Source organism: Clarias gariepinus, chromosome 24 (genome assembly GCF_024256425.1).
Source record: "Clarias gariepinus isolate MV-2021 ecotype Netherlands chromosome 24, CGAR_prim_01v2, whole genome shotgun sequence".
In the NCBI taxonomy this organism is placed as follows: domain Eukaryota; kingdom Metazoa; phylum Chordata; class Actinopteri; order Siluriformes; family Clariidae; genus Clarias; species Clarias gariepinus.
Genome location: NC_071123.1, coordinates 3,107,806 through 3,326,598, shown reverse-complemented (window position 1 = coordinate 3,326,598; position 218,793 = coordinate 3,107,806). Strand labels below are relative to the sequence as shown.

General features: G+C 39.3%; 1 protein-coding gene across 5 annotated transcripts; it reads left to right on the top strand.

Annotated features, from left to right (window-relative positions):
• Window positions 1-21,509: 21,509 nt before the first annotated feature.
• Window positions 21,510-180,389, top strand: rgs3a (regulator of G protein signaling 3a). 5 transcript variants are annotated; one of them, XM_053485628.1, is made up of 17 exons: window positions 21,510-21,551; window positions 36,882-36,949; window positions 53,564-53,645; window positions 53,826-53,931; window positions 57,674-58,049; window positions 59,840-59,879; window positions 60,857-61,101; window positions 62,485-62,568; window positions 68,340-68,451; window positions 74,609-74,652; window positions 95,915-96,046; window positions 136,692-137,483; window positions 165,186-165,256; window positions 176,124-176,225; window positions 177,105-177,166; window positions 177,991-178,157; window positions 178,558-180,389. In XM_053485628.1, the coding sequence occupies exons 2-17, from the start codon at window positions 36,935-36,937 to the stop codon at window positions 178,756-178,758; spliced, it is 2,631 nt and encodes an 876-aa protein (XP_053341603.1). In that variant the 5' UTR covers window positions 21,510-21,551; window positions 36,882-36,934; the 3' UTR covers window positions 178,759-180,389. The 5 variants fall into 5 exon arrangements, with proteins under 5 accessions (XP_053341603.1, XP_053341601.1, XP_053341604.1 ...); XM_053485626.1 differs by lacking the exon at window positions 21,510-21,551 and having other exon boundaries at window positions 36,804-36,949; XM_053485629.1 differs by lacking the exons at window positions 21,510-21,551; window positions 36,882-36,949; window positions 53,564-53,645; ... (2 more) ...; window positions 59,840-59,879; window positions 60,857-61,101 and adding an exon at window positions 62,206-62,395.
• The last annotated feature ends 38,404 nt before the right edge of the window (window positions 180,390-218,793 follow it).

Below are 218,793 nucleotides of genomic sequence, written 5' to 3'. Positions count from 1 at the left end.
CATCATCATCACCACCATCACGATCATCACCACCAACCACCACCACCACCACCACCACCACCATCATCACCATCATCATCACAATCATCCTTTCCACCATCATCATCATCACCACCATCACCATCATCACCACCATTCATCATCATCATCATTATCATCATCATCACCACCACCATCATCATCACCACCACCATCACCATCACCATCACCATCATCATTATCATCATCATCACAATCATCATTACCACCATCATCATCATTACCACCATCACCATCATCACCACGACCACCACCATCATCACCACCATTCATCATCATTATCATCATCATTATCATTATCACAATCATCATCACCACCATCTTCATCATCAGCACCATCACCATCATCATCACCACCACAAGCATCATCACCATCATCATTATCATCATCATCATCACAATCATTATTACCACCATCATCACCACCATCACCATCATCACCACCATTCATCATCATCATCATCATCATCATCATCATCATCATCATCACCACCACCACCACCAACTTCACCATCATTATCATCATCATCATCACCACCATCATCATCACCATCACCACCACCAGCATCATCATCATAACTATCATTATCATCATCATCATCATCATAATCACCATTATAATCACCACCACCACCACCACCAACATCATCATCATAACCACCACCAACATCATCATCATCCTCCTCCTCAGTCATCAACACCCTGTCATTACAATCCCAAAACCTAATTTCACCTTATGAACACAATAAGAGAATACAAGTGATGTAAAAGGAAGTAAAATCCCTAACTGAATGTTTGAACTGAGCCATGCATCTGAATGTGTGTATGACCTGTTTGATACACACAGATCCATCTGAACCACAGGAGGCTTGTGTGTGTGTGTGTTTGTGTGTGTTTGGTTGTGTTCTGGGTGAGTGGGTGTGGGGTTCTTTCTATTTTTTGCTGTTCTATAAAAACTTATCTATACTTAATTGATTTTCTTGATATTTGCACACCGTGACTGTAAAAATAAAAATAAAAATAAATTAGCAAAAAAGAAAAGAAAAACTACAAAAAAATTAAGCAATAATTAAATATTAATTGAAATAAAACATCAATAATTGAAACAATAAAAAAAGAAGAAGTGTTACTCAATAAGAAAAAGTAAAAAATTATAAGAAATAATAAAAAAAAACAAAAAAAGAAAATGCAGAAAGAATGCACAAATCAGAATAGGCAAAAAAAAAATTCAGCAAATAACTGACTAAAACAGATAATAAAAAACTAGAAGAAATAAAAGAATTGTTATCTCTGACCAAGTAATCTGAACAGTTGAGAGAGATTCCATGAGTGCTGATATAGAGTATAACAGCACTGGGATGTTTAACTGTCCCACTCTCGGCTCACCCATGCAGTTCAAAAACGTCTTTCACCCTTTGACATTTTCAGTCCACTCCGACTGGCCCACTCCAGCCAGCGAGACCTACAACGGTTCCTGGGTTTTCTCAATTTCTATCATCGCTTCATCCAGGGCAACAGCTCCAATCCCCCTGACCTCACTGACCTTCCCTAAGACCCGGTTCTGCTGGAACAAGGAGGCGGATAAAGCTTTTGCTGATCTTAAGAAAAGGTTTATCTCGGCCCCTATCCTCACTATCCCCATCTCATCTTGCCAGTTTGTGGTGGAGGTCGATGCCTCCAATCCCGGCGTTGGATGCATCCTTTCCCAAAGATCCACCCAGGATAACAAATTGCACCCTAGTCAGTTCTACTCCTGTTGCCTATCCCCAGCTGAAAGAACCATGATGTAGGTGACCGAGAACTTTTGGCCATCAAGTTAGCTCTGGGGAGTGGAGGCATTGGCTGGAGGGGACTAGCTCCCGTTTCTAGTATGGACCAACCACTGAAATCTTGAGTACCTGCGCACCGCCAAGAGACTCACTGCACGGCAAGCTCGATAATTATTGTTCCTTTCACGATTCAACTTCGTTCTGTCCTATCAGCCAGGCTCAAAAAATACCAAGCCAGATGCCCTCTCACACCAGTTCTTCTCCTCCCAGGACCCCACACCATGCGACACGATCCTTCCATCTCATTGTCTTATCACAGCCATAGAGCTAGACATAAAGACCAAGGTTCAGCAGGCTCTGAGCCTCCGCAAAGGAACAACTAATCTTCCATACATTTCAACTTCACAGACGTCGTTTCAGATTGGGGTCCACAGTTCACATTCTGCAAGCTTATCTGAGCCACTCCCAGCCTATCTTTAGGCTTCCATCCCCAGTCCAATGGACAAGCAGAGCGAATGAATCAAGCATTGGAGGTTTCTCTTTGGTGCATGACCACTCAGACTCTACCACATGGAGCAAGTTCTTTCCATGGATCGAATACGCCCAAAACTCCCTACCTTCTGCTTCCATGGGACTGTCCCAGTTTCAGTTTTGCCCAGACTACCAGCCTCCACTCTTCCCAGCCCATGAGTTAGAAGTGGACGTTTCTTTAGCCCAACACTTTGTCTGTCGCTGCAAACACACATGGCTACGGGTAAGGCGGACTCTGTTACGATCTGCCACCCCATACAAGAAACGGCCACCGCACCAAGGCCCCCAGGTACCACGTAGGGGACAGAGTCATGCTCGCCACCAGGGACATAACCTCTAAAGACACTGTCACGCAAGCTCTCTACTTGTTTCTTCACCATAACTAAGATAGCCAATCCATGCGCTGTCCAACTCCCCTCTTCCATGCAACACATTTACCCCATCTCTAATTCCTCTAACTGACCCTACGCTCGCGCTCTCTCGACTACGACTCAGATCCCCACAGATCTCGCAGCTCCGATCTCGCACCCACGCTTTCACGACACGGTTCTGCCTGAGTGCTCCTCACCTGGTTGGCAGTCGAAAGACTTCATGTCCTGCATCTGCACCTGCACCTGGATCCATCTCCTGGCCAGGAGCCACACCCCTCTGACAAACTGTACGCATCACTCTGCTTCATAGGTGCATAAATCAGGGGCGTTGTGCAAATTTAACTCGAGTGTGTGTGTGTGTGTGCTGCTGCAGATTTTTCGGCAGATTAGATGGCTGTAGAAAATGTTAAACTTGATTCACTAATACAATTTTGAAGCCATGGATTCTTTTTCTGTGTTTATATCCTCATTAGAAGTCTAAATGGTGCACATAGACATGTCTCTCTCTCTCTCTTTCCCTCCCACTACCTCCCTCCCTCTATCTCTCTCTTTATCTGTCTTTATCTTTATGTCTCTCTTTCTTCTCCTCCTTCTATCTGTCTCTTTTCTCTGCATCTTTATTTCTTTCTCTCTCTCTCTCTCTCTCTCTCTCTCTCTCTCTCTGTCGTTATCTCTCTCTCCCTCTCTCACTCAGGTTGCGAGGTGCAGGTTCAGGTTTCTGCTCTCTCTTGTAATGAGTGTGTATCACACTGTTATGGACGTTACTACTGTACACAAAGTGTCCTTTGCCAATCGATCACATTCTCCCGAATCCTCTTTTTATCTCCAAACCTACGGTGAGTTTCACCTTTTAAAATTTTTTTTATTTATTCACGACTCTTTCATCTTCTTTTTTCTCCTTCTGTTTTAAACTTGAGTTTTGAAAAACCCGATGTTTAATTGTTTAGCTTTTGAATCCTATTTGTTTAAGAAATTCATGAAATTATGATGGATCCGATTAAATAATTATTTTAGGAATACATTTAAAATTAACCATGAGAACCTTTTTGCTTTAAATTATCACTTTGATCAGACTGTAGGATTCCTGCCTTCTAGTATAGGTCATGTGACTTATTTTTCTAATTTATATATTTCTAATACAATTAATGTATATACCTTTTGTCTTTTTTTCAGTTTAATGTTTTCATAATTTTTTACTTTTGTTTTAAATTTTTATGTCAAATCTATTGACACCATTAAAAAGTATTAAGAGCACATAGTTATTTAAATTTTTCACTCAAAGGAACTGCCTAAAAACATAGTCCTTTAATAAAAAAAATAAAAATAAATATATATATATATATATATATATATATATATATATATATATATATATATATATATATATATAAAATGTTTCTCTGTCTATCAATACATTTCAGTAACAATTTCTAAATGTTCTAAAGCACTTCTATACACATTATACCACAATAGCAATAATACACTTTGTTTATATATATATAAAAACAGTATTTCTATATATACAACCTGTAATGTATTTCCATAAATAATAATCCCAATGTTGATAATGTCTATAAATGCATTATGGCAGGTTATAAATGTAGTGAATGTAGAATGTAGAGGTTATTATACATAAGACTTAATTTTGTTTAATTTTTATTTAATCCTTAACATGCTTATGAATAAAAGCTCTTTTTACCCTCTAGAAATTTTTTCAACCCCTTCGCTCATCCGCATTATAAAGCTTGCTTGTACAGTGATGCTATGCTAACAGCACAGGTGGCTAAGCGCAGGTGCTCACCTTGCACTTATTTTGGGAGGTAATTAGCAGCGCGTCTCTTTAGAGGCATTTAATCATTCATGCTGCTGTCACTGAGCCTCAAAGGCTAAAGTCATCAATAATGAAGGGTTGAGCTTCAGCGGATTAGTACAGAAGAACACCGGGACATGAAGAGGGCTTCATGAGTCACTGATTCACTTTGGCATTATTCTGTTTTTCATTTGACTCAGCATCTCTGGCTGTACATTAACACTGAGCTAATCCTGCTTTATCACTGTAAAATCATTTACTGGAAGTAGACGTGAATTAAAACCCTATTAAAACGGTTTCCTTGGCTGTTAGCCTAACGTCCGAGAACCAATCCTAGAGAAATCATTACTTTTGGCTAGCTTTGTATTTTGGAGTTCATTTTATCCCTAAAGGATTCCTGAGATCAGTCCTATGGAGCATATCGTTATACAATGGCTTTCCCATGGTTTTGCTGGGAATTATCCGAATTCCCAGCATGCACTTCAGCACAGTCTATTTAATCTTGGTCACATGTCGGTTGTAAATCTATTGTTGTTTTTTCCCACTTGATTTTTTTTCACATGTCTTTGTGGTTTGTTCCTTATACCTATTATCAAACTGTAGCTTTAGCATTAGCATTAGCCTAGCGTTAGGGTTAGGGTTAACCTGTTTAAATATGTCCTCTAATTCAAAGTGTATAAAGCCAATTAAACAACTAAAACAAATTACATGCTCTTAATTAAACTTATTTTTTAGTTCCAGTAATATATAATAGTGTGTTGCATCAAAAGAAAAAAAGGCCATGCCCACAAGCACCTCATTGTCTTTCACAGCTATAGAGATCAGACAGAATGTTGCACAGGTTCAACGTTTATTTTGCAAACATTGCCATGAACTGGGGAAGAGCAGGCACTTTAGCTTTATGGAAAATGCATTTAGGCCATTAAACTCCGTCCATCGCTGACCGAGCACGATCGCACTGCCCATTAATCGTCCGCCCTGGGTTTATCTTTGATCCGGATGGATTTCGGGATTTTCAGGATTTTCTGGATGTTCCATTAACGGGAACCTCCCGACACACTGCCTGTGTTCACCGCCTCCCGTGACGGACGTGTCAGATTTGTCTGCTAAATAACACCCAACAAGTTTGTGTCTAACTGGAGACTGGAAGGAAGCGTGGGCTGGATAATGAGAGAAAAGAGAAAGAAAGGAGGCGGAATAAGGAAGGCAAAAGGTACACAGGTTTGGCTGCTGGCTCGCTGTAATGAAGGGGGATGGAAGGGAAAGCAGAGCAGCGAGGGAGGGATAATGAAAGGAAAGAATGACGGCTGCGTGAAGGTTTCTCGTGGAGGCTGCAGAACTAATTTGGGGATAACAAGCAAGTTGCTGAGGCAGTCTCCGGATCTCGTTGACAGCATGCCCCGGGGGCTGCTGGGTAATCGGAACATTTTGTTAAAAGTGGCATGCTGTCGTGTCCGAGTCATGTCCGGTCCTGATGACCACACGGTTATCGTATTAGTATTTTTAAAACCCATATTAAAGTGCAGTTTTGTTTTATGGTTTAGTCGAAAATTTTTGTCCTTGTTTTTCTCACCAGGTGCTGTTTTCACGATCACAACAAAACAGGTGTGGGACTTTTAAAGACCATTAGCTAAATTACTATTATCATTATGCTAAACTGGTATTTTCCTGCTCAAACATTCCTGTCTTATGTTTCATGGAACATTATATAAAACAGTAAAGCAGAATAGAAGATGCCACCACCCCCATGCTTCACAATAGTTTTTTTAAATTTGTTTTTTCTACTAACATATCGGCAGAAATTTTAAGTTTTTTTTTTTTTTGGGGCATTCATCAAAACACAGCTTTAAATAAATAAAAAAATATAAGTAAGGTAAGGAAAAGTTTTTTCCTGGGCAGCACAGTAGCGTAGTGGTTTGCACTGTGGCCTCTCACCTCAAGGGTTGAGGGTTTAATTCCTGTCTTCGGTCTGTGTGCATGGTGTTTGCATGTTCTCCCCGTGCTTGGTGGGTTTCCTCTGGGTACTCCAGTTTCCTCCTACAGTACGTAAGTCATACAGATTAGGTTAAAAGTCAAAGATTAGGTTAATTGACATTTCAAAATTGTGTGCCCTCCAATGGATTGGTGCACTGCCCATGGTGTACCCCACCTCATGACCTGAGTCCCATGGGATAGGCTTCAGGCCCCCAAGATCGGCATCCAACCACCTAGGAACCTCTGTAGTCCAAGTATGGACCATGTGGAAAATGATGACCACCGTTCTATTTATTTCTATTTTTTACAACTGTGGTAGGACACATTCACACAATCATTCACACACTACAAGGCAATTTGGGAACGCCAAGTAGCCTAATCTGTATGTCTTTGGACTGTGAGAGGAAATGAGAGTACCTGGAAAATAAAAACAACCAAGCATGGGGAGAACATGCAAATCGGACCCTCGACCCTGGAGGTGCAGGGCGACAGTGCTAACCACTAAGCCACCGTCATTATAGAGAGACAGGTTTTCAAAACAGTTTACACACTTTATAGGCATTTTAAATGTTTTTTATTTCAACACATGAAGCATGAGCATGAATTATTTTTTAATTGCTTTAGAGAAAAGTTCTTTAATTGCTTCATACAATTAAAGGTCTTATTTTAACTTGCTTGTTTAATTGCCAATTCTTAATTGTTCATTTGATTGCTAATTCTGTTAGGTACAGTATATTAACAGTCAATAACAGTGATTAAACTGTGATTGCTAAATACTTTTTAGAGCCTGGGAATAATTCCCCCCCCCGTAAATCTACGAGACAAAAAAACAACTAATTAAAACAACTCATTATTTACCAAGTCCATAAAGACACAGATGGAATAATAATAAAAAAAAAAAACACACTTAAAAACAGAAACCGGTGTCAATTCCTGACTCTTTAATCCTCTGACGCTGTAGACTCGTGCTCTTGTCCTTTAATTCGTGTCCAGTGATCGCTCAGTGTCTGGTGTGAAGAGCCACCAAACATGGACCTGAATCTCTTTACCTTCCATGAAAGAATCAATGCCACGATCCTCACTGGCACAGACAACCAGGCAGACATGTGGATCTTCGTGTGTGTGTGTGTGTGTGTGTGTGTGTGTGTGTGTGTGTGTGTGTGTGCGAGTGCGCTCCAGATTTCCCTCGGACCTCCTGCTAATTCAAACAAAGTGCAATTAAAGCACACAGCGAGCACGGAAGAGATCCAAACCCAACCTCAGGGTGCCAGCTCTCCCCCATCCCTCTACCTCAGCCATGTTTTCCCCCTAATTTCATCATCTGCTACTTAATTCCCACCCACAATCCTGCTCTCCTCTATCACATGACGGCAGCTGACACCTGAAGGCTAACACTAAGGCCAACCTGTCTAGCTTTGTGAACTGCGGCACATGTAGGTCAGTGTAACGCTTTCAGAAGAAAAGCGCTCTCTGCCCACTTCCATGACACTGAGACGTCCATGACACTGAGACGTCGCCTCCCAAACCCTCGTCTGGATTCAAACAGACCGAACGCTTTCCTTGTTGCATCTCTCGGGTGCTCTCATCCGCCATGATTGAACGTTGACCTGAAAACAAACAAACAACAACAAAAAAGGCCTGCAGGGAGCGCTTTATTTATTTACAAGGTTATTTAACTACATATTTTAACCTGTGTTTTAATTCTTCTCTCTTTAACTTTAACTGCATTTTTAAATGGTTACTTTTATGATACGCAAATTGATCAGAAGATTCTTCCTGCAATATTAATACAAAGACCAGGCTGTTTCACTCTCTACCATAAAGATTAATTCTTTTTTTTTTTTAACTGAAAGGCCAAATTATTAGGTTAATTGCATAATTATCCAGGTTTAGTGTGTTATTGTCACCAGTGGTCACCACTGGCCTCTCATGGTCCTTAGTTAGACTTCAGAGATTCCTTAATGGATGGATGGAATGTGTTATTATCCAGGTTTAGTGATCAATTATCCAGGTTTAGTGCTTTATTATTCATGTTTACTTATAGCTCTTAATTATCCAAGTTTAGTGCTGAATTGTCCAGGTTTATTGTTTCTTTATCCAGATTTTGTGCATAATTATCCAGTTTTAGTGCTTAATTATTCAGATTAGTCGTTTACTATCCAGGTTTAGTGCTTCATTATCCAGGTTTACAGCATAAAGATTAAGTTTAGTGCTTAGTTATACAAGTCCATTAAATAATTATCTAGGTCTATTGGTTCATTATGCAGGTCTAGTGGTTCATTATCCAGATTTCTTGCATAATTATCCAGGTTTGGTGCTTAATTATTCAGATTAGGGGTTTATTATCCAGATTTAGTGATTTATTGTCCATTATTGGTTACTCACATACTCATCACCTTTATCCCATCCTAGGAGGCTTCTGGTACGAAGTTGGGAACACCCCGGACAGGGTTCCAATCCATCATAGAGTACACACGCTCATTTACACACTTTGCAAACGCCTAATAGCCTCATCTGCATGTCTTTGGATTGTGAAGGGAACACATTAAACACGGAGGGAACATGCAAAGTCCATGTACACAGACCCGAGGCGGGAATTGAACCCTGACTCTGGAGGTGCAAGGCGACAGTGCTAACCACCAAGAGACCATGTCTGTCCAGGTCTAGTGCTTTATTAGGCATGTTTACTGTGTTAGGGGATTATCCTTGTTTAGGGGATAACTATCAAGGGTGGTTCTTAATCATCTAGGTTCAGTGAATAACCCTGGAGACTAAACAGGGTCAGGGGTAGCTCTGTGGTTTAAGCATTGGGCTTTGGTTTGGAAGGTCCAAAACCCATGACCACGAAGTTACCACTGTTGGGCCCTTGAGCAAGGCCCTTAACCTTCAACTGCTCAGATGAATGATGGGGTAGTTTGCTCTGGATAAGGGCATCTGCCTAAATGTTGAGAATGATTAGGTTTATAGTGGTTCATTGTCAAGGTTTAGTGTATGATTAACTGGGTTTACTGCTTAATTATCCATGTTTATTGTTTTCTTTATCCAGACTTCATTCATAATTATCCAGGTTTAGTGCATAATTATACAAGCTCAGTGTAGACATTCTAGAAAACAAATAAGATCTTATCTTGTGCTATTGTAGGAAAATATCAGCGATAGGATGGTGTGATGAAGCAGAGTTATTGTCACCACACTGAAGTTTAAACTATCTGTTAATAGTCACTTGGAACGTTTCAGAGAGAAGTCAGTTCCTGTCGTCACTTATGTTTGATGTAAACAGTCATTCTTTAGCGACCACATCAGTGTGGGCAGTACGGTGGCGTAGTGTTTAGCACTGTTGCCTCCAGTGTTGAAGGGTTGAATCTACAATCAGAAGACCTACAGCATAGGCCGATTGGTGTTTCCACATTGCTATGATTATGTGTATATGTGTGTGTGTGTGTGTGTGTGTGTGTGCGTGCTTGTGTCTCATCCGGTGTGTACCCTGCCTTTTGCCCTGAGCTACCTGGGATACGGTCCATCCTACCATGACCCTACCTTTTTTTAAATTAAGATTAGCGGTATAGATAATGGATGCATTAATATAAACCTTGTGACATTTTGTTGCTCTGACTTGGCAGTGGATTTATGTGTCAGGTTATAAAGTACCTAAAGGATCATTAGAAATAATTTAATATAATGTCTCTCTTGTATTGGCCCTGTGGCTTTATGTACAGATGTAGACTTAAAAAAAAAAAAAATATATATATATATATTCCTGTGTTGATGCTTCAGGCCGGGTCTAAAATAAGATACAGGGGAAGAGAGAGAGAGAGAGAGAGAGAGAAAGAGAGAGGGGCAGGACAAAGAAAACAGAAAAGAAGACAGCGAAAGATGATTAGTGAGACATGCAGACACACTGAGTGTGGGTTTAAACAGTGAGACCGTCTCGGCTGTGCGACAGCTTCATCTCACATCCTTTGTCTCTTCAGCCTTCTTAATTTTCCCTGCTAGCACGGAGGCACAGAGCGACACTCTATGCAATATTCAGGCAGGAGTTATATAAGCACGTCCTGATTTTACCGAGTGACAGGCATCCCTGAGCCGACAAGTTAACTTTGTTTGGCTAGAACTCCATCGCATTACCCCTTATGTTCCTTTCCTTTAGTTTTTTTTAAGGATGGAGGGATTGGCGGCGTTAGCAACATAGCATTAGTGCTCTTATTCACTCTTTGTGATCAGCCCAACTGAATGTTAATGCTACTATTGCAGCAGTTACTACAGCTTCAGATGTCATGCAGCGATCTGGGTTTGCTAGCATGCTACTGTATATAGTTACACGTTACAGGTGGATAAAGAGGAAAAACTGCCTTTCCTTCAGAACAGTTATTTGAGCAGATTATATATTTATATAGATTTAGATTAGTAAAAGTTTCTAATGTTTGCTAGAAATTAGGTTGACAATTTGTTAAAAATTTATCCTTTATGCATACTGTACAAATTTGTTTTCTTGTTTTGTTTAATTTGTACACGAGATGTTTACATATTTTGGTTCATTCATGCAAACAAAATGCAATTTGGTTTGCTTGCACATTAAACTAAAAATAACAAGATGCGACCATTCTGTCACCATCTACAGCACTGTCTCAGATTTCTCTCATTTTATCTGCACAGGGCAGCTCCGATTAGCAATCGCTTATAGAGATGGCGTCCTCATCGTCGACAGTGAGTATGTAAACACAGTTTAAACTCCGAGTTTAAAAGGCTTTCAATATTTTCTATATGGATTTGTTCTATACAATAACATATGATCTAGAAGTTGAGTCACATCAACTGGACCAGTGGATACGTTTCATTACACATCCAAGTAGCTTCTTCAGTCTAGTGCACAGTAAGTTGGAAAGTTATTGGTATTTAAGTCCTCCAAGGTCAACGGATTCTCCTTTATTTGAAAAGGCTTGTAAATTGAGAGTGGGGGGAGGGGGGTATAAAAGGAAGACAATAGGACGATGCTAGGAAGACAGTAGAGAGAGAGTAAGGGGAGTCCTTAAGTGTGCGTTTCTTGGTGGACGTGTAAAGAGGTCTTGATCTTCCTTGAGATGAATGAAAGGGTAGCATTAAAAAATAGGAGACAGGTTGTGTCGAAGACCTCCACCTCCATTGAGAGAAGGATCTTCCACCTGCACATAGATGGCTTTTTGATCTTCCTATACCTGAAAGGTATTTGAAAGGACTTTTCAGGTGTAGGAAGATCCTTTGACCTTGGAGGACTTAAATATGAGAAAATTTCTAACATACCTTAGACTAAAGAAGCTACTTGGATGAGTAGTAAAAGTCCAGTTGACATGACTCGACTTCCAGATAACCCCACCTGGATGACTGAGAACCTTCACAGATGGTAATGTACAGTATGATGTATACGGTAGCATTAGAGTCAGTATTCAGCATAAGACAATATTGCATTTATTATTATTATTATCAACAATAATTGGTGCAAAATTATATACTGTAGAGAAAGATGGGAAAAAAAATTATAAATGCTTGCAGTATTTCATTTTCATGTTTTATTAAAAACCTGCTTGATGATGATCTAAGCTTAAATGTGAATAATGCTTTAATGGCTTCGATACCTTTTCCTTACTGATGTGACCTGCAGAAAGTAAAAGACAGGAGAGAGACGTATTGCGTTTATTAACAGCAATCTAAGCCTCATTGTCCTGCTTCATAACAGAGGTCAAGCAAGACTGCAATCAAAACTAGACAAACGTGTGAGGGTTCGATTCACATTACAGAGCGTCGCATTAATGATAAGGCACGCACAAGATCACTGACATCGGACCAACAATTAACCTACTGCCTTATCTAAAAATAACTTTAAATGATACGTGAGAATGTATTAGGCAGAAATCAACAATAAAGTGATTCACATTTCCTGATGTTGAAATGCGAACCAATCCTATAGCATGAAGGCGGGACTTAAACTATGTATCTTTGGTACCTCCTTTATGCTGTAGGATTGGTTCGCATTTCAACATCAGGGAAGATCTAACCAATCATAGATCAATGAACCAATTATAATACAGAAGGAAGGATTTGTCATGTTCTCACCGTTATGGTCGTGTGTATGTCTGGATCAAGCCAGGAGAAACATTATCATGATCTTTAATGGAGATTGATGGAGAGCTGGCACGTCCGAAAAGGGCTTAACTACACAATGTCATGGTAAGCAGTAATGAAGGCAAATCGGAGATCAGGCGAGGACAATCAGGAGACATACCAATCACAGAAAGTGGGCGGAGACAAGACCTAAATTGTAGCAAAGACACATGATGTGACCTGAAAGAAAAAAAGAAGTATCACGGATTCTGTATTTGCATTGCGGTTTCTATGGCGACAAGCTCTTTCCGTTTGTGTTATGGTTCTGTCTTCAACCCTCATCTCGTCATCTCATCACTGTTTGACCTCCTTGCGTGCTCCTGTTTCATATTTGTCTTTAATTAATTTGTCCATTAATACGTTCCAGAGTGATTACAGTGCTCAAGTTAATCAGGTCAAATCGTTTGTTTTCACTTCTTACTTTTATGTACTTTCTGATTTTGTTCTCTGTAAGTATGTTTCAGTTCCCAATTACACTATCTGGTCAAAAGTATTTGCCCAATGACATTGCATACAAATGCATATGCTACATATACAATATGGAGTTGGTTCTCCTTTTGCAGCTGTAACAGGTTCCACTCTTCTTGGAAGGCTCTCCACAAGATTTTGGAGTGTTTCTGTGGTTGGAATTCAGGCCCATTCATTCTGTAGAGTGTTTATGTTGGACAAAGAGAAGGCCTGCCTCGCAATCTCCGTTCCAGTTTCTTCCCAAAGGTGCTTGATGGAGGTTTGATGTCAGGGCTCTGTGTTAGGGCCAGTCAAGTTCTTCCACAACAAACTCATCAAACCATGTCTTTATAGTCCTTGCTTTGTGCACTGGGGCGGAGTCATGTTGGAATAGACAAGGGTCTTTAACTGTTGCCAAAAAGGTAATTTAAAAAAGCATAACATTGTCCCAGATGTCTTGGCACGCTGAAGCATTACGATTGCTCTTCACTGGGGATAAGAGGCCTGATTGATTGAAACGCCTCAATTCAATAATGAACAGGTTTGGACATTATTGTCCGTATAGTGTATGTCGTGTCCTATGATAAGTCTGTCGTGTTACAGCATGAACGCAGAGCTGCAAATGTAGAACTAGAGTGGAACTCTGAACTCATCATCTCGATTTATGCCTAAAGGAAACAAACTTCCCCACACTTCTTGAGCTTGATTACAATTGGAGTAAAAACTTTAAGCCAAGTTCATCAATATTTATTAAGAAATATGAAAAAGTGTAAATATTTAAAGTGCACTCACTCACTGAGAAAGTTTAAATGGCACAAATGCAGAACCTTCTTTATATACATTTTTTTTTTTTTTTGTAACAAGATCCAACCCAAATCTACATCTCAGGACTGTTCTGTAGCGGATCTTACATAACATTCCCGTCATAGTTCTAGCTTTATATTTTGTTGCTACTGTTTTGACACTTGCAGTTATTGAGGCTACGGCTCTTGTGGGAAATGATCAGGGAAAGTGCAACTGCTGCGTCAAGGTAAGAAACACTGTAGAAATTTCCCAAAACTTTCGTCTGGTGCTCCACAAGTGCTCAGGAATGTGCATGATACCCCTTATACAGTATGAATCGTCTCTTTCTCTCTCTCAGGTGGGACTGGCACCGAATAGCGATGCTGGAACACGTAAGGAGACCAAGACGGTCCCCGATTGCGGGAGTCCGCTTTATCAGGAGACGTTTTTCTTGTGAGACAAAAAAAAAAAAAATTGTATAAATCAGGATTTTTTATCCATGAAAAAAAAAATCTGTCGCATAAATATCAAAGTAAAATTATTTTTTCTGTTTGCAGTGTTGTTACTGATGAGGAGAAGAAGAAGAAGAGGCTTTTATTCACTGTGTGGAATTGTGATGGAGCGAGCAGGTATTCAAGTTAAATTTAAATTCTAATTTTATTTGTTGTGTACTCAGCCATACACAGTATGATATGCAGTGAAATTCTTGTACGACCACGTGTGATTAAAAAAGTCTGATTTCTTTGAGATGAAATAAATTGTGCTAGAGAGTACAATTAAATAAAAAAAAAAAGAATTTGCCAATAAAAGTAATATAAATATTTCTATAAATTCTTTTGGTGTCAGCGACTGATACTGATACTTCTACTAGTTTTCTGATAAAAGTAATCCTAAAATAAATGTAAAAAATAAAAGCACATTTTACAGTATTTACAAAAGTTACCAAAATAAAGTAAAATTATCAAATAAAAAAATATGTGTGTCAATTATGCAGGATTTACAGACTATAATTAAAGAATTATAATGAACTCTCATAGTGTCCTCATGTTAAGGCTTGATCGCAATTTTATTATCTTGTTTTTTGGATTAAACATTAATCATGACTAATACATGCAGCATGATGGCGTAGCGGTTAGCACTGTGGCTTTGCACCTCCAGAGTCAAGGGTTTGATTCCCGCCTGTGCGTCCCCGCGTTTGATGGGTTTCTTCCGTGGACTTCAGCTTTCTCCCAAAGTACAGACATATGCACAGCCGGCGAACTGCCGTTCCTGCGACCCTGTACAGACAGTGTTGTTAGTCTTTCCGCTGCTCCTATCCAGGGGTCGCCACACAACAGATCTGCACAACAGCTTGGCGCAGGTTTAATGCCCTTCCTGATGCAACCCTTCAATTTTACCTGGACTTGGGACAGTAGCTGTGGTTTGGGCGTTGGGTTAGGGATTGAACCCAATACAAATATTAAATGTTTTTTTTTTTAAATGCTTATTTTGCAATATTTTAATTACAGCACATTGATTTTATTTTAAAACCTCTAAATCCTTGATTAATTTATTTTCTCCAAAATGTTAAACTCATATCTCATTAATATTCATCAGGCTGTTAAAAACAACTTAAAATGTTCTTTTTTTTTTTTTACTTTTTATGTTTGATCTAATTTTAACTTCTCTTTGATATAACCATAAACCACTAGGCTGCAAGATAATTACAGGAAAATGTATTTATGTAAAAATACTAATATATCAAATGCTACATTATAGTACAATAAAAACAGTCTTGGCTTTTATTCGAAAATATTTGGTGCATTAGAGAGCATCTCATTAGAGCTGGCCCCTGTCCTGCCTTGTAGCCATTTTTCATGGTTCGTGAACGATTTTTTCTTCTTGGAGGAGGAATAATTACTGTGACCAGCAGATTCCTTTAACTTCCAGTGTTCATTTACATGTGTGGGACTGCGGTTCACAAACCCTCGGCCTTCAGAGCTGCTCTGACACGCATAAAACCTTATATAATGCCTTTGAAGTCACCACGCACAGCCGGCTTCGCTACATTTTAACGGGCTATAACTTTTTTTTTTTTTTTTTTTTAAAGGAGAAGTGCATAGTGGTTTTGTTGGTTTTATACTTTGCTAATATTCAGTATAGCCTTTATTTCACTGTGAGCACAGCTGGAAACACTTAATGTGTTAATCTCACTTATTACATTTATTATTATTATTATTTTTTTTTTACAAATGCCAAAGGATGAGATTACATAATATAAAAACTAATATTCAGTTTTAAATACAAGCTGAGATTTGGTGCCCTGTGGGTCCGTCCAAGAAATACAAAATATTTAGATCAAATATCACTCCCAGTTGGTGCCTTCTTTTCGAAACCTTTAATCCTTTTAATGTAGGATTAGATCTAATCCAGGAAACCCATTATGGGGCTGAATGTTGACAAAAAAAAAAAAAAAAGTTAAGCAGTTATGTAACTTTGCCCCATTAAAAGGAAATGGGTTTGCATTACATTACTTGGGGTTCAAGAGGTTTAACCATAAAGAGGCCCAAGTTCCACTGATGAGTCAGAGGTTTTATAATGTATTTAAGTACGAAGTGTATAAAGATCATTTTCTTAATGGTGGTTGGAGGAATATTATTATTTAATTATTAATCTTATTAAAAGAGAAATGTACTGTGTGCAGTCTTAGAGAGATAGAGGGAAACAAAACAAGATTTACATCCCAGTTAAAAGGGCTGATTGTTTTTCTTTTTTTATTTTTTTATTGACTGAAGCATCATCTGCAAAGTTAACTCTTAAATCCAAAGATCGGTGCCAGACATGAACAATTGGTCAAAGACCAAAGGTCAAAAACTAATCTAGTCCTGCTGGTGTGTGTGTGTGTGTGTGTGTGTGTTTTAACAGGGGATGACATCAGACGACATTTAAACATAAAAAAATGGCTATTGGAATATGATAACGATGTCTCAAAAATGTAGAACTCACAAAATGCTCATATTATTATTCTTTTATGATCATAGAAACAGCTGGAAACAACCATAAAAACCACATATATATAATGCATATAATTGTTGTATACAGGTTGGGTGAAAATTATCTAGGCAATATTTAATGGCTATAGAACTTGTAGTATCACTGGAGCGCCGGTGGTTAGACCAGCATTTTCCAGGACGTTGGCTGGGAAATTTTGTATTGCGAAACGCATTTTCCAATAGGAAATAATGTTAGTGCAGATAATCCCTTCCAGCGACCCCAAAACATTAACGATTAAACCACACTTAACCTTAATTTATGATTGCAAAATAAAAAATGCATGAAATGCAAAAAAACAAATATGTAAACTCTCATTGCTTGGCTCTCCACTGATGCAAAGAGGCTTTGAACGTCTCCCGGACGTACGTGCGAACTTCGAACGTGCCAGTGTTCTTTTCAGCTTAGTTTGTTCGCTCATATGCTGATGTAAATTTTTTGCAAAATCCTTTAGACTTATTCGTTAAAATTAGATGAAGAGCATATTTTTCTCCATCCTTCCTTTTAACTGTTCAGTTAAAAAATTTTTTGTTATTTATTATTAATACACACTGATATGAACTATTTATGAGGCTTAGTGGTTGTAAAGATCTAATTTCTTTGGTTCTGTGTTTTCCAGGAAGCTGGTCGGGTGCATGAGTTTTGGAGTGTGTTCGCTGATCAGATTGGAGGAGGTATGTTTACTTTAATTAGTTTTATGTGGACATGGGGTGCACTTACTTTTGTGAGCGCATGTCAACTGAATTTACAATATTCGAGAGGTTTTGTTTTTACTGTGAGAACACATCTGGCAGGTTCAGGTACAGGTACAGGTTCAGGTACTTCAAGTTTTTTACAGTTTATAAGCTCCGGATATTAATAATGATTCTGGTACTTGATCTGTGATTCCTTTCTGATTTAATTATGATAAAATACACCATAAATATACCATGATATACTGTAGCATAATAAAAGACAATAAGATAGATTGGAAACTAATATAGTATCATATGAAAAGTAAAATAATATAAAAAATTAAATAAAATATAGTAGAATTCAATAGATGGAAATATAATAGAGTGCATATAAATATAAAAGAACAGATGAGAGGAAATTAAAATACAATACAATAGAATACAACACATTTGTGTATAGGAAACCAAGCCATAAATGGGAAAATAATAAAATCCATTGGAAGAGAAGAAAGTAGAAGATAACTGTATAGAATAGTATAGAAAAATGCAACAGAATGTAAAAAAAAAAAATCAACATTTACAGTAGGAATATAATAGACTGGAATAGTCTAAAAAGCAACAGAATTAAATTGAATAAGATATATGGGATTATAATTAAGCAATATCACACTCAAGGCTGTGCCGTTGTTCTGAATATCAGCACGGCTGTGATGCGGTCATAAACACGAAGGCTCAGCCCAAGTACTGAAGATTTCACGGCACAGCCTCAAGTGTAACATTGCTTTAATCTAACAGTTTATTATCAACAGAATATGATTTGCTTTTTAATCTTCTTTTTTTTTGCTCTGCCAACACATATCCTTCCACAACTGGCAGAATTAACTTACTGCATTTAGTATAATTAACAAGGTAAAAGAAATTTGAAATTCTTACCAGTACTATGTAGCCAAAAGGTGAGGAGAATAAACCATGGAGTTGGTTTACAGTCCTGAAAATCTAATAAGTTTTTCCTTATTTTTCCATGTGTTCCACTTCAGAATATCAAACGTTTGACTCCTGGGGCTAAATCCCAAATAGCATAAAACGGAAAGCTAGTGTACTATGTACTGTAGAGTGTAGAATACCTTGTTCCACACACCAGGTAGTGGCCTAGATCTGGGGTTCGAGAGGGATTTGGGATTCAGCCTTGTGTTAGAAGCTAGTTAGCTTTGAAGCTCATGTTAGCCACGAACAGACCAAAATAGATGGTTCAGAGGCGATCTGGAACGACTAAGGAGACATCAATCAGACAGAAAGTGCTCTGTAAATGGATTGGAATGTGGGTTTTGGCAGGCGGCTTCTCTCTCCCCAGTACTGCACACCTTCAGTTAGCGTAATCAACAACTGTAGAACACCTGTGATGTGGAGTGATACATATACATATAGTTAAACTTGTGGAATGCTTCTCGTCTAGTATATTAGAATATAATAGAACATGGGTTAATACACCAGAATGGAATAGAATCAGAGAGATTAGAATCATGAACTGAATAGCATACAGTGTGTTAACAGATTACAGTTTAGTAGGTCACTTCCCCCTCCTTCACGAGTGTTTAATTCTCCCTGCAGCAGTCCAACGTTAGCGTTAGCCCCGTTAACGTCTCGCCCTGGCGGCCATGTTGTCAAGCCCTCCCCGTGTCACGCTCATGTCTCTGAGCGAGGATTAGCTGCCCCGATGTTAGCGCAGTACTGATTATTTTGCCTGCCATCTGGCTGAATGAATATTTGATTGCCTTCATTTGCTAATGAGCAGCTTAGGATCGGTATCACAGGAAGTCGCCCTCTCTGCATCCTGTCCTCCGCTCTATCCCCCACCTCTCACTTTTATCTCTCCAACTTCCTCCGTCATCCCGCAATCAGTCAGGTTCTCATCTGCTCCCGAATCTCCCTCAGTCTGTCGTCTCCCACGTCTGGGTTTACTCCGACTCAAGTCGAATCGATTCTGATTCTGATTCGGATTTAACTCAGTTTGACAAAAAACAAAACAAAAAAAAAGGCAAGGTCGGTTTCTGAATATATTTTCAACCCATACGCATGAACTTTCACACACTTGCTTTACACCACTCCAGGGTTTTGGGCATCTTAGACTTTTGTAGTGTCACTTCATCTCATCACAGCAGCACAACATTCAAGGTTTAAAGGCACAGTCTTAGGGTAGACCTTAAAAGGTAGAGTCAAATATTATAACTTATTTTATAAAAATTTTATACGATATAAACTAATATACAGAATATATTTTGTTTGGGAAATTTTTCATGTAGAAATATTAGACCTTACATGTTTTTTTTTTTTTTAAATAATGAGAAAATATCACATTTAATTCCTGTCTTCCTTTATCTCTGTTTTTTTATGCGAAAAAATCTGCACACGGTGAGTTTTTTCTTGGCTGTGTTGAGATAAAAAAGTGAGTTTAAGTGCTTTTAGAGCTGATTATCATACTGGTCGGGGTGATCACGTCTATTCGCCAATGAGAATGTACAGCTTCGACTGAGACTGCAACTCAGAGACAGATGAGAATCGGGTGAGAGTGAGAGAGAAGGAGAAGAAAGTCTTCTTAGCAAAATCATCAAGACGGTGCGCTACCTAGAGTTAGCGTTACATCACTTTATATCTTAGCCCTAATAATTCTGTTAAGAGATGCTCTTCATCATTCACTTCTTTCCTTTTTTAATTTGTTTTGCCACATGCTCGTGACAACCTGTTTTTTATTCAAACACTAATAATTTCCAATTTCCAAAATGTGTTTCAAATTCTGTGACATTTATTTTGTCGTGTTGCCTATTTTGCAAAGATCATCCCTTGTGTACGCAGTTATAATTTGTGCTATATAATTTGGCATATCGCCCCCTTGTGGATTAGTTGTTTAAGACTCAAAATGCGTGTAAGGTACGGTATGTCCGTAAAAGATTCACGTCAACTTAAGGTCAACTCTTATGTGCATTGCTTGCGTAGAGAACATAAATCTTTTTTTTCCCCCATTTAATCCATGCTGCCCTCTTGCGGCAAGGGTTATAATAACAATCTACATTTGCTAAAAATCAATTACAGTTATTTACAGGAGTAAAATTTATTATTGTTAATAGAAAAAAATAAAATAAAATAATTGACCTTGTATAGTGGTTAATTAGTTGAATTTAGTTCATTTTTAGTAGACACAGATTTCCATTTTAATCATGACCACTAGGGGGAGCCTGGATTTATATGTAGCTAAAATGTAGCTACTGTAAATATTTTATTATCTGGTTAATTCGTCATCATACTGCATAATGTTATATTGTTCTTAATCACACGGCATCAACTCAGACTTATTAAATATAAATTTCACATAATTATATTTAATGTAAATAATTATATGCATGCAAAACTTTGCCTTAGGCTCTTCTGGTTGTCTCTTTATCTGTCTTGTCTCGTCAGGTCTCTGGCTGGTACTACTTACTCGGGAAAGACCTTGGGCGGACCAAACACCTGCGTGTGGATCCTCAGGGGTGCACACACAACTCTGGTGTGTGTCGGTCTGTGTGTGTGTGTGTGTGTGTGTGTGTGTGTGTGTGTGTAAATGAATGTTTGGGTCTGTGCTTTAGTTTAGCTGAAGGGGACAGAGGCGAGACATGCAGGACAATCTGGGCGAAGTGAGGGATTGAAAGGAGTGCTACAGATTGAGAGATATAAAAAGGGAGGGAGATAGAGTGAGCGAGGCAAAAAAGCAGAGAGAGAGAGAGAGAGAGAGAGGGCTGGACCTACCACACACACACACACACACACACACATATCACAATCTGGCATACACTCTCTTCGAACAGCTTCTCCCTGGTTTGAAGGTATAGGAGATATTTTTGCTGTCTGAAAGTGGATTTTTAAACACACACACACTTAAACACGTGGTGTGGGATCATCTGAGGGTGCTGAGTGAGTGTGTGTGAGAACCGTCAGAGAGACAGCCAGAGCTCAGGTGAGTGATTTTTTTTCTGTTTATCACTTCCAAGGATTTTGAACGTGCGTCTGTTCACGCTTTCTCGTCTCTCCCTCTCTCTCTCTCTCTCTCCCTCTCTCTCTCTCCGTCTTCCTCTCACTGTTTATCCGAGCCACATCTTAACCACAACATGAATCTGTTTGAGCCCATGTATAAATAGAGTCTAGCTGAAATCCAGAAGAATCTGTGTTTAATGTAAGGAGTAAAACACTCGTCGTGTGATGTGAGTTTGAGTCTCAGCACACCGACGCTGATTCATTTCCCAGAACGTCGCACCCCGAAGTGTTTTATTCCTCTTCCACGACAGCATTTCTCCCATGATTCCACTGTTATATGATGTCATAGTTTTTTAAAAACCTTTTACACCAGACCAGTGAGCTCCTCTGATGGTTTTACTGTACTGTACTGCATGTTCCAGCAGGTCTGAGCGCTCCTCATCCCCTTGGCAGCCACGCGTGTGTTGAAACACATGTCATGTTTGTAATGTTTATGACTTAAGTTATTGTCACTGTACTTCATATAAGATAAAAGAAATAAGAAAGATCAAAAAAATAATTTTTACAGTTTAACTTCAGATTCAAAGTGACAGAAAGATCAATTAAGAACGATGTAACAGTAATGCTAATAATATTAACGTCAATAATAATAATAATAATAATAATAATAATAGTAATAATAATAATAGTAATAATAATAATAGTAATAATGTGATTGCAAACAATAAAAATAGTCTTTTTCATCTCTTTTCTGATGTATCTCTCAGTTCCTGCTCTCCTTCTCTGATTCTCTCCTGTCTGTCTGTCTGTCTCTCTCTGTCTCTTTTCTTCTGCACCTTTTCTCTTTCTCTGATGCCCCTTGTCTGTCTGTCCATCTGTCTGTCTGTTATATTCTCTTTTTCTCTAACGCAGTCTTTCTGTCATCTTACTTTCTCTGCCTGATTATATTTGTCTATCTGCCTTTCTCATCTATCTATCTATCTATCTATCTATCTATCTATCTATCTATCTATCTATCTATCTATCTATCTATTTGTTCAATTTCTTTGGTTCTCTCTGTCTGTCTCTCTCTCTCTCTCTCTCTCTCTCTCGCTCTCTTCTCTATATAAATCTTCATACTGTCTTTCTCTGATTCTCTCTCTTTTCTTTCTCTCACTGTCTGTTTCTTGTTCCCTCTCTCTCTTTCTGATTCTCTCCTTCACTCCCTCTTTCTGTCTCTCTGCCTGCCTGTCTATCTTTTTATCTCCATTTACCTCTAGAAGAATCAGTAAGACAATTCACTGTCTCTGGTTCTTTCCTTCTGTGTGTCTCTCTCTGTCTGTTTCTTTTTTTGCACCCTCCTTTCTGTCTTCTTGTTCTCTCTTTCTCTCTTTAGTTTTCTCCTTCTGTTAGTCAGTCAGAGTCCCATCTATCTATCTATCTATCTATCTATCTATCTATCTATCTATCTATCTATCTATCTGCTTTTCTTCTCTCTCTCCCTATCTGTTTCCATTCTGTGCACTCCTTCTCTTACTCTCTTCTTGCCCTCTCTCTGGTTCTCTCCTTCCATCTGTCTGTTTGTCTGTCTCTCTCTCTCTCTATCTCTTAGTCTTCCAGCACAAACTAGGCCATGGCATGGCTTTTTTTTTATGTATGTTTATTGTGTGTATCTGTGTGTGTCTGTGACTGTGCCGTCTGTGACACAGCATCGCACCGAGTCTTTACTCACTGACCGATAGACGTCAATAAACCAGAGACTTCATTATTACTTAATGAATTACTTTTATAATAATTTTCGAACATAAATAAAAATAAATCTTGTAAACGCCACACGCCGACTGCATTGGCAGCAGGAACAGGTTCTCAGCGCCGAATCTGATGTATGTTTAATGTTTAAAATGATGGTCCGGAGTTCAGCAGGACGACAAAGAGAGTCAGGAATTAGCAGAAGAACTCTGAAAGATCAGGGGCAGAGCGACAGACAGAGGAAAACTTTACATCTTCAGCACACACGGTGTCTTCGAGCTGATTCATTTTCTTAATTGATTAACTCCTTGTGCTCCTTGTGTTTTTCATGGTTTTGCCATTTTCGGCCAATAGGGGGCGTATGCAAAAGTCCCGAGAGAGACAACGAGTAGATGTATTCTATTTGTATTTATTTTGATTTGTCATTTGTTGTAGTAGCTTAAATGGATAATCATGCTAGCGCGCGACAACGACTTGTCACCTTGTACCATATTTTTTGTGGGCGTGGCCTATCCAGCATTTTTGTAGCTTAGATAAAAAGTGGTACTAGGTTTATATACGTAGCTTCTAAATCTTACTGGTTAACCAGAATGTATAATAATCCCCAAATCAGTGTTACAGTTGTTTGCTCTTACTTTGGTTCAGATTAGATTAGCAAATAAAGCCTAGCTAACTATAGCTACTTCCCTCTCACCAGAGACACCGGTGATTTCTGCTGCTTCCTCTCAAACTTTCATTTTATCTCCTTATATCACTTTTTATGGAGGTTGTAACATTTATGATGGTTAAACCCCCTGGGTTTCTAACAGTTAGTGAACAAGGAACTAAATTAACGCGGATCAGACATAAGCATGAGCAATTGTTCTAGCTGATCATTTGGATTTGTATCAGACCCATGACATCATCAAACAAATGATAAAATCGAGACTTTCTTCCTGTCTGTATTTGTTTTGCAAACTTATTTATTGCAAAATCTTATTGAGACATGATTAAGACCTGCTCCTCTTTTGTGTTCAGGGTTTGAGTTGATGAATCTTTTAGACCTGAATAAGACTCGCTTGTTTAGTGAGTCAGGGATTCTGAGATTCAATTCTCTCTTGTTCAGTGAGTCAGGGTTTATGTTGGTGAATCTTTAAGACCTAAATGAGATTCCCAGGTTTTGGGACAGAGAAACTTTTAAACCGGATAGAGAGTCTCCTCTCTTTTGGTTGGTGAGTCACTATTTGAGTCAGTGAATCTTTTGCGCCTGACGGAGATTCACTTCTGTCTTGTTTCGTGAATAAGTGTTTGACTCAGTGAATGTTTGGAACCTGAATAAGATTTGCTTTTTTTCTTGATCGCTGAGTTAGAGTTTGAGATGAATCATTTCGATCTGAGGGACACTTGCGTCCCTATTTTTCACAAAGTCAGGATTTGCATCAGTAAATATTTTTGGGAGATACATTGCTCGAAATTTTTAAAGAGTCAGAGTGAATTGTTAGTTAGATGTTGTTTCAGAGGAGGAGATTTCCAGATAAAGATAAATCTGATGACTGAATTGGTTGAATCCATCCATCCATCCATCTAGGAACCTCTAGCTAGGGATCATGGAGGACAATGTTGACCATTGTATTTTTTTTTTACTCCAGATGGAATAGATGGAAGGAGAACCTTCCAACTCCATGCACACAGACCCGATGCAGGAATCAAACCCAGGTCCACTAAGCCACTGTGCCGCCCAAGGGGTTAAATATGGCATTTAAAACACTATGTGTTAAAAGTACATTACTGTACATTACAGTACACTTTGGTGGAAAATGTACTCTCCTTATTGAGACTGCATGTCCTATTATTTTGGAGCTTTAGTGTTATAGTCATGGAGAAATTATGTGTTTATTATTGATAATTGTGCTGGTTATGCGACGGCGGTGTTTAAATTAAATCACTGCAGCGAAATGCTGATCCCTTACGTGTGCCAACGTAACCTACTTGTGATTTTGGTCAGTGTGTTACGGGCCACTGGATAATCCGTCTGACACGGCACACATAGTCATGCTCTGCAATCCTGTGTGTGTGTGTGTGTGTGAGAGAGAGAGAGAGAAAAAGAGAGAGAGGGGAAAGCTACTGTGCATTCAGCTATTCATTGTCAGAAAATCCTTTTAAAAGAGAGTGAGATTCCTTCCTCTGACGTCTAATAATTTATTGATTGAGTCTTTTAGTCATGAAAGTTAATCTTTTGAACACAAAAATGATTTGCTTCACTCTTGTTCAGTGAATTTGCATTTGTACCAGTATCAATCTCTTTTGAAATCAAATCAGATTTGTTCGTTTCTTGTTCAGTGAGACAGCGTTTGAATCAGTGAATCCTTAGGACACTCTTGTTAAGTGAGACAATATTTGAGTCAGTGAATCTTTAGGGCACTCTTGTTCTGTGAGACAATGTTTGAGTCAGTGAATCCTTAGGACACTCTTGTTCAGTGAGACAATGTTTGAGTCAGTGAATCTTAGGACACTCTTAGTCAGTGAGACAAGGTTTGAGTCAGCGAATCTTTAGGACACTCTTGTTGAGTGAGACAATGTTTGAGTCAGTGAATCTTTAGGCCACTCTTGTTTAGTGAGACAATGTTTGAGTCAGTGAATCCTTAGGACACTCTTGTTTAGTGAGACAATGTTTGAGTCAGGGAATCTTTTGCAAACTCTTGTTCAGTAAGACCACGTTTGAGTCAGTGAATCTTTTGGAAACTCTTGTTCAGTGAGACAGAGTTTGAGTCAGTGAATCTTTAGGACACTCTTGTTGAGTGAGACAATGTTTGAGTCAGTGAATCTTTAGAACACTCTTGTTCAGTGAGACAATGTTTGAGTCAGTGAATCCTTAGGACACTCTTGTTGAGTGAGACAATGTTTGAGTCAGTGAATCTTTAGGACACTCTTGTTAAGTGAGACAATGTTTGAGTCAGTGAATCCTTAGGACACTCTTGTTAAGTGAGACAATGTTTGAGTCAGTGAATCCTTAGGACACTCTTGTTAAGTGAGACAATGTTTGAGTCAGTAAATCCTTAGGACACTCTTGTTAAGTGAGACAATGTTTGAGTCAGTGAATCTTTAGGACACTCTTGTTGAGTGAGACAATGTTTGAGTCAGTGAATCTTTAGGACACTCTTGTTCAGTGAGACAATGTTTGAGTCAGTGAATCCTTAGGACACTCTTGTTCAGTGAGACAATGTTTGAGTCAGTGAATCTTTAGGACACTCTTGTTGAGTGAGACAATGTTTGAGTCAGTGAATCTTTAGGACACTCTTGTTCAGTGAGACAATGTTTGAGTCAGTGAATCCTTAGGACACTCTTGTTCAGTGAGACAATGTTTGAGTCAGTGAATCCTTAGGACACTCTTAGTCAGTGAGACAAGGTTTGAGTCAGCGAATCTTTAGGACACTCTTGTTGAGTGAGACAATGTTTGAGTCAGTGAATCTTTAGGACACTCTTGTTTAGTGAGACAATGTTTGAGTCAGTGAATCCTTAGGACACTCTTGTTTAGTGAGACAATGTTTGAGTCAGGGAATCTTTTGCAAACTCTTGTTCAGTAAGACAACGTTTGAGTCAGTGAATCTTTTGGAAACTCTTGTTCAGTGAGACAGAGTTTGAGTCAGTGAATCTTTAGGACACTCTTGTTGAGTGAGACAATGTTTGAGTCAGTGAATCTTTAGGACACTCTTGTTGAGTGAGACAATGTTTGAGTCAGTGAATCTTTAGGACACTCTTGTTGAGTGAGACAATGTTTGAGTCAGTGAATCTTTAGGACACTCTTGTTCAGTGAGACAATGTTTGAGTCAGTGAATCCTTAGGACACTCTTGTTGAGTGAGACAATGTTTGAGTCAGTGAATCCTTAGGACACTCTTGTTAAGTGAGACAATGTTTGAGTCAGTAAATCCTTAGGAAACTCTTGTTAAGTGAGACAATGTTTGAGTCAGTGAATCTTTAGGACACTCTTAGTCAGTGAGACAAGGTTTGAGTCAGCGAATCTTTTGGAAACTCTTGTTCAGTGAGACAATGTTTGAGTCAGCGAATCTTTTGGAAACTCTTGTTCAGTAAGACAACGTTTGAGTCAGTGAATCTTTAGGACACTCTTGTTCAGTGAGACACAGTTTGTGTCAGTGAATCTTTAGGACACTCTTGTTCAGTGAGACAATGTTTGAGTCAGTGAATCTTTAGGACACTCTTGTTCAGTGAGACAATGTTTGAGTCAGTGAATCTTTAGGACACTCTTGTTGAGTGAGACAATGTTTGAGTCAGTGAATCTTTAGGACACTCTTGTTGAGTGAGACAATGTTTGAGTCAGTGAATCTTTAGGACACTCTTGTTCAGTGAGACAATGTTTGAGTCAGTGAATCTTTTGCAGTGAATCCTTAGGACACTCTTGTTGAGTGAGACAATGTTTGAGTCAGTGAATCTTTAGGACACTCTTGTTAAGTGAGACAATGTTTGAGTCAGTGAATCCTTAGGACACTCTTGTTAAGTGAGACAATGTTTGAGTCAGTGAATCCTTAGGACACTCTTGTTAAGTGAGACAATGTTTGAGTCAGTAAATCCTTAGGACACTCTTGTTAAGTGAGACAATGTTTGAGTCAGTGAATCTTTAGGACACTCTTGTTGAGTGAGACAATGTTTGAGTCAGTGAATCTTTAGGACACTCTTGTTCAGTGAGACAATGTTTGAGTCAGTGAATCCTTAGGACACTCTTGTTCAGTGAGACAATGTTTGAGTCAGTGAATCTTTAGGACACTCTTGTTGAGTGAGACAATGTTTGAGTCAGTGAATCTTTAGGACACTCTTGTTCAGTGAGACAATGTTTGAGTCAGTGAATCCTTAGGACACTCTTGTTCAGTGAGACAATGTTTGAGTCAGTGAATCCTTAGGACACTCTTAGTCAGTGAGACAAGGTTTGAGTCAGCGAATCTTTAGGACACTCTTGTTGAGTGAGACAATGTTTGAGTCAGTGAATCTTTAGGACACTCTTGTTTAGTGAGACAATGTTTGAGTCAGTGAATCCTTAGGACACTCTTGTTTAGTGAGACAATGTTTGAGTCAGGGAATCTTTTGCAAACTCTTGTTCAGTAAGACAACGTTTGAGTCAGTGAATCTTTTGGAAACTCTTGTTCAGTGAGACAGAGTTTGAGTCAGTGAATCTTTAGGACACTCTTGTTGAGTGAGACAATGTTTGAGTCAGTGAATCTTTAGGACACTCTTGTTGAGTGAGACAATGTTTGAGTCAGTGAATCTTTAGGACACTCTTGTTGAGTGAGACAATGTTTGAGTCAGTGAATCTTTAGGACACTCTTGTTCAGTGAGACAATGTTTGAGTCAGTGAATCCTTAGGACACTCTTGTTGAGTGAGACAATGTTTGAGTCAGTGAATCCTTAGGACACTCTTGTTAAGTGAGACAATGTTTGAGTCAGTAAATCCTTAGGAAACTCTTGTTAAGTGAGACAATGTTTGAGTCAGTGAATCTTTAGGACACTCTTAGTCAGTGAGACAAGGTTTGAGTCAGCGAATCTTTTGGAAACTCTTGTTCAGTGAGACAATGTTTGAGTCAGCGAATCTTTTGGAAACTCTTGTTCAGTAAGACAACGTTTGAGTCAGTGAATCTTTAGGACACTCTTGTTCAGTGAGACACAGTTTGTGTCAGTGAATCTTTAGGACACTCTTGTTCAGTGAGACAATGTTTGAGTCAGTGAATCTTTAGGACACTCTTGTTCAGTGAGACAATGTTTGAGTCAGTGAATCTTTAGGACACTCTTGTTGAGTGAGACAATGTTTGAGTCAGTGAATCTTTAGGACACTCTTGTTGAGTGAGACAATGTTTGAGTCAGTGAATCTTTAGGACACTCTTGTTCAGTGAGACAATGTTTGAGTCAGTGAATCTTTTGCAGTGAATCCTTAGGACACTCTTGTTGAGTGAGAAAATGTTTGAGTCAGTGAATCTTTAGGACACTCTTGTTCAGTGAGACAATGTTTGAGTCAGTGAATCCTTAGGACACTCTTGTTGAGTGAGACAATGTTTGAGTCAGTGAATCTTTAGGACACTCTTGTTCAGTGAGACAATGTTTGAGTCAGTGAACCCTTAGGACACTCTTATTCAGTGAGACAGAGTTTGAGTCAGTGAATCTTTAGGACACTCTTGTTCAGTGAGACAAGGTTTGAGTCAGTGAATCCTTAGGACACTCTTGTTGAGTGAGAAAATGTTTGAGTCAGTGAATCTTTAGGACACTCTTGTTCAGTGAGACAATGTTTGAGTCAGTGAATCCTTAGGACACTCTTGTTAAGTGAGACAATGTTTGAGTCAGTGAATCCTTAGGACACTCTTGTTCAGTGAGACAATATTTGAGTCAGTGAATCTTTAGGGCACTCTTGTTCTGTGAGACAATGTTTGAGTCAGTGAATCCTTAGGACACTCTTGTTTAGTGAGACAGAGTTTGAGTCAGTGAATCCTTAGGACACTCTTAGTCAGTGAGACAAGGTTTGAGTCAGCGAATCTTTAGGACACTCTTGTTGAGTGAGACAATGTTTGAGTCAGTGAATCTTTAGGACACTCTTGTTTAGTGAGACAATGTTTGAGTCAGTGAATCCTCAGGACACTCTTGTTTAGTGAGACAATGTTTGAGTCAGGGAATCTTTTGCAAACTCTTGTTCAGTAAGACAACGTTTGAGTCAGTGAATCTTTTGGAAACTCTTGTTCAGTGAGACAGAGTTTGAGTCAGTGAATCTTTAGGACACTCTTGTTGAGTGAGACAATGTTTGAGTCAGTGAATCTTTAGGACACTCTTGTTCAGTGAGACAATGTTTGAGTCAGTGAATCCTTAGGACACTCTTGTTGAGTGAGACAATGTTTGAGTCAGTGAATCTTTAGGACACTCTTGTTCAGTGAGACAATGTTTGAGTCAGTGAATCCTTAGGACACTCTTGTTAAGTGAGACAATGTTTGAGTCAGTGAATCCTTAGGACACTCTTGTTAAGTGAGACAATGTTTGAGTCAGTAAATCCTTAGGGCACTCTTGTTAAGTGAGACAAGGTTTGAGTCAGTGAATCTTTAGGACACTCTTAGTCAGTGAGACAAGGTTTGAGTCAGCGAATCTTTTGGAAATTCTTGTTCAGTAAGACAATGTTTGAGTCAGCGAATCTTTTGGAAACTCTTGTTCAGTAAGACAACGTTTGAGTCAGTGAATCTTTTGGAAACTCTTTTTCAGTGAGACAGAGTTTGAGTCAGTGAATCTTTAGGACACTCTTGTTGAGTGAGACAATGTTTGAGTCAGTGAATCTTTAGGACACTCTTGTTCAGTGAGACAATGTTTGAGTCAGTGAATCCTTAGGACACTCTTGTTGAGTGAGACAATGTTTGAGTCAGTGAATCTTTAGGACACTCTTGTTCAGTGAGACAATGTTTGAGTCAGTGAATCCTTAGGACACTCTTGTTGAGTGAGACAATGTTTGAGTCAGTGAATCTTTAGGACACTCTTGTTCAGTGAGACAATGTTTGAGTCAGTGAACCCTTAGGACACTCTTGTTCAGTGAGACAGAGTTTGAGTCAGTGAATCTTTAGGACACTCTTGTTCAGTGAGACAATGTTTGAGTCAGTGAATCCTTAGGACACTCTTGTTGAGTGAGAAAATGTTTGAGTCAGTGAATCTTTAGGACACTCTTGTTCAGTGAGACAATGTTTGAGTCAGTGAATCCTTAGGACACTCTTGTTAAGTGAGACAATGTTTGAGTCAGTGAATCCTTAGGAAACTCTTGTTAAGTGAGACAATGTTTGAGTCAGTAAATCCTTAGGACACTCTTGTTAAGTGAGACAATGTTTGAGTCAGTGAATCTTTAGGACACTCTTAGTCAGTGAGACAAGCTTTAAGTCAGCGAATCTTTTGGAAACTCTTGTTTAGTAAGACAATGTTTGAGTCAGTGATTCCTTAGGACACTCTTGTTAAGTGAGACAAGGTTTGAGTCAGCGAATCTTTTGGAAACTCTTGTTCAGTAAGACAACGTTTGAGTCAGTGAATCACATCAGTAAATAAGAGTCAGTAAACTTTAGGATGTGAATGTGATTCCCTTATCTGTTAATCTTATTCATTATGCATTGAGGAATAACATTACAGTACCCTTGTTCAGTAAGTCAGTGTTTGAGTCAGTAAATCTCATTTAGGTCCAAAGATTTAACTGACTTCAACACTGACTTAGTAAACATGATTCACTTGTTTCAAGTTTAATGAGTCAGGGTTTGAGTCAGTTAATCTTTTAGATGTGAATAATAGTTGCTTAATCCATTCACTGAATCACAAGACTCTTTATTGATTCAGTATTTGAGTCAGAGAATTTTATTCAGGTTCAGAAGATTAGAGTTTAGTGTTTGAGTCAGTTAATCTCTTGAACCTAAATGAGATTCGCTGATTCAAATACTTAGTAAACAAGTGTCGGTAAATCGTGTTAGAGTCATCAAATCTCATTTAGGTTCAAATGATTCACTGACTCTAACACTGACTTACTGATGAACAAGAGTCAGTGAATCTTTTGAAAGTGAATGTGATTTACTTCTCCCATGCTCACTAAATCACATTATATTTGTTGATTCAGTGTTTGAGTCAGTGAATTGCATTTAGATTCAAAAGATTAGCTGACTCTAACACTGATTTAGTGAAACAGAGTCAGTGAATCTTTTGCATGTGAATGTGAATTACTTCTTTCTCGTTCAGCGAATCACATTCACATCCAAAAGATTCACTGACTCAAACACTGACTCAAACAACTTGAAACAAGTGAATCGCGTTCACTAGGTCAGTGTTTGAGTCAGTGCTTCTCTTCTGTTCGAAGAATCAGTGTATGAGTAAGTGAATCTTTTAAACCTGAGTGATGTTTGCTTCTCTCTTGTTCAGTGAGTCGATATTTGCATCAGTGCCTTTAAGTCTTAAGTCTCTATAGAAACCAGTGCATCCTTTCATTCATGCTCATTCGGTTGAGTCAGCGAGTTGGATGATTCTTAATGTGAATAGTTTGCTTCGAGAATTTTAGGAAAATTTTAACGTGATGGGTTTAAAAAACTCCTTCTTCGTAGTGGAACCATATAACATTTTTTAACATTTACACGGATCACTGTTCACATTCGAAACTAAACAAAGCACATGCACAATTTCAAACGCACACACACACACACACACACACACTCTGGGGTTGTGTGTAAATGTAATGCAGCTTTACTTTCCCCGGAGCAAGCATTTTCAGTAATTCGTCTGTTTGCATAATTTGCGGGTGCATACTGTAGCGCTGTGTGTTTAAGAGGCTGCTTAGCATACTTCCTCCTTCCCAAAGAGAAAGAAAGAGAGAGAGAGAGAGAGAGAGAGAGATAAGTGCGCCCTCATATTCTGCTGAAGATTTAATCACATCTTCATACACAGATGGATCAATCTTAATGTGCGTAGTGTCTATTATGTAGTGCGTCTCTCTTCCTCTCTTTGTCTTTTCTGCTTATATGTGTGTGGCGTCTATGTGTGTGTGTGTGTGTGTGTCAGTGTAATCTATTTAACCTTGAGTGAGATGCTTTCATATACTGACTCGGGTGTTGTTCAATTATGTGTGTCGATTGTGCGTGAAAATGTCAAGTAGTGGCTCATGTCAGGTTCAGGGAACTTCAATGTTGCGTATTATAAATTCTGAAGTGGCTCAGTGAGTCAGGCCCAAACACTCCCAGCATGCACCAGTGCAGTAGTGAGTAGTGGTGTAATGGGTGGTTGTGGCGTACAGGGGGTGGGGGTTGTCTGGAACGCAGACATGCTCTATAGTTCTTGTGTGTGTGTGTGTGTGTGTGTGTGTGCGCTGGTGGATGTTTAGTACTATCATACTTTTTATCCTGTTTGGTCTGCCAGAATCTTTTTTTTTCTTTTCTTCTTCTTCCCCACATCTGGATGTTGAAAAACGTAATTTTGTTCACCTGGGTGCACTAAATAAACACAATTCTTCTGTTCTGGTCTTAAAATAAACCCTATTTTCATCTTATTAGTCGCAGTCTGACGGCTCAAAGCGGTAAATTATCTTAGCGTGTTTCTTATTTCTTCGCACAAGGGAAAGTTTTCCCCCTGCGTCCTAATCACATTTAACTCACACTTGCAGGGTAATAGTCAGAAAAGTTCGGCAGATTTTCAACGTGTCATTTGGCGTAAAATGTGTTTTGAACGCAGCAACAAGGCTGATGAGTGCGTGTGTCTGTGTGTGTGTGAGAGTGTGTGTAAGAGTGGCATATGCACTGCTTGTATTACAATGATGTGTTGAAAATGTGTGTTGGAGTCACTTCAAGTTTTTTTTCTTCTTCTCACTTTTCACACTCAGCGATTTTCTTTCTTTCTTTTTTTTGTTTTGCACAGAGCCGTGATCACGGGTTTCAGTCAGACTGCACAAACGTAAAGCACGACTCTGAGTGTGTTCCATATCAATAACTTTTTAATCCTGGTTTTATATTATTCTCTTTCAATTCTCCATAAACTCATGAAAGTGTGTGCGCCCTGCTAAAATCCATTTTAGACCATTTTTTAATATTTTACAGGCTTTCTAAGTGAAGATCTACTTTTATATTTCTTAAAATGACCATTAAAATGATTAAAGCAGCATACGTAAGAGTACAAAGTCCAGTGTGATAATATATCATTGATTTATAATAGTATTAATACCACGATTTAAAAAAACATCTAATTCCTCCTTCATTTTTAATGATTATTTTTTTAATGTTCCCATTAAACAGATGTCATATTGAAGAACAATGATGTAAATAAATTTTTATATCATTATCATTTTTTACCAGTAATGTTTTACTCTTATAACTGTGTTCTGCTAGTCCTGGTTTGACACGAACGCTGCTCATATAAACAAAAAGAAAAATTAAATTCTTAATTGAACAAACAGATTTCAAACAAACATTTACTTTCGGTAATTAGTAATTTACTTATTTAGTGTCTACATTTTGACTAATTCATCTGATTATTACTATTTATTACTAACAAGAAATATTGAAATAGTTTTTTAAAATATTTTTTATTTTTATGTTTTATCCCACACACTCACACACGCACACACACACACACACACACAAAAAATATTTAAAACCTCATCATCCTCATCAGTGTTTACACACATGAAGAGGCTGATTAAAAAAAAAACAAGAAGAACAATGAATTGTATAAAACACAATCAAGCAAAAGAAAAAAGAATGAAAAACCTAATTACATATGGAAATTACACGTGTAAAAAAAAAAAGAAGAAAAATCAGAGGCTGTAAAACTCAGATGTGTAAATTAGACAGTGGATGAATAATTCACACTTTCAAATGATTTTTTTTTTTTTTTTTTTTACACATTTCCCGCATGATTTTATGGTTTATCAGGTTGTTTATTTCTAATTACATTCTATAAATTAGAATTAGAAAACTATACAATTTGTTTATTTCCCTAAGTTTAAAATATATGTATATTATTAATAGTTTTTTCATAAAATGATATAAAAGATGTATTTGTTTTATAAAATAAAATATTAATACTATAATACATTTATTTTCATGTGTATTTTTTTTTTTTTTAACTACGTGTTTGATTTCCATCCAGATTTGAACATACAGTACATTAGGAAGTGATTTGACTGTATTTACTTTCAAATTCAAATTTTATATGTCACATACACAATCATACACAGTACGAAATGTAGTGAAATGCTTATACGACCGCCAGTGACCTTAAAAGAGAATTAAAGCTTATAATAAGAAATAAATATAAATAAAAAAAATACGATAGAAAAAATTAAATTGAACTAGGATAAAAATAGAACTAAAAATAGAAATATGCTGTACATAAAAATAGAAATATACTGTACAAAAACATGCAAGAAATTGAGAAATTTTGATATTTTTGGAAGAAAGATGGTGTGCAAATATGCATAAAAAAAAAGTGTTTTTGTGCGAAGGTTATTAAAGTGTCTTTGTTTAATGGTCCAGAATGTAAACGTAAACATGTAGTGTAGATGTGAAGGTAGATGTGCGTGGATTTGTCCATAGTGTCCATGGATGTAAAAAGATTGATCGATTGATTGAGGTGTTAGTTCTGCATAGTGGTGTGGTTGAGAGACCTTATCGCCTGCGGGAAGAACTCTTATTCACATGTGACGAGTTATTACTCGCATGATCACGTGTGCAATAAAAACATGTGATTTAAAAATAAATATATATTTTTTAAAAGTTTGACAAAGTATGAAATGATTGTAGTGAAATGATTTCAGGAGTGAGGAGAAACAGAAATCTTTTTTTTTTTTCTGACCGCTTTCTGTCCTTCCTCCGAGGCTCTCCATCACGCTTTGTTTGTTTTGCTGTGAAAGGCAGGACAACAGAGTGACGGTGTGAAGTGAGTGGAAGTGACCGCTGAGAGTGATTGTGTCCACTCCTCCTGCTCTCACAAGCGCTTTATGGCCGGTTCGCATGCGCTCGATGGACGTGCTCCAACTTTCCTCAACTTCGCTCGTCCTTTCCTCCTTCTCTCTCTCTCTCTCTGGGTCGTTTCTAAGGGGTGTTCCCTGGCAGGAGTTAACATGGCTTGTAATGCACTGTTGCCAGTCGCTCTGTGTCTAAATCGCTGTGATTTATGCCTGCCTTTACAATGGCGGCCACACAGGTCACCTCCTGAGGCTGCGGGGAGTCCCCCCTTTATGTTCCCTCTACTTTTTGATTAAAGTGGAATCTTTACGTTCCCACAGGTTGTCCCAGCCACACCGTCAACGTCGTGTTCGACTCCCAAGCGAGGACCTTATTACGCCAGATTTCCAAACTGGACCGACGTCCATCTTTCACATATGATGCATGAATCCTAAAGAAACCAGAAATCGCTTTAACCAGGATCGCATAAAGTTCGAGGTGCGAAAAAAAAAAAAAATCATAAAAAAAATCCAACAGTACATGTCATGTCTTTGTGCTTCAGGATGGCACGAGTGACAAGGTAAAAAAAAAGAGAGCAAGGAGAGAGGGAGAGAGTGCTGCGAGAGATAGCGAGAGACGGAAAGTGTTTATGAGAGAGAGATAATGAGTGTGAGAGCTAGTGAGCGAGTGTGTGAGTGAGTGAGAGAGAGAGAGAGAGAGAGAGAGAGAGAGAGGTAGGGAGTGTGAGGGAGTCTCGCTGCATTGTGTCCCAGGCTGAATGCGGCCCTTTATGAAGAACGCTTAAAAGGACATTGTGGCCGGGCCGAGCCGCTGTCTCCACAGCAACAGCTCAGGAGCGCGCAAAACTCGGAGATAATGGACTGAGAGGGAGCGCGAGAGAGAGAGAGAGAGAGAGAGAGAAAAGAGGAGTGGAGTTCCTTCTCTCTGCGCCGCTTCCCGCACGGAATTCCCTCTGTTTCTGCTCAGACAAGGACTGAAGGAAAGAGAGAGAGAGAGCTAGAGAGATAGTAGTGGACAAACTTGTGTGTTTTCTACTTTGTGTGTGTCTGTGTGGAAGGAGAAGGAGAACAAGAAGAAGAAGAGGAAAGCACAGATGCAGAGATGTTCTCCAAGGGTACAGTCTCAGCCCGTGACTCTTTTGTCTTTATCCCCTCAGAGGCTGCTCAAGCGAACCATGCTGCTGCTCTCGACTCCACCAGCTCTGAGATAATGCAATGCCTTACGGTAAGTGGACAGTTTTACAGTTTTTTTTTTTTGCACAAAGAAAAAAAAAACAAAGCAAGAAATTGACTTTCCTTTGTGTTTGTATTTGCGTGATGATGTGGCCTCAGTTTCACCCTGTCCACCTCTCAAACGTGCATGCTTCAGATCTTACACCTGATCCTCTGGTACATGATATAAAGAGTGCAGTAACAGATCTTCAATCCTGGTTTTAGGTGCAACTGCTAATTTCCCCAGAGCAGATTTTATTCTCACACTTCAGGTGTGAACCTGCAAAAAAAAAAAGAAGCGCCCCTGCACACCTCGGGTGACGGGAGAGCGGCGTGTTAATGTACTGTATCACGTCACAATGAGACAATACAATACCTAGAATAAGGGCTCGGCTGGAGCGGTGCTGACGTGTGGGAAAACGAGCGGAACCATGAACTTGGGTTGGGTCCGTCACACTTTGATCTGTCGATTCTGGGTTCGAATAGGGGCGGGGCTTATCCTCACAGGTTTGCTTTCACATAGGAAAATGTGTTCTGAAACCGTTACAGCAGGTGTGTGTGTGTATGTGCAAAATGATCAGTTTCATCTTTTTTTGAAAAACAGCACATTTTATATGCACAGCTTTTTTTTCTTCTTCTTTTTTTTTTTACAGTGTTCTCGAAACAGGAAGTAATGCGACAAGTTAAACCATTTACATCACTCTACAGAATTCTCACCATAAAACGTGATAGACTTCCTTTGCTTTTGTTTCCAGTCCAGTATTAGCTTCCATCTTAACAAAGATGCGATTATACCCTTCTTGGTCGAACCTGAATGCAAAACTGCGAGGGGCGTTCAAGTCAAACCGGGACTTAAAAAAAAAGCGTTTGACATGTACTGTACAGAAGACTTTAAGCACTTTACAGTGATGAGACTCTTAAAAAAATAACGGTGTCAAGTTTTAAAGAAGGCCGTACACTTGTGATTGACGCTCCCGGCCGAGGTGACTCGGAGCCCACGAACGTTTCCATGAACGTTTCTAAAACTGATGAGTAACTTGTGCCACCTTGCAGAAGAAAGACATTTCCACATGTTTGGGTCATTAAGGGAGTTCCTGGGAGGCCAGCGTTTCAGACGTGAAGCAGGCAGTCCGATCATGGCCTGCCCTGATGGGATAAGTGCTTCAGTGTAGCAGGGGATTACATAGAGAAATAAAGGGAGTTTCTTTACTCTCAGAACTGTGATCTGTTATTCTGCGCAATTGAAAATCCCGGCTTGACTTGAACATTACTTGAATTAGCACTTACCGCTGTGCTTGATCACCTGCGTCTACTTCCTATTGCAAGGAAAGTAATCGGAAAATTTCTGATCTTACTATTGATGTCATCATTCCCTAGCAAAAAGTACCATAATACATAATAATGCATCATATTTAAAGAGCATTTGCCTAAATTTTGACTAGTTTTTGCATTATGCCAACGTAATTATCATTAATCGTGTTACTAAATTGTATTTTAAACCAATATAATCGCACCATAACATTGCGATAATGCGTGATACAATAATAATAATAATAGTAAGTATATACTGTACACATTGTCCAACCTTTGATCTCTGACACTTTCAGAAGATTTCATCCCATGAGCTGTTTCTTCTTTTTTTGACCCTGATAAAACAAACATTGCTGGTTAAAAGTGAGGCTTTGACTCGCTCCCTCTCACTTCAGGCCTTTCCCAGGATTACAGCTGATTTCATTTAGCAATTAACGAACTCCAATTTGTGTATGAATGGCCTTTTCACTTGGTCGCTCCAATGCCACAGCATGTGAACATGAACTTTTATAGAGTTCATTGCGAGGAGAGCGTGTGTGCGTGAGTGTGTGTATGTGAGTGTGTGGGTCAGAGAAGCTGAGTGAGCGAGAAACCCTCTGAAGCTTGCCTTGCTCGCGCTCTTCGTCCTTAAGTCTGCCTGCAGAGACTCGTTCAGGCTGATGAGGGGAAACTCGGAGCGTGAGTCAGGAGCCGAGGGTCTCCTTTGGCTCTCTTTCCTGCGTTCCACTTCACTTCCTACTTAACGCTCTTAACTCCACTCTGTGCTGGTGTGAGGGAGTGTGTCAGAGAAACCCCACTGGTTTTGTTTCCATTCAACTGTCACAGACTCAGTCAGTGTGCAACTTTCCAGGTGGGATCGACTCCACTAAAACTTTCTTTTAGCTGTAGTATGTGGTACAAAGATGCCTGCCGCACTTATCTGGGGTTGTCTGGAGCATCACTTCTGCATGTTCTTAGAAATGAATACTACATAATTTCATGATAGGAGATAAACGTCAGGAGTAACAATAATGAACAGGATTAGGAATGAGTATATTGGAGGGACAGTGCAGGTAGGGGACAAAGTTAGAGAGGCCAGATTAAGATGGTTTGTAGGGATGAGGGGTACATTGGGAGACGAATGTTAGAGATGGAGCTGCCAGACAGGAGGAGAAGAGGACGGCTTAGGAGGAGGTTTATGGATACGGTGAGGGAGGACATGCAGGAGGGAAGATGTGGTAGATGGAGTGCTGTGGCGACCCCTAAAGGGAGCAGCCGAATGACGAAGAAGAAGAAGAAGAAAAACATCAGGTGTATGGTACCAATTAACCGACTTAAACAATTAACATCAGATAGTTATTGAGTAGTAACATGGTTAGGGGTTTAAAACTGAAATGCCGCGACCTGGTTAGACTGGTTCCAGCTGGTCCGGTTGGTTCTAACCAGAATCTTTGATTATGACTGGTCATGCTGGTTCGATCTAGTCATGCTGGATCTGAGGAAGGCTGTTTATAGATGATCATGTTGGTTCTAGTAAGCGTTGTCGCCTTGCACCACCAGGGTCCGGGTTAGATTCCCACCTCAGGGTCTGTGTACATGGAGTGTGCCCTGTGTTTTTGTTGGGTTTTCTATAGGTACCCACAGTCCAAAGACATGCAGATTAAGCTAATTGGAGTTCCTAAACTAACTAAAGTGAGTGAATGTTGAGTTGAAGTCCTACCACATAAAAGGTCATAAAATTGGGAATACATAGAGTGGTCACCCCTGGGCTTGACAGTCCCTAAATAGACTGCAGAGGTTCCTAAATGGATGGATGGATGGATGGATGGATGGATGAATGTTGGTTCAGGTTGGTTCCAGGTGCTTTTCAGGTCTGTTCTATTTTTTCTAGATCAGCAAATACATTTGAATGGAAGGTCCAATCATGAAAGCAACAATCATGAAAACATTTTGCTTTAAAATTGTAATACATAAACATTGGGAAACATGATTGTACCATCTAACAGACGTTGTTTCAAAAATCTGAACCATGAAACTAGCTTTCTCTTGCAAAACTACGCATCAACTATAAACCAGGCCTTAGTGCAAACTATTAAGATTAAATGATACACAATGCACTTGTGCTTTTACAGTACATCATTTCTAGTCTTGAAATCAGATGTGTATGTTCAACAGTAATCATTCGTCACGTCCAACGAATGTTGGTAGAACCGGTATCAAAGCTGCAGCTGTTTTTTTCTTACGAGAAAAGATATTTAGAGTTTATTCATTTTAGAGAATGTGAAACTTGTACAAGGTTGCGGCAGAATCTTTTCAGATCTGGTTTACCAACTTAAGGCTTTTCAGACCTGGAATGTCCCTCAACCGAATTGAGCAGGGTTTCTTTTTTTATACACCATTGAGGTTTTCCTTCAGTAAGGGTAAGTAAAGCTTCTCATTAATCTCTCTGCTCTTGCCAAGCTACACTCAGGTTTGTTTAAATTCGCTGGGGCGTATCCTGAGTGGTATTGGCTACTGTGCAAGGTAGTTTTTACATTTAACATTACAACAATCTGACTTCCTGTTTATTAAAGTCTTGAGCCAGCCCTCATTTGCTCATCTCTCTCTCACACACTCACCTTCTATACCGCTTAATCCTGTATAAAGGGTCGCAGGGGGCCTGGAGTCTATCCCAGATGACTTAGGGCACGAAGAGGGGTACACGCTGGATGAGATGCCAATCCATTGCAGGGCGCACACACATATTCACACACTACCTTATCTGCATTACGTTTTACAAAGTTTTTATCTCATTATACATCTGAGTAGTTGAGGGTTAAGGGCCTCGCTCAAGGGCCCATCAGCAGCAACTTGGCGGTTGTCGGGTTTGAACCTGGGACCTTCTGAACCGTAGGGCAATGCCTTACCTAGGGGTGGGAGGAAGCCATAGTACCTGGAGGAAACCCACCAAGCATTGGGGAGAACATGCAAACTCCATGCACACAAAGGCGAGAATCGAACCCAGACCCTGGAGGTGCAAGTCAACAGTATGAACCACTAAGCCACGGTGCCGCCTCATTTTCTCATATTAAATATGTGGATTAAATAAATAATAGGATTGAATGTTTTAAAGTGGCTGAAGATTGAATAAAAAGTTGGTTGTTTATGTAACAACCTCAGCAGCCTCATTTTCCCTCTCGTCTATTCCGATCATTCAGCATTCAGCATCATCAGTACACTAATCACCGGATTGATCGTCTGTCATCATCTGCACCTGTTTCTCACTGGGTCATGCATTAAGTTAGATGTTTTAAGCTTGAATGATTATTAGATCACTGTGTGGCTTAACGGACAAAAAAAACATTCAGTTAACCTGCTCAGGTACAGGGACTGGAATGAAAATGAAAGACAAAAAGTTGCCACAAATCCGAGCCCAAAAGGTCCTTCAGAAAGCCTGGAGAAGTATTTCTCAAGTTTACATTAAAAATACAAGTAAGTCGGACTCTGGAAAAGAGCAAAATATGAAGAAATGAAGGGTGCTTAAGGCTTTTGCACAGTGCTGTACTTCAACATGAAATAAAAAGCTAAGAAGCCACTTCAAAAGACCTTTAAAGTTTCTTTTATAAATAGGCTTCACCTCCCATCTGAAAGCTTTATGAGCTCTAACTACAGTACATGGCATGGAGTGGCAGAGTCTCAGAGTCTTCAAAATTTAAATTAAGGATTAATACATAATAATAATAATAATGTAGTATTAATAGTATAATAATTCACTTGGTCATTGTTTTAACAAAAAAAAAAAAGTCACTTAACTTTGATTTGAATCCCTTAGTTCTTGTGACTGTCTGCAGATCTGTAGTTCTGTGCTCTGTTTTGGACTAAAGTTAAAGTGGTTGAAATATTTGAAGCACTCACGGTATAAAACCGTAGCAGTGTTTGTTATGACATTTCAATAGCGCAGGCCTCATGACAATGTTCATTTCAGTTTACACACTCGTCTAGATGTGGCAGGAGACTGCACATGGCTGTGAATTAGTCAGAGGTGACCATAGTAATCTGTAGCCAGGGCCAAAACACAACCAAACCTTGTAATGGAAATTGTTAGATGGGTACATCTTGATTAATTTTGAATCATCTTTTAACGAGCTGAATCTTCTCCTAACATAGAGTGAGATCTGCCTATTTATTTTTTAAAGCTATATATTTATATCAAAGTGATAGCATTTCAGAGATGTTAAAATCTGAAGTGCTAGTTTTCCCTTCATAACATGGATCTACAGTTACTGCTCAAATCTGAGAAAGGAAAGCCATCCTGACTAGCTAGAACAAGCTTGAGGTAAACAAAACCCAGATAAATCATTAAACCTGATGAGCTGAAGCCAGTCTGATCCATTTTGACTAACTAGAACTTGACTGTCTGGTTAGAACCATCATGATCAGCTAACATACTACTGTATAAACCTGATAAGATAGAACCATAATGACCAGCCTGACTGGTTAGAACCAGCATGACTGTTAACACAAACAGTCTGTTTAAGAGCCAGCATGACCATAAAGAACCACTCTAACCAGTTGGAATCAGCATGAGCCGCTAGAGCCAGTGCGACCACTTACAACCTGAATGACCAGATAGATTCAGCCTGCCTGAGAACCAACATAACCAGGTCTGACCAATTAAAACCACAATGACCAGCTATAATCCGCCTGACCAACTAGAACTGGAATGACCAGTTACAGTAGAACCATCCAGCAGGACCAGAACAGCCTTCTTCAGTAACAACTAGCCTGGATGTCACAATCTGAAAGGTAGGAGGGAGATCAAGACCAGAAGGTGGCGGTAATGCAACACTGTGAATGCCAACTAACTGTAAACTTCAAGAAGACAAGATGAGAAGACCAGCATGGCCAGATAGAACCAGGCTTACAGTACCACTTACGACCAGCATGACCGGTTGACCATTCAGAAACAGTCTGTCTGGTTGGAAATAGTATGATTAGATAAAAACAGTCTGGCCAGTTAGGATCAGCATGAAGCAGTAGAGCCAGTCCAACCAATCAGAACCAGCAATTAGAACTGTTAAAACTACAATAATGAGCTTTGATCAGCCTGACCAGCTAGAACCAGCATGACCATTTAGAACCAACCAGACTAGTCAGAACCAACATGTCTATATATAAACAGCCTTTTTCAGAACCAGCATGACCACATAGAACCAGTCTGATTAGTTAGTATCAGCCTGTTCGGCTAGAACTCGCATTATCATTCTGCCTGGTTGGAACCAACCTTTCTGGTTAGAACCAGCATGACAAGGTAAAACCAGTCGGACCAGTTACAATCAGCATGAGCCACTAGAGCCTGCATGACCAGATAGAACCAACCTGTCTGAGATCCAACATGACCCCATGGAACTGATCTGACAAGTTAAAACCACAAGGATGAGCTCTGATCAGCCTGACCAGCTAGGACCAACATGACCAGTTAGAACCAACCCAACTGGTTAGAACCAACATGACTAGTTATAAACAGAACCAGCATGAACAGATTGACCCAGAAACAGTCTTCCTCAGTCCCACCTACTGGAACCAGTTGGTTCTGGTTTGTTAAAACCAGTTTGACTAGCTAAGACCAGCTAGACCCAATCTGCCTTTTTAGAACCAGTCTCTAAGTATCCGAAAGCCCTTTAAAGCCATTAAACCTGACCAGCTGAAGTGGGAAACAAGCTAACTTGCTGTTTCGTAGCACAACGCATGCTAACACAATGCAACTTTAATAGTGCGCTGTTTCCTGAGTTGCTAAAGAGATGTCATATTTTAAATTACCATAAATAATTAAAATACAGCAACTCTGTGGTTAACATCCAGCTTAATTCTGGATTCATAACATATTCATGCCTGTTTTTTCCCCCCTATTTTAACGTCACTCTCTCTATAATGAGTCAGCCCGTAATGGTTCTCGGTGGCAGCTTGCATGGTTTAGTGAAGTGGAACTTGTCTCCGCTTTGATTTGCTCTTCTATTTAGGTCAGCTTTATAGACTCGCTCCTTTTCACAGGGTCTCCGCTTGACAAAAAAACAAGGGTCTGTGGATCACCCGACTAAAGAAAGGCGAGCTCAAGGCTGTGTCCGATCCCTCCTTCTGCCAGGCTTTTGAGAGCTTCGGGGCTCTTCTTTCATGCCGGGTCTCGTTAAAGGCCACCCTCCTCCCTCGTTTTTTTCTCGATTTCTATGAATAGACAATAAAAAAGGAGGAAAAGGAGCGCTTGAATAGGGTTCGGTGCCAGGCTGATGCCGCTCAATGGGTTTCTATGAGCAGGAAAAAAAAACATGATGCTGCCGGATGGTGATGGCGTAATGCTGTAAAGTTAACGTTTAAGAAAGAATACAGTCCAGGGTGTGCCGCTATAGGAAACGAATCAAGCGTGATGTTGTGATTTGTGTATACAGTATGTGAAATTTGAATTTATAGTCAGATTTAATGTTCCTGGTTCTGTTCTCATTTACGGCTAATCCGGTAACTGTGACTGAGAACGTAATGATGCCTGTATAAAAAAATAGTGACATTGTAGACTCATTCCCTAAATGTTACAAGAAAAATGTCCTTATAGAAATATTTTGTTTTGTTGAATAACCAAACTTTTTTAATTTGTTTATTATTATATATAAGTTTTTTGCTAACGAATATAAGTTAACCTTTGTGGGCGTAAGCAAAGCAGGCGTTCAAAAAAACTTAACATTATCAGCATAGTTTCTCAGAATACTTCCATATTTCACTCAGCTTTCTCAAATATTATTGCATGTTTCAGTAAATAAATAAAGAATTTTTACGGGAACATAAAAGCTTAAAGTATGCATAAGAAAGAAAAACACACTTGGTGCTTAAATATTGCATGCTCGCCAGATTTGTGAGAGTTTTTCATTGTCCAACGCGTGCCAAAAGCTTTGTAATTTGGACACTTAAAGTGTAAATGTCATGCCGCATGATAAAAACGACGTAACGGATTCAGTATGTTGTTGGTTCAGATACAGGAGTCGCACATTATCAGGTACTTAGCAGTCCGCTTGATCTTGTTGCTGAGTAAATAGTTTTAGGCCGGCATCCATAAATATTGCAAACGCTCCGAATATGCTTCTCTTGTGGAAACGCGCGGTTCTCGGTTTTCCCACGTCAATAACATCACAGCGTTTTGCTTGTTTTAAAAGTTACTCGCTCTGTGAGAGTCCCAAATTGGCTCCAGAGGGCTGATGGTTTCCAGGACACGCTCTGTGTTTGAAGTCGGCTTGCGAGACTCTTCCTTCGTGTGTCTGGATGTCAAACACAAGGCTGAATGAGAAGAGAGAAAGAATGTGTGTGTATCTGTGTGTGTGTGTGTTTGTGTGCATGCTTCTGAGCTTCTGTACATAGCAAGTATGAACAGAAAAAGAATTGAGGGACAGAAAGAAAGAACGAGAGAAATGTCAAAAATGTGGGACTGACTTCAAATTTCGAACCCCAGCACCACCAAGTTGCCACTGCTGGGCCCCTGAACAAGACCTTTACACCTCAACTGCTCAGATGTATAATGAGATATGGAGATCCGGATAAGGGCGTCTGTCAAATGCTTTAAATGTATTTTTGACAGTACTATGGTGCTTATTTGCTAAAGTAGTACACATAGCAGACTGTGGAACATGGGCCTACCAAGCCTAGGGGCTGTAGTCCAACTAGGGACCGTGAAGGCCAACCCTTTGTATTTACTCCCATTTTCACAACCACGGTAGGACCTCCAGTTAACATTCACTCACACTACGGGTAATTAAATTTTCCTAGTTATGCATGTCTTTGGACTTTGAGAGGAATTTATAAATATTATGGTTCGATTTCAGATTTTGTTGCAGTTCTAAACAATCTTATTGTAGCAAGCATTTTATTTTATTTCAACAACTTTGCTCCTACCACTAAATGCCTGGCAGTATGTGAATAATGTGGAGCGTGCAACCTATAGGATTAAAGCAGATCTGCAACATTGCAAATGATTACAGTACATATATAAATTAAAACATGATACTGTACATGGATTGCCACAAAATAAAATTGCTACATGTGACGGAATCATAACATTAATTAACATTAATTAAATACCATAGTGTATCTTGAAGATCGTGATATTACATACAATGATATGGTACTGCCTTGACTATACCACAGCACTAGGTTGTACTTACACATCTAATACGGTACAGTGTGTATGATTATATTATATTAGTATGAATATAATTTTGGAACTTTGGTAGACTCTGCGGCACCCAGCGTACAGTGGTACTGCATACAGTATACAGTACCATAGTGCAACCATGGTACCCAGTGAAGTGGCACAGTACCTACTGATAGTACCTAGTGATACTATGGTACAGTATGTGCTTTAGTTAACTATAGTCATCTATAGTACTATATGTACCATAGTAAAATCTCTTATTGGTATTGAGCGCATGGATCTGGAGATAAAACTGAAGGATCAGGGATTAAACCTAAAGCAAACCCCTTGGACACAATCATGGCTAAAAGTTTCTTATACAGTTCTCCCTTGGGATGTGATACGCTTGCAAATTATTCAATTGCATATTAATAATTCATGGGTATTTGGTCGGACATGAGTTATGAGGATGTAGTGCATATCAGTATTTAGACCTAAGCATGGTGGAATGGTGGCCAGGGTGGAGAGTTCGATTCCCACCTCGGGGTCTGTGTGCATGGAGTTTGCATGTTCTCCGGTTTCCTCCCACAGTCCAAAGACATGCAGATTAGTCTAATTAGTGTTCACAAAGTGCCTGTAGTGTGTGAGAGTGTGTGTGTGGCCTGTCATGGATTGCCATCCTGTCGTGCCTGATGCCTGAAGTCTCCTGAGATCCTGAATATATACAGTATAATGAATTAGTGAGTAAGAATTATGAGCATTTCAAAAGTTTTGAATTTGATTTTGTTCAACTTTAATGTCGATGTCCGCTCGAGTAAGGAGCAGGATTGAGTGGTAGTAGAGAATGAAATCCAGCGAAGCTGTCTTAAGAGTTTTAATCCTGTGAATAGAGGAGCTCGGGTTCACAACCCAACTCTGTATACAGTATGTGCAACTTTCCCAAAGTAAATATTAAAATAACTTAAAAAAAAATTTTATACAAAAGTTTGTCATTACTATGAAGCTTTTATTTCAGATCCTAAAAGCAACTTTTGAGAGAGTTATTAATATCCCTCTAAAAAACAAAACAAAACCAAACAATATTTGAGCTTTCCTATACTGCAAAAACATTAGTAGATAATAAAATCACCCAACGAGTGGACAGGAAGTCCAAGTCCTCGTTCGCTTGCCTAACGAGGGTAGGTGTGTTCTCTGGATAAGGCTTGAGGGCAGGTCGGAGGGGTGTGTGTGTGTGTGTGTGAGGTGCAGGGGCCACTTCCTGCTATTCTTTTCCCAAATTGGGCTCGCATGAACACTTTTGGCCAAGTGCAGATTAGCTGGAGCTGCTGCCGCAGGAGCTGCTGATCTGAACGCCTGTCTCGTCTCGTCCCCTCCCGAACGCTCATCAGGCACTGCAGAGGGCCGACACCGTGTGAGTGATGCTGCACACCATCCAGGGGCTGTGTAGGGTCTGCATCGACTGCGCGCTACCTCAGGTCAGTGTACAGAAAAGGGAGATGGGGAGAAACAGAGACGGACAAAGAGACTGACAGGGAGAGAGCAAAAAAACAAACAAACCAGACAGATAGTGAGACTAATGGAGAGTCATACAGACAGAAAGACAGGAATGCAGAGTTATATCAGAGACGGCTATTTAGATGGACAGACAGACAAGGATACACAGATAGATACAGTAGTTACGCAAAGTTTCCAGTGAAACAGGACATTCTGAATATAAAAGCTTTAGAGCTGGGAAAGAGAAACCCAAAAACCAGTAAGACCGACAAACAGACAGACAGACAGACGATCAGACAGGCAGACAGACAGACAAAATACAGTATGCATGAGATAAGACAGAGAGAAAGTGCGAAAGACAAACAGATCAGTCAGATGAAATGGACAGAAGGACAAACAAACAGACTTGGATTTAGATAAGAGACAGGGAGACAGAGACAGAGAAATTAACAAAATGACAAACATATTTAGATTAAGATATTGCCGATAGACAGATAAACAAGTAAAACAGACATACTTATTAGGATAAGAGACAGCAAGAGATAGAGAGAGAGAGAGACAGACAGACGACAAAGATAGATAGATTAATAGATAGATAGATAGATAGATAGATAGATAGATAGATTGATTTAGTGAGATTTATAATCAGATAAGGAGACAGCGAGTGTCTGAGAAATAATTTGTCACAGTTGATCAGTTGAGATGAAATATGCGAAGATCTAAGAGGCACAGAGTGTACAAGAGAAACAGACAGACAGACAGACAGACAGACAGATTCTGACTGAATACCCTGAAAATCAGTAACATTATCACGTTTGTTCTAATACGTCATAGTTTCTATAGTAACAGCTCATTCAAGGGGAAGCTTCAGATAAACAGATAAAAGGTTGCTTTCAAAGAAAGAAAATGTGTCATTTGTAATACTCGAGGGGCGTTTGTCCTGCACAATTAAAAGCCCCGGCTTGACTCAAATATTAGTTATGAGAGTAAACACTTCCTTCATTTCTCTCTATAATCTCCTGCTACACTAATGCACTTACCCCCGCGTTCCACTAGTGCTTGGACACCATCAAGGTAGAAAGTTGTCTCATGCCTGAAACACTGGCCTCCCAGGAACTCCTTTAATGAACCAAACGTGTGGAAATGGCTTGGAGCGTGGTCAGAACTGAACCTAAATGGGTTCCTGTAAAGTCTACACAACCGTAAGCGTTCTAGTTTTACACTAATAGGAGAAAAGATAGATAGATAGATAGATAGATAGATAGATAGATAGAGAAATAAGTGCAGGAATGTCGATTTATCACGGATATTACTTAAATGAGAACAGGAACTAACTTGTCTTATGGACTCTCCACAACTATACACCATTAATCATGTAACGTGACGTTCAATAATAAATAAAGCATCGTGATATGGCATATGACATCACACCAAGTTGGCGTTGATTCTTTTCGTATAACAACGTGTCTTCTTACATCTCATGCATCGTCTTCATGGTAGATTCCCGCGAATTAAAGAAATTGTCCATGAGTGTGTGCTGTGAGATGAACAGACCAAAAGATCAATAAAAAAAAGACAGATAGATAGAGAAAGCGAGAGGAAATGAAGGATGTGGAATTTTTTAAACCATGAATTATTTATGCAGAAACATGAGAAAGCAAGCGAACAGATTGACACACATGAACACACTCACACTTATCGATCGTACAACCACACCGAGTTAATGCACGATTTAACCCGTGCGCTATAACACACTCATGGACATGCTTTCACACACCGTGACACTCGCACCATGTGTGTGTGAGGAGTACTGTATGTTCACCATGACTCTCATCTCCACTGGCCTTAATCTGAGCATCAGGCATGAGTGAACCTGGCTCTGTGTGTGTGTGTGTGTGTGTGTGTGTTCACTCAGTGAAGCGAAAACTGTACTACGCTTGCCTCATCATTGAAAACACACTACTTTTTTATTTATTTATTTTTTCACTTACTCCGTGCTCTCATAACTCAGCACAACTGAACGCTCGATCCTGATTGGTCAGCAGGTTTGAACTCTGACGGCGGTACAAGTAAATCAATACATGCTTTTTATTTGAATCTTTATTATTTATATAGTAATAAAACAGGTATATGATGAAGATTTGCAACGGTCCTGAACGGTCTTGCCTCTCGGATGCTGCGGAACGTTATTATGCAACTATGAATAAAAAGTAAATGTCACTGTTCAATAAAGAACAACAAGATATCAGAGGAATACGTCTCAGAGTAAGAAAATAATCCACTTCCCCAGGTTGTGTGTGTATATTGGAGTGCGAGGTTTATGTCTGATCCATGTTCAGTTTCCTCCGTCTACTTCTCGCGCATCACTAGAGACCGTCTTTGTCTCCCTCTTTAATCCCTTCCTCCTCTTATTAATTCTTTCTCCGTTACTATTCCTCTGATGTCCTCCTGACATTTCTCTAACCTTTCTACGCCTGTCTCCAACTGTTCCTGCGTCTTTGTTTCGTCCTTTTCTTTCTTCCCGTCATCCGATCTGTCAGACTAATCTCGAACTGTAGCTTCGTCTTGAGAACAGCCACATGCACACACTCTCTAAACTGTGGACCCTCTAAACTGTCGCTCCAACACACTACTTCTCCGCACACGTGCCTGTCGTATGCACGATACTGTATATTGGTGTAATATCGTCAATAAAACATCGCTGTTATAGGAAAACAATCGAAAACACAGCGGTGTAATAAAGCTGAGTTACTGCTGACACCCGGAAGGTGATAATTTTCCGGAGAAACAGAAGATCCTGGAGTGTTTTCCTCTCCTTACAGAACATTTATACTATAAACTGAAATATTACCCCCTCCTGACCAATCAGGATCCAGACAATGACAAGCACTGTCATTATAAAATCAGTTAATATTACGCTTGCAGAGCACGCACACTTTGTTTTTATTCCTTACATAACAGCTCGCCTTTCTGCCGTGGTGTAGAACAATGTCCCAGCTCAGCAGATCAGCTGGAAATGATTCACTTGTATTGAGGCAGACTGTTAGTTTTGGCACTCATAATGACATTATTTGAATATATATATATATATATATATGTGTGTGTGTGTGTGTGTGTGAGAGTGTGCGCATTTCCTCATCAGATTTCCATGCAAATCTCTCGTCTTCCTGACTCTCTCTCTCTCTCTCTCTCTTACTGTGTACCATATTTTCTGGGTCAGATATTTCCCCGTCTCTATCCAGTAATGCACTAAATGGAAAAAGTAAAAAAAAAAAGAAGAAAGAAGTATTTTCATAGTTTGATATTACATATAAATATTGCAATATTTGTTAACGCACCAGCATGATGCAGTGTGATGACGCATCTACAAATAAATTTACGCATCGTATTACATGTGGAACTTTCTGCTCCTTCACTGGAGTTGTGTGAAGTTATCGATTTCTACTAGAGGTGTGAAATACACAACTGGTGATTCTAATCACCTCAACAGCAAGGGAAGGACGTACTCAAGTGTGTGTGTAGCTCAATTTTTAACCCCTAACCCACATACCCTAGTTCCTAACCTCTAGCTCTAACCCTTACCTCTAACTCCCAGCCTCTAATCCCTAACACTAATCCAAACCCTTAACCTCATCCCTCTAACCTCTAACCTCAACTACCTAATATAAACTTAGTTGCAAAACTCAAAAGAAATAGTTTGGACTTGTAATTGTAATCATCTAAACAGCGAGCCAAGGAAATCCACTTATGTTCGTGTGTAACTTGATTCTGAATGCAACAAACTTCCCAGAAGTAACCCTGACCCCTAACATCAATCCTCTAACCCCATCCCCTAATTCTACCCTTAACTCGTAACCTTAAGCCCCTTACCTTACACTTAACCCCTAACCTCAATCCTCTAACCGCATTCTAACCCCTAACCTCAAGCCCTTCATCCTACACTTAACCCCTAACCTTAATCCCCTAATGCTACCCTTAATCACTAACCTTAAGCCCCTCACCCTACACTTAACCCCATAACATAAATCCCCTAACCCCTGACCCTACCCCTAACCTCTATTCTCAAACACTTGCCCCTAGTGTATAATCCCTACCCCAACTCTTTACCCAAACCACCAACCTTTAAACCTCTAACCTGAGTTATCTAACCCTAACCCTAAACCCAAACTTAAATTCCCTGACTCTAACCTCTAACCCCTATCCCCTAACATCCATAACTTTAAACCCTTGACCTCAGTCATCTACAGTAACCCTGACCCCAGGGGGTAATATTTCAGTTTATAGTATAAATGTTCTGTAAGGAGAGGAAAACCTTCCAGGATGTGCTGTTTCTCCGGAAAATTATCATAAATCCCTATTTCTACCCTTAACCTCTAACCCTAATCTTGAACCCTAACTTTAATACCTAAATGGTAACTCTTTACCCTACCCCCTAACCCTGACTCTAACATTAACCACATTATTAACCCGAACCCCTAAACCCTAACCGTACGTCCATCGAATCTCCAACAACATAATGGCCTTACTGTATGTTATGAAATGTTTTATTGCAAAACTCAAAATTGTACAAGCAAACCACAAAAAAATCCAAAGTAAATCCTCACTTGATTTGTGTTTATTGTCTTTTGTTTGCTTTTGCATATAAGTTCCAAGCAATTTTCAAAATGTTACTCTTATCTCTAAGTACCATCACTTAAACACTGTTTAAAAAGTTTTTTTTGGGGGGGGGGGATGGGGGGTGTTGGGGTTGTTAACCCAAATACCCAAGAAACAGACAGGTCTTTAGTCATTGCTTAGAGATTCCCAGGGACTCTGTCGCTGTTCGGACATCTAGAGACAGATCTTTATTCCCCTACCCAGGAGTCCGGACAGAGAACAGTCTAGATGCGTGACCTCCTCGATCTCTGAGAGATGTTGGGAGCAGCCGAGCAGTTCTGGAGGAAGGGAAGGGAGGGGACGTGGTGCGGTGCGGTGCGGGGTGTGATTAGAGCTGAGAGGTCCCGTGTGTGGGTGCTGGGACGTTTTTAGCTTCGTAGGCTAAACATCAGTGGTGTGATTTGATGTGGGCAGCTGCGGGAGGCCAGTGCAGGGAGCGGAGAAGTGGGGTGGTGTGGGAGAACTTCCTAGCTGAAAGCAAGTCGTGAGACAGAGTGAGCAATGTGAGGGACCGTAGTATTAAGTGATACTGCAGATGATATTTCACATGCCAAAAAAAGGACTTTTTTAGGACACATATTAATTTCTTTTTTATAAATTACAGTTCTTTAATATTCTATAGTGTATAAGTACGAGACAAACAAATAAAGAATGAACGCAAGCCTCGACATTCTTTATATTACTTTTTCCCTGTCCCACTCCTTTCTTTTGTGTGTGTGTGTGTGTGTGTGTGTGTGTGTGTGTGGGAGGCATATGATTATGACTTATGCAACAGAAGCTTAAGCCTGCAGCTCAGTGTATTGTGTGTACATTGTGCATTGTGTTTGCAATATTTTTGCAATAGTTTTGGTGACTTAAGTGTGTGTGTGTGTTGTTTGAGGGCGTATGTGTGAGTCAATGTGTGTTTTACAGTTGATCCCACTGTTATTAGTTGGGTACTGAGGTGTCAAACCCTCAGATATCCAAGAGGTGGCAGTACTGCATATTAATAATGTGTGTGTATGTGTGTGTGTGTGTGTGTGTGTGTGTGTGGTCTAGGTGACCATCCTTCGAGGAAAGGACGGCTATGGGTTCACCATCTGCTCTGACTCACCCGTACGAGTCCAAGCTGTCGATCCAGGCAAGGACCTCGCTTCACACACACACACACACACACACACACACACACAGTTTAACTGACTCATGCTGCTCCGGAGTCTATATGTCTACAATGCATTGGTTTAAAGAAAATGTGTGGGTGCGTAGTGATAGATAGACCTCTAGAATTTGTAAATGTGTGTGTGTGTGTGTGTGTGTTCAGGTGGTCCTGCAGATCTGGCTGGCCTCAGACAGCTGGATACTGTGCTGCAGTTGAATGGTCAATCTGTGGAGCAGTGGAAGTGTGCAGATCTCGCCCATGCCATCAGGTACTACAGCTCACACCTTTCAAACGTGTATCTCGTTCGAACAGCAGATAATTCCACTCGGAAGATAACTCAAGTCTGAGTTCTGTCCAAAACACTGGCCTCCCAGGAACTCCTTTAATGATCCAAACATGTGGAAATTGCTCGGAGAGATGTCAGGACTGTACGGGGGCGCTGTGGCAATAAATCCCAGCCGGGTTCCTGTAATGTACAAGTGATGTTGGTGAATGACTGCGTGTACCTGTCCCACAGACATGGGGATCCGTCTCTTATTTCCACAAGTTCATGACAAGTTACGCCTTCATTCACCAGGAATTTCATCACAAGTCCCGGTTTGACCTGAACGCCCCTTTTTTAATAAAATAAGTTTTAGAAGGATTTACATTTTAAATAGATGCAGACGTGGTCTATGGATTTTTCTATGCATACCTAAAGGGCCCTTGGGTTAGGATATTGAACAAATTTGGTTAACGAGAGTCCTGGATTGACTTGAACATGCTTTGGAAAGTAGTCAAATTGACTTTACATTTACATTTAGGTATTTGGCAGATGCTCTTATCCGAAGCGACTTACAGAAGTGCTTTAAAGTTTCCATTATTGGATAGATCCTTATACTGGGTTACTGGGTTACTAACTAAATGCTATAATTTTTTTATGGTATTTAACCCAAACATCGAAGAGACTGATAAGTCTTTGGTGGCTGTTAAAAGTCCCTTTAAATTAGCTTTCATTTGTTGTGTGCTGCCTTTGTGGTGCTGTTTATACAGGAATTTGCAATTTGATGCTATGATAATCATATAATATGACTTCATTTTCTATCTCAAGACGTTAAAAATAGTTCGATTCCCGGGTGCTGCTGTAACCTCTCGCAGCCGGAGGTCTAGCTCTCTCAGAGGGGAGGGATGAGAGCTACTTAGTGCTCCCACATTAATCACAGCTCTACAGCCAATCAGTGGCGTCTGTGAGGTCATGCTAACGGAAGGAACGGATAGCGCTGTCCTCCGAGTGTGTTACTCCGCCTCCAACGGCGTGTGAGCAAGATCCGCTCGGCTGGCATCACATGGTTCGGAGGAAACATGTGACAGTCTTCAGGCCTCCCGACTGAGTGGTAGTAGTAACCTTAATGTGGAGCCCCCTAGTGACGGGAAAGAATTGGACACGACTAGATTAGGGGGAAAAATCTGGGAAAAAATTTATTCTTTACAGTTAACAGTCAAATTCAAACTTTAAAAGCAACGAGCAAGTCAGGGGCTGATAGCGACTAGCGTAGGAAATGAGCCAGCTGGTGGACAATAGCGAGTAGCTTAGAAACATGCTAGCTAGAAGATAATAGAGAGTAGTGCTTGAATCAAACTATCCAGCTGACAATAGAAAGTAGTGTTAGCAACATGCTAGCCAAAAAGCAATTACAGTTCATAACGTAGCATAAATAACGAGCTAGCCAGCTGAGAATAACGAGTAGCGTAGCCATTCTGTGGACATCTACAGTAGCAATTTGCACACTTTTTGTCTGAACCATGTCTGTATATTAACTTCCCTAAAGTCAGAGAAATTTTACCCAATTTGACCTTAACCCGTTTTAAAAGTGTATTAAAAAATTTAACCCGTTCTAAAAATTGTAAAATTAAAAGCTGCAACTTGTTCCCTTGTTCCTACCCTTTTTTTGAGTAAGTGTATTTTCAGTATAGAGTTCATTATACACTTGTATGCATGGATATTAATATTTACTCTTACTTTTTTTGATCGAGTTTGAACACAGCTTTTGAATAATTGTTCGAGTTTGTGTCAGTTATTTAATAAACTTTATGATGACAACCAGAAATGTGGAAAGACGGGGAAAGTGCCGTTGCAATATCAACACAAATGAAATATTTCCAGAACTTGTGTGTGTTTAATATCGAGCTCGCGCACCGCCGTCTATTTTGGTGTGCGATGAAGATTCATTAGTGCAGAACTAAAGCAGATTTCGAGCCACACAATGCTCTATAATTCAGTACACGGTTACAGCGGTGTAATATTACTGTGTGATTGAGTGGTTTATCTTCTTTATCCCTGCAGCACTGTCGACGTCAGTACGGACGGAAAAAATAAAGTTTTTACCTGTGCTTTATTCTGATTCTCAGACGAGATTATCCCAGCTGTCAATCATGCTTAAGGATCCAAAACGCAAATATACATACGGAGCAGGTTCACCAGTGGATTGGGGCAAGAGCCGTTTCGGATCATCGTCAAACTCTATGGGTCACTTCTTTTTGCTTGCTTGTTCTCCCTATGTTCTTTTTTAGGTTCTGAAACAGATAAAAGGAACCATGAGAAATGAAATTATAAGACGAAAATAAAAGAATAAATCACTTGGATGTGTGCTGTTATAGAGAAATAATCAACAATAGGGATGTGTGGTGCAGTTTGCTCTCATACACTTATTTTCCTTCAATTGAACAACACACATGGCGGTTTAGTGGTTAGCACTGTCGCCTTGATAACCACTATGGGGTCTGTGTGCACAAAGTTCCCCCCTCATTATTGGCCTCCAATGATCACTATTGGCCTCCACAGTCTTTAGTTGGACTACAAAAGGGCTGACAACACTGATCACTAACTATACAGCAGTATAGTTGTTGATAGGATCATGTGCACCCAAGGTTCACCCATGCCCTGCAAAATAATCGAAAGGCACCAGAACACCCAATGCACCAGAGCCCAAGCCGCTCTGGGCCCACCAGGCAAAGAGCTCAAGCCCACCAATACTCCCCAGCATGCAATCTGGTTGAGCACCCAGTGATGAACAAATCTGATCCATGAAGCTGGCAACATCCTGGTGACAGACACCAGAGAGGCCAGAGCCACAAGTAGGGGGCACGAAGGGGAGCCCAAAACCTAGGTGGTTTTAATGTTAATGGATTTTATGTTATGGCTCACAGCTAGTTATTATCATTCTTTAACTGCAAAACTGCAAAGACTCCACAAAACTTACCTTTTTCTATTACAAAATGACTGATACTGGAGACTCCTTTCACTTATTCACCATGTGGACAATTATATGTGTTGTAACTCCACAACTAAAATAAAATGAACATGGGAGGCTGGTTATCTGATCCACCACCAGAACAAGAAATAATAAAAATACAGCAGAATATACAGACCTTACTTAAAAAATCATCCATTTATTCAACAATTATTCGTGTACAGCAATAAAGAAATGTATAAACCTGGTCTTCAAACTGCAAAATTTATATGAACGCACAGGGAACAAAAAACAAACAATCCAGTAAATAAATCGAACTAAACAAAAAATCCTTTCCACAAGGGTCAGCACACCGTGTACGAATGCACCGCGATCATCGACATAAACTTTAATAAAGGGCTATAAAACTTTTGTGGCACAAACAGCAGCTGTCGACGGTAGTCATTTCTGCAAACATTTAAATTCCCACGTTAGCGCATGGGTGCCACCAACAAACAGGATTCTAGCTCAGCACGTTGAAACTGATGATTCTTCTCATACTGTACAAGCTGAACAGATAAAGACCTTCACTAATCCTGGCTCTGAAATCGAAACTATAAATTAGAGGCTTGTGCACAGCATCTAATTATCTATTACTGGAAGTGCAGCAGCCATTTACTGATCTCAGATACTGATGTCACAAACAGTTGGCACACACTTGCATCTTATGACTAATCAGAGCGGAGACTCCGCTCACAGTGCCGTGGTATAATAGCGTTTACTACCTTTATCTCTGTGCAGAAGCAGCACTCGTGAAATCAAGGTGGTGGTGTGGCGCTCCGGACCCTCCGTGAAATCCAGCAACGAGGGTCTGATCCATCATTCGTACAAGACCCCCAGCTATGAGTCTCCCGTCTCTCCTCCCAGACCGAAGCGTACGGAGAAAACGCCACCTGTGCCCCCTCTGCCCGCGCACCTCCGTCACAGGATACTACTCAACGACTCGGAGGGGGCGAGGGGTGGAGGTGTTGGGAGCACCGGGGTGCCATGGGGTGACAGGAGAGAGGAGGGCAAAGCAAGCAGCAGGACACACACTCAGACTCTCAGAGGGACACGAGTCAAAGCGTCTAACGGGGACAATTACATCATCCTCTCACCTGTTAACCCAGGAGGCCAGGTACTGTACAACAGGTTGTCTATAGTATAGCTTTTCTGGTTTTTAGTGGTTATGATTGTGTATTACTGGCCAGAAGGTTATGAGTACAGATCCCAAATCCTACAACCGAATTCTTAACACTAATACACCTCAGAGAATGATCAGCAGTGTAACAAAAGCATTAATGCAGTATAATAACAGGGGGAAAAATCTTCTATGCAATAAGCTTATTTATTAAATTTATTTTGCTCAGTTAGTGTAATAGCTATAATTAATCATTGAATGGAAAGTCGACTTGTAGTGCCACTGTGTTTGTGTTGTTAGGTGTGTGTGTGTGATTGGGTTTAAGGAGGTGATCAGTGAGGTCAGGAGGGCATAAAATGCCAAACAATTGACGCACAAGCCTTGAAATGTTGACCTCCATACAATCCGATTTAACAAGAACACGCGCCTGCTAACAGGAGACGCACGCGGCCAGGTTTATAGCCTTTGTTTCCTTCCCATGGCGCCCTGAGGGACCCATAACGTTCAGGTTTGTTGAGAGACAGCTTACACAGAGTCAGAATCTGGTTATACCGTGAGATGATCTTGTTGTGTGTCTCAGGAGGTTTGAACCTGGAATCAGGAGATGGTAAAACGAAATAAAACCAATCCTACGGTCATACGTTCTATTTCATTTCATTGGCATTAGTAATGGCAGTGCGGTGATCTTTGGATTGTTCAATTTGTTATGACATTACTGTAAAAGCATCAAAGGATTTGAGAGCAGAAATTTCTGTTAATTACAGACGAGCACAAATAAGGACATTGTTGGTTCAGGGGTAGGTTTTTTGTCTGCCAAGTGGAAAACCCGGGTTCAATTTCCACCCAATTCCCAACCCCAGTCACTGGATGCAGTGCCAGTCCCAAGCCCAGATAAAATGAAAGGGTTGCGCCAGGAAGGGTATCCGGCGTGCAAAAACCTATGCTAAGTTCGGATGGTCTGCTGTGGCGGACGGCAACCAGCAGACGAGCACAAACACTGAAATTTCCCAAATTTATTTGCACAATATGCACTTACATTGTACTTACAAAGAGCTAGCTAAGCATTATTGATTCCAGATGACAGAACAGATCATTTGTTCTATTGTTAGAAGAAATCTGATAGTGTTCTCATGGCATCAAACAATACTGCCTATGAATCACAAGCTACAGGAATGTGCTGTTGTACTGGGAAAATTGAACAATAAAAACCCACCACAATCGGAATCCATTTTGTTTTGGGAAGCCACAAGAGAGTCGAAAAAGATTTCCACCGCAATAAAGAAAAAAACAGAAATCTGCTCGCTTAAGGGATTATGGGTTTGATTGGTTTTCCAAACTTTTGACCCCAAATTCATTTTTGAACGAAAGATGGAAACAACGTCATTCACATCACACATTGACATTAAGAGACAGTGAGGTTGAAGGAGAAAATCACCTTCATGCCTAACAATGGTGTCATTCAAAGAGGCCATTAAAGTGACTCATGATTGAGTCATGGAGTTGAAGTCTGGCGTGATCCAAGTCCCGAATGTGTCAAATCATATGTGCTTGTGTGCTAACCTGAAGCCAGCGGAGAGCTAATATGCAGGGACGCAATGGGGACGGCGCCGAAGTTACAGTTCGTATGCAATTATTGTATGGATATGTGATCTGAAAGAAATCTAGGACATCACATATGCTCCTGCTGTTCACTTTACCAAGCCTTATCAAGAGCTGTTACAATCATTGATCAATTTCTTTAAAAGTATTGAATCATGTCTGACGTCACTGATCTGATCTCTCTCAAGATCCTGACACAAGTATATGGAGACAATCCTAGTTCTTTGGGTAAGTATTATTATTATTATTATTATTGTATATACAGTATGCATATAATTTTTAAACTGCCATATCAAGTATTATTGATGGCCAACAGAGTGCAAAAACATGAAATTGTCAATTTCGTAAAAAATCTGATTACTGATTCTTCAAAAGAATTGTTATATTGCTTTTTTGTGGTTGCTATAAAATCACTGTAAAGTTTTCGGATATTCCGTCAACTTTCCCACTCCTCTATCTCTCACATATCTTTTTGTTCTATGTCAAATAGACAGTACATATAAAACACCTCACTCGCTGCGCTTCCACATTCCTTATATGGTAACACTTCCTATAGCCTGCTGAAATCCTTTCGCCTAATAGGAACGCGCTAATGTGCTTTCGTTTCCGACTGTCTCCGAGTCTCCATATGACTAATTCTCTTTGTTCTATCTGGAACATGCTAATCACCTTGGTACGTTGGTAACAGATGCACAAGGCATGTGGCTGAAAAATTGTAAATACTCTGTCAATCCTGTGAATAAATTAGACAGAACTTCAGACATATTATGCGCATAAAGCAATAATTCTATGTTGTTGGGAAATCCTGGTGTCACGATGAGTCTAAGCGTTCCTTCTTTTTTACTACGTCACAGAATCCTCATTTAAATATTCCAAAAATAGGATTTCTAAAAAAGATTTTTTTTTAACCACCTTGCACTGGCGGACATGATTCTTAAATAAACCTCATATCAGAATGGAGCTTATTGAACCAGGAATCTGCAAATATGCTCATCTTAAATCATTCAAAATGTGACTTTCTACCTGTTGTGATAAGAGCGGGTCACATATACGGTATATAATCTGCCATTTCCCAATACAATATACATGAAAAATGCATTGTGAATGAATTAAAAGATACAATTGCCATATTAGTTCCATATATTGTCATTAGAATAGCTATAGCCATGACCAGTACACTGATGTTCCTCAATGTGCCACTTCAGCTGGATGGATGTACTCACCCCCAGGAAATGCCAGCACGCCCCAGCCCCATGCCGCGCCCAGCCTGGGAAGCAGAACCAGCTTCCTGCGCCGTTCAGGCAACAAATCCAAATCAAGTGCCACGAGCTACCAGCCCAGCTCCAACTTCGCCAACTACCAGAACTGCACCATTGTCAGATCTCACGCCAACTACGGGGCCTACGTCAAGGTGGCACCCAAAGTTCTCATATTCCCCATCTTCGTGCAGGTACTTCACTTGCTGTTGGGTTTAATCTGTAATTAATAGTGTATCGAGTAATTAATGCATGTAAAAGTAAAGTGAAGTTTGTTATTTCTCATAACCGTAGTGAGTCCGGAGCTTAAGTGGATCATTATGCATGCTGTTACACAATGAAATGACAATTAAAGGTTGTATTAAAATGAATTATGTATTTCATTTTTTAACACACTATATTATTTTTATGCCAGTGCGTTAATCAGCCGCGGTCAGTTTCCCTCTGTCCCAGGATGCAGTGTTAAAGTGCATATCAATAATCTTTAAAAAAAATCAATTACAAGGCAAGATTTTTATCTTTTAGCGCCGCATCTTATACAGTAACACATTTTCAGCTGTGGTTAATTCTCTACAACACTGATTCTTAAATGTTAACATTTTATGAAACGCTGGCCTCCCAGGAACTCCTTTAATATGGAAATGGCTTAGAGCGAGGTCAGGACTGTACAGGGGATGTGGCAGTAACTCCCAGCGACAAGTTATTTGTGGATTTTCAGCGATCAGGGGTTCCACTTGCTGAAAGTTCACAGGAACAAACCCAAGTCTCAGTTTGAATTGTACATTTAAATAAGTAAATATGTAAATTTAAAGTGGTCTATCGATTTTCTTGTTTACTTCTAAAAGGGTCTCTGGGTTAAAGTATTAAACATATTTTAATTGGACGCTTAATGACTTTCTGATTGATCCCAGCCTGTGGTTTACTCTCAGAAATGTAAATCTCATTTTCATTTAATTATTAGCAAATTAGCCAGAGATTAGCACAATCCAATTCCCTTTAACACAATTAACCCCAAAACTCTTTTCGAAACTTTAACTCAACTCTTACTTTTAAGTCGTTAACTCATTCCTCAGCACTGGTCAGCGTTTTTTTTTAGCAGTGAGCGGGCGATTTCCTGTGCGCGCGCAAGACCAAACCGCAAGAGTGTGGGGTCTTTAGAAACGTCCCTCCAGCTAGCTTCCTGTGCACACCGCTAGCTCTAGAGTGCATTAGAAGACTTCCAGAAGGAGGATGTGGTGTACACTTTTACAAAAAAAAAAAAAAAAAACACTTTTACATCATCACACTCTTTCAGCGTGTTCACATCTTTAGGTACTTCGAGCCTAGCGTGGTAAGAGCTGCTTTTCCAGACCGCTCGTCCCACCAGCGCACGTTGTTCTGTGGGGGTTGCATGAACGCTCGCTGAAGTACACTAGAGCAGATTTGCAGTTCGGTTCAATCCCACATACAGCGCAGCTTCTCCTGGTTTTTAGTATGGAACTAGTGTGTGTGAGTGCCATTGCAGCATTGCAGCATTTCTTTCATTTGTATCTTGCATCCTAGATCATTGTTTAGCGATGTTTTCTTTGTCTCTGTAGCCACTTGACCTGTGCAGCCCGACCAGAATGCTCTTGATCACCGAGACGATGATCCTGCATGAGAGTAAACACCTCTCCATCAAGGTAGGACATAACAAGGAGCACGTGTGTGTGCGTGAGAGAAAGAGAGCGAGAGAGAGAGAGAATGTGTGTGGCGTATTTAAAAAGTGGTGTCAAAGAGCAAATTTCATCAGCTGTGAAGGGGGAACCTGCCAGGATGTTTTTATTCCGCCTCATGATACGAGGAGGCGAGCCGAGAGGGAGCGTGTGGAGGATGATGCGTACTGCTGCACTACCCCAGAGAAATCTAAAAAGTTCTATCCTTCCATCCTTCGTTCATAATTTAATTATTTAAAACAATTAAAAGTTGCAATACATTAAATAGTTATGTTACCTTGCTGTAACCTCCTAGCAGAGGCAAGCGCTTCCTATGAAATAAACACAGCATGGCACATGATTCTTGCTAATCCATAATCAGAAATTTATTCAAAAGTATAAACTGGGGCAAATGATCAAATTGAAAACAACAATAATTAACCCTTCTTAATGCATCAGAAATGATGTTGTTCCATGCAGAGATGATTTCCTCCCTTAGTGCAGTGATTGTTCTTTAGACGAGCCCAAAGAAAAAAGATAGTGAGTAAGGTTATGTCTGATTCTTTTTAGTCTTCTATTTGTAGCGTTAAGACCTGAAATAAAAATATGTAATTTCATATAAAGAAGGATTTCTACTATAGGGATGAAGACGTACTCGTTCTGTGGATGTCCTTGGTAGAAATCATATTGCACAATGTGTGTCCATTAGAAAACCCCTGCCGAGTAAAAGGTGTGTGGATCAGATAGTCTGATGTGGTGACTTGTTAGTCGGACCCAACAACATTGTAGTGGTTACACTCCTTTTCCACTCTCTTGAGTTTACTGGCTTCAATTCTACCTTCAGAAGTATGGTGGCTTAGTGATTTGCCCTGCCACCTCCCACCTCCAGGGATGGTAGTTTGAATCTCATTTCTGTTTCCAGATTTGCATGTTCTCTCCGTGCTTGTGTAAATCCTCCAAAGTCCAAGGTACTTGATTGATTGACATTCCCAAATTCCATAGTGTACCCTGTCTTGTGGTCTACCTCTGCTGCGACTCTACACTAGATAAGCGGTGTAGACCATTGATAGGTGGTTGGATGGATAATTCTGACTTAGTTTTAAACTAAGATCAGCCTGGACCTGATGTTTTCTGTCAGTTCAAACTTAGGGTAAGGGCCTGCCCATGTGCCTTTGGGCACATTGGGGTGATGAAAACACCCCAATGTGCCCGGAGAGGTATCCACTGTTTCAGTGGCAGTTTCTTACAGGGTCAATCATATTTGAGGAGTTGAGGGCGAAGGAGCTTTGCTCCAGGGTACAAATATAGCAGTGTCGGGACTCAAACTGGGGACCTTCTAATCAGTAGCCCAGCACCGCTACCATGAAGCTACCCCTGCCCCCATGGTCCCAATAAGTAGGCAGAATCCTATCCTTTTGCATACATTTCAGTATTTCTTTAAATAAAACTGGCCTAAGGCTAATCCATGGAGCTTTTCTTCAATTACATATTCACCTAACATCAACAACAAACAAGATAAAATCTACAAATACATAATTTTTTATAGCAGTCGTTGTCGCTAAACCCTCCCAAAAAAGATACCGTTCTGGAATTTAATAATCAGAAATTCCCCAAAGTCTACTATATATCTTATTGTATCTCTGAGCAGCACAGATTTCACTCACTTCCTGCCCCGCATTGTCTCCTCTGGTTCCCGGGTCTCATGTTAACAGTAACCAGGAAATGGCAAAACAGCGGGGCAGATACCTTAATGTCATCTAACTGATAGCAGGAAAAGAAAATGAGGTGAAGGTCGCATCCTGCTCGGTGTGGTCACTAAGACATAGCAAGATATGATTCATGCTAATATTAGTGACTCAGCACTTTTCTTACTAACATTAATCGGAAGTGACATCTGAGTAAGCGTTATCTCGACCTCGCTTCTCTTCTCCCGTTCAGCTCTGCCGTTCCGCAGCCGTTCTGTTTACTCTCTGTATTTTTTGCTTTGTTTGTTTTTATTAATGAGAGTTTTGTCCTCAGCGATGCTAAGTCATTGCTATAACTTGGAAAGCTACGCCGCGTGTTCGGGTCACAGTGCTGAGGGGGGTGGGGGAGGGGAAGGTCATCTAGTTAGCTACCTATCGTCGGGAAACATTTTTTTTTTTGCTTTAAGCCAGCAATATATAATATCGCCTTACAAATTACTTTTACCCCCTTTAAATGGTTGCTCTTTTCTTCCGAGTGTGACGTTTTTACCGCACAGTCGTAGCTTCAGGTGCAGTTTAGAATTCCTCTCAACCTCGGGACTAATGCTTTGGTCATTTTGTTGATCTTTATTTTAAAAAGAACAGTGATTTTAAAATTATAATAAATAAATTAATTAAAAAAAATCACAAATCGTGTCCAAAAACAAAAATAAAACAAAGGATAGAAAAATCATAAAAAACTTTGTATCATAATACACTGTCATTCCAAAACCTATAATATAATATAATATAATATAATATAATATAATATAATATAATATAATATAATATAATATAATAAAAAAATATAATGTATATCATATTTTTGACGTGATACTGTTTAATTTGCATTAGTATATTTTTAGTGTTTAAGGCTAAACAATCATTTGCTTCAAATAAAATAGTTTTTTAATAAAAAAACAAAATGTAAATAATTTTATTAAATAAAAAGGATCTAGATCACTTGTCTTGTGATTTAAATGAATAGAATTTTTGATAATGTGTTTACACAAAGTTCTGCGATTAACATGCTGTACAAAAGTAATATCATTTTCAAAAATTTTTAATTAATTACTGTATAAGACACATTTGATTCACTTATTTAAAAATATTTAGATTTAATTGTTGAATGTTTTATTGATAGAATGGTATGAATGCTATGACTTGAGATGGGAATTTTTAAATAGTTCCCCCCCAACAATTTCCTTATTAATACATTTAACAGTGTTAATTAAAATATTAAAATAAACAAATCTAGAAAATCTAAGCTAAGTATATATTACTATATTACTACTGAAATGACTGATGAAATATGAAAAAAAAAAAATTGCATTAATGTGCCAGCCTTTTATCGGATTTCAATCATGTCAATCAGTTCACATTATAAAGTTAAGCCACGCCCACACACACACACAGGCCTATGAGATGTTCCTCAAGTGGTTCTGCATGTTTTATATTTATTTAATATACATTTATATCTCTTTATTTGTTTTCCAACATCGCTTCATTTTGGTATTCAAACTAATTTTTTCAGCTCAAAGTCTAATAAAGAATAATAATGTTATGAACTAATAAATAAATAAATGAATTTATTTATTTTAAAAAAGTGCATTAAGGTAACACCAGCAGAAGTGTTTAAGGTTTAGCTGAAATTAAGTTGGAATTTCCCTTTTTATATCACTAAGCCTCCGAGCATCACTTCTGTCCACTTTTGCACACACACACACACACAAACACGCAAACACATATACACTAAGACACCCCTGCCTTTTTTTTTCTCTTGCACACACAAACCACAACAACTTGTCTCAGCTTTAAAACCACAACACAGCAAGAACGCAACATGCAAAGAAAGCTGTGCATGTCGTTACAGTTTATAAGCTATCGGGCCAAAGCATGCTAATTACAGCGATGACGTACTGGAAGACCGAAATATTTAATTTTGTGAAAAATTCCGTACTTCTCGAGCCGTTTAATAACCGAGCCGGTTATTATTTTTACAGTAAGTAAAAAGCGCCCACCTCTGCTTTGTGCAGTGCAAAGGTGGGCTGTTTAGTGTGATACATTATGTGTGTGTGGGTGAGTTTGTGTGTGTACACATTTGACTATTGCTTTGACACAGGATGTGAAACTGCTAACGTGTACGCCTAACTTCACAGGGAGTGTGATGTGTGTCTAAGTGGGGGGTACAAAATGTAAAAAGACATAATAAAACTTTTGTAATTGTGAACAATTAATGTAAATCCATCCTCATGACCCTGATTAGCATAACGTTCTTGCTACTGAATGAATGAAACCTTAATTAGACACTTCCTGAAAACATCTAATCTCTAGGATCCTCAATGCGAAACATTTCAATCGCATGCATTTTTATTACTTTTTTATGTTTGTCTTCATCTTTGATAATAATCTAAAAGAAAATCGTGAATAAGAAAAAAAATGTCTTTTTAAAATTTCATTCAAAAGGATGGAGATTTTAACAAGATAAGGAAGTGTGTGCGGTAAATCTATTGAAAAATGGCTGCAGTAGACAAATCCAACACCATCCAACCTCCAAACCCGGAAGAGACGCACATGGATGTGGAAAAAAACATGAAGATCATGAAGCAGTAAAACAGCAACTGAACCTGCATATAAAATATAAAAATATTATATAAACATGAGAAGTGCTGAGCATTCCTTCTTGTTCGACCAACACATAAATCCTTCACTACTTTTTACTTTTTAAAATTATTTTCATAAAGGGTTCCAATAATTACTGAACTCACTATCAAAGCTTGGCCTTGAGCACACACTTCACCCATCTCCAAAACCACACTGGCACACAATCAGGAAGGTTAACGAGGCCTTCTTTTCCGGCATCGTCCTCCAAAAAAGAGTCTGAAAGGAGCGTCAGGCCGGAGCGGCGTCAGGCCGAAGCGGCGTCGTGCCAGCGCTCCCGCACTCAGAACATTCCTGCAGGATTCTGCTCGGAGTTCCTTTCCACCGAGTTCTTTCCATCAGCGCGGCTCGTTTCGTCCGGTTCATCTTCATGTCACTGCTGTTGGGTTTGACAGTTTGAGCATCGTTAATGTTAAATATTCTTTTGGTTAATTGTGAAAATAAACAAGGTCTACTAATGAGCAGGAGAGAGATGATAATCTTAGGAGAGATAAAGCGCAGGATTTTACGGTGTGGTCGATGCATGATTCAATATCCTGGAGCCTGGAATAAACGATGTGTGACATGTACACGATCAATCAATTTAATTTAATTTAATTTAATTCACCTAATAAATTGTAAATACATTTTAATTCCCTAAGCTGTCAGTTCAGATACTGAAAACTTTCTCTCCCTTTCTCTTTTTATTTGCCTTTGCATCTTGGTTTCTGTCTCACTGACTGTGTGCCTGTATTTGTCTGTTTCTTTCTGTCTCTATTTTTGTCTCTATCACTCTGTGTCTCTGTTTTTGTCTGTCCCTCTTTCTGTATTCTTTGTCTGTCTGTCTGTCTGTCTCTGTTTCTCTGTCTGCCCTTCTGTTAATCTTTCTTTATGCCTGTCTCTCTTCTTTTTCTCTGTCTGTGTCTCTCTGCTTTTTCTGTCTGTCTGTCTCTCTTTCTGTTTTCCGTGTCTGTCTCTCTGTCTCTATTTTTGTGTTTGCCTGTCTGTGTATCTGTCTCTCTTTCTTTTTCTGTCTCTGTCTCTCTGTCTGCCTGTCTGTGAATCTTTCTTTGTGCTTTTGTCTCTCTTCTCTCTCTATCTGTGTCTCTCTGTTTCTTTTTTGTCTGGCTGTCTTTCTGTCTCTGTTTCTCCATCTGCCTGTCTGTGAATCTTTCCTTCTGCTCGTGTCTCTCTTCTCTCTTTCTCTCTTTCTCTCTCTCTCTCTTTCTGTCTTTCTGTCTGTCTCTCTTTCTGTTTTCTTTATGTCTGTCTCTGTTTCTCTGTATGTGAATCTCTCTCTTTTTTCTGTCTGTTGATGTGTCTTTCTCTCTCTCCGTCCCCATCATTCTAATCACTCTCTCTCTTTCTTTCCATGTATTTCTCTCTCCCTCTCAGGTGACGATATTCATCTACACAGATCTGATGTTAGTGACGAGAGAGGATGAGCCGGGTCGCTGTAACGTTCTGCAGAATCCCCTGTTCCTAAAAGAGCTCCGGCTAAAGGAAGGTTAGTGTCTCCTCTCTCTTTCTCTCTCTCCCTCTCTCTCTCTCTCTCTCTTTTACAGCTTCTAGGTTACCACAGAACACATTCATGTAACAAACTACCAACCGATACTGAACCCAAAACCTGAGTGCATGGTCATCATGGGGAAGTGTTTGGTCACTGTGACGATGTAAATGGTGAATGTGTGACATTTAAGATCTAAAGTATAAAGTGATGGAACAGAAAGTTGTCGTGAGGGCGCTCAGAGCTCAGACTTTGAGCCGGCACATGCAGAGGCGGCTTTCAGACCGCGACTGAGTTAAGTACATAAATAACTCGGTGCATGGCTTTCTCACAATCGCCGAATGTTAAACATCGATAGATTGAGCGCAGCGCGGAGGACATTAAGGTCAGGGGCAGTGGCGGGTCTGGAGAATTTAAAGAACTGCAGACGTTAATCAATGTTGCTGAACGACATGGCTGAGTGCTGTCAGTGTGTGTTTTTATTAAATGTCCACAATCCATACACACACACACACACACACACACACACACACACACACACTAGCCAGACATAAATACAGCAATCAACAGGGCAATGAGAGAGTTTTAACAGATAGACACACAGCCAGACACACACCAAGAGAGACAGACTGACATACAGACACACAGCTAGCCAGACAGACAGACACTCAAACAAACACATGGACAGACACACAGCCAGACACACACTGACATACACACATAGCCAGACAGACACACAGCCAGCCAACCAGTCAGACAAACACCCAAACAGACACATGGACAGACAGACAGACGCACAGACAAATAGACAAATAGACACATGGACAGACATATAGATAGACACATAGCCAGCAACCAGACACACGTATAGACAGACAGGCAGACAGACAGACAGACACACAGCCAACCAGCCAGCAAGACATATACACAGATAGACAGACACAAGGACACACCGCCAGCCAGCCAGACAGACACAGGCATACATACACACAGACAGACACAGAGACAGACAGACACACAGATAGGCGGGAGACAGACAAACAGAAGGAAGACACAGAGTCACAGACAGACAGACACACACAGACTCAGACAGACAGACATGTACAGACTGACAGACAGGCAGACCAATAGACAGACACAGACAGATGGATAGACAGACAGATAGACAGAAATATACATTCTCCAAGTTCCAGTGTTCCGCCACACATGTTAAACAAACATCAGGAAAGAGGCCGTGATTGTTTGAAAGTCGTGGGAAAGTCACGAGACGCCGCGCGCATGTGACACAAACAGCAGACACCGAGACAACATCATCACACTCTTATCTCTACAGATAACTGCAGGGTCAGACTTTCCACAGGGGGATTTCTGCAGCTCAGTGTTACTGACAATACACACACACACACACACACCAACCCCCCTCATCGGCCCACACACACACACACACACACATACTACTACTACTAACATGAGCCCAGTGCCAGCTCTAATTCATATCACAGGTTTATGTTATATAATGTTGTTCCCACGTGATTCACACCGAGGAACAGAACTTTAAATAAGTGCGTACAAGATACAGAGCCGACCTTTAACCTTATTATGACTTAAAGGTCAAACACCGGACGTGGTGTCGATCTAAAATAACTGCTCATCTGGTTAAAGGTGCAGTCGGCGGTTGTTAGCTCAAGCTAGCCGTACACACACTCGCAGGTTTATATTAATACGCTTGTTCGTTTCTATAGTAACAACTTACACATCGTATGACTTTATTGTTAATATGATTAAAAGGTTAAAGTTAAAAATAATCTGATTATCTTTAATGTAATCAGTGATATGATTATAATTTCAAGTTGAAGTCCATGTACATGTCTGTCTGTCTCTCTGTACAGCGGAAAATTCACTTATACCACTTTAGCGCTGTTATTTCAGCCGAAGTGAAATATAAACTAATCCCAGTAATAGTATTCACTTTATCTTTTCTAATTAATATCTATTGGTGTTTACATTGAGACAGTAGCGCATTAGTAGATTATTTTAAAGCAGATTATTAAATCCGACACATAACTGTTCATAACATCACTTTTATTCTACATTTTGATTTCACTTACAGTGCAGGTTTAACCTAATATATCATAAGTACTGCAAAAGTTTAGTTAAAGTTAAATTCTATTAAATTGCGTTCAGCGGTCGACTTAAGCAGTAATGCTTGCTGTCAAATCATTGCATATAAATATGTTTATTTTAGGATTCCTGCAAGCACTCAGCAGTCTAACCAAAGTTAGCACACGTCTGTTTTCTGTTTTGTTTCAGACAGTTTTCAGTTTTTCAGACTCATTTTTATTTATGGTGCAGAATTTAATTTCATTCTATTATGGTTAGGTTTAGGGTTAGGTTTAGGGTTAACCCTACTCACAATATTTAGGGACAGACATACAGACAGACATACAGACAAACAGACAGACGGTCAGAGAGACAGACATACAGACAGATATACTTACTGTACAGACATACTGTACATAAATACAGACAGACAGAAATTTTTCTGAGACCGGTTTCTGGGAAAGAAGCGTAAAGATATTGAAAGCCCGAGTTCTGACCAAATTACAGACAAAACAAATTTTTTATTTTATAATATATATATATATATATATATATATATATATATATGCGTGTGTGACCTAGTTTTCATTAAGTGTAATTTGGATGATAATATTTTGTCCTACTTTTACATTTCCTTATTCACATATTTTTTTTTTAATACCAACCTTGTAATAAATCACAAATGTCTTTACTGATAATAAAAAAATATATTTAGGGAAAAAGTGGAAAAATCAGTGCATTTTATTAAAAGATGAATTTTTCCCATCAGAATGTTCTTTCAGAATACAAGAGCGACCTCTGCTGATCAAATTAAGGAATTACTGAACATATGGCACCAAACACGTGGTTAGTTGCTAAAGTGTCTGAAACCAAACAGAAAACAGACGTGTGCTAATTTTGGTTAGACTGCTGAGTACTTGCAGGAATCCTAAAATAAACATGTTTATATGTAATGAAATTAATTTTTAATTAGTCAGCAGTAATGGAGTCGTTTGTACTTCCAAGGGTCCAGGGGTGGGATTCATCTACTGAGGCCCCGCTGTGTAACTTACAGGACCTAAAGGATCTTCTGCCAATGTCTTAATGCCAGATACGACACACACACACACACACACACACACACACACACACCTTCACATGTCCAGTGCAGTCCGGGCAACAATACTGAATAAATACAGGTGGCTTTAATGCTGTGTACAGTAAATACAGTGCTTAGTGATGCTGGTTCTCACAAATGTACTCTAAAGGACGCAGAATACCCATCATGCACTGTGCTGTTGGTATGGAGTCATGCACGAGTTACACATTTAGCATTACGCCTGGTCACATGACACATGTCTACCCAATCAGAGGAAAGCAACTAGTGACACAGCGGACAAGATCAGAATAGTGATTTAAGCCGCGTTCCATTCCGAAGTCTACTTCATCAAGTGCTCCCTACTCCGTGTACAGGGAACGTCGGTGAAGGGAACTTCCCTCGACAAAATTCCACCATTCGGAAAACCCTTACAGATTACTATCCTACTATCCTTACTAAGGATTTCTTGATTAAATTAAAATGTAAATTACTGTGTCCTGTTAATATGATGTTGACATCAATAATAATAATAATAATAATAATAAATATAGGCTATAACTTCTTTTTTAAGCTCCATTTTTTTTCATACTTCGGTTAGACCCAATGACTAATTGGAAAGTTTTCATTCCCTTTTTTGCCGAAGTGATGATCCGTTGTTCACTTGTTCCCTACACCGTTCGGTCCCTGCTGTTTGGAATCACACTTTACATTGCTGTTAAGTGTGATTCCTGTGAAGTACACTTCAAAGGGTACTTCAGGTCAATCGGAACACACCTATAGACACCAAACCAGTGAGTGAGGTGGGTGTGGCTTTAAGCCTTTAAAGTGATTATGGGTGTGTCACACTTCTTGTGGCCTTCGCTGACTTTATCATTATTATGTATTGTATTTCAATTGTATTCATTTATTTATCTATAGCTCTTATTCTGTATACAAGGGGCCTGGAGCCTATCCTAGGAGACGTTGGGCTTCAGATGCTTCCTTCGATAAGGCATCTGGCTCTGGCTGTGATTATAAAGCTTAACGTGAAGTCTGGGTTGAGATGATGCTAAAGCAGAAGGTCGTATCAGTCTGGCCAGACGTTATGTGGAGCTCGTCATTACACTAGGAATGTCTGCCGAATGACAGCACTGTGACGCTCTGACACATTTTCTGTGGTTATTTGGATATATACAGAATGTTTATGAGGATTATAAGGCTGGGTTGCAACAAGGACAAAACATGTCCAGATGTAAAGCGCACCTTTAATCCAGGAACATACCCGTTCTTCATTTGTTTATTGAACTGTGCTGTTTTTTAATCAATTCTACACCGAGCTTATGAAGCTCCGTAAAGTCATTACAATTTGTACGCGAGTGAGACTTAATAACAGAGCGCAGAGATTCGTGGTGATTAGAGCTCAGCACGTGCTGTTCATCCATAAATGAAATAACCTTCAGTCTGTCCTCTACTCTGTCCCATTTTCTCTTCTTCTCTCCCTGCCTTTAACCATACACAAACACACACACACACACACACACACACACACACACACACACACACACACACACTTTCCCTCTGTTACATGTTCACACACTCACATCCGCACACAAGACATTAAAGGGGTTTGATCCAAGCATGCATCTTGAGAGAGAGCTGACCTGTGCTAGGGGTTTGGAAAATGCACCATTGTAAGAGTGTGTGTGTGTGTGTGTGTGCGTGCGTGTGTGTGTGTGTGTGTGGGTTCAGGAGATGGTGACAGGTTGACAGCATGCACTGCAGCTGGGGGAGAGCCTGCAGGTGGCCCTCTGACAGCACGCTGTACATGTGTCTCCTCTTATCAGGCTAGAGCCATCTCTCTCTCTCTCTCTCTCTCTCTCTCTCACACACACACACACACACACTCACACACACCCCCAATAGTGCAGGACTTCAGGTGGATTAATGAAGATAAATGGTTCGATGAGAAAAATCCTCCCCAGTGATGAGTTTACACAGTCACCACACGCTATCTATCTATCTATCTATCTATCTATCTATCTATCTATCTATCTGTCTGTCTGTCTGTCTGTCTGTCTGTCTGTCTGTCTGTCTGTCTGTCTGTCTGTCTGTGCCTGTATTGTGTGTCTTCATCTGCCGTCTATCTGTCTGCCGTTTCTCTACGCGTCTGTTTATCTCGCTAAGTGTCTGTTCGCATTACTGTATGTGTGTCTCTCTTCTGTCTGTCTTCTTTCCCTCTGCTTCCTGTCCGTCTCCGCCTGTCCGTCTGTCATCTGTCTAATAAGGAATCACTGGTATAATTCATGCTGGTTACTTTAGCAAGATAAATTCTCTGTCTGCCTGTCTGTCTGCATGATTTGTATCATTTACAAGATCATTTCCCCTGTGCTGTCAATCAAAATCCGTGTCTAACCCTTACCATTCTACTGTCCTTCCATCCGTCCGTCTCACTCAGGCCTTTCATTCTGGACTCATTTAGATCAGTGTTTACTACGGGACTTTATTCCAGGAGTTTATCGACACCGTGTGAGTGTGTGAGCCTGATCGATGGTCGGACACTCTGCAGTATTCTCACACTCCTCCATCGCTCGTAACTCTGACGACGCGCCTTTAAACTCTTTTCCCTCTTTGGAAAGATTGGATGCTGATAAGCGATGTCTGGGCTGGTCCGAGAGGCAACGCGAGCAGTCACCAATCAGAGCCGTCTGTCTGCCAGTGAGTGACAGAGTGAGCCTGCGAGAGGGCGGGAAGACAGCGTGATGGACAGCTGGGAACAACAAATAGGAAATCAATGTAATCAATCAGAAATGAGACTAAAGCTTGGGCAGTAGCAGGGATTTATATCATACACCAACACAAACTCTCTCTCACTCTCTATGTGTGTGTGTGTGTGTGTGTGTGTGTGTGATTGTTTACTTGTGGAATTCACTGGTGATATACATTTAATCAGTGTTCTTGAGTTTCCTGCATCGCTGACATCATGTTTCTGTTTGTGTACAGATCACAGTGATGAGCTTCGCTTCTACCTCATCCACATGACTGAGGTGAGTCACCTGCCGGTTATCCTCTCACTGTCTGTCTGTCTGTCTGTCTGTCTGCTTAATTATCTGTTGGTCTATGCTTAATTAAAATACCTGTTTATATGTGTATCTTATACGCATCCATCTCACTACCTGTCTAATAGGTCGTTTCTCCACCCAGCCAACTAGGCAACTGTTAAGTATTGTCATTGTCCCAAAGCAGCTTTACACAAACAAAAGAATGATTTAAGTTTATATGGAATGTGAATGTCTATGAATCAAAATGGTCAGTTTGTCCCTGATGAACAAGCCGAGGGTGACAGTGGCAAGGAAAAACTCCCTGAGATGGTAATAGGAAGAAACCTTTAGAGGAACCAGACTCAACAGGGAACCCATCATCATCTGGGTGAAACAGAAAGCAGGAAATGATCTGCATTCATACAGTGTGTAGGGTGGCAGGCAGTTCAGTTATAACAGTTGATGTTAATTGATGTTAATATGGAGTCCAGTTAGTTATTGATAACTCAGGTAGACTTGTAGGAAGTTCCAGTCCTCAGAGAAAAAGCTGCCAACACCAGTCGAGGCCAGAACCATTTTCTAGGTAGAGAGAACCATCACCAGACACGGGACGCATCCCAGAGAGACACACGGGGCATCCATGTGACGAGATCTTCAGCCAGAAGAGGGGCACCAGGATGGGTCAGACAGGTCCGGAGGGCAGAGGGAGTCTGGATCACTGGCAGCTCAGGAACGACATGTGTAGCTCGACAGAGAGAGGGAAGGAGAGAAAGGATGCATGCATGCATCCATCCATCCATCCATCCATCTTTATATTTATTTAAAAATGTAATCCTTTATCCAACTATTAATTCCTGAAACTTTCCATCCCTCTGTCCATTTTGTTATCTGTGTACCCAACTGAGTAACCATCCATCCATTCATCCATCCAAAAACTCACCATTTATCCATCCATTCATCCATCCAAAAGTTTCCCATCCATCCATCCATCCATCCATCCAAAAATTCACCATCCATCCATCCATCCATCCATTTAAACATTCACCGTCCATCCATCCATCCATCCATCCATCCATCCATCCATCCATCCATCCATCCACCCAAAACATTACCTATCATCCATCTATCCATCCTTTCATCCATCCATCCATCCATCCATCAATCTAAATGTTCACCATCCATCCATCATCCATCCATCCACCCAAAACATTACCTATCATCCATCTATCCATCCATCCATCATCCATCCATCCACCCAAAACATTACCTATCATCCATCCATCCATCCATCCATCCATCCATCCATCCATCCATCAATCTAACCATCCATCCATCCATCTATCCATCCATCCATCCATCCATTTGTGTCTATCCAACTATTCATTCCTCTATTTAGCTTTCTAACCAGCTGTTCATAAATACATCCATCCATCTGTATGTTTATTTAATCATTCATTAATTTATCCAACAATTCATTCCACTGTCTAGTGTCCTATCTAGTCTTCAATCCATCCATCCTTCTTTTTATCTGCTTATCTACCTGTTCATCGACACATTTTTATGAAGAGTTTTTGTGTTCTATTTATTTGCGGCTGTGTGTTTAGAGAACAGATTCAGGTTGCGTTAGATTACAACACCCCCCCCCCCACCCCCACCTGTAAAACTAAGGTACATGTCATGGCTGATTTATTACCTCAGCGATAAGTGGAACTTTTTCTGACATCATTCTCTGTAGCAATCACAGAAGCTCCACCAGTTTCTAGACTTCTCTCGCCTCCTCTACCTCTCTTCTAATTCTCCTAATCCTCTCTACTCAAGTCTGTTTTCCTTTCCTCCCTGAGCGATTACCGTCGACGTCACTGTCCTCTTTCTTCCCTCACCCCCTTCTGAAAACAGCATTGTATCACCTAATTAAATCTCGATGAATTTTTTAACAACTTCTTGCCTATTTTAAACACAGCAGACGGGGCCGACTGAAGCTTTCAACACATGGCCCATGGCTGTAGATAGTGTAAAAAAAAAAAAGGACCCAAAATATGCAGTCTGTCCAATTAGTTTCCTAAAACAGAGCGTTTTTCCAGACGCGAGGTTGCGACCGTGTGGTGTGTGATGTCTGAGATGTCCGGGTGTAGTGTCTCCGGCTGTGAGCGTGTAGCTGTCGCTTATGACAGGAAGTGACTCTGCGGGAGACGTGACGATGACGGGATCCGTTTCACCCGTCGACCTGCCACTGCTTCTTCCTCATAATGAGCAGCTTTATTTATTTCCCTTTATGCAGAGGAGGACATGTGTCAGTGCAGCATGGAGACATCTTCCTACGTACGGCTCGTGTCCGACGGTTTAAAGCTCTTGTGCGCAGTCAGGTAGTTCTAAAAATAAAATCACCCAAATACACTAATTCTTTAACCATGTTAAAGCTGAGAAAGACGCTTGTAACATGGATTTTCCAGGACACGAGTGTGTATAAGCGTTAATCCAGGAATCAAAGCTGGAGAGATTGGTCAAATCCCAAGGCTAAGGGTGTGAGGGGTAGAAACTGGCCAGACGGTGATGACAGGATGAGTAACATTCTATATTCTATCCTCTGTACCCCTTATCCTGTTCAGGGGGACGCGAGGCCTGGAGCCTATTCCAAGGGCACTAGGCGTGGTACACCCTGGACTGGGTGCTAATCCAACGCAGGGCATACACACACTATTTTGGACTGTTGGGGGAAACCGGTGTTCCCGATAGAAATCCACCAAGCACCCAGAGAACATGCAAACTCGACACACAGACCCAAGGCAGGAATCGAACCCGCATTGCTAACCACTATGGCACCGTGTCACCTTCCATTCCATTTCATCAAGGGGGTGGTTGATAGGACAAGTGTATTTCAGCACACAAAGATAATGTTGCAATACACTTGTGGTGTGAATGCAGCCATAGACGGATGTGAGGTTGTTAACGTTTCGCACATATGGGGAAACGTTCGCGGTCGAATATTGATATAACAGTAATTTAGAGCATTATTACCTCCTGTAGGAAAAGAAACAGAACTCTGGTTGTAACATTTATTTGAAATAGCAATGGTTAAATTGTCTTCTTGTTCTCGTTCTCTCTTTTCCTCTTTCCCTCTCTCGCTCTGTAAATACTTGTTTATTGATTCCTCTGGATAAAGTGCACCTCCGTCAATAATTTGTGATCGATGCCAGCACAGGCTATGATGGTAGAGCAGAATTAGCCTTGTAAGGGGCCGGTTTAAATGTGACATATCTTTAGGTGGACGGAGAAACTTGTCACGTATTGTTGATCACCGAGCCTGCACCGTTTCCCTGTCCTTCCCCAGGGCGATAAATATGCAGCGCATACTTAATGGCTCATAATAGCCGTGTAGAGAGAACATCTAAATTCAGCTTTCAGGGGAGAAAAAAAGGATAAAATGAAAGAAAAAGTTTAGTTTGAGACATACTTTTTTTAAAATCAGACACAAAGAAGCAGCACAGAGAGGAAAGAAAAAGAAAAACTCAAAAATGAAAGCGAACGTAATTGTATCATTATTTGTCATTACATGGAAATCGACTTTCAGATTTTATTTATTTATTTATTTATTTATTTTTTAGGTAATTATCTTTGGATGTAATAATCCGGCTCTGTCTTTTATGTGTTTGGTGCTATATCGGTTTGTAGGGGGCGTTCAAGTCAAACCGGGACTTGTGATGAAATTTCTGGTGAAATGAAGGCGTCTTTATATTTACAGAAGACTTTAAGCATAGTACGGTGATGATGATATAACACAAGGCGAATTAAAACATTTGATTAGTGCAAACCTTTAACAGAAGCATTCACTGTACGTGCACATCCGTTTGTGTGAACTGTACACAGCACTTGCACGGTACAGAATCTCGACTGGGAGTTATTGCCACATTCGCCCGTACAGTCCTGACCTCGCTCCAAGCCATTTCCACATGTTTAGGCCATTAAAGGAGTTCCTGGGAGGCCGGTGTTTCAGATGTGAAGCAGACAGTCTGATCACGGCTCTGGTGTACTGTGAAAACTTTCTACCTTGACGGTATCCAAGCACTAGTGAAACACTGGGATAAGTGTGTTGGTGTAGCAGGGGATTGAATAGAGAAATCAAAAAGTTTTTACCTGATTACCGTTTTGTGTTTTTCTGCATAAACAATAGTCCTGCTTTGACTTGAATGTCCCTCGTATGTGTATAAATATATATTGAAATGTTATTCGACTGGTGAAAACATGTCCAAGGATCGGTGAGTGATTCGAGTGCGCTGGTGCAGCGGACTGGCAGAGTGGCGGAGTGTTGTAATGCAATCCCGGGTCCTAATTCGATTCCGCTTTCCTTCCTTGTCTCCAAGCCATGGCGTAATAGTACCCAGAGACCGTCTCTGAGAGAGAACAAAAAAGAAACAACTGAAGGAGATAGAACAGCGCGTTAATAGCAAAACAATCTTGTTAGAAGAATAGATCTGGCATGTTTTGTTCACCTTCTTCATGTCACCCATGCACAAAGTTCAGGTCAATTCTCCTGCCAATGAAAGGCGTAATTGCATTGGTGCGTCCCCCTTAAGGTTTTTTTTTTTACCGGATTCAAAGGTGAAATTGTGTGGAGTAGATGAGAAAATGGTATCCGGAAACATCAACGAGGAGAAATGGCTTATTTTGGATATTCTTCTTCATAGATGACGTTTGTTGTAAAAAAGGATAAGAGCTGCCATACAGTACAGAGGTATTGATTTTTAGATACACGCAATAAAGTCTGATGTATTAGGGATGAATTATCAATCAAACTGTTTACATACTGTATGAACGTATTCGCAAACCTTTCACAAGAGCATTTATGCAAAAAACAAAACAAAAAAAAAAACTTTGCACCTTACCTTTGCTCAAGAGCTTTTACATTTAGAAACTGACATAGAACAAGACTCGACTGGTGAGTTGGCACAGTGGCGTAGTGGTTAGCACTGTGGCCTCGCACCTTCAGGGTTATGGGTTCGATTCCCCCATCAGGTCTGTGTGTGAGGAGTTGGCACGTTCTCTACATGCTTGGTGGGTTCCCTCCCGGTGGCTTGGCACTTCCAGGGTGCACTCTGCCTCATGCCAAAAGTCTGCTGGGATAGGCTCCAGGCCTTCTGTACAGGAAGGACCCAAAGGATGTCTGGGATTTACAGTATGGTGGAAGTTAGAATAATATACAAATATATTTCCAAAAGCATTTTCTTTTGGGGATTTAATTGGGTCAGCACTGATTTTCCTGTTCCGTTTGCTACCATTTTGAAACATTTATAACGTTATTTCCGTAAGTGAGCTTTACAAAAGTTGGGAAAGTCGATTTCTGTGCATGCCCCATTTTAAGGGCGCTAAACTGGAAAGTCATCCATTGCTGAAAGAAGATTTAGCACGTCCCATTTGAGCTAATTGGAAAGCATCTCTTGAAAGGTGCTAAGCAATTTAAGTTTGATTGCAAGGTATCTATCAATGTATGCAACATCCAGTTGCTAAATCTAACATTTTCAAACAGGTTAGTAGAGCACAGTCTGCCACGGTCACAGCCTTTATGCTAAAACTAAAGCCTGTCTATGATAAAGAGGTAGTTTTTAAGTCTTTGCTAAAACTTAATGTAAGTTTATATCAAGACATTACAAAAGGTCTGGGTCTAGTCCTGGAATTTGACCCTGATTCCTTAAATTATACTCACATTCTGGGTGACAAACTTCATAGTTGGCATGAACGTCCATAACAACCAAGACCTATTGTAATGTTCTTATACACACACACACACACCACAATTTAGATATACTGTAAGACAGACTTGAAAGTATCCAAACTATCCCTTTAATGTCTTGGATATTGTTCAGTTCCTGTACACATTACACAACAATAAATGTGAGTATAAATGGTATACAATACTTTTTAAAATAAATAACAAAACTTTAAACAAACCCGATTTGCATATTCTAAAACCATATCCACACAATTTTTCCTTTAAAAACAATGAGTTATCCCATTACACCTGTAAGTCACTGTAGCATATACTGTAGTATTGTTCTACCTGGCCATGTGGTCTTTTTTCATCTTTTGTGTTTGTTGTTCAGTCTGGAAGAAGGAGATAAGACCCGGGAGTCTCCTGTGTTAGGAGGAATGACGGGTTGTGTTGTGCGTTACAGCAGCTTTTCGAAGGTGTTCGTCGTCATCTAGACAGTAAATCTGAGCCTGGGAGTTTTCACCCCGGCCCTGCGATTGCAAAAGTGTAAAAGTGCTCCCGTCTGCACTTTGTTGTAGAACTCGCCGTCCTTTTAGAAAGCAAAGACTTTGCTTTACGCCACTATTTTTACAAATACAAAATCGCCAATGATACAGTACCTAATATCAGTTTTATCAGAAGCTTATTTTTGTAGCTGGAGTTATTTTGCTTTATCCTTTCCCAGTTCGTTTGTGTCCTCCTGTTCCGAGCCACAAGCACCGCCGATCCCACCAGCATCCTAGCAAATGGTCAGGCTATTTTAGCACAAACCCACCAAGGAGCCTGGCTAACCCAGATTCAAACAAGATAAGATGTGAAAGAGGGAGAGGATAAGGAGAGGGAGAGAGAGAGAGAGATAGAGAGAGAACAACGGAAACGTTAGGGACGAGCCTGAATCATAGCTCTTCGCGTCCGTTATTCCGTGTGGAAGGCAGTTATGGGGAATTTGTCAGACAGAGCTGTGAGCAAGAAGAGGTTTCTCAGATCAGGAGACTCTCTGAATAAGCATCTGCTCTCGGATTACGCTGACGTGAGTCCCTTTAGTGCTTTCACAGAATCCAGAGAGAGTGTGTATGTGTGTGAGAGAGAGAGCGAGAGCGAGAGCGAGAGTTTCGCAGAGCGTGAAGTGTGAAATGTTGGATTATGTGCAGATGATATCTGTGTGTTTATGCAGCAATACCATTATAAACTAGTCCATCATCACCATTATCATCATCATCATTCCCATCATCATCATCATCATCACCATCACCTTCTTCTTCTGTTCTTTTTCGTTTCCCCCTTTTCCACCAACAATTGCTCATTTCTTGTTTTTTAAACTTTATCATAAATCATCATCATATTTTTGTTCTTTCCCACTCCTTTTCTACCACCACCACCATTATGATTATCATCTTCCGTCTGTTCTACTTCCTAATTTTTTTTCTCCAGCACCATCACAATTACAACCTTTTTTTTGTCATATTACTGTACTCCCTCAACATCACCACCACACTCTCCTCCTCCTCCTCCTCCTCCTCCTCATCATCATCATCCTTACCTTTTTGCCCTTTTTTCCATCACCACCATCACCATCACTTTTATTATCATCATAATCATCATCCAGTTCTACTTCTTCATCTTCTCCTCTATCACTACCACCACCACTAATGATCATAAATCATCTTCCTGTTCAACCTTTTCATATTTTCTGCTCCACTCTACCTTTTTTTGGTATATTACTTCTTCTTCACCACCACCACCACCACCACCACCATCATCATCATCATTATCTAGTTCCACTTCTTCATCTTCCCCACCTCCACCAGTGATCATAATCATAATCATTTTCCTGTTTTATTTTTTTATCCTTTTCTCCACCACCACCACTATCGCCACCACCACCACCACCACCACCACCACCTTCTTTTCCTTGTTAATTAATTCTTCTCCAATATTATCATCAGTATCTCTTTGTTCTTCTTCTTTTCCACCATTGCTACCACCACCAGTCGTTACTACTTTTATAATTATTCTCCAGAATCTGTATCATCATAATCATCTTCTTGTTTTTTCTTTTCCTCCACCATAACCACTACCACCATGAATATCAGCATCTTCTCCATCTTTAACACCACCCCTACCACGGCCTACCTAATCATCACACCTTCACCCTGGTTCTAATTTCTTTGTTTTAACCATATCTCCACCACTACCTTCTATTTCCTGTCCTCTTCTTCCTTCACCATCAACACTATTACTGTCATTGTGTTAATCACATTTATAATTATCCTCAATCTTCCTCCTCCTTCTCATCATCATCATCATCATCATCATCATCATCATCACCATCTTATGGTTTTATGTCTACACCACTACCACCAGCATCATAACATAATTATCAATGAACAATTTTTCAATTATCCTCCATCATCTGTATAATCCTCATAACCATGATCATCATCTTCTTCTTCTTTTTCCACCACCATCATCATTGTCGTCATCATTGTCATCAGCACTTATCTGTATCATCTTTATCATCCTCTTGTGCTTCTTCTTCCCAGCCATTACCACACCATCATTATTATCAGCTTCTCCTTCTTTATCACCTGATGAATTATCACCAACAAGAATTTTTTACTTTTCTCATTTTTCTTCTTTTTCTTCTTCCTCCTCTTCTTTTTTTCTTCTTCTCCTCCTTTTCCTCCACCCCTCTTTACCCACCAGGATCATTATATTCTTTATATGCTCTTTATATTTAGCTTCTCCAATATCACAACCCCATCGCTGGCATCACCATAATTAATCTTTTTCTCTTGAACATTTTCAGAAATGTTCATTATTACAACCTCCATCCTTCTTTTCATCTCCCTCTTCATCATCATCATCATCATTATCTTTTTTAATTATCTTCTCCAACACTAACAAAACATTCACCATTTTTGTAATCATCATAATCCCTACCACTACTGCCATTTCCATCATCATCATCATACTCCCTAGAACCGCCTTCATCCTAATTGCCATCATCATCATCATCATCATCATCATTCCTGTCATAATAATCATTATAATAATTATCATTATTATCTTTATCTCTCATTATAATCAGCATCAGCATGATCATCATTATAAACATCATGTTTCACTGTTACCTGTAATTGTGACTGACATGGAAGCCATGACATTCCTTTCCTCTTCCCAGTGGCATGATCCATAACAGATCACCCTGGGTCTAGACAGAGACAGATGGGATGAAACGTCATTATTAAATTCTCTCACAGTGAAATTGCTGTGTTTCTCCCTGCCATCCTGTGAAACACTTCACACTTGTAGCATAAAACAGTCTGCTTCCTCCTTCCACTGGTGCCATGAAGGAGCCATAACACATAACAATAAGATACAAAAGCACTCGCTGAGATTCATAACACAGATACGAAAAATAACACTCGAACCATTGGGGCTTAGGCGATAACAGGATTTCACAGAAGGTAAACTCTATGGAGCGCTTTCATTTTCAGCTGAATGAAAAGCTGGAAAAGGACGCTGCAGCGGAAACGCGTGCTGACGACTCGATGTTAGATGAGATGCAGAATTTCAGAGCACTTCACGTAGGAGGTGATAATGGAAGTGATCCCTCCTGGCACCGCCGCTAATAGGAGTATTGTAGTCTGTTGATTCAAGGTGACAGTCTGGTAATTTGGAAATGATATGGCACTAAATAGAGTGGTTGTACGAAAATTGACATAGAGAAACACTGTTTGCGAGTTTCTGAAAGCTTTCAGGTTACTGCTGTTGCCTGTAGCGACCATGAGCAGTAATGGCTAGTGGTGATATTACTGTAGATATGAGGTTAAAATCTTACAACCATCAATAGCTTGATGTGGAAAGTATTGGAGTTGAGCATTACAATACAGTATGTTATGGCTTGTAATTGCTTGGTAGACTTGATCAGATGCACCAAGTATACTTTCTTTTAAGCTTGATTTTTTTCTTCTTAATATTTCTATATACATTAATAGAGCAGTCATGTATACCTGGGATCATACAATAAGTGCAAAAAGTGCAAATGTTCTGTGATCTAGATCAGCCATACCACCACATAACATTAACATTGGATATCAATTATATTCCAGTAAACTGGTGACAGGGTCATAGAAACCCAAGCCTCACCCATGACAATGGAAACCAAAGGCCAGCCATCAAGTCCGATCCCACAGAAAAAAAAAAAACTATGTAGCACAACTTGCCCAAAAAAGTCTATGCTGGCCACAATAGAAAGGCACCAGAATGCCCAGTGCGCCACAGCCTTCTGCGCACAGCGCCCAGCCCAAGGCCACCAACCTGTCCTTCAAACTCCACAGATCCCAATCTGATTGAGTACCCACTGGATGCATTGCTTAAACAAATCTGATCCATGAATGCCCTGTGTAACAATTCACAGCACGCAAAGGATCTGCTGCCAACATCCTGGTGCCAGACACCACAGAACATCCCCAGAGGCCCAGTGGAGTCATGCCCCGAGTGGCTAGAGCTTCCCTATTTAGCAGAAGGGCACACCTACACAACACTGGGCATAATGTTTTGTATTGTAATGTTAAGGCTGATCTGTGTGTAACAAAAACAGAAGGTACTGAACATGACTGTTCTGAGATCTCAGACTAATCATCAGACATCTACTCTACAGCCACACGTACATCCTCTTGACTCATAAGTGATGAGTGCGTCCTAATATACTGCCTCTTAAGCCTCCAGAAGCCATCAAGGCATTCCTACTTGTTCTAAGAGAAATGGATCCGACAGGGCATGTTTCAGCAAAACACATGCCCCAAAGACAAGACCTCTTAATCTTCTCTGATGAGAAAAAGGCGGCAGTGGATTATTCATTTGGCCTGGTCTTGGTGAAAGCATGTAAATCATGGTATTAGAACTGTAAACCCAATGATTATATCACACTGAGAGAGATTATCGGATTGACAGCACCATTTTATCATGGGGATAATCTTGTCTGGTTTGAACTATCCATCACCTCTCTGCAGTTATAAGGTAGCGCTGGTCTTTGTTTTTAAGACCTGTAGACTTATCCCATTGGCTGGGCAAAGGAAAATGAGATATTGTGTTCCTCGTGGTTGCATGGCACACTATCTTGCACTGTAAGTGCTTTAAATGCCTCTATTGCAACAGATCCCTAGTTTAATGTCTGAGATAATGCTTTATAAATGGATACAAATTCCTTTGCGAATATAGCAGCATTTATTTTTCTCCCTCTGGAGTTGTGTAAGATCCTCACTTCACTTTGAGTTATCTGTAATGCATTTAGGTCACAACAGTGTCACATGAACTTTGGTATTTAGAATGGTCTCTGCTTGTGAATCAGCCAAGAGGCATGTCTGCACTTCTCTGCTTGGCCAGGCACTATTCTTTGGATCAGGCATCAATCCCTGGCAGTATTAGTCCAGCCCTTCTATTACATAATTTAGCCCTCAACCAGTGTCACATAGTCTGGCATGTTGATTTATGTGGCTCAGTCCACCCAGAAGTGTTTGCACAATTGGGCCCAGGTCTCCGATTGAGCAACCCAAACCGAAACTGACTTGCTGTGCTATTTTGAAGATCACACGCTTGAGCGGCCTTGTTTCTAAATGAGTGGCTACCTTAGAGACCAGAAGCTTGAGAATTTATTTCGAAAATTAAGAGCCACAAGAGACTGAGGTCAGCTATTTCCATTTTTAATGAACTTGAGATTTGGCATTCGCTTCTACAAATCCCTGATGAACAGTGCACCGGGACTGTGCTCACACAGAATATTGACCTTGTACAAGAGATACATGGCCATTAATTGCACCATGTGCAATGACACTATGATACCCAGAGCATAGTGATAGCAAAAGTGCATTCCATCCTTGCTTTAGTTTTTCTCTGAGAGTAGCAAGTAGAAATGTACATTAGTCAGGTCTAGTACATCCAAACTCAATCGGCTTTTGATAGCAGAGCATGGGAAACTGCTCATTCTTGCAACTTTTCACCTATGATCTTTGGCTTTATCCCGCGTCTAGGGTGAGTTCGTACCGAGCTCATATGTGGTTTATGAAAGAACAACATGTTCTGTACATTATGAAAGGTCACCATATGCACCTAAACCTTAGTCTGGTAGCCAAAAACAGTAGCAACCATGACTTGAAGAGGCTTTTGATTAAGACCCTAGGTAGGTTAAGAACAATTTTTAACCCTTGAAAATCTGTTATTTAAAAACGCTTCCAATTTTAACCAAGCCAAAAATAACGGAATCTTGAAGATATGTTGGAAAATTATGTATGTACGTATGTATAATTTTCCAACATATCTTTAAGATCTCATTATTCTGGGCTTGGTTTTCCTGGCTGTGTGCTTTGGGTCATTGTCATGTTGGAGACCCAGCCATGACCCATCTTTAATGCTGTGACTGAGGGAAGGAGGTTTTTGCCCAATATGTCACAATAAATGGCCCCGTTCATCCTCTCCTTAATACAGTAGAGTCGTCCTGTCTCCTGTGCAGGAAAACACCCCCAGAGCATGATGCTTCCAGCCCCATGCTTCACTGTAGGTATGGTATTATTGGGATGATACTCATCATTCTTCTTCCTCCAAAAACGGCGAGTTAAGACCTAAAAGTTCTACTTTGGTCTCATCTGACCACAGGACTTTCTCCCATGATTCTTCTGGAAATTCAGATGGCCCCTGGCAAACTTTAGACGGGCCTGGACATGGGCTGACTTAAGCAGGGGAACTTTCCGTGCAATGCAAGATTTTAAACCATGACGTCTTAGTGTATTACTGATAGTTGCCTTGGAAACGATAGTCCCAGCTCTTTTCACGGCATTGACCAGCTCCTCCCGTGTAGTTCTGGGCTGATTCTTCACCATTCTTAGCGTCATTGAAACCCCATGTATCTATATAGACTTTGGCTGATTGTGGGGTCACAGGTGTCTTTATGACAGCTAACGAGCTCAAACAGGTGCTACTAATTAAGAATCATGAGCAGAGTGTAGCTGGATTATTTAAAAGCAAAATAACGGGTCTTTGAGGGTCAGAAATCTGGCTGATAAGCAAGTGATCAAATACTTATTTGACACAGTAATTCACAAATAAATTGTTAAAAAATCATACAATGTTATTTCCGGATTTTCTTTTTAGATTCTGTCGCTCACAGTGGAAATGCACCTATGCTGAAAATTGTAGACCCTCCATGATTTCTAAGTAAAAGAATTTGCAAAATCACAGGGTGATCAAATACTTATTGACCTCACTGTATGTAAATAAAGTCTTAACCTGTATATAACCTTAATAATTAAGAATTTCTAAAGTTTCTTTTTTTTTTTTGAGTTTCCTTGGTTCCTTGATTACCAGCTTTTCAGAAGAAAGGAGACCTAAAACTTTCTTGAAAGAACCCTTGCCGTTACGACCTTAGGCAGGTTGAGGCAAGATGAGTTGGTTCAAAAGTAAGAAGCAATGAAGCGAGGGTTCTACTGTATGCATTGATTTTCTCACAAATCTCTTTCTCATAAACCGTCTATACCATATAAACTGGCTATAAATCTTCCACACTTAAAAGTAAAAAAGCCGTTTTCACACTCCTGAGGCAGTGATGGAGAAGGAATTTTTCTGTTTCTCGAGGTGTTTGCGACTCTATTCTTGCATCGTTTTGCGCACAGGAAGTGATGTCAGTATGTGGGACATCTCCGACTATGTTTGTCTCCGGTTTATACCCAGTATAAATAAATAAACACACTTCCTCCTCTCTGTCTGCACAGAAACACTCACCATCTACTGGTGGTGAGAGGCGGAGGCAGGACTTTATGTCAGCCAAAAAGTCTGCCAGACTCGATAAGTCATCCATTTGCAAGAATAAGGAGGTGTTTCTAAGAAAGGACGTGTAAACACAATGGGAAACCCTTCACAGAAAAGGCCAGTTTTTAGAGTTTCTGATATTAATCCAGTACAGTATTTTGGAAGACTTTTTACTTTTTGCGATTGAAGAGATACAGGCATACTGTATTTCAGTGAGGTATTTGAGGTCATTTAATCCACACCTTTTGACCAATCAGAATCAAGAACTATAACAAATTATAGCTTGCTTTTGTTGTTGGTCACAGATCCGAACATCCGGTGATCAGAGGTGTAAGGTACATTTTCATTTACTGCGCTTAAGTACAGTTTTCACATGACGAAACTTTATGCTTCACTACATTTCTCCATGGCATCACAGTTGTGTGTAGTACTTGAAGCGGTAATATACTGCTGACAATTTAATGTAATTGCATGATTTGCCTTCCCTCTGTGAAACGCTCAGTCATGTAGCAGGTGTTTGAAATCAGAAGTAGAGGTGATACCTTTGGTACTTTTTCTCAGTTAGGAATTTTAAATGGGGGACTTTTACTTAAATAATATTTTACCTGGGGTATCTCCACTTTTACTCATGTACAGGATTTGTGTACTATGCTTTGGTGCTTCTTGTAAATGGACAGACAGTGAGCGTAAGGTGCGTGCAGGGATTCGAGAGAGTTCATTACAGTGAACTAAGTGTGGTGTTATAGGTGTGCTCCTACATGTTGTAGGGTATCTTGTGGGTTAAGTCAAAGACGTTTGGGTCTGCAAAGTAGTTTTATCTTAATCAATTTTCATACTTTTTTCATACATAATTGTTGACGCCATTATTCATGTCATCCATTAATAATCATCTGGTCATAACCATGAGAAAGTAAACTGAATGCATGTGTCTATTAAAACAGTTAAAGACATATTTTGTAAGTGTTTGTATGCAAGACATCTGTAATGGTTTTGACATGTTTGCTATGTACTGTAGCATGCTGCACTTCTGTGGGAAGATCTTTTTTTCCCCTGTAAGATAGTTTTTTTGCAGAAGTCTGACTGTTTCTAGATGTGGCTTTTGGGAGTTGGCTGTCCCGCTGCAGCTGTATTTTATTCTGTGGGTGTTTAAGGGTCATTTTTAGTTATGTGAATGAGGCTGGACTACAAAATCCAAACAGATCTAACAGCTAACCGAGAATTCCATTTTACAGTGTTTTTTTAATACATGTTTTCAAAATGAGTCAAAAGGGTTAAAAAGCACAAATACCTTAATATTTTTGCTAAATTGTTTGTGTTATGCCAGTGTGACATGTGTGATTTTTTGCAAAACGCTATAAATCCACCTCCTACAATTTTGTCACAATGGATAAATCCCCCTGAAGGAGTGTTTGTGGTTATTTATGTACAGTACGCAATTCAGTATCGCTAATATGTTGGCACATACTTTTGTATTGCATTAAAAGCAACGGTTTTAACAAAACCTTAAATTATATATTAGAAAAACCTCACAAAAATAGTACAGTATGCACTGTATAAAACAGCTTCCTACACACAGTGTGTGTCTTTCATGTCTTTTGCACACAAATCGATCATGCATGTTTTACGTTTTTGTAACATTATTTCTATGCACTATATACTGTAGTATCCCACATTGGCTGATTAAATATATAACATGGTGTTTAAACAACACCCAAATTCCATAATGTCCTATTTCACAGTAGGTATTGCGGACGTTAAGCGACTCATACAGTATCCATCATCATTACTGCAGGAGTGTAAAGATTTTTCTTGGTTTCAACATTCTCCAAAAACCTTTTGAACACATTTAAACCACTCTCAGCAGACTCTGTGTTGCACGGGAAGTATGTTTGCTTCACTGATCACATGACAGAAAGAAGCCGATGCGATTGGATCATGCTCAAAACAAAACTAAAGATTTAAAGCTTCTAAGACAAATGTTTTCTTATAGACAGTCTTCTGCGTTAGAGAAAAATAGTATGCGAAAAAAAGTAAAAGGTCCAAGGGAAAACAAATAAAAAAGGAAATAAAAAAGAGATGCCAGGTGAGGGACTGTACTGTATATAGCTGCTATCATGTGAGATATGACAGTAACTTATGTATTTCATTGATGTTTCACAACATTAGCCATAACATAACCATAAAAATGGCATGTCGTTATTTTCTAGATAGGAAAAGAAAATTCAATGATTGGAAAATTGAAAGAGACTGGAAGGAAATATTATTGTTTTCTTTATCAATGTTGCCTTAGAAACAAACTTGCAAATGCAGAAAATGCATAAAGGATAAAAGTTCCACTCTCTGAGACACACACACACACACACGGTTTACTGTTCCGACTCCAGAAACAGATTTCAGACTCCCATATTAAGTTAAAATGACGAATCGGCTGGAACGACCGATATTGATTTCGGGTCCTGCCGCTAAGACAACTGCATTTCATCATCCGTCTAGAGATACTCGTCTAATAAACGACCTCGGTCCCTTACTTGTTTGGCGTTTTCGCTCTGTTCCTTGATAACTCTTGGCGTTTTGTCGTCAGTAGCTAGACAGCACAAATAACTCATGGCGTAGACGGTGCTCAGGACGTCGGAAATCATGATGAGATAAAAAAAAAAAGATTGATTGTGGATTGATTTGTTTTCAGCGAACCGGAGTTAGGGCTTCATTACACGGTGTAATAGTCTGGTCTCATGGCGCCCTTGTGTTTTTATGGGCAGATAATTAGTTTTGATTTTATTTTAGCATTTGATGGCATGGTTGCATCACTTTACGAGATCAAAGAGAGCTATCTATAGTAATAGATATTTAATGTGTTATTCAGTTTCCCAGCTGGTGCGTGACACTTAGCAGCGTAGCACCGATCTTAATGGTTCCCTGCGCCTTACAGTAGCGTGCGTTATTCTGGTCATGCTAGCTACTCATGCACTTCTGCCTGTCTACAATTTTTTCCCCCCCAGCGGGATTACCAGCTATTTTAAATTACTTTTTTTCGCTTAGTCACAATATTGATTGTTTTGCAGCTCCTTGTGAGCATTCCCGTTTCATATATAATCAATGTAGACCGCAGTGCTTTGTTCTTAATAGTGTTCTTGTTGATTTCACCTTCGAGCCCTTTTGCCTTCAAGTGCGCTCTGTAAAGCCTTGCAATTACAGAACGCCTGCAGAAGGGGAATGATTATGCCACGAGAGGCGCCTGTAAACATTTTCGGTGTTGGTTTAGCTTTTAATCACATTCTTTTAATCACACACACACTTTTAATCGCTTTTTAATTATCATTACGTTTAAATTACTTGTAATTTTTGTCATTTTTTTCCCCTAAACTTTTTGGCCTTCTTTCTAACTAGCTTATACAGTTGTTCAATATGACCTCAGTCGATTATACTCGACTATAATAAAATTTATTTTGCATTAAAGAATTAAAAAAATTCTAAGTGAAACCACATCTTTCTAAGGGCCGTTGCTTCCATGGTATCATTTAAGGTCGGAGTGAGAGATTCATGGCCGAAGCAACGATACTAAGAACTAGGCTAGCTGACTAATATACACATAAAAAAAATTACGTCCTCTGTCATTTGTCAGGAGCCATTTTTATTGTTATGTTTTCGTTAAACCATGGACATTCTCTCTGCTTCATCGCACAAAGCCGATCTGTTATTCCTTTAGTTGCACGAGATGTCTTATGTTTTAGGCTTTAGCTTTGATTCCTTGTGACCTTGGCACGCAGTATTTTACTAAGTCCAGCTGTGGCTATAACTGGACTTTATTGTCACATTGCACGGTCACCCTCTAATTCTTAAGTCATGTGTGGAGCATTCTTGTTGTCCAAGGGCCACTCTCAGAGGATAAGAAAAACAGCCTCGATGTATAAATACACTGAGCCGTTGGCGTAACATTGCTTGCTCCTCGGATAGAAACAGGAAAGTGGCTCTGAAATGAAATGTTTGGAGTTTGAAAGCTTGAAATGTTCCATGTATACACATGTAGCTAAGAGGCCTTTTTTCAGAAAGGTTCAAGGCTGTTTTTCAGAGTTTGTGTAATAGATTTTAAATGTTGTACATTAAAACAGGTCAGTTTTAATTTGATAGATATTTGAACATTATACTGTATATTGTACATATGTCAAAATAATTTTAAATAGGAATGACCTCATCTGAGCTCAGAATGTAAACAGAAATGGGAAAATCAGGTGCTGGAAGCTTAGAAGAAGCATGTCCTAGGGGTCCAGCACTGCTACATCACAGCTCTAGCTTCTGGACTCTGATCAAGCTTGAGGTATTCTCGGTCAAGGTTCTGTATGTTCTTGCTGTGTCTGGGCTTTCTCCTTATTTTCCATTTCCGTCCAATGGTGAAGATGAACGACTGATGATATTTTACTACTAACCTATGTTCTATGGGCCCCTGAAAAATGGAAGCATGCGCTGTTCATGCCAGGAGTGGAGAGATTTGCTCCCGGTGGACGATGGTTAAGGATGAAAAGACAGCATGACTTAAATAAACAGATTAGATTCCCATTAGGTTCCCTGTTGAAATATGGGAAAACCTCGAGAGGATGGCTTGTGGAAATGAGGTTCCTCCACTGTTCCTGGCTTTATTTTTCTGTGACAGGGTAATGTGCCAGGGTTAAATGTATCAGCCATTACATTTTTAACATTAATATTAAAACCATCTAAGGTCCTCTGGTGCCACTGGGGCAGGCCTGGCCCCTCAGGGCATGGCTCCACAGTGTCTAGGGCCTGGATGTTAGCAGCAGATCCTTTGGGTGCTGTGAGTTTTGGAGTGCAAAATCAGTGGATTTGACTTGTTTGTCCGCTGCAGTCCAAGTGTGCTCAATCGGATTGAGATGTGGGAAGGCCAGGTCTTTGCCCGCTTGGCCCTGTACGTGGTCGGCTATGGTGCAGTAGGTGTTTTGGTGCCTTTGACTATTTTTCAGTGATTTGTGTTGCATGGGCTTTTCTGTGGGATCAGACTGGACTCCCCAAAGGCATCAGTGCCCATGATCCTGTCACCGGTTTACTGGTGGTCATACTGTAAGTAGTCATAATGTTGATGATATAATAATAGCAGATCATTGTAGATGCTGCTTCTCTGCATCAAGAGGAGTTGGTTGGTTCAAGCACCTGAGCAGGAGAACCCCAAGTTGCTAGAGCTTAATTGGTGATATCCATGAATTAAGACTCCTGGTTCCACCCAGGATCCAATGGAGAGATTATATCTCACAGTCAGCTTTGAATCTGCTGGGAATCCCCAGGAGGAACAGAAATCCCTGATTGGGGATGGAGTAGCCAGGACTGCAGTTTTCATCATCTTGCCATCATGACCCCCAGCAAGGATCATATTTCAGGTTAATATTATAGACTAAGTAGTTTTCGCTAGGGTTGGCATGTTAAATGATGCATTTGTATATAATACAGTAAAGTTCTACTGTATCTTCTGTAAATTTTAAATCATGAATTAATTACATTAATAACGATTATGCTTTGGTTAGAGAAAATTCTACAAAACAAACTATATGAGATGATCGTTAATAATATAAGGTAATGTTTCATAGACCTAAAGTAATTCCTGCTGAATAAACTCTCCAGTGTTTCTGTATATGTCGATTAATCTGCATTCATTTCTTAGTTTCATTTTGGCAAAATCAATTCAGTCAATGCAATCTGTCTTATCATTGGCTACTGGCTAAATAATAATAATAACAATAGAAATAAAAACAAACTCAGCAAATAATTTCCTTCCAAGAAATTCGTTAGCGCTATCGATTTGTGAAATCTCATCACCTTGTTGGATTTCGCATGTTATGCAGTTAACCAAGCGTGAAAAACTGGCAGTGCAAGGTCAGCATTGATCAATACAGGATCAAATTCTATTGAGTCAGTTAATGGATTTAAATCGCATGATTATGTAGCTGAGTATCATGTGACCTCCAGAGTGCTTTTTTTAAATTTACAAAATAACCAATCTTTTAAGTCAACCACATTGTCTCCAGAGTTGCCATTGCTGCTGCTGAGGATCGCCCGCCGTCCCATGCCACCAAACAGTGATTGTCCTCTTTGGCCTTCAACGTGGACTTGCTGCCAGAGAACCAGTGATCGCTGCCTCCACTTCATGCCCACACTACGTCTCTACAGAGTGTCAGAGTCAAACTCTTAGATTACCGGACCGAATCATCGACGTTTCCGTTCCTTTACGTACCAATTTGTATTTCACCGCGGCTCTTCCTCAGCGCTGCATCGCTACACCGTGGCTAATGAGGTCAGAGCGCGTCTGAGATACGGCCAGCCGCGATTTTAAAACCGTAGTGATTCAGAGTGAAAATAATTAAAGTGAGAACTGGGCATATTTTCATTTCTCTCTCTCTCTCTCTCTCTCTCTCTCTCTTATCCTCAATGTCATTTACTTTTTTTCATCTCTTTTTTTCCTTTTTTTTCAGCCTGCTATAATAAACGATGTTAGATTTGTATTGTCACGTCTTGGGTGATAATAATGTAATAAAAGAAAAAGGAAATTGGATGTCTTTTTTCCTCCCTGGCTCATCTTTCATTTCTCTCTCTCCTTCATTTTCCAATTCTCTTTAACTTTTCTTCATTCTCACATTCTCACACGCTCATGCTTGGTGTCTCCCTTCATTCCACTCTTTCTGATTTCTTTTTCCTTGATTCCATCATTCCCTCTCTCCCTCCACTCCTCCTCTCCATGATGATCCCCTCTCTTTGTTTACTCACAATTTTTCCCTCTGACCCCTTCATCACACACCCTTATATCTCTTTTTCTCTCTTCATTCATCCTCTCATCTGTCTCTCTTCTTATCCTTTCACTTTTCCATCACTTTCTTCACTCTTACTCTCTCTGCATCTGTCTTATTTACCCCTCATCCTTCCATCCTCTATGCGTCTCTTTTCCTTCTCGTTCTCTATCCATCACTTTCACTTGATACCGTCTCCCTTTCATTTCTTTCTCTCCTCACCTCTTTCATCATTCTCTCTGAATTCTCTCTCTCTTTATGTTTCCACTGTTATTCTCTTACATCTCTCTCTCTCTCTCTCTCTCTCGCTCACCCATGACCTTCAAATGTTTCACCCCTAAATTTCTACCTCTACCTCTCCTCCTCTATCCTTATCTTTTACTTGTGACTTTTATCTCCATATCATTCTCCCTCTTTTCTTATTCACTTCTACCTTTATTTCCCTTTTCTTTCTTTTTCCTTCTATTTTCCCCATCTATGTACTTTTTCTCTTTTCACTTCTTTCGCTCTTGCATTCCAATTTTTCCTCTTTTTCTTCTTTCTCTTTTTCATTCTCTTGTTCCTTCCTTTCATTACATCTGTTTTTCTCACATTCATTGATTTCTCTACCTCGCCATGTTTTCTTGTGACCTTCTGCCTCTCTGTTTTCTTTTAATCTCCATCACCCTCTTTCTGAATTAATCTTTTTTTACCCATGACCTCAATTTCTCTCTCTCTCTCTCTCTCTCTCTCTCTCTCTCTCTCTCTCTCTCTCTCTCTTTCTGTCTCTCCCAAATCCCCTCTAACTCTCATCTCTTATGACTCTCTGTCTTTATCTATTCGTACATCTCTCTTTTTCTCTCTCTCTCTCCTCTTTCCTTCTCTATCTCTCTCTCTTCCACATGTGCTCGGCTTTAATCTCTCTCTCTCTTTCTCTCTCTCTCTCTCTCTGCAGAAGTGTGACTGTCTCCTGAGTTTGGAGGCGTACTCCTTGGAGCAGAAGATGCGAGTGTGTCAGTGTCTGAGCGATAACATTGAAACGCAGCTTCAGCTGGAGTGCAGAGAGACGTTCAGCCCCGCCGATCAGGTACACGCTGCGTCACAAACTGCGTCACACACACACACACACACACTGTCACGCCCATCACTCGCTGTGACACACACACTCCATCACATTCTGCCTCGACACACATTCCATCACACACACCCCATCACATACTCCATCACACACACACACACTTTTTCACACACACTTTTCCATACACTCCGTCATACACACACTCCGTCATACACACACTCCGTCATACACACACTCTGTCACTACACACTTGTCCACACGCACTTTGCCTCACACTCCCTCACACAGCACTTCTACGCAAACCCTACGTCATACACCCAGTGTCACACACACTGTCTCGCACACTCTATCTCATACGTCATTACACACTCTTTTACACACTCCATCATAGAATCCCTCACACACACACACACACACACACACACACACACACACACACACACACACACTCCACCACACACCTTGTCTCACACACTCCATCACATACTTCATCACACACTTTATCATACACTATCTCATACACACACTCCATCACACACACACTCTATCACACACTCCATCACATATACACACACACACACACACACACACACACACACACACTCTATCACACACTCCATCACATATACACACACACACACACACACACACACACTCCATCACATGCTGTCAAGACATTCTTATATCCCATCTCTCTCTCTCTCTCTCTCTCTCTCACACACACACACACACACACACACACACACACACACACACACACACACACAGATCATTATACTCTGGGATAAGAAATACAATAATATATTTAAATTTTATTAATATATAAATATAGTTGTTAATTTTAATAAAAGGTTATTTTATATATTGTATGATACTAATCTAATATTAGAGCTGAATCCTTAAACACGTTTATAATAAAATTTGTTTAAAAATGGTAAAAACATAAAATTATATATTTTTACAGTTGCATAAATGACATGCAACAAGCTAAAAAATTTTTTTTAAAAATGCATATAAAAAATATATATATTTTGGGTATATTTTTAAAACTCTCTTTCCCTCTTTGTGGTATTAAAGGCAAAAGAAGGGAAAACAAACAAACAAACAAACCAACAAACAAACGAAACGCTTACGTATAAGAGCGTCAGTGAAAACTCCAGTGCACGCTGTGTATAAAGCCGTTTCTCATCAGCATGCCGAAAGCTTTCACTCTTCCACACCTGCTCCTAATTATTCCTCACATCCTGCTTTTGGCATGAAAGAGGGATGCGCTGAGCCGTCTGTTTTATCTGAGCTTAAATCGGGAAGCGATTGTTCCTGTTTTTTCTCTCTCTCCTCCTTTCTTCCTGTTTTCGGTTTGTTTGCTTTTTTGTTTGCTGAGTTTCGAGTAGTTCATGTGTGTGTGTGTGTGTGTGTGTATGGTTTTCATTATTATGTTTATTCACATGGCCAGACTGGAAATGATGATAAATTTGCCCCCAGCTAAGCCTTATGGCTCTGGTACACATTATGAGAAAAGGAAGTTTGCTGATTGGTCGTAATGTGTGCCAAGGGTAGAACCATGGAAGACATTCATTAATTTATTTTATTTTTTTATTTTTTTTTTGTTATTTTTTACATTTTCATATTTAAATCAGAAGTGTGTATGGTCTATGCCCATTTTTTGTGTGTGAACTCTGCTGCTATATCCTGGTAACCCCGGTATTTGACCAGCTATACCTCTGACTTTGGGTTAACGGGTCGACGCCCCTATCTTGGCCATCTTTAGCGAGTCAGAATGGGGACCTGGTTATATAAGATAAGGTGATACCTAAGGAACCCACTGAAGCGTACATTAACCACCGGCTCCTTTAATTACATTTTTGTTTGTCGTTTTATTTCGATGCCCAAACACCAAAGTGAGCTCTAATGCGTTCCCTCTGTGGACATTTCAGGAATAGAAAGCCATCCCCATGCCTGGTTACGGTACTGAGAAAAAGTCTCGAGTCCCCTTCACCTCTTCTCACTAAATTTAATTACATTAAAAGTCAAAAGTTGTGACACGTCGCGTTGTTCCTCCTTCACTCCGTCCATCAGGGAAAAGTGAAATCTATAATCGGCTAATCAGATAATAATAATCATCCGCATCATGTTCTGGCATTTCTGCTGTATAATAACACAAACTCCATCCGAACAAAACCGTTCCCGTCTCATGTAGTGTGTGTGTGTGTGTGTGTGTGTGTGTGTGTGTGTGTGTAGACAAGGAGTGTGAGCTGTACTGTACTGATTTAAAGACATTTATTAATTTGTCCGTGCCCTTCAGCTAATGGACCACTGATTATTCCCAGTGAAGTGTGTGTGTGTGTGTGTGTGTGTGTGTGTGTGTGTGTGTGTGTGTGTGTGTGTGTGTTGAATTGAATGAATAGCGCATCATCACTGGTTCCTACTGGGTTCTCCCACTCTCTCTCTCTCTGTCTCACACACACACACACACACACACACACAAACACACACACACACACACACACACACACACACACACACACACACACACACACAGACAGACAGACACACACACACATCGATTTGTCCTGACCTTTTTATTTTGTTTGGTATGTGTAACACAGCACTACTTTCTTTCTTTCTTTCTTTCTTTCTTTCTTTCTTTCTTTTGTTTTTGCATTTTTTCTTTTTTCTTTATTACATTTTCTTCTTTTCCCAATGTTTATAAAGTTTTCTTACTTCCTCTTCTTGCTCTATCTTTCCTAATACCTATCTAATTTTCTTTCTCTCTGTATATCTTTTTCAAGTTTTTTCTTTCTTTTTTCTTTCTTTCTTTTTTCTTTTTCTTACTTTCTTTCTTTCTATTTACAAATTGTATTTTTTCCTCATGTTTATAGTTTTCTTTCTTTCTTTTTTCTTTCTTTCTTCTTTCTGTCTTTCCTACTTTTTTCTTTTTTTCTTCCTTTTTTCAAATTTTCTTTTTTCCTCATGTTTATAAGGTTTTCTTTCTTTTCTTCTTTTTTAAAAGTTTCTTTTTTTCTCATGTTTATAGTTTTCATTCTTTCTTTACTTCTTTCTTTCTTTCTTTCTTTCTTTCTTTCTTTTTTAAAATATATTTTTTCCTCATGTTTATAAAGTTTTCTTTCTTTCTTTTACTGCTGAATTATTTCTATAATAATATTGTTATTCTGAATAAACCAACCATCAGACAGAACGTGACATTATAGAGAATCGCTCAGGACTGGGGTGTTACACGCAGCGTGATGCTGGTTGTATTCGTTCCTGTACAGTGCAGTGGACTACAGTCTCATGTTTGGTTAGATTATAGCAACCATATGTTAATGTTTGTTGTATCCTGTGTGTGTGTAGGTGTGTGTGTGTGTGTGTGTGTGTGTGTGTGTGTCGTATAACCTCTCTCACTCGTATAACCTGGTGTTTATTAGTGTGTGCATCATGCATGTGCGGGTTCCTGATGATTTAAGCGCTCTGATTCCGCTCATGGGCTCGTCTCGAGTCCCGTGGTGTGACCGGGGGGGTTGGGGGGGGGCGAGGTCGTTGTTTCCCTCACGTCTTCTGTGGTTCCTCAGTGGGAGAGAAGCAGTGTGTCCTCAAGTCACTAATCACCTGACTCATCACCCCGACTCCAACCCTCCCCTCCTCTCCCGAGACCCTGACTCTCTCTCTCTCTCTCTCTCTCTCTCTCTCTCTCTCTCTCTCTTTCTCTCTCTGTGTGTGAGATGATTGGGTTCCCCTGTTTGTACAGACGCAGAATATTAAAGCACACCAGACTCCATTGGTGACTAATGCGAGTATGACGTCAGAGTGACTCAGAGGATCGCTGCAGAATCTCTAATCTTCATCAACTCATAAAACGATCTAATTTATGATTATGGAGTGTTTTCACATAATCCACAGATTCCCCATCAAGTGTCCAGCTGACTCAAATCACAGCACTGTTGAGTTCTCTATTCTGATTTGTTCACTATAACAAGTCATTTTTACAGTACTGTAACAGCTTACACTTAGCCTTAGAAGGTAGATGGAACGATACAGTATGTGGAAGTTCATTCTCTTAAGGTTTGTGGAAGGAGTCTCCAGTGTCAGTGCTCATTTACAGCCAGAGCTGAAGCTTTTAATCCTTATGTTTTAAACATTAGTTATTTATTTATATATTTTTGTGGTATAAGAGGAATAAAGCACTCGCTGTACGGGTAGGAAATAATCCACTCTGGGACGGCAACAGTATCTCTGCGTGATCTTTGATGATTTTCTTGTTTTATCACAACTCCCAGTGCTTTATTCTCTATTCAAGTTAAAGACACAGTTCTTTTTTAGAACAAGGTTAGTAAATATTAGGAATTTATTTATTTACATTTACATAAAAACAAACTAAATTAGTTAATAAACATGAAGCGAAGCGGAAATTATATGAACATTTTGTGAATTTATTAATTGAATCGTCTTTTACACTTTTTAACAGTAACCTAATATTGTCTAGAGCACTGATATAAAAAGGAAAAAAATATTAAACTAGAGTCACCAGCATTAATTCAATTTAAATCAATTTTATTTGTATAGTGCTTTTTACAATTGTCATTGTCGCAAAGCTTTACACAATCAAAAGAATTATTTAAGTTTGTATGAAATGTGAATGTGTATGAATCAAAATGGTCAGATTGTCTCTGATAAACAAGCTGATGGCAACCGTGTCAAGGAAAAACTCCCTGAGAAGGCAATAGGAAGAAACTTTGAGAGGAACCAGACTCAACAGGGAACCCATCCTCATCTGGGTGATAACAGGTAACAGGGACTGATCTGCAGTCATACTGTATTTCAGGAGTGTTAAGGCTTGTGATTAATTTAAGATCCTTAGCAAAAATTAATTTTAATTCCTCAAACTTTCTTAAAAGGAACCAATTATATGAGATTTACATTTTAGTCTGTTTAATGAGGAAAAAACAAATCCCTGTTTTTGTTTATTTTAGTGCAATTTGGCTAAATTAACCAATTAGATTTCCCCCCATAGTGACATCATATAAGAAGATGGGGCAGTGGTCCCCGTGACCCGACTTTGGATAAGCGGTGAAGATGGATGGCTGGATGGGCGGGCAGTGGTCACTCAAACTGTTAAGGCTATAGGTTACTGTTCGGAACGTCGGGGGTTCAAGCCCCAGCATCGCCAGGCTTCCACTGTTGAGTTTAAGACTTTTAACCCTATCATCTCCAGGGAGTGCTATACATGCGACAAATAATCAAATATTAGGATAACCTTGCACTGGCTGGTTGCTCAGCTCTGCTGTGGTTTGGAGGGGTGTGGCTCAGAAGTAGTTTATTTACATAAACACTGAAACAGCATATTCAGAAGAGAAGTGAAGAGATAATATGAGTTTGAGGTCACTGAATTATCTGAGGGGTATTTTAGCTGGAGCATTAATACATTAACAATAGAGCATTATGGGAGATCTGTCAACAGTCAGACCTGTGTTAACTTGTTCAAGAAAGAGTAAAATATGGGACCTTTAATGTGACCCTGGTTCCCATATTTGGTCGGACAGATTCCAGAACCAGAATTCGTAGGTGGACAAATACTGACAGTTTTGAGAACAGTTCGAGATCTAAGGACAATTTTTCTTAGAAATGCTTTTGTTACCACATTACAGAATTTGTCCAATCAGATGCGTCCTGGCTCATATGAAGTTCTAACCATAACAATGCTCAGAGCGAAACTCCTTTTATCGCTTTATATAATCCCCAGCTACACTAATGCACTTATCCCAGTGTATCATAGTGCTTGGACACCATCAAGGTAGCAAGTTTTCTAAGTTCTCCAGATCCATGATCGGACTGCCTGCTTCAACTTTGAGACGCTGGCGTCCCAGGAACTCCTTAAATGTTTGCCCAAACATTTGGAAATGTCTTGGAGCGAGGTCAGGACTGTACGGGGGATGAGGCAATAACTCCCAGCCGAGTTCCTGTAACGTGCGAGTGGTTTTGGTGAATGATTGCGTGTTCAGTTCCCACAGACAGATGTGTCTCTTCTGCAAGTTATTGATAAGTTAAGTCAGTTTTTAAGGACTGGCGTTTCAATCGCTGAAGCTTCACAGGAATAACTGGCACTGGACTTCGAGACACCTTGGCCGGAAAATGTTCACACTATTCGCATTTTTTACTGCGGCTAAGAGTCTCATCAATGTGCTTGAAGTCTCCTGTAGATGTCAATCACTTTTATGCCCTCATTCACCAGAAATGTCTTTAAAAATCCCATCCCTGGTATTCTACCAAAGATAGCCTGTTTTCTCCTTCATATTTGCTCAGTAACTAAACACTTCACCCCCCCATGCTTGTTTTTTGTTTTCGGTTGCTCCTCCATGTGATTGCTCTGAAGATAAAGATTCTCTGACGTCACTTGTGCTTGTGCTTGTCCTACTTTATTTTTTTCCTGCCACTATATTAACAAGTTGTATCATTACCATGTCAAGTATCTTTATTGCAGTTTCCATTTGAAATATCACCCGTGAGCGAGCGGAGCTGAACAGTGTGTACATCTGGCTGAAGTCATCAAGACCAAATGGGCGAGTTAGAAAGGTTACACAATTCCACCTGGACTGAGAGTTGATCCTGACGCTGCAAGAAAGTGACACCCTGATGTCCTTCTCCCGTATTTACTACACACTCGAGTCTAATAACTCTTCAGGAAGGGACTCCTGAGCTTGACAGGATCTCATATAGTGGCCTTGAATATGAAACAGAGAGCACCAAATCAGTGCCGAGTCAAATCCCTGCCTGGCTTTAAACCGGGGTGGTCTTTTGATAAGAGCTGAACTTTATGTTTTATTGCGAGTAATGACTGTCGACTGAAAAAGCCACATGACTCACATGACTCTGCAGCTCTTTCCCAGTAAGGCAAGCAGATAAATATAAACAGGGGTTGAGGCAGAATGAGGACCGGAGGAGAGACAAATGATTCTTGATATTTTTATTACACTTGGTTGCATTTCCACACCGTCTCCGGTATAGTCGGCAGATCCTATCCTGTCCCGCGGAAGCGCAAATTTTTTTTCCTCTACTCGGTGCGGAGAGACGGGCCGAGACCAAACCCCAGACTCATTTACCTGTCCTGAGCTATAAAAAGAAACAGGACTTGACGAAGTCAGAATACAGTTTTGATTTTGAGACGCTGGATGTAAAAGCGTGACAAGAGTCTAAGGTAATATATATATATTGGCTTTATATACAGTTTGTGCTTGGTTTTATATGAATTGATTGAGCTTTATTTGCTAATAGGTGATAATAATAAATGTGTAGTAAATGTGTACTCAATAGAGATATAATATCATGATGATCAGCTGACACCCATATTCATTACATAATGTTTATTACTTCAAAAAAACGTTTTAATACTTAAAACCTGCACAATAAAATAAAAAAACAGCAAACACGAGTACAAAATACGTAGCTAAAACAAAACTGCATTGTTAGTTGATTTATTTGTTGATAAACTTTAATTAACATATAATGCATATGAAGATATTTACAGTGCTGTGAAAAATAGTCTCGACCCACCCCTCAATTTTTTATAGTGTATGTTGCTGGAAATGAGATGATGGTAGATACAATTATTTATTTCCGAATGTGCAAACACGCACTACCTGGCCATACTCTAAAAATGAATTGAGTGTCTTGAAGCTTTAAAGTGGTGTCCAGTTCATGTGTTAAAATGATTCCTCATGCTCCCAGAACCACCGTTTCACAATCTGAGTCCTGGAAGGAAAACTCCATAGCTGTGATAATCTGGTCGCCACATAACGTTGGGTCTGGATCTGAGCATCTGAAGCAACCCCAGATCATAGCACTGCCTCCAGAGGTTCGTACAGTGGACACTCCTGGATGCATCGCTTTATGTGCTTCCCTTCTGCTGACCCTGACACACCCATCACTCTGGAATAGGCTCAATCATGACTGATTAGACCACATGTCTTTTTTCCCTTCCTTCCCATTGATGTACAGTATCTAACAAAGAGAGTTTGTATTGTATAATTCTAAAGTCAGTATTTGGCATGACCACGATTCTTCAGTACAGCCTGAACTCTCTTTCTTGTAAGTTCTTTAAGTAGTTTTCAGGACTAGTTCTCCGTGCTTTATGAAGGACACTACAAAGCTCTTCTTTAGACGTTGACTGTCAAGATGATCCCACTGTTTCAATTATGTTTTAGATCCAGGTTTTGTGGAGGCCAGTCCATGACTGATATCATTCTGTAAGAAAGCTGAAAAACGAATCTGTTCCCAGTTAGACATCTTTCCAGCTGGTATTGCATGGAGGATCAGAATCTGACGGCACTTTTCCTTGTTCATCAATTTTGATGAGATCAATTTCGATTGGCACGCAACCCCAAACCATCACAGAGCCTCCACCATGTTTTATAGATGACCTCCTCCCTACATATTGATGACGATTTGAGCTAAAAATTCCAAAATTAGATTAATCACTCCATAAATCCTGTTGCTAATGATTTTCTGTCTAGATGTTTTTGCAATTTGCAAATCCTATTTCTTAAAGCTGTGACTTTGACATACTGTTCATCAGCTGCAGATAGTTTCCTAGACCTTCAACTTCTTCTTTTGTTCTTCATTTGTCCAATTTCCTGGATACACTGTACACCGTCCACCGCCAGGCTGCGTAACAACTTCAGCAGCGACCTCCTTTCCCCTTTTGTCTGTTAAGTTAGATGGTTTTCTTGATGATTGAATGATTTATAGGTCACTGTGTGGCTTAAGAGACAACAACATTCCTCTGAAAGTGCTCAGGTACAGGGACCGGTCTGTACTATACGGGAAAATACGTACTTCAGGAAGCCTGGAGAACTATTCACAAGAAATCCAGCACCCCCCATGGGCAACGGTAAAGTGTTGGGATCGCAAGTTTGAATCCAGGGATCGCAAGTTTGAATCCCAGGTGATGCTGTCACAAGAGAGAGCTGATTGACCAAGCTCTCTCAGTGGGGAGGGATGAGAGGCACTTAGCACATCGATCATGGCTTTACAACCAACCACAGCTGTCCGTGAGCTCACACAAGCGGAAGGAAGGATAAGCGTTGTCCTCCGAGTGTGTCCCGACACAGTTCAAAAAGATGCGTTCAAAAAGTGCTCAGAGGAAGCACATGATAGTCTTCACCCTTCCTGATAAAAAAAAGTCTCCTTCAAAAAATTAAGTATTCTTTTTGGAAGCCAAATATAAAGAAATGAGGAGGGTCCAGACTTTTTCACAGTGCACATAAAGAAGTTTAACTTAATTAGGTTTAGGAGTCTAAAGAAGAGGACGGACATTAGCATCTGAACTCCTTTTATTTTGTGAAGCTGCTTAGAGACAATGACTATAGTTACAGTAAAAGCGCTATACACTATAAATTGGGCAGTGTTGGCTCAGTCGGTTAATGCTGTGGGTTACTGGGTTACTGATCGGAAGGCCGGGGGTTCGAGCCCCAGCATCGCCAAGTTGCCACTGTTGAGCTCTTGAGCGAGGCCCTTAACCCTATCTGCTCCAGGGGCGCTGCAAGCTGGCCGACCCTGCACTCTGACCCCAGTTTCCTAATTGGGATATGCGAAAAATAAGCAATTTCCCTCTGGGATGAATAAAGGTCTAAAAAAAAAAAAAAAAAAAATGTAATTAAAAGAGACTTTCTGACCAATCAGATTGAGGAGTTCTTGAGAAACATCCTGCATACTCTAGTGGATTCTCACGGTAGAATACTTGACGTGAGTATATATTTCCCTTAAGTTAAAAATACACCTCTGACCTGTTTGCTTCTTTTTATACTTTGGGAAGTGCCTGAGGTCTGGATCAGTCATTATTCACCCCCATTAACACCACACCAAGCCAGAAACACACACACACACACACACACACACACACACACACACACACACACACACACACACACACACACAGGCATGCAAACACGGCCTTCTGGATGGTATTGAGTCGAGTTGGCAGAGCGAGCAGAAAGCCTGCACAAAGCTCTCATTCACCGACCGCTCGCACCGTCTCGACACGACTACGCGAGAAAACCTGCGAACTTTAATATAAAGCTCACCGGTTATTTCGTACTCGAACGCATCATGCGCACGAGAAAGAGTCTTGCGTGCTGAGTAAATTCGACAAAACATCCCGTGTGTTTCGAGTACACTGTGTCGTTTATTCGTTGCATTCAAAGCCATCGTTCTCTACGTTCCAGCGTTTTATTTATAAATGTTTCTCTCTAAACATCCAGGGGTCAGTGCCTGAGTGTCGGCCTCACACGGGCTAGAAATAGTCACTAAGTGCCTGCTGCTGTGAGTGACACCTGAGTGGTGACTTGATGTGTGTGTGTGTGTGTGTGTGTGTGTGATGGGCGGGGTGATAAATATTCTATAAAGTTTATTAATAAGAAGCCAGCACACAGTGTGTGTGTGTGTGTGTGTGTGTGCGTGTGTGAGTGTGTGTTAGGTCAGGATGTGGCCAACGGTGTTTTTTTTTTTTATCAAATAAAAAAACAGAGCCTGAGTTACTGTGGTGTGGTGTGAAAGAAATAAAACACAAAATATGCAGTTGTAGGAAACTAATCAGCTTCTTGGTGAAAACTGTAAATGTGTTCCTGACCAGAGTTTATGCACTTGACTTTTAAATAAATAAATAAATAAATAAATAAATGCCAGAGCAGAAAAAGGCTAAAAATTGTAATAATAATAATAATAATAATAATATATATAACATTACAGCAAACAGAAAACATTTACAGAGTGCACAGAAAATGAGAAATATATTTAAAAAATTATTTTGTCCCTTTTTTTCATGTGACACAAAATATCATCATACAGTTCTAATGTAATCCAACTTTACTGACGAAATAAAAAAAAAGAATTCTGCACTTAAAAAAGAAAAATTCAGTTTTTTAAAACAGATGTAGCGTGTATGTCGACGTGTTCATTAAAAAAATGTTGATCCAAATTTTTTAAATTAAATATGAACTTAAAGATATTAAAGATCTTCATTGCATAGAAATATGTGTTTCAAGTGTGTTTCATGTGTTTCACTTTGTTTAATTTTTCTGCTTCTTTTAACTTTACCATGAAAAAATTATAATTACAAATAAAAATATTTAATAAATAAATTCATGACAGGGTGGAAAAAGGCTTGAACTTGTAGTTTTATAATATTAAAGCAAAGAGAAAACATTCACAGAGTGCAGTTAATTATTATTATTATAATTATTAATTAATAATATAATATAATTATTAATTATTATTGTTATTATTTTTATTATTATATAGTGTTGTTATAATATAGTATTATTTTTTTTCCTTACACTATTTACTGTAAGCAAACATTATCATTGATGTAAATATGTAAAACATATTATAATAATTTTTTTTTTAAATCTAGCTCTACTAACAAACAAACAAATAAATAAATAAATAGGTAACTAACTAACTAATTAAAAAGCTGCACTGAAAAAAGGGAAAAACGAATACAAATCTGCTACAGTAACTTGTAAATCGACACATTGTAATTTTTTTCCTTTATTTTCCGGTATAATTATGTGCATTATTTGCAGTTGGTGATTTTATATAAGGAAAATGTTTTTAACCCGGTTTCTCTTCTGAAATCAGCATATAAGCACCGATCATATCACAGTGTGACGATCCTGAAGCTCGTGGACCGAAAAGTCTCGTAAAGGGTACAACGTGATACTAGAAGTGGGCGGAGCGTCGTAAAAAGCTTATTGGGGTTAAAAAGTCGGTTTCAGTTTGGAAACAAGAATCAGAACCAGAGTCAGGGATTTATTTTTTAGTGATTGTTTATGTGTAAATGTGTTCTGTTGCTGTTTTGTCTGCGATTCGTTACATGCAGCTTTCAGATCCGTCTGAGGTGTGTATTGACGCGACGCTGTCGATCTCTGATGCGTCCTGGATCAGAGATCGATCGTCTGTCCGGGCTTTAAACGCCAGCGCAGTCACTCTGATGGAGCGTGAACTTGTTTAATCTCAGAAAAGGAAAACGTTCAGTTCAGTCAATAGCGCTGACTTTTTCATATGATGATGTGTTATAAATGTGGCTTATTAATGTGTCAAAGCAACACACACACACACACACACACACAGGCAAAAATCTGGGATCAGACTTTCATCATCATCATCATCATCATCTTCTTTTTCTCTTCGTCTTCTTTTTTTGTCATCTTCACCATCATCATCTTCTTCATCTTTTTTATCATCATCTTATATTTTATTTTTGTCTTATTTTTCATCTTTTTGTTCTTTATCTTCGTTCTTATCATCATCATCATCATGATCATCTTCGTCTTCATTTTCCTTTTTTATGACCTTATCATCATCTTCATTTCCTCTTTTTTTATTCCCTCTTTTTCTTTGCTCTTCTGTCATCATCCTCTTCTTCATCATCTGTTTTTCCACTTCTTGTTCTTCCTCCTCATCATATCTTTCAACCTTACGCAGCCTGATTCTGTTTAAACACAGTTCTATATAAAACAACCTCCCTCCCTTCCGCCTGTCCCTTCTGTCCCTCCTGTCCCTCCGTCCATCCGTGCCTTGTCATTTCCACATTCTACACATGTCCCAGCACTCAGCGGCTGCAGCAGGTCATGAATTATAAAAGGACAGAGCTGTGTTATTCAGCATTACCCCTTCACTCCACAGCTGCCCTGAGTTTGTACTTCACACAGGAAAAGCTTCGAGATTTAGTCTAATTTACAAATCCCCATCAACCACAGCACTCGGGCACTTATTCCTCCAGCAGCTGATGGACTCGGTCCAGATGTCTCTTAACTTAACAAAACCTGCATTATTCCTGCGGTTCTGCCGTGTGCTTGGATTTACATACAGTACGGTACAAGACAGTAAAAGTATGAACCCTAGCCCCGCCCACTTTCATAGAAAGCGTGCCAGACTGACGACAGACGACCAAGATTCATTAAGATTATTATTAATTTAAAACTGCATAAACGGTTTCTGACATGCCTTGGGCGGATGACATTCTCACCGATTCTGAATCTCGACCTCGTGGGGCTGAAAAGTGCACAAAAGTTACCAGACGTGGGCGGAGCTTGTGTGGCTGAGACTGTAACCTTTATGCTTTTGCGTATGAATCGATTCAGTTGTTATTGAAGAATAACAATTAATTTGCATGATACAGACGTCTAGGTGGCTACTTTAGCATTAGCATTGTGGGTTAGCGACAAGCTAATAATGTACAGTAACTCGCTGACGTGGCGTACTACTACAAATAACAGTTGTACAGAATGACCTTGAGACTGTGTTATGGTTTGTGACCCAAATTTACAACACGTACAGCCATTACAGAATTGTTTGTGTGCTTGTACACGTGTGTGTGTTCGTGTGTCATGAGCCCATTTTTCATTGTGGGGCTTTGATTTCACGGCTGCTATAAATAGCAGACAGAGGAGCGGGACGCCGGTCTCCTGAGAGAGAGAGAGAGAGAGAGAGAGAGAGACAGAGAACAGCATGGGTACTGCAGTCTCACTCTCTCTCTCGCTCTGTCTTTCTCTCTGTCTATCCCTTTCTCTGCCCCTCCCTCTATCCTGTCCTCCACCCCTCTCTATCCCTCCAATGGCTCAGCAGCCGCGAGCGTGTACACGCTCGGCTGTAATTACTGTAGAGGGAAGACGAGCGAGCAAGAGAACGGGAGCATGAATGAACAGGGAAACTAAGAGGGAGAGAGAGAGAGAGAGAGGGAGGGAGGGAGAGAGAGAGACAGTACTGTAGTACTAAAGTGTGTAAGGTAGAGAGACAGACAGACAGAGAGACAGTGAGAAGAGAAAAGAAGAAAGGGCATCTATTGACTCTAAGTGGACTTGTACCTAAACTGACACACACACACACACACACACACACACTGGGGCTGCGACTTCCACTCGCTACTTTGCAGACGCACGGCCGGCTCACAGATGCCTGTTTCTAAGGTACACCTGCTTTGTGTGTGTGTGTGTGTGTGTGTGTGTGCTGGAATGCCTAAGTAATCATTGTTATGTCTGTTAAAATAAACAATGATGTTGACCAAAAGACAGAACACTGTGGTCAAAAAAAAAAGAAGAAATTACAGAATTTGTAAATTTTTATTTAAAAATATTGTATAAAGTAAAACTGTAGTGTGTGTGTGTGTGTGTGTGTGTGTGTGTGTGTGTGTCTGTGTGTGTGTGTGTGTGTGGACTTCCAGGGATTTAGAGCGTTTGCGCTCAGCTGTGCTGTGTTTACTCGGCTCATCAGCTCCTGTTATACGGTTTTACACAAGTGTGGAATTGTGTGTGTGTGTGTGTGTGTGTGAGAGAGAGACACCTAGAGATAGAGTTTGTGTGTCCTTCAGGTCTTTCTGCTTTATGAATGACTCCTGCTGAGTAGATGGGTTTTTGAGATAAGACAATGTGTTAAATATTTCCTATAAAACGTGTATCACGTTATAAAACAGTCATAACACTTTATAATGCCTGACGATCCACGCTTATAAGTAGTTATAGCTATAAAACAGAAAGATATGACATCATGCATACCGTATAACAGGGTATTATATCATAATAAATGAAATGCTTTGATGTAGTAGCAGTTTTGTAGGTTATAGTGCATTATAGCATAAATATTAATGAAGTGTTAAAAAAAAAAAAAAACTATTCTAGATATAATCCAGCATTATTCATGTATGAGGTTGGCATTTTGAAACATCTATTACATGTTCTGGAGAGGAAGCTATAATGCCTTATGTAGTTGACGTAACATTATAAAGTTATAAACGCATGCTTTATGAAGTGTTATGCATATTAATAAAACTACTTACAAGCATTTACGCTACACTAGTCATTATAAAGTATTATGTGGCATGATTTAATGTACAGGCTCTGGTTGACCTTTGTCCAATGTTCAAACCTTTATGGACATTATATGGAATTGTGTATGCTATGTGACGTGATATAATGTACCGGCTTTGGTTGGTCTCTGTAAAAGTAGTCGAATGAACACTTTATAATGCATTATATAACATGACATCATGCTTATTGTTATACATGTGTTTAAACATCAGATCAATAATATAGCTGATAAATATGTTGTAAGGTGTATATACATGTGTATATATATATATATATATATATATATATATATATATATATATATATATATATATATATATGCCATGTGACTGACCAAATCTAAAGACTTTCCTGACCTCTGTGAAAAAGTCCTATGAACCCTTTAAAATGCACCATGATATTATAATGTTAAATATATTCATGCTTTATACAGTGTTATGCATGTTAATAAATCTACAAGCAAAAAGACAGCTATTAGACATTAATACACATTATAAAGTATTATGTACTCTGCATGATACACTATACATGATATGATGTACAGGCTTTGGTTTACCTTTGTGAAATAGTCCTACGAACACATTATAATGCAATATATAATATAACATATAAACAATATATGCTTTATACATGTAATAAACATGCAAACATTAAGACATCTATTAGAGACTAATAGACATTATAAAGCATTATGCATGCTATATGACATACGGTAAATAGCGAACAAGCTAAGTATGAAGAATAAATCTGTAGCTAACAAACAGTAAGCTAATAGCAGTAGAGTTATAGATAAAAGCAAAACGCTACAAAAAAGTTACATTATAGCTAACAGTAAAGAGCTAATAGCTAACAGTAACCCTGTAGGTAACAGTAAGAAGCTAATAGCTAACAGTAAACCTATAATAAGGTTTCTTAAGCAGTAAGAAGCTTTGTACAAAGAATAAATCTGTAGCTAATAAACAGTAAGATAATAGCGGTAGAGTTGTAGATACAGTATGAGCAAAAATACTGATAACTTGAAAATACAGTAAACATGTAATTAGGTAACAGTAAGGAGTCAAAAGCTACTATTTTAGGTAGCAGTTGGAAAAAAAAATTGTTGTAGCGAGGGGCAAAAGGCTAGTAGCTAACATTTACATTGTAGGTAACTATAAGTTTAACCTGTAAAAAAGGAAAATAAACAATAAACCTGTTGTTAACAGTAGGAAGCTAATAAAGAACAGCAAACCTGTAATTAGAAAACAGTAAGAAGCTAAAAACGAGTAATAAACCTAACAGCTAACAGTAAACCTGTAATAAGGTACCAGTAAGAATCTAAGCATAAAGAATAAACATTTTGCTAACAGTAAAAAGCTAATAGTGGTAGCGTTGTAGCTAAGAGCAAAAAGCTAGGAGCTAACAGTTACATTGTAGCTAACAGTAAAAACCTAATAGCTTACAGTAAAGCTTTAGGTAACAAAAAGCTAATAGCTAACTGGAAACCTCTGGCTACCAGTCAGAAGCTGAACGCTAACAGTAAAGCAGTTGGTACAAAACTAATAACAGTAGAGTATTAAATATAGTAACTAACAACAAAAAGCTAGTAGCAGTAGCAGTAGTAGTAGTAAAGTTGTGGCTAAGAGTTAAGAAGGTAATAGCTAACAGTAAAGCTGTTGCTAACAGTAGGATGCTGAAAGCTAACGGTAAAACTTTAGCTAGCAATAGGAAACTAATAACAGTAAAGTTGTCACTTAACAAACAGCAAATCGCTAACTGTGAAACTGTCGCTAGCAGGAAAGAAGCTAATGAATTTTCTTTCCATAGTGCATTACACTAATGACGTTAGCATGAGCGATCCAGGACAAGTATGCTAATAAATGAAAGCTAATCAAAAGATGAACTACTGCGCTAACATCTCCACCTAGCCGAGAGACTCTCGGGAGCTGGGATGATCACCATGACCTTCCTGAGGTGCTCGGAGGAGATCCTGTGAGGATCTGGTGATTATCTCCAGCGGAGAGGAGGAGAGGTCAAGCTCCCGAGCTCCGCGTCACTGGAGACCTCATTGTGTTCCTCTCTGGTTCCCCGTGGACTCGTTAAAAAATCCCGGCCCATTCATTAACACCATGGAGACGGGGAGATAGAGAATACGGATGTGTGTGTGTGTGTGTGTGTGTGTGTGTGTGTGAGTCAGTAATGGTGTAAACAAAGCAGAGAGGCTTCAGTGTGTTTGTGTAACTCTTTTGGACGTGTGTATATATTCGCTGTATTCGAGAACACACTCAGGACAGTGCTACAAGGCTGTGCCCGCTGTGTGTGTGTGTGTGTGTGTGTAAGGGAAATGAGGTTTGATGGATGCTAATGGTTGTGAACCCTCTGGGACAGGGCAGCCAATCAGAGGGCCACAATGTTTTGCTTGTGGCTTCCATGGGAGTCCGTAGGCTAATGGAGAGTGTGTGCGGATACACACACACGCACACACACACACACACACATACACATTTACTCCCTTGCTAAATGCCTTCCGGATGCACACTAAACCACTTGGTGTTGTGTTTGTGTGAAATGGGAGGGACAATCCCAGCAACTCCCTAAGAGTCTCTCTCTCTCTCTCTCTCTCTTATTCTTTCCTCCCTGTTTCTCTCTCTAAATATCTCTCGCCCATCTCTCTCTCTCTCTCTCTCTCTCTCTCTCTCTCTCCTCTCTCTTTCTGCTCTGTCCCAAAGCAATGTCTCTTGTACATCTCTCCATTATCTCTCTCTCTTTCTTTCTTTCTTTCTTTCTTTCTTCCTTTCTTTCTTTCTTTCTTTCTTCCTTTCTTTCTTTCTTTCTTATGTTCACCCTCTCTCTTTGCTCTGTCCCAAAGTCTCTCGTCCATCTCTTGTGAATTCTCTTTCACGCTCTTTCTCTCTGTGCTCTGTCAAAATGTCTCTCACCCATCTCTCTTACGTTATCTCTCTCTCCCTCTCTCTGCTCTGTCCCAGTGTCTCTCGTCTGTCTCTCATCTCCCTCTCTCTCTCTCCCTCTCTCTGCTCTGTCCCAGTGTCTCTTGTCTGTCTCTCATCTCCCTCTCTTTCTCTCCCTCTCTCTGCTCTGTCCCAGTGTCTCACATTTGTCTCTTGTCTGTCTCTCGTGGATTATTGTTTTTTTCTCTCTCTTTGCTGTCACAGTGTCCCTCGCTCATCTCTCTTTTGTTATCTTTCTCTTTCTCTTTCTTTGCTCTGTCCCAGTGTCTCATGTTTGTCTCTTATCCATCTTCTCTCTCTCTCTGCTTTTTCTTTTTCCTAATGTCTCCCACCCATCTCTCTCACATTATCTATTGCTCTCTCTCTCTCTCTCTCTCTCTCTCACTCACGCACACAGACACACACACACACACACACACACACACACACACACACAATGCTGCTCATGTGATTCGGACAGCCCTGGTGGAGAGAGCAGTTTCAGCCCCACTGCAGTGATGGAAGGCCGAGTAAACACACTCTGAGCTCCGGATTCCCCTTTGCAGGTGGAAACTTCGCTCCTCTTCTTCTTCTCCTTCTTCTTGTTCCTCTTCTTGTGTGATTGCGGTGAGTCGACTCGCTGTAGAGAGATCCTGCCTGGAGAGTTGGGTGTGTAGGGTATATAAGACTGAGAAGCTATAAAGTAACACATTTGGATGGGAGGGTGGCAGCACTGTGCGTGCGTGCGTGTGTGTGTGTGTGTGTGTGTGTGTGGTTTCTGTTTGTATGCGCTTTTGTATTTTGCACTAGAGACAGATTTGAAAAAGAGATGAACAGACAGGAGAGAGGGAAAAAAAAATCTTTCGTCACGGCAAAAGCCGAAACTTTAATCATGTTCAAAAGTGCATTTCAGTAGATTAAAGGTAGGAGTGTGTTATCTTTAAGTAAGTGTGTGTGTGTCTGTGTGTCGGTGTGTGTGTGTTGCACTGCAGTGAGGAACAGGACAGATAGTAGATATTGTCTCCGGTAGTGAAGTCACATGGGCAGGGTTTTGTAAATTGATAAGGCATTATAAATGTTGTAATTAACAATTTTTAAAAAGCAATGACGTCTATAAAGAACTATATATACTGCATTATAATAGTATTATATTAAGCCGTGATTATATAGATTGTATCTGTAGGCTCACATTTGTTCATCATTTCTTTCATTTAATATCGTACAGTGTCTGTACTTCAATATTTATATGTTAATGCACATAATTAACATAGAACTTTAAATGCATTTATTTTTCTTATTATTAATAAATTAATCTTGGCAGTAGGAAACCAAATTTGACCCTAATGGCCTCCCATAATTGCAGCGCCGTTACCCAGCTGTGTTTGATAAAGGCACGTTTAAATATTCAAACATTCAACGTAAATATACCTTAATCAAGGTGTTCAAAAGTTTAGTATGTGGTATCGTACTTATGGTTTTAGGACTCTTTTTATCTTATTTCATGATCATTTTTCCCTCTTATTTATTACTTTTTTCCTTTTTACTGGATAACAACAGTGAGCAACTATAACCAAGAATAGGCAACTTCCCTCTGGGATTAATAAAGTTCTTTAAATCTTAAAATGAAACATCACCAGGTTTCATTATGAAAAGCTTTTACTAGATGGAACTCGGATGAAACCGAAGTTGTGTGCACAAACTACGTACCTTCAAGAGGAACTGTTTGTACAAGAATACATTAAATGTAAGCTGTGGGAGCGCTGGCTCGGGCGGGTAATCCTCTACGCTGTTGATTTTCGAATCTGAAGATCCGGGTATTACCATGGTTAATTTACCTTTTGTAAAATGTTTGAAAACGTTTGAGATATTATAAATCAGTTTTCTCTAACCATGTATATACTTTACCTAGAGGTAGCATGGCCGAGCGGTCTAAGGCGCTGGGTTTAGGCTCCAGTCTCTCTAGAGACGTGGGTTCGAATCCCACCGCGAGTGGTGGCTCAGTGGATTAAGGCTGTGGGTTACTGATCGGAAGGTCGGGGGTTCGAGCCCCAGCATCACCAAGTTGCCACTGTTGAGCCCTTGAGCAAGGCCCTTCACCGTACCTGCTCCAGGGGCGCTGTAAGCTGGCTGACCCTGCGCTCTGACCCCAGTTTCCTAATTGGGATATGCGAAGAAGACATTTCACTGTGCTGTAAAAGTACATGTGACAAATAATTGAATATTCTTCTTTATGCGCCAAAATGTACAGTTCTGAAACTCGTGCATATGCATTTGTTGACGGGTCATACCTCCAGCCCTACGTGTTCCCAGTATTTTAGTTGGAAATGGGAAGCGTTCGTGAACGTGGCCGGAGTTTAAACACATTTCTTCCCGCACCTGTCCCGTTCCCCCGATCTTACACTTACTTGTGAAGCCTACTTGTGGGGAGTGTGTTCCACCGTGAAGATCCGCCAAGAACTGTTCCTGCATCACTCGAGTAAATCGTTTCCTTTTGCAGGAGTCTACTGTGAATCTGTTCCTGGAATCCGGGTCGAGAATCTGCGCGGACGATACACACTCTTCAAACGCTTACGTTACATATACTCTAATAGACACTTCAGGACCGAGGTGTCATGTTTGGACGAGGAGCTCAATCAGGTCATGAGCTGGAGACAGAGAGAGGATGACGTCACTGTCCTGTTAGTCCCAGAGCCGGGTGTTTTATCACCGGTCCGAGCAGTTCTGATCGTTTAGATGTCCCTTAATGAGGTCGATGTGTCCTTGACCTTAAGCGTTTGATGAATAGTTTCTGACTCAAGACGTCCACCTGTTACTTCTGACCTGATGGAGAAAGCCAACCGCCCGGAGCTGTGTGTCCAAACGTCGCAGAAGCGAACAAACACACAAACTAACAACCTAATGAACTAATTAAAAGAAATAGAACAACAGGTTGAGTTTCTTAAGTGATATCAGTGAATATTGTTATGAGGGGTGTTCAAGTCAAAGTGGGACTTTTGATTAATAAGTAAAAACTGTCTTTTAAAGTACATCTTTATATAATCCCCTATTAGAGTTATAAATAAAGTCACTTGAAATTATAGACTCGTCACGCGACATGCAGATCCGATCTGACCAAAAAGATTTATAAATAAAAAATGTGTGTCATACTTGTAATGTGAACATACAGTAGCCCAAGTTAGGGAGAATACAGAACATCCTCTGTATTAAAACTCCTGGCATTACCATATCGACTGGTTGATCGACTATGACACACAAGCCTGATGGTGCTTTCAGAAAGGAGAACTTTCATAAGCTCGGTATTGTTTATTTTCTCCAAAAGCAGGCTGCGTAAATTCGTGCACTGATTTGAGACATATTTCTGCAAATGGACCCGTAATAGAGGAACGAGCGGATCCGTGGGAGTAATTCTGCGTGCAGAGGGGTTCATTAGGAAGGATTCTTGCAGTTTAAGCACTGAAGTCGTGTGGATTTTAAATTTACAGGAAAAAATATATATATTTGTGGATGCATAAAAAGCGGGAAAGTTCTCTAAGATCATTTGAACACATTTAAAAGTTTATAGTTACGTTGTGAAACGTCCTTTTTATGTCCTGAACAAACATATAAACCCAAAAAAATTATTTAAGCAAAAAAAAAAAAAAAAAAACGACTGTAGGATCAGTTTATTAAATAATTCATGAAAGCGTTCTTTAAGGCTTTAACCATTAAATCATTCTATCAATCTTTTATGTACCAATATGTCGTTACCATAGAAACCATAACGAATAACCATAACGAGCTCGTTAACAAAATGTGCACTGTCATCTTACCAGATGTTATTTACTTACTTACTAAATCAGAGACTCGTTTTTTTCAAACCGTTGCATCAATCCTATTCACTGCAGAAAGTTGATGAAGTCATTAATACACATTTATAATCATCGCTTTATAGTAAATACACCCCTGACAACATCGTTAACAGGAATCAGTCATGACTTAATCGCCACGTCGTCATCTCCTTTGAGAGAATTATCTGCTTTGAGAAATTCATGAGCCTTATTTTAAAAACTGCTGTGAATTGTGTGAAGTGCTTCACCCCAAAAGTATTAACCCCCCCTCAAATTTGTCTGCATTCCCACCTGGAAATAAGTTCCGCACAGGATACGCTTTAATTTTTTAAAGTAACCAGAAATATTCTATACGGTTTACAAAATTCTCAAGCCGAAATTAATAAAGATAAAGATGCATAAGTATTCTCTCTCCTTTCTCCCACTGCTTTGTAATCTCCTATAAAAGCCCTGACTTTAATCCAGTTGAGAATCTGTGATTTGAAAATTGTTTTTCAGCAGATGGTGTACTGAACATACAGAACTTGAATGATTTTCCCAGGAGAAATGGGCAAAAATATCAGCATCCAGATGTGTAAAGCTGATGGGAATGAAGCATCTAATACATCATAGCAGCTGGAATTGCAAGCAATAGAGGTTCTACCAAGTGGACACAACTCACAACGATAATAAAAACGTGCATACTAAAAAAATACTTGCATACTAAAAAACGTGATTAAAACGATTATACAGTAAATATAAGAATCATTTGAGTTTTAGACAAAGTGTTACTGATTTATTAGGACCTCAGAGACTAACGATGATGTACTGATAATGATAAGTTATACATAATTCTTCACATTTATCGAGACAATGGCTATTGTTAAAGGTACCGTATAAATATAATTAAACTGAATTCAATAGAAATATTATGGATCTTTAAATCATACTGTAGATATGGTTGACCTCAGGGTCAAATAGAAGTTTGATGGCGTCATCAATATTTATGTAGAGAAAAGTTATATGTATTTAAATTTGATTGATGATTAGTTTTGAGTTAAGTTAGTTAATCCTTTAGGGACCTCCTGGAGCAGACACTAAAGGGGCAACAGTGGCAAGTTAGTGGACCTGGGGCTTAAACCGCTGACCTTCTGATCTGTAACCCAAAGCCTGAACCGTCTGTTATCATAGTGGTATCAAGTGTTCAAGATTTGTTTAACAGCATCCACACAGGTGGGAAAAATTCAGGATAGAAAATAAGGACTAAAAAAAAGAAAAGATTAGATTTGTTTTTGCTCAGACGTAAAAGACAACTTTAAACATCGCAGATTTAAGTAATTCCCACCTGGGATTAATAAATTATTATAAATTAATATAAAAAATTTACAAAGACTACTACTAGGTAATATAAATATCAAAATTGAGCAACTTATAGGTCTAATAATATTAAAAAGGTTTAACAGTATGGCTTCCTTATTATTTGAAATAGCAATTTATTCATCGCATGATGTAATTTATCTTCAGATTGGTTACAGTCGTGTGTGTGAGCACTGTGGCTTCACACATCCAGGGTTGGGGGTTCCCGCCTCGGGGGCTGTGTGTGTGTGCAGTTTGCATGTTCTCCCCAAGCTTGGTGGGTCTAAAGGTCCAAAGACATGCAGATCAGTACCATATTGTGGTACGTCAGCAGATTACCAGTTTCCAACACTATAATCATATTTTTGGATATAAAACAATCAAACCATTTGAAAAGACATGCAAATGAAGTAAAATATGAAAATAAATAGACATTAAACCTCACTTAACCTTAATTTATGACTCCTCTTGGCATCAGCTGCTTTAAAAACCAAACTGAAAGTGGATCCATATGAGTGTGTGAATGCGTCCAGATTGTACCCCGTCTTGTTCCCCAAATCTCGGCCTCTTGTGACCCTGTATACAGTATAAAAGGTCCACTGTAAAACAATCCTTAAGCCGTTTATCCAAAATACACCTTTGAACCTATTGAGATATTGAGACGTATATCTGCTCCTTCTGCTCTGTAAAGCTTCATAACGGCTCTAATCTGAGCTGCTGGTTGTTAATTGGTGATTTCTGAGGCTGGTGACTCTAAATGAACGTCTCCTTTGCAGCAGAACTCAGTTTTGGTCTTGCTTTCCTGGGAAGGTCTTCATTAGAGACCATGAGAGACATGAGGTTTCATTGTGGAGCTTGATGGGTTTTGCAAACGCACTCGACACAATACTGTTCTTGCAGTGTTCCATAAAGCCTGACCTCTTAAAATAACAACAGACTGTTATTGTTGTTGTTACAGTACATAATTACATTATTCCATATGCATTATTCCATATATCATTTACAAATTGCATTCCATATGCAATTTGCAAATGATCCAGAACTTTTGAGCCATAGTGTAGATATACAAAAAAGTTTTGTACAGTAGTCGTACAAAACTGTGCTTAATTAAGCACATTAAATGACGCTTAATTAGTTAAAAGTCACTTAGAAGTCATGACTGTTTCTTATGGCTGATGTGACACCTGAGTTTTTCTCAAAGCTTTTAACACCAATAGGTGCCAGGTGTTGTGTATTAATTTCTCAGCAGTCATGCATATCTCAAATATGGCCCTCCGTTTCAGTCGAATGGTAAAGATTGCAAATATGTGGATTTCACTTCTGGGTCAACAAATCGTTGGAATAGTAATGCATCCGTACAGATGTGTACCCTGAACACGTTCTCTCTCTCTCTCTCTCTCTCTCTCTCTCTCTTTCTCTATGTGTGTGTCCCTTCTCTGCCCTTGTGTATTATCCTGGCCGGTCTGATAATGCACCTAACCTGGGACTTTTAATGCTTCTCCACACTATGCTAAAGATCAGTTCCTGCTCCTGCTCTCTCTCTCTCTCTCTCTCTCTCTCTCTCTCGCTTTCACACACTAACACTCTACATTGTATAGCCTTTCCAATACACCCTTATCTCAGCCAGCTGAGCAGGATCGAATTAAGTCAAAATTTTCATCGATTCCAGCGCTTCAATATCAACCAACATCGATTTTCTTTCTCAGGACGGACATGCAGCAGGAAATGAGCTTTTCAAAGATGCATACTCCTTAGAATCTCCTGTGATTTCGAATCCCGCTTTCTCCTGGTGCTCTCTTGTTGTTCTGCGTGATAAATGATTGTTGTATCACGGCTGTCTCACCGCACTAATACCAATAAATCTATAAAGGATTCAGCTTGATGGATAAACATCAGCTGATTTTATTGTGTTTAAACACAAAGCTGCAGCTTGGCTAATTTACTCTTCTGTACATGTCAATGTGCAAGGAATAGCAGAAAAAATAACTGCTGAACAAAAGTCCATTCTAAAGGGACCGACACGAGATGCTGGAATGACTTAATTAAAGCTTAAAAGATTATAAACCAAAATGCATCAGGATTACCTTGGGGGTTAATTATAATTACTATTAGCATTATTATCATTTTGAGCTTAATTGCGTTCCAGTTACTTAAGTCGTGGGAGACTCACTGAGGACAGTCTATGACCTTCACTGCTTTGGGGAAAAATGCAAGAAATAAAATTGTTGCAAAGCAACGATGAGCGGGCCCAAGCACCTGCGTCATCGCCACCCAGCGCACCAGAAAGTCAGTGGACACAGTGTGTATATGCATTTAAAGGGGAAATACCAATACCATTGTGACATAATTTTGGAATGGGGGGATTTAATTAAGACCTTCCAAAAGTGGGGTTAAGGCGTTGGCCTACGGTTCAGAAGATCCCAGGTTAGAATCCCACAACCACCAAGTTGTCCCTGTTGGGCCCTCAACCCTTAACTGCTCAGATGTATAAAAAGATAAAAATTATGAGAGCTGCTCTGGATAAGGATGTTTGCCAATTGCTTAAATGTAAATGATGTCACTCAGAAAGTTATTAGCCACTTTTCGCCAAAAGTTTAAGGCATCGTCATAGCTGAGCCATTGGAGATATCAAAAGTTCCTTCGCAATTTTGCATCCTCAATGTCTTGAGATTATAATTGCTCAGTTTTTTTGGTGATCATATAAATCCTTAAGGAGAAGTATATCAAATTCCATTGGGTGCGTTTTGCAAATGACCCAAAATAACTGTTGAGTATAGCCCATGAAACGCACAATAAAAATGGTTCAGCTCAATGAGATCTGAATGCGTATCGGATTATGCATTTATACCCGCAAGTGTCGTAATGGCAGCAGATTTCAACCTGTGATCTGATTTTCATGACTTTTGTGCACATATCAGACCTCCAAAAAGCCTCCATCTGTCAAGCACTTTCCAGAAGACAACACAACCAATTTTGTTACATCATCTTAAACAGCACTTTGTTTCCCTAGTAATTGCTTCTAAGTTGTTCAAATGACGTTTAGAGAAGACTTAGACTCTTAGCTGCAGTAAAACATTTGAACTGTGCAACCATTTTAAAGAAGGCCGTACGTCAGTCAACAACGATCCTGGCCGAGGTGTCTCCCAGTTGGACCCATAAACCTTCAGCGAGTGAAATGCCTAATCCTTAAATATCAACATTAACTTGTCGCAAACTTGTGAAAGAGACAAATCTGTCTGTACACACAATCTTATACCAACACCACTTGCACCTTACAACAACTGCGTTAGTGCGTTAGTGTAGCAGGTGATCATTTAGAGAAACAAAGGAAGTTCTGTTATTCTGTACAATCAGAAGTCCTGGTTTAACTTGAACACCCTTCGTAATTATGGTCTCGGCCTTGTTGAATAAACATTTGATGAAATCAGTCTGATGAGCTGGCGATGTTCAGTAAGTTTCCTGTGATGTCTCTGCATTCCATTTCTTTCTGAACCACTTTAGTATATTTGCTATTTTTATCTGATCCAGAGGCCCTTTAGTGGAGCAATATATCACCAAAAAGGTATCAACATTATGATGGTGTCTGGTCCATGTCTGATTAGGAGCTGAATGTGTGATATAATGTGTCATAATCATAAGCTAGGAATTTTCCAATTGTAAAACGGTTAGTGAACTTTTGCTTTTTGTACGGTTTGATAGCATTAGATGTTTCTTTGAGAAGCAGGAAAGAAGTTCTACCACTTTAACAATGAGATAACTCAGAAAAGCCGCTTTACCTTCCCTCGTCGTTCCACTGTGGTAAGCACCAAGACCCAAATGCTGATTTAAGAAGTGCTTCCATTTTCGGCTTGATTTCTGAAACTCAAATTCTGCCTGAGTTATTCCATGAAAATATGAGCTTCAGACTCATTAGTGTGTGATGTGTCTGGAAACGGTTGGAAGATTGGGTGAAGATCTGGCTGGTGATCTGATTTCTTTTTTTTTTATATTCGAGACGAATAAGAGGACAAATTAGAATGAAACAGTAAGATGAGGCTTCCGATTCGATCAGAGAGACGGGTTTCCATGATGAGTCTGGTTCCTCTCAAGGCCACTGTCACCTCTGGGTCATTCATTAGGGATCTGGAGCTACATCTGGATTTGTGTAAAGCTCATTTAGGCCACAATAATTAAGCTTTCTGTAAATTTTTGTGTGAATGTTTTTGTTTAAAACAAAAACACAAACACTTTCTTATACAGTCTGAATATTTTTTTGAGCAATTCTACATATAAAATGAAATTTGGACAAACCAAATACCTCTTTAGAGTAGAACATTTACAACGCTTAAAGCTTCTCTGCATGCTTTTTAAAAGCTTCTTTGTAGACCCCTGGAATACCAGAAAGTCTTTCAAGTAGAACTTTAGAACCCTAAATGATCAAATACAATATTCTTTTGAAGTTTTTGATTGTTGTTTGAACCTGTCAGGTGTTTAAAATGTAGTTAATAGGATAATTGGATTATAATAGGTTATTCGATAATAGTTTCCCCGAAAAAAAAATTGTTGTAGGGATTTAAAAAGATCAGAGGAGCAACCAAGCAAAACTAAAAAAAAGCAACAAAATTTTGGTTTGAAAGATTTTTTTTTTGTACTCACATGCGTATGGTGATAAAAGGCAATCAGTGATAGACTGCAAAGTGATTTTGTAGTAACTCATTAACAATTATATGACTTGAAGCTGATTAGGTTCACATGATTTTGCGAATTATGCTAATTAATTATCACTCCAAATACACCGAAAGCGCACATAGTTTTTTTCTGAGTGGCAGGATGAGTCTGGGATGATTGACAGTCGCATAGGAGTTTTGAACTCTCTAATATTAAATGCAGCCCTGGAAACCCCGCATTTTTTCCCCAATTGTATATTAGTTATCTCTAAACTCATCTTTATTTTCCTGTTTGAAAGATGGAATTTTTTTAGGTTTATTAATAAAATAAAGAAATAATGCTCATCCTACTGGGTAAATTCACGACCTCTAGGGGCATGGTGTACTACTAATCTAAATCCAAACTCTACGTAGGATGCTCAGTGTCATAATTGACAACGATCTTGATTATAAAAATCTAGCTGTCTGATTTTACAATTTCCCTTTGACCCTCCCGCATTCTTTTGAACTACCTTCTATTCCAATCTCTTTTCTTTTCTTACCACTACCTCCATTCTTCTGGTATCTTATCCTATCTAGAGCACCATTTCTTTACAGCAGGACCAAGCATGACCTTTTAGCTATTTCACAGAAAGCATTTTGTTCTCTTGTCTGCTCCTCTTACATTTTTGATGTGAACATGCATTTTTCCACCGCAGGAAGTCTCTGAAATCTTTTCTGATTAAAAAAATGGAAAGCATTTGTTGGAAAAGTTTACATAGCATCTTTATGTCTTCAGACAGAGAAAGAAGCAGAAGATTCATTGAACTTGGGAAAATTTATCTTCTCTATCATAATATCAACCAATCAAGTAGAATTTTTTTGGACTTAAGAACCTTTGATTATCCTTTTGAGTGGATTCTCAAAGCTCTATTACATAACCGCCAACTGATTGGACGAGATGCGTTTCATGAGTGCACACAACAGCACATGATCTATGCAGTGAAGTATAACAGTCATTTATTACACTAACCGTCGGTCACCAGCATAGGTGATAGTAGGTCTGTACGGTCTGCAGTACTGGAAAATTTCTAACACGAGGCTGAATCCCAAATCCCTCTGTAACCCCTGATCATTTGGACTACTTAATGTGCGGAACATTTCATTATTTGGGATTCCACCCTGGATCCCAGAAGTTAGTAGTGTATATTCTAAAGTAGAATATGTGAAAATTGTTAAGTTGTAAAATAAGTTTCTCAGGACTGTCCACCACCTCTATGGTTCACTCACCATTTGGTTACATGAATAAGAATTTAAAACTACTTTTAGCCTTATTAATTACACTAACCGTCAGTCGCCAGCTCTGCGGTTAGTTACAGTAGTTACACCAATCGCAGATATGTGTTGGTGGAGCAAAGTAACTGGTTAAATAAAGAAACAAATCATAATCTGTTTATAATAATGGTGTTTAATGAACTATATAATTATATTACTATATAAACATTTATATTATAAATATTATATTATTATATAATTATATTAGTATTACAGTAGAACCTCGGATTGCAAGTAATGCGGTTTGTGAGTGTTTTGCAAGAAAGCAAAGATTTTCAATTTTCACTTGGAAAACGAACAAGTCTTGGTTTACGAGTACCGAGTATCAGCTATCACGCATGCGCTTGTTGTTTTGATGTATTTGATGTTTGATGAGCGTCAAGGGATTAGAGGGATTTCTTTAGGGATTTCTTGTTTATTTTTCCGATAAAACAGTGTTTGCGTTGTGTGCGCGCGTGTGTTTAAAAAAGAGTGGAGGAAGGGTAACTGTATAAGACGAGAAAGGGGTGGAGGGGGAGCGGTTCCTTACTTTAGATTCACACACACACACACACAAACACACACATACACAGCGCCTGTGCGCACGAACGGAAACGCTTATCTGTTTGGATTTATTTTTACTTTTTTTTAAAGGTAAAGTGCAGATTAATTTGTTTTATTTTTACTTTATATTTTGTGTTAATTATGTTTATGTATTTATTTTTTTGGGGCTGTGGAACGAATAATTTGAGTTTCCATTATTTCTTATGAATGATTCGATTTGGTTTACAAGTGTTTTAAAATAGGAGCCTGAATGAATTATGCTCGTAATCCAAGGCATCACCCTCAAGGTTGGGCTGCATTCTGTTTCATTGAATGGCCTATAGCCTGGTTCCCACTGCTGCATCACAACTGTGCTGATATTTAATTAATTAGTTAGTTAATTAATATAGCTCTCTTTCTAAGAGTATGTGTACTATTAAGTGATCAGAAAAGGGATTTATCAGTTTAGAAGGTCTAAAAAATTCCTAATTATCCAAGGAACTCTGAGGAACCATTAAAGGGCCAAGAAGAACAGTTTATGTACTGTTTAAGCTTTTCACATGTTCTATGTAGGTATCAAGATTATTACATTATTTTGTTGTCCCGTTTTGGTTGTGCCCTTAAAGTTAGGATGCTCGATCATCCAGTTAATTCTCAAAACACTATTAAAGAACTTCTTTATAAGGAGTGTTTATAGAGAGGAATATTGATCAGGACAGGTTTTCAATAGTTCAGGAGAAAAGATCCATAAAGTAGTCAATAGAATCCCCAATGGAGAAACAAGACGATCTAATAAGACTTGTGCTAAAATCTAAACATCTGACAGGTCTAAAATATTAAGAGGAAAATAACGAACAATGCTGGAGATTTTATTGCAAAATGTCAAACATTAGATATGGTATGAAAGGAATAAAACACACATCTGGATGTGCTGATGTAGAAAAAAAAAGATTGACTATTTTCCTACTACAGCATGACTCTCTCTCAGATCTCACATGTTCATCCTGAAAGGATATACGTTCTTAACACTCCCTTTTATTTAGATTTACAGTCCTGCGTCCTGTAAATAATATACTGCACATTGTTTCAGCAGCACTGTCATATCCAAGAGCATATACTGTATGTGTGTGTGTGTGAATAAAAGTCATCTTAACGCTATGCCATAACAATTATCACTCACAAACGATCGTGGCTTCCGGACAGTCTTCGAGCTTTCGTCTGCGCGTCTCATGCGTCTCTCCGTATCGACGGGTTTAGCGTGCCGGTCGATAGCACTGCTCTCATCTCGTTATGCGTTTGCTGTCTCGTGAATAAAACCGATAGCAAGCGACATCGTAGGGAGGCTTTGCACTCTTTTGGCGTGAAGTTTTGTAGTAGATGAAGGATAAAAAGAAAAGCCTTCTGGGTTTATGGCGGCGCAACAAGGTTACGTTCGATCACCGGCTCAACTGATGTATCAATTACAGCGTTCGGACCGCCGGTTAGGTAATGCATCTGTTTGTTGTTGTGCATTTGCTGGGGGAACATTTATAGTAGTTAATTGAGGTAATTGAAGGATTCGGGCTGTATTTGCTTTTTTCAGCGTGGCAGCGTTAAAGCGGTACACGCAGGGTTAATAGCGTCACATGTTTTTTTATTTACCAAATTTTGGCGAGAAGGTGAAGTGTTATAGGAAAGAAATTCCTTACATAAAAATTTAATTTAAACATCTCATTTGACATATCGATCTGTTTCTGTCTATTTTCACATTACCCACAATGCCATGCTTGAAGTGGTACAGTAGGCTTTAGCCTTCTTAAGCTTGCACTTTCATGCTAACAGCTTAGACGAGTCTCTCTCTTTTTTTAGAGCATTGCATGGCATTCTGGGATTTTTGTTTCCACAATTGCATCAACAAGATTTTTTTGTGTTTGAATTTTCTCTAATTAATTCCATTATAATTGAGTTAAATTAAATTAACTTCAAAATAATTAATTAATTCAATAAAATTAATTAATTAAATTCAGGATGATGTTTTATTTCTGTAACATTGCCAGATGTTTGTGTAAGGCCGTGCCCCGCGATCCTTCCCTTATCTCTATCTCAGTAACTAGATAACTGCTAGCACATCATCAGTTTATCCCTCATTCATCTCACTCTCTGTATCTCCATCGCTCAGTTTCAGGAAATGTGGTTCCTCTTTCTCGTTCCCGTTAACACAGTACGCTCAGTTCGTCAGCTCCATAAAAGCGCTATTTGTTTTGAAGGGCATTTAGCGAAGCGAGCCATAAACCTGCCGGATAAAGTCGTCTCTTGACAAACGCGTTTACACACGAGGACGCTGGAAAATTGCAGCTGTCAGAGCGCCACTGTAATTCTTTCTTTCTACTTGGAAGTGTTTTTTTTTTTTTTTTACTTTTATTTAAGTGAAAATTATTTACTTCTGGTATTTCAGAAGTTTTAAGTCGAGACCTTGTTAAATGTGCTCCATTATACAACGAGAGACGCCCAAGGCCTTGTAAAGACTCATCTGAGAGTCATCCTCAAATGATTCCTCATCCTGATGTTCTTTTGCGGTTTATTATAGGAGCAAAAGAACCCAGATGCCCCTAAAGATCCTGCTCCAGGAAATGGAGATGCGATCATGTGATTTGTGACTTTTTAATCATCCCTCACTGCAAAGGCGCACATTATCTTCAGAAATAGATTCACATGATACCGTATCTCTACAAGATTCTTTTTGTTTGTTTGTTTTCACATGATTCTTTCCATATTTTTTTACAGGATTTGTTTTTGAATATTTGTAAGATGTTTTATATATAATTAATTAATTGTAAATAAAACATATTAGAATAATAAATATAAATAATGCATTATTTACATAAAATATTAAATATATTTTATGCATTATTAAGTAATTTTAATTACGCTTTATTAGGATATTATATGTAAACAATTAATTATGTATTTAAAATATTACATTATAGATTTTTTATAATAATATAATACATGCATAATGTATCATTTATATCGAATTTTAAATATTTATTTTATATATATATTAATAATTTATAAAATTTTTCTACATAATTAATTTATTATAAATACATTTGATATATTATATGATCCATTTTTTGGTATATAAAATAAAAAAAATTTATATATATATATATATATATATATATATATATATATATATAAAATTTAAATATATAATTTTTATATATATAAAATTATGAATTAATTATATATATATATATATATATATATATATATATATATATATATTTTGAATAATATTATGTAAATGGTATTTATAATATCAAATATTAACTTTTATTTTTATTACTAATTGATTATACATATGATTGATTATATTATTATACCTAAATAATTTATTATTTGTATAAAATATAAAATTATGGTATACATAGGTAATTTATAAACTTTATATTTAGCTTTACATTTTATTTACATATTACGTTATCTGATTTACAATTTATTTACGTTTCTTTATGTCACACTTTAAATTTATTATTGTTCATAAATATATTTTTGGATGATACTATTTCACAAGTAGGGTGTGTGGGGAGATTAATCATCTTTACAGCATGTACGCTTCTCTGGTTGAAACATATATTTTAAAAATGTATTTACATAATTTTTTTCTTAACTTAAAATCGTGCACATGCACGTGAACTTTCAAATCTTTCAAATCAACAAATAGTAAAAAATAAATAAAAAAAATTTAATTTAATAAAACAACAACAATAATAAAAATAATAGAATCTCAAACTGCTGTTTAATCAGATTTCTTCTTCACTCATTATAGAAACTAGAAAGGAATTTTGATGAGTTCTTGTATCCCATTTACTATTTAAAGACTCGGCACTGTTCCAGAACAAATTAATGAAGTGCAGGGGACAGAGCCTGAAGGCGTCCCCGCTCGTCAGGACCGGGAAGACGTTCTGAAGAGCAGATGGTTTTCAGCGAGACGTTTCAGAAACAGAAGCCAGGAACGGAAATGGCTAATGGGCGGTTCGGTCCGTCTGCCCTCGTCTCGCCTCGTCTCGCCTCGCCTCGCCTCGTCTTTTTCAAACGTGAATCCTGCCAAGTGCTTTGCAATCCAATTGCTTCACATCCAGCCTTAATGGACACTGATTAGCTTTTAGTTGTGTGACATCATAAATTCACCATGTATGTTGTGATGTTAAAATCAATAGCAATTCATCTTCTCTCATAACGTTGCGTCATCCGAGCTCAGAATGTCCGCGCAGTCGATACTGATTCGATAACAAATTCAAAACCTAAAGTCGGTGTAAAGACGCTACATCAGATGCTGTTTATCCGCTCAGCTAGTAATGTCATAGGAATCGATTTTGACTGAACCGTTCGTGAACCTTGGACAGAATAGGAAATAAACTGTAAATCAATGTTATGAAGGGTACACCCATGGGAAGAGGTGCCAATCCGTTGCAGGTCACACACACACACACACACACACACACACTATGGGCAATTTTGGAAACTCTAATTAGCGTGCCTTTGGGAGGAAACTGGAGTACCTGCAGGACAGCCACCAAAGACGAAGAGAAAGTGCAAACTCCACACACACACACACACTGACCCGAGACGAACCTTTGACCCTGGTGGTGCGAGGCCACGGTGCCAACCACTACGCCACCCTCCCACCAAGTGCACGCCAATAGACACTAAACCTTTCCTTGTCTATCCATCTGTCTCTCTCTCAGTCATGTGATTTTCTATATCACTGCCGAGTTTCACTTGTTTGTCAGGTAATAAATAAATAAATAAATGCAGAAGCTTTTGCTCCGAAGTGAATTTATTCTGGGAGAGATTTCCCGAAACAGCTCGTCTCCCCGCTGAGCTACAGCAGCCGAGCAAACAGAGGGGAATCGGCCTGCGGGAAAGAAAAAGAAAAAAAAAACATCTAAAAGTGACTACAGCACGGCATTTAGACAAGAGCTTTCCGCCCTGCCGATGCCTATATAATTGTTTGGAGACTACAAGGTGTCCCAGAAGTCTCCATTCGCAGGGGAAATTAACACTTTCTTGCAGTCTCCAAAAATGTTTTATACTCCATTTATGTCTTTTTTTTTTTAGGTCCGTGGGTTTAAACCTACTTGAACGGTATATGTAGGAACATGGGATGGAGGAGATTGTATTTGCGGTGATTTAAGACTGCAGTTCATCTTTCAGTCGCACTGTCGAAGGCTGGTTACATCATAGTGGCGTCGCGACGTCTCCTTTAACTGCGGTCGCATTATTTCTGACAGCGAAGAGATCCTTCGTGGCCGAACCTATCCTAAGAGTCTTTCCGAATTGTGGAAAGATGGCGATGAGAAAAGATGTTGGCAGACACAGGTCCTTAAAAATGTAAAAAAAATGTAAATAAAAACAGGGATTTTTGTTGCAGAATTAGTGTTACACGGCGTTACCCAACTGCAGATCGCATACGATCTCTGCTACAACCTTTTCTTTACTAAGATTATTGTGATTTTGAAGATAATTTATTCTTCATATTGCACTGATGTGGCGGTAAGGGTGGAAGGCTCCGCCTTTGTGGCCTTCTTTAGCTCCGCCTTTGTGGCTTTCTTTAGCTCCGCCTTTGTGGCTTTCTTTAGCTCCGCCTTTGTGGCCTTCTCTGACCGCATACAACACGAAGGCTGAGCTAAAATAAGACGGTCTGGTCTGCGGGGATCTCAATTCAATTCAATTTTCAATTCAATTTTATTTGTATAGCGCTTTTAGCAATTTTCATTGCCGCAAAGCAGCTTTACATAGTCAAAAGAATTATTTAGGTTTGTATGAAATGTGAATTTGTATGAATCAAAATGGTCAGTTTGTCCCTGGTGAGCAAGCCGAGGGCGACAGTGGCAAGGAAAAACTCCCTGAGATGGTAAGAGGAAGAAACCTTGAGAGGAACCAGACTCAACAGGGAACCCATCCTCATTTGGGTGAAACAAAAGCAGTAAATGATCTGCATTTATACAGTGTGTAGGGTGGGAGGCAGTTCAGCTATAATAGCTGATGTTAATTGATGTTAATATGGAGTCCAGGTAGTTATTGAAGACCCAGGTAGACTTGTAAGAAGTTCCAGTCATGAACTATCGAACTGTCAAGTCCCCAGAGAAACAGTTGCCAACACCAGTCAAGGCCAGAACCATTTTCTAGGTAGAGAGAATCATTCCCAGACACCAGACGCATCCCAGAGAGACACACGGGGCATCCATGTGACGAGATCTTCAGCCAGAAGCGGGGCACCAGGATGGGTCAGACAGGTCCGGAGGGCAGAGGGAGTCTGGATCACTGGCAGCTCAGGAACGACATGTGTAGCTCGACAGAGAGAGAGAGAAAGAGTGAAAGGGGGGGACAGGAGGAGAGAGGAAAAAGAAAGAGGGGGGGAAAGAGAAGAAGAGGAGAGATGGCAGTTAGGTATGGTGAGTGAGGAAGACAGCATCCAAACATACCAGTTTACCATAATACTCTACGTCCATGAGTCCCCCAGATCTGCTCCTTTACCTATGGCAAATCTATTTATAAAAATGCTCGGCTAAATAAATAGGTTTTTAGCCTGGACTTAAACACTGAGACTGTGTCTGAGTCCCGAACACTATTTGGAAGACTATTCCATAACTTTGGGGCTTTGTAAGAAAAAGCTCTGCCCCCAGCTGTATTTTTCATAATACGCGGTACTGACAAGCAGCCTGCATCCTTTGATCGAAGTAGGCGTGGCGGATCGTAAGACACTAGCAGTTCGCTCAGGTACTGCGGCGCGAGACCATTTAATGCTTTATATGTCAAGAGTAGTATTTTAAAATCAATGCGAAATTTCACAGGGAGCCAATGGAGTGAAGATAAGATAGGGGTGATGTGCTCATATCTTCTGGTTCTGGTGAGGACTCTCGCTGCTGCATTTTGGACTAGCTGAAGCTTATTTATGCATCTAGCTGAACAACCAGACAGTAAGGCATTACAATAGTCCAACCTAGAGGTGATAAAAGCATGAACTAGTTTTTCTGCGTCGTTTAGCGACAATAAATTTCTTATTCTGGCAATATTTCTGAGGTGAAAGAATGCTATCCTGGTAATATTATCTACATGTGCTTCAAATGAAAGGCTGGAATCAATAATCACACCAAGGTCTTTCACTGTTGCATTTGATGGAACAGAAAGGCCATCTAAAGTTACGGTATGATCTAAAATTTTACTCCTAGCTGTATGCGGTCCTATGACTAGAACTTCTGTCTTATCCGGATTTAGCAGAAGGAAGTTAGTTAGCATCCAATTTCTTATGTCCTGCACACATTGCTCAATTTTAGTAAGCTGTTTTTTCTCATCAGGTTTTGCTGAGACATATAACTGTGTATCATCAGCATAACAATGAAAACTAATACCATGCTTACGGATTATGTTGCCCAGAGGAAGCATGTAAAGGGAAAAAAGCAGTGGACCTAAAACTGAACCCTGCGGAACGCCAAACTCCACTAGAGAACATGCAGAATAATCACCATTTAAGTCTACATACTGATAACGATGGGTCAGATAGGATCTGAGCCAGGAGAGGGCTGTACCCTTAATTCCCACTACATTTTCTAATCTGTGAAGAAGAATAGCGTGATCAACAGTGTCAAAAGCTGCACTGAGGTCAAGTAATACAAGCATAGTTACACAACCCTGATCAGAGGCCAATAGAATGTCATTTACTACTTTAACGAGCGCCGTCTCTGTACTGTGATGAGGCCTAAATCCTGACTGATACAGTTCATGTATGCCATTCCTATGTATATATGAGCATAGCTGCTCCGCTACTATCTTTTCCAGGATCTTAGAGATAAAGGGGAGGTTTGATATTGGTCTGTAACTGGACAGCTGACAGGGGTCGAGGTCAGGTTTCTTAATTATTGGTTTGATAACTGCTAATTTAAAAGATTTTGGAACATATCCAATGCTGAGTGAAGAATTAATTATTCTCAACAGGGGTTCTATTATTGCTGGTACTATCTGTTTAAGAAAATGTGTCGGTACAGGATCTAATATACAGGTTGATGAATTTGAAGAAGAGATGAGTGAAATTAGTTCATTCTCTTCAAGGGGAGTAAAGTATTCTAGGTTCTGGTCTGACATGGCTAGATTAACATCTGCATCAATTACATTGTTCGGTTTCAAAACCTCAATTTTATGCCTAATATTTACAATTTTATTATTAAAAAAGTTCATGAAGTCCTCACTATTGCATGATGTTGTTGTGGAGATTTCTGCAGTGGTCTTATTTCTGGTTAATTTGGCTACAGCATTAAATAAGAATCTAGGATTATTTTTATTTTCTTCTATAAGAGTGGAGAGATATGTTGATCTAGCTACACTAAGAGCTTTTCTATAGTTCAGGATGCTCTCCTTCCATGCTATTTGAAATACTAGTAATTTAGTTTGACGCCATTTACGTTCTAATTTCCGAGCGGTCTGTTTTAAAGTGCGCGTGTGATCGTTATACCAGGGAGCAAGTTTTTTATCTCTAATAATTTTTCTTTTGACTGGAGCTACATTATCTAGGGTATAGCGAAATGTCGACTCTAAATATTCAGTCGCCTGATCGAGTTCTGTGGGGTCAGACGGTGATCTAATCGAAGTTGGGAACTCTGGGAGATTACTGATAAAGCTCTGTTTGGTAGTTGATGTGAATGTACGTTTCATACGGTAGCGCGGCGCTGTGTGTACATTATTATTGTGACACACTTGCAATGAGACAAGATAGTGATCTGAGATAACTTCAGATAGTGGTATTGTGAATAAATTTCTTATACTTAATCCAAATAATATTATTAAATTTAAAGTGTGACCTGCTTTATGAGTGGGTCCTACTACACACTGATTTACTCCTACCGAGTCCAGTATAGACATAAATGCAGTTCTCAGAGGGTCTTCTGGGTTTTCAAAATGAATATTAAAATCTCCAGCAATTAACCGCCCTTACTGTCACATCGTTGTGATTTCAAAGAAAATTTATATACCTGCAATAACCGAGCTAACTTTTTTCCATAACAGAAAGTTTTCCACAACATTAAAAGTGACTAGAAATGGATAAAAGTTTCTTCTTTAGCAAAACATTGTGTGGGCCTCAGTGGTAAAGTGGCACAGTGGTAAAGTGCTCGCCCTATCATCCAGAGATCGTGACTTCGATTTCCAGGTGATGCTGTAACTCTCGCAGCCGGAGGTCCAGAGAGAGCTGATTGGCCGAGCTCTCTCAGAGTGGAGGGATGAGAGGTACTCAGTGCTCCCATATTAATCACGGCTCTACAGCCAATCAGGGGCGTCTGTGAGCTCGCGCATGCGGAAGGAGCGGATAGCGCTGTCCTCCGAGTGTGTTACGCCGCCCCTAACGCGTGCGTGAGCGAGCTGTTCGAAAGGATGCGGTCGACTGCGTCACGTTGTTCGGAGGAAACACGGGATAGTCTTCGCCCTCCTGACTGAGTGATAGTAGTAGCCTTAATGTGGGAGCCCCCTAGTGACGGGGAGGAAGTAGACACGACTAAATTAGGGAGAAAAATCTAATAAAAAATTTAACTTCGTGTTGTTACACACTAACCTGAGTTCCTTACTCCAGATGTGTGTGTATGTGTTTTGTGTGTATCCGATCCTGGGTAAATTTGTTGCAATCCTGAATATGTATATGCTTAGATCATTTTGTACCTTTATTTTGGTTTATCACACTGGTAATAATGATAATAATAACACTGAGTGTGTGTGTGTGTGTGTGTGTGTGTGTGTGAAAACACACTAATGTTATTGCGTACGGCCATCCGCATGAGCTCCTCTACAGCCGCTACTGTCTGTTGACTCTGGGACGTGCTGTAAATGTTTCACTAAACCTTCATCACTTATGACCTTTTTGAAGACGTGGCGCTCCGGGCATGTGGTGCGGAACAAATGGAATACTGAGAAGTGCCACCGAGGCGTAAACATGCAGTGCAGCAATGTACCAGTATTCGCGGAAAGAGCCAGGTGGCAATCTGCTGCCGAACTGTTCGCTAATGATAGTTTGACATGCAGAGCGAGAGAGAGAGAGTGAGAGAGAGAGAGAGAGAAAGTGGTGGGGGGGGGGGGGGGTGTAATCACAGAACAGCCTGTCAAATCATTTGGAAAGACTCAAACCTGAGTTCATAGCTGCGGTACACTGCTCATAAACACAGCTTCTACTGCTATAATTAGCACTTACTAACAGGTCTTTAGGTGGAGTGTGTTTGCCGAGTTTCAGTGTGTGTGTGTGTGTGTGTGTGTGTGCACGCCTGGACAAGAGTGGCAGGATTAGGCAGAAACATGTGAGTCTAAAAAGTGCCTAGTTCCTCTAATGGCTCTAACAAGCACACACGTGATCAAAGAAAATTAATTAAAGAATTATTCAGATATTATTATTCAGAAGTGGTGTAATGATGCCCTTTCGAATCTGTCTGTCTGTGTGTGTGTGTGTGTGTGTGTGTGAGATCCTGGTAAGGATGTAAGGAGGTGTGGCCTCTATAATAGAAGTGTAGCTTATATTGCCATCCGCACCAGTGAAGTGGGCGTGGCCTCTGTGTGTTAGTATTAGCTAAGTCCTTGTAAAAGAGGCGTGGCTACTTGTTTTGTCAGTCCCTGTGTAGTAGGTGTGGCCTATGTGTGTTAGTTTCATTTAGGAGGTGTGGCCTTTGTAAAAGAGGTGTGGCTACATTTGCTGTCAGTTTGGCAGAAGTAGGTGTGGCCTCTATGTTAGTATCAGTTAGGAGGTGTGGCCTGTGTAAAAGGGGTGTGGCCTCTTTTTCCTGTCAGGTGTGGCTTATGTTGCTATCAGCAACAGTTAAGTAGGTGTGGCCTACATATGTTTGTATCAAATACAAGGCGTGGCCACTGTAAAAGGGGTGTGGCTTCCATCGCTGTCAATTCCAGTAGGGAAGGCGTGGCCTCTGCATATGTTGGTATCAGGGAAGGAGATGTGGCCTCTGTAAAAGAGGAGTGGTCCCAGTGGAGTCGGTTTGCCTGCTTATGCCACACCTTTTTATCATTTTATTCATAACAAATCACAGTCTATTAAATCACACCATAGAATCTATAAATAATATCATATTAAATCATTCCCATAAAAGCATTTTTCATATCTCTAATCGTAATCTCACATGGAGAGCCAGGACGCAGCTCCACTATGCATTAAAGCCCATTTTAAATTTGTAATCATATTATTGTTTTAACTGTTTCCTCAGATGCTGGAGCCTAAACTGGATGAACAGTGTGATCTGGGTGCTCAGTGGCGCCCCTCGGATGACGAGCACTCGCTCGGGAGCCCGTCTGACGCCCCGGGCACCACAGGCACTTCGGGGAGCACTCCTCTGGACGAGACCAGGCACCTTGTACCTCCTACTCCTCCCCCATCCACCGAGGGCAGCCTGAGTGACATCTGGAGGGTGGACAGAGGAGAGGAGGAAGAGGAGGAGAAGAAAACCTCTACAGAAGAAGAAGAAGAATGCTTACATGTGCATGGCGCTGAACTCGAGGAAGCCGAGGAGAAGAACGGGAAAGACGAGGATTACGACACCAACCCTCCGGCCTCCTCTTCCTCCTCGTCCTTTATCATCCCTGAGTTACGCCTGGACCGCTCTTTCAGCGCCGACGCCCTGTCCTCGACCGGCACTGACGACGAAGACGAGGACGAGGATGAAGACGAGGATGAGGACGAAGATGAGGAAGACAGCGATGATAACTATTTGGAGCCCACTAAGAGGAGGAGCATGGTGGAGTCGGGCTCGTGCGAGAAGCACGGCGGAGGAGGTCTGAGCGTACAGAACTCGCTGCGCAGACGGACGCACAGCGAGGGAAGCCTCCTGCAGGACCCGCGGACCACCTGCTTCACCTCTGATAACGCCATCAACCGCCTGGAGGTCTCCACCGCTAGCAAGGGGGGCTGGACGCTGCCCTCGCCCAAAACCCTGAAGAAGGAGTTGACCAAGAACGGAGGCTCTATGCACCAACTCTGCTTGCTGTTCTCCGGAAGGAAGGTGAGCTGCTCTGAACAGTGACTTATAACACTGACATAAACATTTCATAAACAGCAAAGTAGTCTTGACCTCTCATAACCTTATGTCACGATCACATCATACATACAACGGTGTATGAGCACAGATTACACACTCGAGCGTGTCCCCAGCACCATCACCTTATTATTAATTACATTTTGAGGCTGAAACACAACACTATATAAGTCTCGCTCTGTTTGTGTTACCCGGAGTTCTGACGCCACCAAGTGGTCACTTCTGAAAGAAGAAGAGAACAGGAGCCCAAATTCAAATAAAATTTTTATTTCTCACATATACAGTATGATATAAAGTGAAATGCTTATACTACTAATAATCAAATTTCAAAATAAAAGTTTCAGTATTAAATAAGAGAAATAAGAACATTTTATAAATTAGAAATATAGAAAAATGTGTAAAAAAAACTTTAGCTGTAAAAAGACTTTCAAATTTACATTATGTACAAATATGATAATAAAAAAATTTATAGTAGAATAAAAGCAGGGAAATAGAAATATAATAACATCTAATAACATATAGAGGAGTGTAATGTAGTAAAGTGTAATGTAGAGATGATGTCCAGTTATTGTGCAGAATAATGTGTAAGGTCGCGGTTCAAAGTTCACAAATCTGTGGTGTGCAAAATGTGCAAATGTGCCATATAAAGAAATGTGTGCATTGGCCGGAATTGAAAACCTGATTTATAAATTTATACTGAGCAAGTATAAACCCAGGAATAGTTTATAATAATAATTATATTATTGTACCTGATGTGACGTAGATAGACAGAATCCAATTTAAACATTCAACAATGAAAAATATATTATTTAATAATATATATGGAATATATATATATATATATATATATATATATATATATATATATATATATATATATAAAATACTTGCATAAAATGGCTGCATTTCATATTTTGGAATTAAATATCAAAATCAAAACAATAATTTAAGTTATAAAGGAGTATACCTGATAAGGGATTTAGCAAACATGGCTCTATATATATATATATATATATATATATATATATATATATATATATATATATATATATACTTTTGCAAAGTACTATAAGTAAACAGCTGTTAGATTTTACTGAGCTTGCTGGAGAATATGAGTTCTTCTGGTAACTTGTGTCACACTCACTCCTTTATTTTCATACAAATCCCAGGAGCGAACATAAGGTTTTTTGTTTTCATTTGAAAACTAGTCTGTACTATATTTCTTTTCTTTAGAGCCATGTATATATTCTCCTGCAATGTTATTTATGTATTAATTTTTAAGTTATATATGGAAATACTGAATGATTATGTACATAATGCAGACATGATAAACCTATATAACAAAATTGGACCTGTCCAGGGTGTACCCTGGCCTCCTGGGATAGGCTCCAGGCCTCCCGCGACCCTGAATACAGAATAAAGTGGTATAGAAGATGAGCGAGTGAGAGAGTGAGTGAGTGGTACAGCATATAATATGGTGCCTAAGACTTTTGCACAGTACTGTATAATATAATATAATATAATATAATATAATATAATATAATATAATATAATATAATATAATATAATATAATATAATATAATATAATTAATTTACAATTCACCTTATTTATCTTATTGTACATATTTTGAAGCTTTAATAACAACAACAACAACAACAATAATAATAATAATAATAATAATAATAATAATGTTGAATATCTTGAAAGGTTGTTAACTAGATTTTGTAGCATGGTTAGTGTAACACTAATTACTATTATTATTATTATTATTATTATTATTCATTTATTTTTTTAATTGTATGATACAGTATTTTTTACAGAACATCAACTGCGTGTTGCCCCTACATCAGGGTATGCAGTAAGACAGTTGATCTCTGTAGAAAAAGCTCAAGGTTCGAAGAGCTTTACGCAGCTGTGTTTTTTAGTTTCATCCACTAAAGGGCGCTGTTTAGCTTTCTGTCATTCTGAACTTGACTTCCAGATAAATGTAGGTCATGTGTACTGTACGCAAACTTAGTGCAGAAGTTTCTCATGCCTATTGGCTCCTCAGTGAAATAACACAATACACCATTATGTATCGTAAATCTGTCAACACATTGTCATTATACAATAAGTAGTGGACTTATGCATGCATATAGATATATATGCATATATAATGTGTGTGTGCAAGTGTGTGTGTATGAGAGCGAGAAGAGGGAGAGAGAAAGATGGAGGAGATGGATGCAGTCCAGGAGATTTGGGAGCCTTAAATGGCAGTGTTAGCATAGGAGAAGGAATGCACCATGATGTAGTGTGTGTGTGTTGTGTGTGTGTGTGTGTGTGTGTTTTGGCTGAATCTCAGAGTAATTTTACTACCTATTGGCGTCATCAGACTCCCTTTTCCCCAGCTGTGGGCTGTTTGGAAGAACCCTGTCTCCGCGGCCGTATATCGCAGAGCATCTTTCCATAAAACAATGCCGGAGCTATACTGTAAATCACGCTGACATTTCAAATGACATTTAAACAAAAGAAATTAACAAAAAATAAATAAAAAAGATCTGCAGAGAGCTCGGAGGGCTCAGAAGGAGCCTGCGGCACTGCTGCTTCGCATCTGTGACGATTCAAATGTGAGAAGGAGAACAGCGTTTGTATGATGCAGAATAGAATATTATACATTTACAGTGTGATAAAACAATCTGATTATCATGGAGAACAAAATCATATCTGCTTACACGCTTTCAAAGAGAGAGAGAAAGAGAGCATTACAGTACTGTGACAGCAAAGTAAGAATTATATCATGTTGTCCTGGAAATTCGAGAATATTTAAAGTCTGTAGCCTTCTGTGGTTAGTCCAGGTTTTTTCCATGGATTTAGTTCTTAGTTCTTTAGTCCACTGGTTCATATTTAATCCCTGTCTTGTTTCTTGATCAATCCACAATATTAACGCTGTAGTTCGTCCCTGTTTTGAAGGTTCTAGCTTTTGATTAGTTCCAGTCATTAAACCATGGGTACTTTGTTAGTCCTTGTCTTTAAAGCTGTAGTTCTTGGTTAATCCCCAACTGTAAGGCTGTAGTTCTTGGTTAGTCCCCAAGTGTAAGGCTGTAGTTCTTGGTTAGTCCCCAAGTGTAAGGCTGTAGTTCTTGGTTAGTCCCCAAGTGTAAGGCTGTAGTTCTTGGTTAATCCCTAACTGTAAGGCTGTAGTTCTTGGTTAGTCCCCAAGTGTAAAGCTGTAGTTCTTGGTTAGTCCCCAAGTGTAAAGCTGTAGTTCTTGGTTAGTCCCCAAGTGTAAGGCTGTAGTTCTTGGTTAATCCCTAACTGTAAAGCTGTAGTTCTTGGTTAGTCCCTTCCTTTAAGACTCCAGCTTTTGCTTAGTTCTGGTGTTTAAGCCCCTATTTCTTGGTTAGTCCCCCGTTTAAGGCTCTAGTTCTTAGTTAGTCTAATTTTTTTTAGGCTTTATTTGTTAGTCAGTTCTTGGTTAATCCCCAACTGTATGGCTGTAGTTCTTAGTTCATCCCTTTCTTTAAGACTCTAGATTTTAGTTCTTAGTTCTAGAGTTTAAGCCTCTATTTTTTGTTTAGTCTATAGTCCTGTTAAGGCTATAGTCCTTGGTCTTGCTTAGTCCCAGTCTTTAAAGATGTAGGTCTTGTGTCCATTTCCATTTTTGATTGGTACATTACTTTAAGGCTCTTTAAGTCTCTAAGTAAGTCTTTAAGGCTCTAGTACTTAGTGCCCAGTCTTGAAGGCTTTAGTTTTTGGTTGGGTCCAGGCTGTAATTCTTGATTAGTCCTAATATTTTTTTTTATCTATTTGGTCATTTTAAAGTTTAAGTAATATAGTCTTTAAGTGATGGTTCTTGGATCGACCCAGTTTTTAAGACTCCAGACTTATCTAAGGCTTTACATTTTATTAGTTTCAGTCTATATTTTTAAACTATGGTTTTTGTTAGTCCAGGTCTGAGTACTATATACTGTATTTAAGGGCTCTCAGGTTTGGTTGGACGGAGATTTACGGCTCTTGAATGTTAGAGACATTGGGGTTTTATTTTTGGTTTGGCTCCCACTTTTGGTCGGTGTTATTCAGTTAGTTCTTGTATTCAAGGTTCTGGGCTTTAATTAGTCTCACTCTTGGTTCTATTCTTGGATAGACCCAGCTCTTATCGCAATCACTTTTGTAAAGTCCTAGTTTTTGGTGAATCCAAGTCTTCATGGCTTTTACTCCGGCTCATTGGCCGTCTTTAATGGTTTTAATAACTCCATTCTAGACTTCATTTCTAGGTCAGTCCTTACAGCTTAAATTCTTGGACAGCCCTAGTATTTCAGGCTCTAGTTTCTGCTTAGTCTCAGTTTTTATGGCCCAGATTCTTGGACATTCCTAATGTGGCTTCTTAGATCTAACGCCTACGTGTCTCAGCACGATAAACTCACACAAATTCTGGTGCTAGCATCGTTTGATGCTCTTTGTCTGCAGGCCTGAAACGCTACGGTGTGTTTGCTGTCTGTTTAGTTAAAGCGACCGCGAGTGTGCATGACAAGACATTGCAGCGTGGATAGTTTTCATTGACCGCGCGTACACAAATTAAAGAAGAGGATGGAAAGAAGTCACAAATCAGCTTGAAGACACTCGTCTGATGAGAGTTATAGGCGCTGGAGTGTTACTGTTTCCATTGCACAGTTCGCGCTCAGTGAAATTATGAATCTTATTTATTTGGGACGTCACAGCGTTCCACAGATCCAGCACTTGCTTTTTTTAATGCATACGAAAAGAGAACTGATGTATCCATAGGTGCTTCTCGTAGACTCGATAGGCAGAAGTAGTTTTCCATATGATGGACAGCCAAAGGACCTTTAAGGGCTTTAAACTTTTTAACAGATGTGATTTAGGTGATAAATTAATATATGCTTGGCATAAACTGTTTATATTGCTTGTCATGGTAATATTCCAACATAGTTACATAACAATCCTGTCCTCCACACGCCGTCTTTACGTGAAGTGAAAGACAATAACAGACCACTGAGCGCCAATCAGAAATGATTATTTTCACGTAGCAGTGGTATAAAACCATAGTACTTATGATGTCATAAATATATATATAATGTAATACAGTACATCTAATAATAAGGCAATAATAGGGCAAATAGTTGAAAGGCAGATGCATTTATTCTTTCTTTGATTCCTTCCTCCAGATTCATGTTTCGGTGTTTGTTCAAGTAGGAACTTCCTAGAGAGTTGGATTCCAGCCGGAGAAATGTATTTTCCATTCCAACTTTTTTCTCTCTCTCTCTCTTTCTCTCTCTTTCTCTTTCTCTTTCTCCGTCTCTTTCACTCCGTGTCACTTCCTGGCCCGCGCTTTTATCCCATCTTTCCGATCTGCTCTTCTTCGTATCTCACCCCCCTCCGACACCCGATAGTGAGAAAACGTCATCTGTGCAGAGAGGCAGTAAAGCAAGATGGAGCACCGGACCACCACGCTACAGTATATACTGTATCTCCCACAACACACTTTTTCCACTTCCACACACACACACACACACACACACACACTGGAGCACACAGTGTCTGTAAGGACAGAGAGAGATAATGCACCGGAATCCGACCTCGCTCCAGCCTTCATAACAGCCACATAGTTTTATTATGCAACATCGATATCGTTCCATCTTTCCACTCAGTGAGTTGGAATAATTGAATTAGTTGTAATATTCTGCAGACGCCCGGGCAGAACTGTCTGTACTGATTCGGGTCGCTGCTCCTTGAATTAACCCTGACCGGACACAGGAACGGGGATTCAAGAATAAGCACAGAGTTGTCTTGGGTCGTTATTATGGCTTTTTTTTTATTTTAGTTGTTTGTATTTCCTTATACACCCTGACCCTGAACAGGCAGGTATTGAGGATGCATGAAGGAAGGCCGTAAATGCGGGGCACAGTAACATACGATCGGGTTAAGGGGTGACCTTCATGTCATATACGATGCTCACTCAGCTACACATGTAAAAGCTCCCATCTGTAGTGCCGCAGGGTTTAAACCATGAGGCACATCGCGGGTCTCACTGGCAAACGTCCTGTCCTTTAAATGGGTAGATCTTATCTTCTTCATTAATTATTTATTTAAAAATGCATTTTTTCTTTCTTTCTATTTTTCTTTCTTTTTCATCTTCTTTGTCTGTCTTCCTTCCTTCTTTCTTTTTTTAAAATGTGTAAAGTATTTTCTTCTTCATTAATTATTTATTTAAAAATGCAGTTCTCTCTTTCTTTCATTCTTTTTTCTCTTTCTTTCTTTCTTAAATGTCTTTTTTCATTAATTAATTATTTTTTATTTCAAATGTCCTTCCTACTTTGTAAAGTTTTTGTAAAAATGCATTTTTTTCATTCTGTATTTTTCTTCTTTTTCTTTCTTTCTTTCTTTCTTTCTTTCTTTCTTTTATGACTTCATCAATTATTTCTTTAAAAATAACTTTCTTTCTTTCTTTCTTTCTTTTAAATGTCTAGTGTCTTTTCTTCATTAATTATTTCTTAAAAGAAAATTCTTTCTTTTTTTAATGTGTAGTGTTTTTTCTTCTGCATTTATTATTTCTTTTTCTGTCTTCCTTCCTTCTTTCTTTTATTAAATGTGTAAAGTATTTTCTTCTTCATTAATTATTTATTTAAAAATGCAGTTCTTTTTTTTCATTCTTTATTTTCTTCTTTTTTCTTTTTTTCTTTCTTTCTTTCTTTCTTTCTTTCTTTCTTTCTTTTATGACTTTCTTTTTTTAATGTGTAGTGTTTTTTCTTCTGCATTTATTATTCCTTTAAAAATCACTCTTTCTTTCAAATGTACTCAAGAACTTTCTTTCTTTCAAATGTCTAATGTCTTTTTTTCATTAATTATTTCTTAAAATAATCTTATTTTTTCTTTTTTTTTTCTTTCCTTTGAAATACAGTTAATTTTCCACACAAAACTAAAAAAAATTTTGCAAGCTTTTTGGTGATAAAAAACATAAAATAACCAGAATAACCAAAGAATAGCGCCCTTTTCTGCATATCTACGTGCATATCTGAGTGCACGTCCACCTTCTCCTTATGTCCATGAGGGTTTCCCTCCAGCTTCTCTGGCTCTGCTACCACTAGATACATTCCTCTTCTTTTTTGGGCTGTTCCCATTAGGGGACGCCACAGTCGACCATTTGTCCCCATCTAACTCTGTCTACCACATCTTTCCTTGTCACTCCGACCTAGTCAGCATCATGTGACTCTGATCTGGTGTTCGAGTGTTTACATTATAATAAGCAGTAAAAGATTGTAATAAAAATAATCCAGTTTTGAGACGTCTGTTCCTGATACGTGAGACTGCCTCGTCTCTCTGAACGCTCTGCACGTGATAGGAAGACCTCGGTGTATCAGTGCAAGGCTGAGATGTGGGAGTGCACACAGGCTGCGGAGGAGCGAGAGCTCGGAGAAAAAGGACAGAAATGTGTACTAGGACAGAACAGAACACCGCAGAACAACGAGTGTGAGGAGAGAACGTCATGCTGCTGCTCTGTATCACATACTGTCTAATGTCTTTCTTTCTGTCTCTCTTTCTTCCTCTTTTTTCTTTTTTAAAATATAATTACTTTCTTTTTCTAATTTGTAATCTTTTTTTTCATCTTCCCTTTCTTCTTTTATTAAAAACACCACATATTTAACGTACGGAAGGAAGGGAGAGAGGAAGGGAGGACATAAAAAATATAAATATATACAAATATAAAAGAAAAAAAGAAAGGAAGGAGGAAAGAAAAAATATTTTAAAGAAAAAAGAAAGTAAAGAAGGAAAGACTACATATTAAAAAAGAAAGAAAGTAATTGTATTTTAAAGAAGAAAAAATGAAGGAAGGATGAAAGAAAGAAAGAAATAATGAAGAAATTAAGGATTAATGAAAAGGAGAAAAAATAAATAGAATTTTTAAAGAAGAAAAAAAATGAAAGAAGGAGACTTCATATTAAAAAAAAGTTGTTGTATTATAAATAAGAGAATGAATTAATAAATAAATGAATGAAGTTAGGAAGGAAAGAAGAAATGAAGGAAGTACTAGTTATTTAAAAAAGAGAAATAGAAAGAAAGAAAGTCGAGAGCAGAGTTTGTCAGTGGCCTCTAGTGTCAGTATGTGGAACTGCAGTCTGTTAATATGTTTTTTAATCTGAGTATTTTATGATAAATTAAGTTTCCTTTCATACATAGTTGTGAAAAAAAAGAATGGGAAACAAAGAAAGTGCATTTTTGAATAAAAGAAAAAAAGGTATGCTACTTTAAAAGAAAGAATGTACAAATAGAAAGAACTTTAATGTAAAGTCCTCCTTTCTTTCTTTCTTTCTTTCCTTCTTGTTTTCCCTCTTTCGCCCGCTCGGCAGTACTGAACGAGTCGGTTCATGTCTCTGACCTCTGATAAGAGCCTCGATGCTATAAATAGCTTCTTCGTGCAGTTTCAGGGAACGCTGAGAACCACCCGGGCCGCCGCTAAAGCCAAAGTCCACATGCGGAGCCGCGATCATCACAATCCCCCTGCATTAGCATGTTAGCATTGGCTAAACCTAAAGCACAATTAATGAGGTGTAGCTGATAGCTTTGTGTACCTGACCGTGTGTGTGTGTTTGATGTTAAAGTGGCACGTGGGTGTGTGCTCGAGCCCGGACACTGTAGATGCGAGCGGGGCGACGGCGCTGCGCCTGTTATTTCAGGATCGGGAACGATGGGGAACAAAAGGTGACAAGGTCGAGTCGATTTATCTCAACCTGGACCAGGCGCTTCCCAGCGCGTAGTGAGTAAATATTTGCTGTGCGAGTAAACACTCTGGATGTTTTGGCTGCCAAAGAGGCACATGGGTAAAAAAAAAAAAAAAAAAAAAAACCCGTCTGGACATTTTTCCTTGGTTTTTGTTCCCCAGACTCAAATTAGCTTTGATGTTTATGTTGAAAGTTCTAAAGCGTTTTTATTTTTACACTCTGATGATGTAACTGGCACCGGCTGGGTTTCGGCTCGAAGGGGCTTTTTTTTTACGCAGCGCTTGTGTTACAGTATATATACATATATTTGTCTTGGGGGAAAAAAGGTGCGAACATCTTGTTCAAGCATCATTAACTTCATCAAGTGTTCTTGGAAACGTGTGTGTGTGTGTGCGTGTGCGTGTGTTTTCACAGAGTTTCATGTGTATTCCAGTATGTCTGTCCTCTGCCCGTACAGCTTGTATATGTAACAGTGGGGTTTTTAATTTTATTTAGATTCCCAGAGTCGTGACACAGTGAACACCAGTCTGATACTGGGCAGCGCTCCAGTTTGCTCTCGGGAACAGACTCGGCACACGTGACATCGCTCCTCTGAGACCGTGTGGAAACATTAGATCACACACTTGGTTTATGTACAATATATTAGCTGCACGAGCCGTGCTGATAATCTGGTGAGATGGTCTGGTCACATGGTCAGAGCTGATACACAGCGAGAGATTCTATTTCCCTTCCTTCCCTTCTTCCTTTCTTGTTTCCTCCCTTTTTCTTTCTTTCTTTCTTTCTTTCTTTCTTTCTTTCTTTCTTTCTTTCCTTTTCTTTCTTTCTTCCTTCCTTTTTCTTTTTTGTTTTCTTTCTTTCTTCCTACCTTTGTCTTCTTTTCTTCCTTTCATTCCTACTTTTCCCTTCCTTCCTTTTTCTTTATTTCTTTTTTCCTTTCTTTCTTTCTTCCTGCATTTTATATTCCTTCCTTCCTTCCTTCCTTCCTTCCTTCCTTTTTCTTTCTTTCTTTCTTTCTTTCTTTTTTCTTTCTTCTTATCCATCCTCCATCTCTGGCGCTGTAATCTTTCTTTCCTTCTTTTTTTCTTTCTTTCTTTCTTTCTTGCTTTCTTCCCTCCTTTATTTGTCTTCCTTTCTTCCTTTCTTTTTTCCTTTCTTCCTTCCTTCCTTACTTCATTTGTCTTTCTTTCTTTCTCTCTTTCTTTCTTTCTTTCTCTTTTTCTTCCTTCCTTTCCATCCTCCCTCCCTCCCCCCCCTGGCTCTGTAGGGTTTACTCTTCAGGCCCATGCCGCTCCCTGTGCTGAGTCGTGTCAGGCCGAACACATCCCACTCCGTTTAGTTGAGCTCGGCTAATAATAACCCTCAGCAGTCTCGCGCGTTCTTAAACAGCTCCTCTCACACTTCATTACTCTGTGATGTGGCACACGTCTTCCAGGATTATAACCTGTTCTTTAAAGATCCGGCTTCTCTGCCTCAATCTCCTTCCTGCTTATTACTTCCTCGACAAAAGCTTACATAACGTCCGTTAGAGCAAGCAGCGCTTAATTAGCATTTCCATTTACAGCAGTACAAAAGAAAAGTCCCGGCTAGTTCCTTCGGGAAGAATGCCTCCGCTTCGGTCCGGGATTAAAAGCACGAAGTCTCAGCGTTTGAACCACACACACTTTAACTTCACTCTTAACCATGTAATTAGCACTGTGCTATGCTATCAGCTAAAACTGGCCCAAGATCCGCGGTAAACATCTTCTGATTCCAACACACTTCTCTCACACACACACCCACACACACACTTCTAATCCAGAGTTAATGAGAAGCTGTTTATTTGCATGCTGTGTGAAAACGAGCGCTTTGGTGAGCAGGTTAACAGCGTGGGAACGTCTCAGTGCACCAGCGGCGTGAACTCATCAATGTTGGAAACGTTGAATCTTTCAGCGCGGTGTGCTTTTGGCTCCCACCAGCACTAAAAGTGTGAAGGTACAAATTCATGAATCATCTTTGTTTAGGAATGCAAAAGATCCTGGATTAACACTTCATCTGTCAGTGCCAGAGCTGGAGGAGACGTCTGGGACGAGCTAATCCCTGATGCTGCGCGCTCGGAAGGTCTCGGTTAATTTCCTACAACAGCAGCTGGTTTATATTAATGGATTCGTGCTAATATGTTATTGCAAAGATTACACGAAGAGATGTGTGATAAACTTATCTTATCTTGTGTTTATTTAACATGGATTCGTTTTTGATTTTCTGTTGGTTCACCACATGATGAGCATGAGGTTGTGTATCTGAACATCACTTTATCGTTTCACCGCAGCTTCATGACTGACATGTGATTTATTTACATCCACTGCTGATGCTTTAATTTAAAGCCTAAATAATTCTTTATTAATTATATATAAAAACTCTATTTATGCCCTTCAAATTTTTTTATTTTTTATTATTACGGTTTATTCCTCATTAATTTACAATCAATTCTTCATTGATTTTTTATTTAATCCCAAATGACTCCCTTCTGATTCACCATTGTTTTAACTTTCACAATTCAATCTTTATTAAATTTGTATTGATTCACAATTTATTCTCACAAATCAAATCTCTATTGATTCAAAACTGATTCTTTTTTCAATCTCTGTTGATTCCCTTGAATCATTATTTGTTCCATTTTTCTGCAGTTGATTCTTTATTGATTCCCTTCTGATTCACCATCCTTTTAAAAAAAAATCACGTTTAACTCATCAACTCATAATTGATTTTTTTTCTACTGATTCATCATTAAATTATCATTGAATCTCTATTGATTTACAATTTCTTCTTTATTAAATCTCTATCGATTCCCTTGTGATTCATCATCCTTTTACAATTTTTTCACCAATGATTCTTTATTAAATTTGTATTCATTCATTCTTAATTCTTTATTGAATATCTAATGATTCTATTCTGACTCACCATCCGTTACCATTGTTTCACATTTCAGATTCATTAATAACTCACAATTGAATCTTTATCGAATCTGTATCGATTCACTATTTTTTAATTGAATCTCTGTTGACTCTCTCCTGATTCACATTCATTTGTGTAGAATTTTTGCCAATTGATTCATGATTTCCATTTATTTATACAGTTTATTCTTTACTGATCCCTTTCTCTATTTTGCGCAGGAATGATTCTTTATTAAATCTGTACTAATTTAACATTAATTGTTTACCGAAACTTTAATGATACGCTTCTGATTCACCATCAATTATCATTGTTTGACAGTTGATTCATCAACAAACAATTAAAGCTTTATTGAATCTGTACTGATTCATAATTGATTCTTTATTACAGTTTTTGATTCATCACTGATTAATGATTGATTATTTATTGAATCTGTAGTAATTCTTTTCTGATTCACAATCCTTTTACAAATTGTCCACTAATGATTCTTTATTAAATCTGTATTAATTCACTATTTATTCTTTATCAAATCTCTGATGATTCCGTTCTGTTTTACCATCATTTTACTATTGTTTCACTGTTAATTCATCATCAACTCATAATTGAATTTTCATCAAATCTGTATGGATCCACACATTTTATTTGCCTTTTTTTTCACAATTGATTCAATACTGATTTATGTTTGATTCTTTATCAGATTATACATCTTCCTTCTGATCCTTTTGATTTACCATCTTTTTTTTTTACATCTACATTAATTCATCATTAATTCTTTAACGAATTGCTAAAGAATCATTTAAAACTGTTTCACAGTCGATTCATCAACTCTCAACTGAATCCTTATTTAACCTGAATCAATTCACGATTGATTCTTTACCGACTCTCTATTGATTCACCATTAAATCTAAATAGATTTTTTTTCTAACAACTAATTCACAATTGGCTCATTATTAAATCTTTATTAATCCACTGTTGATACGTCTCTTGATCTTTTATACGTGATCTTTTTTTTTCACAGTTGACTCCTTATTAATTCATGATTGATTCTTTATTGAATCTCTGTTGATTGAACTAATTCACTATCGATAGATTGCTGATTTATAATGAATTCTTGATTGCATCTCGGTCGATTCTCCACTGACTCACCACTGAATCTCTATTGCCTCAGCCGTGCTTTACCCCTGAATCATCATCGACTCTTGCCTCATGCGAGGAGCCTAAGAAAGTGTGTAACAGCTTTTGTTGTTCCAGCACACATGCTCTCTCTGCAGTGCATACGTTACATTGACGTGAAGCAGTATACGTTGTCCATAAGACGCGTCTGATCTGACGTCCGTGGACTGCTCGCTCCGTCTCTCCAAGGCCACAGAGACACGGCGCCCTTTGCTCCTTGTGTGTCTCCTGTGTGTGTGTGTGTGTGTGTGTGTGTCTGTGTGTGTGTGTGTGTGTCCTGGTTGCTATAGCAGAGTCTTTGCCAATATAGATCTGGCAGAATAGATGGAGGCAGGTGGAGGTCTGCTGAGTGTACAGCGATGTCACTGATGCTCCGTCTGCACTGTGTGTGTGTGTGTGTGTGTGTGTGTGTGTGTGTGTGTGTGTGTAGATGTGTGAGGACCAGTTACCGTAAGGTAGAGAGACCTTTTACCACTCTGTTGTCATGGTCTCGGTATTTGTGGATGCCAAACACATGGAGAAGTGGTAGCAGGGATTGGATCTGTTTATGTGTGTGTGTTTGCGGGACATCTCGTGTGTTTTCGTGCTCAGCGGTGAGACAACATTTTCCTACGTGGCGTTTTACGGGTGAGCGTCTCATGCGTCTCTTTACTGTCAGGGACGAACAATGTCCATTAAACGCCTGCTGGACGTTGTGTAGTGTGAGCAGAGTCACGATCTGATCTACAGAGCGGAAACATACTGTACATTTACATCACATTTACATTTACATCACATTTACATTTACATTTACACTTACAATACATTTACATTTACATTTACATTACATTTACATTTAGATACAGACACAATCTGGACACAAGTGGTCACTCGGCAAACAGATTTACATGGTACAGGCCTGGGGTTCCTTTATCACTAATTTCTTTCATTCTTTCTCATTTTCTTTATTTCTTTGCTATAATTCCTTTTTTTCTTGGTATCCTTCCTTCTTTTCATTCTTCCTTGTGTTTATTTCTTTCTTTCAATTCCCTTATTCTTTCTTATTGTCCTTCCTTCCTTCTCATCCTAGTAGCTCTTTCTTTTTATGCTTTAATTACTTTTTCTTTTTTTAGTATCCTTCCCTTGTTCCTTTCTTCCTTCTCTTCCTAGTGTCTTACTTTCTTTTTTCTTTCTTTTTTACCTTTGCTATAATTCCATTTTTTCTTTCCTAGTATCCTTCCTTTCCTTTATTTTTTTGTCTCTTCCTAGTGTCTTTTCCTTTCTTTCTTTCTTTCTTTCTTTCTTTGATACAAATAATTTTTCTTTTTTAGTATCTTTCCTTCGTTCCTTTCTTCCTTCTCTTCCTCATTTTCGTTCTTTCGTTCTTTCTTTGCTTTAATTACTTTTTCGTTCATAGTATCCTTCCTTCTTTCTTTTCTTCCATCTCTTCTCCATGTCTCTTTCTTTCTTTCTCTCCTGTTTTCGTTCTTTGCTTTAATTACGTATTCTGTCTTAATATCCTTGCTTCATTCCTTTCTTCCTTGTCTTTCTTTCTTTAAATTCTCAACTTATTCTTTCTTCGTATCCTTCATTCCTTCTCTTCTCAGTAGCTCTTTCTTTCTTTCTTTCTTTCTTTCTATCTATCTATCTATCTATGCTTCAATTCCTTTTTTTCTTTTTTCATAGTCTTCTTTTCTTTACTTCTTTCCTCTCTTACTCTCTATATTCCCCTAATGCTATATTTAAGTAGTTAAACACAGATTGGTTGTAAAATAATAAACAGTAAACACACGTGTCTGACCTTCATCACCCCTCACTGCACTGAACCCTAGCCTAGAACCTCTCTCTCTCTCTCTCTCTCTCTCTCTCTCTCTGGTGTTATTGATAGAGTGGAAGCAGTAAAGGGGCTTCTCAGAGACCAGAGCGCGACCTTCACCCTGACCTTCACCCTGACCTTCCTGTTCCTATCTCCCTCTGTGTCCTGCTTTAACCCTGAAGCCTTGTCTCCGTGTCCTGGTCCGTCAGGTCCGTTACTCTCACAGGGAGATGAATGTTTCAGTAAAACTATCCGTCCAGCATCGCGGGGAACGTGTGTGAAAAAAGCTGACGGCTTAGAGCTGTAACGAATGCCTCAGAATGCCGAGTCGAGTCGAGTCGAGTCGAGTCAGTCAGGATGCACACTGCTGCTCGGGAATCCTGGTGCTGAAGGGAGCATTGTAGCTTTAAATATGACATGTGGAAGCTTATATTTCTTTAAATTAAGGAAAAGTTTCAAGCTTTTAAAATTAAGTATGTTTCCATGACACACCGTTAAAGAATTTTATTATGCAGTTTGTAAATAAAGAAAATGTTTACAGAAACGGCTGGAAGTGCACAGCTGGAATCCGCATTAAACTCCTTTACCCAGAATGCATCACAGCCTACAACATGGATACGATTCCCAAACCTGCGACGTGCACGCTTACGTCTCTTCTGGCGGAAAAAAAGTAAAAAATAAAAAAAATTCATAATTTTATCGACACAAAAACATCAAGTTAAACATAAGTATTTTTACGTAATTTAAAAACGGACAGCCATTAGCATTTACATCATGGGGGAAAAAAGAATTTTTACACCTTCACTCACCAGAAAACTCATCACAAGTCCCGGTTTGATTCGAACGACCCTTGTATCTCATAAATGTGACTCAATATTTTATTATCATTTATGTAATAATAATAATAAAAAAATATTTTTGGTCAATATATATATATATATATATCACAACAAAAAATATATTTTATTTATTTATAAATAATACAAATATATGTAATAATAATAACAACTGATTTTGACTTAATATTAAAAAAAAATCCCCCCACACACCCTAATTGTAATTAAATGTTATTTTTACTTTTTTTACATTTTTAATAATAATAATAATAATAATAATAATATAAAAATATATAGCTATATAAAGATATCCACTAAGTGTCAAAACAGCATGAGAATGCAAACAGTCGCCAAGAAATCCATCTTTAGCACACTCCACATTCTCGGATGGAAAATACTTTCTTTAAATAGACCAAAAATATTATTAACATGTGCAAACAGGATTCCCTGTCCTTCCTGTTGGCAGATAGTAGCGCCCTTTATCTCTGCTTTACTGTTGGTCTGTTGTTGTGATGGAATACTGCTGACTAAATATACTCCGTCTTATCTCGGAATAGAAGTGAAACCCGGAACCGTGGGCAAGACTGAGACCTGCTTCGCCCGCGCAGGCCTGCCCTCTCACAGGCTTATCCCGTCCTTCCTGCCCTTCCTTTCCTTTACTGCTTCTCTACATCCGATAATACTTTCGACATCCACGGAACCTGAAATGGCCCCGATGCTGACGCTTTGCTCGGGAATGCGTTCCCCCCCGGCCGAGCGGATCGGTGTTTGAGAATTGAAGAGGAAGCATGGATATGATCGTGGCCCGAATTCGGCATTGTTAACAAACATCCCAAACCACAGGAAGAGCCGTGAACCCAACAGGAAGCAGACGCGTCCTGCTGCAGCAGACACCAATAATAACAGCAGGAAAATGAGCATAATGCAAACACACACACACACACACACACACACACACAGGCTCGTGCATTCTCTATTGTTGAACCTTCATCCCTCTGGTATTTAACGGTCGTTGAGTAAGCAATTGCTCATGGCTATTGAGTATCCGGCTGTGTGTGTGTGTGTGTGTGTGTGTGTGAATGACAATTTAGGTTGGTAAACAATGCAGCAGTCAGAGGAAGTAGTCAATACAGTTATGTAGCTGTAAATGATGTTATTCTGTTATATTCAGGTTTAGAATGAATTAGAATTTAACTGAGTTTTATTTATATATTTATTTTTATTTATTATTTATAATGTTAAGATGAAGAATTCTCAAATAGAAAGTATGAAGTAAGTACAAATGTAAAACAAATACAAAGTAATTAAGCTTTACCATTACACACACACACACACACACACACCCCACACACACACACATTTTTTTTTTGTTCATAATAAATTTTGACCCTATACTGAGTTTGTTGCTATTACATGACTGTGACCACTAGGGGGAGCCGGAGAGTTTAGCCTAGCATGTGCTTGGTCTGAGCAAGGTCAAGACAATTCAGCCAAATGGAAAGTGCTGTCTGCTGTCTTCCACATACATCAAATGACTACACAGATTCACTTACACACGTTTCTTTTAACACGCGGTGCTTTCGTGCTTTTTAATCACGTATTTCAGAATGTCATGATGAAATCTTTTGTAAAAACACCCCCAGGAAGTCTTAAATCGCTCATCATTACCATCAGCTGTTCATTAACAGGTTTAACCTTGGCAGCCGTCCTACAGATATGTTTATTCAGATCCAACATTGATTTCCTTGTCATCGTCGATCCTACCAGCGCCAGCTTGCGTGCTTTTCCTGCACCACCCATTATTTAAAAAAATTATTATTATAAAAGTGGATCGCTCTATTGTGAGACGTTTTACCCTCGGGAGAAGGAGGTCACGTCCTGCCTCCTGCTCTCACACACACTCGGTACAATGCGAGGAAACCGAGACCCAAACATTCACAACGTCTCGGAGAAGTCGCTCGGGAGCGCGTATTGTGGTGAGGTAGGAACGAGAAGGTTTGGGGAGGACGTGTGATGCAAAAGAGCCGGAAAACCAGGAAGGTAATTAACAGAGTCGCCTTCTGTAACAGGAAGTAGCAACAACACTTAGTTAAAGGTTGAGCTGTCAAGAATATGAAGTATTGAAGAGTGTGTTGCAAGGAGGCTCGGCACGAACCAGGAATATTATTTCAACTTGGAGTTGATTATTTTCCCATAACTGCGTGGCACTGAGTGTGCTCTCAAACACGACAATGTATGATGATTGATTTTCCTGCACAGTAATACACAAATATAACTTATAGATTTGATATTTAATGTCGCGGAATGTCCAGAAAGGACGTCAGTTCTTTTTTTTTTGTCTAATTTGTTAGTGTAAAATTATTGTTCTAATTATTGCTAAATTATCTGCCAAAAATACACAAAATTTACACTTAAAAATCTGTCAAATCAAATAAATGTCAGATAAAAAAAATTAGGTAATTTTAAGCTAGATTTCATCTTAACTTCAGATAAATGTAACTAGATTTACAATATTTTTACTTATTGAACAAATCTTCCGCCATACACAATGTGTTTCTAATTCCTTTCTACTGCATACAAGTACTAATAAATTATAAACTTTTTTTTTTTCAATTATGCATGAAGCTAAAAAGACGTGAACAATATGAAGCGATGTTATGGCTAATAAGGTTATGGTATTAGTGCCGGCAAGAATTCTTTGACCCCTGGGTATTTCCACAAAATATTAAAGAATCTGTGATTGCATTCTTGTAAAAATATCGCCGATTAAAAAAAAACAGGCATTATTCTATTATTGTCTTGTTTTCGTGTTCCTTAACCGAATCTTGTGCTCTTATTCGCCAAGTCTCGCTGTTCAGTGACCCCCCGCTGTCTCTGTCTCACATTTACAGAAGTTATCATGCAGGACTCTGGGAAAATCATTGGCTGACATTTCCCCTGACGCACAGGAGCTCTCGCACCCAAATAACCCGAATGTTAAAAATGTAAAGCATGCGTTCGGTACCAGATCGGATTGTTTCAAGGGATTAGCGTAAAGCATGCAGATCATTCATCTATCTGACACGGGATCACTTGGAGAGCTCAGGGTGTCTCCACAGCCAGGGTTTATATGTGTGCTCTTGTTGTTGTGAAGGTGTTTTCTGAGAAAACCTACGGGGAAAGCCTGTGAGGAATGGAGTAACTGCATCAGCGTTCATCGTGTTGGGCTTTATTTAGGGCGGAGCAGCACTGGGTATTGTCTCGAATCCTACAGCATGTGTTGTCTGACCTTTCTCAATCCCTTGCTTGTTTACTGGTCGAACACACGTACTGTATGGGTTCATCTTAATCTGTTGTATACTACAACCTCCTGTTAAGCATGTTAAGGTCTCTGAATGCGTGAAGTTTGCATGTTTTCCTGGTGCTTGGTGGGTTTCTTCTTGGTACTCCAGTTTCTTCTTATAGTCCAAAGACATGCTGATTAAGCTAATTGGCCTTTCTCAAGTGCCCATAGTGTGTGAATGAATGTGTCAGTGTGTGCATGCTTGTGCAATGGGCTGGCACCAGGGTGGTCCAGGGTGTAACCTGCCTATTGCCCGAGTCCCCTGGTCTAGTCTTTAGGCCCCCTGGCTACTGCTCCCCATGAAGAACTACCTTTATAAGGTACTACTCTTTCTCCTCAGTACTAAAAAAATGGTGGACAGGGCACGCCCACAAGTGACCACCTTAGCAGTTGCTTAACAGCCACAAGAGAAAACAATATGTTACAAACCCTTTAAAATTGTTTACAGTTGTTTTCCTGTCAGAAAACTGAGTTACAAATTCTTCTTGAAAACTGGTGCTAGCATAGTTGTTAATATAGCGACCCTCGTAAAAATTGGCTTTGTTTTTAATGGCAATGTTAGCTGCAAGCAGCGATAGCAGCAATGCTAGAAACAATAATAGTGGGAATGTTAGCATTAGTGGCAGTGATAGTGGGAATGCTAATGCCAGCAATTGCAGCAGTGATAGTGGGAATGCTAGCATTAGTGGCAGTGACAGTGGGAATGTTAGTTCTAGTGACAGTGATAAAGGAAATGCTAGCATTAGCAGCAGTGATAGTGGGAATGCTAATGCTAGCATTAGTGGCAGTGATAGTGGGAATGCTTTAGCAGCAGTGTTAGTAGGAATGCTAGTGCTAGCAGCAATACTACTGGGAATGCTAGCATTAGCGGCAGTGATAGTGGGAATGCTAGCATTGGTGGCAGTGATAGTGGGAATGCTAGCGCTAGCAGCAGTAATAGTGGGAATCCTAGCATTAGCAGCAGTGATAGTGGGAATGTTAGCGCTAGCAGCAGTGATAGTGGGAATCCTAGCATTAGCAGCAGTGATAGTGGGAATGTTAGTTTTAGCGACAGTTATAGTGGGACTGTTGGTTCTAGGGACAGTGATAGTGGGAATGCTAGCATTAGCGGCAGTGATAGTGGGAATGCTAGCATTAGCGGCAGTGTTAGTAGGAATGCTAGCACTAGCAGCAGTGATAGTGGGAATCCTAGCATTAGCAGCAGTGATAGTAGGAATGCTAGCATTAGGGGCAATGATAGTGGAAATGTTAGTTCTAGCGACAGTGACAGTGGGAATCCTAGCATTAGCGGCAGTGTTAGTAGGAATTCTAGCGTTAGCAGCAATGCTAGTGGGAATGCTAGCAGCAAAATGGGAGAAACTACTGAAAAACAGTGCAGCTAGCTTGTGAGTTTTCCCACCTTACTCGCTCAGCGTGCCCCATTTTCTTTTCTGACGAGGTTCTTTTTCGTTTGAACAGTCCTTATTGTCTCTTTAACATTCAGACATTTTATTTCGTGGTTTCTCTGTGATCTCTGTGTGTGTGTGTGTGTGTGTTGTCAAAATGAGCTAATTTCTGTAGAGCCAGTGCTGTGTGATGCGTGTCAGGAGACTGAGTAAAATAGAGCTTTATTATCTTGTCCTTGCAGTTTCACCCCAGATGGATTATTTGACGGTATAAAGGTGCGTGGTTCATCGGGTTTTGTTTTGGATTGTTTTTGTTTGCGTGACACGCGCGTGAACCTGAATCAGAAACATCTGGCAGGCTGCGATACGAATAACAAGAATTTTGGAACGTTAAAACGCTATCGCTTAATGCCTTTAATCGTTTAAAGGAATAAAAGATGACAGGATGCGCTGGTATAAAATATTAATCAGTGGCCGTGTGGATTGATGTGGCCTAAAGGTGATTATTTTCCTGTAAAAGTGCATATCGAAGTGTTTTATTACTAAGTACTGAAAAAGGTACATTTTGCTAGTGCCTAATGTTGTTCTTAAATTTAAAAAGCTAAATATCTGAATATACTATTATTCTATACTATATAGAATATTTATATCTGTTCTAAGTTACATGTTGAACATAAGCCTTTTTGTTTTTTCCTGCCTGAAAAATGAAGCTTGCCATGGTAACGACAAACCGTAAAACTACAAAAACTTAAAATCTATCAACAATTTTCACATAACAGTTTTTTTTCCCTTTTTCAGTATATTTATGTTGAGTAAAGTCCTTGTATAAGTTTCCTGCAAAACGATATTTCTTAGCAAGTGAAATATTCTTGAATCTAGCCAAACCTATCTATACAGTAGTTTCTTAAAATAAGATTCCAACATACTGAACATATGTTTAATAAGTTTATTTCTCATTAATGTTACCAAAATTACTAAATATCGCGTTCTTTTGGCAGATAATTTTGCTTCTTTTAAGAAATACATTTGTAAAAACTAGCGAAATGATCTGCTAAAAAAAACAAGACGTATTTCTGTCGCCTTGCACCTCCAGGGTCCGGGTTTGACTCCAACCTCGGGTCTGTGTTCATGGGGTTTGCATGTTCTCCCTGTGCTTGGTGGGTTTCCTTCGGGTACTCGGTTTCCTCATACAGTCCAAAGACATGAACACATAGTTCCTAAATTGCCTGTAGTGTGTGAATGAGCGGGGTATGTCTGTGCCATGAGATAGATTGGCACCCAGTGCAGTGTATACTCCGCCTTGTGTCCTATGTCTCCTGGGACAGGCTCCCCATGACCCGGTATACAGGATAAAGTGGTATAGACAATAATGATGATTTTTGCCTGAAATTTTAATACCATTTAACTAGAAACAAGCTTAACAGTCTTAGATCAGGTTTGGTGTAAAATATTTCACTTAGCTAAGATGCGAAAAAAAATTTCCCAGTTGCAGAAATGAGATTTTTAATTGAAGGAAAAATAAATAAATAAATAAGTGAATAATAATAATAATAATAATAATAATAAAAGAGAATCAACAATTCAGCAGGTATTTAAAAGCCTTCTCAGTATTGTCGTGCGTAATTTATTCCCACTTCAGGATACACTATTGTGTCTGTATTCGACAGAACTCCCACACACCACAGAGCCACTGTTGCTGGGAAATCTTTTATCCAGGTAAGAAGCGCCTGACGATGTCCGTAAATGACGTCCCCTTTTCATGGCCGTGAGTCACATGTGAGCGACGCACGTTTTAAGCTAATCCGCCGTACAACTCCGACCTCCCAGCAGCGCGGCCACGGTTTACATTTTTCTGAAGCTTGTAAACGACCTGTTTAGGGAAATGCTAGTAAATAGCTGCCTTCGTGTTGACCGCAGATGCGTCTGACGAACAGCTGGACGCCGTTAAGGCCGCCTGTCCGAGCACGCTGCTGACAGCTTTATGTCCTGATGAACTTCCTCCTGAGTGTGTTTGTGTTTGCATTTGGGGTTCGCCAGAGAAGACCTGTCCCAAGTCTTGTTGTGTCCCAGGACATTATAAACACACACACAGGAGAGTGCGCAGCTATGGAGATTAATCTGAATGCTCGCCTTAATGGGAGAATAAACATGTGCGGCGGTCCAGGGATGTTATGACTGCTTATAAAGGAGCTTATGTAGTATTGAATTCCACAAATTAGTAAAAAAGATTTAGAATAATCAACCTGGTTGGCTCTGCCAGGAGGGTAAGACGTCACTTACATACACATATACATGTCTATCCATCCATCTAGGCTAGGACCCTCTGTAGTCCAACTAAGGACCGTGGAGGCCAATGATGATCATCATGTTCAACAGTATATATACCTATAAACCATAGCAAGCACAAATATCTCAAATGAATCTAATATTTCTTTATGAAACATTATTAAAAAAAAAAGAGATATATATTATTCAGGCTATTTTTAGATCTTGTTTGACATTTCAGGCTAGAAACTTATATTTAAAAAATATTTTGCACAACATCACCTAACAGATGATTAAAATTAATTCATATATATTTTTTATATTTACTAAAATTAACATACATCACTTTGTATTAATGGTTAAATTAAAGCAAAAGCAACATTTTGCAACAGCTTATTTTCTGCGTTTACATAAAAAAATAATTGTTGTAAAGTTAAAGGACCCCTATAAAGGATGTAGTGTGGTGTGGCTCAGTGTGTTAAGACTCTACACTCCAAGGTAGGTCTAAGGCATTCTTCATCAGATGAGTTCCCCCCTTTTGGAGCACAGCAGAGCTGAGAAACAATATGGAGGAGGGGCTCTTCTTTAATGATGTCACAATAGGAGGAAAATCGAACTGGCTTGTTTAAACCACTGGGAATTAAAAAATAGAAAAAAGAATAAGAATCATTAACACATGACATAACATGAGAAGTTATGTTAAAAACTTTGCATAATAGATGTCCTTTAAAGAAGCATTAATGGAAGTAAAAATAAATAAGGGTCCAAGCTCCAGGACATGTGTGTCATCACTGTGAATCCTCGTTAAAGCTTAAAGACAGGACAGCTCTTGATGTTCTAAAGTACTTCCTCCTGAGTATTTGTGTTTGGTGTGCCAGAGACGACCCGTCACGTCTTGCATGGACATTGTAAACGGACAACTTAACTAGACTAAACTGCATGCGTTTCCAGTGGAATAAACATCTGAGTGTCATTTTCATCCCAGTATGTTTTTTTTTTTATTTTATTCTGGAAGAAAATATATGGAGAAAAGTTCAGGACAGCCGCATGTGTAATGCAGAGAGATTTCCCTCTGCACCCTATTGGCAGTGCTGCTGATGCTGTGCTTGGAACGCGTTCCCTCTGGGGGTTTTCTGTTTTTACATTGGTCACTTTGGTTCTCATGTTCCCGGGCTCTAAGATTAGCCACTTTATTTTCATACCACTTTTGACCCTGGTGGGATTTCGGGTCTCGGCCGTTCTCAGGTTTCTGCTCCACTGAAAAGTGAGGTCTCATGGCATTGCGGTTTGGCACATTACAATAGCTGCTCTGACTAAAAGAGAACCGGCCCTGATGTGGTCGAGGGCAAGACAACGCCGCATAACCACTGCGTACAGGAGCTGAATCAAGTCGGTGGTGTTAATGGGTGTTTAGAACAAAAAAGCACTGATAAGAGCTGTATCATATGACATGCTGCCAGGGCTTTCGGGAAACTTCTTTTTTTTAAATTATTATTATAATTTTTTTTATAAAAACAATTTGAAACATCTGGCCTGTTGTGCCATTCTGAAGTAATCCGATACGGTGAGATCAAGTCAAACCGGGACTTTTAATAATGCTTGGATACCGTCAAGGTAGAACATTTTCTCAGTACGCCAGAATCATGATCCTGGCCTCCCAGGAAGTCCTTTAATGTCCCCAAACATGTGAAAATGTCCTGGAGCGAGGTCAGGACTGTACAGGGATGTGTGCAAGTGGTGTTCGGTAAATGATTACGAGTACAGGTCCCACAGACAGAGGTGGCCCTTTCTTACACAAGTTGCTGACATTCGTTAAATTTTCAATGGTTTTTAACAAACTCGCTAAATGTTCACACGAACGACTGCCGGGGGCTTTGAGCCACCTCGGCCGGGATCATCATTCACAGACATACAGCCTTCTTTAAAAAAGTTTGCACTGTTAAAATGTTTTACTGCGGCTAAGAGTCTCATCACCGTACTGTGCTTGAAGTCTTCTGTACATCTCAATCGCTTTTACACCTTCATTCATTATTAGTTTCATCCTAAGTCCCAGCTTGACCTGAACGCCATTTGTCTAATAGGCTTTACAGCAAGCCTGCACAAGTTGGAGTCTGCCTGGACTTATAAATCTTTTATAGGTGGAATCTTAATTTGAATGCTGTCTTAGTTTTTTTCATGAAAAAAAGGAGGTTTTACGATATGCAAAGAAAAAACATTGTTTATATTTCTGTGTATTACAGAAATCAAAGTATTCTTTTATTGCACTTATTTACCTATCCGTGTAATGCATATAAACCCTTGGAGAAGGGTGCCAATAATTCTGTAAGGCAAACAAAAGTGTAGTCTATGTGCAGTGTCAGATCACCAAGTGTCCACTTCACCCTTGTGCACTTCCATGCTTGAAGAGCACTCCAGGATTTTGGCATTCATTTCATCTCTCTCTCTCTCTCCCTCTCTCTCTCTTTCTCTCTCTCTCTCTATTGTTGTACATTATTCTGATCTACAGCCTCAGTGCTTACACGGATAACTCTGGACGCATGCTATGTTACGCATGATCTGTTTTCTTCCACACTCACTCATCCTTGAGCATAATTAAGCTTGACCCAGTGCGTCTTGAGAACACTGTGTACGCCACCGACACTTTATGAGGTGTTTAAGAGGAATTGGGGGAGGTGAAAATTCAAACGCTTTCCGGAAATATCGTACGTCTAGCTTTGCTGGACGCACGATACCTGGATACATTACAGTATATAGTTAACCGTTGTATACGAGCACTGCAGGTCTGGTTTCGAGTGCATTAAAGCAGTGACTCATAGTGTGTTCTTTCAAATACAGACCTGATGTTTTGGACTTTTTCCAAAGCAACTTTTTTGCAGCTCAGTTGACGTAGGTTAGTTGTTTTTATTACATGTGTCTTGCATTTGAAAATAATAAAATAAAAAAAATAATAAAAAGTCTCAAGTGGATTTTTATTGCTTTTGTGTTTAACTATATGCAGCTGGTACAGTACACAGTGTTCCCGAACCAGTGTTCTTCCAGGACCACCACGCTGTATAAAACTACACATAACTAAATTATACTAAAACAGGAGATGGGATTCTGGATTTGAAATGCTGATGTGGGTGTATGTTGTATTAATACAAAGTTCAATGCGGGTAAATACTTATGCAATGCATTGGACAGTTTTTGATGGCATAGGGGTGCCAATATTAAAACCTTTATTCATCTTTATTTTATTCCTTTTCCAGATGTAAAGTTTCAGTGTTTATTTAAATGAGCTACTGCTGAGCCACACCCCTTCAGAGAACAGCAGAGCTGAGAAACAAGCCAGTTGGGTGGGGTTGGGGGGCGGTGCTCTTCTTATATGAGGTCACAATAGGAGAAAAATCTAATTGGCATTTTTTAAGACCCAGGAAATACAAAAAAAATAATAAGAAGGAAATTCCCCATGTTTTTCCACGATGGTGTATAAAACAACAAAAGACAACACGTAACTAAATTATACTCGAACAGGAAATTGGATTCTGGATTGAAATGTTGAATTCATTTATTGTGGCCATATGTTGTATTAAAAAAATAATAGGAATAATTTCCACTAACTATGTGACTCCTGATGACGTTTCACATCCAGTTTGTAACATTACAAAACACGGATAAGTTCAATGGGGGTAAATACTTTTGCAAGTCACTGTACTGTATGTCGACAGCATACAATATTGGATACAAGGGTGCCAATATTAAAAGGAGAGATTCTCAAATATGCTAAGAAAGTTTAAATTGATTAAGAAGAAGTGAAATATTGGCTATAGAAGTGAAAGGTGAATTCAAGGTCAAGAGCACATCATACATTGTGTGCAAAAGTATGCACACCCATGAGTTTCCGAAACCGAAATAGTTTATTCCCCTTATTTTTCGGGTGGGTGTATCCTGTGCGAATACACGAAGCCCAGCACAATTCACAACCAGAAAAGTATTTGAAATGCTGGGACCGGGTCTGAAGAAAGCAGTTTACGATATGTGACTGGCTGAGTTAGAATTAATGTGTCAAAAACGTTATAAGAGGTATTAGAGGGGTGCTAATATTAAAAGGATCCCAAAGGTGGTCGGAACTTTTGGAAGATTAGTTCCTCATGGCCTTGCACCATCAGGGTTGAGGGTTCGAGTCCCTGCTCAGGTCTGTGTGCATGTTGTTCCACCCGAAGACATTTGGGGTTTCCAAATTTCCCTTAGTATGTGAGTCAGTGTGTTATTGTGCCCCGCAATAGCTGGGTGCCCCTTGGATACTCTCCAGGCCTCTTGCAAGCCTGTACAGGGATCAGAGAATGAGTGAATAAGAACCCGAGCCTAAAATCCTGGAAAATCTTGAACATATAAACTCAACAAGAAAAGTTTACAAGCCCTGGTGTTAAGAACATGAGCAACAAGCAATGGGCGCTACTGGGGTGCCAGTATTAACAGCATTTAAAAGAGTCAGGAAACAGAAATGGTGGACATAGAAGTTCTGAGTCAGAAATGAATTAGAGATCATTTTTGAGACAATTAGCTTATTTTAAGTTGGTTTAAGAATTGAGGGCCAGTTTTGTTCTATTCTTCTCGTCATGAATTCAAAACTTCAAAAATTTAACTTGGTGAAATCCAAATAAGAGTAGAATCCGTGTTTATCCGTCTGTGCCAGGAATGGTGGAACTTGTTGTCCTGGCACAGTGTGAGAGCTCAGCTCCATGTAAGGCCATATCAGGATCAAGACGTAAGGTCACTTCCCAACACAATGGGGCATTCTTTAACAAACACATTACCCGGAACAGCCACAGCCCACCCCCCGCTCTCCAGCCCGGGAGAGTCTCAGACCGATTACTGCCTCCCCACCTCCCACACTGAACCCCCCCTCCTTTTCTTCCTCCACGGTCCACTTATCCAATCAGGAGCCTCCAAAGACAGGAAGGTAACTTGACTCCAAGGTCCAAGCCCAAGGCTTTAATCTTGGCCACAGTTTGAGGCTGGTAGAAGGATTCCCGCTGAGGTTCCTTCCTCATCAAAAACACACTCTGGGACTATACCAGAAGATTATATTTGCTGGGCCAACACACACCACACACATATACACACACACACCTAATCTGGTTCATGGTGCATTGCACAGTCTCCAGAACTCTGGCTCTTGAGGATTTAGCCGCACAGTCTGGTTTCTACATGCTCAATGGCAGCCTGGATGGATGATGCCTACTCATGTTCTTTCGCTCTCCCTGCAGCTCAGCGCCGGATCAGAGTGCAGCTGTGACGTCAGCCCTGACGGAACCAAGAAGAAGAAGTCCAAAAACCTGTAAGTCCCCTTAAGAGTATCTTTAACAATGCTATTACTCTGGAGTACTGCAGAGTTCCTGTGCTAGGCCAGTTGACACAAAAGCTGGCAAACATTGATTTTCTTCTGTTACCTGATGTTCCTAGAGGGGTTTCAGGCAGCATTGTGGTTCCTCACACTATCGTATGCTAAATACGCAATTGAGAACTTTGAAATTCGAGCGGCTTTTCTTCTATTCTGCAGCCCGGGTTGGGGGAAAAGTCAATCACTGGGACATTTTATTCACAGGACCGTGTAATGTGAAACTTTTTCTTTGTGTGTACAATGGCAGCTCTTCTGAAACTTCATTTAAAGCAGTGATTTCCTGTTATATGTGTAGTTATATTTAAATAATATATATATGTAAATAATACAAAAGCATCACCTTATATAGCATAACCAAATATAAGAATATGAAACTTATTTCAGGCCCAATGTTACTAAAATTGCAGGCGAAAAAATTTCAGTTAGCAGAGAATTTTGCCAGATTTTAGGAATTAATTGCTCTTTATCTGTTTATAGAATAAGACAATTTTGCGTGCAATTTTAGTTAATTTTCACTAAATAAGATCAATAATCTCATATTTTTTTTAAGCATCCATCTAGGAACCTCTGTAGTCCACCTAGGAACCATGCAGGCCGATTGTATTGTATTTATTCCCATTTGGTACGACCGTGGTAGGACCTCCAGTCAACATTGTGGTTGAGAAACCCAGATATTTGGGTACGCCAATTAGATTCATCTGCATGTCTTTGGACTGTGAGAGAAAACCGGAGTACCTGAAAGAAACCCACCAAGCATGGGGAGAAGTGCCAACCACTACGCCACTGTGCCCACATCACATATTTGGTTTGTTGTAATCTTTAAAGAATTATAGATACTGTAGGTTTGGCTAAATTCAAACATATTTCACTTGCTAAGATGCTAGGATGGTAACATTTACTTGCAGTGCATCATGCCCTGGTGCCATGATCAGAGGTTAGTCTAATACAAGTTTCCCATCTAGGAACTGTTCTGTTAGTCCACATTGGTAGTAGAGATACTTGATGATTCCACCATCAATATGCAACAGATATTTTTTAATATAACATAATGTTGTTTTATAAAGCTAAATAAGAAAGCCCTGGGAAAACAGGAAGTGCTTTGTGTTTTAGTGTTTTGGCTATAATGAATTATTTATTGCTCTATTTATTCACATGGATGAAAAACTGAAAATGGTTACACAATACATACCATAGGAATGAACGATTAAAATGAATGAAACTTTGCAAAACTTATCTGGCAGATGTCGGCTTTATTTGCGCCTGTTGTTTTTTCCCCTCCAGAACAAGTGACGTGTTTAAATATGATGTCTGTTCCTTGCTGGTTTGTGCTATATTTGCATTATTCCCATGAAAAGCTAGTCAAATTCCTAGAAGGCATTGAAATGATGAACGAGGTGATGAGAGTGATGCTGTTGATGCTGGTATTAGGGTATTAGGTATTAGGGCCAGGTGAACAGATGAAGAGAGACAAGGTGGCACAGACTGAATGACTAAAGCGCTGCCGCATCACTCTCCTAAACTAGAGGGCTGAATCCCACTTGTATTGCAAAAGAGAGGGACATGAAAAAAGTTCAGTTGACATGAAACCAATCCTGAAAACCGATTGGATCCAATCAGTACGTTTACACAACGTTCAGTCCAAACTAAACTTTCCAACTAAATTTAAACATGTCAGTCCACCAAAAATCGCACTAAATCGAACTTAAAAAAAGTCGGCTATAAGTCGAGGTACTCCTGCACGTATACCTCGATCGGACCCAGGCGTCCTGCACCTGCTCTGCAATTCCCGTCCTCGGCTTTGACCCAGAAATCGCACAAAATGTGTGACAGCAAAAGAAGCCGCTAACTATACGGCGGAGTTGTTTGCCTTTGGATAACAGTACCACATTCGTATAGCAGGATAACTACATGGAACATCTTTGCATGTTATTTGTACAAAAAGTAAAGTGTACAGCATGTGCGAATTGTACAGTGGTGTAAACCTGTCCATGTTTTCACCACTCAACGCGCTACCAGTTTGCGGCTAGCTAAGGGTGAATATCACCACCTATTATAGCAGAGTCGGACATCTGTCGACCAATAAATCGATTCCCCTGCCGTGCCCGTATAAAGGCCGGGTCGAGCTCCAACCACAGCTCAGTGGTTTAGGTATTGGACTGATTGGAAGGTCTCAGGTTCAAATCCCAGCACCACCTTGAGCAAGGCCCTTAACTGCTCAGATGTAAAAATGAGATAAAAAAATGTGCATCGCTCTGGATAAGGGTTTCTGCCAAATGTGATAAATGTAAATGTGTGTTTTCACCAGTGAGGGTTTATTAGTGTGTGTGAGCAGCAACGTTAATCAGCCTGAGATGATCTCCTGTGTTCGAGGTGTGAAAAGTTCACGTTGGTGTTAAAGCCGCCCTCGCTTCATCAGCTGCTGATTGGCTGAGCGTCACGACCGCGTTAATCAAACGCCACACATTAACACCTACTTAAACAATGCCTGCGGAGTGCCGGCTAATCTCTTATAACTCCAGTTTCGTCACAGGTGTCAGGGGTAAACTTTTACTGTTCATTATAAATAAATAAATAAATAAATAAATAAAATTGTAGATTGTTTGGTTTCTTTTTTTTCCATCAATTTTATGTTTAAATTCCCAGACTTAGAGCTAGACTCAGGGGCTTTCCCGTATCCCAAATGATATGATCATGAGAAATTAGAAAATTGAACAATTGGACAATGTCAGGAAGTTCATAAGAGTTCAGTTTGTCACTTCAGTGAGGGAGGAATTAAAGCCATCAAAAAAAAAAAAACTTTGGAGACTTAAACGTACATTGCAGCACTTCTTATGTTTATCAAATAGGAATGTATCAGTTTGTAGGAGGGTTTGTGGTTTGATAGAGTCCAAAAATATCCCAAATTCCTTGTCTGGAGAGCTTTGACCTTCCACTACTGGAGTGTTTGTAAAAACTTTCCCCATAGGAGCAGGAACAAATCCGCTAAAATGGCTAAATATGACCCTGCACTACTAAGTAGTACTCTCTGATAAATACTAAATCCACGTCTAAATCCCTCCATGCACACTTAACTACTAAATACAAGGGGCGTTCGAGTCAAACCAGGACATTTGATTGTGCACACAGTTCAGTTCACTAGTGCTTGGATACCATCAAGGTAGAACGTTTTCTCAGAGCCATGATTGGATTGTTAGACTGCTTCACGCCTGAAACGCTGGCCTCCGAGGAACTCCTTAAACTTGGAGCGAGGTCAGGACTGTACGGGGAATGTGTTGCTAAGTGGTGTCTGTGAGTGATGGTGTGTACAGTTCCCTTAGACAGATGCGTCTCTTTTCTCCACAAGCTGGTGACAAGTTATCAGGGATCAGGCGTTCCACTCGTCCAATTTTCTCACGAACGACTGCAGTGGGGTCCGAGCCACCTCGGCCAGGATCGTCACCCACGGACGTACGGCCGTCTTTAAAAACGTGTGCACCATTCATGTTTTACTGCGGGTAAAAGTCTTATCACTGTACCCGGTTTGGCTTGAACACCCCTCTCAGTACCTAATAGATACTAATAGAAAAATCAAAATCTGACGACGGACCCCAAATATAGGGATTTTTATCCTTTTTTTTGCCACTTTGCTCTTGCTTACACAAATCCCCAACATTGTTTTGGCGGATCAAGTCCGTAAATAGTGTAGAAGTACTGTTCGTCTGAGTTCCGGGTACAGTACACACTCAGTCCCGCTTTGGAATGAGACGAAGCAGAGTGTGTGTGCTCACTCAAGCCGGACCAAATTCATAAGAAACCCCCAAACCAGAGCTGGCAGTTCATCAAGGTCTTTGCTTTTGGCTTTATTTCTGCTGCTCAGAGAGAGGAGGAAAATTCCCAACTTTAGAGAAATAACATTAGGCATAGAAGAAGAAGAAGAAGTGATCCTGGATAGAGGATAGAGCTAAAGTAAACAGTCAGGTCAAAGGACCGGAATGGAATCATCCATACCATCTGGTGTTAGACAAGATAACAACTGAAGGTAATTGCATGACATAATAAATGAAGACAGCGTTGTGATCGTTTGGCATCCAAGATGTGAACTAGTGCCAGGAATACCATCTTGCTTTAAATTTGCATGTATTTTCATTATTCATTTTAGTAAATGATTTCGGTTTGTATTTGTATTTTTCCACCAAAGTTAGCTGATATTAGCTTAGAGAAAAACTTCCTCACATTTATAGACTAAACAGGAACCATGCAACGCTTTATCCTGTGTACTCGGGGTCTCAGGGGGCCTGGAGCCTATGTCCATGCACACAGACCCCAAGGTGGGAATCGAACCCGAACCCAGGAGGTGCAAGGCGACAGTGCAAGCCACTACCCCACCGCGCCGCCACTTTGAAATGCTGTTTATTTAAATATATACGTAAAGATCTTTTTTATCCATTTAGTTCTTTCAATATCATACCCCAGTTTGGGGTTGTTCTGGTTGTACTGGTAAAAGTAGTAAACTAGTTGCAGTAATAAAAGTAGTATAAATAGATGGACTAAGAGGTAACTTCACTAGCATTATTTGCATAATTTAAGAGAAATATTTCTTGCCCTAACAATCCCTTCCAGCTGAAAGGGTTACAGTAGCTACAGACATTTCCTGGATGGAGTGAGAGCTGTAAACATGCAGATACACAACACCAGAGCAGAGCGTTTCCTCTCGGCACTACGATTGGCTGAGCCCCGATCCCACCCCCGCCCTCCTGTCCTCCTCTCCCCTGGCTTTAAAAAGGGCTCAGAGGAGCTGAGCGGGGTTAGATGAACGTGTCTGCTCGCCCACCCTGCCCCTCACCCTGTTCACACTCATGTTCCATACGATGGTGGACTTCTCCGAGAAGTACTTGGAAAGGTAGGCATGATCTCCTGTTCATCTCCTCCGAGCTTTCTGAGCTGACGGACAGATTGAGGATGAACGAGAAGGGGAGGGAGAATAATAAGAAGAAGAAAGAGACAGGAGCTTAGAATAGAAAGGAAAACGGTGCGAAAGTGTGAAGTTGAGAGCTGGGAATCCGCTGGGATTTTGGAGAGATAGATCTATACATGAGTCTTCTGGTCTTTTATGCGTTGCGAGGTGATGTCGGAGATGTTCTTCGTGTTCTTGCGGGTTTGTCTGTAAATACTGGATGTCGCAATGTTTCGTGTTTGCGTTGGAGGAAAGCGATGCACGGTTAGTCTCGGGTTATTGACACGACAAAATGACATTTGAAGGGTCCAGCAGGTATGCAAACACTCCCGATGCTCCATTAGAGAAACAAGAGGGGCCCCGGGAACACACCTGACGTCATGCGTGTCTCTACTGCGGGCTGTAGTGTAAGAGTTTTGCACTGTTTATCCATCGAAGCCTCACTTCACATAGCAATAAAAAAAATCGGTAACTCATCCCGGATGAACTATAAGCCTGGATTCTTTTTTATTCCACCTCATTCCCATTGGTGTAGTTTTATTTTTAAGCTCCATCAATTGCTACAGAGCCTCTCCGGGCTGCTGTCACATTCTAAAATGTCTTTCCCACTGCAGGCGTCCTGGTTTTCGTGCACCAGAATAGCTCAGAGCAATGCTGCGAGAGATAATAAGGGCCTGCCAGGGTGGGAACTGGAGCCTGGAGACGATTTGGATTGTTTTTGGATGGAGATGTTCCTAGTCGAGGGGAAACGTTAGACGTCAGAGCGGGTTCGATAAGCTGCGCTCGCGGGCGAATGAGCATGTCTAATGTTTACATGTGTTTCTGGCTGATAGTGAGCAGGCACTTTTTTTTTTTCCTAATCTGTAAATCTTGTTTTGCTTCTGGACTCAGCCATGTCCAAGCACGTGCAGATCTTTTATTTATTTATTTTTATCTGTATTATTATTATTATTATTATTTTTATTTTTATTCCTAATTTTGGTCTTACATAGAAACCTACAGAATCCTGCTGAGATTGTCCTTCAGATGCAAAGCTAGAGATCCAGGACTTTACTTAATGTCTTAAAGGTCATCGATCTTCTGTCTGACATTTCCACAGCCGTGTGTTATGAAGCCGCAAACTGAAATAACTCTGGGCTGCGTTGCTGCGTCGACACCGCATGCCTGAGAGGCGGACATACTCACGCAGCCGTGTGGAATGTAGACCATCTGCAGGACTATGCTCAGGGAATGTGCAAAAAGAGGACATTAGCTCTTGCATGCTCTTGCATGCACACACACTCTCACACTCGAATGCACGCCCAATAAACTGGATATATTGGAAAAAAAATTAATAAAAATCCCAGAGGTAGAATAAATGTTCTCAAGCTTGAAAACAAATTGGGAAAAAAAGTCAGAGAATATTTCAATTTAAATAAGAAACTAAAATAAGAAAGTTAAAAATGTATTTTGCACAAAAATATTGGCACGCTTTTTACAACAATAATATTTATCTGTACACATAATGCTTAATGTCTGATAGATTTCCTTTTTAACTATTTTTAAATGCATTTTTTCATAAATCAGAATTACTTACCAGAATAAATTTTTTTTAAAAGCTTAATGTCAAAAAACTTTATACAAAATGTTTCATGGACCCTATTTTAAGACCCATGGCCCTTAAGAGTAAAGAATATCAATAGTGCACGAAGTGAAGAACAGAACAGACAGCAAGGCACGGTTTCACAGAGGGGTCTGTATTGATTATAGAGTAATATAAGACAACACTTTCATTTACATATTTAAAAAATTAATAAGAGTATTAGATCCGTTGAGACAAGAGGATTGTGCGGTTTTTTCCTCACCATGAAACACTTGATTAAAAATAAACTGCAATAAAAAAGGAAGAAATGAAGAAGAAAAAAAGTTATATTTAACTAAAATGAAAAAGAAAAAAGACATTCTTATTTAGGTATGCGAATCAATAAAAAAATAATATGAAGAAAAGGGAAAGTAAAAATTTAAACAAAGAAAAAACTGATATTTAATAAATTAAATAAAAAATATATATGCATTTGTGGATTTTTTTAAATCTAAATTGGGAGGAAGCGGAAAACAAAAGGGTATGTCTAATATATAAAGAAAAAATTAAATTTTGCTTAAAAAAACATTGCTTATTAACAAATAAATAAAGATTAAGAAAAACGAATGCAGGAGAGAGAAAGAAAATGTTTTTTTTTTTTCAAATTTATTTAAAAGGGAAATAAAGAAATGTAAAAAAAATAAAAAGCACAATTTTTTACAATAAAACTAGACGGTACAAAACAAGATACAAAAATAAATATGAAGATAAAATAATGCATATGTCCATCTGCAATTATGTCCATGTGATTTAAAAAAATGTAAAATAATAAAAGAGAGAGAGAGAGAGAAAAGTGAAAAAAAGAAAAAAACGTGAAATGAAAAAGGCAGGATTAGCTTTGCAGTTAAAAAGAACGTAAGTGAAAAGAAGAGAAGAGAAAAAGAGAAGATTTAGTGTGCATTGTGCAAATTAAAACCAAAAGTAAAAAGTGTATTTTTTTAATTGACATATTTAATTAAATTTGAATCAATATATATAAAAAGGACAGAAAAGACTAACTAAATATGATGTACTGGTGTGTTTGCAAATCAAAAACCTTCCTACAAGATTAAGAGAAACAGCGAAGAAAAGAACAAATATAGACAGATTCTAATAGAAAGGAATAGTGTTTGCTTTATAGTGTAAGCAAAGGCAATGAACAAAAAAAAAGAACATGTGTACATGTGATCCAGCTGTTACATCATTAGAATGCTGCATGCCAGGGTTAGTTTAGTGTATGTCATGCAACTGAACAGTAGGTGGCAGTGTTGAGTTGGATATGTGCCTTATTTCTCCTGGTGGGTTTTTATTTACATCCTCGAGCTCGACTTGGGATCAGCACGATGGCCTTTTCCCTGCAAACTCACCAAAGCAACAGAACCTCATGACTCTTCTCAGACCTGCTTTTATTGCGTGCTTTTAAGCAACATTTCTCCTCTGACGCAACATTTCTTCAGCAGCACCCCCCTCCCCCCGCTTCTGAGCCCCTTCTCGGCCGAATTGAAACCAGATCAAGACCATAAATCGTTTCATTAAACTCCTTTCCAAGGACCATAAACTATATATAAAAAAAAAAACTAAAAATGAAGGGTTACGACTCACACAATGCATCACCGCTCACATTTTTCTCCAGCTTTCCCACTGGAAGTGAAGAATAAGGTAGTCAGGCACGTCCTGATCATCTGTTTCTGCTTTACGCTGTCTAAAAATAAAACTTTTTATTATGAAGTTTCCAGTTCAAACAACCCCCCCTCTTTCCTTTTCTCATCTTTTCACTGGATTCAGTTTCACTCTCGAAATATTAATCTTTCATTGTGATTATTATTATTTTTCTGCAGCGAGCTGTACGCACATCGTTAACTCCGGCTAAGACAATCTAAAACAGCTTTACCCGCATGAGCAGTCAGAGAGGAATGCAATATGATGAATGCATCCTCTTAACTACTTGGCCATTTCACCGGTCTTATCTTATCAGGACGGATTTGAGCGAGTAGATGGGACAGGGTGCGTCATCGCCAGCGTCATCCAAAATAGAGCGTGTTTATGTATAAATTACTTTAAGGTCTTTGTCAACAGTGGGAGATAATGCAGGTATTAGGGAGGGTGTGGTTTTCGACCAGGCATCATAACACACCTCCTAGATTCGACTGAGTGATTTTGTTGGAGAAGCAAAAACGCAGTTTTATCCCTACACATCCCTGCAAAGTCTTAGGCCTTTTGTTTGACATTTTCCTCTTTTGCAGGGCGAGTGATTCATTTTAATTGTGAGACATCTGGTGTATGGCGGCACGGTGTCGTAGTTCACCTGCAGGGTCCGGGTTCGATTCCCACCTCGGAGTCTGTGTGCATGGGGTTTGCATGTTCTCCCCACATTCCTGGTGGCTTTACTCCGTGTACCCCGGTTTCCTTCGACAGTCCAAAGACAGGCAGGTTAGCCTCATTGGTGTTTCCAAATTGCCCGTAGTGTGTGGATGTACGTTTGAGTCACCTCGTTCATGGTGTACCCCACCTCTTGCCCCCGCGACCCTGTATACAGGATAAAGTGGAATAGACGATGAGTGAGTGAGTGTCATTTGGTTTCCAGTTATATCTACCTTGCGTGGTGATGCAATGTGTAGCCTTGTTGCCTCACAGCTCCTGAACATGGTTTTCAACCATAATGGTATTTCTTTTTATGTGATGGGATCTAGGCAGGATCTACACCCAGAGTTCTTGGGATAGGCTCCTGATTCAATGATAATTGAATATAAAGTGAATATTTTGGCATGTTTTTGTTTGGGTATCTATGCTTAAGTAAGTCCAAGCACATGCCGATGTTTAAGAACGGTAACAGTTCTAGCATTTAAACCTGACTAGTCCAGAACCCGAACTGTTGCGCTCCTGTTACTATGACCATTTTTATCAAAGTGGTGATGGTTGTGGTGGTTTCAAAATGCCCCCGAACAGTCTTACACAGCTGGTCGGCCTCCTTCTTCCTGTTGACAAAGATAACCTTCAGTCCTGCATGACTTTGGCTTTCAACCACAAAGCCTTGGTGGAAAAGCACGATTATAGAGTCGAATACATGATCATGTGCACTGTTGATGCGGTAATGGAACGGTGCGTCCGAGAATAAGTATGTGGCGGGTCAAAGAGGAACCCAGTGAAGCCACATTTTTTCGGAAGTGGTTTCCTCGTGGCCTGACTCCTAATTAAAAAAATGCCCGGTGTTATATTTTAAGGTGATTGCTCATCCTTTAGTCGTTTGGGTTTGTGAGGGTTTTTCGTTTTGTTTTGTCAGAGGCAATGGGAGTATTGTTTCCAGATTTAAGAACAGGATTGAATGATGTCATACATTGTTACAGACTTCCCGTTTCCTGTGAGGGCTCACCTCCTGGTTCATTCACTTAAAGCGTCAATGAGACAGCTAATGATTAACCAATGGTGGCCCCAAAAACATGACCTTAATGATTTCCTTTCAAACAAGGCGCAGCTGTTAAGAGTTTCGAATGCATGCTGATAAATAATTGTCGATAAGCCTAGAGCAGCGCAAGGCTTGTGTCTTTTTGTCAGGCCTCGCCGGGTTCCACCACGATAATAATAAGTCCAGAAACCATTATGGAAAAGAAGAGGCACGGTGAGGGCAGGACAGATGGACCGATTTAGGAGGCGTGTCTTGGGAGGTCCAAAAACAGAATGGTCTCCCGATGTGGTGCTGATGAGAGTGGAGGCCTCGCTAATCCACGGTGGAAATCAAACAGCAGGAAATAGGTGTTACGGAAGGTCGGGCGTTCCGCGAGGACGGAGTGTGTGCGAGGACGAGCGCTCGGAGATGGGAGGAGGGCGTGTCGCGAGGCCTAAAGTTTGGCTCTGTGAAGAGGGGTGCAGCTGTACGCCGTGAGCCCCCTCAAGGGTTTCGGCCCCGAGGTCACGAGCCCAGGGGCCTTTCGGAGAATCCTAGAGAGAGGTGCGGAGGTAGAGAGCTGCACTCAGCCTCTTCCCTCTGTCAGTACGTCACTCTGCCAGTCAGGAAGGAAGACGAGGAGAGAGAGGACGAAGGACAGGAGTGAGACGAGTGCGAGAGAGACAGACAGGGTCTCCCGTCCGACTCTCGACACCTTCCTGGAATCTTATCGCTGCTACGATCCTGATTGCGGAGAAAATGTACACTTGATCTTGTGGATTTTTAGGGGTTTTTTAAAATTTATTTTATAATGTTTTTGACGTTTTCAACGATGTCTGGATCCAGGGTTCGTCTCTGACCTACTGCTTGTGTTTGTCTGTCCATACAGGGCCAAAGACATGAAGAACCGACTGGCGTTCCTGAGGAGAAGGAATGAATCCCCTGGAAGCAGTCCGGCTGGCAAGCTGGACAAGGCTATGAAGTCAGTCAAGTAAGTGTTATGTGTGGGTGTGTGTGTGTGGGTGTGTGCATGCCTGTCTATGTGTGTGTGTGTGTTGACGCATATGGGTGTGCACATGGCCTGAGAGAAGAAGTAGTGGAAAAAGGGAAGTTGTCTATTTGTGTCATTACATTGTCATGTGGTTGTCATGTTTGGTGTGTGTGTGTGTGTGTGTATCTTTCCATGAATAAGTGACCTTATTTGGTCCACCTTATTTGGTGCTTGAGGCGTTAGAACCAGAAATCTCACTTGATAGAAACACTTGTCAAGCATGAGGCACGGTTTGGAGTTGCCTTCGGGTTAAATAAAATATACCAAATAATAATCTTTTGTGCACATGAAGGTAATGTGTATACCGCGTGTAATACGCGATGCGCCCGCCGCATCCCAGCTGGCTGAACATATGCACGGGGTGTAGTTCCTTTAGCATGACTAACGCCTGCTTAATTGCCCGTGGACGCGGCGTACAATGCCGCCCTATCGTACAGAAACACTGACTTGCTCCTAAAGTCAATAAGGCAGCAGATGTTGTAGAGCTGTTAATTGTAGTCACACAATGAAAAGGAGGTTTGGAAAGAGTGAGAGAGAGAGCGAGAAAGAGAGGGAGGGAGAGAGAGAGAGAGAGGGGCTGGAGGCGGAGATATCGTACCGTCCTACTGGCTGGCTGTAGCTCCACCTTCACCCCTCCCTTCTCGGGGGTTAGTCATAAAACAAGCTCTCGACTAGAGACATTCAGACAGACTTGTACACTCACATAAGCATACACACACACACCAAGACAGAGAGGAGCACACGGCTTCGGATGGGTCACACAATGAGAAACCTGACAGAAATGGGCTTGCTCAAGAACCGCTCTGCTTTCATCTGCAGGCCCACGCCGGAGGAGGCGCTGAAGTGGGGAGAATCCCTCGACAAGCTGCTCGTCCATAAATGTAAGTCCAGATTATTATTATTATTATTATTATTATTTATACGAGAAATTCTCTATCCGTCTTGAGGGTGTCGATCGAACCGAAACCAGGAATTATCATGTCTGTAGTCGAGATGTATTCTCACGTGTGTCCACTCCATATGAACCGAGCCTTGCATCAGCAGGGAGGAAATAGCAACACAGAGGGATTAGTGCACGCTTTCTATTTATATCTGCCCTCCGTAATCCGTAATCTGTAATCCGTAATCCGTAATCTTAAGCCTTTGATGTCTTCGTAAGGATAAATTGCATGCGGTTGCATGATACGTTGAGTATTAATAACCATGTGCACAACATCTCGCAACAAAAAAGAAAAGAAATGCACTCTTATCTGCAGCGGAAAAGCGCGCTCGGGCGACAGAGTGGCTCCTGCCTTCCTCGTATTCTTATTGACGGAACGACTTAAGCGAAGTCTGACCGCATTTCGGAATTGTTCGTGCAACCTGAGGTGGAGGGATTAAAAAAATAAAAATTACAAAAAGACAAGTTTCTGGAATTAGTTATGCTGTTAAAAGAAATAGACAGGAAAAGACGGGGACACATTCGTGACAAATGAATATGCGCAGTGACGAAAAACAGCAGTTCTTTTATTTTTATTACAAAAGGAATTATAAATTGAGTTTGATCTCAATCTCAATCACGAGCACAACAGGAAGGGCAAAAGAGGAAGCTGCTAATCCATACGGCGTGATCCTTATCTCACGCTGAGCTCAGCTGGTTCTTCCTGTCCACTCATCCAATAACCCTCTCTCTCTCTCTCTCTCTCTCTTTCCTTTTTCTCATCAGATGGCCTGGCGGCGTTCAGAGCGTTCCTGCGCACCGAGTTCAGTGAAGAGAATCTGGAATTCTGGCTGGCGTGCGAGGATTACAAGAAGATCAAGTCGCAGTCTAAGATGGCCTCCAAGGCTAAGAAGATCTTCGCGGAGTACATCGCTATTCAGTCTTGCAAAGAGGTGAGGACAGAGCAGACACGAAACGTCCGATCGAAAAAAGAAATAGAAAAAAAGTTGAGACACTTTGAAAGTTTTTTGAGAAAACACACACACAAACACACACACACGCACACACACACAAAGTCAGCGGGGTGTAAATCCTGCACATCCCCTCCCCCTAGTTCTCCTCCTTTAGAGGCATGAATGGTCCAGTCTTTGTGTATGCTTCCCACATGGAGGAGTCCTGAGAGGTCTGGAGGATGTGATGTCATCACAAATGCACTTAAAGCCTCTGGTTTTTAAGCACATGGCTTCGTTTGCGCTAAAGTCTGGAACGAACCTGAAAACAACGGCTCCAAACAATCCCAGATGTGAAACAGAAACAGGGACTAACGGTCTTCTCTCTGTTTTTGTCCTCTAGGTGAACCTTGACTCGTACACCCGGGAGCACACCAAGGAGAACCTCCAGAACGTCACGCGTTCCTGTTTCGACCTGGCCCAGCGGCGGATATACGGCTTGATGGAGAAGGACTCGTATCCGCGGTTCCTGCGCTCGGAACTCTACCTGGACTTAGTGAACCAAAAGAAAGCCAGCGCCACGTCTACGGCGTCCTCGTCGTAAAAAAAAAAAGGAAACCGCGGCGCAGAGACGCTTGACGTGAAAAACAGGGGGAAAAAATGTCAAAACCTAACTTATAGCATTGTGGACACTTTTGTTCTCATTCGCCATCCTGTCCTATGATGAGAAAGGTGACGATCAGGACGGAGAGACGCGCCTGAGAAAAGGAGGAGAAGTTCCGGAGTTCGGATCCGGAGACGGAGCAAAGAGGAGTGTCTGTCTGTCAAGAAAGAGCTACGCCATCTTTTCTTTTCATCCAATTTTTTTTTGTTGTTATTTATGGTTTTTGGAGAGAAGTCAGGGTGAGGGACGGGGACATGCAAAGACTCGTCGACGCAAAGACAGTCGGGTACTGTTTTGTCGCTTCTCACTCATCGCTCCGTGCTCTCGGTACGACGCAGATGCCACTTTTTTCTTTGTCGCTCTCATTCTCATGGCCGGATCGATACACGGTGCAAAAACAAACAAACTAAAAAAAAAAAAAATGAAGTTCCACGTCATGCACTTCCGTAGCGAGGCGTCTCCTTTCGCGTCCTTTCGAGAAACGGACCAAAATTTCGGACACGTCTCGCGCTGACGCGCATGGAACGGGGACACCCGTCTGCAAAAGGTCAAATCAAACGCGTGACTGTTTCTGTATAGCAATTCATTGTAGCTCCATGTGGGGACTGGACGAGAGGATTCTCAGGACTGCACGGCACTCGACTATGAAGCTTTCAGGCTTGTTTGACCTTTATTTCACTTTTTTTTTTTGTATATATATTATTTTTATTAGGTTTAAACCTGCACTCCGTAGTTTTTTTTTTTGTTTTGTTTTGTTTTGTTATTGTTGTTAATAAGAACGATAATGCTTTACCTGTACAAAAAGTTTGCGTATTTATTTAGATCCTTGCTGGATGTCTGGTTCAGTTCATTGCACTCAGTTTAAAACAAAAAGAAAGAATGAAAGAAAGAATGAAAGAAAGAAAAGCACCCTTCCCACTTTCCCGTCTCCTTTTTACCCATGATCCTTTTGACTGTCCTTATGTAAGTGCAATATGTTTTTATTTCTGTTCGCTTATCTTTGGGATAAGTTTCACTTTGACGACGGATTTTTATTTGTTGGAAAAAAAGAAAGAAAACGATTCGACCCGCTCGAAAAACTGAGTTGCAGTTTTTAAGAGAGTATTTAGTTGATATTAAGTGAGTTATTAACTGTGTACTCCCTGGCAGCAGGCAGCCGGGGCTTTATGGATGTAAATATAATTCTTAAGAAAAGAATAAAAGACAAAAACACAAGGTCTGTTGGGGGAAACAAAATCCCCCCCGCCACACAGCTGTATGTATGTAAATAGTCAGATCCTCAAAGCTATAATAACGTGTAATATTATCAGAAAGAAAAAAAACAAGTGGAAAGACGTTGGAGCGAAATCCACCTTTCCCTCGGTCATACACTGCTTGTAAGGGGTTTACGAAATGTATTTTATCATTTTCACTGTTTACAACTCGAAAAAACGCATCTCCTAAAATAGCAAGTGAAAAAAGACTAAAAGGAATTAGAGACAATACTGTTGGTGTCATTGTAAAAAACAAAAAAAGCAAAAAAAAAAAACATGAGAGAAGCTATAATAAAACAGATGAATGATAAAAATTGATACCTGATCTTGTCTTGGTCTTTAATTGTCTTTGGTTTTCTTAATGAATTTGTGTGTGTGTGTGTGTGTGTGTGTGTGTGTAATGCATTCATTACTGTCGCCTCTTTCTGTCACGGCTCGCAGGGTAAGCAGGTACAGCACTGCTCGCTCGAAATGGGTCACCTGAAACAGTCACACACACACACACACACACAGACAGATAAAAAGAGAGATAAAAGGAGAAAAAGGACTAATTTAAATAAAATGCAAAAATTTAATAGGCGAGAGATTTTGAAGGGGAATTTGAACATAAAGGGGAAAAAAAGGGGAAAAAGAATGAAGAAAGAAAATTTGAGAAGAGAGAATAAAGGAAAGGTGAGCGTTAAGATGAAAGGAGAGAGGCCGAGGAAGGGAGGGGGAGATTAAAGGAGAAAGTGGAGAAGTAAAAGATCAAAAATGTCAGCGGAGGGAAGAGTTGAAAGGTGAGTGTTAAGAGAAGGAGAAGGGGAGTGAAAAATGTAAGAAAGAGACAGATAAAGATAAAAAGAAAGATTAAAAAAATGGTGGTGGAGGAGGAGGAAAAAGAACAAAGGGAATAAAGAGGTGACGGGAGAGAAGAGAGATATAAGAGAAGAAGATGATAAGACGAGATAAGAAAAAAAAGAAACGGCTAAAACAGGAGAGTGAAAGAGACTGAAATAGAAGGAGGAAGAATGTGAGATGAAATAAGGAAAGATTGAAAGAGTGTTAAGAAAGATGACAGTTATGGGGGAAAGAATGAATGAAAAGAAGAGTGAGAAATAAGAGAAAATGAAATAAATAAGAAATATTGAAGAAATAATAAGAACAGAGATTAAAAAAATGAATGAAAGGGAAAAAGGAAAGAGAAAATAAAGAAAAGACACAAGGGAAGAGTGAAGAGTGGGGAAGAGCAAAGGGATGGATAGATAGAAAGAGAAAGAAAATTAAATGAAAGAAGATAGAGAGAAGAGAGAAGAAAAGAGTTGAAGCTGAATAGTGGAGAGAAAAAAAGGAACAGAATAAAAAAAGGCTTTTTTTAAAAAAAAGATATCCATAAAGAAAAGAACATGAATATAAAAAATATCAAAGAGAAGAAAAGAAAGATGAGATGTGAAAGTAGAATAAAGAAATATAAGAAAAAAAAATTGTGAGTTTGGAGGTAAAAGGAGCACGACTGAGGATAAAAGAGAAAAACTAAAGGATTAGAGGAGAGAAAGGAATGATAACGATAAATAAATAACAAAATGAAACATGAAAGAAACCTGTGAAGGTGTGAGATATACTGTGTGAGGCAGCAAGTGAACACTCAGGTCTATGAACTCGATGTTTTGGAAGCAGGAGAAATGGGCAAGCATAGGAATCTTAAAAATGACTTCAAAGGCGGCGAAATGCGACGACTAGACGACCAAAACTGCCGCTCCTGTGGGATGTTCCCAGGCCGCAGGGGTCACGACCTGCCGTCAGTGCTCCAGTGAAACGCCATCAGAAAAGTCTGGTCCAATAGAAGAGCTGAAAAAGTGAACGCTGGTTCTGATAGATCTGATAGATCCTGAAAACGCAAAGACAAAAGTAACAAATGTTTATTGAAACGTACGTAGGACCGCAGAAGAACCAGTCTCATACGGCGGAGGTGATTTCTCTCTCTCGGCCGATCCGTTTCATACACAGACCTCTCTGCTAGCGTAATAATCTACGTGATGTTCCTACATTCGAGGATCTGATTCTCTTTATCTGACCCAGACCAGATGTCTTCACCTTATCATTCAGTAACAACTACAATCGCTTTGTTTCTATTCCATGTTCGGACTTGTCTCTCTACGATGCAACAGGCGAGTTTTAAAGCTTTTGTGGCACAATTAATACATAAATCAGAATTAATACATAATTAAAATGTGATTATTTTTTTGTATTACAAATGGGGCTGCGTAGCTGCAGAGTCGATGCTTGACCCGTGTCCTCTACCAAAAATATCTACAATGGGGAGATGAGCAGACGGAGTAATGGAAGAAGGAGGCCTGGTCTGATGAATCACGTTTTTCTGTAACGTTGTCTGTATGTGTAGCTTAGCATGTGGTAGAGATGGCAGCAGGATGCATTATGGAAAGAAAGCGAGTGTGATGCTCAGCTAGGAAAACTTGGATCCTTCCATTCATATAACAAAAACTTGGATCCTTCCATTCACGCTAATATAGCAGTGATCTCCTTCTGCACCCTGACACACGGCAAGGAACAGTTTAAGGAACAAACAAAGAGCTTAAGGTGTTTCCTAGATGTCTAAATTCCCCAGATCTTTATCTGATCATGTGTCTGTGGGATGTGCTGGCAAAACAAGTCCGATCCATGGAGGCCCGACCTCGTAGCTTCCAAGACTTGCTGCTGGCTTCTTGGTGTCAGATACCACACACACCTTCAGAGGTCTAGGTGAGTCCAGAGATGTTTTTCTGGGCAAAGTAAGAGTTAAAAAAATATATACAATCCAGGTGGTTATAATGTTCAGCAGTAAAGGTTAGACTTTAGTTGACTCATGTTACTGTAAAGTCTGGAGGATCTGGAGGTTCTGGTGAGGCTGAAGAACTTACACTGTAGAAGTTTCCGGAGAGAAGAGAGGTGTGTTAGAGAAGTCTGACACGAGTAGATGACTGTTCACAAATAGCATCAATCCTGCAAAATTTTTAGAGTTGCTAGGGAACCATGTCCGATCCTGAGTGTGTGTGTGTGTGTTGGTTTTGGTCAGGACCAGTGGGTGTTTATTGAGTGAGCGCTTCGTTCCTTTCTGCATGGCAACTACACAGTTGGACCTTTCATTTGGAGATGGTTCAGGTCCATGCAGCCTTCCCACACACACAAAACGCACACACACGCGCGCACACACTGGTGGAAGGCGCTGAGCGGCAGGTGGTTCTGCCCAGCTTGCCGAAGCGAGGTGATGACAGCTCTGTTTGGACTTGGCTTGGATTAAAGCTCCTTGGAGATCTGGCAGGATTCAGCAAGACTAATACACAGAAACACACATATCCACACCCACACACACACACACACAGAGATAACACCATGTCGATTGGATTATAATTCAACACCCTCTATTATGTGTGTTTAGCTGTTTGTTTTAGTTCATGCTTTAATTTGCTAGCTAGGTGAGCCAGGCTAATCCATCTAACTTGTCATTTGCTTTAATTTGACCTTATTACGGTGGCTTAGAAGTGCAAAACAAAATAAACCGAAAACAAATACCAAAACCAGAAAAAAAATCCAATAACAAAAACAAAAAACAAGTAACAAATCAAAAAAACTAAATAACAAAAACAAAATAACAAAACTGGAAACAAAATAAATCCCACAGCAAAATAACAAAATGACAAATTAAAAATAAAATAACAAATCCAAAAACAGAACAATAAATACAAAATAACAAATTCAAAAACAAAATAACAAAAACAAAATAACAAATCCCAAGGATAATAACAAAACTGAAAACAAATGAACAAATCAAAAATCATAATAACAAATTCAGAAACAAAATAACAAATCCAAAAACAAAATAACAAAAACAAAAGAACACAACTAAAAACAAAATAACAAAGTTGTAAGCAAAATAACAAAACCAAAAAAAAAAAAAAAACCGCTTAAAAAATCTAAATAGCAAATTCAGAAACAAAATATCAAATCCGTAAGCAAAATAAGAATTTAGACAAACCAGAAACGGTAAGTATACTGTAGTCTGCAAAAGAAATTCATACAGCTGATCTTGAGTGGCAGATGTCTCGTTCAATCAGCGGTTACAAACAGTTTTTGAATTTGTTATTTTGTTTCTGGTTTTGTTTTTTTGGGATCAATAGTAAGCCTAATCTGCATGTCTTTGGACGGTGGGAGGAAACCAGATACCCAGAGGAAACCCACCAAACCCATCAAGCACGGGAATTTCATGCGCACAGACCAAAGGTGGGGGTCGAACCCAGACCCTGAAGGTGCCAGTGCTATCCATTCTGCTTTTATATTTAAATATGTGAAGTTTTGATCAGAATAATAAACAAGGACAAATTGTATTGTACATAATATAACTCGTTTATTGAAGGAAACGTGCAGAAGGTTTTATTTATTTTTGGTTTTCTGATATAACACACAAACCCAGAGAATTATTTATTATCAAAACATATTAGTTATTAAAACACAGAATAATTCATTCTGTGGTACTAAAAGTTCCAAAATGTCTTTTAATTTGCCAATTAGGACCAAGACCTCTTAACGTCCTGTTAGTGCTGGTGATTGGCTGCAGCTGGTAGCTTCTCTGTGTAACATGAAAAGGGTCTGTTTGACAGCACTCACTGGATGGATCATCGTGCACTCAAAACGAAACTTCCAAGGAGCTCAGTACAGATCTTAAAAAAGATTGATGAGAATTTGACATAAGTCAGGAACGTTTCTCAGAGCCGTTTCAAACACCTGTGTGTAAGTACAAGTTACACGGTGGTGGAGCCAAGGTCTGGAAGAAGTCCCAAACTGTCACCCTCAGCTGAGAGGAAATTGGTTTGAAGGTCAGGAACAACTCAGGAACCACCAAACCACAGGACTGCTGTGAACTGAAAGCTTTTGGTGCACCAGTGCCACTGCCTACAGCCACACCAGTTTGGTTGTGATAGGATGAAACAGGTAAATGAAAATTTGTGCACCGTGCAAAAAAAAAAAAACAGACATTTAATCAAAATGTTCCATTCTACCAGCTTATAGACTACTAGTACTTGTTTTGCAGATAAATTTCACTCTTAACAGTTTTAACCCAATTTGTAGCCAAACTTTTCCGAGTGACGTCAAACGCAGGATTAGTTCAGATATTTAAATCCACTTAAGGGAACTCTTGTTAATATTTATAGTCCATGAGAAATATATTTCAATTAACGAAACTAGAAAGAAATGACTTCAGGGAAACTGATCCTTAAAAATAAATAAAGAAATGAGTAACCCCAGGACGACGTGATGGTGATGAAGCAGTGCAAAAAGACGATCATTTTCCAATCACCGCACATCCTGAAGTGTTTCATTTCTTTTCCACAAGATTAATTTGTGCCAACACTAACAGTGATTTATTTATTACAAATCTCGACTCACACCTTACTTTTATAACCTTCCATCCATTTATAGCTTAGTTTAATACTGTGGAATGTCCATGATTCAATTTCTCACTTCCGTAATCGGTCATACGCTCACCGGCCTCCATCCTAATGTCACTGGAGCAAGACAAAATGGCTACTGAGAAACCACAAAGAAGTACGTATAAGAATGGGCGCGTTAACGTAACCATCTGCGGCTACACTACAGTCAGAAAATAAATCAACACCTTCTGATCAAGAATACAACAGCGCTCACGTTGATGAATCCGGACTCAACAGTCAGAAGTGCCTGATTTCTAATTTATTTCTTTTTTTTTTTCTTTCTTATTCATACCAGACTGAAACTGTGCTTAATCAGGAGCTCCATGATAATGCTTCTTATACAGCCACTGAGTTTACATAATTCATAATTGCTAATACATCATTCATTTCAGACAGGAAATGTTCAGATCTCCTCTCAAGAGTGCACTTGTGTTTGTAAAAAACATAATGAGCAGGAAATCTCTGATTAGATGAGGACAGAAGCTATGAAGACGTTTATTTTGTATTTCACTCTATTTCTAGGGTTAAGGCACTCCCCTGTCAGACGAATCTGCCAAAATCTACCAAAAAAAAGAAGACTAATGTGTTGTAGCGTATACAAGAAGCTACCAAGAGCGTTTTTGCGAACACGTCGACACTATTACCGGACGGTGTAAAATACTCCAGAGCACTATCCGCCCACTTCCGCCTGCATGAACTCATGAGAGCACATCATTGCTGGAAAAAAAGCTTGCGATCGTCGGACGATAGGACCTTAATGATTGATTATACCACAGCACTATGATTCTTAATTGTGGTTAGTCAGGAGGCACGGATTTTCTACAATAGCAGCTTGCATAGTTATTCAGATCACATTTATATTAACTTCCTAATACCCGTGCTATGGTTTCTATGGTAACCGCTTTGACCTGGTCTTGTCTGATAGACGCCCAACATAATCTAAGGCTAGTAATAATCAGATTGTAAAAAAAAAAAAGTTTTTAATTTAATTGTCAATTGTCGATGGCAGGGTTTTTTGTATGGGGATGTTTAGGTAACATTTATAGAAGGAGTCTCCAGTACCAGTGCTTTGTTACTGCCAGTCAATTTTCTGTGAAAATATCTCGAAATATTTAGTTGCATTTTTTATCTATCTATCCATCTATCTATCTATCCATCTATCTATCTATCTATCTATCTATTGATCTATAAATAGATAGATAGATAGATAGATAGATAGATAGATAGATATTTATATATCTAAGAGAAAAAGTGAAAAAGTGTGTTTACAACTGCTATAACATTGATAACAGGTGCCAACTTGAACTAACCACAGATGGAAAAAGTAATAAAATAATAATATTTTGTACTCAAGTAAAAGTACTGTTACTTTAGTGAAATTTTATTGAAGTACAAGTAAAGTTTTCATTATAAAAATCTAAGTAGCTCATTAAAAATGTACTTAGAGTAAAAGTTACCGAGTTACTTTTTCTTAACAGCGGGGGGATGGGGGATCCTAGTGTAGTTCAAAGAAGACAAGCGGATATAAATCTCAAACTACAGTAGTTGTTTTTAATTGAATGAACACCTTTACATAATAAAACTGTTGCATTTCTTGTGCTTGAAATCAAAGAATCAAAGTGGTCGCTTAAATATGGCCTGGGATTTGCTTCAAAGGAATTTGATGGCATTTCACTTTCAGCTGTGTCTGTATCACTGGCATCTGTTTTGTCCGTCTCCATCGTTCTTGTGAATTTAACGTGTTAGTTCTTCCCACCCATCAATCAATCAGTGCAGTGAATTCCGGAGTGCAATTTTTTTCTTTCCCCTTTGCAATATTTTTTTATTCATTTATATTTTTTTACTCGGTAGCGAATATGATTTAAAATGTAGCAAAGTACGATACTTCAAAGAAAAAAAAATCTTTGAAGTTTAAGTAAAAAAAGAAGTACACAAAAAAACTACTCAATTACAGTAACGCAGGTAAATGTGATTTATTACTTTCCACATCTGGAACTTCCTGTAAAAGGATTAAAAGTATGTCGCTTTGGGTAATATGATAGATTTATAGTACATATTAATGTGTGAAGCTGGCCAGAAAAGCAGATGCTATGTTGTTTTTAGGATTCTTGCTAGCTTGCTTATTGATGAGCGCTAGCAGGTCTAGCGTCTGCATTAGCTTATCTGATTTTAATTAATGTTTGCAGATTTAGTTCCGGAGTAAAACCTCGACTGGTCGCTGATTATTTCTGCATCTCCATGCATTGCTCAGTATCTTTAACCGTGGTCACTCCTCCAAACTGCACAAAACACAAAAACACTCTTCACTAAATACTGCCATGTGTGACCGATTCCACATGGACGCTGTGGATGTTGTGGACAGCTGGGTGTCTTTAAACGCTGCAAAAAAAAAAAAAAAAAGCACAGATCTGTCAAAGCGCGTCCGAAAAAAGCAGCACTCCGTGTCCACTGCTTGAAGGGTCACCCGTGTTGCGGCGGCAGAGTGTTTGGTAGTTGGCAACAGCAGGCACAATCGAGCTGCTATTTCGGGAGACTAAGTGCAGGTGGAAGGACGGAGACGGAGGTTGTGTATACGCTGGTAATCCGTGCCTGCAGCGGAGAAGCGCTGTTTGAGTTGTGCGAGGTGACTTTGACATAACACACAACCTGGGGAAGTGTGTTACACGGCGCATCAACACCGCTCATGGGTTTATATTAGCGGGTGATTAATTGACTGAACTTGGAAGGTTTCTTGTAAGTCGAGCAAATTTCACATGGTCTCAGAAAGATAATAATAAAACTCTCATAGTAACTCTTGCTTGCTTATTGCTGCTGGGTTTATTTATGTAGTTTTGAGCTCATTATTTTTTCTTTGTTAAGCCTTTGTTGCAAAAACACTTTCAGAACTGTGGCATAACATACAATATGTTTTTGGTTACTGTGGTAGCCATGAGGCAACGAAAGGTTACTACATTTAAGCGGCCAATTACTTACAAAAAAAAAAACATTTGCAGGCTTATGAGAGTAAAAACTCCCTTTATTTCTTTATATAATCTCCTGCTACACTGATGCACTTATCCCAGTGTTTTACTGGAGCCATGATTGGACTGCTTGCTTAACTTCTGAAATTCCGGCCTCCCAAGAACTCCTTTAATGGTCCAAACATGTGGAAACGTCCAAAGTTATTTCTCGATTTTCCCGGATCAGAGTTCCACTCACTGAATGTTCACGGAAACGACTGCAGTGGTCCTCGAGCCGCCTCGGCCAGGGGATCGTCATTCAGAGATGCACACGTTCTTAACAACGTTTACACAATTCAAATGTTTTACTGAAGCTAACAGTCTCTTTACCATACTGTCAATCGCTCAAACTTTTACACCTTCATTTACCAGAAAAGGTTTTGTAGTAAGATGCCTGTGGCGAATTTACATTCTTAAAACACTTGTGGAACGTGATCCAAAGTTTGTTATTTTACTTTAATACGGCACTTCCCAAAGTGTTTTATTCCTCCTATACCACAGAAATGTGCCTACATTTTTTAGAATTTTTATAAATTAAAGGACGACGTATGACAAATTTATAGTGACGATTTATGTCGTCAAACTTCCATGAAACAAGTTATCACTTTAATTAAAACGTCTTGTATAATAAGATATCTTATCTAATCTTAAATTATAAAGACAATTAAACCAAACTTGATTTGTTACTAATAAAGTCAAATTTTTTTGTGGAGTTTCTGCTACTGGAGTCTCCTTCCACAACTGGTAAAGCAACATCTCTCATGACTGATCAGAATCAAGAATTCAACAGGTAATATCATCTCTGCCTTATAATTTGGCTATATAACATTTCGCAGATTTGCGTTTGCAAAGTTGCAATTTTACTCAGGAACACTCAGACAGTTTTACAAAAGCAGGCCTGATTGCCACACATTAGCTCATCACTTTCCCACAATCAGACGGACGTGCAATCTTGCCGTATTGTGAAATCTGAAGCTCTCAGTGGGAAAAAACAAATGCTTATCTGGAATGTTAATGTTTGCTTTTTCCCAGCTAAGCGTTAATAATGCGCTAAAACTTGGTGAATTCAAAAGAACATCCCATTTCTAAGCAAAATTGCTTTCTATTTTAATCCTCCTAAATCCCAAGCCAAACCAACACATCCAGCATTTCCAGCAGTAAACACTAAGGCAGCAGCCTCTTCGCGAGGCTTGAGGTTTTTGGTTTTTTTAAGGGGAAAGAAAATACATGGGAATGGTGGTTGATGATGTCACATGTACAGATTTAGATCACAAAGAACACAACCACGCTGTTAATCTCTTGGTGGTGGACGAAGTTACTGCTCTAACAAAACGACCCCCCAAAAAAATAGGTGCTACCATGATTTTTCACTAATTAATGCTCCCTTTGAAAAATAAGGCAGAATACATTTTCAAAACTAAAAGAATTGAATGTCAGTTAAGCAACTAAAAACTAGACCTAGTGTCAGTGTGGATATTCTACTAAAATAGAACCGTTATATACGTAACCATAAACTTATCCCAAGGAGCAACTTCTGGTTTTAAAAAATATGTTCAGCGTGGAAGTGCTAAAATGTGCAGTTCCTTAAGTGACCACTAGGACCACGAGCTCCGAAAGCGAGTCAATCCCCAAACAATTATGGCTGATTTGAGTGACAGCTGCATTGCTCTTATCACTTAACTGTTTTTTTTTTTTTTTTTTTTTTGTAGTTCAGTTTACTATGAGAAACGTAGGATTTAACACTGGAAAACGTGTCGGTTATAGATGAAGCATTTTTGCTAAACTAAATCTATGCTAGCTAGCGTGCGGTAACTAAGTTAAGTAGGCATGTTCCTTTTGAAATCCAGGCTCTGTTCGTTCCACCCACTTGGCAGTTTATGGATTAACCAGGGTTTAAGTGAAGTCAACTCCTGCAGAGATGATGATGACCAGAGCGGCCATGGATGAGTTTCAAAACTGTGTTATGTCACAGAGGATTTATCCAGTTCTTATACAGTCTATGAAAATCCCCTTCTACTGTCTACCTGTATGCTATATGATCATATGCATTTCATTTAGCACAAAGTCCACTGTTGAAATTAGCTGTTAATACAACAGTTCCATTCCTGAAACTTTCAGTTTTATCAGTGACTGCAGTCATAAACCATCATAGTGAAACTGTTTCTATCAAATACAATCTAAAATCCATCTTTATGGTTTCTTAGTGGAATCATCCTCATCACATGTATCTAAGCCATTCACCAGCAGCACTGAGTGGTCTCCATGTGAGGAGAACCCCAACCAGAAGTAAAGCACCAGGATGGTCCAGGGTCACGATTATGATTCCTCCTCGTACCTTGCTTAAGCACTTTCGTGTTACTCTAACTTCAATTTCAAACAATTTCGCGTTAAGGTCTTGAGTCCATCATCCACTCAAAATATGTCATCTGAACGCATGTGCGATATTTGGAACATGGTCACCTACTGACTCATCCCTATGCTGAACTGGACTTCATGTTAATTTAAAGAATTTCTGTTATATTGTTCTTTCAGCTGCATAACACACATGATGTTATATCATCTCTATCTGTTATCACCCAGATGAGGATGGGTTCCCTGTTGAGTCTGGTTCCTCTCAAGGTTTCTTCCTATTGCCATCTCAGGGAGTTTTTCCTTGCCACTGTCGACATTTCATTCATTCATCTTATTATTATCTAGACACATTTTTCTCACACATACATAAATTATTATTATTATTATTATTATTATTTTATTTTTTTTAAATGAATTTCTTTCATTTTTGTGAAGCTGCTTCAAGACAATGACCATTGTTAAAAGCGCTATATAAATAAAATTGAATAGAATTGAACATGATCAATAGGGTTCGAGTCACTTTCTGTAGATCACATGAAGAAAAAAAAGTCTCTCGCTCATATTCATTAGAAATCTTTGGAACCTCGTTAATGCTATTAGTATAAAATTCTATGCTAAAAAAACGCTCAACCACGTTACCTCAGTTACACCTTGTAATGAATTAACATGCATGTTTTCTTTTAATGGTTCAGTGCATCTTTTTATTATAGTCAAATTCGTTTATTAAAAAAAAGTTTTATTTTATAGAGGACTCGATTGTACTCAAAATAGCCAGAGAGACAAGGAGAGCTTCCGTTGTCATGAATCATTCGGCCGAGTCGTGTCACGAAACATGACACGATGACCTGCGTTGTGGGTAGCGCGCACCTCAGAAGTGTGTGTGAACGTGTGTGAGCGCTTGCGTAAGAGAGCGATCTAAGAGGACAAGTCCTTTCCCTAATCAGTGTGACGGCATTTCACTTTCGCCGCGTCCACAAACACAGGCGGTGACACACGCGGAACATTCCCGCCAACACCGAGTGCTGTGAGTAAGAGCACCGGGCATGTTGTTGAGGGGGAACCGGAAACCATGGCAACCAACTTGGTAAATAGTTTACAGACTTGTTTTAAAAAGCGCAGCCAGAGACATTGAAGCTGCCAGTGACGGGAGGCCAGAGTGCTTTGACACACAGCAGGCGCTTCTCTGGCTTTTCACTTAACCAGTGGGAAAAAAAATAATAATAAAAAAAATAAATCCCTGCGTGACTGCGCGACACTAAAACGAAATACTTTTATTTTCCAAGCGCTCTTCAAGATGTTGGCTTGTTTAACGTCAGTGCAGTTGAGCCATATCATGATGTAATGGTTCTCGGGAGGAGGAGAAGGAGCTTTCAATGACTTTCTTGAGAGTTTTTTTTTAGAAAGAAATATGAGGAAAGAACTACTTTTACGTTTTTTTTCTTTCTTATACAATCTTCATGCTTGTGCATTTCTGATTTTTAAAAAATAGTTGTTTATGACAATCTTAACATTTTCATAAAATTTCATAAATTTCGTTTTTTTATTTGCTGTTTTGCTTTGTTTGTTTGTTTTTGTTTATTTGTTTTGTTTTGAAACAACATGTTCGATAACAAAAAACAGCAGCAAATTCAAAATATTTTAGTTGTCTAATTTGCTGTTGTTTTATTGGTTTCTGAAGGTGTTTTCAGGCTAAAATCGTTAAAGTCAGCATGAGATAGAGGACTAATAAATGTAATACCTGAAAGAAATCTGTTTCCATGATTATCTATAGGAAGAGTAAAATAATGTTCAAAATAACATTTCCAACTTTCTACCTTTTTTCCTGATCATAATGGAAATTTTTGATAAAACAGCTTTTTTTTTATTTGGTGGGGGGGGGGGGGGGGTGTTGGAATTGGTCTGGATTGGTGGCAAACATCGGAACTTCTCATATTTAGGGACAACGATCATTCATACAGCATTTGTTGCATCGCATGGACACTTTTACTGAGAGCACACCGCAGATCTTGACCTCGTGCCACTCTGAAGTGTTTCATCGCTCCAAGTACCGAAATCCACAAGATGGAGAGCTGGGAAACTCGATGCGTTAAGGAAAAATAAACTGACTCAGCCTGGCAATGTCCTGCTTTTCAACAAGGGCAAGCTCTCGTCTCATGTTGTTTAAAGAATAGTCAAAGTGGAGCCATATTTTTTTTCTTTTTTTCTGTCCCTCTGCCTGCTTGCACTTACTCACACTTTGGCACTGGGAACTGGCACACACACACACACATACACACACACACTGACAGAGTGGGCGTAAGCATGAGTAGGCCCAGTTTCCATGTGATGAAGCGAAGTTTTGGAGCCCATTGATTAATACACAAGTGTAATTGGACGAAATCGACCAGCATTCCTTAGAAATGAAACATTACCCCCTCCCCCTTTGTTTTTGTTATTTATTTATTTTTTTTCACTAAAAGCATTAATTTAAAAACTCAAAGTCACCGCCGGGGGTATTTGAGCACAAACCAGACTAGACTACAAAACATAAAGAGCTGTAGATGCAGTAACATCTCTACACAAAAACATTGCAGTAATACAATAGTATAATTTTACACTGATAATATGGTAAGAACCAAAGTTCCAGGATGTGGATGTGGTTGTAGCCCAACTGGTCCAAAGAGCCTAATACTAACCCTAACCCTTAACCTTTAATCCTAACCCCTAACCTACTCAATGCTTTATAGCACAAAACAACTGACTCACTTATCCAGCCTGAGTCTTTACCCCCTGAGGGTTTTTTTTTATCTGCAGTTAGGGGTAATTGTGTAAGTGTGGCAGAGGGGATGTGGCTGTGTTCCATTCCACAGTGTAATTTAAAGTGTGCTCCTTACTCCCTGCTCCCTGTGCATGAAATATTGCCTTTAAATGCATACTGTGCAACTAATGCAAACTGGTAAATACATTTTATTTGACCTAATATGGAAATATTTCACTACAATGGACAAAATAGCACTGGAGAATACAGTTACACTAAAGAAAGAGTTCTGATTAAATAAAATAAAATTAATATAATGTGATTGTAAAATATGAGGTATAAAAATATAAAAGGGTAAAATATGATTGAAACATTCAGAAGTATGAAATTAAGCAGTGTCAGCCGCTCAGAAGCCAGCCTCACGTAATGCTCACATTAAAGGATAAAACGAGACTGAAAGTGAAGGAAAATAATAGGAATGGCACAAAACAACTTGTAATTTTTTTGCTACCAATAATGATACTTCATACAAGAATCATATTGACACCCAGGAGGTGGTTTCTAACTACTAACAATTTTAAACGTTTGTTAAAATGAAGCATGTTGCAGTTAAACCCTTCCATGTGCAAAAATCATGCACATTATACATATAACGAAAAAATAAATATAAATACAAAAAAAATCTATAATAAAAGATAGTTTACATGTTAATATTTTTTTATTCTTTCTATCTACTTTAATGTTTAATAATAAGAAAAATTCCATAAAATGAGTTAGTTCCTTCTTTCACTTTTGTTATAGCAGCTTTAAATAGATGTTTCCATAGCAGCAGTGTGTGTGTGTTTTGTTTTGTTTTTTTTAGCTCTCAGGAAGTTACTACTTATAACAACACTGACAACTTAGCTCGTCATCGTACCAAGGAGCCATAATAAATAAACATCTCCTCACAGGCCACTTGACCATCGTTTTGATCATGAGGAAGGGTCCATCTCGGACGGGGTGCCAATCCATTGCAGGGCACTCACACACTAGGGGCAATTTCGGAATGTCAAGTAGACTAACTTGCATGTCTTTGGACTGTGGGAGGAAACCCTCCAAGAACTGGGAGAACATGCAACTCTATGCACGGGAATCGAACCCATCCCCTGCCTTACAACCCCTTGCTGCCTTACATCTCAACCATATCAAAAATGTCAGATTTGGTTATGGAAAATTTATCATTAATCATTATTTTTAAACACTCTCAAAGCTCATGGATGGGAGTAGCACTGAAAAATGTTAAAAGTAAAGGAATGTCTTCCTGGAGCGATCAAGGTCAGGCTCGACTCCTCTAGTTTAACGTCAGGATGTAAAATTAATTACCGACGTCATCTCCAAGCTACAATTGAGCTCCAGGCTAACTTTGACTAACTGTTTGCTGGTTAATTATTATTTTTAACCGGAGATGAATGTGAAAACTCTAATTGTTCTGTAAGGTGGGACACAGTCTAGTGTGATTTCCTAAAAAAAGAAATCATGTACAATTGTGTCTGGGGAGTTTTTAGAGACCAAACTAAAAGTAGATGTAATCTAAACCCGTTTAGTCATCACCCAGTTTCATCTAAACCCTCATGAGAAAAGAGCAGAGCAGGCGGCTTTACCTGATCACAATCCTAGATTATAATGTGATCAGGAGGTGTTGTGTGTTTGTAGCACATGTTTTTTTTTAGCATTATGATTAGCAGAAATGGAATTTTTCAAAAGCGATAAAAGTCTAGATTACACACAGCTGGGAATCCACAAAGTGGTGATGATGATGGTGATAATGAATTAATCTCTTTTTCTGATCAAGTGGTGTTGGTTTATTAACATCCTGTTATTTTACATTATATATATATATATATATATATAATTTTTCTTTCTAATTAGAAAACTAGACCATCAGTTGTTTTACTTTTACATAGAGAAAGGATGGGTAGAGTCAATAGCCATATTAAGGCAAAAAGCACTCAGTTAATGGAAAAGGCCCATCAATATTTCATGAAATGAAAGTCAGTCTATCTGAAAAATCTCAAGAACTTTAAACTTATCCACAAGTGCAGTCGCCGAAACCCCAGACACTATTTAGAAGTGGCTCTCTTAAGGACCTTTCCAGAAAAAGGAAGCCCAAGAGCTACCTCTGCTGCAGAGGATACGTTTATTAGAATGACCAGCCGCAGAAACCTCGGATTTACATCTCCTCAGATTAGATGCTGATGACCAGATTTGGTCTAATGAATCCAAATTTGAGTTTTTTTTTTTTATTTTATTTTAACCAGCATGTCTTTGTTTGCAGTAGAAAGGATGAAAAGATGGTTCCTGAATGTGTGGTTCCCATTGTGAAGCATGGATGAGAAGGTTTGATGGTGTAGGCTGCTTTGCTGGTGACACTGTTGGTGTAATTAAGAACGCACTTAAACAGCATGGCTACCACAGCATTTTGCAGCGGGAACATGCTATTCCATCTGGTTTGCACTTAGTGGGACCATCATTTGTTTTTCAACAGAACAACGACCCCAAACACACCTCTAGGTTATGTAAGAGCTGTTTGTCCAAAAAAAGAGATTGATGGAGCGCTGCAGCAGATGACCTGGCCTCCACAATCACCCAATCTACATCCAACTGAAATGGTTCGAGAAGTTGGACCGGAGAGTGAAGGAAAAGCGGCCAACAAGTACTCAATACCTCTGGGAACTCCTTTAGGATTGTTAGAAAACCATTCCAGGGTAATAACCATGAGGCTGACTGAGATAATGCCAAGAGTTTGCAAAGCTGTCATCAAAGCAAATGTGGCTACTTTGAAGAACTGAAAATTTAAAACATATTCTGGGTTATTTATGTTTGTGTTGACTACATAATTCCATATTTGTTCCACCATAATTTTAGTGTCTTCAGTATAAATGGACAATGTTGAAAACAATAAAAAATAAAGGAATAATGATTAAGAAGGTATGCTCAAACCTTTGAATGGTGTTTTATATATATTATTTTCATGGTTAACTGCTATTTCTGAATCTATACAACTATTTAAAGATATATTATTGCTTTTATCTATTTTCTTTTGAATCTACGCATCTGCTTATAAATGAAAAGTGTTATTGCTGGATCTAAAAGCACTATTCCCGACACTAATTATAGTATTATGGTTTATTGATGAAAAGAGATATTTAAATATGCTTAGTGCTACTAAACATCTATCAATTCATATTATTACAGACCTAATGAGATTATATATACTATTTATAGATCTGATTACTATTTATAGTTTAAGAATGAGAGTGTTTTCATATTAGTCATTAATTCTTTCCTCATGACACTTTAGAGATTTGGATCAAGAGATGATAAATCAAAACACAACTTCATACTGTATTTTGTCACAATGTTTTGCTGCTTTGGTTAAGAGTGTTTTTTTTAAATTTTATTTATTTTGTTTTTTTAGTTGAGGTTCGTATCTAAAACAGATCTAGAGTTTAAAGTTTATAAAGACCTAAAGGGTCAATTCTACTCTTGTGGTTTGAACTTGTTACTGTTTTACAAAAACAGACGAAACCGGTTCTATATCAATGTCCTTTCTTCAGTTCCTTAAAACGCTGATGTCGCATACCAACATTCCATTAACAAAGATGTGACAAGGATGGGTCTAAAGATAAAACTCAGAGACAGCTACCTGACATATTGCATAACTTAATTTGCTTGAGTCTTAAAGAACTTGCACCATTAGGGATTCTTTAGAGAAGGTTGTGTCACCATTCAAGGCTCGGTATAAGGAACCACGTTTGTCCCTTTTAATAATGGCTTTAAGTGAAAGTTCTCGCAAAATCTTTCCAAGAACTATTGAGAAACCACCATTTTCCCAATAGTGGATACTGTATTAAACATGTATAGGGTTCTTATTTATTTTTTCTTCTAATATAGAACCCAGCAGAACACTGGGTTTCTCCTTTCACACTGGTTTTTGCCATAGTGTTTTAACTATAAAATCTTTTTCTTATTTTCTTCAATTCTTATTTTTTTGGTGCACCCTACAATCAAAAAGGTTTCTTATTAGGACCAAGTTCTGAGCAGAAGACAAAAAAAAAGAGAAGAGAACTATCGACTTGCATTGAATCAAAGAGTTCTCCAATTCCTAAAGTTATAAAGTAGAACGTTTTTTTAAGAAGGTAAAGATTCTTGAATTGTTCAAAGTAAAACTGGAAACCATTAAATCACCTGAGGTGATGTTTTTACACAAAGCTCCAGGTGGAAACACTTTAGAAAAGCATTCTATTAACCATAGAATGCTTAAGGTAAGGTCTAATGTAAAATCTTACAATATACGTTCTAAGTGGAACCATGGTTTGAATGTTTTGTGTAGCTGAACTGGACCAAAAATTTTTCAATCATCCAAAGAACCATTGAAGAACCCCTTTTTGTAAGAGTGTATAGACATTTTCTGACTTCCCAGATGTATTCCCAAATATAAAAGTTAAAACAAGAATCGTTTTAGCTCTTTAAAATATTAGGTACACGTGCCTGGACATGGACATGAACAGGGTGGGGCTTCAACCAACAGAAGGAGGCACCTGAACCCTTGACCCCGGAGGTGTGAGACCACAATGCGCAACCACTCCATCACCATTATACTGTTACTATATTGCATATGTTATTAATAAAGAATTGTTTATTACTGTAATAGTCATTCAGTGGTATTCATTTATGGAGATATGAGTATGATCAATTACTTGTGTTTTGATGATATATGAAATGCTGTTTGAAATTTCCAGTGACTTAAGTTTGCGAAATGTACTGTAAAAAAAAAAAAAAAAACTGTATAACAACAACTCATAATAATCAAAGGGTTTATGTTAGAGTTCAAAGGGGTTAACATTAAAGGGTTTGCATTTGAAGTTTGTATATTGTGTTTTTTTTTGTTTTTTTTTTCAAAAAATATTTCCGTAAAGTCTAAAAGCTTTTGGTAAAGTGGCATGATCACTATACAGGTACACGCCTTTTACAATCAGATAGGCAGAAACAAGATGATACTGTTGGTTAAACTAGTTTACCATTTAAACCTAATCTGTGCAGATAAACTGGAAAGTGTAATTAGTTTACTGTTAAACAGGACGTTATACAGTTTTGAACAGTTGTTTTTAAAATTTTCATATAAAATGAGATAAACTATTAAAGGTTCTAGGACCATAAAACAGCCTACACCCTGAGAGACGGTTCTACTTTAGAAAGTAAAGAAACTTTAAATTAGGGCTGTCAAAATTAACGTGTTAATGCATGTGATTACTTTAGCATTACTATTTACTATTTTTTAACTTTGAGATATTATAAAACTGCATAATCTGTTTTCTCTAACCAGTTTGTCATGATTTTTTTTTATTTCAACATTGCATGTTTATACTTAACGTAAAACATTTGAGTGTTTTGAAATTGCGATTAATCATAATTAATCACTTCAAATCAAATCAAACTTCAAATAATGTATGAGCCAAAATATACAGTACTGAAACTCGCGCATGTTTGTGTTTCTCAATGGGACAAAACTCTAGACACCCGTGTTCCCAGTGGTAAAAAGGAAGTTCTGTTGTGCTGGAAGTGGGTCTCTCAACGGAGGAAAAAGCGTTCATAGTTGAGTATTATTTCCGCTCATACGGAAGTCCTTGTGAATGATGACCGAGTTTGAGAAAACTGTTTCTTCAATACTTTTTCTACAAAGCTTCTCATCTGTGATTGATTGATGGCACTTAGTAACCTTGTAACCCAGTATAAGTATCTATTCAATAATGAAAACTTCAAAGCACTTTTGTAAGTTGCTCTGCATACGAGCGTCTGACAAATGCCTAAAGTAAACGTAAAAAGGTGGCAGAACAATTCTTTCCCATACCTGTCCTGCATTACGCCAATATTACGCTGCGTTCATACGATATGATCATTGTCATAAACACTTACATTAAATCAACACACTGATTGTGTATATGTTAGTTAAGTTGATATTTTTCATCTTTTCATATCAGTACTGTTTATTTTGGTGCATACTGTGTTCTGATCGAACGCTTAAAGCATGTATTGCATTGTCAAACCCTATATACGATAGTTTCTCTATCAGAACCTTGTCTGCATGCTTTCTGCCACTAAGCCAGTGCTTCTGCTGTCATGCTAACGCTCAGCTAACGAGGTCTTTGTGTGCGTAGACAGATAAAAAGAACACCTGAAATACCGCATTCCTAAAACACTCATTATGCACACAGATAAGGAACCCATGATGTTCCCTGTGACGCTATGAGTCAGACCTGACCGAGACGTTCCTTGGCCCACAGTCTCCGAATGTCCGCACGTGATGTCAGCACGTGATGTCAGCAGTCAGGCGACGTCACATCTTTGTTTCTTTCGTCCATAAAACTGGACTGTTGGGTTTGTGCATGCTTGTGGTTAAAGAAATGGGTGCTGTATTTAGATCATTAACACACAGAGACACACCCCCACACACACCCCCACCCACGCACACACATATAGACAGTACAATAACTTTCTAACTATCTCAGTAATGCTCACTGAATGTTCAAGTAAAGAAACGCTGCTGATCCTTGACTTTATTACGAAAAACCTCCAGACTGAATCTGTGTTGAAGAATGAGACATTTCCTGTCACATTTGAGACACTTGAGACATTTCCTGAGACATTTCCCTAACGCTTGCGCATTCATGTGATTCATGTGTGAGTTTTCACGTGGTTTGCAAACCGGGCACATTATATGTTTCACACATTCCGTTCCTTTTCACACGTGACCAACTGCACCTGATTCATGTGATTCTTTACACCTGATTTGTTTATCTTCAGTTGTGACTCCTTACATACTGTACAGTACGATCCATTTACTGTACATCTCCATGTGATTCTGCACTTTAAGAGTCATTTTACTCACTTACAAACTTCACACAAATCATTTTTCATAAAGGGATTTTAACACTTTTTTTTCTCTTTAGGGTTAATTTTTATTTAATTAATAGAAATAAAACAGACAGAGAACGTTTCACATTTTTCCTTACTCACAATATTTATACGCTGAAAAGTGATCTTTAAATATTATCCTTTTATCTCTAGACATGATTTTCTACATAGTATTCATTTAGAATTTCAATGTGATACTGCACACATGATTTACATATGATTCATTTATTTTATATGTGATTCTTCACATGTGATTCTTTAATATGTTTCATTCCTGTTAACAAAACTTCTTCTATGTAACATAACTACTGTCTATGAAGGAATTTTTTTACAAATGATTCATTTATTCTCCTACATCATTCCATGATATCTTTTACATGTGATTCTTTATATTCGATTCATTCCCGTAAACAACATTTACAGGATTAAATGTTCCTAAAGCGATTTTCACAGATGATTCATTATTTTTCATTTGCATTCTTTACTTAGGATTCTTTTTTTTTCACAATTTTTTATCACGTGATTAAATTTTTTTTTTCCTTGCATGCAGTTATTAACTCGTGGTTCATTTCTATTTACTTAAAATGTTTTAACAGGTCATTGTTCTTCATTTACAATATTTATTCAGTGCAAAGTGATTTTCAGACATGATTCATTTATTCTTACATGTGATTCGTTTCACGTGATTTCTTTTACACGTGATTCTTTATATTCGATTTACATGATTACTTTTTCATGAAGTGATTTTCGCAGGTAATTCATTACACGTGATTCACGTGCGATTTCTTTCACATAATTCATTAACTCACACGCGATTCTTGGTATTTATTTTCCAATGTGACTCCTTACATACAGTACAGTATAAAATTAATTTATATCCACACAAGATTCTTCATAACTTCATTTCTATTCACATGGAAACTCACACACCATTCATTTATCCCAACACTCACATGGTGTATAATATAAACCGCCTACTCGTTACGTGACATTTGCGTTCACACCTACAGTACTTATTCCACGTGTCACTCATATAATCCTTTGTGGAATGGATGCGATGTTTCCACAAAAGCATGGCAAGTCTGTATTTACAGGGCTGGACCTGTTCACACCCAGGCAGGTACTCAGTTGTGGTTTTGAAAAGGTTAACAACGTCTCGCTGATTGATCGCTTCCATTGCTGAGTACCTTGTCTTGGTGGATGAATCATGAGTCTATTTTTGGGTCGAGGCATGTGGATTAGAATGCACGGGCTTCATTAAAGAGAAAAAAAAAAAGGAATTAAAAAAACTCAGGCTTGCCAATGATTAGGCCGATTGTGGTGTTGACTTTTTGTATTATTATTATTATTATTATTATTATTTACTTTTACCTTTTACTTCATTTTCTTCCATACTTATTGAATCACTGCCATAGCATTGGACGTTTACTTGGACTGTCTCTGAAAGCCTCTACTGTGCCCCCTGCATTCTTTGTTTTCTCTCTTTTAGAGATGCATTTTCGAGAAGTGGCGTCACTGAGTCAGCCCGAACGGCTCAGGAACGGCAGCGCAAACATTAAGCCCCTTTATTACGCCACGGTGATTCAGAGATCCCTCTACTATCCGCGCCAGGAACACGCTTTAGGCACAACCTTCCTCTCACGTCTTTTCAATAAAGCATGAAAGGATGAGTACACAGCCAAAACCGCCACTTTGTTTTTCCTCGGGCGTTTGAATGAGTCTTTTAAGTGCAAAAGTGTGTGGCTGATTTAAGATAAATAAATAAATAAAGAAAGAAAGGAATAAGTCAAGTCATATATTTTGATATGACCCAAATATTTCCAGAGCAACATCATCATTGTAAGATGCGATATTAACAAATATTAGTCACTTTTCCTTAAACGTTTGTGTTTTTTTTAAATAAATTTTTATAGTTAGCACAGACAAAAGAAGGAGGAATTATACCCCCAAATTTTAATATTAGGGTCATTTGGGCAGCATGGTGGCTTGGTGGTTAGCACTGTGGTCTTAAACTTCTAAACTTAAACTTCCATACAAACTTAAATAATTCTTTTGATCGCGTAAAGCTGCTTTTCGATAATGACAATTGTAAAAGTGCTATACAAATAAAATTGAATTGCACCCGCATGGTTCGCTTGCATGTCCTCCCCGTGCTTTGTGGGTTTCCTCCAGGTTCTCCGGTTTCCTCCCACAATCCGAAGCAATGCAGATTAGGCTTATTGCCGTTTCCAAATTGCCCCATAGTGTGTGAATGGGTGTGTGACTGTTAACCAGAGACACTTACCAGGATTGTAAAAATTTGAATACATACATTGGTCACCATGGGCCTCCACAGTCCATAGTTGGACTTCAGACGTTCCTAGATGGATGGATGGATGGATGGATGGAGTGTCATTAAAATGCCAGACACTACAGTTCCCAGTACCCTGTTTAAATATCCATGTTTTGGTCGAAATCCAGCCACAAAAGTGTAAAAATCATTTTATCTAGTCATATCAGGAAGGAGATGCGGTATAGATTTATTTCTGTTCCTTAAAACACTTCAGTTTGAGAGAGAAATCCCTGATTTGAAGGAGGAATAAGAGGTGTAAAGCCCTGATAAACACTGGATTTAAAGGAGTTCCGCTTTGCTGCTTAAACCGTGTCTGTTTTATACGTTGCATGACACGTTCCTGAGAAACACATGTGGCCCTTCACCCCCAGCGAGACACAACCCTCCCTGTAGAAAGAGAAATATTTAGCCACAGAGGTCTAGCGAGATATAAATCTTTAGTCCGTTGTGTAAAGTTTATGTTCCTGCGCTAAGCGTGTGGTAAGGAATGATGCTTTTGGATGAAAATATCCACGAGCGGTTCTGTAAAAAAAACGAGGTTAGATTTCATCCTGGCTCTGTATGATTACTCTGAAACACATTTCCTCTGAGAAATCATTTTGCAATACGATTATACAGTATGAATGTAACATGGACATGATGATGGGGCAATGCAGATTTGACAAGTAAAGCGAAAAAGGGATTGTTATAAATAAGAGAAGTTTATTATAGTAACCAGTAGGCAATCGTGCTTTTCAGACTCCAGGATTCAGTGGGCTATAAACCGTACAGCTGAACTGAACTGTACTTTGACTTTAGAACATCTGGCTGTTATTGAATGTTTTGCGCTGTATATAGGCAAAAAAATTACAAACCCAATTGCAAAAAAGTTGCGACACTGTACAAATTGTGAATAAAAGCAGAATGCAATGATGTGGAGGTTTCAAATTTTAATACTTTACTCAGAATACAAAGTAGATGACAAATCAAATGTTTAAAATGAGAAAATTTATCCCTTTTTTCTTTTAGAACAGTCTGAAAACATCTGGGGACTGAGGAGACAAGTTGCTCAAGTTTAGGAATAGGAATGTTGTCCCATACACTGTCAGTCAAATGTGATTCCGATTCCAATCCCGATTTTTGCTCATATGTGACACATATCCTATATGTTCTATGTCCGTGTAAACAGGAAAAAAAAAAACGCATGCATTCCGATATTTCCAGATCGGTTTCAGGCCTCCTTCATATGTGGAAATAAATCAGATATAAATCAGATATGTGCTGATGTGATTGTCTTGTGAACACACAGATCGGATTTCCTGAGCCATTGTGTTCTGTAGATCATTAAACCTGTGACTTCTTCGCGGTTTAATGATGTAATGTTATTCTCCGGTGAAAGCCTGTGTGGAATTATAACATCGCAGGTGACATGGAAGACGAAAAGGCCCCCCGTCTTGTGTTATTGCTTATTTAGGCTAAATAACATTAAGAAATCAGTTTTTGGTGAATGAAGCATATGCGCAGGCTGCAATTATGGCGTTTTTTCCCTCTTTGTCCGTTTCAAAACCATGGTGACGTTTGGCGAACTTTGCATATATCGCAGAGCTAGCGTCAAGCAAATTTCGCCTTCGTCCATCTTGGCTAGTGTGTAGCGCAAGAACCTCCCTTTAAGTATGCGCAATGTTTCAGATGGTATGGCAAGCGTAAACACTCGAATCGGTTTCGGGTCATAGTTGAAAGAACGTGTAAACAGACGGTCGAAAAAATCGGATATAGGCAACAAAGACAGACGTGCAGTGTAAACGGGGCTTAATACAGGCTTCTAGTTGTTCAACTGTCTTGGGTCTTCTTTGTCGCATCTTTCTCTTTATGATGCGCCAAATGTTTTCTATGGGTGAAAGATCTGGACTGCAGGCTGGCCACTTCAGTACCCGGATCCTTCTCCTACGCAGCCATGATGTTGTAATTGATGCAGGTTGTGGTCTGGCATTGTCATGTTGGAAAATGCAAGGTCTTCCCTGAAAGAGACGACGTCTGGATCAGCGCACATGTTGTTCTAGAGCTTGGATATACCTTTCATGTTGTGATTTCCATTACCGTAGCATTCCTGTACTGTATGTGATGCAGTGCCGTCTAAGGGCCTGAAGATCACAGATACCCAGTATGGCCTTTCGGCCTTGACCCTTACGCACAGAGATTGTCCCAGATTCTCTGAATCTTTGGATGATATTATACACTGTAGATGATGATAACTTCAAACTCTTTGCAATTTTTCTCTGAGAAACTACCTTCTGATATTGCACCAATATTTTTCGCCGCAGCATTGGGGGAATTGGTGATCATCTGCCCATCTTGACTCCTGAGAGACACTGCCACTCTGAGAGGTTTTTTTTTAAACCCAGTCATGTTGCCAATTGACCTAATAAGTTGTAAATTGGTCCTCCAGCTAATTCTTATATGTACATTTAACTTTTCCGGCCTCTTATTGTTACCTGTCGCAACTTTTTAGGAATGTGTAGCTCTCATGAGCCAATATTTGGCATGACGTTTCAAAATGTCTCACTTTCAACATTTGATGTGTTATCTATATTCTATTCTGAATGAAATATTGAAATTTGAATCTTCCACTTCATTGCATTCTGTTTTTATTCACAATTTGTACAGTGTCGCAACTTTTTTGGAATCGGGTTTGTATGAAAAAACAAATAGAATGGTATAAGCCAGTATTTACATTTCATAGTATTTGGTAAATACCCTCATGCAAGGCGACTTACATTATTACAACAATGTGTTTTGAGCAGTTGAGGGCCGTGCTTAAATCAAGTAGGCTTTATTTTCACTTCAACCATATACAATTTAATACACAGTTAAACAAAACAATGTTCCTCCAGGACCGAGGTGCTGCATACAACATAAATGAAGGAAAAACTACCTAGCGAACTTAGAGACCTAATTAGCCGGTTAGCTGGGACAAGACAGATTGACATTTTTCAGTTAAGAAGAGAACTATCTACGTTTTTTACAACAGAGACAATGAATTGGGGTAGTGGGAGGAGAAACAGTAAACCATAAACAGTAAACCTTCCGTAAGTAGCAGCATGGTTTACTAGTTAGTGCAAATTAACAAGAAATATATATTGTGCAAAAGAACATTTACAGGTTGGTGTGTACAGTACAATAGGAGGGTAGTGTAGATCAGTTGTGTTTGCGCATGTGTTGATTAATCAGTCCAGTCTCAATGTTTTGAGATAGTCGAGTTAATCTGAGTGATTATATTGTGTGTGTGTGTGTGTGTGTGTGTTTATCAGTCCAGTCCCTTTTTGTTGAGGAGATAGATGGCTTGCGGAAAAAAGTTGTTTAAGGGCCCAACAGTGGTAACTTCAAGGTGGTTGGGTTTGAACCTGGGACTTTCCGAGCAACAGTCCAACACTTAACCGCAGAGCTACCCACCTCATGACCCTTGTATACCTTTTATAGTAATGTACATGGTTTGTCTGGGGGAAAAAAATTAACAAGTGTTTTGTGCAACACGGTGTAACCTGGCAGCCGAGGAGAGTTGACTGGAATGCACACGTGTGACGGCAATGACGTCTTCACTGTACTAGTCACAGACTGAGCGAGTAGAGCAACGATCACGATCAAGTCCACACACCTACCCATGCATCACGTCTCGTGCTGAGTTTTTTTGGCCAAACATAAAACCAACCAGTTGTCTCATTTCTGTCAGTCGATGAAATTCAGGAAATTACGATGAGCCATTCTGACGAAGGATTTTGTAGGATCTTATACAGTATATCTATTTTTTTTTTTTTATACTGCATGCCTGGATTCTTTCTGGACACCCCACATATAATGTGTTTTGATTGATTCGTAATTTCAACTTGTACATTAAGTAACCTGTAAGGAAGCATTCCATCTTGCAGCACAGAGGATAGAACTATATTACTATCTAACATTAAAAAATATGGATAAAAATGCAAAGGCAGCACATATGTTTTTTTCAATTTTTAAAACAGCTACAAAGTTAAATGCAAGGAAAAACACTGTAGTGTGGATGAAAACCATTCAGTGACCTGCTAAACCATTAAGCAATTCGAAACGCACAGTAACACAATAGTTTTATCAAACAATCAATAATCATAAAAAACTAATTGGATGAGCTCACTGATGTTGTTTTATTGGGGGAAATAAATCCACCCACATTTCCTTCTGAATGATGAAGACAATGATCTGATCCTTGGCTTTAATAAGTCCAACAGAATTTCCTTCTATTAATCTTTGGGGAATCTCACTTAAACAGTCTCTATCAATAAAATAAGTTCCACAGATATCTCTTCTTCAGCCATCCACTATAAGCCAACTAGCAAAGACAAGTGCTGCATCAAAATTAACTCACTAACTATAAAAGTCTCCAATCCACTGAGATGATGCTGTGAGTACACAACACTACAGTATATGTATGTAATGCTAAATAAACTAAATGTTTCCCACTACATCAAAATCTGATTGAATATTTAGTTAATTAATGTTAATTTGAGCCTCAATTCAGTTACATGGCTTCATGGTGGGACTCGAACCCTCAACCCTGCAGCAACAGTACCAACCACTATTCCATCGTGCCACCTGACACAGATCATGCAGCAGAAAATATTGTATGAATAAAAATATTTATAAGTAACACAGTAATTAAAGTCACAAGGTTTTTACTTTTATTTTATACTTCACTGAAGGCTAAAGGCCGCTACATGTGAAAATGTGAAAATTATCCCCTTTAAAAACATTTTTAGGTACTTATTTCTAATTTTAAAGCTCATCACTCATATTCAAGCATCATTAAATTGAATTCTAACAGCAGCTTGGACAGTGAGTCTGGTTACAAGACAAATCTTAGGTTTACATCCCATTTTGTTTCTTGTAGTAGCAACTTTATCATTGAGACATGTTATGGCAGTCAAGCAATTACAAGTTTATGTATAGAGATGTTTATTTAGGGATCGACTCTTTGTAGGTGCTGTAATGTACATAAGAACAGGGACATGTTTCACAATAATGCTAATAAAACTGTACTTGTTGGCAAGTTGCTGTGGTATGAGGGTAAAAAAGACACTGTTTATAGGATTATAATCAACCTATTGGTGGAAATCATGACCTCTATGTGTTTTTGTTCTTTTTACAAACTGTGACCAATCATATTTACTCCAGGACTAATTTAATCTAATTTAGTTGAATCTAATTTAATAAAACATGACTTGGATTTCATACAAAACCGAGCAACTGGGCTTGGATTTTGTTCGCTTTTATAAAAGTGCAAGTCCTAAGAAATACTAAATTCTAACCATGCACCAACCTCACCTCATTCCCATCCATTGTTCTTTTTAGTTTCTTATGCAATTTGATATGCAAACAACATGTGAGACATTATTGAGAAGAAATAAATGTCCTATTTGTTGAAGTTTCACTTCTGGATTTTATCCCGTTATGGATTTTCCGATTATATAAAGACTCTAAATATTTACTCAGCAACCCCAGAAATAAAATATGGACCTCCAGGAGTTGGAAAACTGACAACTACAAGTTAAACCGATATTAAAGCAAGTTTGTTGAACGAGGACCAGGAAAATATAATCCAACTCAAACACCATTAAAACTCCTTTTCTTGTAGCTAATGATAATCCTGACTTCACCTTTTAAAAGCGATCATTGTATATATTGCGTAAGGAGGGAATGATTTATTATTTGTTGATTGGAAACAGAAAGAGAATTAAGGGATTGTCTGTGGTTTCATGAGGTTTATATTTAGCATCCTGTTATTTTCCTTGTTGGAAATTTAGAGAAAACGTGGCCCGAGCATCTCTCGTTGAGGACGTGATTGATATAGCATCTGTTGTTATTTTTGCAGGCCGAGATGGAGAGATGGAAAGCAGTCATTATGTGATCACCCATGAGCGCCAGATTTTGGCAGGAGACGAGCCAAATGATTCCCGCAGAGGAAACACTGGTGTGAGGGGCGGAGCAGCAGGAGGAACGCCACTCACTATGCAGGGTTCACTTCATGTTTCTGAGTCACGCTGTGATTAGGGGCCCTTCAGCGTGGGAATGCTAAACCTTGGGGTTGCTCTTGGCAGTGGTATCACTTGCAGCTTCATTTTTTTAACTGACTCTATTGTGATCCAAAATGTTTGGAAAGTCTGAATTGTTTCTCTTCTTCCCCTGACAAAAAATAATGAAACTTGCAGTCCAGTTTTACGATTCCGTATAAGACGCTTTTATAAATTACACACAAACAGTTGTAACACAACTGAACTCCTCATGTGCACCAATTACATGTAAAAGTTTCAATCATGCATCTTAGAAACACAGCTCTACGTCAAAGGAGAAAATGTGTGAAGGTTGCATTTCCGAGTGACATTATTGGCTAGGGTTCAGTATAATTGACCACCCTGATGGTCCATGAGGGACCAACATGACTCCGGTGCAATCCTGATGCCACACAAGCTGTTTAGAACCTTAAGCAAGCTTTCACTTCAGTCCCCATGCTGAAATATCCAGATAACCCCAAGACTTTGATCAAGAAGGTCTTCTATCATTTTAATATTTCCACAGGAGGAATACCAAAGCATGTCCCAAGAAGTGAATGTTCAGAACACTCCTCCTCAGAGACTGGCTAATCACCTTTGCCCAAACCTCACCAGCCACATGGTGCTCTGGCACTCATAGGACCTATCAGATCTTCCAAAAATGTACTAGTGGTTTAATCTGCTTTGAACTTAACTTGTTCCACATGAACCCAAGCCAAAGTACCTTGAGCACTGCCAGCTTTAAAGCTCATCCCTCTTTCTGTAACTCGATGCCCCTGGCTACACAGGAAAATCCACTTTATCACGGACCTTCCTCCATGGCAGAACAACATTACCATCATGATCATTGTGGACATTACATTGCAGCATCTGGCAGACGCCCTCATCCAGAGCAATTTTTTCGCTTTCGTGTTTTGCTGTGTCTCATCCTACTGCTTGGTCCCCTCACTAGATTCCAAATAGTAGGACTCATTTTACAACATGTATGTTTGGCATTGCAGAAGACATCATGAGTGACAAAGGATGCAGTTCACATTCAGTTTCTGGAGAAGTTTCATGGAGAAACTAGAAAGCAGGGGAAGTTTGCAATCTTATTACCAATTTAAAACTGCCAGGATAAAAGACACAATCAAGACATTGAGAGATGTTAAAGGTCATTCTGCATAGACAACCAGGGTACTCAGGGAAAACTTGCTCAGTTACTCACGCACAGTTGAGTAAACAAATCAAATTTGAAGTGCATATAAGTACATTACCATTCATCTTGATCCTTATAAATTTTACCGCTGTTCACACTGACTATGAAGTTTGTCACCTGGAATGCAGGAACAAATTCCACAACCCTCGTTCCGTGTAAATGCATTGTAAAGGTCAAGTAAGTCTCAAAGTGGCATGGTGGTGGAGTGGTTAGGACTGTTGCCTTGCACTTACACGGTCCAGGTTCAGTTCCCAGCCAGGCTCGATTCCCGTCTCTTTGTGCATGGCGTTTGCATGTTCTCCTCGGGCTTGGTTGGGTTCCTCTGGGTGCTCTGGTTTCTTCCCACAGTCCAAAGACCTTCAGATTAGGAATTGGTGTTCCGAAATTGCCCCTAGTGTGTGTGCCCTGTGATGGATTGGCACCCTGTCCAGGGTGTACCCTGCCTTGTGTCCCAAGTCTCCTGGGATAGGCTCCAGGCCTCCTGCGACCCTGCCCAGGATAAGACAGTATAGACTGCAGTCCCACTCCAGTTGATATCTTTTAAAGTTACGGTGTATTAGTAACAAATTTAACTCTTTTCTTTCGGTTATATGGCTAGTTCTTGGATAGCTGTACATCAGCATGTTGTGCATCAGCATCATATGGAGACGTATGTTATATGCCATTTTAAAACATGGTTGGCTTCTAAAAATGTCTAATATTTACGACGTCTTGTTATGGATTTGCAATAGGCAAAATGGGGTTGTGGGACATTTTTGCATGTTTCTGCTACACAGCAGTTGCTCGGGTGCTCGGAAAAAAAACATGCAGCATCGCGTTTAATTGGTTAAATGGACCTATTTTTCATAATCGATTTGAAATGCACTGTAAATCAAGCCGATCGTTGACTAGAATCAAAAGACTCTTCCAGATTCGTACCAAACCATATTTTTCAGTTTTGTTCCTGTTTATGGAATCCTGTTTCTAATCCTAACCAGAATTAGAGGCCGTCACTATAGTAACAACAATGTATTAGAATGAGTGCATTGATGTACATAATGATAATAATTATAATAAAATGAGAACAACAGAGAGGGTTATAATAAAAATACAGTACAAGGCAGGGACTTTAAATAAGTTATGACATGACTAATGAGTGCTGAAACACTTGTTTATACATGTTGAAGTTGCTAGGAAACATCCTTCTCTCATTTCATTATAGTGCCTTATTGTAATGTCTTTGTTTCTGGCACGGTTAAACGAATGCATCCAAACAGTATGTTCTGCGTTCGCTTTTAAAGGTCAGCGCTGAAACAATTCTCTCATTTTCTGTAACTGTAACCAGATTAGCGTCAGTCGATTCCATTCAATCTCTCCGAGCTGCCACAAAGTCTCTCCCTAAGAAACATGTGTGTTTGATTGTTTGCAGTTTTTATCCACATATTGAGGCAACCTGGACGGTGGAGCGCTGTTCCTGTGAGAGGGGCCATTCTCCCCGCTCTACATTGTGTTTTGCTTATATTTTGTATCCATAGAGACAGCATCGAGCTTGACTAGGATATACAATGTCAGTTTAGTTTAATGTTCTGCCATGACGCCCTTCTCGTCCCGTTCGTGTACATAGAACTGGTTTATTGTTGCTGCAGATGTGTGAGAGAGAGAGAGAGAGAGAAAGAGAGAGAGAGAGCTGTGTAAAAAAAAAAACGGGTGGGAATCTTAAGCGAGTAAGGACATGTCCTATATTACACGCAGCCTAGATTCACTAAGGTGGGACATAAACACTTGGCTGCGGCTCACACACACACACACGTCCTTAGGTGGTAGTCTGTGATTTCTGGAAAGAAAATAAACCTGAGATGATTTACCAGACTCTTTATTCACGCTATAATTTAGTCTAAAATGCATGGTGTCATTGGAAACTGCCAAAACAACACCTCACAGATGACACTATGGTGGACGTTGTTTATGTCTCGTTTGGTTCTGTTCGGGTTTTATGGTTTCGCCATGCACTAGAGATGTCTGACGTGTCCAATAAAATGACCAGTTTACCTTCATCACAGGACGGTAGATTAAAGGGACAGCTTGTTCAGACAAGCTTGTACTGTATACAGTAGGTGTGTCTTTATAAGACAATATAAATAAGATATTAAACATAAAAATGTGGAAAAAAAACTTGTCTCTAAAAATTTAACTAGATCAACCTTAAACAGGATTTGTGCACATCCTTGGAAATTAATACCAAGTTTCCGCCTACACAGAACTACAGCACTATACAATTTCTGCAGAAGACGATGTTTCTTTATCTGTATACACTACATAGCAGAAAGTTTGTAGAATGCAGACCATGTGTGCTTTTTAAACACACAATCACTCTTTTTTTTTTCTTTTTTAATGCACTCCAATCTCTTTAGAAGACTTTCCACTAGATTTCAGACCACGGCTGTTTGTATTTGTGGTACTTTCATTATAAAGGAATTTCATCACAAATTCTTAATGGAAGCTGAAAGTTTGTATTGTGAAACACATTGTCCCATAGGAAATAATGTAAATGTAGATAATCCGTTCCAGCCATCCAAAAATATTACCAATATCATAAATTTTCACCACTATAATCATTTTTAGCATATAAAAACAATCAAAACATATAGAATAGACATGCAAATGAAGTAAACTATGAAATAAATAGACAATAAACATCACTTAACCTTAATTTATGATTCCTCTTAGCACCGGCTGCTTTAATAACCAAACTGAAAGTGTCTACGTTTTCTTCTTGCTACCGACCTTGATAACATTCCTAGGACACATGGTGCTATGTCTTCACTAAATCTTGCATTAAACACACAGAAAACCCAACAAAATAATACAGTATGTAAAATTACTTCGCTTGGCTTTCCACTGACGTAAACGAGTTTTGATCGGCTACCGGTCGTAAGTCCAAACGGGAGTACATGTGATCAAAAGTACAGTATGCGTGACTGGCTCAGTTTTATGAAGGATAAATTTCTTGCAAAATTTTAGTTCTTGAGGCAAAAATTCGCAAGGTGAGGTGCTCATATGCCAAGGTACCACTGTACTGCTGTTGCGAGGTCAAGGAGGCACCAGTTGCAGTTCCAGTTCATCCCAAAGGTGATGATTCAGTGGGGATGAGTTCAAGTCAGGGCTCTGTACAGGACACTCGATTTCTTCTGCTCCGACTTTAACTGAACACACCGTTTCTTCACGGAGCTGGCTTTGTCTCATGCTGGAACATTTTTAGAGATTTTGGTCAAGTGTCCATACACGTTTGGTAAGACTAAACTGCGTATTGACTAATTGTCCCACAACCCAATTTGCCTAATGCAAATCCATAACAAGTGGACGTAAATATAACACATTTTCAGAAGCCAACCATGTTTTGAAATGGCATATAACATACAGGGCGGCCTTGTGTTTCCGTACCTCCAGGGTCAAGGGTTCATGTCTCGCGTTGGGTTTGTGTGTGCATGTAGAGTTTTGCATGTTCTCCCTGTTCTTGGTGGGTCTTCTCCAGGTACATCACATACTGCACCGAGTCTCCTAGGCTTCAGGCTTTTCATGACCCTGTACAAGATAAACAGTATAGAAAGTGAATAAATTAATATTATATAGTATACTGTAGGCAATCAAGAAAATTTTAAAAAGAAAGCAAAAGTTAAAATTTGGCAGCAAAAGCTTGTATTGTTCTTTGATGTCATGCTGGGTCTGAAATAAAAGGAAAAGCATCAAATTGCATGTCAGGATCCACATCGTTGGTCCATCCAATAAGACCACAGGTGACTGAAATGTTACGTTCAACATCATTAAAATCACCTTTCAGATTTAATATCAATGTTGATTTTGCATGAAGCAGACATCCTGCAGCATGCGTCAGAGCAGAATTTCCTGTTGCATAAACACAAGATTGGCAGAAACATGCCCACTGTGTCTGATTTCGTCTGATTAGACACAGTATCAGGAAACGTTGGGTTGCTTAATCACGGGCGTATTGATTCCAGCAGCCTCACCTCGATTCTATCAGCAAAGTGATTATTCAACAGTATAGTAACATGATTTAAGTACTTTTGATTTATTACGTTTGGAATGTTCTATGATGTTATTCTGCAGTTGTTGTGACACAAAATTACAAATCAGGTTTCATCAGGATCTGGCTAGCAGAGGCAGCGTTAAAAAAAATAATGCTGACTTACCAGAATGTTACATGTCTTCAATCGACATAAAGCGTTTTTTTTCCCCTTTGTATTCAGGTCACATTTCATTTCTCTTGATTCTTTTAGCAGAAATGGGATAAAACGTGATTTTGGCAAAAATACAATGCAATGTTCATTTTGATGCTCTTACATCCCAAAACCTGGTTACCTCTGTCAGGAAGCTTGACAATGGAGATGGATTGGATTAAATACTGGAGATGGATATTTTCGTCCAATTCATCCAAATTCATTCAAATTAGCAATTAAATATGTTATAATAAAATAACATATACAAACCCTGAGAACACTTGATGGTCGGATATCTTCTGCAAGCACCTTGAGTCCTTAATACATTCTCATTAGGGCTGCATTTACATAATAATAATAATAATAATAATAATAATAATAATAATAATAATAATAATAATTGTGAGGTTTCAATACATTTGAATTCAGTTTTTTTTTTATATCTGCAAAAAAAACCTAATAAAAACAATGTATACTAAAAATCTGTAAAACATTCCCATGTGGTTAAGCTTCTAATATTCAAGAAGGGTGCTAATACTTTTGACATTGACCAAACATAATGAAAAATTGTGAAATTATATTTGTGATCCTCTGATGTGTTCCAGAACAAATACTTCATCAAGAACAAGTGCTTTTATTATTTTTTTTATTAAAATAATCTAATAAACACGTTTTCATGGCACGTGAATTTTTTATTAAAACCATTTTCAAAGCAAGGTGCGAAGCCCAATCTGACAAATTACTAAGCAAACATTATGGCAAATTGATATGAAAATGACTTTAATTAAACAAATTAAATGATTAGCATGGCAACCTGGGAAGCCAAGCAGTACCGTGATGGTTAAAGCACACGTCTGAAGGGTTTGGTGTCCTTGAGCTGCAGAAGCTTGTGGGACTTGTTTCTGTCTCACTGCAGCACACTCAGAAATACCTGCCCCACTTTACACACCTTCAGACACACACACACACGCGTTTATAGGCACGTCGGCAGTTGAGAATTAGGCCTGACTCACTTTTGTACTGGTTGGGAAAGTTTCATTTTGGGCTGAATGCCACCCCTTATAGGCGTATTTAGAACATTCCTTGACATGTTTCGAGCTGATGGCGTCAAAGAAAATGTACGTGGAGAAAAAAAGAACATGATAAACACAAATTATCCACAAGATGAACACCACAACCTCCAGGTGAAAAGCTGGTCCAATTCCACAGGAAAGCCAGTGTAGAACAAATTGCTGAAAAAGTCAGTAGTTGATCCACTTGAGTATCCATGGAATGCGCAGGACAAACAAGTCCGATCGACAGAATGCAACATCCTAAGGTACTGCTGTTAAACTCCCAGTGCCAGAAACCGCAGAGGTCTTGTGGAGTCATGCCCCGAGGGGCCAGAGCTGCCCCGGGGCGGCACAAGGGGAGCCTATAAAATATTGGGATTTTGATGCATAATGCATAATGGGTTTTAATGTTATATCTGTTATCATTGTAGGTGCAGTGGAATCCAAAAGAAAACTTTAGACTGTTTATCCTCACATATGACTTTTAAATTGCAAGTGAAATATCCTTTCAGGGTGATAATAATTTGTCAGCTTGAGATAAAGTGAAAACCCTCAATGTCCCCCCACCCTTTTTTTTTTTTTACTGTCAAATAAATTTTTTCTGCTTCTGGGAAAGTGTGCTAATACTTTTTTCCCCATAAATTCACACACATGTAAAAAGCTATGATTGTTTAGGGGAAGACATGACTTACCTGTGACACACAGTTCCAAGATACAATTTGTTTGGGATCCACACCAAGCTCCTTTGCACCCCTGGTTGTGAGTCCAGTGAGCATGTGTGAGTGAAAGGGGCGTGGCTTACATTTACATTTACATTTAGGCATTTGGCAGACGCTCTTATCCAGAGCGACTTACATTTTTATCTCATTATACATCTGAGCAGTTGAGGGTTAAGGGCCTTGCTCAAGGGCCCAGCAGTGGCAACTTGGTGGTTGTGGGGTTTGAACCTGGGATCTTCCGAACCGTAGTCCAATGCCTTAACCACTGAGCTACCCCTTAGACCCCTTAGACCTGGCTTAGACCAGTGGCTTTAACAACAGACAATGTAACAAGATTCTTTGCATTTGCTTGAATAGGGAATTAAGTCCTCCGATTCCGGGACGAATATCTCAGGAACTGTTGGAGCTACAGAATTGTTTGAGAGAGGAGATTGAACCAAAAATAAGCAAAGAGGTGCAAAGGAGCTTGGTGTGGATCCCAAACAAATTGTTCATGAAACATTTTCTACCAAAGGTCATCTTTCTCCATAGCTCTCAGGAGACCCGGCTGAATGTTTTGATAAGTTTCGTGGGGGTGCGTGCAAAACTCTGTCGATTTGGCCATCGAGTTCAAATCGGACAAAGTTTGGGAAACCATCAGTTTGATTCCTTAGAAAAGTAACACTGAGCCATTCTTGGGGCTTCATGTTCCAACTGGCACGGCATGCATTAAATGAATGAAGAAAAAGAAGTGCAACAATAACGGTAGGAGATTTCAGCACTGACTAATTAAATACTGAAGTGCATTAAGAACATTGTACTCTTTCGGTGTACTCTTTCGGATTCTCAGATGCTACCGAGACTGGAGTCTGAGTCACTGTTAAAAATAATCTCTGCATCATTCTCTCAGACGTCGCATTCTCCATCCATGCACAACCGCTCATTAACCTACTGTATAAAGAGTTCTGTTTTTATGGACACAGCCTTCCATGCTACGAACTCTTGTTTCATAATGACTCCTTTTAGCTGAGCAACCAGGTCGTGAATTCCTTTTAAGGACCTGTTATGTATTGAATGAGTGTAATATAATGAGCAGATTTATCATTTTATAATTTTTTGTGGGGTCACGGTGGCGTAGGGGTTAGAGCACTGTGGCGTCGTACCTCCAGGGTCAAGGATTTAAATGTGACATGCAAATCTTTGCATGTCCTCCTGTTCTCGGTGGGTGTTGTCCCACAGTGCACCCTGTGATGGACTGGCACTCTGGGTGTACCCTGCCTCATGACCAGAGTTTCCTGGAATAGGATTCATGGTTCCTTTGACCTTGTATAGTTTAAGACGTATAGAAGATGAATGAATAAACATTTCTTGCTTTGATTTATTTACTTTCATACCTAATTTATTTAGCAGGCATTGGTGGCTCAGGTTTCAGCCACCTGCCACTCAGCCACCTGCCTGGGTCTGCCTGGGGCCTGGGTCAAAGCCCAACCACTGGATGCAGTACTGGTCCCAAGTCCAGATAAAAAAATGGGAGGGTTGTGTCAGGAAAGGCACCCGACGAAAAAAAACTGTGCCACATAGTGTGCGAATCAGATGGTCCACAGGAGCAGCTAAAGACCAACAACAAGAAGTTACTGTAATTTAGTTTTGGCACAGCCAAAAAAAATCTAATTTGTGCATATTTTGCAGTTGTTTGTTAGTGTTTATTTTTTAGTATTGCAGTGACCTACAGACAGAAATGTCCTGATTTAGCTTCTCAAAAAAAAAAAAAAAAAAATTGATTTTTGATATTTGATATACTGATTACAATGTTCCATGTAATAAACTGTGTGAAACTAATAACAAACTATTAGCCAAAACATGGTATTGGTGCTAAAAAGTGTCTCACCTAGGTGAAAAAGTAAATTTATTTTTAGATTGGATCGTATAACACCGTTTTCCATAATACGTAATGCTTTCTCCGATCCATGCTTCGTTTTTTGTAAATATTCATACTAATTTATATCTTTTATCACAGAAAAAGAGAAACATATTTGCTAAATACAATTTTATGCCATTTTATCTTTGTAGTGTCCGTAACTTTTTTCAATTAAAATCTTTTAATGATCCAAAAAAGTGTATTGTAAGTGTATAAAATGCTAAATTGTTAAGATACTATAACGTGAATTTGACATGGTTACGGACACTACAGGTTTAGATTTTTTTTTGCTTTTTAAGCTTTTACCAAAAACCAATTTAAGCAACAATTTTTACAGGTCATATGCTTCTAGAAACTTATTTTTCTAACAATATTTTAAATGATTATTGCTTGAAGGAAGACAGTAAATGCCCATTTTTAGAGCACAAATTAAGTCATCTCTCCAAAACGGCTAAAGTTAGCAGCTTGAAATTTTTAGGAATGGAAGATCGGTCACTTCCGGAAGTAGCTTCTTTGGCACACACACATTTCTGTATTATACGTGTACCCTGAAAAAATTAAATCAGCACCTGTGTTTTGGGCGAATATAAAAAGCATTTCCAATCGTCTATGATTTAACTACAAAATACATACAACAGAGTCCTCGAGACTTCCCCAAGAGTCTCAATATGCATTTTAGTTTTTGTCTTTCTTTTAGTTTTTTCGATGACTACGATTTCTCCCGAACGATGACAAGCTGTTACTGAA

Bases quoted from the DNA above. Each gene is read 5' to 3' on its own strand.
- rgs3a (XM_053485626.1), top strand. From the start codon at position 36,827: ATGTTCTCCAAGGGTACAGTCTCAGCCCGTGACTCTTTTGTCTTTATC. The intron at 36,950-53,563 runs GTAAGTGGACAG...TGTGTGGTCTAG, and splicing joins AGATAATGCAATGCCTTACG to GTGACCATCCTTCGAGGAAA. The intron at 68,452-74,608 runs GTTAGTGTCTCC...GTTTGTGTACAG, and splicing joins AGAGCTCCGGCTAAAGGAAG to ATCACAGTGATGAGCTTCGC.